A 288358-nucleotide genomic window follows, 5' to 3' on the forward strand; every position below is an offset into this window, starting at 1 on the left:
CCAGTGTTCGTAACCCTTACCAAACTGATGTCTTGAATTAAATATACCCTGTGATCCTCAGACATGCCAAATACATCCTTTAGTTAGGAAGGAGGGTTTCATGGTTCTGGACTCTTGAAACTGGGTTCTCTGGTTGATGGAGCCTTTATTAGTACTGATAGAACTAGACCCTCTGCTGGATAGTCTTTCCCTGCTTCTCCCAGCCTTGGTAAAACATGGTATGAGAATTTATTTTATATTAGTTTGGGCTTTATCTTATGCTGTAAATGCTATGAGAAATGCTATATAAACATTTATATGACATTAACATTAATAAACCTGTCCAAATTACAAGGCCATTAGCATTCTTTCCAGTCTCAGAAGTTGCAAAGTTTACTAATCTAGGTGAATTTCTAATAAAACAGACTTGTGTCTTTCTACTCTTAAATGGTATTAATAATTACCAGCATGACAGATTGTCAGTTGTATCCAACCTTTAAGGACATTGAGATCCAATGATATGCCTGTTATAATGGCTTTTTCTACTATCTCAGCAGTTTATCCTGACAAACCCTCAGAGTTTTTGCTAGACCTCTTTCTAGTTTCATCCTTGTTTAGAAAGAAATTGAACCACTTTGGGATCCACTTCTGGAGTTTCACAAACTCTTCCCGGTATGGTAGGTTTTGGGCATTCTGCCCTTAATTTATTTCTTGCCATTTTATTCAAAGGGAAACGTACCCTGTGCTGCAAGTATTTGACTATGTGTTCCGCCAATATAGGATGATGAAGATCATTCAAATCAAATAATGGTTTGAGGATCTACTAACATTTTAGAACATTTGTTTGAAACAGAAATAGTAGATGGCTTAGTTATAGGTCATGAGTAGGGCTGGTCAGAATCAGGGGCAAAATCCCAAATCAGTGTCCGAACTTATGAAAACCTCTTCCTTTGAACAGCCATCAGAAGGCATGGCTCTTGTGCGTTTCTTAAAAATGCGTCTGGGATAATCTTTAACTCATCAATTCAACTTCTGGAGGTTAAACTTTTTATATGTATAGACTTTCTCCAAGCCTTTTTACACATTACTTTGGCTGTATTAGAAGAATGTTCCTCTTCAGAAGCAAACATTTGAGACTGTAATTTAGTTTTACCAGATAAATTAGGAGTTCAAGCACCTTCCTTAGATACTTGGGCTTGAATAATAGCCTGAGATATGGACTTGGACAAAGTAGTTCACATAATCCATAGCTGAAATTACAGCCTGTTGTATGGATTTATTTAACGCTTAATCAAAATTTAATCAGATTTTGCAGTAAGTATCACTAGAAGTATCACTAGAAGATGAATGATCAACCTCTGTAGGTGTAGGTTTAACAGAGAAAGGGTAACCTGTGGGAGTATTACTACTCCATAGCATAGTGAATTTAAAATGAATTAATTTAAGATAAAAAAAATTGATGGGGGGGTTATACAAAGTAAAATTCTTAACAGGAAAGTAAATTAAAAAATGAAAAGTCAGTATTTTACATAATAAAATGACTGGACTGTACAAAAGAAAAGTCTAGAGAATGCCTCAGCCAGAAAGGCAGGAACGCACTAGAAAGGAAATTATTATGATTAGCTCCAAAAGGGGGCCTAATGATGAAAAGGATGGGGAAGGAGCGGTGTTTGACCTCTGCAACGAGTGGTCTAACTAGCTTGCAGCTCCAGGTTTTTCAAGAAGAACAAAGCAGTTTTTACAAATAAATCACCTGTTACCCGGACTGGGGGGGACCCCTGGTAGCCCTGAATCTCGCAGCTCTGCTAATCCCCAGACAGGCCATGGCCATTACCCTGGATAGAATCTTTCGGATCCCCAAACCTGCCAAGGCATCGGCGGAGGTCTCCAGAGACCTAATTATCACCTCCCAAAATGGGAGAGACAAAGCGGCAGTCCTCCAAGCCTTGAGGGACAACTCACCCTTTCAATTTGAGAATATGATGTTCTACGCTGATCTCTCAAGCAGCATGCTGGCCTGGTGAAGATCGATGAAACCACTCACCTCCCTGCTCTGACAGCATGGAATCCGCTACTGATGGCGCCTGTCTCGTACACTTCTGGTGCAGAAAGGGAACGACACACACATATCATACAAGACCTCCAGAGTTCAGCGGCCTACCCCCAGACTCGCTTATCCAGCTGGAGAATCACACGGCACCCCAAGCAGCCCATAATTGGGACCCAACAAGGAGCACCCAGCTTGTCCCGCGACAGGCAACACTGGACTCTTACGCTGCTGTTACCACCTGACTCAGAAATCACATAGCCCATAGGGCATTGTTTCAATAGTTTCCTAGTTTAATAGCTTACATTACCATACTTTGTTTTACCTGAAGATATTACACCTACGACTTATCGACCAGGCCCTCCTAGCTAACCAGGAGCTGATTTTTTGCTCTACTTACTGCCCTTCCCCCTAGCCCCCCGGGGGTTCCCTTTAAGGAAGACACAGGCCAACCGACTATCCCTCCCACACACATGGGGGCCACCCTCCAGTCACACTAGGAGAAAACTTAATGCCAGTGCTGCGGAGCTGCAATATTCACATCAATATCTCCGCTGGTAGACTTGTACAATATCCAAGAGAAGCGTAGCTCAGCAATCCTATCCAAATTCCCCAATAACCGGACGATATACAGCTTTGGGAGTCAACTGTTTTTTATTGAGCCACAGATGGCTTTTATACAATTCCCCATTCAAGGGGTTTCTTTAATTCCATTCCAGGGGTTTTCCCCTGGTGGACTTGGTGGGGAGAGGGAACAAAGACACATTTCCCCGACTCCTTTTCTGTACTTGGAAGATAATTGAGTAAGGATAATTCTTTAATTAGATTATCTCCCAAGTACAGACAATGAAGCAATATTTCAAACCATCATAACTCCTATAATATTAGTCAGAACTCCAGGAAAGTACTTCACCAAATAGCAGGGATCACCCACTCTGTTGAAATACCGCTCAGATCCGTTCGGTAGAATAGGAACGCAATTCAAGTGAAGTTTAGACCAGTCAACCACGAGGTGAAGTCCCAAAACAGTTCCATATGGTTGTATTCTTTGACTGGTCTTCTTTCAGGAGATTTTACCATTAAACTAACAAATGCAACTGTTAGTGTAATTAGTGGTCGGGTGCCTTGTGTTCATTTGTTTCATTCAGTCGAATGCCACTCTGTAAAGGTGAAGGGGAACGAACATATGAAAGGGTGGAAGTTCCGCTGTGTTCACGCCATCGAGTGTCCAATTATAGTTCCATGCGCTCAACGACCAAACACCGCTATATGTTCGTGAGCAAAGATGGCCGCCACCACTTGTTAGGTCATACGAACGACGGCCACCCATCCGACCATTTAGAATATTGCGGTTTCTTGGTGTGAATATAGTCAATTGGAGGCACACGACTTCCCTGGGTGGTCTCACGGTTCAGTGGTTGGTTTGACTGACTAACAATATGTCTTTATTCTGTTCGGGAACCCCAAATAGTCGAACCAACTCAGTCTTGCATGTAAATAAGTGGGTCGTTTTAACACAGCCGGGCATTATTTTATTTTATATTGTATTATCTTATTTTAGTACAATTTTATTTTGCCTTAATATACAGTTGTTCAAATAGGACTTGAGGCACCAATAGCACACCCACTAACTTAGCTATCTGTCTCTACCTCAGGTAACTCACATACTAGCTGAATGTCTAGACTGACCTACAACAGTACAAATTGATTACACTACAGTGCAATACTCTTGTCAGAATCATTAAACTTATCCAAAAAACAAAAATATTGTGCGGTTATCTCAAAGCCATACTATTGCCTTGACATGTTGATTTTCCTGTGCTTGACCATGCCGTCGTGGCAGTGCAAGCTCATTTGTTATACTATGCACACACACAAATACATATATATATGGGGGAATGATGGGGGAAGGATGGGGAATACATATTATGTTCTGAATAGTAAAACCTTATTCGGTTCTGAATTTTAAATGTTGCCGAATGAGGAAAGTCACACGTGTGATAACAAATACGACAAAGGTCTCCGCAATAATCATGCTAATCATGATAAATACAGAAATCATGCAGAAATGACAGAATAATAATGTAAAAGAGGAAAGGTAGGTAAACAAATATTATGATAGACAGGGAAAATACAATAAATGATAGAAATCAATGAAATAAGAATAAATTCAAATATATAAATTTTTCAATTTCTTTCCTAGATTTGCGTGTTGGGCAATCCTGATAATAAGTACTCCGCATCAAAACGCACATCATATTGCATTCTCAAACAAATTTAACCCCTTAAGGACACAGCTTCAGAAGCTTGTCTTTCACTTAATGACACAAGCATTTTTTGCATTGTTTGCTGTTTGCGTTCAACTGCAATTTGCATTTTACTAATTTATTGCACCGACGCATATTATATACAGTTTTTAAAGGACAGAAAGGGCTTTAATTTGATGTAACATATATTTACATAAATGCTTATTTATTATTAAAAAATACAGAAAAATGCAAAAAAAATGAAAAATCTTGATTTTTTTTACAGTTTTTGCAATAATAATGTGTGCACAATTAGTGCAGGTTAAGGAAAGTAATTAAAAATAAATTCATTTAGTTGTTCTGATTTACAGAATATATAATGTGTCTGGGATTTTAAGTTTTTTTGTGGTAGTTACAGGTCACAAAGCACAAGGAGTAAAATAAACTTTTAATGTGGAGCGATTTTAGAATTTGGTATGTTTGTCTTGTAAGCTTAATAGCCATAAAAGAAAACAAAATTGCCACACAAAAGTATATATTTATATAAAGTAGACACCACAGGCTATTTACCTAAGGTTGTTTTGACACTTTCTACGAAGCCATTTTACCGCCAACCTCTGCTAAATATTGGAGTAAAATTGTGTTTTTTGGGGGTTTTCGCACACAAACTTATAACAAAGAACTTCTCATGTGTATTTTGTAAAGTTGGTGTGTGCTATTCCTGTACAAAGTTTTATTATGTGTTCAGTTACTTCTGCTGAGTACAACGGTACCCCCATTGTATGTCTTTGGCACTATTTCGTGAAGCTACAGTGCCATATAGGAGACCTGTCCTTTTCAGTATTCACAGTAGAATTGGGGTATTATAACAGTTTGACTGTTCAAAAAAAAACCACAAAGGCCTACCATTTGTAAAAGTAGACACTCCAGGGTATCTCATAAGGTGCATATTGTGCCTTAACATGCCCCCATTTTTTTACCATTACATGCCAAAGCATGTGGTAAAAAATAATTTTGTGCATTTTTTACATACGGATTGCATTTTTGCTGGCCATTTTGTAGATTTCATATGTGCCACTAAGTTCAAACCCCCCAAATTATGCTCAGCTAAGTCTTCTGAGTAAAAGGACACCCCCATTGTATGTCTATGGCACTATTTCGTGAAGCTACAGTGCCATACAAGAGACCTGTCCTTTTCAGTATTCACAGTAGAATTTTGAGAGACGGATTTAATGAGCCTATGCTTCCATTTGGGGTATTATAACAGTTTGACTGTTCAAAAAAAACCCACAAAGGCCTACCATTTGTAAAAGTAGACACTCCAGGGTATATCATAAGGTGCATATTGTGCCTTAGCATGCCCCCATTTTTTTCACCAATATATGCCAAAGAATGTGGTAAAAAATAATTTGGGGCATTTTTTTACATACGGATTGCATTTTTGCTGGGCATTTTGTATATTTCATATGTGCCACTAAGTTCAAAACCTCCAAATTATGCTCAGCTAAGTCTTCTGAGTAAAAATACATCCCCGATGAATGTCTTTGGCACTATTTTGTGAAGCTACAGTGCCATATTGGAGACCAAGCCATATCAGTTTTTACAGAACTTTGAATTTTTTTACGCTGGGCCTATGTGCAATTTCCAAGCATCTTCGCAGGTTTTAAATTCAAACTACCCCACAAAGGCCTACCATTTCTTAAAGTAGACACCCTACTATTTCAAAAGGCATATTTTGAACCTTAGCGTGGGCTAATTTTTCCGCTAGCTTGTACCAGGTGTAGTGGTAATAAGCGTTTTTTCTGCCTTTTTGACTCACAAAGTGAGTTTGCACAGTATATTTTGCAAACCTTATGTGTGCTACGACTGTATAATACTTCATATGTTGCTCAGCTATGTCAGCTGAGTACAAAAATACCCCCGTATGTACCTTTGCCAGGTATATGTGGACATCAGAGGGGCACATTTGGGACATAGTCATTCCAGTTTTTTTCAAACTTTAAATTTTTACGCTGTGCCCATGTCCCATTTTAGAGTATTTTACCAGGCTATATAATCCAAATACCCCATGAAGCCATACCATTTCTTAAAGAAGACATCCCAGGGTATTTCAAAAGGCATATTTTGAACCTTAGTGTGGGATCATTTTTCCGCTAGCTTGTACCAGGTGTAGTGGTAATAAGCATTTTTTCTGCCTTTTTGACACACAAAGTGAGTTTGCACAGTATATTTTGCAAACCTTATGTGTACCACCACTCTATAATACTTTATATGTTGCTCAGCTATGTCGGCTGAGTACAAAAATACCAAAAATACACCCCCAGGTGTAGTGGTAATGAGCGTTATTAAATGTATTTTTTTACTTTTTAAAACATTTTTTACTTTTTAAAACTATTTTTTAAACTTTTGTTTTGCTTATTAATTTTTCTAAAGTTTCCTAAACTTTCGTAAAACTTTTTTTTACAGATTTAACATTTTTCTAAGCTTTTTCTTTTACCGTTAACCCCTAACTAGCAGTAAGCAGCACTAACAGTAAATTCCCCATTTTCCCATTACTCCCACCCACCCCAGCTAGCAAAATATTTAATTATACAATATTTAAATTAGTTAATTAAATAAATTTAACCCCTGAGGGTTAAAAAATAAATAAAAGTTAATCGTCAGGGGTTAAAAAAAATTAGATCACAGTATAATACTGTGATCTTTATTTTGATCACTGTAGGCAGTGATAGACTGGCAGGGAAGGGGTTAATTTTTATTTGGACTGGGTAAAGGGTTTATTTTTTGTAATTTTTTACTTAAACGTTATTAAAACTTTTTTTAACTTAATGTTTTAACTTTTTAAAGCTTATTTTAAAACTTTTTTTAACGTTAACCCCTAGTTAGCCTAACACTAAATCCCCCAATTCCCCACTAACTTCCACCCTCCCCAGCTAGCTAAATTTATCATTTTAAAATATTTAAATTAATTAATACAATAAATTTAACCCCTGAGGGTTAAAAAAAAAAGAATTAACCCTCAGGGGTTAAAAAAAAAATCAGATCATATTAAAATGTAATCCCTGCCAATTGATCACTGTAGTCAGTGATCAATTGGCAGGGAAGGGGTTAATTTTTATTAAAATGGGTTAAGGGGGGTGGGATTTTAATTTTTGAATTGTAATTTTTTTTTTTTTTTTACACGAGGGGGCAGGATCACTGAAGATCCGTCTCCCTGCACTTCACAGTGAACCCGGAAGTGCAGGGAGGTGGAGGTGAGTATACTGAGCACATGTGCCCGCTCTGACATGCTGTCAGAGCGGGCACATGTACTGGGGCAGCCGGATCCGGTGCTCCCGGTCTGCCTCTAATACAGAGGCATACCGGAGCACCATTAACCCCACGATTGCCGCAATTGCGGCGATCTGGGGTTAATTTTACCGCGTGACCGACGAGGTCCGTCACCCGTCGTTAAGGGTATTCCCTTGATGACGGACCTCGTCCGTCACCCGTCCTGAAGGGGTTAAAGACTGCTCTTTTAGCCCACTTTAATTAAGACAACATATTTTATTGACCTTCTACAAGAGTAAGAGTCATACGGGTCTCAAAATATTCTATATATCATAACATTTTGAGAATAGGATCCATTCATGTCTAAATAGAATGAGAAAGAAAAATGTGAGATATCAGAACTGTCAATGTCCAATTTGTTTTTAAATCTTGACCATGAACCGGAATATGGGAGATTAGTTCATGTCTTAAAGTAGCTGCAGCTTTGAAAATCAAATCATCCAACATTGTCATTAGCGTCAACATGTCATTAGAGCAATTAATAATATACTTTCTAGAGAAATTATCTTTAGAACCATTGTATGCCACACTACTTTCGGTGCATAGAATTATAAGTGCACATCTGTCAAGCTGCACTCTTAGCGCTTATGGTGTTGGGGTGCGAAGTAAGATATAACTTGAACTTTTAGCTCTATAGAGTTAAACCATCCAATGGATCACTTGAATGTCTGTTCTAGGAGTTCCAACTAGTTAAACACCAATGAGGAAAAAAAGAAATGGAAACAGGGTTTGTGGGTAGCAGTAACAAAGAGTAGCTGGCACAGAAAAGTTGAGCATAGAATAATTATAGTTGAGAATTTTGTGTTTTGTTTTTCTGAACAAAGAAAATCATGACAAGTGGCAGAATCCAAGACAAGGATGTGGAAATGCACGCAATCCCCTATAATATGTATCTGGGAGCAACCAGGCCAGTCCCAGTACCAGGAACCAAACACTTGATAAGGTAGAAATAGAAAACGGTCCAGGCACTCCAGGATACAAAATTTTACTGAACCCACTGCCACTCAGAACGTTTCAACCTACAGCTGGACAAAGACCGTGTAGGTCGAAACATTGTGAGTGGCAGTGGGTTTAATAAATTTGCCTTTTTGTATACTGGAGTGCCTGGACAATTTTCTATTTCTACCTTATCAAGTGGCAGAATCCAGACATTTGTGACAATGCAGATTTCATTTTCTGGATGCATTCAAGGCTATACGTGAAGGCATTCAAAATCATATCATCACACAAAAGACAAAGATATGTTCGAAGCCTTAATATCAATGTATTTCTACTTTTCTTCAGAATCTACCAAATATATAATGTATTAAAACGTCTGATCTGTATATGTTCAAGAGTAATTTACATCTCCTTGTATGAATAATACATTATGATTTCTCAATTTTTATCTTTCATATAATGTATATAAAAGGTTGCCTAACTCCAGTTGAATTGAATATCCCGTGAAGGTACGTTTTCTTAGAAAAAAAATCCACAACAGAATAAAACTTTATTTGCTAAAATATACTTTAATACCTGATTTTATTAACCAATTGCATAACAGATGACATTTGAACAACACATCTCGTGCAGAGGGAACTTGCTGGCATTTCGGATCTGGACTACCCATACGGGTGGGACCAGTCTGATATGCTTCAGAGATGTTCTCTCTGTAATGGCACAAGATGAGCTAAAACCAGCTTGAGATCTGAGCGGGGACCCACCGAAGGGCAGGCTATTTCAGCTGCTGCCTGTTCTCCGTACTCTCTTGCGCCCTGTTTTTTGTTCTCCACTTTAGAGTTTACATCTTATAGACTCTACTAATAAGATTATGTTTTGCATTATATTTTGAGTACGGCATTACATTTTTATTTTTAATGTATTTAGAAGGTTGCCTTGCTACAGTTGGATGAAATATCTAGTCAATGTACGTTTTCTAAGAAATAAAGCACAACAGATCAAAACTTTTTTTGCTAAAATATACTTTAATACCTGATTATATTAACCTATTGCATAACATATGACATTTTAACAACACATACGTTTACAAGCAAATGCTGGCATCATATTCATTCTTAGGACACTATTTTACATTCAGTTTGAGTAATAAACTAGCAGTTATTTTATTAAAACCTCTTTATGATGCATGACTGTGTTTTTCTCCAAGTAACAATATATAAAGGTAAACCTTATAAAGAGTGCAAGAAGGTTTGTCTCTTAAGGGGGCCTGGTATGGACATGCATGTAAAGTATTGTAAATGTAATCTATGCCATCCTGTAAGGTGTGTATTATTTTATATGTATCCCTCATTAAAATAGAAATATATCTGTCAGATGTCTTTTAGCTATCTCCTTAATAAATGCAAGCCTCCAGCGTGCAACATTTATCAATACATTTTCTCTGAGTTTCTGTGTAACTTTTTTGGAGACGACACTTAAATGTTGTTTATTCACTAATACAGAAAATATGGAGAATACGCATGGGGGTTGCACACTTTAGTGTAACATTTGTAATAAAAAATATATCCATTTTATGAATTCAGCAAATAATAAAAGAAGAAAATTGAGAAAACCTAGTTTGTCAAGTTATGGGGACTTAAAAATCATATTGCAAAATGTAGACAAGAATAGGCAATGAGTCACAAATTCTAAGCTTTTTTTTTTTTTTTTATCTTGCACATATTTGTGTAAAACGTGCTGTCTCTTGTTCCAAGCCATGCTAATGCACATTATTACTTCTTACTGAACAATTTGAAATAAGACAAAACTCTGAATTGTAACACATGTAATATGGATCTTTACAGTCAATAAAATGGAATATGTGCCGCACTAGCCGATCTCGCAGTATACTTAGAAAATGTTCTATTCGTAGATTTTAGTTTTTTATCTTCAGTAAATACAGAGAAATACCCACAATGTTGTACAATGCTGCAGCACTGTCTGTTTGCTAAGCTAGTAATTGTTAAGGTTATAAAAAAAAAAGTTCAGCTTGAAAAATTGTCGAGATGGAGGATTTTTCCAGTTTGCCTTTTATTTCACTTCCATGTGTAATTTCTTTGTTAATTCTTCGCTGTTCTAATTTTAGTAAATACACAAGTGGGTGATCACACATAGACCACGGGTGTAAACTGCCTAGAATTTGCAATTATATTTTCATTTACTACAGTTCGCTATTTCGTAAATAAATCTTATCTGTGAACATAAATGTTTCTTAAAAAATTAAAAATTTAATTGAAAGTAGCTCAATCACTTTTTGTGGTCATATTCTGCATAGACTCCCTAAGCAGACATCCCCACTTTATATGTGGCAGCCCAAGGGGTGAACCAAAAGATGCATATACGTACCTGAAATTCTCCTTCATCCGCACCTTCATCTTCTCTCATCAGCTTCTGGTGATTCATCCATCAGGAGCCGTGTCAAGGTCAAAGTTAATGGAAAACCAGTATGAGTGAGAAGAAGCTCGATACCCACATCTCTCACTAGCAACTGCTGTTGGAACTTACAGAAGTTGTACTAATTTTATCTTATGATATATTTTGATTGCTCTGAAATTTCAATGAAATTCCAATGCAATTAATATGAGTTTTTCATAAAGATTATATCTATATATAAAAAAAAAAATCTAAATTCATATTGTTGTAGTAGAGCTGCTTTAAGCTATACATTTGCTTGAGATTGCATTGGCAAATTGGATCGTTGGTGTTTTTCACTAAGAAAATAACGTGGTTATTTGACAACCAATGAAATCCCCAATTGAAGGGTATATCGGAGGAAATGTCTTGATTAGATAATCAATAGTAAACAAAGGAGGGATCTGCACTCTCATCATTTGGAGACTTTGCTGTACTGTACCTAGATCTGGGAAACCCCTATGTCATATAGTGAAGACAATGTAGTCCAGGCACCCCAGGTCTTTCTCAAACAGCAGTTTTATTGGAGAAACCCGGCAAACACAGCAACGTTTCGATCCACACTCGAATCTTTGTCAAGCTGACAAAGATCGAAGTCAGCTGAGTCAGCTTGACAAAGTTCCGAGTGTGGATCTAAACGTTGCTGTATGTGCCGTGTTTCTCCAATAAAACAGCAGTTTGAAAAAGACCCTGAGTGCCTGGACTACATTGTCTTCACTATAGATAATGAATAGTGCATAATGTTAATTTTATTAGCATTCCATATACATTTACGTGTAATGCTTCAATTGAAGATTTCATGCTCTTATTATATCCAACTTAGGTTCACGCCCATTATTTGGAGGGACTCTGATTAAGCAAGCTCGTTTACTCTCTTTCCTGAGTGATTTTTGTTTATTTGGAAATCAACTTGTAAATTTTAGAGCAAAAAAAAAAAAAAATACGCTCCAGCCCGGCTCTCAAGACACTGCAACTTGACAAATATTTAAAAAATCCCTTGGGTTTAAATGTTACTATACAAAGTAATGGTCCCATGATATTTATGTAGGCAGTATCCAACATATTGTTGCATTGTTCCAAACATGATCTGTGCTTTTGTTTGACACTATTGCCTCAATCTATTACTTTTGCATAAGCTGTTCAAATGATTTCACATTTCTGGAAACACTTTTAAAATGCTTTTGAAAAATAATTTCATATTCTAATACCTAGATATTCCTTTATGCTGTGATATATTTTTTTTAAATATGATATTATTATATTTTGATATTTAATTTTAACAGTTCACCCAAAAATATGAAATCATCTGAAAATCGTATAAATATTAAATCGGTGCCCGTGTATCTGGTTTTAAACATGAGATGGGATTCTTATTAAAATGACAGCAAATGAACCTGACAAACAAATTAAACCACAGTCACAAAATTACAGGATGACAAGATAAACATTTGAATTTTGCATTTAAGCCTTTACAGTCTTGCCACATTTGCATGTAGTATTTACTGAGATTCAGATGAAGCCAGTATTTAATGTTGCAGTAAATGGTGCACTGTGAGGTTTTGAATTTCACGGGCAAATATTTGAGTTGGAAAATCAAATCAAAGTATTTATCCAGCCCAACAACTACACTTTGCAGTTTAGATGGTAACACACCAAATGCCATTGTTTAGTAAATAACCACTTATCAATATTTTTATTTTCTGATCTAAATGCAGAAATGTGGCAAACTTTAATTACAAAGGTCCGTTTTGGGGACAGACACAAAAGAAACGTCATGATAATTCACTAAAGTGTGAATTGTCAAGACTTTAAACTTAATTCCACATTTTAGGACACAATAAGCTAAAATGAAGACATAGCTGACTTGGAGAATTATTTGCAATATTTTGCCTTACTACATTCGTAGTTTTTTAAAATGTTTCCCAAAAGCTTTAAACTCCCATCTGGATTTCAAATCATCACCTTTCTTTAAAAACAAGCCCTATATACAATATGTTACTTTTTTTGTATACTATTACTCCCAATTCCAAAGTTTCCTTCAAATACACTTTGTGCTCTTACATGAATCTATAGATGGTTCAACCAAAAGCTCTTTTTACAAATATGAAACTCTTTGGCACATTGACAAATAACAGTGCCCCCAAGTGGCAGAAAACAATAATGACTCAAGTTTCCTAGTCCCCAAATTTCATCTCTTCTTTACATCAAACTCTTTTGTAGATAGTTATTTATACATTACACACAGGGCTATTATACATTCTCAATCAAACAGCACTGTGTAGTACATTAATAAATTGTAGTGTGAAAGTTATTATAACAGTTGTATCAATATTTGCAATTATCCCATTTTTACATAGGTTATATGTTTTCAACGGATGCTGAATATATTTACAGGACAGGTTTGATGGTATACTATGTTCATTTATTTTTATACCAACACTGATGGTATACCAATGTTCATTTATGTTTTACTTAGAGTGACTTATCTAGTTTTGCCAAGGTAGGGAAGAGACAATAGTCTTCGGAATACACTGCAGTCTGCAATTTAGGTGTTGTTTATCCCACTCGTACATGAAGACACACCTTTTGAAATATGTTATATTCAAAATACGTTAAAATAACAGTTAAAACTACTAAGAATGGTTTAGTGTTTCTGTATGTATGCTTATATAGTGCAACACACAGACTTGTTGGGGTTGTATTTTACCTTTAAACTCATCATTTTTGGTGGTCTTCGAAACTGTGTCAGAATATATTATTTGGAAAAATTATTAGTGTTCTAATATAAAGAAAAAATAATTTTTTTTTAATATTAATTTTTTTCTAAACAATATGCTAAATATTTCAAGCTACACCAGTAAAATAATATTGATAAAATAATTTTTATTTTAGTGCATTGTGTAGAACTCATGATTGTCCAGTACTATCCCAGTGTATTTTTTTTTTTAATTCGGCACATAATAAATCTACAAGCAAATCGGTGATATAATATACGTATCAAAACAAATCAATTCAAAGAAACAGCATACTGTTAATGATAATGTTTCCTAGACTTTGGTGAATGTCATTTAATATATTGTGCTTTTTTTATATATCCTTTTAGTTTGCAGCACTGCATAAAAAGCACCTGAATCTGTTCAGGACAGAAAAGTCATAAAAATGCCTTGTCGCTACGCCAGTTTTGACATGTCGCAAGTCCTGAATGGGTTAAAAATCTAATTTAACCATTAATATTACCTCTAAGTAGATTTACAAAAAAATATAACGCACCTTCCAGTTATGCGGATTATTTCTTAAACATTTACATTTAATAATACAAGTGCTAAAGTATTTTTTTTTTTTTAAGTTTCTATAACTTATTTTGTAACATATGTTTTTCTCCAACGCATTGAGGCATCATTCATTCTACACCTATCCTCAGTAGAAACCAGTAAGATAAAGTGTTGGCTTGGGTTAATGCCTCAATAATCACACCTATCTCCATTAGACAAAACCATCTGGTGTTGCAATGGATTACATCATAACAAAACACTGTCGGGTCTGAGAATATGATACTATGATCTTACCCTTTGCTGCAAATGGCAGTGACTAAAAGCAAAAGAAAGATACTTTTTATATATATATATATATATATATTCTTTTTTTATTCTTTTGGTTTTCTATATTTTTGTTTACCTATTAATATCATTGTACAAGTAGTTTTAATTAGGATACTGTGAATAATGTTGACAAAGGGAAAACTATTACAGAGCACTATAGGTTTTAGCCCAACTGGTAAAGAACAGGAGTAATACTGTTTGTCTTAGAAGAGCTTGATACAGGAGTTTAGGGAATATATATTTTAAAATATAATTTTAAGATTTCATACTAGTACAAGGCTGCTGTTGGATTATTCTTTATGGAATCCATTGGAATGGATTTAAAAGTCAAAGGGATATTAAAGCATTATGGCAAATGTAATTAATCCATAGTTACCAGCATTACTGGGTAGACAAAGATTATATAAGGTATAGTAATGCAGAATATATAAAACCACATGTAATATTCCTTATGGATTGTCTAATAATATCAGCCCTCGAGTAGTTTGTTTAACTGCTTAAGCATGAAAATATGAGTGGACGTCAATGGAAAATAAAACTTAATTCTGTACAGTACCATTTAAAACCTTTTGCGCTGACAGGTCGGGCAGAATAGTAATTGTGCCACCATTTCCATTTACAATTTATTTAATTTTCCTATCAATATATGAAGCTTGTTATAAGAGTCTATGACACTGCTTTTTACATAAGCACGTCATGTAAAATTTAATTTTGTGATTTAGAACGATAAGTAATTCATGATCCATCTAATCCTCACCAACATAAAAAAAATGCATAGTGCGTACTAAATAAATGAAAGTAAAGCGTTCTATCAGTTACAAAGCTCAATATAGTTTGCCGGAAGCATTCCTGCTTTCCCAGTCCTTTGTACAGTCCCGTACATCCAACCTTCATCAATGGACTGCACATTGACTATATAATCGCCATCCCGGAATGATACTTCGTCTTCATCTTGTGCACTGTAATCGTACATAGCCCTGAATGTTTTCTGTGTGGGAGATAAACAAGATTACGAATTAGGAATGTGACCACCCAAGTGGCCAATTAAACACTTTTAATGCAATTAATGAAATGGGTACTTTATGACGATACACATTCCCAATAGAAAATGTCTAGCCATTGCATTTTCTAAAAATGATCGGATATTTTTCTAGTATTGTTTCATTTTGATGTCTGACACAAGATTATGCCTTTAGAACCCCTGTAATCCAGTTACATTTTGTGCACCGTGTTCTATCCACTTTAAATGAAAGATCGGCACCCTCATCTAAAATGGGTTAACCATGACATTAAAATATCCAGTGTGCGGGCTGAGGGCACTATTTGCTTCCTAAACCAATATTTAAAACACAGAAACAGCCTAGAGTGCACACCTAAATAAAACAATCATCCATACAGTTTGGAACTTTAAAGTTACTCCATCCAAAAAAACAGTATTTTTGACACCACCAGTAGAGACGGAGCAACACGTTAATATGAGCACAACACAAGCCACTGATAGCAAAACTCTCCTTCTACTTCCTTTACTACCCTCCGACCCCTCCCACCCCCTTTCTCCCTCACATACTGACCAACTCACTAGACTTTCGCGCAAGGAGTTCTTTGTTGGGACTAACCAATAGATAGTAGCCACTGGTGACTGGGAAAATGCCCCATCCACACAGTGGGAGAGACACATACCGACACCACGCAGACGAACATCCAAATGGTCACTAGGGTAACAACCTCACACAAACACTGTTATTGAAACGCTAACTGGTAACCAACTGGCATGCAGCTAACCCAATAACAAGGGAGACCTGCTTAAATGTTTAAGGAACCTGCGAGTTCCATGGTGTTACGCTTTATTGACACAGACCTGAGTGTTGTGCACTTTACCGTTCTATGTTATGCTTGACTCAAAAAAACAAAAAAAAGGATGATGGGAAAACCTCTCGTCGAAATAAACAGATATTAACAAAAAACAGCATTTTAAGAAAATCGTGGTTTTGGTTAGAGCAATCCTGGTCGCACCTCACTCAAAGTTTAAAAAAATAAAAATAAAAAAAGAACAGAACATAAAGCTAAAACATACCTTCATTCCAGTAGTAAGGCCAAATTCTTCCCTCAGGTTGATCCAACTCCACTGATGCCACTCCCACTAGCTGCCATGGAAGCATATGAGATGGAGGGATGGATCACTGAGGGATGGACCACTATTGCATGCCTGTCACCAGCATAGTGTGTGTGCTGTCAACGGATTCCCAGTAGGCACAGAATTGATATTAACCAGCCCAGAACTCTAGTACCAGGATTTCTAATGATGCTCCAATTATGCTTTGAGAGGTGGAGTTACACCTCCGGGAGAAAAGAGACTAAACTTTGTATGTGCAGTAGAGCTCCTAGTAGTACTCAAAGTGTGAGTGTGCTCTTCATATTAATTCCATTCAAAGTCATATTGTTAATTCATACTGCACTATTGTTTGTCCTTTTTGTTCTTTTTTAAGGATATATATATATACAAAGCACATTAATTGACTCATTCATGTACATGTATACTAAACTATCACATGCAAGGGTTTCCTTTATTTCTCCTAAATTTGGCACAGTATATCTGTCTTTTTTCTCTGGTCTATTGGTTTTACAAGGTTTGGGAATCCTTGTTAAATTTACTGCTACCTACACACATTTATTTATTTATTTATTTATTTATTAAAAATTCTTAAGAAACGCAGTCTTATTACCCATAGGGTCTCGATGCGCATACCAGCAATAAAACAGACAAAACAATATCCAGCAAACAACAGCATTATAATCACATGCATTTGAACCAGGTTAAAAGTTTCATGTCATCCCATACGCCTGAGCAAATAAAACTGTTTTTAAGCTCCGGCGAAACTTCAGTAGATCATTCTCAAGTCTTAATGTCAGAGGCAGGGAGTTCCAAAATTGCGCTCCCTGAACATCACTCGTTCTCCCTCCGCACTTTTTCTTTTTAAAATTTGGAATCTTCAATAAGGCTAAATCAGCCGATCTCAAGGATCGACTGGGAGTATAGCGTGTGAATTTATCCTTCAGATAGTCTGGTCCCATACCATGGACTGCCTTATATACCAAACAACCATTTTTAAACAGAACCCGTTCACGAACGGGCAACCAGTGCAAGGCTCTTAATGATGGAGTGATATGGTCATTGCGGGCCACACCCGTAAGTAGCCTTGCAGCTGCGTTCTGTATCAACTGTAGCTTGTGTATGATGTTCTGAGGCAGTCCAATGTACAGAGCATTGCAGTAGTCCAATCGGCTACTGATGATGGCGTTGACCACCGAGATTTGATCGGAGGGGGCAATGAATCTGAAAATAGACGTCAGAAGCTTCAGGTGGTAGTGGCAAGAGCTTACCACCTGATTAATCTGAGGCTTCAGTGTCAACCTGGAATCGAGAATATTACAAATTATAGTGAGTGTATGTGCAGCATTTCATAGAGAAACATTGCACGTACAGACTCCAAGCACCACGAACAGTTCATATCACTGAAGTGCTTGGAGAAATCCCAAGCTGGAGAATATATTGCAAAATGGCTTTAGTTCAAGTGCCTTTGTCTGGAGAGTTATCACAAAAGATATGCCAAAATTACACAGAGATGCTGGACAACAGCTTCACGTCTGTGAATGCGAGATGAAGAAGGCACCGAACATGTAAAGGTAAGTGTACACAGTCTCCAGTACAGTAAATACCAAAGCAGTGTATCAATCAAAAGTGTGTGTTTTATACTCCAACTGCTGGAGAACCTTTATTGAAATCAGAGGAAAAGTAAATGTAACAAGACTGTTGGCTAACAAAAATAAGAACTTTATGATATACCATTAAATGCTCATCATGCTAGACATAGTAGTGAGCTGTCCCAAACTGTGGAGTTTTTTCACTCAACAGGAGCAAAGTAAAAATGAATTGCAAGACATTGTATGACAATGAGCGAGTTGAAGAATGTTTACAAATCAGTGCATTTTGCCTTAATGTTGTCCTTTAGTTTTTAATTCAGCGTAGCTCAGTGTTTAGTGAATAACTATGTGTTGTAGCATGAAAATCCGATAATGATTTTGTATTCAGCGAACACTCTGACGAGACTTGATGGTCACTATAGATAGAGCATGCTGAGCGGCTAAGTGTGGTATAAGGAGTTTTACAATTGGAAAAGCAAAAATTGCTAAATTGTTCACTAAAGAAATAGACAAGAGGATAATAGACATTGTTGAGTATGTTTTAGACCAGCCTACATGTATTATATGCAATATGTTTTGTCTTTGTCAAGCTGCTATCCCATTTCATTTAAAATAATTAGAGCCAGTATCTTCCTTTTTGGATCTGAGAGGTCTTACTGACTCCCTAACAAAGCTTCACATAATGAAGATAGACGTCTCTATGAAGCAGAGATATTATCAGGCACATGCTGGCAACATCTGTTTTTCTTCTGTGAAATATCAAGATAAAAGCAAGTTTCCTGCATCATTTTATTATGTATGCTAACTTTTCATTTGAAATATAATGAAACTGTACCAATATTATTACTGTATTAAACGTTGGAATGTTGTGCAACCGAGCCCTAGCAGCCGGGCCATATGGTTATACAATTATTCAGGATAGCATTGTTAATATCCATACGTAATATACACATACAGGATTCTTCTTCAACATGTGAACTGCCAGTGATACAGAGGGAATTTCGAAATGTAGGCCAAAATAGCCAAATTAGAAAATGATCATCCTCTTTAGTTCAGCTATTTTGGCCTTAAATTTGAAATTTGCTGTGAATTCACTTTGACTATCCGACAATTTTCACTTTAGTGATTAACCCTGTATGTGATCAAGAGCAGAAATTATCAATATAAACACTAGATGGCAGTGTAATTTAAGGTTACTCTTTCACAATTGGTATGGTGACTCCTCAAATTCACACTTCAGGTAACGTTACCTATTCAATATTGCATGGTATGTTTTGGATGAGATATTTTTTTTGTCACCATTGTTAATATCTTGTAATTTGATTTGATGTTCTAGTGCTGAGAACATTAAAGTTCTAATCTTTTCCGACCCTCACTGCCAATAACGAAAATAAGAGAAGTCATATGATAAAGTATGTTCCTTCTCCAGGCAGTTTTAATGTTGAATCATTATCACATCTTCCAACCCAGATACAGAACTCTTATATTTTTGTAGATATATTGGATTTTTTTTTTTTTTTTTATCCATCTTCATATTTCAGATAAAACGAGACAAGCCAGCTTAATGGACCTTAATTACTAAACTGAATCCCAACAACTCAAACATGTTCCTTAATTGGCTAAATACTCATCAGAAATTATATTTTCATGGGAATACATGTCTGACTTAAGCGAATAAAGCCTTTGACCGTACATTGATCATATGTGTACTGACTTATAGAATGCTGTGGGAAGAGGCTTAATTAAGATACATGGGCTAAAAATAAATTGTCATTGGTAACATCTGAGCATTATGCAAGAACATGCCTCCTCTCTGCCCTCTGCCTCACCCACTATGCCACATCTCATCCTCTAGCGCGACTTCTGTTTGTACACATTTACTAAAACTGGAAGCATTTATGACATATTACTACTAGACACACTAAAAATAGTAAAAAAATATTTGCATTCAAATTATCATGTGGAAGTAGAAAATATAAAAACAGATTTACAGAACACACATTTAACCTGACTCCACTCTCCCAAATGAAGAACTGTACATTTTGAGATAATGGCATATTCTAAAAACTAACTCAACTTTATGAGTTATTTTTTTTTTTTAGAATCTTTAATTTCAAACATGCAAAATCTTACAGAATTTGAATATATTTTAAATTGGTATCATGTTATAGTTAAGTTGGCATAGGAAAGAACAGTGTGAGAGAAATATAGAACTCACTGTTATGAATATATGGGGAACGTAAGTGTAATCAACTACTTGATACATTATGCTTTTTTAATTATTTATTTGGCTTTGTATTAAAATCAGGTCTGTACTGGCAGAGCTTGGCATCCAATGCAAATTCAAAATGTCTCATGATTTCCTAACTGTGTGTGCATGCTGGTAAAGAAACATGGGAGGAAGATGAATGACACACAAGGTGCACCCTCAAATCTGTATGGCAACATGGCTGAATGTAGTGTTAATGTGTTTATATTTAACTCTGTGAACCTACACAAAATAAATGCTACAAAGAGTTAAACATGACAATTCCTCTTAACTTGCTTGAATTCATTTTATGATGCTCTTTAGCCTTGTCATCACATTTATTATCATAGATTACACTTACAGAACCAGAACCACTGAGGTGCTACTCAAGGGTAGATGGATCAGTTGACAAATAATTGGGGCCACTAACTATCCTTTCTACATGTAAATAGAGGAATCTGTAATAATATACATTTTTGAAGAGTGAAGAATGTTGCATGTATTGGTCAGTGGTTCGCGGTTATTTTGACATTCGTTACATGTCAACAAAGAAATTCCATAATGAGAAATATTAAGAACTAATGATTGTCAGATCAGTTCCTTTGTGCTTACCATACTCAGAGAATGTGACTGGGATTGTGCATGTGGGGACTGCATGGACCTCATAGAAGACATGCTGGTCTGGTGCATGTACCCATAGCTTTGCGGAGGTGACTGCTGGTATGCACCAGGTAACACTGGGGCTGCAGATAAAAATTCAAATTAAATTTATAGAGAGACGTATACAATTACAATTATTTACATAGCACCAACATATTCTGAAGCGTTGTAAATGTTGCAGCGTATAGACATAAGACTATTAAGATACATTGAAAACCAGATCCATCACTCTCAATTTATGTTTAGACGCTTTACGCACATTATGTTAAAGTCCATATTATTTTGAATGTCTCCAATTTATTATCATGCTGACTTTTATGTCCTTAGTGACGGATTTCATCGCATCATTCCCAGGCTGTATTTTAAAAGCAGTTAGCCTAATATGTGAACTGCTGTCTGCGTTTGTTTAAATGAGGGAAGGAAAAGACTAAATCATAATAAAATATATAATAAACCAGTGATATTCGTTATATTAGTGAATTTATAGTTCTCTCCTCAACTCCCCCTATTAGTGACTTTCTGCCATTACATATAGCCTTGTATCCCAGCCTACATGGCTGTAATCTTGTATAAACACAGGAGAAGTCTTAATATAGTGACAAACAGTTATTCACCTCTGAGGTTATATTTGCTCACTTATAGTTATATAGTTGCTCTAACTAAAATTTCAACTTCATTCACGAAAGGATATCTATAAATAGTAGAGATATGATACGAGTCCCCAAACATTAAACATTACTGATGGGGGAGATTAATAAGGCTGCACAATTGGGTAATTGTTAATCATGGGAGATTTTAATTATCCAGACAGTGATTGGGCAAAGGGACTTTGTACTAGTAGCACACTTAAGAGAAACAGGTTTCTGAACTTGATAACGATAATTTCATGTCTATGTTAACAAAGGTATCAACTGTAATAAATGCTTGTCTGGATCTTGTCATAACTAACATTGTTTTAAATATTTATATAAAACCATGAAAAAAGTGTAGTTTTAATATATATATTGGAAACAATGAAACTACACTTTTTTGTGGTTATTTGATTCATACCATCCTGGTATACATTACAACATCAAAATTAATAAATTCATACAATCCTGGTATGCATCATGATATCAAAACTTATTAAGCACTTTAAGACGAGTTGTTAGTGATTCAGAACTATTAAAAACTAAATTAGCATAAAGCAACACAAAAACAGTGTTTCAACCTAATAAAAGCAGGTCTGTTACTTATTTGTTTGAGTTTTTTTTCTTTTTGCATGGTTACAGTCATTTTAACTATAGATCTGTTTCTTTAGTAATGTGCTCCAATTTCAACTCAGTGCTGTGTGAACTTCCTGGTGGTGCTGTGTGAGCTCTTCCTGGTGGTAATATCAGTGTTAATTGGCTTCTCTTCTCGTGTAAACTGATTATGCTATAGACTGTGAATGGGAAGAAAGGCCACTAATGTAAAATAGTCTCTACCTGTCCTTAACAATAACAAGACATATTAGAAATAAAACAGTATAAAGACAAGAACTGCAATCATGTCCCATTATTGTTTTAATTTTTTATCATTAGTATAGTGTTAGTTCCTACACGATAAGTGTTACCAATAGAGATAGATAGAAAAGATAATAAAAATAGACAGATATTATATACAGGCTCAAAATGTCCACGTCATTGTCTAGTAAAAGTGCAGCCCTGGCAAGATGAAATTGGACCCTCTAGGCTTGCTATTGCAAGTAACTTTTAAATAAATATATATATATATATATATATATATATATATATATATATATATGAGTAATGCAAATATTTTGACCCTCGATTACCGATGCATTACATAGATAAAGAATTTACAAAATTAAGCAAAAACAAAAACAAATAAAATACCATTGAAAGTTCATAAGGCGTACTGACACTTGCACAAGAAATGTCCATAGAAGGCAGATGTCTCCTTCCCAAGTAGAACAATTAGTATAAGAAGCATATTATTCTAGTCTATGTGGTCTGCTCTTACCCCATAAACCTCTGTCCACTTATAACAGGAAACACCATTTCATATATGTATTGTGCTCATGGCTGGACTGGCCCACCGAGATACCAGGAAATTTCCCAGTGGGCCGTCGGCACCTGGGGCTGGGCAGACACCTGGGTCTGCTGGCGGTCGCTGGGGAAGGTCTGCTGGCGGCCGCTGGGGGAGGTCTTCTGGCGGCCGCTGGGGGAGCTGTGCTGTCTCTGCTCCCCAGCGTGCAGCTTAATGAGACCGGGGCCGGAATATGATGTCATATTCCGGCCCCAGTCTCATTCAGCAGCGTGCAAGGGCAGGAGAGCAGAGCCAGCGTAGCTTCCCCAGCGGCCGCCAGCAGACCTAACCCAGCGGCCGCCAGCAGACCTCCTCCAGCAGCCTCCAGCACAGACAGCCACTGCACGACCCCCTGGCAGGTAGGAGTTATGTGTGTCAGTGTGAGTTTGTCTGTCTGTTATGGTGTGTGTGTCTGTCTGTGTCATGGTGTGTCTGTCTGTCTGTCTGTGCCATGGTGTCTGTCTGTATGGTGTGTATATGTGCCTCTGTCTGTCATGGTGTGTGTGTGTCTGTCTGTGTCATGGTGTGTGTGTGTGTGTGTGTCTGTCTGTGTCATGGTGTGTGTGTGTCTGTCTGTGTCATGGTGTGTCTGTCTGTATGGTGTGTGTGTGTGTGTGTCTGTCTGTGTCATGGTGTGTCTGTCTGTATGGTGTGTGTATGTGTCTCTGTCTGTGTCATGGCGTGTGTGTGTCTGTATGGTGTGTGTGTGTCTGTCTGTGTCATGGTGTGTCTGTCTGTATGTTGTGTGTGTGTCTGTCTGTGTCATGGTGTGTCTGTCTGTATGGTGTGTGTGTCTGTCTGTGTCATGGTGTGACTGTATAGTGTGTGTGTGTCTGTCTGTGCCATGGTGTCTGTCTGTATTGTGTGTGTGTGTGTCTGTCTGTCTGTGTCATGGTGTGTCTGTCCGTCATGATGTGTGTGTCTGTGTCATGGGGTGTGTGTCTGTCTGTGTCATGGTGTGTGTGTCATGGTATATGTGTGTCTGTCTGTCTGTCATGGTGTCTGTCTGTATGGTGTGTGTGTGTCTGTCATGGGGTGTGTGTGTCTGTCTGTGTCATGGTATGTGTCTGTCTGTCTGTCTGTGTCATGGTGTGTGTGTGTCATGGTATACGTGCGTCTGTCTGTCTGTGTCATGGTGTCTGTCTGTATGGTGTGTGTGTCTGTCTGTCATGGTGTGTGTGTGTCTGTCATGGTGTGTGTGTCTGTCTGTCATGGTGTGTGTGTGTGTCTGTCTCATGGTGTGTGTGTGTGTGTCTGGCTGTCTGTGTCATGGTGTGTGCCTGTCTGTCTGTGTCATGGTGTGTGTCTGTCTGTCTGTGTCATGGTGTGTCTGTCCATCATGGTGTGTGTGTCTCTGTCATGGGGTGTGTCTGTCTGTGTCATGGTATGTGTGTGTGTCTGTCTGTCATGGTTTGTGTGTCTGTCTGTCATGGTGTGTGTGTGTGTCTGTCTCATGGGGTGTGTGTCTGTCTGTCTGTGTCATGGTGTGTGCCTGTCTGTCTGTGTCATGGTGTGTGTCTGTCTGTCTGTGTCATGGTGTGTCTGTCCATCATGGTGTGTGTGTCTGTCATGGGGTGTGTATCTGTCATGGTATATGTGTGTTTCTGTGTCTGTCATGGTGTATATGTGTGTTTAAAAATTGTGTTTTTGCTCACCTTTTTTTTCCCCACGCAGCATGCTGGTCTCCCCTCGACTGGCCCTGCCTCTATGGCTGAGATCATCAAGCTTGATGATCTCAGCCAATCCAATGATTTGCCATTGGATTGGCTGCAAAACGTTACACCAATCAGCATCTCCTCATAGAGATGCATTGAATCAATGTATCTCTATGGGGAACGTTCAGCACCTACAGAGTGTGGAGGCCCTGAATGTAGGTGCACTGACACAGGAAGCACCTCTAGTGACCATCTGAGTGACTGTCACTAGCGGTGTCACTTTGAAGCAATGTAAACACTGCCTTTTCTCTGAAAAGTCAGTGTTTACGTTGAAAAGCCTGTAGGGACATGCATATATATATTACTCAATCATCTGTCATGGCAAGACATTGCCTTACATATTACACGCGACAATATATGGCGCAGTGACTTATGGGGCTAGCATAAATTATTTTTCCAGGGCTGCTTTGTATCCCTAGTCCGGCCCTGATTGTGCTACCTATTTAATATTATTGTTGAATTAAGATTATTGTTTTCCTTTTCTGCCTCTACATCTGCACTGTCTTCATTAAAAAAAAAAAAAAATAGGATAGCCACAGGGGGCTTTTGTCATAGCAGGTCACATCCATTGTGGCCATCTGGTAGGAAGAGAATGCAATGTTCAGGTAAGTATTTTTTTCTAATCTATACAGATTTACAATGTGCAAAAGAAATATATTTATTTGTGAAGAGGATTTTATCATCCATATGTTTTCTGGATGAGACGCTTGCTTTAAAGTTCAAAGGTCATTTTCATTATGTGAATATTGAGCTTCGATATACTTGGATTTAAATGCAGCCCGGTGATTAATTAGCAAATACCCATCGCAATGGTTTGCAGGATATAATCACTTTTTTTTTTTTTTTTTTATGCAATTCAATGAATAAGGGTAAAATGTAAAAAGGGGAGGAAGGCAGTTTGGGATTATATCACCAACCTTAAAAACATTTTGCAAGTAGTATTTTGTTCTCATGCCTTATAATGTACACATCTGGAAATCATAGGTTATTATGTATATGCTAGTGACGCACTGCAAACCACACGTGTTATTAGTATTTAAGGCAGCCGTCCCCTCTGTTGCATTTTTGAATGATTATTTAGAGTTTATCCAAACTATTTTTGTTCACATTTGGGTTCAGTATCATGTTCGTTAAAAATCCAGTAAACATTTTGTTTTTAGACTTGCATTCTGTGATCAAAGGGCTTTTTTCAGCAAACAGTGAACCGGCGGTGAATTAAAAATCAAATTTCAAAATTCTCAAGATAGCCAAGCTGTGCATATATATAGTTGGAGAATTTGTTCCAAATTACCTGTTTTAACCTAAATTTTGCAATTTGGTTTTCAATTAATTAAACTCAACTCTTTAGTGAATAAGCATCAACGTCAAGATTAAAGCAGAATGCACCTGGACTGAGAATAAAGTAGCATGTAAATTTTAAGATAAATGTTTGTATTAAAGGAGCATTGCAAGAAACATAACCACTGCAGCACACTGTAATAGTTATGGTTTCTAGAGTGCCCTGGCACCCCCATAAATGTAAGTAGTCAAAACATTTGCTAACATCTTAACAACTTAGCTGTGGCCCACTGGGCACTGGTCAGCTACCCACTTAGATGTGAAAGCTCCTGCTAGGAGCTTCTCTCAGCTCTCCTGAACTAACCTAATGTGCAGGGCCAGCTCACTGGCTGTGAGCATCCGCTGATTGTTCTCAGCCAATCAGCTAACCCCTGCACAAACTGGCTTTGCTTCCGTCAGATAACTTCTGGCTCTAACGGAAAAGGTGATCATTGATTGCCTGGCAGATCCCAGGTGAGTTGTCAAACCATTAGCAAACAGTTTGAGTGCTTACATTGGGGGGCACTATGGGTCTCCTTGCACCATAACTACCACTGCTAATTGTAGTGATTATGGTGTTCCGAATTTTTCTTTAAATTGGCTGAGTCACTGGAACTTACCTTTCTCGTTTCCCCTTCTCTTCCATTCTCCAAATCTGTTCTTCTTTTGCAATCGTTCTCTAGCAAAATATATAGACAATTTAAGGACTACTTTGTCTTATGTATTTTTCCTCCAATTGACAAATTTTGACAAAGTGTGGACCTTAAGACAAAGCTCCACTAACTTTGTCAAGATTTGTCAAGTCCAATTTTCCTGCAATACTCACCTGGTGGACATTCATTCTCTGTCCTCTGTAATCCCATTTATCTCTCTTTCCATGAGCATCCGTGCATGCCCAGTACAATAGGGAGTGGGCATGTGTGAGATCAGAAATGAGGTGGCAATGAAGGGCAGGAGAAGTCTGTGAAAACCGTGATCTTTTCAGAGGTAAGAATGGGGCATCTGTGCCAAATTAAATATGCAGGGGGGAATAGGAAGAGTTTAGGCGGGGGGGGGGGGATAAAAAGTATAGTTGCCTATCATAGGGATGCTTTAAGCTCCTTCGAAGATGTCATGATACCTTTTTGAAGCAAGGTAGGATGTCCCAGTCGCCAATAGCACTTAGAGACACGTTTTTATACTGAATTTATAGATGGATAAAGCTGCACAAAGGGTAATTCGAAAAAAAAGGAATGTTCAGAGGGCACAGCTGCTTTAAAGATGGAAAATATTGCATTGTTACCTCCGTCCCCAGATGGCTTGCTGCCCTCACTGCAGTAAGACAAACTAGGGTTCATCTCTGACATTTCTGACCTGTCGTCAACCTGACCCACATGAGTAGCACCGGCCGAGTGGCAGTGATGCTTACTGTAATGACTTGCTTTCTCTGAAAGTGAATGCAGTTTGTTGTAATAGATTGCAGAAATAACATAGTAAATAAAGATAAAGTGAAGATTTAAAAAAAAAAAAAGGTGAAAAGGTGAAAGAACTAATTTTGGTAGCACTGAAACAAAATCCGAAGTTGAATATATATTTTTCCATTTCAATAAATAGGGGCCTTGATCCAAATGGATCATTTAAGTATTTTAGTACAGACAATGTACTTTCCTACAGTTTGGGAATTACATTAATATATGTTTAAACATATTTACTGTCCTTTAACTCCTTAAGGACACATGACATGTGTGACATGTCATGATTCCCTTTTAATCCAGAAGTTTGGTCCTTAAGGGGTTAAAGATTCAGGAAGGCTTTAAACTAAAAAACTTGTTTGACCAGCCTGAGTATCTCAATCATTAATACAATAATTAAGAAGTAATTTTAAAATGCTTATTGTTTATATTGTTGTTTTAGAATAAAATATTAATAACACTAGCATGGACATTAACCCCTTAAGGACACATGACGTGTGTGACACGTCATTATTCCATTTTATTCCAGAAGTTTGGTCCTTAAGGGGTTAAAGCCTGAAAGGGAAAATTCAATCTAAGACATTTTTTGTATCTCCCAATGATTTTCTTTTTTTCTTTATTTGCAACATCACATCTGCTAAGGAAGTTTGTCTTTAAAATGGAAACCTGCAGTTATGGCCAGTTAAAAAGTTAGTGATTTTGGAACGGACTGGAGGAAAACCTTAAGCACCAATACCAGTTAACATTCGTAGACTCCTAGACTGAATATTGTCTTCCAGAGGGTCAATATCAAAGATGGAACCTGGATCTGTGCGCCAAACTTTGAGGTCTTAAGTAGGAAAGGAAAAAGTAGATGAAGAATGAAAAGAGCAGAAAACAAGCCTTAACAGGAAGAACAAAAAACAGTCATCTAAACTTTATTGCAGAATTACAGAGTATACAAACCTGATTTTATCTTACAAACATTCTACAGTTCCTTATTAAAGGCACACTGTAACTAAAAAATACATTTATTTTTAACAAGCGTTTCTTTATCCTTTCTGAATACTGCTCCTCTACCCTTGTTCAAATTAAAAAGAATCCATTAAACGTACTGGTATTTCTGCACCTAGACAGTCTCATTGCTGCAACTGCTCCACCATCTGTGAGATCATCAGGATGATTTTGGTCAAGTCCAATGTTTCTGATGGAGAACCAATGAGGACTCTTGCTGTATGCTACATTTACAATAAACACCACACTCCACCATCTGTAAGTTCTTATTGAGAAGCATTGAAACGCACGCTTCTCTATATTAATAACATTTGGAGTCCTCATGTTGTACATAATTATGTCAAACATGTAGAGTTTTGATTTTCAGAGGTCTTGATGAGGAAGATTCGGACAAATGCTTAGAGGGTCAGCCTAAATTATATTTATGTATTATTATTATTTTCTGATTTTATTTCATATTTTCATAGGCCAGCAGAAACACGATTTCTAATATCTCTAGAAAAAAATGTACAATATACTATTGACAGTCAAATTAAATTGCCAAACAATTATCCCAAAATAAGGAAGTACTGCAGGAAGGATGACCACTATGGCTAGAAGCTAACCTCTATACATGTCAAACCCTATTTTATTTGTTTACTTTTTCTTCATGTCATCAGATACAGCAGTGTAGTGCATTAAATGGTTGTGAGTGTTCTTTTTATATATTTTTTTCTTTCCTTCATATTAATGCATTTTCTCTTTCTCGTTACTCCTTTCCACCCCAACATAACATGTGTACCTATTTATAGCAATATGTAGAGTAATTGCTTGTTTTCAAACTGGGAAAAGCTTTGTCGACCATCAAATCTTTTGAAAAATAGGTGATTAAAAGCCATCATCATTTGCACTGTACATGGGAAATTAATACATAGGCAGCCAAACACTCAGAAAATATACTTATATACTTAGAATGCCTGGATTAAGATACGTAAATGAATGCACAGGTCATCACTGCTTCTACACCTTTGTTGTTCAGCTGGAGTGAATGTAAGCACATGGGCCTTGATTAAATTATAGCAGATGGTCTTTATCAGGAGTTTATCAGTTTGCAATACACGATTTATCGGTTTGGATCAATTAAACAGATGCTGTTAATAATTATCCGTGTAGATTTGGAACCAACACATATACTTCACATTGAAAATATATTCTGAGGTTATTTAAATCCATTTACTGGGCTCAATAATTATGGCCAGTTATCAGCAGATAGAATAATATTGAAGTTATAAATGCACATTGTTACTTACTATGAGTATTCGTTACTGATAACTGCACAATTTTAACAGCTCACGGCTTTGGTGGAAACATTCGTCTCTCTATGACACATCTGTCGCATCACCAGTTATTTTGTCTCTATTGAACAAAAGAAGGCAAAGCAAACTCACCAACAACAATTCCAGGTCTCCGATCCATTTCCACCACATGGGGATGGACTCCTTTATAGGCAGCATCACTGATAATTTGTGAATTCTTCCGAACACGTTCGGTCACAGGATCATCTACGACTGGGGTAAAGCCCCTACCTTTCGTCTTCTCAAAATCTTCATGGTATTTGATCTGGTAAAAACCATGAAAGAAATATGGTGTTATACACATAGAGAAGTACATGGGAATGTTAATTAAATAAACAAGAAAACACACGGGGTGACTTGTGAAACATGCACATCACAGCATGCACCACACATACACACTGTGTCAGGTTCGGTTATTCATTAGAAATAAAAAGTCTCACAATCTCATTAGTAGAAATATTTTATTGGTGTTCCGGTAAAATCATCCTAGTCAACGTGTAAGTGCTTTTCTATTAGTTCTGGAGACAAAAAGCATTATATTTAAAGTGAGTGCCATAGACACTGGGATGTCAGTGAAGCATTACCAAGTGCACGGCCCATTAGAGGAAATTTTCCATGATCCTACCATTGATATGTTGTTTTGCGTTTCTTTGACATGCCTCAGTTCTGGCGTGTCTAAAATTACGCTACGTCTACCTTTCATTTGTTTCAAGTCGCTGCTGTATTTAACCTGCAATAAACCAGATATTTAGTCAGGAAGAGTTAATTAGCACAAAAATGACAAATAATCCGATCACGGAGGCACATTTACAAAACGCTGCAAATTGCTTCTAATTGCTTGTGATTGCTTCTAATTGCTCCTGGATCTCCTATAGTGAAAATGTAAATTGTGGAAAAGGGATATAGATATAAAGTATATAGATATAAAGGCGTCTCAAGTAGAAAGCACATTAGGGGGTGTTTACTGACCAGATGCAACTAAGAAATACAAAATAAATTGTAAAATGTGTGGAAAAAGTTCCAATAATGACAATTTTGACCAATTGTAGCGGATCAACAGACACCATCAGCACTGCAGACTTATCCCATCCCCCAAGCATGAGCCCAGGCTTCAAGAAAGGGTCAAGCAGGTCTGTTTAATGAGCACACAAAAGCAACAGCACTCATGCAGCAAAAAAACTCCTCCTCAGAGGAAAACAAAATGACAGTTAAAAACAGACAGTGTTTGAAAATATGACAGTTATTGGAAGTTGCAGAATTGTGCCAGTACCATTTAAAGGGCCAGAACAGTCTTTTAAAACACCAATAAGTCCAAATGGTATTTCTAACTGGCAAAATCTCCCAGTGACCATAGTCATATGGCAAGAGGCTGGTAATTAGTCCTCTCCAGGCACAAGTGGCGAAGGGCACTTCGTCACATTCTAATTTGCACATAAACTGTCAAAATAATAAATACACTGCTGTGAATATTGCCTTTACATTTCATAGCAATTGGAATTTTTTTTTAACCAATCATGGGCCTTAAAGGAACACTATAGGCACCCAGGCCACTTCATCTTATTGAAGTAGTCTGTGTGAAGTGCCCCATTCCCCTTAACCTTGCAATGTAATATATTGCAGTGTCAGAGAAACTGCAATGAATATATTGCAGTGTTAAGTCCACCTCTAGTGGCTGTCCTACTCCGTAACTGAAATGAATTATGTAAAACGACGTTGGACGTCCACACGCTTTGCAAATCTGCATTGTTTCAATGCTTTCCTATGGGGATACATTAATGTGCATGTGGCACTCGCTGAGTATGCACATTAAGGCTTCCCCACTGACATGAAGTCACGGGAGGCGACGACCTACCAGCTCCAAAGGATCCTCAGGTAACATATAAGTTTACAAAGGTTTTTTGTAACCCTTTATTCACTGGGGAGGGTGGGTGGACCCACAGAAATAGGGACTGGTACACTATAGCTATAGTGTTCCTTTAAAACAGCCATAGAGCTTCCTATGATAATTTCTAAGCCTGTTTAACAGTTTATCTTGTCAGTATTTTGTGTGCCTTCAGTATTATTATCAGTATTTTGTGTGCCTTCAGTATTTAGAATCACGAGGCACATCAACCAGCCCTTTCCCATTTCCCTTCCCGATAACAGCTACTCAGCTCTGTTGTTGTTATAATTGCTCACGGCATCACATGATTTCAGAAGCCATTTAAACGCCTTAAGGACACATGACATGTGTGACATGTCATGATTCCATTTTATTCCAGAAGATTGGTCCTTAAGGGGTTAAGGTTGGTTTATTCAATCATTTGCATCAACGGCTAATTATGTATCACATACATATTTACAGATAAAAATATGTAAAATTTGCTATTAATTAAAAAAAGAAAAAACTATAACACATTTTAGGCTATACAATGTTAAATCCCTCGAATGTAAAATTCTTACTATAACTGTTTAACAGCAATCTAAATATAAATAAATATTTTTTTAGTTACATTTGCTAGTACATATTACACATTGCAATATCTTATCACCATATACAAATTGACGGCTAAGTCTGGCTAAATCTGGTACTGCCAATCTTTGTTGGCTATTTTTCCTATATAGCTGGCTTAGTATCATGGGAAATGTGGGCCACAAGCTTCTTTAGTGCCAAGGTTAGCCAACAATGGTATACACTAAAAAGTGTATCTTACATGAGATAGTACAGTCCCCCCTTTATTAATGTAAAACTTACCGAACTAATGTTTTCTTGATTCCGTTTCACTCTCTCCATCTCCGGGGTAAGGCCAACATTGGTGACTTTCCCTAGTTTTTCTTTGTAATGGACCTAAAAACCAATGAATAATACACAGTATCAGACTTTTCAGACTTTAGTTCACAATAGAATTCTCCCAATCTGTATTCTGAAGCTGTGGAAGAAATGTTAGCAGAGAAGCATTTTTCATCATATATTAAAGCAAAAGTAATAGACTGTGTTGTTAAAACACGTGTACATCCTATATTACAAACTATATGCTATCACACAAATATGCATTCTTGCCGTGCTGAAGTGCTCCTGATTTTTCTTGACTCGTTCCATTTCTGGAGTGATGGTGACAGGGGTCGCTTTACAAAGGTGTTCCTTGTACTGGACCTGGTTTGCAGAATAATTGAAAATATGTAAGATTTTTATTATTTAGGATTCTACAAGTATTACTGCTGAAGCAGTTGACTGCGTATCGTGACGTTATAAGCAGAACAAGGTGTCTTACATTACTGATATTTTTTTGGTTTTCCTTTACTCTCTGTATCTCTGGCAGATCCGAAATGGCAGTAGCTGGCCCAATTTCATCTTTGTATTTCACCTATATAAAACAGACGCAGTATGATTACCTTCAGAAAACTGAACATAGCTTAATCATCTATGTAAAAATAATATGGAGCCATCTGCTATACAATTTAAAGATTTATATATATATATATATATATATATATATATATATATATATATATATAAAAATATACACAATAAAAACATATAGCGTAATTACTTGTACGAGATTGTCAAATTTTCAGTTTTGAATTTGAAATTAAAGCAAATGTTTGACTAATAAACAAAAAATACAATACATTTCCTGATAAGTTATCTTAAAGGAAAGAGTTTGCCAAATGCAAATTTTCTATTTCTCATATGGACTGGGCATTGCGCACAGTAGAACTGTGTTGAGTGAGTTCAGCAGTTTTAAGGTTTAAACTCTTAAGGTCCTATGAAGATCTATGCCATCAATCTAGTGTTTAAGGATCCTATACAAAAATGTAATGCACTACTCATTAAAGAAACACTATAGTGTTAGGAATACAAAACTGTATTCCTAACACTACAACACTTCTGCCTCCATGCCCACCCTTGGTCCAAGAAAGAGTTAAAACTCCATTTAATTTACTTATGTGCATGCATTGACTCACAGCTGTCCTTTGGGGGTTTTGAAGACGCTAGATGTCCTCATTTTCTTCTTAAAAACTGCTGTGTTTTTACATTGCTGGGTTAAGGGAACACAGCCACTGCACCCAGACAACTTCAATGAGACAAAGTGGTCGGAGTGCCTATAGTGTCCCTTTAAGTGAAATCATGGTTGTACAGAAATTTCAATATTAAATGAGCAGGGTAGTCTAAACTGCTGACATAAAATAATTCAGAGTTAAGATCATAAAGCTCGGGGGAAATGCCTTTGTTTCATAAGGGGTTTAGCCCCTTAAGGACACATGAACGACCAGTACTGGGTGTCCACGCTGCTAGACCCCTGGTATAAGCAGAAAGTGCCTGAAATGTTACGAATTACGGCAAGTCGGAAAGGATGCAGCAGTTCCAAAATCAATTAAAAAGTATGCTTTACACAGCGTATAGGGGGATATCACAGCACAACGGGAATCTAACAGGGGAAGAGGTGAAAGTAATCCTACTCCTCCCACGACCACGCCGGCAAGGACAGGACGCTTTACAGACGTGTTGTTGATGGAGGACATGCGGAGCTTTTTAAGTCCTACGCATCGCCACAGCCCTTCAGGGTCCACCCTCAGAAAACGACTCGACCGACAGGTAGCAGACTACCTCGCCTTAACTGCAGATATCGAAACTCTGAGGAGCGATGAACCCCTTGACTACTGGGTGTGCAGGCTTGACCTGTGGCCTGAGCTATCCCAATTTGCGATAGAACTTCTGGCCTGCCCCGCTTCAAGTGTCCTGTCAGAAAGGACCTTCAGTGCAGCAGGCGGTATTGTCACTAAGAAGAGAAGTCGCCTAGGTCAAAAAAGTCTAGATTACCTAACCTTTATTAAGATGAATGAGGGATGGATCCCGCAGGGACTGACAGTGGGCGGTACATTCGACTAAAAAAGGCTTGATGAGGGGGACTACTTAACACACCACTCCTATCTGGTGGCACATTAGATTGCACGCGCAGTGCCCCAAATTTGAAGTAGGAGGACCGACCAAGCATCTTTTTCCATCTCCCGCTTCCTAAAATCGATGCCTTATATACACGTCCCCTGATAGGGGACGTAACGGGGATTAAACTGATAGGAATAGTACTACTTAACACACCACTCCTATCTGGTGGCACATTACATTGCACGCGCAGTGCCCCAAATTTGAAGTAGGAGGACCGACCAAGCATCTTTTTCCATCTCCCGCTTCCTAAAATAGATGCCTTATATACACGTCCCCTGATAGGGGACGTAACAGGGATTAAACTGATAGGAATAGTACTACTTAACACACCACTCCTATCTGGTGGCACATTAGATTGCACGCGCAGTGCCCCAAATTTGAAGTAGGAGGACCGACCAAGCATCTTTTTCCATCTCCCGCTTCCTAAAATCGATGCCTTATATACACGTCCCCTGATAGGGGACCTAACAGGGATTAAACTGATAAGAATAGTACTACTTAACACACTACTCCTATCTGATGGCACATTAGATTGCACGCGCAGTGCCCCAAATTTGAAGTAGGAGGACCGACCAAGCATCTTTTTCCATCTCCCGCTTCCTAAAATCGATGCCTTATATACACGTCCCCTGATAGGGGACGTAACGGGGATTAAACTGATAGGAATAGTACTACTTAACACACCACTCCTATCTGGTGGCACATTACATTGCACGCGCAGTGCCCCAAATTTGAAGTAGGAGGACCGACCAAGCATCTTTTTCCATCTCCCGCTTCCTAAAATAGATGCCTTATATACACGTCCCCTGATAGGGGACGTAACAGGGATTAAACTGATAGGAATAGTACTACTTAACACACCACTCCTATCTGGTGGCACATTAGATTGCACGCGCAGTGCCCCAAATTTGAAGTAGGAGGACCGACTAAGTATCTTTTTCCATCTCCCGCTTCCTAAAATTGATGCCTTATATACACGTCCCCTGATAGGGGACGTAACAGGGATTAAACTGATAAGAATAGTACTACTTAACACACCACTCCTATCTGGTGGCACATTAGATTGCACGCGCAGTGCCCCAAATTTGAAGTAGGAGGACCGACCAAGCATCTTTTTCCATCTCCCGCTTCCTAAAATCGATGCCTTATATACACGTCCCCTGATAGGGGACCTAACAGGGATTAAACTGATTAGAATAGTACTACTTAACACACTACTCCTATCTGATGGCACATTAGATTGCACGCGCAGTGCCCCAAATTTGAAGTAGGAGGACCGACCAAGCATCTTTTTCCATCTCCCGCTTCCTAAAATAGATGCCTTATATACACATCCCCTGATAGGGGACATAGCAGGGATTAAACTGATAAGAATAGTACTACTTAACACACTACTCCTATCTGGTGGCACATTAGATTGCACGCGCAGTGCCCCAAATTTGAAGTAGGAGGACCGACCAAGCATCTTTTAACATCTCCCGCTTCCTGGGTGGAGGAAGAGAGACCTTTAATGACATCAGTGAGGACAAGGAACGGGACATGGCTAGTTTGGTATCCAACCTTGTGCAAATGGGGAGTTTGCGGTTGTGCAAATGGACTGTTTGCGGTTGTTTGCGGTGCATTAAACGGGGAGTTTGGTCTGTCACTGTGAAGCGAGCGTAACCCTTAAACTACCTGATCGATACAACATCATACCTGATGTTTTAAAACACGTTATTCCAAACAATTAAGGAATGTTAGGTGATTTATGCCCTTTATGGATTAATACCAGACTCTGCATCAACTATGTAATTTTCCATTGGAGTTTTGCCATGGATCCCCCTCCGGCATGCCACAGTCCAGGTGTAAGTCCCCTTGAAACAACTTTTCCATCACTATTGTGGCCAGAAAGAGTCCCTGTGGGTTTTAAAATTCGCCTGCCGGGGCGGGGCCTGGCCGCCGGCCGGATCAGACACGGTTTGTCTGAGCTCCGGCCTCTGAGCTGAAATACCGGAGCCAACTGCGGGCCACAAACCAGGAACCTACCTGAAACTGGGCTCACTGTGCCAATGAGACAGCCGTGACCCAGGGGATACCCAACAGGACCATCCACGGCGCCGAAGTAACCCGGCCGAGGCCTGAGGCCCACGAGCTTGAGCCGAGAGGGACGGCCGCTCTCCCGGTTCTCTGGCCGGCGGTCTGCCGCTCCCCCCCCCCTCTGGACCGGGGGGGTCATCCCGGTATCCATGGGCAGCAGCCACCGCAAACTGTACCGCCTTCACTCCGACCACACTGAACAACGTGGTCCGTACATGGACTCCCAAGATGGCCGACCACTATATCTCCTGCGCACGATATGCAGCGGCTCCCACATAAAAGCCCTGGCCCAAGAACAGCATAGCCTACTTTTACCCTCTAATGTCGCAGCTACGACATCTGCCTAGTGCTGGAGCTACATACCGGCCGCGGTGCACGTCTGAGGAGACGCGACTTGGGGATCGGATAGAGAGCTGGGAGGCGAGCCTCGAGAAGCCTGGGCCTACTGAACCCATCAGAGCAGTCGGCGACAAACGGGACTATCCATCTATGGGCATTGGCTGAGCGACATCCGAACCTTACCTGCTGCACTGCTGACCCCACGGAGCAAGAAGCACACTGTGCCCTCCATCCTGTCTACATGGTACATCAATCCGTTATTAATTCGACAGGACAGAGCTCTGTACTGATGTCCCTGCTGCTCCTGTTGCTGCCTTAATTCTTAGCTGGTTAAAGATTAGAGTTTGATATGCACCACTAATGTGTATAGATTACATATATATATCTATATGAGCATAGCCAATCTAGCACTGTAAAGCGACATTTATCCTACAACTGTTTCTAGCATGTTACTGCCAATGATACGCAACTACATTACTCTGATTTTTTTTTTTTTTTTTTTATTATAGCATGGTTATAGCATCGGTCTAACTTACTCATAATTACTTATATATGTCTAAAGCTAAGTGTTTACTAATTACTTATAACTACTTATAGATGTCTAAAGCTAAGTGTTTAAGTCTGTTTAAAAAAAAAAATTGTGCCTGTCATTCTAGTGCCCCGCATGTCAAGCGTGGGAAAAGACAGAGGATTGCTTTTGGGGCACCTCTCGCCACTCTGTATAATTTGCGTGCACAGCAAAAATAAAGAATTAAAAAAAAAAAAAAAAAAAAAAAAAAAATTCGCCTGCCCACTGAAGTCTATGGCGGTTCGCCCGTTTGCGAACATTTGCGGAAGTTCGCGTTCGCCATTCGCGAACCGAAAATTTTATGTTCGCGACATCACTAGTGTCATGTCATGATTCTCTTTTATTCCAGAAGTTTGGTCCTTAAGGGGTTTAAACTAAACTTCTCAAAACTTAACAGGCAATTGTGCTAAGCTGTTTTGCCTTACTGATTCCCATATCAATGAAAATATGTAAAACATTTCTTGAAAAAGGTAGCATTTCTTATTTTTAAGAAATGTCTGTTTCCACAGGTAAATAATGTGGAATGATGCCACCATTTGACAAGACTCACTGGACATGCAAGACTATTTTATTACACTGGAGTTTTAGGGACACAGTTTCTTGCAACTTGATTATCTTGGACACAGATAATAAGGAAAGAACACTGTATTTTATGAGACATTTATCGGCAGTAAGATAGGGCCATAGCTTACACTGTACGTTAGAGTTTGTGGGAGTATCGTTTTACATTGGATGGTTGAGCGTCTATTGGTAACTTGTTCAGGAAAATATCAGCCAGGATTAAAAGTCAAAGCCACTTAACCCTAGACAACATTCTATTTGCTGAATATATTGTTTGTAGGATATATAAGGAAAGTGTGCAAAAGATTTATGCATTTATCTCTGTGAACACTCTAGCTCGGCTTTCATGCATCTACTTAAAACTTGACCATGTTAAAAAAGCAGCTTTATGTTACAGGGATAAGCAAGGCTCCTAAGGTGTATTAAGCACCGGATAAAGCATTGTACAAAAAGATCATTCTGGTTCTTTGCATTATGCAAATATATTATTTTATTATTTCATAAATGAACAAAACAAAAACAGACAAAATAGCCCCTCCTTTTCTCATCTTCCACTTCAACAGGAAGAGGTAAAACGCTAACGTGTGAGATTACGTAAAAATTACCTCATATATGTGTAATATTCTGAAATTTATTTTTAAATGTGAAGCTCCGAAATGTAATGAATATTTATCTATCCTTATTTTTACAAAGTTCAATTTTAGTAGCCAATTAAGGAACATCTTTGCATATTATGAGCAAATGAAAGATGTTCATTCAGAAACAAGACAGATTACTTACTGTACTGATATTTTGCTGAGTGATCCTAACCCTTTCAGTCTCTGGTGTTTCCTTAACAGCTGTTCCAGCTCCCAAACCTTTTTTATATAATACCTACATGTAGAGAATGGATTGAAGGAAAATTTGATTAATAGACCTCTGCAACGTGAGAAAACATTAAAAGACAGCCTTCAATAGAACAGCACTGACATCCAGCTGATTCCAAACTGCAATTTTGATGAAGGTAAAGGAACACTATAGGGTCAGGAAAAAAAACATGTATTCCACCATCTAGCCTCCCTGGTCCCCCTAAATATATTGCTTCTATTTAAGTCTGCTGCTGCTGGCTCTGCCCCTGATCTGACTGACTTCATTAGAAGTGATCCAAGTGAGCCAATCACAAAGACAGTTTTTACTACAAAAAGCCTGAAGGGAATGATTATACTCACCAGAACAAATACAATGAGCTGTATTTGTTCTGGTTAATATAGTTTCTCTTTAAATTACTGTTTTGGGAACTTGGTATCACAAGAGATTTCGTTACAAAGGTCAGTAGATCTATATATTGCCCAATCCAGAAAAAGATCAAGCACAGCCATACAAGGGTTAAAAGAACAGTCTTGTATATTATTGAACAGCAATTCTACTCTAAGTGGACCTTTAAAAAAACACATATACATGATATGATATATATTGTGTATGTTATGTTTTACTACATTCAGCTATTGATGCAACTCCTGATATATATTTTAATATTATAACAAGTTGGGCACAATTAAAATGTTATGTGTTGTGATGATGTCCAATTATTGTCTTTTACTTAAAAATAATTCTAATGTTAATCTTATCTGTTTCAAATCAACATAACACAAATGAGATATAAAGCATTTGATTTATGGTCTATATGGAAAAGGAACTTAGCAAGGGTGAGGAAAATAGTCCAATATTGGGGATTTAAAAATGGAAAATTGAAAGAATGAGTAATGGAGTTAATCACTAAACCAGGAAAGTTGGAGAACTGGCAAAGGGAATTACATTTTTAGGTCGAAATGGCTCTACTTGGAAATTAGAGTTGAGGAAATGTTCCAATTCTTACAGTTTGACATAAATCTTTCAATTCTTTATGATTCCCAGTTTAGTTAATAACCTTGTAAGTGAAAGAATAAGAAGGTAAGAACAATGGAGGAGTCACAACAAAAAATGGAGAGGGAACACAGGGAATTGTGACAAATAAAGCAATAGTGAATGAAACCCAGAGAAATAACTGGTTTGATAGGTTCCTAAATCCAAGGAAGTATAACAAGAGTATTGTTGGTTTATTATATCCAGTGGAGGTCTTCCATGTCAATGTACATTAGTGATCACTGAGCATAAATAATGAGGTAGAGGCAATTTGGATACCTACAAAAAATTAATTAGTAGAGCAGTGCTGCTGCAACTGCACACTGAGCTCCAACAGTGTATAATAGACATAGATAGAAAAAAAATGGAGTCATGCGCAACCTGTATTGAAGTGCACACGCTGGTGCTACTACAATTTATTTGAAGCAATACTTTCTGTACATTGTCCTTCAAATAAAATGTGGTAGCACCAGCGTGTGTACTTCAATACAGGATGTGCATGACTCCATGTTTTCTATTTATGTCAATGTATATTAGCCCTCTGGGTCATTAAAGACATATTTATTAAGTTGGCCATTTGACCAGAGTTAAATATAGTTATACAGACTGTGTTGGAGATTGTTTTTTTTTTTTTACTTTATTCTCTATATGTTTTAGAATTGTTTGCCTTTTTCACCATGTGCCTATCCCCACCAAGCACTGTAATGCAGAAGTACTTCTTGACTAAGAGCATCCAACAGGCTCTCCAACAGTAGTGGTGGAGGAGAAGAGGCCTGTCCGGTGGACCCCAGGTATGAAGTTAAACCATTCTAAAACAGTTTGACTCCTCAAATTTCCTTCTAACCTGTAGTTGTTAGGGTGCTTGGAGTTTTGTGTACTGTCATTACATAAAAACAGAGAATATGAAAACTCTGAGAACAGACAAAAGCTTAGAGAGCTCAATAGATTGCACTTTGGTAAAGCCCCACTCAGGTCTCAAAATCGATTTTGCTCACTGGTGTCATTACAGAGTGAACCTATTCCACGGCATATCAAACTGATCCCACCTATAAGGGCAGTCCAAAAATGAAATGCAGGCAAGAAAGAATCCAATTCTACAATTATTTACAATTGTCTCAAATATACACCTATTCATAAGATAGTCATTGTCCCTTAATAAATCAATATGTTGGTCAGGCCCTCAGTTCCGCCAAACCAATAGAATTACAATATTAAATCACTTCTGACACAAGCTGGAGCACAGGCTTTATCAACCGGCCCCACCACAGAAGAGTGATGTCCCACTCCGAAGTCCTCCTCTATCCCACCATCCAGAAGCTCTGCCTTCGGCTGTTCAGCAGGCCCCAAGATGGCGGTGCAGTGCTTGTGCAGCAACACGGAGACAGGCTCGGTTCCAGTCCATGGCTGAAGCTGGAGATGACATCGAAAGGCCTTGGAGAATCCGGATCATGACACATACATGCAATACTCTGCCTGATGGGCTCGGAGGCTTACGGTGCCCCTCTCTGGGGAAGGACCGTGCTCAGCTCCTGGAAGGTATAGGATGACCAGGCCCATGGACTGGACGGTGCACAGAACACGGTCACCCACTCTCTCCATCTATACTTAGATAGCTCGAGATATTCTCTGTTCTTTTTTTAACTATTGTTTTGTTCCCCACCTCACACAGCTCCTTTCCTTTATCCTCTTATTGCTGAGGGAGCCTTCTGGGTTTATCATTCTAACATGCATATATTTGTTTTGTCTATGCATGCAGAACTAGTATGTATGTTATGCTCTTGCTTTACTCATGCATATCTAGCCTAGTTACTTTAACACAGCGAACACATTTATGCCATGCCTGTTTTTTCTGTTTGTTTTTATTTAAAAGGTGCTATTTTCTCTGCCATGACATAGATTGTTACTAAATTGCTTGCTTCTGCTGTTGTGGCATTGTGAGCCTGTATGTAATCTTACGCACAACAAAAATAAAGAATATTAAAAAAATAAAAAATAAAAATACAAAATATTTTTTTTTCTTAAAGGGACACTATAGTCACCTGAACAACTTAATGAGGTTGTTCAGGTGAGAACTATAGCTCCATGCAGCCTTTCTCATGTAAACACTGTATTTTCTGAGAAAATACAGTGTTTACATTAAAAGCTAGGAACACCTCCAGTTGCAGTCATTCAGAGTGAACCAAAGGGACTTTGGAGTTGAAGCAGGCATAATATGCCTCCATCCACTCAGATCTGCTGTGCACGAGCATCCTGTGATTCAGTATCTCCTCCCTCTGCATGCAGACACTGAACTTTCCTCATAGAGATTCATTGATTCAATTAATCTCTATGAGGAGATGCTGATTGGCCAGGGCTGTGTTTGAATCATGCTGGCTCTGCCCCTGATCTGCCTCTTTGTCAGTCTCAGCCAATCCTTCGGGGAAGCACAGTGACTGGATCAGGCTACCACATGTCAGCAGACTGCTTATTTTTCTGAGTCTAGCAGCATGCAGATTTACAGCTTCACGCTTGAATACAGTAAGATTTTTACTATATTTAGAGAAGCATGAAGGGGCCAGGGGGGCTAGATGGTGGTGTTAACACTATAGGGTCAGGAATACATGTTTGTGTTCCTGAACCTATAGTGATCCTTTAAGAAATTCCGTTAATTGTAACGTCACTGGCTTCTCAAATTCACGGCTGATTTCAAAAACCATGTGAAATTAAAAAGCCATGCATATAATGTGGGTAAATATCCTCATAGTTTTGAAATCTTAGTCTGTCACTTAAACACTTGAACCTAATAAATTTTTAAAGGAACATTTATACAGACAATTATCTTATTCTACAAACTCACAGAGCTTATGTTCTTTTGAGTATTTTTGACTCTCGCAATCTCTGGAGTGTCTGCTATTATGGAATAAGTGGAAAGCATTTTCCCAGCTTCATCTTTATATTTATTCTGGAGATAAAAAAAATTAAAAACAAACATTATGTAATATTGTCACTTAATTCTCTGATTAGAATCATATGCATGCATTGTTATTCTGACTGTAACAAATAACTGTCCATGCCCCCCATCTGACTGTAATAACTAAAGAATATATTATGTATCACCTCGCATCCGAATCTCAAATGACCTGCATTATATAAAAATCTATACTTGGTTTTAACTTCGGGCACTTAGAAATCCCTAATCCAGGCGTCCTCAAACTCCGGTCCTTCAGATGTTGTTAAACTACAACTCCCATGATTCTATGAATGAAATAGATAGGCTGAGAATCATGGGAGTTGTAGTTCAGCAACATCTGGAGGGCCGGAGTTTGGGGAAGCCTGCCTTAATCTATGCTGGGATAAATCCTAAAATTGTTATAGCTAGACAACTGACAGTAAGTTAAGTATAATAGACTGCTAATAGAAAAAACAGTAGAATATCTAAATTGATGTATATATGTTATGGGTTGCAATAGATAATGCAGGTTCTGGGTAAAACATAGTTTCTTATATTAACTCCTTGTTAACCACAATCATAGCCCCTTAAAAACCTGATCCTTAATTCCCTAGAACGGAATGTCCTATTTTCTATACGTCTGGCAATCATTCAGAAAGTGAAACATTCCTTTTTTTATATTAGGTCTCTAAAAGTTAGGTTGCTCTGATGAAATTATGTTTAGCATTGCTCCTTAAGGGGTTAAACTACAGAGAAACAGCAGGATGCTTATTGCCCCTTTACTCTGGGCTATACAAGGATTGAGTTTCTGGGTAAATATTAAGATGTATATTCACTACAGCAAAGAGCGGTTGTTCTTAACGAATGATGGTCTAGGTAGTCATAACAGCAAAATTAATTGACTTATTGTCAGATAGTATAGGGCAACCAAAGTCAAGTAAGATAAACATTCCATTTTGGTAATGTGTATACACAAACAAGGCTGTGATGACAGCATAGAGTAACAATTGGCCCCTAAGGGGATCACCCTGTTGCTTGCATTTCAGGATTAACCCTGGGAATGTATATGTTTTTGTCATAGGGCATGTTTGCGTGCACACAGTTGAAGTGGTTTCTTTTTCTTGGTACTAACCTGACTTGCAATTTCACAGGCTCTTTTGGCCCATTGTACCTCTGGAAGATCTGGTCCAACCTGCATTCCTTTCCCTTTTATTTCAGTCTCTAGATCTTTCTTATATTCCTTCTAAAATAAAAAAAATTAAAAAAACACATTTTAACATTTACATTTCATTTAAACAAAGATTTTCAAACAAATGTAAGTGTTATTTAGCTCAAGGTCTCGATTTAATATTTTTGATCACGATATCTTTTGAAATTATTTATCTACTGAAGTCACCTTTAAAGTCTATGGGAATGTTTGATGATAAGTAGTTTTAAAAGTTTTTATAACACATTGTGATTATTTGAAAAGCATATTCAAAATATCAATATGAGGAAGAAAGAAAGATACAATTATAAGGAGAGGAATGGATGAAAAGTCTGATGCTCAATAAAAAAAACATAAAAAAGCATACAAACATGGGAATTATTGAGTAGTGCGTACGGTGATTATGGTATCAAGGGGACAAAGAAAGAAGACAGAGTAAATATTATTGATATTATTATATACAATCCATCCATGTTACAGATATGCTTTGATAAATCTCCCTCACTGTCTGAAAAGCACTGGCTGAAATGTCCCTTAAAGTCCACTAGGTGTCACTGCAATGCAAGTATTTATAAATGTGAGGTTTAAAAGCTAATGTTTTATAGATATCGCATATAGATGTGTAAAGGTTTTCAGACTCTTTTATTTTCAGAACCGGGTCAGCTATTACTACTACAACTCACATAAGAATGTGCATTCCTGCAAGAAGAATGTAATTGTATACATTCCTTTCTAATACATTTCTTTAAAAAAAAAAGAACAGGAATGCTGTGTTTCTTATATAACAAGGTTTGAGTGTTGGCTACTTGTTCTAATAAATTTTCCATGTATCTCCTACTAGCCAAGACAAGGACTTCACACCTTTATATTAACTTAGTGCCTGCTTTTGCCTGCTGCTCTGTGATGTTATATAATAAACAGAACATGGTAGTGAATGTAAAGCTAACTGCAAGCAAAAACATTCTAGATGGGACTATAGCAGAGTTTGAGACTTTTCCAAATGTGTACTTCTTACCTAAATTTCACAAATGACATTGAAATTTAGTGTTTCACGAACAAGCCCCTCTGTCTACTGTCTCAGTGTTATTTATAATGGGGTTTAGTCAACAAACTCTAAATTGCAGCAAATTGAAATCTGAATGATAACGTTTAAGCATATTGTCAACTGTTGGAATTTCAAACATAGTCAAACTGAAAACAGCTACAGTTTTTCACTTCGTCAATTTTCGGCTTTGATCTGAAATCCGCCTTTAGTGGATATTTCTCTATATCTAAAATGGCCATGATTGCAGTAATTATATATGGTTCTGAAAGCATTTGTGAAATGTGTGTATTGTGCCATCACAGATTACCGCCAGGGTTTTTCTTTGATTTTCTATGATAACGGATTTCCAAATATTTACATTTTGAATAAATAAAATCTAGAAAAAGAAAAAAAACTAGAAATCCTAGAATTGAAAAATTCCTTTCCCAGAGTCTCATCCTTATGACTGTGGAATTGTATTAAATATTCCCTTTAAACATATTGACTTTTACCCAGGGATTCTAAACCCCAAAACAAAATGATTGACACTTACATTTCTCTGCTTTACATTATAATGCCAAGTTTTATGTAATGCCAAGTTAATTTAATGTTGGTTAGATTGGAAAATAAGTGCATAACATCCTGCAGCCTTCTCTAAATAAATAAGATACTTACGTACAAAAACATTGAATCCTGGTACCCACCTCACTCACTATCTCCGAGTTCCTTTTGATACGTTGTATCTCCGGGTCATCAGCACATGGATACATTCCTTTCCCCTTAATTTCTGTTTCCAGGTCTTTCCTGTATTCTTTCTGTTCAAAGGCAAAACCAAATAAACAAATACCGGTAAATGGTACAACACAATATATTGAAAGACAGGTAATAAGCAGTTTCATTAACTTATCTTTCAGAAATCAGAATATAATTAATAAATACATATCAGTTGTGGAATCGCTGGGTTTAAGCTACATGGCTAAGGATATAAAACCCCAGGAAAATGCAATCACAAATTGCCAGCTTGAACCGTACAATAAACCTACGGATATCTTTCTATTTTTATGGAGACTCTATTTCCAGCTAATCTTTAAAGGCAAACTCTTTAGCTACTATACGCTTTCATGTCAACCTGTAAAATGCAGTTCTCCATTGATTTAAAGAGGCACTCTTTTGCCTAAAGTGACCCCACCCCCATTTGCTGAATTGCATTGAAAACGGTGTTATGGGAAAAAGCGCTTTCTAAATGTCAGATTAAGTACTTGTAGTTGGACAGATTTCTAACACAACATCTTATATGATATACATCCTTAGGTGGGTCAGTTAATTGAACTTTATTGCCCACATTGATCAGTTGGTTAAATTAAGCCAAAATGTAACTAATAATATAAAGCATTGTAAACGTAGATACAATATATGATTCTTTATTCACATATACATACGGTAATAGTTCAGTCCATATAACCAACATCTAGATATGAGGAATAATATGTTCTGTATTTATTATCGTATTTATAGTGAATAACGAAACAAGATTTAGATCAAGTAGAGTTAAGGATTGCCCTTGGAGTGAATACATACTGGAATATAATTGATTACATTTTTACTCACCTGATGTTTGAATTGGTTGATATAAAGTGACATTGACTAGCCCAATAAAAACATATTAACTGTCAACATCTTCAATGACAATCTTGTTTACTAGATTCTATATGGTGTGTACATGTAAATAAACATACTAAATAAATATACATATACACTGATTAGCCACATGATTAAAACCATGGACAGGTGAAGTGAATAACATTCATTATATCGTTACAATGGCACCTGTCAATGGGTGGAATATATTAGGCAGTAAGTGAACAGTTGATTGTTGAATTTCACTTGTTGGAAGCAAGAAAAATGGGCGAGTGAAACGATCTGAGTGACTTTGACAAAGGCCAAATAGTGATGGCTGGACAACTGGGTCAGAGCATCTCCAGGACGTCAAGTCTTGTTGGGTATTCCCAGTATGCAGTAGTTAGTGCCTACCAAACGTGGTGCAAGGTACCAGCATCAGGGTCAGGGGTGCCCAAGACTCATTAATACACATGAGTTAAGGCTTACCCGCCTCTGGTTCAATCACACAAAAGAGTCACTGTAGCTTAGATTGCTGAAAAACATAATGCTAACCATGATGGAAAGGTGTCAGAACACACAGTGCATCACAGTTTTTCTGCATGTGGGGCTATGTAGCCGCAGGCCAGTCAGAGTGCCCATGATGATCCCTGTCCACCACCAAACGTGTCTTCAATAGGGATGTGAGCATCAAAACTGGACAATGGAGCAAAGGGAAGTTGCCTGGTCTGATAAATAATGTTTTATTTGAAATCAGGTGGATGGCCATGTGCGTCAGGCCTGGACTGGCCATCGGGCACACTGGACAAATGCCCAGTGGGCCGCGATGGCCATGGGCCGAGGCTTACAGTAGAGATCAAGCGATCTCCCCACTGGCCCCTTTAGGGCTGGTGCTGCCTGAGCAGGCCCTGTGGACATGGACTACACCTGTCAAGGGGTGTAGACCAGATACTTCTTCCACTGGACTAGCAGGGAAAATAATTCCTGCCAAGGATTAAGGTAAGGAAGAGGGATGGGGGAGTAAACTATGCTGGGTTTTTTAGTTTTTTTTAAATAATGAATTAGACATGTAAGTTGTTTTTTTGCTTCATGTCCCCGTCTCACCTAGCAGCCCCTGCCCCCAACACAGCAGACCCATGCCCCCATCTCACCCAGCAGCCCCATGCCCCCCTTCTCACACAGCAGCCCCATGCCCCCTCTCACCTAGCAGCCCTATACCCCCCTTCTCACCCAATGGCCCCATGCCCCCCTTCTTACACAGCAGCCCATGCCCCACTCTCGCCCAGCAGCCCCATGCTCCCCATCACACCCAGCAGCCCCTGACTCCCCATCTCACCCAGCATTCCCTGCCCCCCTCTCACCCTGCAGCCCCATGTCCCCTCTCATTCCCTGAAGCCCCAGTCTTCCCCTCTGACCCTTTAGGGCCCATGTGCTCCATCTCACACACTGCCCTTCTCACCCAGCAGCTCCCTGTCCCTTCTCTCACCAAGCAGCCCCTTATCCACTCTCATATCCTACATCCCGTCTCCCCCTCTCACCCAGAAGCCCCTGTCTCCCCCGCTCACCCAGCAGCCCCTGTCTCCCCCGCTCACCCAGCAGCCCCTGTCTTCCCCTCTTGCCCAGCAGTCCCATGCCCCCCTCTCACCCAGCAGCCCTATGTCACCTCTCATACCCTGCATTCGCTGTCTCACCCAGCAACCCTATCCCCCACCCATCAGCCCCCGACCCTCCACCCAGCAGCTCCTGTCCCCACCTCTCACCAGCAGCCCCCGACTCTCCACCCATCAGCTCCTGTCCCCACCTCTCACCCAGCAGCCCCCGACTCTCCACCCATCAGCTCCTGTCCCCACCTCTCACCCAGCAGCCCCTCTCACCCAGCACTTCCTGTCTCCCCCTCTCACCCAGCAGCCCCTCTCACCCAGCACTTCCTGTCTCCCCCTCTCACCCAGCAGCCCCTCTCACCCAGCACTTCCTGTCTCCCCCTCTCACCCATCAGTCCCATGTCCCCATCTCACCCAGTAGCCCCATGTCCCCATCACACCCAGCAGCCCCTGTCTCCCCCATCTCACCCTGCAGCCTCTGTCTCCCCATCTCACCCAGCAGCCCCTGCCCTCTCTCATCCGCAGCGCCATGTCCCCTCTCACACAGTTGCCCTTTCGCACCCTGCAGCCCCTTTCTCCCAAACACCCAGCAGCTCCATGTCTCCTCTCACACCCAGAAGCCTTATGACACCATCTCTCACCCTGCAGCCCCTGTCTCACACACATATCGCTTATCACCCCCACGCTACACGTGGACTGCCCTGAGGGGTATTACACAAATATGCCCACTTTCGAGAGGCATGAATGTCACTGGTGATGGCACAACATGTACCCTCTTGGGCCATGCTACTCCTAGGGTTGCTCTGTCTTTAAATGCCCAAACTACATTTTTGTCCCACTCCGGCCCTGGTGTGAATCTTTAAATAAAAAGGGGGACATCCTCTAAATGGAATAGTTGCCTATTGGTATGGGCAATAGTGCAAATAAATAAATGCTAGGGCAAAGGCTAATGTCCTAAAGGATAATCCCCAGTGAGCCTCGTCTGATAACATAGCCTAGTAGAGGAAAATGTTGTAACTCACTAATGTAGTGTGCTGTTAACACATATAAACAAGATACACAATATTGTAATGAAAAATGTAAATAAACAAATCCGGAGTTGGCTAAGGTGCCTGGTAGCATGCTGGATAAATTCAGAAAAGGGGGAAAGCCCTATAAAAAAAAAAAAAAAAAAAAAAAAAACTGTGTCAACTTGGATCATAGGATATCGCCGATGTGGGCGGACGTGCACGTGAGAACGTGAGCACGTCGGGAGGCGGGTCTAGGAGGAGCGTGTGAGAGGCGCCCGGCGGGAGATGAGGGAGAAGGCAGGGACCGCGGCTTGCAAGTGATTGCAAGTGATTGCGGCTCGATGGTGAAGACGGAGACGGAGCAGTAAGCGGCAGAGACGGAGTAAAGACGGAGCAGTGAGTGGAAAGTTCTCCATCGAAAAGGGAAGTGCTTAAAATTTGTGCTTAAAATATTTAAACCACGCTGGGGGATAAGACCTGATACAGTTGGAGGGGACGAAAAGACAAGGGGACAAAAATAGCTGCCTACAAATAGGAGCCTACAAATAGGAGGCCCAAGTCAAATAAGTGGAGTAAAGTTAAGGTCACATACAACCATAGTTGGAAGTTTTTTTTTACTTTTTTTAATATTTCTATTTTTTCTACCTATGTCGGTATTATAATTTACTCTACTTTTATTAAAGTTTACTTTTGGTAAAACATGGTAACAAGCAGGATATAGCAGGATATAGTAGCAACAAAACCTTGCAACAAAATCTTTGCATATAAAAATTGTACCTAAGGAAGTTTTTGCTGCTGCTGCTAAAAGTTAAAGCGGCTTGAAAGAGTCTTGAAAGAGGCTTGAAAGAGTCTGAGTGAACCTCCTCCCCCCAGACTCAGGAAAGAAATCCGACATGGCGTCTAAGAGACAAATAAAAAGCAAAGAAAAAAAAGATGACTCTCAGCCAACTAGGTTGTCAGGTTTCTTTTCCCCCAACAAAGAAAAACTGGGGCACAAAGAGAACGAAACGATATTCCATGATCAGAACACGCAAACAACAATTGTGCTCAATACAGATCATAAGAATTATGCGAATTACGTGTCTCAAGATTTCCTGGTGAACAAACTAGACGAGCAAATGGCACAGATTGCTAGCCAGATTGTTAACAGCTCAAATACAATTAAAATGGAGATGGAGAGAATTAATACCAAATTGAGCTCGGCATTAGAAAAAATTGATATAATGGAAGGCCAAATAAATAATATGCAACGGGAGAACACTCAAACGGAAGCTTTAATACAGCAAATGAACTTAAAGATTAGAGACCTTGAAGATCGGTCGAGGAGGTGCAATGTTCGTTTCAGAAACATATCTGAATCTATAACCCAAGACCAATTACAGGATTTTTTACTGTCTTTCTTTCAAGAAGCTGGCTTGCAGAAGGAGATACCTCAACCCATAATAGAACGAGCACATAGATTAAGAAAGCCTCATGAAGTTCCTGCTCATTATCCAAGAGATGTAATAGTTTGCTTCTCCTCCTATACACACAAACAACAATTGTTAAACCTGCTGAGGAATAAAGACAATTTATCGGAGAAATTTAAAGACATCACCACATTCCAAGATCTCTCAATGCAAACAAGAAAATGGAGAAGAACATTTTATCAAGCCTTAGACCCATTGAAGCAAAGAAACGTGAAATACAAATGGATACAATCATCCAAAATAATTGTGTGGTGGGAAGAAAAATGGAGACCATTCACTTCAGCCAAAGAACTAGAAGCATGGACAAAATCCTTAACTCTTTAATAACCTTAAGAGAGCTGGGAGAGATGAGAGATATGGGAGTAAAGAAGAAGGCGGTGGGTTTTTTTTTTTTTTTCTCTCTTCTATGAAATGGGTTAAGCATACTAATGTTAAACCCGGAGCTCATTGTTTTCTATGAGAAGGATGCGAAGGAACGAGAGAAAAGGGAAGTTCAAAGGAGGAGAGAAAACTTAAAGACTCTATTATGCAAGTAACACTCCACCCAAATTAGTCGGTAAAGAGGATTTATTCACTCGGAATATTGAGGAAAAGAAAGCTTTTCTATTCTAGAGAAGCAGAAGTATGGACTGACCTATTTACAAGCCTTAAAAGGGAAAGAGCACGGAAAACAACTAATGTGGTTTTTATTTTTTATTTTTTATTTTTTTTCCCCTTTTCTTCCGTCTGTAAGAAGAATATGGGTTAAGATATATCTATTTACGATGGAGTTAAGGGATATAAGTTGCTCATTTTGGGATAAAAATTGTTTTAGAAATGTATGGAATAAATCACTTACTATAGAAACATAGAGATATAGAAATAATTTACCACAATTATATTTGTAACTGAAAAGTGTATAGAGCACGTTATAACTGAAAGTTTCCATAATTATATGTCACTATTGAATTTGTTAAGGGTAACAAGAAAAATAAGCGTAAATTGAGGAATGACAACACGAGTGTTTTTTTTTTTTTTTTTTTTTTTTTTTTTTTTTTTCGTCTGTAAGAAGAATATGGGTTAAGATATATCTATTTATGATGGAGTTAAGGTATACAAGATGCCCATTTTTGGATAAAAATTGTTTTAGAAATATGGGGAATAAATCACTTACTATAGAAACATAGAGATAGAGAAACAATTTACTATAATTATATTTGTAACTTAAAAGTTTATAGAGCACGTTATGATTGAAAGTTTCTATAATTATATGTCACTATTGAATTTGTTAAGGGTAATAAGAAAAATAAGCTTAAATTGAGGAATGACAACACGAGTGTTTTTTTTTTTTTTTTTTTTTTTATTTTAGTTTGAGATATATTTACTATTGATCCAGTAAAGGATTTTAAGTTATGAGATGCCCGTTGTGGGGCTAAAATAGTTTTAGGAAAGTGTGGAACAATTACTTAGTATAGAAACATAGATAAAGGGGAGGGGAGAGAAATAATCTCTACAATTATATTAGTAATCTAAGAGTCTTATAGAGAACGTTATAACCAAAAGCTTGCACAAGCACACGGTACTACTGAATCGGTCAAGGGTAATTATGGAGAACAAGTTTAAAACGAGGAATGATAACACGAGTGCTTTTTTTTTTTTTTCTCTCTCCCTCTCCCTCTCCCTCCCCCAGTCGCCCCTCCTCGACTCTTACTTAGAGTTCCGCCTGATGCTTATATTAAGCATAAATCTCGGAGTAGGGATCTACTCACGAGACGGGGGCTATCCGCTAGAGACTAAGGTTAGTCCTAGGCGAGATAGGCAAAGATGTGGTACCAGAAAAGGTTCCCGATTAATGTATTGTTGTTTGTTATGAATATGTGTTATCTGAAGGGTCTTAAAGGCAAGAGGCTAGAAAATAGAGAGAGAGAAGGTAAATATGGTTAAGTTTTTGTCTATAAATGCTCAGGGCCTAAACACTATGCATAAAAGATCTATGATACGAAACCAAATGATAAAAGAAAAGATTGATATCTGCTTAGTCCAGGAGACACACTGGAGACAAAATGAGAAACCCACATGGGGAGGTAATACGTTTCCAATTATCCTACATGCATCTATGAAAGACAAAAAGAAAAGAGGTGTAGCAATGATAATATCGGACAGAGTTAAGTGGGAGAAACTCTATCAGGATTTAGACACGGAAGGCAGATTTATGATTTTGGTGGCGAAGATAAATGACGTGAAATTCACCATAGTTAATTTATATCTTCCGAATGTGGCTCCAGTTTCCCAATTAAAGAAAATATTAAACAAAGCGGATTTGGTTAAAACAGGGATATATATAGTGGCAGGCGACTTTAATTGCATACTGGATCCACAAAAAGATAAAAAACTGTCGAAAGGGAGCTCATTGAACAAAGCATTAATTAAAAACGCTAGTTCTTTGACCAACATTAAAAATAATTATGATTTATTTGACGTCTGGCGCCTCCAAAATCCGGATGTAAGAGATTATACTCATCTATCGAGAGTTTATTACACATACTCAAGAATTGACATGATTTGGGGAAATATGAATCTAGTAGACAACTTGACTAGGATAGATATTGTGGAAAACGTCTGGTCGGACCATAGTATGTATATATTTGAACTAAAAGACAATTTGACAGCTAGAAGTAATGCAACTTGGAAACTAAATAATTACTTGCTATATAATAAACATAGCAAGTCCAAGTTGGAGAATCTGATAAAATGCTTTTTTAAGGAGAATGACCCTTTGGATACCTCAAACCTTAACACCTGGTGCTGTTTTAAAGCAGTGGTAAGAGGCTATCTTATAAAGCTAAATCATGAAGCTAAAGGTAAAGAAAAAAGACTAGGAGACCTGTATATTGAACTCTATAAGCTTACAACTGATAATAAAAATGAGCCTACTATGGAGAGAGGTAGAAGAATAGCAGAAGTTCAAAAAAATATTTTACAATGTTTAAATATTAAGATAGCAAATAATATCAAGAAATTAAAACTCAGATTCTACTGTAGAGGGAATAAAACAGACAAGATGTTAACTAATAAGCTGAGGAAACAACAGGCTAAGGCGCGCATATCCAAGATTGTATATAACTCAAATACCTATATAAATCCAAAAGAGATTGGAGACTGTTTTAGAGATTACTACGGGTCTCTATACAATCTTCCCGTAGAAACCTCAGTAACAAAGATTAAAGAATACTTAACCAGTACAAAGCTAAAAAAAATAGACCAAATTCAGAAAGATAGTTTGAATAAAGTGATTACAGAGGACGAGGTGATTAGGGCTATATCCAAAACCCAGAAGTTAAAAACACCAGGCCCAGATGGTTTTTCTAATTTGTTTTTCCATACTTATAAATCTATTTTGAGTTCACATCTAGCACTAGCGTTTAATGACGCAGTGAAAATAGGTAGCTTCCCGGAAGAGATGACAAGAGCAAATATGCTTCCCATCCTGAAACAAGGAAAAGATCCAGCTGTAGTATCCAGCTACCGTCCCATCTCTCTAATCAATTCAGATGTAAAAATATTCTCATCCATTCTGGCAGACCGCCTTAAAAGTATTATTAAAACTCTTATCTATAATGACCAAATAGGTTTCATACCAGATAGATGGATGGGCTCCAATTCAAGAAGAATAATAAGCATTATAGACAACGCTAACAAGAAACATATTCCTCTTATGACCCTAGCAGTCGACGCAGAAAAAGCCTTCGATAGGCTAAACTGGAAGTTTTTAGAACTAACCCTAGAAGCCTATGGAATAGATGGCTGGATGATAAGAGGAATTATGGCCCTATATAAAAATCCTTCTACTAGAATAGTAGGCCCCAATGTATGTTCAGATTGGGTATCAGTAAATAATGGAGTCAGACAAGGGTGCCCGCTCTCACCTCTATTATATGTCCTCTCAATAGAACCCTTAGCGGAAAATATTAGAAACAATGTAGATATAAAGGGATACAAAATAGGAGAAAAAGAACTAAAAATTAGTCTTTATGCGGACGACATCCTTCTGACAATCACTGACCCAATTAGATCTCTGAAGCATTTGATGGAAGAAGTTAGACGGTATAGCCAACTAGCAAATTATAAACTTAACAATGAAAAAACAGTCGTGATGAGTATTGAATTGGATAAAAAGTTAAGAGAGGAAATTAGTAATCTCTATGCATTTACATGGGCACCTCAGAAGTTCGACTGCTTAGGAATAACCATTACGAAAAATATAGAGAGAATGATGGAAGAAAATTTTTTAAGTCTGTTAAAAAGTACAAACTTACTACTCAAAGATTGGAGAAATGCGCAGATTACCTGGTGGGGTCGTATTAATGTCATCAACTCCTATATTATCCCTAAGTGGAACTATTTATTTCAAATGATTCCACTCAGGGTTCCAGATAGTTGGTTGACATTATTACAGAATAATTTAGAGAACTTTATTAATAAAGGTAAGAAAAATAGAATAAACAGGAAAATCTTATCATTAAAAATCAAGGACGGTGGATTAAATTTTCCCAATATAAGAGTTATATACTGGGCAAACGTGATTACACATATGTACAGGTCCCAGACGGTGACGGCTAAGAAAGAAAGTTGGTTTTGTATGGAAATGGAAGATCTAGGTCTAAAAAGTTCAGAGGGCATATTATGGAATACAAAACCTTTAATGAAAATGGAGATAGATATTAAAAATAATATTATATGGGCTCAAATGGTGCCAGTCTGGGAGGAAATTAAAATGAAAATGTCTCTAAAACATGCGATTTTGGATACAGCAAACTTGAGAATAATAGAAGTTAATATGAGAGACATCTCTCTAGATAGCTGGCGAACCCAGGGAATATATAAAGTCTCGCAGATATTAGGTGCAGTTAACATATTGCCTTTTGATATTATTTTACAGAAATTCCATCTGTCCCAGCGAGAAGTATTTACGTACCTGAGACTTAAATATTTCCTGCAGAAACACCTTAGCAAAGAACTTGGAAAAGCGTCTATGATGATAAAAAATATTTTCTCAAACCAGACTGTACCAAAAGTCCTAGCTAAAGCAATAGAAGCTATAAGAAACATGAATGAAGTGGTTAGCTTCCCTCAGAAAACTAAATGGGAAAATGATCTGAAATGCCCTCTAGATCAGGATGAGTGGTGTAAAGCCATAAATATTACTCGCCGACAGGTCCAATGCTTAAATCTATTAGAATCTTACTATAAGGTCATTTATAGATGGTATCTAGTCCCTAGTAAGCTGTCCCAGATGTACCCAGGGGTATCCTCTAAATGTTGGAGATGCGATAAAGAAGTAGGCTCATTTACCCATATCTGGTGGAGTTGTTCAAAAATCCAGAGCTCTATAAAGAGAATGCTAAGATTCATAAAAGAGATAGCCGGAATAGAGTTAGAAATGAAACCTGAGATAGTCTTGCTACACATGCACTGGCCAAAGATGGTCTATAGTATCAGATGTTTTGTTATTCATTGCTTTATCGCATTCAAAATTGTCTTAGCACGGAATTGGAAATCAAACCAAACGATCAACTGGGATATGATTAAGGACCAAATCCGTCTTCAGACAATGATGGAGAGAGATTTGAGCATCCCATATTTGAATGCTCCCAAAAGAAGAGACCTATGGCAAAGGTGGTTTAACAAAATTGAAAATCGGCTATAAAGCATATTAGGACATACCTGAGCTCAGAAAGAATTAGAGCCATGAGTTAAGGATATATCTCCTCTCAATGCCTGACCCGGCAGATAACACTGTATTGTGTTTGTATTTTGTATTTTGTACTTTGTATTAAGTAAATGTGTTAAATGTGTTAATTATGTTAAAACAGTATTGGACTTATGTAGCCCTAGTGTTAAATGTATGTGTGTAAGAAATTAAATAAAAGAATTTATACTGTAAAAAAAAAAAAAAAAAAAAAAAAAACTGTGCCTTTGAGGGCACCCCTTGAGCAAAAGACTGAGCCCCTACACTTAGGTAGAAAGATACCACCCCCCTCGACGTTCCTAATACAATAGACGAAGTGAAGTTGAGTTTTCTAGCAAAATCTGCTACATAGGGTGATTGGATCCATTCAGATAAACACTCTGAAACCTAAGGTAGACTAAGACTATAGTCGAGGCTTAGTTGAAAGTATGACCATTCCTATTTGGCATAATGGAAATGTAGATCAACGCATACTGCTGATTTAGTGGCCGGGGTACTGACAGACGCTATTTAGAGACCTGGTTGACTAATGTATTTACATTACTATACCTGACACAGTAGGTACTAGCTATAACACAGTGTCTTGTAGGGAGTCCTACCGTTTCCGCTAGGCACTGTTTAGATGGTAATCCTCTCACTTCGGGTTCACTCTTGTCCAGTGTGGTCTCTCTTTGGTTTTATATTGTATATAGTGTGTTTTGTTTCTGGGTGATCGTTTTTCTATTTTTTCTATTAGTTTATCTTAGGTTAGCCCTTAATGGGCTCCCACTCATAAGGATACAATATATGATGTCCTAATTCTCCTGACACTTCAGTTTAGTATTTGTTATTATTTGTTATTATTAGTGAATTTATTCACTAGGGGATACCCCCAATTCAGGAGGTAAATTCACTTAAACCTGTATTCTATTATTTATTGCTGATCTGTGTATGTGACAAGTTATACAAGTGACAGCAACAGCTAGGCCAACAAAATGTCAGCAAGGGCTTTGAGGCATCCCTGCTTTCTTTTGGAGAGGACTTTATGGGAAAGGAATAAAAACATATAACGGTTGCATAATTGCAAAAGTTTATCAGTTCAGATTTGCTCATACTTCACCTCATGTTACATTTTATATTTACCTGGCTGAATATTTCAGAAGCTCTCTTAGCTCTCATCATATCAGGAATATCTGCACTTATCTCCATGCCTTTCCCTTTAATCTCATTCTCAAGGTCTTTCCGATATTCTTTCTAAAGAAGAAAACAAAATTATACAAGTTGTAGCAAATAATAAAAAATGTTCTGGGTATATTTTAAAGACAAAACATACCGTACCTCACTAAATATTTGAGAAGCGTTCTTCACACGTATTAGATCTGGAGTATCTTCTAAGACACTCAGTCCTTTTCCTTTGATCCATTCCTCAAAATCTTTCTTATATTCTTTCTGAAGATAAAATTAATTCTAAATATGTTACCTTCGATTAATGAATATCAAAAGTACTGGGATTATTTAGTACCCTTGTTAGACCAAGCAATCACTCACATTTGTAGCAGTCATGTAACAATACAACATAGGAAACCAGAGTAAAGATTCTATAACAAAATGGAATCTACTCATTTAGAGAAACACTCCAACCACCGTAACCACTACAGCATTACTAGTACACTGGCACCCCACCCCCAATGTAAGTAGTCAATCCATTTTAGAATGGTTTGACTTCTTACCTGGGGTCCACATGTGCTGCTCTCCACCTCCACTTCCACATTCAGAGAGCAGGAATCAATCTATCTGAGCTAAGACTGGCTGAGCAGGGCTTAGCTCATTGGTTCAGAACAATTAGCGATTCAGTTTAAACTGCCTGAAGAGTAGTGTATCAACTGAGATGTAAGACTTTTTTTCCATAGCGCATTCCAGTTTATTTTATTTTTATATTTGTTTTTACAAAAGTGGATTGCAAGGTAAAAGGAACACTCCATGCAGGACTCCACATTTCCTTTCACTACTAGCCACTGCAGTGGACATGTGGGTAGTGGGGAAGGGGAGGGACTTTAAATTGAGACACTTAATAGAAAATGTAGGTAGGCAGAGAGGGCTAGAAGGGTTTTAAAAAGGAAGGGAATGAAGGGACACATAGGCTTGTCCTTGCTGGTGCGTTCCCAGGTCTGCAAGCTTATTATGTCTGTCGAGAGTGTGCAGTGCGTGCTGAAAGCAGATGTGATTTTTGCACAGAACTAACATTAGGCACTCTACAACAGTATTCCAGGTTGACTATGTAACGTGGACTAGGGTGTAACTAGACCCAGGCACAAAATTACAGATATTGCATATATGTGAGGCATTCCAAGCAGTAATGCTGCTTATATAGATTGCTTGCACCATGACCACTTCAAAAACCTTTAACCATGGCAAGTGGCAAAGCCTCCAGGCTGGCAGTGGTGAGTAATTTCTAAGGCCTGTCATATTGTAACATATAATTATGACTTGAATTTTAAGCCCTGTCTACACATATCAAAACAATTCATGTGTCTTGCATACATTATGGAATAAAGAGTTCCCCTGTCCCTGTCTCCCTTCCCCCTAGTTACTTTTGACTGTAAGCCCACCCTCGCTCAAAATACATCACAAGCATTTTAGGTTAACAGAACTGCCGAGCACTCTTACTGAAAATAATACAATGACTAGAAATGGTGTACAAGCGATATTTAAGACAGATCAATTAACTGGGCCTCACAAACATACTAATACTAAGGGAATACCTCGTTAAGCAGATTAGTCGCATGCTTTGCATTGAGAAACATAGGTGTGAGATCTAAATCTCCTCCTGGTCTTCCTTTAATTCCTTCCTCAAAATCTTTTCGGTATGATTTCTGCATATGGAATGTTTAAAATAAAAAAAATAAAAAAGATTGGTTTAAAAAAAAATGTCAACAAGAAAACCAATTATATGTATCTTCAGGTGGAATTCTAAAATGAATCAGGTATATAAAAAGTTACACCAGCATTTAACATTATATCAGAAAACAATGATATGGATTCTCTATATTTAAGTGGATGCTTGGCACTCTGAAAGAGTATAAAATACTATAGCAGGGGTAGGCAACCTTTGGCACTATGGGTATTGTGGACTACATTTCCCATAATGCTACAGTCATAATGCTGGGAAATTTTGTCCACAACATGCTGGAGTTCCAAGGGTCGCCTAACTCTGCACCAGATAACTAGTGCAAGAAAAAACAGTGTCGTCACCTATAAAGTATTGTTTATTAATTTATTGTTATTGTTAATTATAGCGTCACTGTTAGAGAGGTAATCACAAAGTTAAAGGCAGGCATATAAAGTTGGACAAAAGCTACACATGAAGCTATAAGAATTGCTTTTAACACTAAACATGGTTCTGTTCCCCCCCCCAAAAAAAAAATTGGAGCACATAATAAAAATAAAATCTTTATGAAATGTTCATATAGATTGTGTTGGAATTTAATTTAAATTACAAAGCAGTCAGAGTATATCATAAAACAGATTAGGGGCTACTTTGTCTTATGGTGAATCTCTACCTTTACAAAACTTGACACAAGGCTGTGGGAATAAGGCGTCAATCACTCATAATTCTTTAATAAAAATGGAATTTACTAACCTCACTCTGCATCTTCTGAGCCTCCTTTGAAACTTGATAAGACGGAGTATCAACAAATTCAAGCAATGATTTCCCTTTAGATTGTTCATATTTCTCCTTATATTTAACCTGCAAACAATTCTCATTAGACATTCGAAGTGAAAGCACCACTCCACTTAAATATATGAAAGATAACGTGGTTTAAAATATTCATTTAGTCCGGGTCAATAGAATACTCTTTATTGTGATAACAGAAAATACCCCATGAGAGAAGGCTATCTGCGCTGGAAATCAAATGTGTGACATTTTTACCTTTAGCCAATAAAAAGATTTTTTTTCAGTTTTTCTTACAATTGAGACATAACCTTGTAAGAGTACAATATTATTAGCATAAATCAAATTATCCTGTCATCCAGTGTTGAAAGACACAGAGACAAGTGTTTAAGTCCTAATATAATGTAATGAATGCACAAACCAAACAGGATCTGCTGACAATTGCCACTTATGGCAAATGAGAGAGAAATGGATTGAGTCTGCGTGACTAGCATATCTCTTTTCTTCAGCATATAGTTCGTGCTCTACTATTGTTTGCGATGGATGATAATTCACAATACTTCAATATGGCCTAATATGTTCTGTTTACCTGACTCTGTAGAATTGCATTTTCTTTATGGTGGATCTGTTCAGCTGTATCCAAAGAAAAATGGCAGATCCCCTTATTTTCTTTGAATTCTTTCTTGTACGTATTCTAAAAGATACGAGAGTTGTATTTTTTATTCAGTTTACAAAAGTAAACATCTATCGGTAACAATTTACAGAAACAGAAAATGTTGGTGTGGACATCCAGAGCCAGTGGCTGATCGGGGGAGGTGGGGGGGGGGGGGGGGGGGAGAGGGTCACACGGGCTAATGTTCCCACCAAGAAGTCAGGGTCCTGTATGTCTGACTGTAAACAGGTGCTGAATGAATGGTTGTCTCACCAAATTAATTAGTCATATTGTATTTTTGTGAATATGATTAACTGACCGTGCGTGGTTGCCTATGTCTGTATGACGTTCTGTATGTGGGTATAGGTATTTGTTTTTGGGAACATGTATGAATCTGTGTTTAGATTTAGGTATTTGTCACGGACTGTCAAACCAGGGCTCACATGTGACTGACAGATTCTACCCCACAAATGCCACAGGTAGACAACCGTAAAAGTTCAGAAGGCAAATAATGATAGGCATACTAATATTTCTGCTTTTAATATGTGTAATATAAATATTCCTGAGACTTATATGCATCTGATTAATGAACGAATGACCAATAATGCAACTTAATAATGAAAAAAAATTAATAATGAAAAAAAATTAAATTGTCAAGAATTTTTCTAATATTTACCCCCTCACCCTAAGATTAACATGCTTACTCTAAGTGACCCTTCTATAAAGCAAAACTGGTCAGCTAATTCCAGAGTAACAGCAGCTGTCTGGGTCACACTGTGCTGGAATAGTCAAAATCAAAGAACAAGTTGATATATTGTATACCTAGGTTTTACGTTTGGGATACTAGTTTTGTTCTCTCATTGTGAAAGTAAATTGGACACAGATCTTTATGTTTCTGGATCAGAACAGCTGATGTCATATTCATTTTGTTTATGACCAGTCTTTAAGGAAATAAATTATGAAAGAGCAGGCCCTGAAAGATCTGGGTTTTTTTTTTTCTAAAAAGAACAAACACGTAGGAAGATGTGAATGCAGATAAATGTATTTCACGCACTCTAGGAAACATCACATCTAAGAAGGAAAATACATTTTCTGGTACATTACAATAATAAGAAAAAAAAGGTTCTGTTACTATCTTACAGTGTCTACTCTAAAGTAACCTAGGTGATAGTATTCGGTACTGGTGGGATTCCAAAGACAAACCAACCTGAGATTAAAAGGACATTCTGGGCACTATAACCATATCACCTCACTGAAGTGGTTATAGTGCCTGGAGTCCATAGACACCATCCCTCTTTTCAGTATTAAACAGTTTTAAATGGCTTACCAAGGAAAGCCTACAGTTCTCATTAGCCCAAGCAGCACAGAATAGCTGTGCTACCAGTGACTCTCACTTAACATTAATCCATTCAAAACCGGTTTAACATTAACGTAAAGGAATGGTATTGGTTGACTCCACCAGGCACAAGGTGGCTCCAATGCAATTAGGTGGTTATAGTGCCTAGTGTGTCTTATTAAGACCGTTCATGTTAGTGGGTTCTGGTTCTAACCCCCTCCTTCACTAATACACACTGTGATGGTAGTCACCATTGCTGGGACTATGTGAACTCTGCCTTTCTCTCTAGCAGATATTTTAATAACTGTTGGCCTCCATTGTCCCCAGAGTTGCTACACTTTGGGCTGGGATTATATGTGACTGGGTTTGCTGTTGGGAGATATGGAACTGTCTGTTTGTGTATGTTTGACACCACTTATGATTTACCGAATGTTAAAGTCACCCTGTGTCCATTATAGATGCAGGGTGTGTGTAATTGTTTATTGTTAAATGTTTTGTGTGCTCAGCATTCATGCTGATGCTTCCTACCAACTAGGAGGATTTGGTTGTGGAACCTGTGCAGTGCCATCTGTTGGTTGTGAATATATTGCAACAGTTATGTGCAGTGCCCAAACCCTGTAATTTGCATATTCATGTAGATTTGCATATTATGATTTCTGCAAGACAGATATTTTGTGCTAATTATTGTTTTCCCAATGCCCTTTATAGATATGTTATTAAGTTATTGTATGTTTTCTGATATGATTTGGTTACTTGCATTATATTGAGTTGTCACAGCAAGTTTTATGTTATGCGCCTATGTGTCTTTAGTTAAAAATAAAACTATGTATGTTCAGTGGCGTACGTACCGCGGTCGCAGGGGTCGCAGCTGCGACCGGGCCCGGCACTCCATGGGGCCCGGCCACCCTGCGGACCCCCGCGACCGGGTAGCAGCTGCCACGCTTTGCGGCCCCGGCCCGTGCGGCAAACCGCCGGGGCCGCATGTTAAGGGGTCCATCGGGTGGCCCATGCTGTCAGGGCCACCCGATGGACATGGATTGTAAGGGGGCCCGGTCGCGCTCTTAAAGCACCCAGCGCAGACCGGGCCCCCTTACAATCCATGTCCATCGGGTGGCCCTGACAGCATGGGCCACCCGATGGACCCCTTAACATGCGGCCCCGGCGGTTTGCCGCACGGGCCGGGGCCGCAAAGCGTGGCAGCTGCTACCCGGTCGCGGGGGTCCGCAGGGTGGCCGGGCCCCATGGCTGGGAGGAAGTGACCGCACGTCACTCCTCCCAGCATACTGAGAGCATACTGAGAGCCCGCGCGGGAGGAAACCGAAAGGAGGAGGGAGTCAGAGTCGGAACTGACTCCCATCAGGCTGAGCCACCACTGGACCCCAGGGAAAGTCACACATGGTAGGAAACATTTTGTGTATTTGTGTCTCTGTATGTCTTTGTGTGTGTGTGTGTGTGTCTGTGTCTCTGTATGTGTGTGTGTCTGTGTCTCTGTATGTGTGTATGTCTGCCTGTGTCTCTGTATGTGTGTATGTATGTGTGTGTCTCTGTATGTGTGTATGTGTCTGTCTCTGTATGTATGTGTGTCTGTCTCTGTGTGTGTGTATCCGTATGTATGTCTGTGTGTGTGTATCCATATGTATGTCTTTGTGTGTGTGTCTGTCTGTGTCTTTGTCTCTGTGTGTGTGTGTGTGTGTGTATCTGTACGTATGTCTGTGTATGTATGTTTGTGCCTCTGTGTGTGTGTATGATTGTGTGTCTGTGTCTCTGTATGTGTGTATGTGTGTGTCTGTCTCTGTATGTGTGTATCTGTATGTATGTCTGTGTCTCTGTATGTGTGTGTGTGTCTCTGTATGTGTCTGTGTGTGTCTCTGTATGTATGTGTCTGCGTGTGTGTCTCTGTATGTATGTGTCTGCATGTGTGTATGTATGTATGTGTCTGTCGGGGGTGTGTGTATGTGTTTGTGTCTGTATGTATGTGTCGGGGGGGGCACAGTCAGGGGGGAGTGGGTCAGGGTAGGGGGGGCCCACGGATCAGTTTCGCACCAGGGCCCCATGGAGTGTGTGTACGCCACTGTGTATGTTAGTTGCTTTTGGAACTCTATGTTCTGCTGGATTTGTTCAGGAATCCAGATAATAGAGTCTTCAGACCTGTTGGCTGGCTGATGGTCCCTGCAACTGAGGACAATTAAAAAAAAAAAAAGAAAAGAGCTAGGCCTGAGAACCACAAGTGCCTTTATAAAGGCAGGAGCTAGTCACAGAGCAGGCAGAGGTGAGGATACCTACCTGAAAGGAGACGTACAGAGGAATATGCAGAGGGGACGATACCTGCCTGGAAGGAGAAGTGCAGAGGAATAGGCAGAGGGGACGATACCTGCCTGGAAGGAGAGCTGCAGAGGAATAAGCAGAGGGGATGATACCTGCCTGGAAAGAGAGAGCTGCAGCCTGGTCAGGTGAAAGAGTTCTTGGGAGACCTCAGTAAAGCTTCAGTGACTGGGGCTGAAGCATTCCAGTGTCCATGAAACTGGCTAGGAGGCAGATTGGGCAGAGGTACTTGGTCTGAATATGGGAGCTCTGTCATACATACATTTAGCAGTATAATATTTTTTTTATAGCATTTAGAAAGAAGACCAATAGAGTCACTGCTGGGCTGTGAAGTCTGTTCCTTTAGGGATTTTTGATCAGAAAGTCCCTAAAATATTAGGCTACCTGCTATCTTTCCAACAAGTAGCTGGCTGTTTGAATATTCTTATCATAAAAACCTCCAGTGTGTAATATTTGTAATTGAGAATAAATCTGGAATATATGTATATTATATAGACAAACTATGCCTATTGTATGGATAGTAAAATGTTTATAGTTGTTTACAGTTGTTATTATGTTGCATAATTTCCAGCACAATGACTGACGATGTCTCAGTATAAACTTTGTAGCATGGCTTAGTTATTACAGCTTTGTGGCATGTCACAGTAAAAAATGATTTGTTACACGATGGTAGACTTCATGCACTTACATTGCTTTGCAACTTGCTGATTCTTAAGGCGTGCTCCAGGTACAGCGAGTTTGGCAGGTCTGAACTTGGATCATGTATATTTTGCAAGTCCTTCCTATATTCAACCTGTTTTTTAAAATATTCATAGTAATTACTGGAGATGTTTTAGCTGCATAGTGTTATTCCAATATACACACAATAGAAATGTGTCTTTCAACAAAATCTTATCATGGCGGAGATTATAAACAGCGCTGAGACTTAGGCTGCAACATTGCAGCAAATATGTACCAAAATGTTACTTCAATTAAGCAAAGTACAGGAAAATAAACAATGTTATATAAACAGGCCATTTGCTGTAATGTGAGAATCACAGTAGGAGACTGCACAGGTAGTGTTTTGTACGGCTGAGAGAAAAATTAGATTGCTGTTTTTGTAGAAGAAAAAAAAAACATTCCCACCTTTAACGTGAGAAAGCTTACCTCGTCACTAATGTTTTGTCTAAAGTGTCATGCAAAATAAACGTTCTCGCTCTGCACCACCAAGAATCAGTGGGACGGTGAAAGATCTTACATATCATAAACAATAATAAATGTCATATTCTGCACACCATAACAACATATGTTCTTTGAATAGAATATAGTGTAAAGAGGATCTCTCTGCGCATTCTCAATTTCTAACAATTGGTGAGATTTACAAAATGTTTCAATTTACTGCAGTCTAAATAAGATACAGAATGCACACTGTAACAGTCACGATTACCAATATAAATCTTTAATAAGTATACATATAACAATCAATACAAAAAGAAACAAAGTAACAGAATAAGGCAAACAGTAATCCAAAAGTAATTTACTGCAGCCCACCCCAACACTTAAATACATCTAAGAGGTAATCTATACTTAGCCAGGCCATACAAGTACTTGTACAGTATGTGCCTTGAAGGTGAGAGGGTACCATAAAATTCCCCAATTCCTTTGAGCTCTGAAGCAAACTAATGGAAGGTGGGTCATGCACTCAATTACTGTAAGCAAAATTCTCATTCATGTAAGTTTATAATAAATTTTACTCTTACGTGGTTAAGTGGTGCATTCAGCATAGAGGGATAGCATTTTTTAAAGATTTCAACCATATCTACCATATCTACATATATACCAGATTTATTTACTTATTTATCCATTCATATATTTATTGTCTTATATATTTATTTTTGCATTAATGCCAGCAGAGTCCTTAGTTTGACTTCTTGTGGCATGCTGTGATATTGCCAGCACTGCTATTAAGATACAGTTCAATCACAGCCAGATTTGCACAGTGTTTATCCTCTATAATCTTTCCAAACTAGTTGGGATCAATTGTAAAATAAAACCACAGGCAGATATCTAACCTGTGTAAAAACGTCTAGATCACAGACAGCTGTACATTCCCTTCTAGATATACAATATCAAATGGACACACCAATTTGTGAAGCTGTACTGAGAAAGGTGGTTGACCACAGGATTGCCAACGGTCTGGAAATCCTGCAGTGAAATAATAGAGTTGATATATTGTATACCTAGGTTTTACGTTTGAAAATAGAAAATAGAAAAGAATAGGATGGAACTGTATTTGATGTATTTCCCCAGGCAGAATAGAACTACAAGCCCTGTCTACTTACTATGTGTGAACAATGTACACACATACCTGTTTGATATAACACTGAAAGAAAAGAGCAGGGGTGCCCGAAAGGTTGCCCTGTTGTAGAACTACAACTCTCATGATGCTGTGCATGAGTTTGTATATCTTTAGAATGACAAAGCATCATGGAAGTTGTAGGTTTAAAACATCTGGGGTCTACCTTTTGGGGACCCCTGATATAGAGTAATCAGTCTAAAAATTATACTGATACATACATTACTTGCAAGAGCAGATGCGGCTTGAGCTTGCATGAATGAAGCACTATCGAGAGGGTTGTAGCGTGTCTGCCGATCCTTCATTTCCTTGTCAAATTGTTCTTTGTACTTCACCTGTGAAAAAATGATAATTTATGTATATATATATATATATATACATATATATAGGCAGAGTGCAAGATTTTTCAATTTTATTTCACATGTATATATATATATTTATACGCAGCACTTCAAATAATCTGCCAGTGACCCTCCTGAGATTAGGCTCTGGATCTGCCACTGCTTACAATGGGGGCTCTATATGGTGCATAGAGTGTTCCTTTAACATCTTATTCCATATAACCTGTACAGTCACATGTATATCAAAAGCAACACCAGAAATCCACTGTAATGCAAAACAATGCTATTGCTTATTTGATTTATGAAAACAGTAAAAGATTTATTTCATTTAAATGTACTTTTGTGACAAACTACAAAATGAATGCAAATGTCAGCTACTGTCAGTAACATTCCATTTTCACTTTTGCTATTTGTTTGCAGATCTTGCTGAACAATGTGGTGTAATCGACTGATACAGCACAAACAATGAGATGAACACATCACAGCAGAAGATGCTCAGTGATTGATCAGAGGAACTACTGCCCTTTGCAAACAAACAGACACGTGGAAGCATAAACAGCTGCGTCTGTAAAAATGGTTATTGGCAGGGTCTGCGAGTTCTTTGTCATTAAAAGTAGACAAAATAACTTGTTTAGTAAGTTTAGATTTATTTGTTTGTTTTTATTACTTGTTTCTGCATAAAGTATATTGTACCAGGTACGGTAGCAGGTTCTAAAACCAAGATGATCCTCATATAATACTAGATTTTATATAAAATATTCTCATTGTAAAACCATGGCCAAAAACATCTTTTGCAAAATCAGTGATCTAGTTAAAGGTTTATTTGTAAATGCACAGACATATTGGACCTTCTTTTCTCTCCTCTTTTCCCCCTTATATTCCCTAAATCATTATGTCTACCCTTGTGAGCTTAGGCAACCAAAAATTGTTTTACTTTTTCCATCAAACAATAATCATCATCCACATAAATGTTTATCGTGAACACTCAAGAATCCTAGTATAAAATAATATGTATATTTAGCATATTTCTAATGCAGTTTGTAAATTTTACATATTCTCTATGCAATAAACACAATAAACAGTCTTAAGTTACTTCGATGTCCAAATGAATCTAGATGTCGTCCTGCTGCAGATAAGAAATATGGTAATTTCTATATACCTTTTAACTGTTTTCACTTAAAATAAATAGTCTATGTATTAGGCTTCATCTGGATTGAATGCAAGGGTGTATACTTCCCTCATAAGTATCACTGTCTTTAAAACTAAGGCTTGTAATCTTTATGGTGCATTCAATGAGAGTTTATTTTTAGTTTATTATTATAACTAGTATTATTATTTATAAAGAGCCAACAAGTTCCGTAGCGCTGTACAATGGGTGGACTAACAGACACGTATTTGTAACCAGACAAGTTTGACACACAGAATCAGAGGGATTGGGGGCCGTGCTTAATGAGCTTACATGCCAGAGGGAGTGGGTTATAGTGACACGAAAGGTAAGGGTAGGGTAAAAAAAAGTACATTGCCAGTATAGTATTCATTGAGGGCTTAGTGTTTTGTTTTGATGACAGTTTCAGGAGAGGAATCAGGGTGCAGGGAGGGAAAGCTGTTCACAGTTGATATGCTTTCCTAAATCAATAAGGTTTCAAAGATTTTTTGAAGGAGCGGAGATTGGGTGAAAGTCTAATAGAGAGGGGAAGGGCATTCCATGGGAGCAGTGCAGCCCTAGAGAAGTCTTTAAGGTGAGCAGCAGAGGTAGGAGTACGAACAGAGGTTAGACATAACCAGCAGAGTGTAGGGGCCTAGACGGGACATATTTGTGTATTAGTGAGGATAAGTAGGTGGGAGCAGCATTGTGTAGAGATTTGTAAACAAGTTTCAGGATCTTAAATTGTGCCCTATATCTTACGGGAAGCCAGTGGGTGACTGACAAAGGGGGGAGATGTGGGAGGTGCGGGCAGACAAGAAGAAGAGCCTCGATGCCGCATTCATTATAGACTGATGATCAACAGTGTCAAAAGCAGCAGAAAGGTCAAGGAGAATTAGGATAGAGTAGTGGCCATGGGATTTAGCAGTGATAGGATCATTGTATACTTTGGTCACAGCTGTTTCATTGAGGAATAATCAAAGATTCAAAACTAAAGCTAAGTTAATTTAAAGGGGCAGTATAACTCTTGAATAATTAAGTGTGAATTTTTATGTGTAAACATAATTTAAAGAATTCTACTTTGATATGGCAAATTTTCATTCCTTGCAGATATAGAAAAAGATCTACATACAAAAAGGAAGGAATGGATATCACCCTTAAAGCACCGCAATGAATACTCTATCGCCCGGCAATAAGGCTCTGTAAATTAGTTTATTGAGGTCTTATTACCTGACTAGCAAGCTTTGAAACTTTCCTCGCGTGTTCAAAATCCGGTCGGCCTAAAACCATGTGTTCCTTGTTCATCTCACCTCTTTGTTTCCTATAATCAACCTGAAAAACCATCATATATTACTAGATACAAAAAAAAAAAAAAACACTTAAAATATCCAGGATCATAACTTAATATTGCTGCAACATATTTCTTAAAACTCTGAAAAGTATCTTCATAAAAATTAGAGATAGTTAGACAGATATATCCGTTTAGACAGATGGATATAAGATACCTGTCTAGACAGACAGATATATTCTGGTCCTTACTGATGGTGACAAGAGCATCGCTAACCAGGAAGCTGCAGACACTGGCAGCTCTGCAGTGACAATGATGACCTGGGGAACACTCGTGGTAGCATATCTTCTAACTGCTCATACAGTGAGTGTGAGACCGCTGTTTTCTACATAAAAAAAATCCACACTGCATAGAGATATGGCTTTTCAGCATCTTAGTAGATTGCAGACAGGAATGATGGCATGACCGAATTATTCTTGTATTGAAATGTAAAGTATAATAGAATATAATCCCTCTCTAAATTACACAAACTGAATAAAACACAGAAAATTGCCTAAAACTTCTATTATTCTTTTTATTTCCTATGGTGTTCTTTTTCTTTAAATTATATATTAAGGATTTAGTAAGTAACACCATAAATGTTGTTCAGTCCAGGCACTGATAGGCACACAATGCAGATAAGGAGAACAGAGACATAGTTTTGGTTTCTAATTTTCTATTAACTATTTCACTAGAAGAAAAAGGCAGCATTTATAACAACAATGGATGGGGAATCAAGATGAAAGCACCCAGTTCCAAGATATAGTTAGAGTGTTGATAGAGTCAACATTAAAAAAAAATTCAGACCTCACAAAAACACATTTACTAAACATAAGGGATAAGTAAACTTAATATTAAAGGGACACTATAGTCACCATAACAACTACAGCTTATTGAATTTGTTCTGGTGAATAGAATCATTACCTTCAGGCTTTTTGCTGTAAACACTGCTTGTTTCAGAGAAAATGCAGTGTTTACATTACAGCCTAGTGATAACTTCACTGGACACTCCTCAGATGGCTGCTAGAGATCGTTCCTGGGTCATGGCTGCCTAAAATGCATCCAAACATTCAGTGTCTCCTGCCTCTGCATGCAGACACTGAACTTTCCTCATAGAGATTCATTGATTCAATTCATCTCTATGAGGAGATGCTGATTGGCCAGGGCTGTGTTTGAATCATGCTGGCTCTGCCCCTGATCTGCCTCCTTGTCAGTCTCAACCAATCCTATGGGGAAGCATTGTGATTGGATCAGGCTAGCACTTCTGATGATGTCAGCAGACTGCTTGCTTTTCTGAAACAAACACCATGCAGGGTTACAGCTTCATGCTTGAATACAGTAAGATTTTGCTATATTTATGGAGGCATAATGGGTCCAGGGGGGCTAGATGGTGGTTTTACCACTATAGGGTCAGGAATACATGTTTGTGTTCCTGACCCTATAGTGATCCTTTAAAAATCCAGGGAAGTGGCAGTTCCGCTTTAAATTATATCAGATTTTTTATTAAAATTTTCTGTTGATTTTCCTTTTTGTTTGTGCACATACCCCTGGGATGAACATGGTTTCCAACTGCAATCAACCAGCACACACTCCCTGCCAACCTACATTGTTTTGTTCAACTGACTCTTACAACAATTAAATGATCAGCGATGCACCTAATCAGACCCCAAACAAAAAAAATCTCTAAATCTTACTGAACTCTTTTATATCATTAAACAGCTTTGGAGAGTGTAATGTTTAACAGTTGGTTGTTTTGCCTCAGAAATATCTGGATCCAACCCCTAATAAAGCAGACGTAGAATGTTTGAAAAGTTATAGTGTAAAATGATTACATTGCTTATGATCTTGGAATTCTCTGTTGCCTTTTGAATATCTGGTCTGTTCAACACATCTGTGTACTTGTGTGTGTTTGACAGGTCTTTTTTGTAGGATAACTGCAAAAAGAAAAAAAAAGTGTTATTGTATTCCAACGGAATTCCACAGAAGGATCGTGATGATAACTATCTATCAATAGACTGTGATCATGGTCTGTACTGGTTATTAGCATGCATCCTTTTTGAGTTTGTAGACTATTACACCCAACTGCTGAATATTTTTTTCCAGAGTTTCCCAAGCAAAACTTAATATTTACAAGTAAAAAAGTCAATGTGAGATCTTATTGTTTCTCCATTCCATCCGCGGGTGCCAATAGTATATTTAGCATAGTTCGATTATGTGTCTGGGAATTGTATAGTGTTTAATATTGCGAACACCTTTGTTCACAGATATAAATGGCCCAAGGGGACTAAAGAATACCATTCTAATTAACAATAACAATAAAAAAACAGGCAGGGTTATTCACTTAAGTTACAATTTATGGGAATTTAACGTGAATTCAAAGTGAATTTTAAATATAAATCCAAAATAGCCAAAGTGAAAACAGAAATGTCTATTTTTGACTAAATTTTTAAATTCACCTTGAATTCTCTTTGAATACCTGGCAATTCTAACTTTAGTGAATAACGTTTAGAGTATTTTACGAGCACCTGAAGAAAGTACTTGGGTTGGTTACATTATGTAAATATCATATAGACAGTTCAGTGAAGTCCTTTTTATGAGGACTAGTATGATATCACCAGCACTGAGCAGTGTGCATGAAGGTCACTGAGTGACTTTTGTGACTCTTTATCATCCAAATGTGTTATTGGTCACCATACTTATTCTAAGCCATAAGGTGGTCACACAGGGTTAAAAGATGCTACAATTATATATAGAGTGTGTATTATTACCTATAATGGATCAACATTGAATTAAAAGAGTTTGAGGGGGTAAAGAAAGATGTTCTACATATTTCTCTGTGTTGGCCCAATGGTATAGATAACCTATCCACCTTCCAAACCTACTGAAGCCTAGTAAGAATTCTAACTCGTGGGTTAAGCACATTGCTACAGTAACACCTCCACATATAAGTATCACCTGCTCTAAAGCTCATCATATGTGAAACACAATTAAATGTTTCGTACAGTTTAATGAAAATAATTCAACCCATAAAAAGCATATTGCACTAAGGCTATTGCGATATAGGAACACAAGAGGAGGAGATTATTGTAAGCAACTATCTGCAACTTGTCCTAGTAGACTGACACAAATATCACGCTAGGACAGGATGGACAGATAATCACAAAGTGACAGCAAGAAATCTTTGCAGACCTGTAATGGAAAATAATGAGTCACAGAGCGGCTCTAGAAAATCACTAATCGAGCCGTGATAAGGAAGTATGCCGAAAGAAGAAGCTTAAAATAAAAGAAATGGGACGGACTGAATAAAACAAAGGAAGTAGGAAGTATAAAACTACAGGAAAGGAAAAGCAATCACAATTAAAATGTTTACAAAGTGTGGCTTGCGATTCAAACAGTGGAATAAACTAGTACAGGGTGATTGAAATCAGGAACCATTCAAATACCTATAAGACACATAAAGATGCCTGATATTAATGCATTCATAATGATCATTTAGGTGAACGATAACATATGTGCCCCAAATGGTCTCTTACATAATGATAAGGATGATTAATATAACTTTACAAGAACACCCAAATGTTATTTTTTACATTAGAGCAATTGCCCCCCCCCTCCCCCTTTCTATGAAAAGATAAAAGTTTACATTTACTCTAGTTCTGAGACCTTTCCCACTTGCCAGTTTGATCCACCTAAAGTGAGACCATCAATGCTGACCATTTCTGTCAATTTAAATTCTCAAAGAGAAGCACTGGGGATCATGGTAGATGTGTAACAATTGTTGTGTTCCCCCAGTCTGATGCTTATCTATGACACGGATCACATTTTGCTTTGAAAGTAAGAGTGTTGGAAACCCTCCTAGCTGTCTGACAGTAGAGAGGTGCTACAAAGGCAATATAATAAAATATGCAAGCCGAAGTGCATCAGATGTTTGGAGTGTCCATCTAAAACATCTAACAGTTATTGGTGTGGTCCCAACACTTTACTCGCACTGTATTACTCAATGTATTATCAATGTATTGGCTCAATACATACATTACTCTGGTGCTTGTTGACCTCCTTGGCATGTTTAAGCTCTGGGGTTTCCAGCATCTGTGCATAGCTTGATTTTCCTTTTTCTGCATCATATTTTTGCCTGTATATGACCTAGGAATAAAACAGACATATTAGCTTTCTGAGCAAATCACCAAAAGCATTAATAACGCATCTTTTTTTCTATAAAACATTCCGTGGTCTGTACTATTTGTACTTGTAACTCTTACGAAGATTTAACATTGGAAAAAACAAGATTATTGTGGTCTTGTGTTCTTTTTTTTCTTTTTTTTGCATGTTATTTTTTGTTTCTTTTCTATTTCTTTATCTGGGGCAAACAACTCCCGTGATAATGAGTTACTTATCCCTATATTTAAACTGCAACTCCGTCCTATCCCCCAGTCAATCATTGTTGAAAGGTCTTTCCTTTGTATCTAGCAGTCAGAATAGAGAGAGGACACAGAGAAAAGGAGTAAGGAAACAATGTTTCTATTTATCCTCCTTTTTTGCAATGTATACCTTGGCCAAGCCTGGACTGAGTTGGATTTTATTATCAATTGATAAACGCATTACAATAAAAAGAAAGGTTTCAGGTGACTGTCAATGCTTTATACCTGTCAGGATCGGGACAGGGATCCAACACGCAGAGTACAAACAGTAGCCAGATACGTATACCGGACCTTAGAATGGCCGGACTAACGTAAGTAGTACAGTATAGAATGGTCAAAGACAAGCCGAGGTCGAGGGTAACAGAAGACAGGTAAGCGAGAGACAAGCCGAATCAAGGGTAACAGAGATAAGCAGAGTAAGGTAAACAAGCCGGGTCAAAACCAAAAGGGATAATAGAATACACAAGCACTGAGTGACTAGAACAAGCTAGAACCACGACAGGGCAATGAGCTAATGAAAGAAGCTCTGTTAAATACCCTGTTCAGAGCAGTAACCACGCCTCCAAGGCGTCCTGATTGGTCCTGCAGCCATTGACTGACAGGTTGTTCCGGGGGAGTGTCCTGATGACTACTTCCTGCCTAGATGCTGTAAAAGGCAGTCACTCCCTCGCGGCCGGCCTAGCATGACCGGATAGACCGCGGGGAAGGGAGCCATCAGACCGTCTGGATGGAGGAACAGCTAAGTCTCTACCTCTTTCGGAGGTAGAGACCACAGGTACCCTGACAGTACCCCCCCTCTCAGATACGCCCACCGGGCGGAATGAACCGGGACGAGATGGGAAGCGAGAGTGATACGCCCTGCGGAGACGGGGAGCATGAACATCCTCCTGAGGTACCCAACTCCTCTCCTCAGGACCATATCCCTTCCAATCAACCAGATATTGTACTCTCCCCCGGGAGATTCGAGAATCAATAATAGAGTTAACCTCATACTCCTCCTGACCCTCCACCTGAACGGGGCGAGGAGGGGCTATTGTGGAGGAAAATCTGTTACATATGAGTGGTTTCAGCAATGAAACGTGAAACGAGTTCGGGATGCGTAAGGTATTAGGAAGAGCTAAACGATACGCAACTGGATTGATACGGGTCAGCACCCTGTAGGGTCCAATATAACGAGGAGCGAACTTCATGGAGGGCACTTTTAAACGGATGTTCCTCGTGCTCAGCCATACCCTATCACCTGGAACAAAGACCGGAGCCGCCCTTCTACGTTTATCAGCGTGTTTCTTGACCAACATAGAGTTGTGCACAAGGATTTGTCGAGTTTGATCCCACAACTTCCTCAAATTGGCAACATGAACATCAACCGACGGCACCCCCTGGGAAGGGGAATCCGAAGGAAGAATAGACGGATGAAAACCATAATTCATGAAGAAGGGGCTTGAATGAGTAGAATCGCAAACGAGATTGTTGTGTGCAAACTCCGCCCAAGGAATCAAACCGACCCAATCATCCTGGTGTTCAGAAACAAAGCATCGTAAATATTGTTCAATTTTCTGGTTGGTACGTTCAGCAGCTCCGTTAGACTGAGGATGATAGGCAGAAGAAAAGTTTAATTTAATACCAAGTTGAGAGCAGAAGGACCTCCAAAAGCGGGAAACAAATTGGGAGCCTCTGTCCGATACAATTTGAGAGGGTATCCCATGTAGGCGAAAAATCTCCTTAGCGAATATCTCTGCCAATTCGGGAGAAGACGGGAGTTTAGGCAGGGGAATGAAGTGTGCCATCTTAGTAAACCTGTCAACCACGGTGAGGATAACAGTCTGTCTTTTAGAGATGGGTAGATCGACAATAAAGTCCATGGCCAAACAGGACCATGGTTTTTCTGGAACCTCCAAGGGTTGCAGGAATCCACATGGAAGCGTATGGGGTTGTTTGGTTTTAGTACAAACTTCACATGCAGCGATGAACTCCTCAATATCCCTCCGTAAAGCAGGCCACCAGAAGTCCTTAGAGATCAACGCGTAAGTTTTGCGAATACCAGGATGTCCCGCCATCTTGCTATTATGTAAACACTGTAAAAGTTCCAGTTGAAGAGCAGGAGGAACGAAATGACGGCCCGCAGGAGTCTGTTTAGGTGCTAGATGTTGCAACTTAATGATCTCGGCCAGTAATGGAGAATGAATCCTGAGATTCGTATTAGCAATGATATTGCATTTCGGAACTATAGAAGAAAGAACTGGTTCAGGTACAGTAGAAGGTTCATATTGGCGAGATAATGCATCGGCTTTAGAGTTTTTAGAACCAGGTCTGTAAGTCAGTACATAATTGAAGTGAGTCAGGAATAAGGACCAACGAGCTTGTCTAGAGGATAAGCGCTTAGCCTCCCCAATATAGGACAAGTTTTTGTGGTCCGTCAAAATCGTAATAGGGTGTAGGGTCCCCTCCAACAAATGTCTCCACTCCTTTAAGGCTTTAATGACTGCTAACAGTTCCCTTTCCCCGATGTCATATCTGCTCTCAGGCCCAGAAAATTTCTTAGAGAAGAAACCACAAGGGTGTAACGGTTTATCCACCCCTAACCTTTGAGACAGAACAGCCCCAACTGCTGTCTCAGAGGCATCGACCTCGAGCAAGAAAGGCAGAGTCGTATCAGGATGGACTAGAATGGGAGCCGAGGCAAAAAGTTCCTTGAGAGTCTTGAAAGCACCCAGAGCTTCCTTAGACCAGAACTTAGTATCAGCCCCTTGTTTGGTCATATTGGTAATAGGCGCAATGATAGAGGAGTATCCTTTAATGAAGCGCCTATAGTAGTTGGAAAAACCAATAAACCTTTGGATAGCCTTGAGTCCTTTGGGCAAGGGCCAGTCTAAAATAGATTGAAGTTTTACAGGATCCATTTTAAAACCCTCCCCAGAAATCACGTATCCAAGAAAGTCTACCTGAGACTGATCAAAACTGCACTTCTCCAATTTGCAATATAGACCATGTTGCAGCAGCTTGTGTAATACCTTTCTGACCTGTCTATGGTGAGTCTCAATCTCCTTAGAGTGTATTAGTATGTCGTCCAGGTAAACAATAACACAATCATGCTGAAACTCCCTAAGTACCTCATTAATCAAATCTTGAAATACTGCAGGAGCATTGCATAGTCCAAATGGCATAACAGTGTATTCGTAATGGCCATACCGGGTATTGAATGCCGTCATCCACTCGTGACCTTGCTGGATTCTCACCAAATTGTAAGCCCCTCTGAGATCTAACTTGGTGAAGATTTTGGAGCCCTTAAGACGATCAAATAACTCGGTAATCAGTGGGATAGGATAGGCATTTCTGACAGTTATTTTATTCAAGCCTCGGTAATCGATACAAGGTCTCAGCGTGCCATCCTTCTTCTTAATGAAAAAGAACCCAGCCCCGGCCGGAGAAGAAGACCTCCTGATGAATCCCTTTTCTAAATTCTCCCGAATATACTCCTCTAGAACCGAGTTTTCCTGAACAGACAAAGGATATACATGGCCCCTCGGAGGCATAGTGCCGGGTAGAAGCTTAATCTTACAGTCAAATGACCTGTGTGGAGGCAAAGAATCGGCATTCTTCTTGTCAAACACTGCCCTTAAGTCTAGGTAAAGGTCTGGTATTTGTCTTTCTGTGGACTGAGTAGGATTCTCCGGTATGTTAATATTAGCTAATGGAGAAACCTTGCACAAACACCGATCCTGGCAGCCCTGGCCCCACGAGAGTATCTCTCCTAACTCCCAATCGATAATAGGGTTATGTTTTTTCAACCATGGGTACCCCAGAACTATGGGAACGGAAGGAGACGAAATGAGCAGAAGAGATAAATTCTCCACGTGTAGGATACCCACATTTAAATTAATGGGTATGGTCTCACGAAAGATAACAGGGTCTAGTAGTGGTCTACCATCTATGGCCTCAACGGCCAAAGGTGTCTCCCTTAGCTGGGATGGGAAATTGTTCTTACTAGCAAAGGCTTGGTCGATAAAATTCTCAGCAGCACCGGAATCTATCAATGCCATAGCCCTTACTACTTCCTTCCCCCAAGTTAAGGAAACGGGTAGCAGAAGCCTGTGATCTTTATAATCAGGAGTAGAGGACAAAATAGAAACACCCAAGGCCTGTCCTCTAGAGAGACTTAGGTGCGAGCGTTTCCCGGGCGGTTAGAACAGTTCGAGAGTAAATGACCCTTGGCTCCACAATACATACACAAACCCTCTCTTCTCCTGTGCCGTCTTTCCTCCTCAGAGAGGCGGGTATACCCTATCTGCATAGGTTCAGTAAGCAAAGATATCGTGGAGTCAGGACTTGGAACAGCGGGAGCTAACCTAAAAGAAGGTCTCTGGTTCCTCTCTCGAGTGTTCTGTCTCTCTCTTAGACGTTCATCTATACGAGAGATGAACGAAATTAAATCCTCTAAATTCTCAGGGAGTTCTCTGGTAGCAACCTCATCAAGGATTACATCAGATAGGCCATTCAAAAATACATCCATATACGCCTGCTCATTCCACTTGATTTCTGCCGCCAGAGACCTGAACTCTAGTGCATAATCCACCAGTGTTTGGTTCTCCTGTCTCAGGCGCAACAGTAATCTGGCTGCATTAACCTTTCTACCTGGAGGGTCAAATGTTCTTCTAAAAGCAGCTACAAAGGCGTCATAGTTATAAACTAATGGATTATCGTTCTCCCATAGTGGGTTGGCCCATCTCAGAGCTTTCTCAATGAGTAGGGTGATAATAAATCCTACTTTTGCCCTATCTGTAGGATAAGAGCGAGGTTGCAATTCAAAGTGGATACTAATTTGGTTTAAAAAACCACGACACTTCTCAGGAGCCCCACCATAGCGTACTGGGGGGGTAATGTGAGAAGAAGCACCCACTGTGGCTACCTCTAGACCTGAACCGACAGGAGAAACAGGGGTATTACGTATCTCCTCTGGTGGGTTATTGGCACAAGCTAATAGAGCCTGTAGCGCAAGCGCCATCTGATCCATTCTGTGATCCATGGCTTCAAACCTAGGATCAGGAGCAGCCAGCTGACTGTTTGTACTTGCAGGATCCATTGGCCCTGTCGTAATGTCAGGATCGGGACAGGGATCCAACACGCAGAGTACAAACAGTAGCCAGATACGTATACCGGACCTTAGAATGGCCGGACTAACGTAAGTAGTACAGTATAGAATGGTCAAAGACAAGCCGAGGTCGAGGGTAACAGAAGACAGGTAAGCGAGAGACAAGCCGAATCAAGGGTAACAGAGATAAGCAGAGTAAGGTAAACAAGCCGGGTCAAAACCAAAAGGGATAATAGAATACACAAGCACTGAGTGACTAGAACAAGCTAGAACCACGACAGGGCAATGAGCTAATGAAAGAAGCTCTGTTAAATACCCTGTTCAGAGCAGTAACCACGCCTCCAAGGCGTCCTGATTGGTCCTGCAGCCATTGACTGACAGGTTGTTCCGGGGGAGTGTCCTGATGACTACTTCCTGCCTAGATGCTGTAAAAGGCAGTCACTCCCTCGCGGCCGGCCTAGCATGACCGGATAGACCGCGGGGAAGGGAGCCATCAGACCGTCTGGATGGAGGAACAGCTAAGTCTCTACCTCTTTCGGAGGTAGAGACCACAGGTACCCTGACAATACCACTATGTCATTTCCAGAGAACATTTAAGGTTGGGGAAACATCATACTTGTAAGTTATTTGGCACGGGAGATCTACACTTTAGCCCTGGCTGCTATAGAAGATATCACTTTTCAACCACATATATTGTGTATACCGGTATCATAGAGTACCATGTAAAGGTTTAATTAATGTGTGGTATATTCAGGGGGAAATTTATATTTTGGAGCCAAGAGAGGTATTTTGTTTTGTTTTTTGGTCAAAATTTAACAACACTATAGGTCAGGGGTTGGCGACACTCGGCTCTGCAGATGTTGTAGACCACATCTCCCAGGATGTGAGCATAACATCAAGGGAGATGTGGTCCACATCATGTGGAGTACTGAATGTTGTCTACCCCTGCTATAGCTTAAGGAAGGATCTCTCGCTCTCTTTCTTTTCAACAGCACCGAAAGGAATATGTGATGGTTTAAACTTGAAGTCTATTTTTTCACATAAAATATTATATGCTTTCCAATGCATTAGTGAACTTGAAGAATTCTCATAGGAGTTTTCCAGATAAAACACTTTTAACAAAAATAAATGACACATTACCTTTAAGCTTGTGAGAAAATACTCACTAAGTCATCATTTTACACAAAACAGTTGGTGATTTATATCTGTGATGTCCCTCAATTTGAAATGGTAATATAAAGGGAAGTAATGTAGCACACGTGTCTAATTGTATGCCAAGACATTATAAATACATGCCTTATTTATTACAGTGAAACTATGTTGTCCGCCAAAATTCTATCCCAGTTTTATTGCAACAATAAAAATAAATATATTTTAAAAAGAGCTTTTATCAGTCTAATTGTCTACGGATAGGTTTCCTTCAGCAGATGGCTCGTCCCATGAAATGTGACTGTCACATTTGTCTCCAACCTTGTAAATTAATGTAGCGTTTGGAAAAAAAAAATACCCTATAGCATCACTTTACAAGATACAGAAATGCAGAGCATCTGCTTAAATAGATTACAGCAAACTAAATTACCTTTCTTTCTGTTGCAGAGCATAGACAAGCTCTTTGTAAATCCAAATGAAACGGGTCTGATTTACAGTCAAGATGATTTCAAAAGCATAGAGATTTGGGCAGCACAGATTGTTAAATTTGACAGTGCCCCTTTTCATTTATCAGAGAAAAGTTGTGAGAAATGACTAGATCGTATAAAGAACTCCCTACATTGGGAAGTAGGTAATTGGGAGGGTGTGAGATTGACTGAGGAGGGGAGGTGCAAGCGACGCATATTGCATCACTACTGATGCAAGGAGGCACATTAGCTTGAAGCATAATCTTACTGAGTTTATATTCCGGCTTGCAAAACTATGCCTGACAATCTACACAGTGCTGTCGAAATTCTTTAGCCATGGATAAAACTGCCTGCAATTAACTTGCAAACCTGTCGGTGCATATTGTGATCCAGTTGGCTTTTTAGGAACCATTTAACTGTTTTTTCTTGCTGATAGGAACCAAGAAAGGATAGAGGTCCCAAAGTGGGACATAATCATGAAGTATTATTAGAAAGAATACATTAGGAAAATAAGTTTTTTTTTAATCAAAAATTGTTATTACTAGTAAATTTATAAATACATTTCCACATTAATATTGTGTTTCCAAATTACACCGAATTATTTCTTTATGGAGCTGTGGAATTATAGAAGAGCAAAGTAGAAAGATTGGCTTTTTAACATATGTGAACGATTGTTAATGGTATAAAAGCTATCCTTTACGTGTTGTCTTAGCAACATTAAAAAAATAATTTAAAATCCATCCTTATGGTGCTAAATAATATTTTACAGTCTTATAAATAAATTGGGAAAGTTCACAAGATGGTCCTATTGCTTACAGTTTTAAAAATAGCTTATTTTGAAATAAGATTATATTGAAGCTAACTATACATTAAGTACAGTTATATAAACCAAATGGTGAATTTAAAGATCAGGTTTCTCCTAAAGTTCTGAGTGTCCAGATAGCTCCTATATTCTGAAAGGTCATCTATCTCCCATAGTCCAAAAGGTCAGCTGTCTTCTACAGTCCAAAAGGTCAACTGTCTCTTACAGTCATAAAATTCAGGAAATGCTAATTGATATTCTGACATTAGCTACAATATATTGCCTGATTTCGCCATGCTAAATGAAAAGGCAATAGAATTTGTCATAATGCATATTTTGGGGAATGTTGAATCTCAAAGTTCATGCAAATATGTCAATCAAAATGGTTATAAACAAATCACAGTTTAATGTTTTAATTTACTGCACAATGTGCTATTCTTTAAGAGGAACATTGTATAATATGTTATGGCTCGATAACCCCGATTCACGGAGTCAGACTTAGTCCCAGATAGTTATAATTTATTTATGGCAATACAAAGCTAAAATGGACAAGAACAAATGGCATCAACATTCACAGCAAAACAACTACATTGTTTAGTGTGTTGCATTTAATCACTTCAAAACCTCACAGAGACGTACAAGTATCAATATTTGGGACAGGTGTATGCAACTTTTTTTTTACCTGTGTATTTAGACCATGTTTTACCTGGAAAAATACATTAACAATTCTCCAGATCACAAACTTATAAGGTCACCAAAATAACGTTAGCTTAATAAAGTTGTTTTGTGTATAGATCATGCACCCGCAATCTTACTGTGGTATTAATACATTAAATCCCTTTTGTTTTGGTTTACACAGCTCTAGCCCTACCCTCCCCTGGCTGTGAATCATATGGTCTGCATGAAAAAAGGGTTTCAAGTTCAATCACATGTTAACTTACTTTAGACATTGTTATCTCCTGCTTCGTAAATTGAACATTAATCACACAAATGAGGCTCCTGTAAGATCTGGCAATTCTAAATTAAACAGACTGTGCAATAAAGGAAATGTAAATTTTAGCTCTCATTTAACAGGAAGTATTTAGGAAAACTGTTGGCATTACATGCAAGGAGGTGTGACTAGGGCTGCATTCAAAAAGTGATTTAACTCCTAACGTGCATAGAATCATGCAGTGATACTGCAGCGTCTTCATCAATACACCAAAACTGATTCATTAAGCTAAAGATGTTTTGGTGATTAGAGTGTCCCTTTAATGGGGAACCATCAAGTCTGGAAATTACACCATTGAATAAAACATGGAAATACAGCTATACAGCATGCTAATCTTATTCTGTTAAATCTGTATTCAAATTTAACAAATTAAATCAAAATCAAGGCATCGCCAGGGCACATTGTTTAATTTCTCCTCTTCTCAGAATGCTTTCTCTCTGCTAACTGCTAGGTGCCTAGGACAGAACTTATAATACTGATTGACAGGGAGCTATGATGGTGGCACCCATTTGCAGGATAAAGATTTGTGGATTTCCTCAATTAATTGCTCCCAAACACCTATTTGCTAAATGTAAGATATATAAGTTACAGTTCTATTTAAAATTGATCTATGTATGAAGATGGAAAGACAGTTAGAGGCGTGAGTTTTTAATTTAACAGCTCTATTCTCTCACATCAAGTAAAAACAAATAGACCTAAAGTCTTTTACACAAATTGCACAAGCTGGTAGATGACCCCTTCGGCCATTCATTAGCTGAGACCGTCAGCTAATCACTCGAATCCTCCTCTGTGCATAGAAATATACACAAATATTGATACTAGCCAGCCCAGAACTGTTCCTAGCTGGTCAATGAGGCCTCAATTACGCAGCTGGAGGTGAAGATACACATTCAGTAGCTGGGGGGGGGGGGGGGGGGGGGGAGGGATAAGCTCGGTATGTGAAATGCTGCACATACAGACTCCAGGCACCATAACCTCTTGAAACCATTGAAGTTGTGATAATACTTGGAGTAACCCTTTAAATCTATGCATATATATTTTATACACACATATTTAAAAACAACACTGTCATCATCTATGTCTTTTTGATGATTATTTTAACTCCTAAGAAGTCATAACATAAGTCACTTAAATAATATAGATTAATATACACTGTAGCGGACCGTGGGTAACACGACTGGTTACCTCCGCTATGAATAAATGAACAGACCCATTTTCCCTCTGCTTGACTTTATACTTTCCCCATGCAAGAGGTGGAACACACATAATGACAATGTCCCCTCCCAGGGCCCTCCCCCTCCCAGGGGCCTGTGCATGTGAAATAAACTCTAGTCCCTTTGTCCTCAGTTCCCGCCACCCATCCTCAGAGCTTCTCACCTCCGGTGACCTTTATCCCATGAGCCTCTGTACCTGGGAGTCCCAGCGCGGGAAAGCTTCTTGCCTCTGTGACTTCCAGCTACAGAAAGCCCATCAATCCGCTATTGTCCCAAAGGAATGTTCCCACCAATCTCGGGGACCCCCACAACGGTGTCCAGTGTGAACCTGCTTCGTTTGTGGAGTCCCTGTGTGAAACCAGGCAAGGGAAGCGTCTCCTTTCGAGATACAAATGCTCCCCCTGATCGGCATTCGTCCATACGAACGGCGGCCACCCAGCCTTCATTAATTACTTCCCTTTCAGTTTCACACTTATGTTGCAAGTTGCCAATGTTCTATTTGATTGGTGCGGACATTCCAAGGGGCACTGGGGAGGTTCTCGTTCGGGAACCGAACGAAACGAGAAGCAATCCACGAATGGTCCCTCTGGGCGGTGTTCATCTAACGAACGGGCCGTCATCCAGGCTCGGCATGCGCCAAGGCAGTTTTCACACCTCATTAGCGAGGTGTGAATGTTCTAACTAAACATTCTAAATGGGAGCTTGGGGTGGTCCCCGTTCGCGAGATGAACAGAACCCGTCCGTAGGAACACTCCTGAATGTGGAGCAGGTAGCTTTACAAGTACAACAAATGAAACACAGGGTCAGGATAGGGAAAACACATGAAAGGGATGTCAGGACAGCACGCACATTACAGGGTAATCTGATCAGTGCACAGTTTAGCGGGGGTTTCACTACATACAGTTTGTGGATTTCATGTTATTACCTCGCTCTGAAGTTCAGCTACTTGTTTTGCAAATACAATATCAATCGTTGCTGGCATCCTCTTGTACAGAGAGTTTGGTAGTTTTTGCTTGCTGTCCTGTTTATATTTGGTCTAGAAAAAAGAAACACGTGACATATAGTATATATAAATCATTCATACAATATGTCATTAGATCATAACATGATGCAAGAAGCCTATGACTGATGATCCCACTGCTGGGCTACAGTCAGGCTTAAAATCCCCATAACTAGCTACTTTATTGCAATCTCTGCTGAATTTTTTCACTCACACCACATTTTGGATTTACGGACATATCTCTTTTGACATTGTTGATAGCGTGACAACGTTAGACCAAAATAGATTATATCCTTTATCTGTTACATATAATTATATATTGAAAACATTGTAACATCATTCATAATTTTTTATTTTATTTTTTTTGACAATCTTTATTTGTGTTTTAATTTTTCAGAAAAGAAGTAGTACAGAATAGAAAATAAGCAGTACAGCTGTTACATTTGTGTTATACATTAGGCCATTGTATATCGGAGATGTCACATTGCTTAGAGCAACTTGCATACGAGATATTTGGCACTAGACAACATGTTGGAAACCCCTGCACAGGCTACCACAACTGTGATGCTGCTAGGTTATACTGCAGATGAGTGGCCCTACCAGTGCTGGTTCAGAGTGGTGTAACCCACTAGTTGGGCCATCCAACACATAACACAGTGAATCATTCAGAATTTTATTTCTATAAACATGTGTCATCATTACTTATCATTTTTAAAAGTGTCCCAACCATTATTCGACCAGGGATGGAGAAAGAGCTAATTGACATTGCTCAGATTATTTACTGTCTGTAGTAGTGAGATTGAATGCTATACCAGTAATGGGATGTTACCGTACTTCAAATATGCTTTTTTCACATAAGAAATACAGTCTTAATATAGAACATTGCATGCTGTAATAGCAACCAGCGGATGTAAAAAAAAAAAAAAAAAAAGCTGTGGTCATTATTACTCATTGATTTTTTATAGGAAATTAAGTTTTGAACAGTGATTAAGCTTTAGTGCTTTAGTGGGATTTGCATTTTTAGAATCAGAAGTCACGTTTATTGATTTCAATGAATTGAACTCTAAAATAAATATCAGGAATAAAACAGTATTCTTTGTACAATTATGCAAAAATACAATTATGCATAGCTGGCTTAATCATAATAGGTTCTTAGGTGGCTGCCTAGGGCCAAGAGATTAGACAAAGGCCCAGACACCATAAAGGTACATAAGTCACACTTGGCACTATCTACCATCAGTTAGACTGAATGGGGGGCTCCAAACTGCTGACCAGCCAAGGGCCTGGAATTGTAATGTGTCTCTGCAATTATAGTGCAAAGTTCCAAAAGTGAAGCAATCTCCGTGAAATCTAATAAATTCTTCTCGAATCCTTTTTAGAAGTTTTCCACAGAACTTCACTTTATAAATAGCACATACTTAAGAGACGCCAAGCGTAAGAGACGTTGAAACTAGAGCTCCGTCAATCTATCCTGAAAATAATGGATATACTTTTATTTGAACGGTTGTTGAAAGATTTCTAAAGAACAACAGCTTGCACCAACTTGATCTACTTATTAAATAATCTGAAAGATAAAAAGATTGTTTCCTGGATGTTAAAAAATACGGAACATGAGTGGATGACACGATCAGCTGCAGGCAACTTATAAAACGTAACCTATACATTGTTCTGCTAGAATTGACTGCAACTTTATAGATTGAATGTTACACTTTGCTAAATTGTAGATATGTTTTTGTTGCTGTAAATTTAGGGCACACCCAAGCATTGGCATAATGCCAAGAGAACACCTCAATGGCAGTCATTGTGGAAGTATGTGAATGCATGCATACCAATTCAACCTATTATCTATAAATTTGTTAACAATTTGCAGCTTAAAATTGTATATGAAGTGGTATGTCCTACATATATACTAAGTAAAAAAAAGACTTTGAAGTCCCTTGATGCGTTGGTCCCAGTGGCAGAACCACCGCGGTTGCAGGGGTCACAGCTGCGACCAGGCGCGTCACTCCAGGAGGCCCGGCCCCCCTGCAGACACCTGCGACCAGGTGCCCGCCGTCATGTGTTGTAGGCCTCAGCCATGCCGTAGATTTGCCAGGAACGCTTGTTAAGGGGCCCATCGAGTGGTCCATGCTGTTAGGGCCATGAATATCCACGGGGCTCGGTCAATGCTGCGCTTCAACAGCGCGACCGTGCCCCCTGAGATGAAATCGGAGGCTGGAAGGAAGTGACTGCCCCTGTCACTTCCTCCCAGCAACCCCCGGGAGCCGCATGGGAGGAAGAGAGAAGGGAGTCAGAGTGGGAACTCTGACTCCCATCAGGCTGAGCCACCACTGGACCCCAGGGAAGTCACCCTCCTGCATCTAAAAGGTAGGAAACAGGAGGGTGACTTAAACATTTTGCATGTGTGTGTGTGTGTGTGTGTTAGTGTATGTGTGTCTGTATGCTTGTGTGTGTGTCTGTCTGTGTGTGTGTATGTGTGTCTGTATGTTTGTGTGTGTATGTATGTATGTATGTGTGTGTGTCTATATTTCTATGTGTGTGTATGTATGTGTGTGTGCTTGTATGTATGTATATATGTGTGTGTATGTATGGGTCTGTGTGTGTGTGTGTGTGTGTGTATATGTATGTCTGTATGTATGTGTGTTTGTATGTATGTCTGTATGAATGTATGTGTGTTTGTCTACATGTGTGTGTGTCACATGTGTCTATGTGTGTGTCTGCATGTGTGGGGGGGTGGGGACGTGTGGGGGGTGGGGACGTATGGGGTGGCAGGTAGATGTATGGGGGTGCATGGCAATTTTCACACCGGGGCCTTGTGGTTTCTAGTTACGCCTCTGGTTGGTCCAATTTTTTTATATTGCTGTATTCTGTTTGTGTAATTTTGCAGCTTGTGGCTGTTTATAGGGTTGTATTTGTGCGTATGTGGGCTGTGTTGTATTGTGTATGGGAATGAGCAGTTTATGGTAATGTGTGTGTTATGCATGTATGGGAGCAGTGTAATGGGAGGGCTTGAGTGATTACTTATCTGGTGGTGTGTGTATGTGTCTGGGGCTGCTTGTGGGGTTGTGTCTGTGTTTGCGTGTGCAGATGCTTCTTGTGCGGTTGTAGGTGCATGTCAAACACAAACTCCCAGACAAAGACAATCACAAAAATATCTGTTTGTCTGAGCTTCTGCAGGGTGTTGAAGTGATGAGAACATCAGTGTTATTTATTAAATCAGTAGCTGAGAGAATTGACAATAAAATAGTTACATTTAAGCAAAGATAGCTGAACATTTAGCTATTATATTGTTTAAACTAATTTCAGCACAGAAAACGTTGGTCTGCTATTATTTGCAAACCCTTTTTCAGTTCTCCACAACCCCAAATAATGTATAGAGGGCCTGTTTTTGAATCTATTGCTCATTTTGTTTCGCCAAACAAATGGCACAGACAAACCTAATGCTCATCTAGTCTGCACCAATAAAAGTTCAGCAATCACATATCATTATTTGAGACAAAAATACACTGAATGGGGAAATTGCTGTTGCCAAAAAGAACAGACAGTTGTTAAACATAAATCATAATTATGCTTTTTAATTTATAGCTCATGTGCAGCATAGCCGTGTGTGGGCTACATGCTACAAAGCAGTTTGAGAGCAGCTGACAAAGTATGTATGTCAGCAGCGTTTAATATGATACATTATGTCTAATCTTTGAAACACAGCTGGATCTACTTAGTCAGCCATACATCTGTATGTATACATCATTCACTGCAACAAGTATAATTAAAGCACAGATAACTCAAATAAGTTAAATGTTACAGGTCATTAAAGCTACCGGTGGAAAACAAAGGATATGGAAAAGGTGACAAATTCTGGAATAATTTAATCAGCATAATTTATACATATATGTATATATATATATATCCATTTGAATCCCAATAATCCCTTACAAAATATTAATCTAGTTCAGGAGATACAATCTAACAATTGCATAAATTACAGTCTCCCATCTGACATTTATTGTCATTTTAAAGGGCTGCAGATGAGCCGTTAGCAATGTCAATACAATCACATGCCAGTCTCAAATAAAAAAAAAAGGCCTTATACCAGGGGTAGGCAACCTTCTGTGGTTTGCATCTCCCATAATGCTCTTATTGACATGTTGCTGGCAAAGCATCATGGGAGTCCAGAACATCTGGAGTGCCAAAGGTTTCCTAGCCCTACCCAAACCATACATTAAACTCAGACGTTTTATTGATCACAACCTAGCAAAGAGGAGTTAGCAACACTTTAACCATTACAAAACCTAGTGATTTCAATACTTCAGATGACTTGTAGGTAATTTCATGACAAATAACTAACTACTACCACAATTATATTTCTAAATGAATAAACAAACACCTCACCTGACTTCATGATGTGTACCAGTAATGTTGTCTAATGTTAATGTTGTCCTTAATAATTGATTAAACTAATTAAAGGACAAATAAGCAGTATAACTAAAATATGAATAGCAATATTGAAATTTTATTAAATGCACACATGCCCACTACCTGAAATGTCTATTTAAAGGTATTTGATGCCCAAATTAAATATAATAGGTAAATGACACTTGCCACCTATTAGCAATATCAGTGCATTGAAACATTTTTTTTCAAGTGATAATCACTTTGACAACTGCCACCCAATACCAAATGAATGTTTTTTAAAAAAACGTTATCGATTAGTTACAAATGCTGTCTCCAGTGTCATAATTTATAAAAGTCTTAATTCTAGTCCACACATGTTTATCTACAGTATTTCAGTTACTGGTGAACTGTCATCAAGATCCACAAAGAGACCAGATTTCAGGATACCCTGGCTTCTGAACAGAGGAGATAATAAGCGGTGTGTCTTGATAAAGATATCCTCAATTCCTGATCTGCTGGTGGGGTATGATGACAAGTTTAAAGAGCCCTTCTCTATAACACTCATGTGGCTTGTGGCCAACACAAGAAGTGAAAGTGACGTCAATGAAATATAGAATAACAGTCAAGGACAAGGTAATGGAGGTAAGGCAGAACAAATGAATTTGTTATTTGATACATGAGCCTTAGCGAAGTGCATTTTACAATTTTGAAAAAAACTTTTTTAAAGGCTAAAAAAATCGGGGAGCAAACACGGACACCAAAAACTCAATAATCAAATGGTTATATATATGCTATAACTGCTTTTAGTAAGTGAAGCTCATAATCACAATAATATGTAACAGTCTTATCTTACCTCAGAAATGGAATCTGTCACAACTTTCAGTGGAACCAAGTCAGGAACAAACAAGCATTTCCCCTTCGTCTTTTTATACTGCTCTTTGTAGCTTATCTGTAACAAAAAATACATTTGTTTCTAAAAACAGCATTCCATGTATAAAAGGGTTACAAGAACTTTAAAAATATGTTATTGAATAATGGCACATGATAACGTAAGAAGGAGGGCAAGCTGAGCACTCTGGTCAATCTACAGGCTCAAACAGGTTACTCCACTAACAATTCACCTCCCTCTGATTCTTGGAAACCACCTAAAATTTGAGATACCATCACAAATCTAATGAGAGAGTCCAAGGTCAGGGCTGGCTGCCAGGATTCGCAACTACACATAAAGAGAAGATCAGAAACCATGGTGTAAGACAGGAAAATAGGAACAGAACAGGAAGCTCACAACACTAGATTAGAGAATATTGACAGAAGGGAACAAAGAATGATGGAAGGAAATTGGAACAAGATCAAAGTCAGAACAGGACCAAAAAATTGAGTAATGAATAATGATTCATATAAAAGTGTCAACATGTAAAATACATTGTTGTTGTTGTTTTTTTTTGCAAAATGAAGGTTATATTTCCAATACATTTACAAATAATAGATGGAAACGAATGTCAAGGTTCTTCAAAAGCATTCAAAGATAAGAACAGTTCTAGAAGCAGAATGAGAATTACACATATCTGGGTGCAGATTTATCATCAGATTTTGTGTAACGAAATCCCTGTTTTAACAGCCTCAGAGAAACAGCATTTCGTTTAATCATGCGTATGTATGACTATTTCGTGCAGTTTCAAAGAACCGAACAACTAACCGAACCACCCGACCTTCCACTGAGGTTGTGTGCCACTCATTTACCACCCAGACCTAGCGGTTAACCACAAGATAATTGATGAAAGGCATGGTGGTCCCCGTTCATTTGACGAACACGTGGCGGTTGCCATTTTAAAGTGGTCGAACGCTCATCGGTGGAAAGGCATCAATCCTCTGGAACTATTTTCGGACACTTATTCAGCCGCACACCGATGACACGTACCAAGCCCTCGTTCATACGGTTAATAACTCCCGAACACGTTAACCACTTTACCGTTCGGGACTTTCCTTTTATACAAGATAGACCGACCCCAGGTAGCTGCAATTATGGAACTCTTTTTGGATTCCATCTCCCGAACAACTGGTGAACTAAAACTTTACTCGACGATATTGAGAACTGTGTTCGTGGGATCTGAGCGCTATTCGCCTATATTATGCGCTCAGATCCAAGCTATCTGGGGGTATGTGGAACATGGAGAATACGTTCAGCTAAATATAAGTTATAGATTTTAATACAGTTTTGTTAAAATATAAAAAGGATATGTTTTTCTCTACCTGGAGATAATTAGGTTCTCTTCAACCACTTAAGTTAATTATCTCCAGGATAGAGAGGAGGGGTAAGTTAATTATCTCCAGGATAGAGAGGAGGGGTTACACTGTTACTGTGGGTGTGTTTAATAATTGTACTGTACACTGATTGGTTCTGTATATTTTGTCACAGTCTTCCACAAGGTCCCATGTGGGAGTTCCCTTGCTGGGAGACCATCATAAAGGGGCTGAGTTTGGCCATCAATAAACCAGATCGTTTTACCCCTTCATGAAGTCTCGACTCATGTTTGGGGGATTGGGAGCTGTAATCACTACTTTACTCTACTCAGCTTGGATTTAGGGAGACGCTACAAGGATCAGCGCTGCACGGATAGCAGGATCCTTTACCTTTTGTAACTAGATCCCTGAGTGTATTTAAAAACATAAAATATAATAAATCTAGTTTAAAAGACTATGAAATGCACTCAGACCACTTCATCTTAAAGTTGTGGTTATCTTATTAGAGTATATAACTGTTTGACAGTAAATATTTGCATTTCCTTTTTTTGGAGCACAATGTTACTACTTACTCTGTGCTTACATTTCAGCACCCTGAATGTTGAGTGTCAGTACTGCATGAGTGGATTTCTATATCTAATTTTATATTTTAGAGCCCATTCATCCATTCATTTAAAACTATTTACTAGACTAGTGGAATTCCGACTTCGGCACTCCAGATGTTTTGGTCTGCATCCCTTCCGGTGATTTGCGAGCAATGAGGCTGTAAGAGCATTATGGGAGATGTAGTCAACAACATCTGAAGTTCCAAAAGGTTGCCTAACCCTGTATTTGACTATCTTTCGCCTACTTCCTGTCTGTCTACCACATATATCTGGTATTTACAGGGTTGTAATGTCTGATATATAAATATACATTAACATAAATGCTAATTTTAGAAAATAGATTGAGGTTAATGACGTGTAAAATGATGGCCTGGATGGTCTCACTGCTCGGGACTGGGCAGAACTGAATGCTGTAAAAAAGTACTGAATATATATCAGGACTGAGTGAACTATCCTAAGATCTTTTTGGGTTTCATAACCCTTAAAAACTATGGAGCAGTACCTTGGTTGCAAGGGATAAATAGTTCAGATTGGTCATAAAATACCACTGTCCTCCATACTTATTAGTTACTCTGTTACCCGATGTTACAAATAATAATACCTCATAGTTTAACAGAGTTATTCATTAAAATCTAAATTGCCATGAATTAAAAATTCAAGTAAAACTAGCGAACTGGAAGAATAGCTGACTTGCAGAATTTTTTTTCCAGTTTGGCTACTTCACTCTTAAATTTAAAATTTAGTGTAAATTCACTATAAATTCCTGACAATTCCCACTTTAGAGAATAACCCCCATAGTGATCCCTTAGCAGATAAGACTAAAGTCTTGAAGTGATCCAGTTGCGGAGTGCCTTGTACACCTTAAAGTGAACTTGAAAACTAAGGGGTCATTGCATCCCATAGATTCAGTCAATGTAAAATCCACTAAACACATATATTTTTAATACTCTAAATAGGTTTCTATAAGTTGGAGCATTATTCTCTTTTTATCAGCAATGTCATCACAAAGCCAGTAAAGGAACTATTGGTTTATTTATAACTCTCAGCTGTAAAACTGTTAAAATTGATGCTTGTTTTAGCCACACATGTGAGAAGGTTGCAATTACGCACATAAAACTGGTGCCCGGAAGATGAAGTATTTTTGGATTTAAAAAAAGCCAATTACAAATAAGCCTGCCAACATTTTCATATTGAATAATGTTTTTTTTTCTTATTATGAGTAATAAAGAGGGGAAAAAAATACATATATATAATTCGTACATACATATAAAAAGATATAGGATGTATTTTAATAGAGTTTTTAAGAATTTAAATTAGAAATATGTTTAACTTTATATTGTCAGTCACATTTTCCTTTCCAGAAATTGTTGTTTTTATTTTTTATTTTTTTAAACAGTTTATATTTTTTCATCTAACCTAACTGATAATGTTTTTAGCTGTTCGTAGCATATCAGGATCTGAAAGTTTTCATTGTGTGGGTGGGCGGCCATCTTGGATTTGCATCACGATTTCCACGCCCCCAGGGACAGATATTTGAAAAAAGAAAAAAAAAAAGTGGCCAATCTGATTTGGTGAGTAGGGGTCCCAACTTTCCACGGTACAAGAAAAAGGAAACATATTAAAGCAGCTCTGTCTACCCCACCCCCTTAAAGTAAAAGAGTATTCCATAAAGATAATTTTTTTTTGGAATACGCACCTTGACTGTGTAGACATGTCACTGAAACTTCAGTCAAAAGATATCGTAAGGCAAAGTAAGGATTATTTTGCCTTGTGTATTTCTCTCTGCAAAACTTGACAAAAGTCAAAGCTACAGATACCAGGTTTTGTCAAATCCCCTAGATGTTTGTCATATTCTTTGTTTCTGTTGCAAGGCATCAATTTGGCTCTCCCCAAGTTAAAGGGGTAATCCAGATGTGGACCCCATGGTCACTGTACCTAGAGGGGCATCAGTTATAACTTGCCGGCATTTCAGTTCTGGACTGCCCTTACAGGTGGGATCAGTTTGATGTGCTTTGGAATAGGTTCTCTCTGTAATGGTAAGTGAGCAAAAACTATTTTGAGTCCTGAGCAGTCATTTACTGAAGGGTAAGCTACTGAGTTTCTTTAAGCTTTTGTTTGGTCCAAGAGTTCTAATACTCTTTGTATCTGTGAGGAAAAGGGCATTGTCTATAGAGGCTCCCACTCTCTCACGGGAGAGCTGTGACGTGGGCTCTTGGCAGATGAACTACCAGGCACTGAAAAGGCTTACATGGATGGACATGGTGGTGGCTTTGGGGGACAGCTTCAGGCAAGCAAAACTTAATTACAATGTCAGCATATTTTTTAGCAGAAGGTGACAGCTGCTTTAAATATAAATGGCAACGTTGGGGCTAAAATAGCTGGAAAATGGAAAGAGAAAAAATCAGCGCTAGATTGCCACACAAGAAAATAATAGTAAGGCTGCAATCCTTAAAGGGGAGTCCCCTATAATCCCCTAATGATAAGAAATGATGCAAAATAGAACAAAAAAAGGTTGCGCCTAAAATATACAGTAAAACATATAAGAGTGTATATAATAAATAATATAAAATAATACAATTTAATATAGAATATTAAATGAAATATAAATGGATAATTGGCAATAGTCCAGAGCACTTATCATAAGTCCATAATGGTAGATGCCGTGTATAAGAACAGGGATCCTGAGGCGTAAAATGGGGTGTGTCTTCACAAATGGGTACTTGCAATCCAGTGAGGTAATATGTGAAGAAAAAAAAAAAAAAAAAAAAAAAAAAAAAAAAAAAACAAGAGGAACTCCAATGGCACAGTATATAGATGAATAAAATGTTAAATAAAATAAAATAAAAGTAGTCTTACTCACACTTTTCAGAGCTAGAACCTAGCTCTGATATAACGCACGTGAAGTGGAATAATCCCCACTCAAGGATATGCGGCGTAATATTGATTGGCGAGTATCTGGCTCAGATTCAACGTCCAAGTTGGTATTATTCGACCCAGGGAGATAAAATAAAGTATATAGTGCTCTCTGTATAGTAATTAAAAGGTATAAAAAGAGAATAAATATACTACTCACAGTATTTAGAGCAGGCTTGTACTGCTCAATGTAGGCGCTTGGGTGGTATCATCCCCACCTAAGGATTCTTTAGGCTTCTCGTCAGGTAGATAGTATATGTATAGTCCAGGGAAAAAGAAATCAAAATGGCTATAAAATGTTTTATGCCAAAGTATTTTCTTTATTGTAAAATAATCAAATTAATATCTAAACGCGTTTCGCCGCAAGGGCTTCTTCAAGTAGATAATAGTAAAAGAGCCTACTAAATACTAAAATAGCTGACCTGAAAAATATCACCAACTCAGCTATAGGCATGGCTTCACTATTTTAGAGGCTGTTTAAGCACCATAACAACTTCATTGAAATGGTATAAGCTCGAAGTTGCCTCCAGCACCAATCTTCGCTCCCCCCAAGCTTCTGAAGTCAATCACAGTCACCGCCGGACAGGGGTGACTGTGATTGACTGAGAGAGGTCAGCTGATGCTCTCAGCCAATCATTTACTACACATTCACAAAACTGTCTTGGTTACGTATCTTTCCAAGCCTGTAGTGTGAATGGGGAGTCACTGATTGACTCATACATAATAAACTTATCAATATACCTTCCAAGTGTCCATATTTAGGAGGGACAGCCCCTATTTTGGGCCCAATTTCCTCTGTTCCTATTTTCTACAAGCTCCATATTGTTGGTGTGCCTGAGTGTATAACAGAGCTCCACAGCAATGAAACTCCTAGTAATGTGTCTTTAAACTACAATAAATGGATTTAGAAATCAACCTTTGCAAATAAGATACAATTTAGTGTCATACATTATTATTAGCAAGTTACCTAAGATTTCCCCTTACCCCATTCACATGCCTAAAATGAAGGTGTCCCTCTTAGCCATTTTAAATGTTTGGAGGTATGTATCTATAATGGGTATTACAGGGGCAGGATAAAATACAGGTTTTTCACAGCCCTGACTGGCTTGGCACAACAAAAAAAGACAAGATTTAATAGATACTTTTTGAGAGTATACCTTACTGCAGGGATAGGCAACCTTCGGCACTCCAGATGTTGTGGACTACATCCCCCCTAATGCTCTTACACCCATAATGCTGGCAAAGCATCATGGGAGGTGTAGTCCAAAACATCTGGAGTGCCGGAGGTTGCCTATGCCTGCGCTTACTGTAATACTAAAAGAGTCACAACAGCTGAAAAATGTTTTAAATATCTCCATTGACGTGAATTGGGAAATCACTAAATTCTGTATAGAATTAGGGTGCCAGGAGGAATATGTTGAGAAACACTGACATGAAGCGTACATATTAAATAGAATGCATTCTCTGCCTGAAATTGAGACTTCCCGGGATAGAGTTAAAATAAGGGGTGGGTTTGTTTCTCTGTATAATCCCGTAATCAAATTAAAGCTTTGACTGTTGCTATTGTGTGTACTGGAACAGGGTGATGCCCATGGAATTCCCTGCTTTCATTTGCAAACACTGCAAAGAACATTTTAAGTCATTAGCGTTTATTGGAAGATTCATCATACTCTCAACAGTAACAGCTTGTGAGCTTTTAATTCAATTCACCATTTTATAGCTGAGAATGAAGCTCTCTTTTGGGATTTGCTGTGTTATAGACACACTATGGGGGTCGGGAGAGGCACAAACTCAGAATTTAAAATAAAAGCGGAAGCCCTTAGTTTCTGACACTGGTCAATGCTTTATTCATGAAAATAACTGAGTCACAAGGGCTGATAAATAACATACAAAAACTGCATAAACAGATGACAAACAGCATAACAAAAATAAAAGGAGAAATTATTTTTTTTTCCCTTTGTTTTTATTTTGATATATTATGTATAATATTGTACATTTGATATATTGTACTGGCTATACATTTGTAACAGAGATCGTAAAACATTTATATTCAGACAGATAGAGAAACTTGGCTACACTGTTTGTTGTTTTGTTGAAATGAAGATTGAAGTATTGTGACACATTATGTCAGACTTTTTTTAAGTGTACACAATAGGTGTGAATCAAGGCGCTTAATAAGTCAATTGTAATAAATAAACAGCAGCTATAAGGCTCACTGGATACTACTTAAATACCACTAAATAAAAGATACAAATGTAATGTTTAGGTGATAAACCCCACCAAAAGACGTAAGAGTGAAGCACTGGTAAATCTTAATACACCGGGGAACCATGCTTATATGTAAAACAAACTAAGCAAAATAGATAGTAGTGCAGTATTGAATTGAAGGAATGTATATGTGAATATGTAAAACAATGATGGTGAGTAAAGGACACTGGCATTTCTAACAACCTTTTATGCTGATAAGCTCTAAACCAGGAGTGCCCAAAAGGTACATCACCAGATTGAAAACTACAGCTTCCATGATGCTTTGCCATTCTAAATACATGAAAAGCATCACGGGAGGTGTAGTTCTAACATTCGGTGATCTACATTTTGTGCACCCTTGCTAAACAATAGGACATCTACGGAGATTTGCAGCAACCCAACATTAAAGGCACAGAGGTGCTTTTGTTTAGAGTCTATCTCCATCAAAGGCTCCCTCATATGTGAGTGTTCATTACTCCCCATCATTGTTTTACGTATTCACATGTATATATTCCATTCCATATTGCACTATTATCTGTTTTGCTTTGTGTGCTTTACATATATGTATTCCACCCCGGCGTATTAAGAGTATTTTTTTTTTTTGTAAATCTGTTTATTGAGATGAAATAATCAACATAAGTGGCTCGCAGGCCAAGTAAAAACGTAATATTTCCAAAACAAGATAAAGCCAGCATAAAATATTCTAGTATCAGTACAGTCTGAGTAAAACAATTTTAGTACAGTTAAACATCACAAAGTCAGGTGAACAAAGTATTGACCTAGGTTGACAAATTCCGTGATTACTTCCCTTTATATGTGGAAGCAGAGAGCAGGAATCAGTATTAAGCGCCTTCATGTAGCATTTGTGTGTGTATAAGTATTTATTCACGGCCTGATATAATTCTGGCTAGACATGGATTACAGTTGGCGCTTGCATGTGGTGGACAGGGGATGGATATGTCACATAGGTAGTTATTGCCTTAGATATTCGAGGCTAGTTCGGGGCGTAATATAGTTTCAGGGTAGGGAGACCAGTAAGTCTCGAGTTTAGGGCTATGCGGGGTCAGGTCAGCCAAGGTCGGAAGATAGCGTATGGGCAATGACACCAGCAAATCTTCCACATATGTGGGGACGTTGGTGGTAGGGTCTAGATCACATCCGGGGAGAGCTATAATCGGTTCAGTGATGTTGAAGTACCTCCCGTTAGGTAAGGTATGTGGGAGACCTATCTTACAACACCTCCAGGACCCGGCACCCCCACCATAAGTAGCCAAATGCCCAGACTAAAGGTAGAAAACTAAGTCCTAATGCAAGTGCTGACCCCTCCCATGCGATACCCATCCAAGGCGGAGCCCAAAACATGCTTACCGATCACCTCTACCTCAACAGCGCTGAGTCACCAAATGGTTCTAAGGGCCTCTGATCACTCCTGTCACGGGCGGTGTTTTCAGTTGCGAGTGTGTGTGTAGGGTTTCTGTCAGTCCATATGTCAAAATGCTAGTGAGTTGAATCAGAGCGTATTCAGATTGTGGAATGTCCAGTACAGTAAGTGTCCCTGAAGGCGATGTCCACCCCCAGTGTCTGCCGTCCAATGACAAGTCCTAACTCGTAGGTTTCTAGTCAGTGGTTTCTATCCTGTCAGTTGTCACGGAGCTCCACCTATCTGCTTAAGTCCAGTCTGTCCAGTATCGATCCCAGACCCCTCGAGACCCTGCGATCAGAAGGAGGAGAGGAAAGGAAAGGGGATTAGGAGGAGGGCGGCATAGGTGCCTGCGCCGTGTGTCTCTGATTGCCTCCATCTTGTCGGTACTGAGCAATATAGTAAAACCAGGGCATCCACATGTCGGTGTGTCTGGTTCTTCGACCAGTGATGGTGGCGTGTGCCTCTTCCGCCCCCTGAATATCTTTGACCCGGTGAATCCATTCTTGTTTAGTTGGCACCGTATCTGTTTTCCAATGTGCTGGAATGTTGGCCTTAGCTGCGTTGAGCAAGTGCCGCAGTAATGACTTTTTATACACTGGTATGGGCTGTGTAGAGGCGTGTAGCAAGGCCAATTCCGCAGTCCAATTGGGTAAGTCCCTCAGGATGAGCGTCACCTCGGTCCTGATCATGATCCAATATGGGGTAATGAGTTTGCATTCCCACCAGATATGTAGTACCGTGCCGCGTTCTTCCTGGCATCTCCAGCACACTGGTGGGATTGATGGGAAGATTCGGTGAAGTAGTGCCGGTGTCCGGTACCACAGGGATATCAGCTTGTAATTCATTTCCTGGTAATAAGAGCTCATTGAGCTCTTATGTTGCCAAAGCAGCGCGGATTCCCATTGTTGGGTGGTAAGTTCCTTCCCCATTTGTCCTTCCCATTGCCGCTTAAACGCCAACGGTGCGGGGGTGCCTCCCACCAATAGGTTTTGATAGAGCATCGAGATTGCGTGGGCCAGATCTAGTCCTTGGTCACAGAGTCTTTCGAACCATGTGAGGTCCCTACGCAACCGTGCATTGTGTGGTATGGAGGCAATGAAGTGTTTCAGTTGCATGTAACGGAATTGGGAGAGAAGGGTCCAGGGCCTGTCTCCAAGCAGCGATGGGAGATCCCGAAGCTTCCCATCAGCGAGGATTGTATGTATGGGTATATATGCACGTTCACTCTCGATGGGCCATGCTCCCGCTGGGAGCCCACCTCCTACCTCTACATTGTGTGTGATCGGCAGCATTGGGCTAGGCGTTGGGGAGATGTGTTCTTGCTTCCTCAGTGTTCGCCAACCAATCAGGGTCTGAGAGACCAGTCCCTCAGTGCGAGTCGGAGTGATGCGTCTTCCGGGATTCCCCCATACCTGGGCCTCCAGCGATGAGCCTATGAGTCCCCTATCCAGGGTCACCCATTGTTTGGGTGCCGAGGTTACATGCCAGTCTAAAACACGTTGCATTACCGCGGCCTGATAATATTTTTTGAAATCAGGGAGCGCTAGACCGCCTTGTGTCCTAGGTCGGCACAGGATTTCATGCCTAAGTCGAGGGCGACCGCCTCGCCAGACATATTTAAGCACTCCCGATTTTAGGGCCGAGAAGAAAGACTCCGGAATGGCAACGGGCGTTGTTTGCAGGAGATAGAGGATCCTTGGTAGGACATTCATTTTAAGTACGGCAACTCTGCCGTGCCATGTAACATGTGGATAGGACCAGTGGGAGAGGTCCATCAGGACGTTCTTGAGGAGGGGTGTAAAGTTGCAGTCGTATATATCCTCCGGGTCCGTAGTCACCCAAACGCCTAGGTACTTCATTTTGTTGGAGCACCAGCGGAACGCGAATTGCGATTCCAGGGAGCGGGCCTCCTCTGTGGGGAGTGTGATGTTTAGTGCCTCACATTTAGGGATGTTGAGTTTAAATCCAGATAGTTGTCCGAATCTGTCAAGTTCTGTGAGGAGGCAAGGTAGTGTTGTTCGGGGGTTGCGGACAAAAAAGAGGAGGTCGTCGGCGTAAGCTGCCACCTTATGGTGCACTCCTTCCCACTCATAGCCCTTGATGTCTGGGCTTTGCCTGATAGCTTGTAAGAGGGGTTCCAGGTATAGTGCGAACAACAGTGGTGAGAGCGGGCATCCCTGCCTGGTTCCATTACGGATCGTGAAGTCTGTCGTCGTGGCCCCATTGATTCTCACAGTTGCTCGAGGGTCCATATATAGTGCAGATATCCAAGAGAGGAGCCTTTCACCGCATCCCTGCCATCTCAGCATCTCCATAAGGTATGACCAGTTGACCCGATCAAACGCCTTCTCCGCGTCCGTGGAGAGAAGCATCAATCGGGTCCCATGTCTCCTAGCATGATGCTGGATGGCGAATAATCTCATGGTGCTGTCTCTGGCTTCCCTACCCGGTATGAACCCTGTTTGGTCCTCGTGAATCAGCTCGGGTAGAAGGCATTTGAGACGGGTAGCCAGGACTTTTGTGAACAGTTTGGAATCCACATTAAGTAATGAGATCGGGCGGTAACTGCCGCAGTGTAACGGATCCTTCCCAGGTTTCAGGAGTACGGAGATGGTAGCAGCTACTGATTCCCTCCCCAGATGTCCCCCCTCTCCGACTGCGTTGAGGGCATCAGTGAGTCGAGGTAAAAGTATGTCGGAGAAACTTTTATAGTACCCCACAGAGAAGCCGTCTGGTCCTGGTGCCTTACCGGTCTTAGAGGATTTCAGGGCTGCAGCTATTTCTTCAATACCAATTGGAGCTTCCAGGAGTGCCGCAGAATCTTGCTCCAGTCTGTGAATGCCCATTTCAGATAGATATTCCTGAACCATCGAGCGGTGCCTCACAGTCTCAGCTTCCCCTTTAGGTGGATATAGATTATACAGTTTTTCATAAAACTGCCTGAATTCCTCCGCAATCTTCTCCGGGAAGGGAGATATCTCCCCGGAGGTCAAGCGGACTTGTCGAATTTGCCTATGGGGCATGGGGCCTTTTAACAGTCGTGCAAGGTACTTGCCACCTTTGTTGGCGTGGGCATAGTAGAAGCCCCTAGAGCGTTGTACAGACCTGAGGTGTCTCTTCAAGAGGAGGGCTTTAAGTTGTCTTCGATGTTCCATCAGTTCTCCATAGACCGCATTCAGTTGGGATCTCTTATGACTGCGCTCCAGCGCCGAGATGGTGCGATGTAGCTCAGTCAGCTCGGACATGAATGCCTTCCGTTTTTGCGAGGCGATGCGAATGAATGTCCCGCGGATCACGCTCTTGTGTGCTTCCCAGAGCGAGATCGGGGAGACATCCGTCGTGTCATTTTCCCTAAAGTACTGCTCTAGTGCCTGATGTAGTTGGTCCTTCGTGTCCATATCTAGTAGCAGGGCCTCATTGAGTCTCCAGGTCCATCCTGTTGGTTTGTAGAGTGGTGAGGCCAATTCCATGGTGACAGATCCATGGTCCGACCAGGTAGCAGGGGTGATGTCGGCTCCAAGTAGGCAAGATAGTCCCTCTTGAGTAAGGAAAAGATAATCAATGCGTGAATATCGGTTATGAAGCGCCGAGAAGTAGGTGTAATCCTTCACCGAGGGGTGTAATGTCCTCCAGCAGTCCACTAATCTGAGGGCCTCTAGTGATTGTCTAATGGACCTAATATGGCGCTGCGATATGCAGCTGTGACCCGTGGAAGAATCCAACGTCGGGTCCAGTGGGGCGTTAAAATCGCCTCCTACGATTAGGATTCCGTCGGAGAAGTCCTCTAATTGTTGGAGAGCGTTGCGGAGGAAAGGAGCTTGCCTCTTATTAGGTACATAAATGGAGGCTATGGTGTAGATTTTGTCCGCGATGACCCCTTTAAGGAAGAGGTACCTCCCCATTGAGTCCTGTACACGGTCGAGTTCTTCAAATCCCAGGTTGGTCGCCAGTAGAATGGCTACACCGGTCTTGTGCGATGCGGGATGATTGCAAAAGTAGTTGGTAGCATAGTGTCGGTTGCGTAATCTGGGTTGTGACCCTTCCTTAAAATGTGTTTCTTGTAACAGGGCGATTGACACCCGCTTTCGATGTAGTTCCCTCAATAGGTGCGTTCTGCGTTCGGGGATGTTAAGTCCCCTACAGTTCTGCGTGACAACCTTCAGGGGTGCTGTGCGGTAGGCCATAGTGCTCAGTATCGTCGGGAATGTGGGTTAGTGAAGAGCAACCAGTCCACACGCCCGGCAGTCTAATGCAGGAGGGGGGGGGGAGGAGGAAGAGGAAAGAAAAGAGGGAGAAAAAAGATAGGGGGGGGTGTGAGAGAACGGGTAGGGGAAAGAGAGGGGGTCAGAGATAGGTAAAGTGAGTGTAGGGGCAGGTTCGTCCAGGGGCCCGAGGTACAGGTTCAGGCGTCTGTAAGGGGATTAAAAGGAGGTAAGTATCCCTATTGTCGATACCCTCACAGAATTTGGGTTCTATCCCAAATCTATACCCCCCACCAAGGTGGAGGAGGGTGGTCTCGTGCAGCAGCCGACGTCAATGGGTCTTCACTCCGGTACCAGCCCAGGAGATTAAAGTACTCGTTGCGCGGCCGCACCACCTTTAGCACGAGTGTATATGTGTGGAAGCACGGTTCGGGCTCCGCTCAAAGGATCTCCCACGAGAAGATATTCAGCACTCGCCTCAACCCACCCCCCGTGTTGAGAGTTAGTGGGCAATGTAAATGGCCTTTTGGGCAGTAGCGATGAAGGAGCCCGCGGACAGTAATCGTTAAGTAGGTTAGGCAATAAATACAATTGTCCAGGCTAGTCAGTGAATTCCAAAGCTATCCCGTGTTCCCAGGTACAGCCCCAGCTCAGAGCACCTCCTTCTAGTCCTCCCACCTATCCCACTAGTCCGCCCCTTGCGGGTCGGCTAGTGATCATATTGTGGATTAATGAACATTTTACATATGGCAAATCCCCGGGTCATGAGGGGGAATGAGTCTATGGAGAGCAAAACCTAAAGATAAAAATAACCACGTGCATATGTAGTGATCCATGCAAAACACAATATAGCAAAACAAGATTAGCAAACCTTAAAACAGTGTTAACATCTTTAAGTACGTTCCCTCACCACGGTTCACCTCCCCCAGCTCGCCCCGCATCCGAGAGGGAGGGGGGGCAAGCGGGAGGGGGGGAATGCACACGCGTGAGGGGGGGCGCTCCCGGGTGGGGGTTAACAGGCGGGTACACCCCGAGATGAACAGATGGTTCTGATATCCCTGCAATCCCATGTGCGTGTCTGGGCGGGGGGCTTGGGAGGCCACCGCACACACCCGGAGAAGGGGCCGAGGGAGCGGGGGGGGGGCAGGGGGGAAAGGGAAGGAGGGGGTGGGAGAGAGAGGGTGAGAAGGGGGGGGGGGAGAGGGGGGGGGACAGAGAGGGGCGGGGGCGGGAGGGGGGGAGAAAGGAGCGGGGCAGGAGCCGCAAGCCGGTCCCCCACAAATTAGTTATGGGTGTGTAGGTCTCAGGAGCAGGGTACGAGTGCGGAGCAGGCCATCCATCTCGACACTTGTACGTACTAAACCCCGAGGTAATATGCAGTTAAGTACAACAACATGTGACCCTCTATGGAAAACGGCAAATAGTGCGGAGGCATGGAATACATCCTACAACCCCCGCCCCGCTCCCCCCCCCCCGAATCCACATCCATCCCATAGCTCAGGCAAGAACCAGTGGCCCACAAGTCCGTGTTGTTCACAGCGGAACCTCGGAGGGGACAGTCCGCATCACCCCCCCCCCCCAATCCCCCCACCCAAAGGTTCAACACGTGCGTATGCAGTTGGTGTCACAAATCATGGGACCAGGAATGCCATATTATAAGGCAATTAGTTACGGAAACACAGCAGTAGAGGGCCCAGTCCAGAGTCCACATGTCCCAATAACCCCCCTCCCAAGATGACAAGAAAAAGAGGGGGCCCCATAGTACCTCAAAGTCTGTCGTGTGAAACTTACACAGCCAGAGACAACCAGAGCGGAAACCGTCGTCGTCCAGCATCAGGGTTTTATCGCTTAGAGTAGAGGGTGTTGTATCATGGAAAGTTCAGGGGAGCGCGACTATTCCTCCGGGGACGTCGGGTCTCGGTGTCGTCCAGTCCGGGGGGCATAGGAGGCTCCAGCCGAACGTTGTCTGGGTTCTCTCTGTGGTCTCGGTGGCGGTCCCAGCGGGCCCAGAATCCAGTTGGTGACCGGCTGAGGCGGAAGGCCCAATTCTCCCAGAAAACGCGGGACTTCCTCAGGCCATCTCAGAGTAACCCACCGATTTTGGTGTTGTGCCATCAGGGCGAAGGGGAAGCCCCATTTGTAAGTCACATTGTGTTCCCGCAGTGTTGCTGTAATAGGTCGGAGTGCTCGCCTGGCCTCCAGGGTGATAGGAGACAGGTCGTTAAAAAGCGCAACTTGGGCCCCTCTGAAGGGCCAAAAAGCTCGTTCCCGGGCTTTCAGCATGATGGCGTTCTTCACCGGGAAAGAGCTCACACAGCAAATGAGGTCCCTCGGGCCGTCCTCTGCGTTCCTGGGGCGCAGTGCCCTATGTGCTCTTTCAAAGAGGATTGGTGGTGGTGGTGTAACCTGCATAATGGAGTGGAAGAGCTCTCTGAGAGTGTCCGCAGCCTCCTCTGTCCCATCGGCTTCTGGTACACCGCGTACGCGGATGTTACATCGCCTACCTCGGTTATCCCATCCTCGAGGTGGCGGCGCATAGATAGGATCATCTCGCCTTGCCTAGCGACCGCGGTGTCCGTGGATGCTATGCGGGTCGTCATAGTCACATCTGCTTCCTCCAGCGCGGCAATGCGGCCTGCATGCGTCGTGAGTTCGGCGCGGAGCCCAGCCACCTCCGTCCGCAAGGCATCCTGCAGGTTTGTGGCCACTGCTTGGAGGTCAGTTTTAGTGACCATAGCAGCTGTTAGATCCCGGAGGGAATTTTCAATCCTCTCCAGGGCAGCATGTGTTGGGCCTTGTGCTGGGGCCGACGCCATTTTGGGTGTTGCGGAGTCGCCGCTCGCCCCGGGCTGTGGCTGCAAGAAACTGTCCAGGGGGCCTTGCTGGGGGTTCCCTGGGGTCTGGGGATGCTCAGGGCGTTTAGTGCGCCCCATGAAAGCTGAGTTGCCGCTGTAAAACACTATATCGGGGGTTTAGGTGAGCGGAGCACTTCTCTCACGCGGCCATTTCAGACGGAGCCGAAACCACGCCCCGCGTATTAAGAGTATTAAGTATTGTTTGATTTACCAGTGCTTTATTCTCGTTTCTTGTTTTTTTAGTGAGGTTTATCACCTAAACATTAAGTTAGTTTTTGTTGCAGACTTTTTTTTTAAAAGTGTTAAGTGTTGTTGGTCCCAAGATCTTCAATACAAATTATTGAAAAATAAATATGATAAGATTGTTTTTAATATGCAAAAAGGTTCTAGCACATTTTTTAATTATATGAATCTTTAAATCAATAAAAGCTATAACATGGATGTAAATACTTCTGATATTTAGTATATACGGATGAACCTGGCTGGGTTTGAAATTTATAAATGCTTTACATTATTTGTGCATGAGAGAATGCCAAGGTTTCACCCCAGTTGTTTTTATAGAGGTCCTGTGGTTCTGATGGCATAGCACCCAGATTTCAAAACTACATTTCCACCTACAGAATGGCTGTGCATCATGGGAAATGTAGTCCACAAATATCCGTATTGTCAAGGTTAGACATATCATCATAGCCAGCACCTCTTGTAGTACAGACTTACAGGGTATTTAGTGAAGTGTGAATTGTTTGGAATTTAACGTTTTTTCCAACATAGTTTAAATGGAAAAATTAGCTATGCCTCCAGTTTTGCATCTCTGGCTTTAAATTTAAAATTAACTTTGAAATCACCTTGAATTCCTGACAATTCCCAAATTAATATACAGCCGGTTAGATTGAAGTACATAGAGTGTGCATGCATATAGTAAGATACAGTACGATATAAAAGATGCATTTAATAGAATTGAATTTACTTACATCACTTATCAATTCACTGCATTTCTTTGCAAACTCAAGTTTTCTGTCTTCCACAACGGGGTTTGGAAAAACCTGGAAACGAGAAAAATTGGAAATATTTTACAATAAAGAAAATAATACTGTTTTTATTCAGTAAACCAGTAACTGTGATGAATTAATAATAGAATTGCCAAGCCAGGTCGTTTCTCCAGTTCCGCTATATTGTCCCAAAGTTTCCATTTCAATTCTTCACAACTCTCAGTTTAGTGAATGAGCTCTGTGTTACGGCTGTATCAATCGCAATATTACCTTTTGTTCTTCATCACTGTCATCCGCAGCAGAGTCGATGATAATGGGGATTTTCATCCTGATTTAGTTAGAAAATATGAGTCAATGTAAGATACCAAACCAATTCCTCTGTATTGTACAAGGAGAAATCTAACAATGGCCTTAGAAATGACTGCTGTCTGTTGAGCTAAACTTAACCTTATCAATGGTTCATCCATATATGGTGCTGGTTTGTTCTTATCAGAGTAACTTTGTGATAATGAACAGGCGTTAGTGGCAGCCTGTACTCATTTTGTAAAGACAGAATATATATATATAGATGACCTATCGTAGCTGAACAGGATTCAACATTCAGAAGATCTACAGGCCACCTATTGTCACTTACTCATTAGAGGAAAATTAACACAAGTGAATATATATCCAGTTTGTTTGTATGTACAATGTGCACAGGACTATGTTATGTAGATTTTAAGCAGAAACTAAAATTACTGCAACCCGGGCTAGATTTACCCTCCTTGCTGCCCCAAGGCCTGTGGGTCGGAGCTGGGAAAGGGTATGTGTGTAAGTATGTGAAGGCTGCTTGAGGCGTTGTATGTTTGTAGGGATGCTGCTTGTGGGGTTATATGTCTGGGGGTGGGTGACTGCTTGTTGTGTTGTGCATTTGGGGCTCTAGTGGGAGAATAGGGGGGGTTTAGTGGTTACAGTGAGTTTATAGGGGATGTAGTGGGGAAATAGGGGCTTTAGTGGAAGGATAAGGGCTATAGTTGGATTAAGGATGCATCACTACATTCAAACAGGGCACTGAAGATTAAATATGGATGAAATTGGTTTATCTGGTATGGAAGGGAAACCTCTCCATTAGATATATAAGAAATAGAGGCCAGACCAAAGGTGCCCGGAGGACCTAGGTAAGTGGCAACTCCTGAGACCATAACCAGTAGAGTAGGCTGTAGTGGTTATGGTGTCTAGACCGACCCTTTAATCTTTAAGGTGAAATATAGTGCCCAAACTAGTAATGAAGGTAATAAAACGAAAACTTAGCTAACAAGGTAATTGAAACATTTAGGTAAAAATATCCAAACTTTGGTTTCTTGTTTTATTAACGCACTACATCTGAAAGAATCAATGATCTGAGAGTTGAATCACTTGGGCCAGTGAGCCAAAAGGGTCTTGGTACAGCCCATGTCAAGAGTACCTAAAGGTCAGAGGAGGTGATATCTGTCTGTCCAACAGCAGAGGGCAAGAATTTACCCTAAACAATCGTGGTGGTGGTGGTGGTCTCGGATTCTAGAGGAGAAGGGATGGACAATGTAGTAGGACAGATCTGGATATCTAGCTTAAGGCCATTAAATACTGTTTCTGTAGCCCTGTGCCTTTTTACTCTGCAATACCAAAAGGAATTGGTAGAGGCAACCCATCGCATCTCTGCCCCCTGTCTGGCTGCAGATAGTCCATCTGATGAGTGTAATGCACCCGGGTGCTGTTAATATTGCATTAAAAGTAATGTGGATACAGTAATTTATTCTATGCTTGTAAGTCAAATCTGATGTTTACAAGAATAATGGAATATCTGCTTAACCAACAGAAAGCAAAACAACATAGTGTATAACTGTGTGGATAAAGTGCCAAATAGTACAATCCCAAATGGTCACTCACAATTTCAGTGAAGGAAAAATGCCTTGTATGGAATTCCCCTCAAAGAGTTTAGTCTTCTAGAAAGGGTTTATTCTATTCTAGCATTACAGACAAGGCATTTTTCCTTTATTGAAATTTTGAGTGACCAATTGGGATTGTACTATTTGGCATTTTATCAATACAGTTATACACTATGTTGTTTTGATTTCTCTTTATTTAGCAGATATTCTCCTATTCTTGTATACATATATTATGGAAGACAAGAGGAAGTCTTCAGGGTACCTTTGAAACGTCTCCTGGTACGGGGAAGTCCCTTTTCTGTTCCTGTTTGATTTGCGCTGAATGCACTTTGGTTTGTGAACACACAATTTTTATTTGGCAATTGCACTTTCTGTATAAGTCAAATCTGATGAAAGGTCTGGGGAGTATTGTGAGTTTATCTGGCAGGTAGTCAAGGTAGCTGAGCAACATATCAATTTAAGATGGTACAAAGAATGTCAGGAATCTTTAATATGTGAAGATTATGACTAATTTAAGTTGTGCTTTGTTTTTTTGTATTTTAAATTGTTTTCTTTTTTTTTTTAATGAAGAAGAGAATGCTTTATGAGTACATTATAAACCCATGTACTAATGTTTGGCTTCCAGTTACTCCCCCATCACTTTTGTCTGTAAAAATACATCCCCTATAGTCTCTATAATTAAATACCTTCAAGGGTAAACTCCTTTTTTATAACTTAGCCATTATACATACATTTTCTGGGGAGGTCTGACATGCTGAGCTCTATCATGCTGTGCAGTTAATAATGATGATGTTTTCTGAGATATATGATGTTACGCCTTGCTACCCCAGGAGTGATCATCTGACACATCAACATATGGCATGCTCCACACAAGTAAGACATTACACACAATGATCTGTGAGTATTGTTCCCCCAAAAAAAACATTAATTTAAAATTGCTCCCAGGTCAAACGTTTTCAGCCCATGCACCCAGCCCCACTGATTTCGAATCTTCCCTGCAGATAATGCTGCAACAAATCATCCTAGTGCCAGTTGCCCATGTTTACTAAGCTAACTGTCTAGCAGAGGCAAGCAGTCACTTCATGGTGCCATGTGCAGCCATCTTCCTATGGTGCCAAGCACACTCATGCATGCGCTCGTTTTGTGTTTATAAAATGATGTGACTAACTAACTACATTGGTAACTGAATGAAAAAGTCTTCTGTCAGCTAGTACCATTAGAGTGATCACAATCTGAATTTCACAAACCAATTATCTACCAAAGTCAGAAAACATTACGATCATAAAAACTGGGCATAAGTCATGATTTCATTGTTACTCTCACCAAGTAGAGCTTGACTGAGTGATATCTTTGGGAAAGGTTATTGTGCAGACCAGACAAATTCCACAATTTCATGTTCCCACAATGCACACAGAACTTCCAGCTTAACATGCAAATGATCACAAATAGGCATCGTGTTTTAGACATCATACTGAATTTCGGGAGGTACCCTTAGCAATGGAGCACTGATTTAACCACACCAAAGCATGATACCAAAGGGTCCATGAGCACATTTCTGCAGACCTCTTAGCAATGTAGCACTAAACAGCAGTTTTTAAGTTGCAGAATTTAAAACGGATTGCAACTCAAATCAAGTCTCCGGTACAGACTGCAAAATAAACCTTTTTAAATGTATGGTTTCTTTTTTCTTAACGACACTGGTGTCAGCAAAACTGTCACATCGGCGCAGCAAAATGAATTAACATCTACACAAGTATGTGCTGTGATTTAGCATTCATGGGCATGTTAGTCCCTGTATGGAACAAACTCTCTCCCCTACACAGAGGTCCTGCTGGGTTTTTGATTACCTGCTGCGGCCTTAATCAGAATGAGTGTAGCCAATTTTGAGTGCAGAAACTCGAGGTCATTCCAAGTCAGCAGGTAACGGTGCAAAACAAGAGACAAACCTCAGCAGAGAGTTAGATGCCAAGAGTGAGATAATGCTGCAGACCGTAAAGTCAAATTATATGAATCAATAGATAACAAGCCTAAAAATATACAGCGCTGCTTCACAGCACAGAAATATTGATGTTAAAAATCATCTAGTCTGCCTATTCTGTATATAAAAAAATTTAAAAAAGCACAATATTCATCACTATTGACTTTATTTTCTGTTCATTACAGCCATGTGTCTATCCCAGTATTATTGAACTAAGTAACAGAGAAGGTTGAAAACAGACTTAAAGGAACACTCAAAGCGTCCAACCTTTAGTTACATTGTGTATGTTGTGTTTCAGTTGCTTAGATTCAGATTTCAGCTGTTGTAGTTCATTGCTTAGCTTTCTACTTTAATAAGATGGCAATTGAACTAAAACTCCCAGAAACCATTGCTGTTCCCTGGAATCACTGCTTATGGAATAGGTGCAGCAGTCGTGTAGATAATAGTAAAGTTAACAACATGATGGGCTCTGTCACCACATGGTGTGGCGAGCGTTCACTACAGAAGCTGCAAACATTAAAGAAGTAGCTTTTATTTTAATGTAATTAATTCACTGTTTTTACATCTATCTTTCATCATAAACTTAAATTATTATATCTATATTTTTTTGTTTAAGAAATGTTAATTCAATACTTAACGCCAGTACAACTAGCATCCATTATGCTGTATTTTTGGTGTTACAATAATGTAGAACACAGACCCCATTCCACTTTAAACAAATACCCCTGCTTAGTATAACTACCATATGTTGGTTGTACTTTCCATATCACGTTGTTACATTGGCTTCATTGCAAAGCAACTGAATTTTACGCAAGTGATGTTGGTCACTCCTTTCAAATATTCCTCAAGTATTTGCACTTCAGCTGCTGTAAATAGAGCAGGAGAACCTTCTGTAGAAAGGTTCTCCAGCTCTCACATGTTAAATTCTGGGAATACACTATAATCTGCCTGCATAGAACTCTATGCAAAGAACTCATTAACAGATAAAGGAAGGAAGCATTTTAGATTTAGATGTTTTATTTAAATCTATGCGTTACCTAAAAATTCTGCTAACACAATAAATCAATGACAATATCTGCTTTTTTTAGTCGAGTATAGTTGATGTACGCATAACAGGTATACTTTTCAAAAAGAATGGGTTTTCTCTAGTCTAGTGCGTTCAACATCCCCCACATCAGCTGCTGGTGACCTAAAAGAAATGGTATTGTGATTCATACCTATATGAAAATTACTGATAAGAATTTTTATATTATTATAATAACATAGCAATAAAAAGCAGCCAGCCACATTTTGAAAGGCCTTATATTCTGTTATCCCCACAAACTCTACTCAAAGGCTTTTCCATGGTTTCACAACCCTTCAAGTGCCTATGATTCAGTGTTATTGCCTTGAAAGTTGCCAACCATTTACATGTTTAATACATTTTTTTAGCGTATGTTATCTCTTGTGAATATTTGTCATTAATAAGTTAGTATTACATTAGTATATAATGTAACCATCATCTATACTATTTCTGTTTTGCAATAAATGTCTAACATTAACACTCAAATCATCTTTCTAGCTTGTGTGACTATGTGTCATGCCCAGCACTCTTCAGTGAACGACGTTACCCTGTCATACTTTGTTAAAACAATGGAGATATATATATGCATATCTCCACCCTGTCAGCCGTATCCCTTCGATGTTACAAGATATAAGTTTGAAAGACATTCCATTTTAATGATATGTTTTAACAAGCATTCTTTGCACCATATCCTCTGACACTTTAAGAAAGCCTGTTGTAGGTGAAACGCGTTAGTGTTTTAGAATTCCTTTATATTACACTTGGTTTTAGATTTTTTTTAATCTCCAAATAAAGTTAATTATTTTATACTACTTGGAGATTCCAGACCTATCTTTAAAGCTTTTTTATTCAGAGGACTCACACAGCGATATCTTTGGTGGGGATTATATCACCAAAGCCCATTGGGATTGAGCAATACCTTTATTTGCTCTCCGTTTGTGAGTATATCTTATTTTATTTTATCCCAATCAATACATACAGAGAGCACTATATTTTGTTTTTATTTCTTCTCCTGTATACTGAGGACATCCTACTGCCAGACTGCGGTACAACAACTAAGAGTACGGGGAACAACACCTGCTAACAAGCACAAGGACCCACCACCATATCCACAGATGGGGATTGTTCTGTCCATGTGCATAAATCTAGAGAACACAAGCTCCAGAAAATTGTAAGTCACAATTGATAACATACTACACTATATTATGTTCTCTGTGCTTATTTCACATATCACTTTGGATTTGAGAGCAAAACTACAGGCTTTGCCTCTCAGCACCTTTCTTTGCATATCAACCACACCACCAGAAAGAATAGACTCTGGTTAAGGGAGCCAAAGCTGCTACACATTCAAAGTCAAAGCCAAAAATTCCACTCCCTCACATATCCTCTGAATTGCCTACTTGACTGATTACTGAAAAAAAGGTTTTCAGAATGGAATGTGGTATTCTACGTGAAAACGAACACGTAATCCTTAAAGTGGCATTCATACACCTCATATTCTATTATAAATCCCTTGTCTACACCATGGGTGGAAGAAAGATTTATTTTACTGCAAGGGATTCAAATAGCTGGAGCAGCCTCCCAGTACAAGAAGCAAAAGCTTCTTTAGTTATTTATTAATGTATTTTTATTTACAGAATTTTAGGAAGTTTGCGATTTGCATACATCTAACCTAAAAAAATACAAAATAAATACAGACAAACATATCAGTCAAAAACATAATTTAAGGAAATAAGGACGTAATGGTTAAAACAAAATAATATGATAATAGACTAAATCATGACTCAAAGCTAGTGTTAAATAAATCACTAGCTAAACCAAAAAAATTCACTTTAAAGTCATAATATTGTGGAATAGGATAGATGGCCAATAAAAATAAAATAGAATAAAAGAGGTAGGTCTTTTTCTTTCAGTTTATTTAAAAGTAGATAAAACAATGGAGCAAAAGCAATTGAAAAGGCAGCAGGGTATACAATTTTAGTATCGGGTGAATTTGCGATAAGAGTCTTTCATTGAGAGTCTCTCTCTAGACTGCTGTGTTAAGTACTTGAGCTGCTAGCAGAACAGAGGTCACGTAATTTCTTCTCAGCCTATGTCCAAGCAGTCATACAAGGTCTTCTCGCTCAAAGAAATTGCATAGTTATCACCAAGAATTGCAGTATTTATTACAGAAATATTCACAATCTGCTTTTCACAGGTATATCACACTTTATCGAAGAACAAAATGTTGGCAAGAAAACAAAAATATCTAGTAATTTTATATAGGAAGATTATTAAACTATCAATCCTACCTGTTAGCTGAGACAATTTAAGACCATTTACGATATCTCTGAGAGCAGTGAAGAATGCGTTTTCTCCTAATGGCCCTCAACTCTCAAATCTCAAGTAAAAGAACTGAAATTTGAGCCTCAAACTAGATTATTTTGAAGCTAGTTTTCTAATTTAAAAAAATTATATATATATATATATATATATATACACATATATATATATATATATATATATATATATATATTGCTTACTAACAAATTATTAAGAATAACATTTAAAACATGGAAGACATTTCTAGACAATCTAGACAAAAAATTGTTGTTCCAAAATTATATACATTTACAGAATTATTTTTGTCATTTAAATAGGTTGATATTATTGTTTGTTCAATCTTAAGACATACAGGGAAATATATTAGAGAATATAAGAAAACATTATGTATCCTTTACCTTGCAATACTGCCAATTGGTTTAGAAGCATTATCTTTAAAATAGACTGGTGCACAGCGGGAAAAAATAAAAATCAGCCGTGCAAACGTAAACAAAAAAAAAACAAATTATATATACACATTTTGGGATGGTAGAATATCAGCCATATGGTGGTTTGGACTGGTGGTTTTTTCAATGAAAAAAGATTTGGGAAAATAATAAGATGAACCAAATGAGTGCAAAACTGGACCAATTAGACTATATATTATTTTATTTTATTTTTTATTTTTATTCAAAATTTGGTTCACATATCAAGTTAGAAAAAGTAATGAATAGTGGGGGAAAAGAATAGAATCAGTAAAAAAAAAAAAACAACAACTATATTTATACATCATTTAATTATAATATAAAAATATTTTTACCGTTCCTTTTTCCCCCACTCTATTTGTCACTTCTCATTTGATCTATATCCACTTTTAGTGGCTGCCCTTATCATCAATCATCTTTTTTTTTCCCATCAATCGTCACATTTGTTGGTGCGATTGGCAGAATTTTGAATTACGAATCAAAACATGCATGCCCATCCATTGCGTATTTTGTTTGGTTTGTGTTTTTGGTACATTTCTCCAATTCTCCAAATCTCCCTGCATCTCTCGGGCCTCACTTCAGACACCCAGATTTGACCAATACTGAATATCTACATTTTTTTATCTCCCTGTATCTTTCCGGTACTGACTGAAGCTTGGGTGATACTCCACCTCAATTTTTCTAACTGTGTTACCATATTATTATCATTTGTTACTATAGCATTGTTACCATTTATACCAGTAGCTTGCCACTGTAATTCTCTGTGCATTCAGTTTTGTATTGTTTATGTCACGGAATGTATTCCACCAATATTTCATGTACACACCGTTATTAATATTTTGGGTGAATTTGTTCAATGGTAAACAACAAATGTTTGCTCTACCCACCCCTCTCTCTCCATCCTTTGCCATTTCTCACTGTAAATACCTTCATATAACTTTGTCATCTCAACCCTGTTCCTCAGGCCTCCTATCTCACACCCAGATCCAAGCAATACTGATTCTTTAAATTTTTTTTCTACTTTGTTTACTTTTATAATTTTAATGAGTGCATTTCTTCCACTGCTATATTATTTTCACTTCTTCTCATAAGCCTGGATTTGCTGGTTTAAATAAGAGGGTTTTTTTTTTTTTTTAATTATTTAATTTTGTTGGAAACAAGCTGTTCAAGTGATTTATCCACAAAAATTCCCATATATTTTAACGGCGACTTCTGTAGGCAAATCATTTGAAAAGTTATTGTTTTTTTAACGGTATGGAATCATTTCTGATTCCGATTCAAACAAAAAAGAAAAAACAAGCCCATTGTCCTAATATAAATTCTGTGGGATTACAATTAAATTGACTTTCATGTTTACATTTTAGTATGTTATCCAGTCTATCAACTCATTTATATATTAACTGAGGACATGCTGTTTTAAGACTTTCGACTACGTGCAGGTACAAATCAATATTATTGTACTGTAGAGAGCGTGCTCAAAGCTATCGACTTATGTAAGGAATGTGAACTAATAAATTGGAATGTCACTCAAATGTGCTCTCTATTGAGTAAACATGGAAATGTGTAGTTTCTTGGAACCTTCTCAATAATATACTTGAATCACATTCATAAGATTACAAGGCGGCATGCAATTCAAGAGCTTTAATTTATTTCACTTTAAATCGTATTATCTCCCTATGAGATGCTTTTCTTTTTAATTATGCTGTAGACTGTAGCTGCCAAATAATATCTGATGCCTAAATGTAAATATATATGAGATTACTATGTACAAACACACGGTAGTATTTTAGTATACAACCTTCCGCTTAAAGAGAATTGACATGTTTGACATCAGGGCATTAGCCGTCACTTTAATTGACAATTGCTTGTTTTCCCTAATAGTTTGCATACATCGCCCTGTTATTTTTACTAACATTATGCTAATTCCCCACTTTTAACATGACTTGGTTTGAATTGCGTTAATTCGTGCTTGACAGGTGAGTTCACGTAGATTTAAATGACAAAACTATTCTGAAAACAAAAATTGTGCATAGAATGATGGGAATACGATAAGCTCAGAATGTCAGCTCGCGCTCTGTATTAACCACTTCACAAAGCAGATAGCATAGCACTTATCGAAATGTTTACTTGTGTGAATAAGCAATAAAATAAAATTGATGATTTCCTATAAGGGCAGTATGACAATTTAAAAAAAATAAAAAAAATCAAGATCATTGCTATTTCAAATGCACTGAAATAAAACATTGGAAATCACTTTGAACTTTTGTTTTTAGGAAATGCTGCATTTTATTTTCCTGTATATAATTTGTTTTTCATTCCAGTTCAGTCCCGATATAACCAGAGCACACAATGGAAGAGGTGCAGTGGAAGAGGAGACGCAGAAGCTTGCTTTCTGCATCTCCTCTTGTCTTTATGTTCTCTCTAAGACACAGGTGCAATGGACAGAGTTTGTAATAATGAGGGAACCGAGACTAAGGCACTAATTTCCAGGATCGAGATCAAAACAGTAGTGTAGGTTTTTACATTTAATGGAACACTTCAAGCAACATAACTACGACAACCACAGTAGTGGTTATGGTGTTAAAAGTGACTTGGCACCCTTCCACAGTAATTTGACCATCTGTTTTAGCATGGATTGACAATTTACCTTGGTCTCATGGGTACCCAAGCTGCATCTGTTTTTCTCCTGGCTGAAAAGTAGGATGTCTTGACTGAGCTAATCAGGTCAACAATAGGTCAAGGCTCATCCTACCCACGCTGAGGGAAGTCATCCCTCTTCCCAATCCCCTCCATAATATCTGTTAATTCCCCACCTTCCCTCTTACACTGCAGGACTAAGGGGGACAGGGACACTGCACCCAGACCACTTCAATGAGCTGAAGTGGTCTTGGGCCTATAGTGTCCCTTTAAATAAAAGGGTATTGGAGAACTTCTTAAAATTTATATATATATATAGTATTGTGTATTGATTGTATCAATCACTCAATTAAAGTTTGTATGTGGAGATGATTGTATGTTTTGTGATATGATATTTATAAGTATAGGAAAGATGAATGAGTATTATGGGAAAATAATTGCATCAAGTTATTCCAGAAACATCATTCAGTTTTATGACTACAGAACTCCAAGGTTGTAATAATGTCCTCAGCATTTGTATGTAGCTTGTACAATTTTTTTTTTTTTACAATATATACGTTTTTAATTACATTTTGTTTCACAATACCTGGAAAGTGGAAAGCCAGAAAGTGTTCCCTACCGTTCTAGCCTCCGTGGAATGTAACACTCAGCCACAATCATTTACTGCGCATTATGGAACGGAATTTCAAAATGAAACAACATGAGTCATGGGCTGGGATGCTTTTGGAAACCATTGTAACACGCCTAACATTAAAAAATAACCTATTGGTTGGTATTTAAAGTTTATTTTGATAAATGTTAACATGTTGTCAGTTTGATGATGTATATAAATATTTTCTAGCATATTTAAATAAGGTTTCAAACTTTTTAAAACCATAATAACCTATTCTTCCTGCCTAGATTATGGTGGGAAAACTTCACAAAATTTAAGGTGAATTCAGGTCAAAAAGCCGAACTGGAGAATTCTTTAAGATAGCTATCTTTCAATTTGGCTACTCTGGCCTTAAATTTGAAATCCACTTGGAATTAATTTAGAATCCTCACTTTACTATAAAACACTGTATGTCTTTCTAAGATATAAAACTAAAAAAAGCTGAGTATATTAAAAGTGTTTTTAAAAAAAAATAAACACAAATGATTTTGAACCAAATGTGTGTGTGCAATACGAGTTTAAGCTTAGACATCAGTATAAATGAACAGCAATATTACTATTCTGGAAAATGTAATTGTAAAAACCATTGCCCAAACTGTGAAAGCTATTTACGAAAAAAATCTGTAGGCCTAAGGCACTTTCCACCTAACATCGTCACTGGAAACAATCAGGTCTGTTTGCAATGTAATATGTGTGTATATTGATCCTTTTGTATTGATCTCTAATCCTTGTAGTTTTCAGGGTTACTAAGGGCCTGTGGCGTCTAGAAGACTGAAAGGTGCATAAGTGGAAGTTTTGTTTCAATCACTTTTAATTTGATGTTAATGCCAAAACCGTGTTAATTAAATGTCACTTGTGGCAATTATTTTGAAGTGCTGTGAATATTTGTTGAAGCAGAGCTGTCATTTTTCTTGTCCGTAATAAAATAGCTATGCAAATTCTAGGCTTGCTATTTTTTTTTTTTTCTAATATACCTCGTGGTCAAGTTATTCCTGTGTCAATGTGTCAACTCCTGCTGTTATCTACTTGCTAGCACTATTGTAATGTTAACCGGCACCTCCTCCTGCGGAACTTGATTGGTGTCGCAGGGCAACCAGCAGTCAAGCTACATACACTGAGCTAAAAGAAAAAGGAGGCATGCTTAAATTCACTGAAGAACGTAAAATTTTAGGCACAATAACCTAATTGGAAAAATAAATCGCTGTTCGTGATATTTCCAGCACAGATATTTTGAGAGAGAGAGGATTCGGAGAGATTGTGAATTATGCGCACAATACAGCTTTAGTGCAAATAACTAAATTAATCTAACAGGCTCTGCAGCGCACAGCTTTAGAAAAAAAAAGCTACAATTGGCAGTGATAATTCTACAACTATCACCGTGTTTCTACTTGTGAATTTATTTACCCACAGGCATCCTGGAATTTCTTCAAATAAATATGCATGTGCCTTACTTACTCGTTCTGTATTGATAAGCCCCAGGGAGAAGCTGTTCTTTAGATCAAACCTGGACTTACACCTGGAGACAGATCAATTAACAATGTCTCCAAGTCTAAACTTTAAGCATGTCAAAAAAGGTACCCAATGGAAAAAAATGTTCCAGAACTATAATAGCTTTTAGATGAGCTTTTGTTGTGATTTGCTGAATTACTTTATTATCAAACTCTAGAAAACTACATTTGTTGCTTATTCTGCCAAAATTCTATCCTGACACATCAAATAGTTGGTTCTCCACTTCCCATGGAAAATATTTTAATCACAGAGTATTCTAAGCTTTTCAAATGTAAAGGTTGCAACTCAGTGGTTTTTACTTTGTAAATTACACCATTGAATAAAATATTGAAAATCACCTATAACTTCTGCTGGCCTCTTTATTTGATGCAGAGACCCTCCGCTCCCCCGCTATGCTCTTGATACAGAGGTAGGTGTTACACTTACACTTCTGTAACACCAACCTCCGGTCCCCCATTCTCCTTCTGTGGTCTTCACCGATTTGCCCTGATTAGGAAGCCCCACAAGCAAGGCAGACCTCCTCCAGGACGCCGACATGCTGACTTCTTACCAGCATATCAGAGTTTGAACAAAGTGACATTGTAAGAAGTTACCATAGCAGCCATATTGCATGCACTGTGGTTGCTATAGGTGTAAAGCCTGTGGGAGGTCTTTTCTGCGCTCCCTGTCAATTGATTCTTCAGCATAGAGTCTTTGCCGAAGAACTGATTGACAGGTGGGAGAAAAAAAATATTTAAAATATTTTTAAATAGGTGTTTCTCCCGAGCTATCCATTTGTATATATTGCATGTATATCCATGTATCTGCATATCCATGTATATATTAAATGTTATGCTCATTTAAAAGCGCAAAATTAGTTTAGAGCATGACAGGTGACCTGTGAAGATTTAACGAGTAACATTAAAACCAGTTTCTGCCCAGGCACAGCCAAGGCACACAATGCAAATGAGAAGGAGAAAAGAAATATTGCTTCAGTTTCTTCTATTTCACTATTTTCAATAGCAGTAAATGGAAACATTTATAACAATGATTGAGAAGGAGGCAAAATGGAGAAGCCTAGTTCCAGGAAAGTTGTGTAGATATTTAAATTTTAAAGCATATTTGCTAACTATATGGGAAAAATAAACAGAATATTAAAGCTTAGGGGAAGTGACCATTCTCTTTTAAGCTTATTTAGCAGGTGCCCAATTCGTGCACATGGCAATAGAACTTTAAATTAGAGAATTAGCTTGAGGACCTATTCTTCAAGAGTAATATAATTTACATTAATGTAAATTTTGCACAGAGCCTTAATAAAAGAATGGTTATAGCATCATATAGGATGTGTAATGAATGTCAGTTAGAGTGAGGCTATTTAGTGGTTTGCTTCTAATATTTTTTAATTTTGTTAAAAACAATAAATTAGCAGACACCATATAACTAGCCTTTCCCCCTTTTCTCCCCATTCTGAAGCATTTCCTCTAACCTCACAAAAGCACAGCAGTAAATTGAATCATCGGATAGGCAATTCTATCCTAAGAGGCTGTAGGGGTTCTCTCATAGCTTGTTATAACAGGGAATAATTGGCGAGCTGCAGCCTTTTCCAGCTCTGCTATTTGGCATAAATTCTATTCCTTAATTGTGATGCTCACCACAGCCCAAATCTTATTCAATAAACTACTAATTTTTTTGGAATTAACCAGTATGCAATATGCAATTGCATGTTCAACTTCCAACAATTCTCAGTTTAACGGCTAACCTTACTACTTAGAATAAACCTCTCGGTGTTCCACTATTTGATTTCAAATTAACGCCATATTTTAATTTATTTATTTTCACTTCCAACGAATTAGTAGAAAAAAACCTTGACGGGCGCATTTATGACAATAATGATTGTATTGTTGCTAAATCTAACTTCCCGATTTTCATTTTCATGTGTCTTCTTCGGTGCAATAACAAGCTGCTTCGCAGGAACAAGACAAATGCAAATGCCAAGTGATACAATTGAAAGTTTTCGAGTTCACGGTTTGCCAGATTGAGAGAATAAGACACCGCATCTTAAAATTCAGCAGAGCTAAAGGGAGTGCATAAAGGGCACACTGAACACAACAGGGCTATTTAGATCATAAGAGTTTGTTTTCAACAGTAGCATTCCCCTGGAAACCATGTACTTATTTTCTCAAGTAGATCCCGTTTCCTTACCACATGAACCTCGCCAGGTGTCCCTTTTGAGAATGGTTATATCACAGGAGGGAGAGAACTATTCTTTCCTTTCAATTCCCTGCTTTGTTATTCTGTAGCTGCTTTTCTCAATGGTTTTGGAATGCTGAAAGAACCAGGTCTGGAAATAGAATTTTAGCCCCATGAACAACTAGTTCAGAATGGCAACAGGCTAAGGATGGATTTTTCATGTCTTTTGTAAATGTTTTGTATCTCTCACATCTCAAATAGATGACATATTGTTAGGTTGTTAGACCCTAATATATCCATTGTAAGTGTATTGGATGTAAAGCTTAGCTACCAAGCTATGTGTGCAGCTGCCTAAATATTTAGCTCAAAATGTATTTATTTATATTCAATAGCACTGAAATAAAATTGTCACCTGTGTTAATGTGTGTGGTTTCGTCGCTGTTTTTTTAAGTCCTTGCTATGCTTGGCTTTGGACCTCAGTGGTTGGCATAGGTCAAATCATTATACATTAATCACACAACCAAAACCGAACAAACTGCACGAACCCCACTCCAGTCACATTTACTAATGTCACATGGCTCCTACCACTTGTCTTCATAGTGTTCCTTAAATCATTATTGCAAAAACTTAGGGCAAACTATGACATTAAAGAAGTTGATTTAGACAAGACTTGTGCTTGATAACAGACTTCCTCTGATTTCTCCTACCCCCTAATGAGCAAAATACCAAAGTATTCCACTATTCTCGCTCGCGTTGAAAAAAAGTGAAATTCTTCTAATTGTCACCCCTAGAAAAGTTCATAATATATGTACTTGAACACTCTCCCTTTAAAATCTCGACCACACATACCATACTCGTACACCTAAAAAATTGGGGTCAATAGGTACACACAATTCTTTGTTCAATATTTTCCTCATTATTATTTCTTCTATTTTACTATCCTCAGTTTTACTATGCATACCTGTTGGATTACAGCTGATACTTTCTTTGTAAAATGTATAAAAGTGATAACATTTGACATATATACCTGTCCTTTTGCATAATTGAAATTGGTTTATTGACATAACATGTATGCTGTCCTTAAGCACAATAAAAATGATTGAAAATAATAATAATAATAAAATAAGTAGAGCAGCAAAGTTATATGACAGCAAAGTCATTAAATGCTTAAATGCTAAAAGGTAATGGGAAAAGGGATGAGGGTGAAAATGATGTCGGCAAAGCTGCTGAACTGCCTGATGGTACAGTATGGTTCTTACAGGAAATCCAGATCATTATCAGAAAATGTGAGACGAAAGCAAATTATAAAGTACTCTATGATGATAAAAACCCATCTAGCTTTACTTTCAGCACTTAATGTCAACAATAATATAACAATGTCCTCCATTTATTAATTTCGACGCCCTAGAGGCTAGAATAAGTTGTTTGATAGATCGGGAAGGCAAATATGCCTGTAGTTATCATCTACAATGGAGTTCCTGTACCACCACATTTTCATGGCTGACGGCCATATTTGCTATGTTGGCAGTTCCACAGTCCTGACGTAGAGTACTATTCCCACAATGATTCTGCCCAGCTAAGTCCTCTCACATTTTTACAACCCTGCAAACTAACTTAGTTTGAATTCTACATGTATATAATCTGCAGTAAATTGTACCCAGTCTATTCTCCCAGTTATTCAACATGGCTTCCAGTCTGCCTACTCATCAGAGACACAGCACTCCCCTCCATCCATAACTTTCTTATCAGAACACAGCATTGTATGTTGTCTTTCATCCTCGTTCCTAGTGTCAGACAAAGAATGTCTTACCTTGATATAACTGGTATGGCTCTCACATATTTTTGCACATACATGGGTCATCTTTTAAGCAATTCATCCACTTCAGACATTCCTCCTTCAGTTACTTTTCCAGCTCTCTTTTACCTCACCTGCCACATCTCTTCCTGCATCTCTCATGCAGCTTCCTAAATAGTTCCTGCCAGTATAACAGCTAAAACTCAAGAGCTCTTGTTCCACGTGTGTTCTCCATCACCTCCCCTTCACCCACTTACTATAATCTCTCCCTCCTACTTTCTCCCACAGCTCACAATCAAGGTGTCATCTTGGATTATTCTCTACTTCTATTTCCCCTGTTACCCGTCTGCCACGTTCACCGTATCAATTTCCAGAAAATCAACCTGGTTTCCAGTTTTTATGCTGCAAAACTCCTTCTTCGTTCCCTCATCTTTAACAAGCTTAACTATTGGAGTTCCATCCTGTTTCTACGACATCATTCCACATAAGTAACCCCAAACCTTGTCCACTCAAGTCCCAATGCTTCTTCAAAAAACCTCCACTAGTGTCCAGTATTCTAGCTGTGTCTTTTTAAACATCTTTTCCTCCTATAGATTGCTTACAATAACTCCACAGCCTTGCTGCTCCATATCTCCGCACTCACCACTTGGGTGACATAAAATAAAATAATACAAGGCTAATCATAATATTACGACACTTGTATAACTGTTTTACATATTTTTCGTTCCTATGTTTTAATTCCTAGATTCACAGATTTTGTGCATGAAATATCTGATTTAGATAAGTGACACGATGTTGCAAATAGTAGCTTCCTTATACTGTTGTCATTTATGCCAGCTGAATTTTTAAATTGTTCCTATCCTACCTCACCAAGAAATATGACAACCTGCCAAGTATGTTACTTATAGTTGACAATTCCCTTTCTGTGCAACAACTACTTTCATTGCATTATCCGTGTTTGTAAACTTATGTTGAAATTGAATACAATTCCAAAAAAGTCACACACAATAAAAATAGCTGTACAAATATATTAGCACAGACAACTTGGCAGCTAATTACTGATAAAACATAATATTCTATAAATTTACATGCAAGCTGCTTTTGGCTTAATAAAACATGTCTCATTCTCGCTAATGAATGTTGAGTTTAATTCAGGATTTTTCTAAAGATAGTGACAATTGCATTAAAGACAGGAGGCGAGTATTATACTTTTACTTTATTCACTAGTCCCACAGCAGCAAAGTAAATTCAACCGAACTTGACAAAAAAAGTTTTAAAATTTGTGGAAAAATGTGTGGTTCAAATTGTGTGATTCTGCTTATTCGGTATTTGTTTATACTTTCACACGAAACTGTTTTAAATGAATTCTTTAATGTTCATTAAAAATTGTGTTAAATACTGACAGGAGAGACATACAAGAAGATTCGTAAATGGTTAAAACCGACACAGGGAATGGAATGCTGACAAGCCTTAGAGAGATAAGAGAGAAAAGTGACAGACAGGGGCCTAAAAAAATAAAGCATAATAATATAATACATTTTGAGAAATGAAAACATTTTGTTCTAATTTCTCTAAATTGATTTAACTAAGGGTTAACCCCTTGTTGCCCATCCTACGGATAAAAAAGCTCTCCCCTATGTTGTTGTTCATAATGATATAATAGGAATAATAAGCACTGCACGGGTTTCCTCATGGGCTGGTGACCTACAATATCAGCGTTCTCCGGGCTTGGACTGGCACACTGGGATATTTCACTGGTGAACACTGATGAACCTGATAGTAAAGAATTAAATTGAAAGCGTTACTCCAAGGACCATGACCACTTTGGTGACATGAAGTGGTCATGGGACTTGGAATCTGTACGTGTGGTGTTTTCTTATGAAACGCTGCCCCTACAGACATTTAGCCCTCTGCTGCCAGAAGTCTAACTCAAACTCCAGCAGCGACATTAAACCGTCATTGGCCAGCCCATAACATTCTGTGCATATTGGGAGTCTGTAGTCAGTACACATAGCATACTGGTGACATACAACCACTGGCGGCTCACCTCCTTCCCCTCTGTGATACCCAAATCCTCCCCTCAGCCCGTCCTCCCTGAAATTCCTACCTCTCCCACGAGTAGGAGTGACCACAACGGAACAAAATAGGGCTGTCAGGAGAACTTGACCTCGTTGCAGGAGTACAGGTAAGTTTTTGATTTACTCTTTTTTTTTTTTACTTTTCAGTTGAGTGGGTTGAACAGTAAGGGGGTATTTTATTAAAACATCATTTTTTTGGTTGGTGTAACCGTTTAATGATATTTGTCTTGCATGATGACAACGATAGGTTACTCTATCTTACTTTAACCTACGTTTATCTACTAGTTATGAATCCAATATTTCAAATAAAAATCGTCAATTGACCATATCACCGGCTCATAAGCAAGAACTGGGCCTGTGAGGCGAGGGAGGGGAGGAAATGGGAGGGGGGAGTGGATGGGAGGGGGGGGGGGGGGGCTTTAATTAATAAAAACAAATATCAATGTTGAAAATGGAATCTCTAGTTCCTATTTTCTTTGTGAAAACCAATAAGAAAAAATATGATTTACAAGAAAATGGTAGTGTTATGGCCCATATAAACATTTTTAAAATTACACAATTATTACATGTACTTCATGCATATGAAAATACATCATTCTTTTCTAATCCACAGTCTTATCTTACACATTGCATTTTGTCCAATACCAGTGTCACACAATTACATCACATCACAAATTGTTAAGAAACAAACCATTTTAAAGAAAATAGTTAAAAAAAGACCATATTAAAAATAGTAAATAAAATAGTGAGAAAAAAAAAGACCATTAAAAAAAATAGTAAGCCATATAAAGAATGTTGGTAGCATAATTTGAAAAGGAGAATAAACTAAATAGTATAATTCTCCAATAGTTATATAAACAATAGTAACAATCCTCGATTGTGGCATACTGTGTAACAGTGTACAAAGGTAAATATTTTGGATGTCAATTATGTTGCCAGGATGAATGACACAGTTTCCATAAGGTTAGGACTAAATAAATCAATCTGTTAGCCCAGCTGACACAAGGAAAATAAAAACGGAGTCTCAGGGACAATATGTTACACAGAATATAAGTAAGATTGTCAAGCCTCGAAATCTAGTCTCTGCACATTTTCCATTCTAGTGGTGCTCAGACGGTTATTGTTGGGAATTATCACATTTCTTGTTATCACTTTGCTTCCAGTACTTTGTACAGTGCATCATTGTACAGTGCACTCATACTCATTAGTATGGCTCATATTACAGCTGCAGATATCTGTGAACTGCATTTCCCATAAAGCTCAGCAAATTCTTAAAGAACCTCGAGCACCATAACAACTACAGCGCACTATAGGGCAACGCTTACACTCTCAGATAGTAAGTCAGGGCTAACAGACTTTCCTGCTAGAAATTTCCTGCTAGAAATTTCTGGCTCTGCAGAATTAGTAGTGGAGAAGGGAGCAGTGCCTGCCAGACACCAGGTAACAAGGTCAAATCACTCTAAAATTGTTTAACTACTTACAGTGAGGGCCCCAGAGCACTCCTGGCTACTGCTATAGTGGTTATGGTGCCTGGAATGTTCATTTAAGGTAGTTTTAGCAAAAATGTTTTCCCAAAACAGCAGTGACAAAGTTTGCCATTTCTAGCCCAAAGTGTGAGAGCTGAAGTTGCTTTAATACCCTGTATTATTTATAAACAGACATGTAAATGTTCCACTCATCAATAATAAACAGATCCTTTAGGAATCAATATACAAGAGTTTATTGAAATCATCTGAAAAGCGTTATAATAGTAAAGTAATCGCCAGTGGATCCTGCACCACAAATTGCTCTAGTATTATCTGAATAAACATGAAGTGCAAAGTGTACTATAAACAGTAAAAGTATGATGAAAGAAGTCTAAATAATGTCATGATTCCTATAATGCAGCTTTCCTAGATATGTTATTTCTTATGCTTCACACTATACAGTATCTGCTAGAAAAGTACAATGGGTGCTTAGGGATGAATTATTTTATCGATGTTAGATGTCAGATGTTAGATTACCGCAACAGTTTATACCAAATAGAAAGCATACACCAAATGCAAAACTAACTATTCTGGAGCGTTGGTTTCAAATTAGCACAGATCAGTAACCGAGAAATACATTTTATAGACAGATAAATAGAGAGATAGATGGAGTAAAAGAAAATACCTATAACATCAATATTAACAACAGAAATTAAACTTACACCGGGGCACCTCTCGTACCATTTGATGCATCTCTGGCATACCCATACAACAAACTGAGTGATATTAATCTAATGAAAAATCTCTGAAGATCTATTTATCAGTTCCTGACTTCACATCCTGATTTGGTAGCTAAAATTGAAGACTTGGCTACATCCAAACCTCATTTTAACAAGATAAACTCTCCAAAAAAATATCCAACCAAATTGAAGCACTGTCACCAAGTTGATTTAACCCCTTAAGGACACATGACATGTGTGACATGTCATGATTCCCTTTTATTCCAGAAGTTTGGTCCTTAAGGGGTTAAGTGAATTCAAAAGTGCTTCTGCTCGTTATCACAATTCTATATTTAATGAATAGAGTTTGGAATATCAATGGTAACAAACATTGCACTTGGTAAAAATATACAAGCTAGTGAAATTAGTAGTGAATTAATTTGTCATTGTAGAGTACATGGCTTTTAAAAAAATCCATAAAAAGAAAGTGTGACAATCTGAACCTTGAGATTGGGCATAACCCATGATACACAGTTCAGCAGACCAAAGAGAAGCAGGTTGAAGAAAACTCTAAATAATGCTCATATAAAATAGGAATCAGACATTTACAGAAATACTCTAATGCAGGAGTGACTAAAAAGTAGATCCCCAGATATTTTAAAACTAAAGCTTCCATGATGCTTTGTCATTCTAAATGCATGCAAAGTATCATGGGAGATGTAGTTCTAAAACATCTGGGGATCTACCTTTTGAGCACCCCTGCTCTAATAAATAGCTTAAATATTTCGAGATTCCCGCATGACGCTGAATTACAACAGTTGGGTAAAAGCTGGTTTGTATACAATTTCTTTTGTAAGACAAACAAAGACACAATCAAAATCTGTGATTAATTTGAGATCTGTCTCATTCCAGTAATTGAAAGCCTCTCAAGACCCATATGGAACATTACAAAATGCTGTTACAAATGTAAGAACTATAACCTTTTCACAAAGACAAATTGTTCCAACTAATTCTTATATTATGTAATTCCTCAATGCCTATGGGAAATATAACAGCAAATGATAAATGAGTGTCTGAACAAGAATCAACTTCATGTCTCCAATTAAGGTCTCAATTTAATTGTTTTGGATGGATTTTCAAATTGTTTAATAAATGTTTAAAAGTTAATCCAAAAAATATGATATAATTTGAAATGCTTATCCAAAATGTATTAAATAAGGGCCTCAGTGCTTAGCACATTAACGATATGAATGTATATAAGACAAAAAACAGACAGGGTGACAACCCAAAAACTGATGAAGGCTTAGAGGAAAGACACACATCCATATCTATCAATATCAAAAGGTGAGCCAGAGGTTATCACATACTGAATCATAGCTCTGGGAAACAATATATGAATATTCATGTAAATGTTACCAGGCTCCACTATGGGTAACGTTTCATAATTTTGATCATTTGTAATTCTGTCAGCATTCATGAAACTGCAGTAAGTGTTATAAGTGAGAGTGTATGGGTTGAAAGCTCAAGAGGCCAACTTGTCCAGGGCATGGAAAGAATTCTGACGCACAAGAAAATATAAGGGCTAAAATGAAGTAATTGGTCATCAAAAAAAACAAAAAAACACATTTATAGAACGTGTTCAAGCAGTGTTTGGGATGTTTTATTTAACATGAACTGATGTTTTAGTTTCCCTTGTGTCCAGGTTTCTCGTGCATTGTAAGTTTCAGTCTTGACAGTGATAGACATGGTAAAGCACTAGTAGGAGATTGACTAACACTTCATGCATTATGGATCTGTATTACATCATAAATTAATATACAATTAAACATATACTGAAGCTTAAAGTGACACTCCACTACCCAATTACAAAAAAAATAAAAAATAAAATCAATGTTTAGTAGATATACCCAAATGAAAACGTCCATGCGTTTAATTATGCATTTTTTTTCCATTTGGGGTTATATCTAAGAACAGCTTGCAAAAGCTGAAGATATCTTGTCGGCAGCCTTTGCAGGACCTCCCCTTCTAATCCCGCCCAGACTTTCTCTGGCTGTCCAATCACAGCCTTACCAATGCAGCTCAATGAGAAGGCTTTGCAAGGAAGGTTCTCTGGTCAATTGCTGCCTCTTGAGTTTAGCTGCACTGAGCTAACCAAACCAGGAAGTAACAGGACTTGACAGCCAGGAGGTGTAACCAGTTAAATTAATAAAAGTGACAATTTCTATTGAAATTTGCACTTTTTGTAAAATTAAAAAGAGGGCATACTTTTAACACATAAAGCACTTCGTCTAACTAAAAGTGGTGAAGAATCCAGAACACCAAAAGTCTTCTAGATAACATGTGTAAACATTTTATATTGTTTATAATTGTAATTGTGCTTTGGTCTGTTCATTAACCAGGGCTGAGAGCATGCAAATAGATATAATACAACAGACGTATAGTCCTTAAAGACACAATGCTGCAGTGCTTTTTATGTTTTGTCATTTCATGTTTGAGCCAATGTTACTGATCAATTCCATACATTAAAACATGCTATAAGTTGTTTTGTATGGCAAGTATATAAAGTTGTAAAAACGTGTTCTTGGGATATATTATAAAAGGTAATAAAAAACAAGATATGCAAATACACACATAAACACTATGGGCTGAGGCAAAATATAACTGAGGAATGACTAGGAGTTTTCCCATTGACATCTGCTGATATGTTGTGGTTCAATTGCCAGAGATATAGGGAGGGGTTTACAAAGGCACCAGACAAGAGATCTGCAGTTTTTGCAAGCTGTTTTTAGATATAACCCCAATTTAAAAAATGCATAATTAAATGCATGCAAGTTTTCATTTGTGGTAAATCTACTAAACAGTGATTTGTATTTATTTTGTATTTGGGCAGTGGAGTGTCTATTTAAGCTGAAAAGACGCATGAATTTATGTATATGTTCTGCGTTACAAAATAATTCACAAATAGGCTATCGCATGTAACCTTTAAAAAAAAACAAAAAAAACATACAAGCATAATATTGATTAACAAACACTTTACGAATAAAAATTAAAATACCGGGGGCGTGGCTAACCGCCGAGCAAGATGGACGCTTGAATCTCTGCTCCGGCACGAGGGCTCCACTAAATCGCGATAATCATTGAGCTGAAACCTATATTTTGAAGAAAAACCTGATGGCCTCATCTAAAGCGAGGAAAGCTGCACTCAAAGCAGAAAAATTAAACTTTTTCGGCCACAAAACCTCCTATACAGCAGAGAGCATGCGGACGGCGGAACACGAGGGCGCGGAGGAGGCTACTCCCAGCCCGGCGCCGACAGGGCCGGAGACCACCAAGCCTATGGACTATCTAACCCAAAGCAAGTTCGAGCAAGCAATGGAAGCGATGGCAACGAGACTGATCTCCACATGGCAAGCAACGGCGGACCAGATAAAGAGGGAGGTGAGGGACCTCACGACCAGAACCTCAGCAGTTGAAACAAAATGTCAGGAGCTAGCCTCCACACAATCCGCAACATCGCAGCACCTACAGGCGCTAAGCTGCAAAGTGGAAGCCATAGAAATGCGCATGGCGGACCACGAAGATAGGGCTCGAAGAAACAACCTACGACTCCGAGGGGTACCCGAATCAGTCCTCCCAGACGACTTGCAAGCACATGCACGAGGCCTCATGAAGGCCTATGCCCCGGACATACCTGCGGACATGCTCCTGATAGACAGGATCCACAGGGTGGCGAAGCCTAAAAACCTACCTGACTCAATCCCACGCGACGTCCTCCTAAGAGCTCACTATTACCACATCAAGGAACTGGTCCTTCGCTCATACCGTAGTAGGGATGCCCCGCACGAGGACTTCCCATCGGTGCGCCTCATGGCGGACATTTCATCAGCTACTCTACGCCGGAGAAAGGACTACACCCAGATTACCACTACACTCCGTAACAAAGGCATACGTTACAGGTGGGGCTTTCCCACGAAGCTGATTCTATCGAGGCAAGGGAAAACGCTTGTCATAACATCCCCAGAGGAAGGTCAGCAACTCCTGGACAAGTGGGGCCTACCAGGGGAGCCCCCTGAAGAGGATCCTCCAACCGACCGCAGATCATACCGACCAACGAGCATGAACTGACTTAACTCCCTAGGAGCGCTAATGGCGCTTACCGCAAGTATCATTGACTAACCACATATGTTCCTTTGCAAATAGGTTGCTATTTAACTGTATATGCATACTGTCTATATGCCACATATATTGCATGTTCTCCTTATCAATGTATAATTACCGCCTCCCTAGCGCCCCTGCGTACATCTGCAACCCATCAGATTCTCCTACGTTGGGAATAATGCCGCAGGGGGGCCAGCCACACAACATACCTGCGATAAACTGTACTGTCAACCCTAGCATACTCCGCAGACCCGAGGTAATAATAATGCAAAATACCATTATACGTAGGATAGTGGAGGCATGTAACAAGAGTAAAGCCAGGCCTGAAATCAGGGACAGACATGTATCGGCTATCTGTTTACTGTGCAACACACCCTATCAGTACTAAGGCACCCGGCTTATTAATAATGTTAGCAAGAGTCAGGGGCTCAGCAACAGATCCCATGCGGGATATACCCAGGTACTGCTCACTCTACCCCACGGATAGGCACAACTCTATCCCCAGGTACAATGCTAAACCCCTGAGCTAGGGAAGACCAAAACCCCTTAAGACCTCTGCACCCTAAGATGACAGGGGACGCCCGCAGGTCAGCAGACTTTTACTATGATTGAGGAAGCTAGGTACAACTAATACATCAAAAGGAATGGGACATGCAACAATCAATTAACCTATAAAGTTGAAAGTCATAATGTCGATTACTTGCCTCTTCGCAAAGTTATTTACTGTTATAAGCTAATATTGTTATGTTACATTATCAGGTTACTTTACCTTTTCGTTATTTCACCACTTTTTACATATGGTTTCAGCTCTGCATCAAAACACAACTTGGAGCCCGATGGCCACGTATTTGGAAGCTCTAGCTCCACAACCCCACGGCGTGACTAGCGTGCCAGACCATACGGTCTCAGTACATAGTACCAAGGTTACTACAACTCCCCAACCCGCCCACACCACTACCTATACCCCCTCACCACCACAGTCACCTGAAGGAGCCAGTCAACATCACTGAACACACAGACAAATCACTTACACGCCACAACAGTACCATCGAACATGATCATTTACTCACATAACACCAAAGGCCTTAACACGCCACATAAACGGCGTATGCTACTTGAAGATATAAAGAGAATCAAAGCAGATGTGGTTTGCGTCCAAGAAACGCACTTCGTAACAAACAGGGTCCCTAACTTCGCCCGCAGAGAATACCCTACACAATACCATGCAACTCATACCTCTAAATCCAGAGGGGTCTCTATACTGTTCCACAACTCTCTAACTGTAGAAACTCTACGAATCAAAAAGGACACTCAAGGAAGATACCTTATCTTACACTGTAGAATCAATAACCACCCATACGTCCTAGCATGTTTATATAGCCCCAATGACCACCAACGCAACTTTCTTCACAAGGTCCTCAATAAACTACCAAACGACACAAACGACCCCAAAATCCTATGTGGGGACTACAACCATACGATGGATACCCGCTTAGACTCGACAACCCCAAGCACCTCGGACAAACACCTTAAATCAGGCCCGAACAATAGGGCATTTGCAAAACTCATCCACGAAAACAGTCTGTACGACGTCTGGAGAACGAAACACCCCTCAGACAGAAATTACACATTCTTCTCACAAGTGCACAAGACGTACTCAAGAATAGATCATATACTAACCTCTGGCAACATGCTTCCCCGTATAGAAGATTGTTCTATAGGTAACATAGTGTGGTCCGATCATGCACCACTGACAATGACACTAAACACCAATTTCCTACACCGGGGTAAACCACCATGGCGCCTCAACGAATCCCTTCTCCTTGACAAAGACTTCACGGCATCAATGGCGTCGGAATTGGAAAACTTCTTCGAGACCAATGACAATTTGGAGGCCTCAATATTCTCAATCTGGCAGGCCCACAAATCGGTCATAAGGGGCCACCTCATTAGTCGAGCATCATACCTAAAACGTAAACGTGAAAAGGAACACTTGGAACTCTTAAGAAAACTGAGAGACACTACTTCTGCACACATGCTGAACCCTACGGAGGCTCAAGCAAAAGACATAGCAGACATTACCAATCAAATTAACACATTGACATTCCAAAAAACGTCACACACCCTAGCAAAACTGAAAATGAGAACGTACACCCAAGGCAACAGAGCAGGAAAGCTTTTAGCCAACCTACTTAAGAAACAACAGACTAATTCTAAAATACCACATCTAATCACAGCTGCAGGTGACAAAATACATAACCCACAAGACATTAACGACTGTATGGCAGATTACTACCACTCCCTTTACAACCTCAAACTAGACCCCAACCTACACCAACCGACTCCTAAGGAAATAGATGACTTTCTCAAAACGGTAGAACTCCCGACACTCTCCACCACCCAAAGGGATGACTTACAACACCAGATCACTATACAAGAAATCACAGACACTATCGCCTCACTCCCACCAGGGAAATCCCCGGGCCCAGATGGAATGACCAATGTTTACTACAAAACATTCGCACCAATCTTAGCACCCTACCTGCAAAAGGTATACCACCACGCCATACAAATAGGACAACTACCACAAGAGATGCTGATGGCCCACGTCGCCACCCTTCCCAAACCAGGGAAACCCCCGAACAGAAGCCAAAACCTACGCCCTATTTCCCTACTAAACACAGACATTAAAATCATAGCAAAAATCTTCTCCAACAGGCTAGCACGAATTATACCCTCCCTAATTCAGGAGGACCAGGTGGGGTTTGTCGGGGGCAGACAGGGAACAGACGGCACTAGGAAAACCCTAGATTTACTCTATGCGATACAAGAAAGCAAGAACCCCAGTGTCCTATTGTCCCTAGATGCCGAGAAAGCCTTTGATAGACTCCATTGGCCCTTCCTGAAAGCGGTACTTCAAAAATTCGAATTCCCACCACAGTTCCTATCCACCATTCAAGCACTATACTCTACACCAACGGCTAAGGTGGTCAATGGTGGCTTTGCCTCAAAACCGTTCACTATCTCCAACGGCTCTAGACAGGGTTGCCCACTCTCCCCACTACTGTACATATTGGCACTTGAACCCCTTACACAACTAATAAGAAACAACCCGAATATACATGGGATAAAATCCAAAGGTCAAGAATACAAATTGTCACTCTTTGCGGATGATATCCTGCTCACGCTGGAGCAGCCGCATATATCTTTACCCAATTTTCACGACATCTTATCCCGCTTCAGTGCATGCTCATACTACAAGCTAAATGTCACCAAGACCCTAGCTCTAGGCATTCATATCCCAAAACAAGCCCTGACGGCTCTCCAAGAGAACTTTAAATACGATTGGAGACATGACCATATTAAATTCCTTGGAATCTACTTTACCCCATCAACCAACAAACTATTCAAAGCGAACTATACAAAACTACACAAAGAAATTAAAGCCCTGCTACACAGTTGGAAGGGGAAATACGTATCATGGACCGGCAGGATAGCCTCGGTAAAAATGGTGATCATGCCAAAAATACAATACTTATTCCGCTCACTTCCACTCAAGCTCACCAAAGCCTACTTGACGGACCTGCAACGTAGTATAAACAGGTTCATATGGGACTACAAGAAGCCAAGAGTGGCTAAGACCACGTTGTACAAGCCCCATGATCAGGGAGGAATGGGGCTACCGGACATAGTGAAATACTACAGAGCAGCCAACATAACTCCAATCATTGCAGCATCACATCGACAAAACCCTTTGACTTGGGAAGACCTGGAGAAACACCATGCCAAGGGGATCTCCCTCCCAGCGTTAGCATGGACACCGAACAGCCACAGACCCAAACCATCAGAACTGTTACCTACCACCACACTAACTCTCTCAATGTGGGATGACTACCGCCGAACACAAGGAATAACAATACCCTTTTCATCAGCAACCCCGATTGAAACAATACGCCAACTTATTCCGGACTTTAACCACAAACTCTGGCAGAGACATGGCGTACACACACTATCACAAATACTACAAGGAAACCACCTCAAACCCTTCTCGGTTCTATGTGATGAATACAAGCTCACCAACACAGCAACCTTCTCCTATATCCAACTGCAATCATGGATTAATCTCAACAGACCACAACAGACTACAACCACACCGGACCCACAGTGGGCTAAATTAATACAAATATGCACCAAAGCTAAACCGGCAACGAAACTCATCTCGCAGATCTATGCCTCCGCAAACTCCGAAACTATGACAACAACGACCTCCTTCCAGAGGGCATGGGAAAAGGACATTGGCCAAAAACTCACACAAGATCAATGGCGAACTATATTTCAAGCCAATAAAAAACTTACCCTCTGCACAACACACATAGAACTCTCACGCAAAATACTATATAGATGGTACCTAGTCCCAACAACACTCAAACACAGCTACCCGAAAGCAACAGATGCATGCTGGCGATGTCAAAAAGACCGAGGTACCTTACTGCACATATGGTGGCAATGCCCGTCACTGTTACAATACTGGACACAAGTCATAGAATTGATATTGAGCTGCACCAGACTACGTATCTCCCCCACACCAGAAACACTCCTGCTATTACTACTACCTCCAACACAGCATATACACACTAAATATCTATTATACCACATCTGTATAGCGGCCCTTGCCACCATTAGCAAAAACTGGAAACAACCTAAAGCCCCAACGATCACTCAATGCATCACAGCTATAGAAACATCCAAGAAGTATGAAATGATGGCACGGAAATCCAGCAGGACGTATCCCTACTGGATTGAAGCATGGAATCTTTGGGACCGAAACAAGCCACCGAAACCACACTGAAACGCTGATAACGAACCCTCCGCAAAATAATAAGCCCCCGCGAATGGAGGCAACCTAGAAACGCACATGCTGGCTCACATACACACACATACACACACACACACACACCACACACATGCACCGCATATACTTAGCACCTACACTGAGACCGTACACGATGATGACACAACAAATTCTGCATTCACACAACCACCGACCCCACACGCTTCACACACCCACCCCCCTCATAACCCGACCCTATGAACCCCAATATGTCCACCACCAACAATGAGGACTGCCCTACACCCATTATCCACAATAACCCGACCCACAAAAGAAGTCACAACACACAGAAGCACAAGACGGTTTACTTTAAAATGGTATACACCTGGGCAGGAACTCCTCTCAATGGGAAATGTTGAATATGGATATGGGCATAATCCCCTTGTCTCCCTCTTGCCTTCTGTACCCTCCTACCCATAAGCATGATATTATTGACGTACTGTGCATGAATATAAGTTAAACCCCTCCCTTCTTGCCTTCTGTATCCCTTACCCTTGACTACATAATAAAAATAAAAATTGTCAAATTCAAAAAAAAAAATTAAAATACCAAATACCACTTACCTTTCTTTAATGTTAATATTTGAAGTAACCCCATGCAAAATCTAAAATGTTAAACAAAAAATATCATTGGAAAAATAAGCAATAGTATATGCATTATTAGATCTTGAACATTTCATGTGATCATTTTAATTTAGAAATTTATTCATTTATTATTAAAGTAATATTGCCACATCAGATGATTTTTTTTCTTAAAAAGAAAACAAAAAACAAGAAATACTGAAACCATGCTAAAAGCTGCCAAACATCAGACCTGACACACTTGCTACAAATTAAGGTTTAATTAACGCTCAGAAGAAGCAAAACTACTTTTATTTTCTTATATGTAGCTGTACTTATTCTTCTAGATTTAAACTTCTAGATATAACTTTAAACTAATCATCTGAATTTTCAGTTATAAATTAAATATCACAGGCCTTAATGAATTCTAAAATAAATGAGCTAGGAAGGGTACATACCTGTTTTTAATTTTCGTGACAAACATTTGTCATTTTGAAATTCATTTTCCATTGACAGAATTCACCAGCTTGTCTGCAGTTTTCTTGCATCCAGGACCTGGAGATAGTCTTCATTTCCAAGACTCCACTGGCCTCCAAGTATTTTACACATAGAGCCATACCATCTTACCATTTGGCTCCCTTTTAATGGAAAGCAGTATCTCTCCTTCAATATGAAGGGCCTACTGCCATCGTTTTGATGTTTTTTGTTTGTAACCACATGAGAACATATTTTAATATTTAGATCACCTAGAACAGTGAGTTTATTGTCTTGCCTCCCTTAAGATGCCCATCTAGAGGTGAAAAGAAATATGAAAAAAAAAGGGTTCTATGATGCAGTAGGTATGAGAAAAAATGCAATATGTCAATAAACAATCATTCATTTATTTGGGCAACCATATAAGTTAAAAAATGGTTACAGCGACATAAGCATTAACATTCTTTATATAGAGCTATTTTGCTATCATAATAATCACATAATATTTACCTTAGTTGGTGAACAGTTTTCATCTCGTCCAATGCCAGACTCTTCCTGTCTTTGTTTTAACAATTTCCTTCAACACTGCCCATAAATATCAGGTTGCAACATAACAGTTACATTAAAATACTTTTAAAGGGGATATTACGGTTAGAAAAGAAAAACACATCAGAGAAGTCAAAGGTGCCCACACACAGATTAAAAAAAAATCGAATTTTAGCAAAATGGAGATTATAAACACTGTGTTATTAAAACTTGCACATGAAATAATCGTAGTAGTTAAAGGAAAGACCTCCAAATAAATGAATATATGTTATGCTTTTTGACTTTTCTATTTTACTAACTCTCAATGGCTAGTTCAGAGTTTGTATCATGCACACGAGTCAATAAAGAATCAACAAATGTGATGATCACAGGCAGGGCTGCCATCAGACATTTTGGGGCCCCTGACACAGCTCAAGGTCTGGGCCCCCCGGTGCCAGCACCTAAGTCCGTCCAAAGTGCTGCCCCTCCACGGAGTTCACCCACAGGAATGCAGTGTCTGTACTGATTCTGGTGTGTGTATAGTGGATGTAGAATGTGTGTAGTGGATGCAGAGTTCGTGTGTAAAGTGGATGCAGTGTGTGTTTAACGGATGCAGTGTGTATAGTGGGTGCAGATTGTACATTTGTGTAATGTATGAGGTGTATATTAGATGCAGAGTGTGTGTTTGTGTAGTGGATGTAGTGTTTGTGTGTATTAAATGCAATGTGTATTGTGAATGCAGAGTGTGTGTTTGTGTAGTGGATGTAGTGTTTGTGTAGTGAATGCAGAGTGTGTGTAGTGGATGTAGTGTTTAGTGAATACAGTGTGTGGATGTAGTGTGTGTATAGTGAATGCAGAGTGTGTCTTTGTGTAGTTGATGTAGTGTGTGTATAGTGACTGCATAGTGTGTGTTTGTGTAAGTATTTAATGTGTGTATAGTGACTGCAGACTGTGTGTTTGTGTAGTGGATGTAGTGTGTGTAGTGACTGCAAAGTGTGTGTGTGTTTGTGTAGGTACTGCAGAATATGTGTTTGTGTTAGGAATTCGTGTGTGTAGTGACTGCAGAGTGTGTGTTTGTGTAAGGATGTAGTGTGTATAGTGACTGCAGAGAGTGTGCGTGTATGTTTGTGTAGTGACTCCAGAGTGTGTGTGTTTGTGTAATGATGTAGTGTGTGTAAATTTTAATGAAAAGTGTGTGTATATGTTAGTGTATAGTTTGTATAAATGTTAGTGTACAGTGTGTGTATATGTTAGTGCATAGTGTGTGTAAATGTTAGTGTATAGTGTGTGTAAATGTTAGTGTATCATTTGTATATGTTAGTGTATAGTTTGTGTGTATATATTAGTGCATAGTGTGTGTATATGTTAGTGCATAGTGTGTGTATATGTTAGTGCATAGTGTGTGTATATGTTAGTGCATAGTGTGTGTAAATGTTAGTGTATCGTTTGTATATGTTAGTGTATAGTTTGTGTAAATGTTAGTGAAAAGTGTGTGTAAAGGTCAGTGTATAGTGTGTGTAAATGTTAGTGTGTAGTGTGTATATTTTAGTCTATAGTGTGAGTAAATGTTCGTGCATAGTGTGTGTAAATGTTAGTGTATAGTGTGTATATGTTAGTGTATATATTGTGTAAACGTTAGTGAATAGTGTGTGTAAATGTTAGTGTATAGTGTGTGTAAATGTTAGTGTATAGTGTGTGTAAATGTTAGCGTATAGTGTGTGTATGGGGCTGCAAAATGTAGGGGGAAAAGCCTACAGTATTTTGTTTTCCTTCCATTAATTGTATTGTTTTATTCCCCCCTCCCTGCATCTCACCTGTGGCCATGGAGGGGGGAGATCACATTGACTGGAGGTCCTGAGGAATGGTGCAGCCCCCCGCTACCTGTTTTCTGCAGGGGGCCCAGCACACTTTAAATATACTGCCCAGATGCTCTGTCGAAGTCTCGTGAGTCATGCGGAGCGCTGCCATGGTAACCTGTGGCAACGCTCTGACGATCGCGTCGCTCGTGAGACTTCGACAGAGCAGAGCATCTGGGCAGTATATTTAAAGTGTGCTGGGCCCCCTGCCGAAAACAGGTAGCGGAGGGGCCGCAGTGCACACATATATAGCATTAATCGCTATATATGTGTGTTCATAGCTAATGTGGGGCCCGGGACGTCCTGAGCAGTCCAGGCCCCCCAGGACCACCGGCCCATGACATCCGTTATGGTTGTCATGCCTTGATGGCGGCCCTGATCACAGGTTTATTCACTATAGATGGAATTGCAGGGAATTTCAAATGAATTTAAAGTTTATTTCAAATTTAAGGTCAAAATAGCAGAACCGAAAATGTTTTTCCCAGTTAGCTACGCTTTCAGTTTGTCTACTTGGGCCTTCAATTTGAAATTCACTTTGAATTCACTGAAATGTTAACTTTCGAATAACCCTGATTTTACACAGCCGTCTTCTTTTTTCATCAATATGCACTATTACAGAGTTAGGTCTTGATTCAGAGGACACTGAGATTACGAGCCAGGAGGGAATTTTTCTACTGGTACAAAAAAAAAAGCAATATTTAGCTGATATCATTGAAATTGGATCTTTTAATAGCCGAACATTCCAGGACATTCAGTGGTAACAAGTTTAAAATACCTATAAACATTTCTATTAGAAGCAAATATTTTCAATCCTTAGGATTTAATTTCAGAAAACCTATACCATAAAAGCATACGAGACAAAATGATTGGTGAAGACTGCAAAAAATGATTTCCTAACTGTTACTAGTATAGAGTAACGGCATTTTTCCTTATAAATCAACCTGTGTAAAGAACCTACAGATCACCAACAGCAGAAATAAATAACTGAGTACTGCAATATAAATATGTAAATATAAAAAACAAGATGTTTTACTGAAAATATGTACATTTACAAGTTTGTTAAATTACACATAAAACTACTTAGAAGTGCCAATACCTAGTTACAAGAAAAACTTGCATGTTTTTGTTCCAAGACAAATTCCTACATCTGTACCCAAATCCCAAATTCCACCTGACACACGTTTTCACTGCTTCAAGTAAGATGGATTTAAAAATCGCTGAGAAATTCCAATTTAATTAACATGAAGAACAGCGCTGTGAACCTGACACACACGCATACACACTCACACCATCTTATTCCCAATCATCAACGAAAATCTTTAGAAACCACCATGGCTGTTGCATATCGTTGATGGCGATGGTATAATAACATACATTACTGATTTGTTCTTGTGTCTTTTTCAGTCTTTGTAGCTCGGGGGTGTCTGTGACAATACAGAATCCTCTTCCTTTGCTATCTTCAAAATCCTTTTTGTATTTCACCTGCAAAACATACAAACATACTTGTTTTACATTTGTGAAACCTACATCAAGGAGAATTCTTGTATTTGTTTAAATTATCATAACTGGATAGCATCATTATTAATAATGTATCTTACTCCCCAAGCATAACTGTATTATACCAAATCCATCTGTCCCTCGGTTCTATCCTAATGTGTCTCTTTTCTAGGAGTCACATATTGTTGGTGTGTCTGGGTGTATAACAGAGCTCCACAGCAATAAAACTCACAGGGATGTATTTTTAAAGGGATAGTAGAGTCCCTAGATTAATCAAGTAGTTTTGGTGTATGGATCATGCCCCTGCAGTCTCAATTCTCTGCCATTTATGAGTTTAAGTGTTACTCCAAGCACCATGACCACTTCATTGATTTCAAGCGGTATGAGTTTGTATGTGCAGTGTTTCAGCTTGAGTGTCACACTTGTGTGCTGGGTGCTAGTTGCACCCCCAGCACACATTGCAATGGCAGCCCAGAACTCTGCTGTAAATTCTGTGCATATTTTACGTCTGTTGTCAGCACGCACTGCAAGCTGACAAGAGACATAGAGATCTTCCTCTGTCACCCTCCCTCCCTGTGGGCGCTCCCTAATGCCTCCCTCCTTTGCACATTTGTTAATTTAGAACAAAAACCTCCCTCCTCTTCCCCTCTACCTCCCTCTGGGCCAGCAATAGGTCCTATTAAAAGGCTTCTCTATAAGAATCCGGTGACTGGACAGAGCATAACCTCTATGACGTCAGAGGGAGCGCAGAAGATCAGCGATAATTCCAGATGAGTAAAAACTTTTATTTTTACAGGTTTACTCAAAACATAAGAGGGGCCTTCTTCATAATTCCCAATATGGCATATTAGCTAGGAAAGGTCCTCCTCCTCCAAAGGGTTCAGGTCATCATTTAAATCACTTTGTTTATGTAGCCCTAGACACACATACATCCAAATTGCTTCATTAAGCTAAAGCTGGTTTGGTGACTGTAATGTCCCTTTAAACTACAATAAATATGTTTAGAAATAAGAATTTAACTTTATTATATATATTGTAGTTTCATAAATATTTATTAATAAGTCCCCTAAAAATTCTCAGAACTCATACCCCCACTCACACCCCTAAAATGAACATGTCCCTCTTTGTCCATTTGAAATGTTGGGAGATATATTATGCCAGTAAGTCAATATAAGGTAACATTGTATAGCGCTACAGAATCTGATGGCGCTATATAAGTTATACAATAATAATAACAATTCCTGATAAATTAAAGGCAGTTTTGGTTTTATTCTCTGATACCCTAAGATGGATGGTCTATAGATTTCTCCCGTCACACAAATGATGAAAAGAACACGTGAAAAGTCATCTATTAGGAAAGGGGATTTCAACACATGTACCCATAGTGTAAATTGACCATAATTTACAGCAGTAAAAACTGGCATTACAATAATTAGCACTAAAAGCTTGATTGCATTCAAGTGAGATCATGCATGAATATTCTAGGTATTGAGCATGCAGATTGCAAATTAGATTGTATAATTAAGACTTGACAAACTTCCTGCATAACTAAGTGTAAACAAGTAGATCCCTTAATTACACATTAACTGTTTAAATTGAAAATATAAACTTCCAAAAGGTGAATCGTTTACGGAGCTTAGTAGACAAATTAACTGCGTCAAGTTGAACAGAAACAAGGAAATCCAGAAGGAGTCAAGGACGTTATTTGCTAATGCATGAGATAAAATACCATTCATTTATAGGTGATCATGGACCTTGTATATTAGTGGATGCCTTTTGTTATGGCTTGCCATGCATAAAGTTTGACTTTGTATACAGTGTCAGTAAACTGTCACTATGCAGCCTAGCCAGCAGATGCATGAATGTTAATTCTAACAACTAAATTTGGTGGATGTCAGAATGTGGATTCCTGTACAGTCCTTGATTATGGAGATGTGGTTACCCTGCTTGGGTTTCCTACAATACAAGAAAAAGCGAGAATGGCTGGTGTAAAAAATACCAGAAACTCATTTTTGAAAATGGAAGTTAATGTCAGAAGATCTCCAAATGTATCTAATCACATATTCAGATTCCGTTTTAATAAAATGAGTACCCTGTACCAGGGGAAGGCAACGTTTGGCACTCCCGATGTTGTGGACTACATCCCCATAATGCTCTTACAGACATAATGCTGACAAAGCATCAAGGGAGATGTAGTCCCCAACATCTGGAGTGCACTATACTGTCAGGGTACCTGAGGTCTCTACCTCCGAGAGAGGTAGAGACTTAGTCGTTCATCCATCCGGACGGCCTGATTTCCCTCCTTCTCGCGGTCCATCTGGTCATGCAAAGCCGGCCGCGAGGGAGTGACTCCCTTTTATAGCATGACGTCCGGAAGTCGACGTCAGGACGTCAACCCGGAACGACCTGTCACTCAATTGGTTCAGGACCAATCAGGACTCGTCGGAGGTGTGTCTACTTATCTGAACAGGGCATTTAACAGTGCTTCTTTCATTAGCTCATTGCCCTGTCGTGGTTCTAGCTTGTTCTAGTCACTCAGTGCTCGTGTTTTCTAGTTATCCCTTTTGGTTTTGACCCGGCTTGTTTGCTCTTCTCTGCTTATCTCTGTTACCCTTGATTCGGCTTGTCTACCGCTTACCTGTCTTCTGTTACCCTCGACCTCGGCTTGTCTTTGACCATTCTCTACTGTACTACTTACGTTAGTCCGGCCATTCTAAGGTCCGGTATACGTATCTGGCTACTGTTTGTACTCTGCGTGTTGGATCCCTGTCCCGATCCTGACATTACGACAGGGCCAATGGATCCTGCAAGTACAAACAGTCAGCTTGGTTCTCCTGATCCTAGGTTTGAAGCCATGGATCACAGAATGGATCAGATGGCGCTAGCGCTACAGGCGTTATTATCTCGTGCCAATAATCCACCAGAGGAGTTACGTACTACTCCTATCTCTCCTGTAGGTTCAGGCCTAGAGGTAGCCACTGTAGGTGCTTCTTCTCGCATTACCCCACCAGTACGTTATGGTGGTGCTCCTGAGAAGTGTCGTGGGTTTTTAAACCAAATTAGTATCCACTTTGAATTGCAACCTCGCTCCTATCCTACGGATAGGGCAAAGGTGGGATTTATTATCACCTTACTCATTGAGAAGGCTCTGAGATGGGCCAATCCACTATGGGAGAACGATAACCCGTTAGTATATAACTATAACGCATTTGTAGCTGCTTTTAGAAGAACTTTTGACCCTCCAGGTAGAAAGGTTAATGCAGCCAGATTACTGTTACGCCTGAGACAGGAGAACCAAACACTTGTGCATTATGCACTAGAGTTCAGGTCTCTGGCGTCAGAGGTCAAGTGGAATGAGCAGGCGTATATGGACGTATTTTTGAATGGGCTATCAGATGTAATCCTTGACGAGGTTGCTACTAGAGAACTTCCTGAGAATTTAGAGGATTTAATTTCGTTTATTTCTCGTATAGATGAACGTTTAAGAGAGAGACAGAATACTCGAGAGAGGAACCGGAGACCTTCCTTCAGGTTAGCTCCCGCATTTCTAAGTCCTGACTCCACGGTCTCATTGCTCCCTGAACCTATGCAGATAGGCTATACCCACCTCTCTGAGGAGGAGAGACAGTACAGGAGAAGGGAGGGGTTATGTATGTACTGTGGAGCCAGAGGTCATTTACTCTCGAACTGTCCTAACCGCCCGGGAAACGCTCGCACCTAAGTTTCTCTAGAGGACAGGCCTTGGGTGTTTCTATTTTGTCCTCTACTTCTAATTATAAAGATCACAGGCTTCTGCTACCAGTTTCCTTAACCTGGGAGAAGGAAGTAGTAAAGGCTATGGCCTTGATAGATTCCGGAGCTGCTGAGAATTTTATCGACCAAGCCTTTGCCACTAGACACAATATCCCATCCCAGTTAAGGGAGACACCCTTGGCCGTTGAGGCCATAGATGGTAGACCATTACTGGACCCCGTTATCTTTCGTGAGACCATACCCATTAACTTAAATGTTGGTATCCTACACGTGGAGAATTTATCTCTTATGCTCATTTCGTCCCCTTCTGTTCCCATAGTTCTGGGGTATCCATGGTTGAAGAGACATAACCCTATTATCGATTGGGAGTTAGGGGAGATACTCTCGTGGGGTCAGAGCTGCCAGGAGAGGTGTTTACGCAAGGTTTCTCCATTGGCTAATATTAATACACCCGGTAGTTCTACTCAGTCCACAGAGAAACAGATACCGTCCCTGTACCAAGACTTAAAGGCAGTATTCGACAAGAAGAATGCCGATTCATTACCTCCACACAGGTCATTTGATTGTAAAATTAAGCTTCTACCTGGTACTATGCCCCCGAGGGGTAATGTATATCCTTTATCTGTTCAGGAGAACTCTGTTCTAGAGGAATATATTCGTGAGAATTTAGAGAAAGGATTCATTAGGAGGTCTTCTTCTCCTGCCGGGGCTGGGTTTTTTTTCGTTAAAAAGAAGGATGGCACGCTGAGGCCTTGTATTGATTACCGAGGTTTGAATAAAATAACTATCAGAAATGCCTATCCTATCCCATTGATTACCGAGTTGTTTGATCGTCTTAAGGGCTCCAAAATCTTCACCAAATTAGATCTCAGAGGGGCATATAATTTGGTGAGAATCCAGCATGGACACGAGTGGATGACGGTGTTCAATACTCGGTATGGCCATTATGAATACACAGTTATGCCATTTGGACTTTGCAATGCTCCTGCAGTATTTCAGGATTTGATTAATGAGGTACTTAGGGAGTTTCAACATGATTGTGTTATTGTCTACCTGGACGACATACTGATACACTCTAGGGAGATTGAGACTCACCATAGACAAGTCAGAAAGGTACTACACAAACTTCTGCAACATGGTATATACTGTAAATTGGAGAAATGCAGCTTTGACCAGTCGCAGATAGACTTTCTTGGTTACGTGATTTCTGAGGAAGGCTTTAAAATGGACCCTGACAAACTCCAATCTATTTTAGATTGGCCGTTGCCTAAAGGACTCAAGGCTATTCAGAGGTTTATTGTTTTTTCCAACTATTATAGGCGCTTCATTAAGGGATACTCTTCTATCATCTCGCCTATTACCAATATGACCAAACAAGGGGCTGATACTAAGACTTGGTCTACTGAGGCTCTTGTTGCTTTCAAGACTCTCAAAGAACTTTTTGCTTCTGCTCCCATTCTAGTCCACCCTGATACGACTCTGCCGTTCTTACTCGAGGTCGATGCCTCTGAGATGGGAGTTGGTGCTGTTTTGTCTCAAAGGTTAGGGGTGGACAAACCGTTACACCCTTGTGGTTTCTTCTCTAAGAAATTATCTGGGCCTGAAAGCAGATATGACATCGGCGATAGGGAACTGTTAGCGGTCATTAAGGCTTTAACCCCTTAAGGACACATGACATGTATGACATGTCATGATTCCCTTTTATTCCAGAAGTTTGGTCCTTAAGGGGTTAAAGGAGTGGAGACATTTACTAGAAGGGACATTACACCCTGTTACTATTTTAACGGATCATAAGAACTTGTCTTATATTGGGGAGGCTAAGCGCCTGTCCGCCAGGCAAGCTCGTTGGTCCATGTTCCTCACTCACTTTAATTATGTACTTACTTATAGACCTGGTTCTAAGAACTCTAAAGCCGATGCTTTGTCTCGTCAATATGAACCGTTCACTATAACTGAGCCAGTCCTTTCCTCGATAGTTCCTAAGGGTAACATCATCGCTAACACGAATCTCAGGATTCACTCTCCGTTGCTTACTGAGATCATGAAATTACAGCATCTTGCGCCCAAACAGACTCCTGGGGATCGACACTTCGTTCCCGCCACTCTCCAACTAGAAGTGTTACGCTGTTTCCATAACAGCAAGGTGGTTGGGCATCCTGGCATTCGCAAGACGTATGCTTTGATCTCTAAAGATTTCTGATGGCCTGATTTACGTAAAGATATTAAAGAATTCATCGGGGCGTGTGAAGTTTGTACCAAGAATAAGCAACCTCATTCACTTCCATGCGGATTTCTGCACCCTTTAGAGGTTCCTGAAAAGCCATGGTCCTGTTTGGCTATGGACTTCATTGTTGATTTACCTATCTCTAAAAAGCAGACTGTTATCCTCACTGTGGTGGACAGATTTACTAAGATGGCTCACTTCATTCCCTTACCTAAACTCCCATCTTCGCCCGAATTAGCAGAGATATTCGCTAGGGAGATCTTCCGTTTACATGGGATACCTTCCCAAATTGTATCTGACAGAGGTTCCCAATTTGTTTCCCGTTTTTGGAAATCCTTCTGCTCTCAACTAGGCATCAAATTGAATTTTTCTTCTGCCTACCATCCTCAGTCCAATGGAGCTGCTGAACGCACCAACCAAAAGGTTGAACAATATCTACGTTGTTTCGTTTCTGAACACCAGGACGATTGGGTCGGTTTGATTCCTTGGGCGGAGTTTGCACACAACAACCTCGTTTGTGATTCTACGCATTCTAGCCCCTTCTTCATGAATTATGGCTTTCATCCTTCCATTCTTCCTTCGGAGTCTTCTTCCCAAGGGGTACCGTCGGTTGATGTCCATGTTGCCAATTTAAGGAAGTTGTGGGACCAGACTCGACAAATTCTTCTGCACAATTCTATGCTGGTGAAAAAACACGCTGACAAACGTAGAAGGGCAGCACCGGTGTTTGTTCCAGGCGATAGAGTATGGTTAAGTACTAGAAACATTCGGTTAAAAGTGCCTTCCATGAAGTTCGCTCCTCGGTATATTGGACCTTACAGGGTGGCTCAAATTAACCCAGTTGCGTATCGTCTAGCTTTGCCTACTACCTTACGCATTCCTAACTCGTTCCATGTTTCGTTGCTGAAACCACTAGTTTGTAACAGATTCTCCTCCACGATCGCCCCTCCTCGCTCTGTTCAGGTGGAGGGTCAGGAGGAGTATGAGGTCAATTCCATCGTCGATTCTCGAATCTCCCGGGGGAGAGTACAATATCTGGTCGATTGGAAAGGATATGGTCCTGAGGAGAGAAGTTGGGTACCTCAGGAGGATGTTCATGCTCCTCGTCTCCGCAGGGCATTTCACTCTCGCTTCCCTTCTCGTCCTGGTTCCTTCCGCCCGGTGGGCGTATCTGAGAGGGGGGGTACTGTCAGGGTACCTGAGGTCTCTACCTCCGAGAGAGGTAGAGACTTAGTCGTTCATCCATCCGGACGGCCTGATTTCCCTCCTTCTCGCGGTTCATCCGGTCATGCAAAGCCGGCCGCGAGGGAGTGACTCCCTTTTATAGCATGACGTCCGGAAGTCGACGTCAGGACGTCAACCCGGAACGACCTGTCACTCAATTGGTTCAGGACCAATCAGGACTCGTCGGAGGTGTGTCTACTTATCTGAACAGGGCATTTAACAGTGCTTCTTTCATTAGCTCATTGCCCTGTCGTGGTTCTAGCTTGTTCTAGTCACTCAGTGCTCGTGTTTTCTAGTTATCCCTTTTGGTTTTGACCCGGCTTGTTTGCTCTTCTCTGCTTATCTCTGTTACCCTTGATTCGGCTTGTCTACCGCTTACCTGTCTTCTGTTACCCTCGACCTCGGCTTGTCTTTGACCATTCTCTACTGTACTACTTACGTTAGTCCGGCCATTCTAAGGTCCGGTATACGTATCTGGCTACTGTTTGTACTCTGCGTGTTGGATCCCTGTCCCGATCCTGACATATACATTCTAGTGATTGAGTGAATTATATCACCTTTTGCACTTTCTACCCACACAAAAAATAGACAGGGACTTGACATTTGAACACATTTTCTAGAAACTGTTATTTGTGTTAATATCAGTCCAATTTATACTAAAATGTTCTACAGAGATAGCATTGGTCAAATGGATAGCTGTATAGCTTACATATCATCCAAAAAATGTCCACAGCTTGTTAAAGAATAAACATCATCTTTGTTTATTAACATGAAAAATAAACCTTTACATTTAAAGGCACCAGAACAACTACAGGTTAATGTAGTTGTTCTAGTGAGTATAATAGCTCCCTTCAGTCATTTTCATGTAAAAAACATTGTTTACATTGCCTCTAGGGACTCCTCCCAGTGGCCACTCCTTAGATGGCCACTGGAGGTGCTTCCTGGCTCAGGGCTGCACAGTAAGCAGCACTGCCATTCAGCATCCCCATGCATCTCTATGAGGATGTGCTGATTGGCCCAAACTGTGTTTGGCCCCGCCCCCTTGACGATTTTAGCCAATCCAATGCTTTCACCATGCGAAAGCATTGGATTGGCAAAAAAATCAGCAATTTTGAAGATGTCAACAAAGGGGAGGGGCCAGCGCCGGCAGACCTGTGGAGAGCTGAAAATAAGGTGAGTTATAATAAGGTGAGTTTTAGCCCATTCTGAGGGGACTAAGGGGGGCTTAGCCCCCACCTAAATGATGGGTTTTCACCGTAGGGTCAGGAATACATGTTTGTGTTCCTGACCCTATAGTGATCCTTTAATATGGCCGATGTGCGTTTTACAGTCATGTATACTTAAATAAATACCTCTTTTCAGTGTATCTCCTGGCTTACCCATGCTTTGTGAAATGGCCATTTCTTCCCACAGGAAAGCACTGAAAGGCGTGTGTAAATGTGCAGCAAAAATGCCAGTCAAATAAATTCTATGACAGACATTTGATCTATAACTGAGTCACTACAGGAGTATCGCTTGACATTCTTGCCAACAGCAATAATTTATACTGCAGGGTTAAAAAGATTGAGATGAGATTCAGTGATCCGGGTGCCTGTACAGCCCATTTAAGCAAACCACATCCCTTCACTACAGTTTGCATTTTCTTGGACCAACTCAAAGCGGGCACTCGTGGATTAAGTAGCGATCGACGGTTGCTTACAAAATATCCTGCCTGTGTTAGTGAGAAGAAATTGAACGCACCGGTTTGAAATTTACTCTGCCTTTTGGACCTTCAGCTCAAAATGCGACAGTTAATCATATCAACACTTGTGGTTATCTGAGGACAGGAGCATTGGCACTGGAATTTTTCATGATGATTTACAAGAGAGTTGACATCTGCTCCTTATGCTTAATTTTATATTGTTTCCTTGTGCCTTCAAAGTATCAGCCAAGATAGATGAGGCACAATCTGTCTTAAATAATATATTTCTTTGAATTGGAGAATACATCCTATTGGAGACTTATTGGAAAGAATTACAGAATCTCTGGGGGGCTTTATTTTAGAGACGAGTGCCATCTAGGTATCTTCACTGCACATGACTACAGCAAAGATACGTTAACTAGACACATACATCCACATTCCCAGGAAAATGTATCATGCATAATATATAGTCATCAAGCACCCTGCATTCATGCATATAGTGCAGATTTTACTGGTGACTGATTCGATTAGTGCATCTTATTTTTCTCCCACTATCTAGATAGCATATTCAGATCTTTCTACCAAGCTAAACATGTAATATTTCATCAAATTTGCTGAATATAACTGATAGAAAAAGAAAACAAAACTATGGCAATCATTTGAGTTTATTCACAAGTAATTACTTAGTAAGGTATCAGAACCTTAGATGTCTAAATTTGCTCATTAGGCCTTCATCGTAGTGTAGTGGTGACAGTTCTAGACCTTGAATGAACACCCAGCAAACCTGAGAAAGTCAGGAGGAAGGCGGTAGAAGAATCGGACAACTTTGGGTTAAGACTTTGGAAAATGGTTTAACCCCTGTAGGTTATAAAGTTCCCCGACACCTGTGCCCCCACAACAACATTGTTGCACTAAAGTTGTTACGAGCATTAGAGTGTTCCTTTAACCCCTTAAGGACCAAACTTATGGAATAAAAGGGAATCATGACATGTCACACATGGCATGTGTCCTTAAGGGGTTAAAGGATAACACTTGGTTGAAAACTAAGCACTTTTTAAAAAAATGTTTTACTTGTATGAGGAAAAAGCATCTGATGGTGTTTCAATATTATTCATGGCAGCTTTAGCTAACCCCGTCACCAAACAATGTAGATCTTTTGTAAGGTGTGTCAGTCATGGGATATTGTTGTAATTCTGTAACTGTATTTTAAGTATCACGTACTAGTTATAGTTATAAATGCACTGCTTTAGTAGTGTTTCATAAAGTTCAATATACAAAAATATATTGTCACAGTATTTTTGTTTGGGAACGGTGAAACTAACAACTATTCGTCAATTTCACTGTAATTTTGGCAAATGCACTTCATCTTAAATTAAATAACCTACATTTCACGTAATGCTGCATATATAATTTTCCTATTAAATACATATATGTATAGTTTGTTTGCTCAAGCGGAACATTGTATCTAAAATATAATTTTAAGCTTAAAAAATATTTATTGCTACAAGCATATTTTATAATTTTGTGAGGTATGGATTCTGTGTCTACAGAGGGTTTTGGAATTATGATGTAAGCTCATAGACAGAGAACCATCATGACTACAAGATAAATGATACCTCTAATTCAGAGCCACCAACAGCACCATCAGAGGGTGCAGCCAGCACTCCACCAAGCATTTGGGCTCGTATTGGGCCCTGTTTGCCTATGGAATCCAATTGGGGGCAATAGCTATCTCATCCAAACTCCAAATGGACCATATTGGAAAATCTGAAGGGCCAAGTCACTTAGCACACAGTACTGTATGCCTTATTCCACCGTTTCAATAACATACCCGTGCGGTAGTGCCAGAAGTATGAGATATAAGACCAGTATCTCCTAGAGTATGACGGAAGGCACACAGGAGTGATGATATCAGCCTGCAGCCCTAGAATATCCTAAGCCCTACTTGACTCCAGGACTACACTCCAATGAAAAATGGCTCACCAAGAGGAGAGCATCAAAAAGCAAAAATATCTGTAAAAGTGTTTCCCTGCAAAATGTATTGCACATAATGTCATTCATTGAATGGGAATGGTCAGCTGTTGCTCTAAGTTAATAAATGGCGAAAGTTGCAAAGCCGGAACAGTGTCACCAACCAAGCAGGGAGCCTTAAAGTTGGTCGGGGACCCAGGTAGGGGGACAAACCATTGCTAAATGGTTTGCCACATAACTGGGAAGACAGGCCAGGACACCACTCAAATCAGCAGGTTGTAGGGGTTATGATATTTGCAGTAACCCTTTAACCACATGTACTGATACGTCACGTGAAACCACAGGCAGATAGTAGTGAAATAATTAAAATAAAAGTTAACATTTGTAAGCAGGAGGCTGATCGCAGTATGGACCCTAACCAAAATGAGTCTTTCAGCCTATCCAAGTCCTGTTTTCATTTATTTCTATGCCTGATTGCTCAGCTGGTCAGATCAGCATGGCCTGGTGTAATGAATATTTGGCAATAACCATTTCTCGAATCCCGCTGCATGAGCTAAAAGACTGAATGATCTTTAGGTAGAGATTTCTGGTTTATACATATTTGAAAAAAGCTGAACTTAACCCCTTCAGTACTTAGGGACAGGGAAAGACCATTGATGACCGTAACAGAGTTAATGCAGCAGGCAAGTGCAGACAAATATCTACAATGCCAACATATTACAAAATGTTTTGCAGCCTCTATATAACAGTAAAAAAGCAAGAAGGTAACTTTAAAACAATGTAAAAATACAGAAAATTATAGTCTTCCCAAAGAGCTTACAATCTAATCCTTACATGCCATGTTTAACAATCAGATTCGTTTTCAAAGAGAAGGAAAATTTGATGAGTAGTTTATAAAAATTGTAAGCAATCACGTACTAGGCAGGCACATCAAAATGTGATTCTCTGTGTGTATTTAGACAACAGGAGGACTGGAGAGGTTGGTGTAACCTCCAGCAATGTCATTTAAATGGTACATTAAAATAAATTGCTCTGCGTAATTACTGCCGGCCCAAATAAAGGGTCCCTTTAAAAAAAAAAAAAAAAGGAATGATATGTTGGAGGCTGAATTATTATCCTTTGGATTGTGCTGTCATGGATATAAAAAAAGAATCATAGCAGGAGGTAAAATGCATTTTGGGATAAATTGTCCTTTGGTGAAGATCACTTCAAAGGACGGAGAGAAATGTGTGTATGCACGCTGAATTTATAATATCCTTAAATACATAGTCTTAGAGTGAAGAACAACATTGGCAAGGATACAACTACTGCAAAGGTCAGGCTAAGGTTCGCTTTCTTCTAAAGGTCAACCACTGGCACAGTAGCAGACAAAAGAAAAAAGGCTGGTGATGATACAATGACACATTCAATCCATCATCAGGTTGCCTTCTATTGCTCAAGCATACTTAAGCTGACAGTTGTACATTTTGTTACATTATTTCAATGTAATAGAGCTCTTGGCTTTTTATTTCCATAAAGAACTGCAAATGATTGATGTGGGCCTTTGTATGGCAAGAATATGCATCGCAACTGTCCCATATGCAGCCGGACAGATCCGATTCCAGACTCAGCTCAGCAAGGCCATTTTTGACATTTTCAACAATGCAATAGTGTGGTATTTATCTTTATTTCTGTGCACATGAGTGCAGGGCCGAACTGGCCCACCGGGATACCGGGAAATTTCCCGGTGGCCGTCGGCACCTGGGGCCGGGCAGACACCTGGGTCTGCTGGCGGCCGCTGGGGGAGGTCTGCTGGCGGCCGCTGGGGGAGGTCTGCTGGCGGCCGCTGGGGGAGCTGCGCTGGCTCTGCTCTCCTGCCCCAGCGTGAAGCTGAATGAGACCGGGGCCGGAATATGACGTCAGCAGACCTCTCCCAGCGGCCGCCAGCAGACCTCCCCCAGCGCCCGCCAGCAGACCTCTCCCAGCGGCCGCCAGCACCCCCTGGCAGGTAGGAGTAATGTGGGTCATATTGTGGGTCTGTATGGTGTGTGTGTCTGTCTGTGTCATGGTGTGTGTGTGTCTGTCTGTGTCATGGTGTGTATCTGTATGGTGTGTGTCTGTCTGTCTGTGTCATGGTGTGTGTGTCTGTCTGTGTTATGGTGTCTGTCTGTATGGTGTGTGTGTGTGTGTGTGTCTATCTGTGTCATGGTGTGTCTGTCCGTCATGGTGTGTGTGTCTGTGTCATGGGGTGTGTGTCTGTCTGTGTCATGGTGTGTGTGTCATGGTATATGTGTGTGTGTCTGTCTGTGTTATGGTGTCTGTCTGTATGGTGTGTGTGTGTGTGTGTGTGTGTCTGTCTATCTGTGTCATGGTGTGTCTGTCCGTCATGGTGTGTGTGTCTGTGTCATGGGGTGTGTGTCTGTCTGTGTCATGGTGTGTGTGTCATGGTATATGTGTGTGTGTCTGTCTGTGTCATGGTGTGTGTGTGGGTCTGTCTGCGTCATGGTCTGTCTGTGTCATGGTCTGTCATGGTGTGTGTCTGTCATGGGGTGTGTATCTGTCATGGTATATATGTGTTTCTGTGTCTGTCATGGTGTATATGTGTGTTTAAAACTAGTGTTTTTGCTCACCTTTTTTTTCCCGACGCAGCGAGCTGGTCTCCCCTCAACTGGCCCTGCCTCTATGGCTGAAATCATCAAGCTTGATGATCTCAGCCAATCCAATGCTTTGCCATTGGATTGGCTGCAAAACGTTACACCAATCAGCCTCTCCTCATTGAGATGCATTGAATCAATGTATCTCTATGGGGAACGTTCAGTACCTACAGAGTGTGGAAGCCCTGAATGTAGGTGCACTGACACAGGAAGCACCTCTAGTGACCGTCTGAGTGACTGTCATTAGCGGTGTCACTTTGAAGCAATGTAAACACTGCCTTTTGTCTGAAAAATCAGTGTTTACATTGAAAAGCCTGTAGGGAGATGCATATATATATTACTCAATCATCTGTCATGGCAAGACATAGTCTTACATGTTACACGCGACAATATATGGCGCAGTGACTTATGGGGCTGGCATAAATTTTTTATCCAGGGCTGCTTTGTATCCCCAATCCGGCCCTGCATGAGTGTCCCTGATTGGCTGGTAGGTAGAGTTCATTACACATGAATGTCCCTGATTGGCAGGTGGGTAGAGTGCATTGAATATGAGTGGTCCTGATTGGCTTGTGGGTAGCGTGCATTGCACATGAGCGACCCTGATTACAAGCTGGGTAGAGTGCGTTCCACATGAGCATCCCTGATTGGCTGGTTGGTAGAGTGCCTTCTCTCTCCAGTATGTTTGTAAGTACTATTTATCCACCCCCTTTTTGGAGTGTGCTCTGTCCTATACTTATCCTTACTAATACACAAATATGTCCCATGTAGGCCCCTGCCCTCTGTTTGTACTCCCACCTCTGATGCTCGCCTTAAAGACTTTTCTAGGGCTGCACCGTTCCTGTGGAACGCTCTTCTCCTCCCAGTAGACTTTCACCCAATCTCCACTCCTTCAAAAATCTTTGAAAACTTACTTCTTTAGGAAAACATATCAATTAAACTGTGAACAGCTTTACCTCCCCACACCCTGATTCCGCTCCTGCAACTGTCATCAAAGAAAAACCCTCAATGAACACCATCCTAGCAACCTACTTTTCTACCCTGCCCTTACCTTTTGTGTCACGATACCCTGCTCCCTCTAGCATGTAAGCTCATAGAGCAGGCCCCTCAATTCCTCTGTTCCTGTGCGTCCAACTCGTCTGGTTACAAATACGTGTCTGTTAGTCCACCCATTGTACAGCGCTACTGTTGGCGCTTTTTAAATAATAATAATAATAATAATACCCTATCCCTCCTTTCCTGGATTCACATGCCTCAATGTTGGGAGGTGCACAATTAGTCTTCTTTTTTCCCAACTTTGCTGGATGTATTTCATCACTCTCATGCTGTTTCTCTACTCTTAATGGACATAACTCTCTAATTCAGTCACCTGTACCTCATCGGTGAGCTACAAGGTATTAAAGCCCCACTAAGGGAAACATTTTTGTAATGTATACAAAGTCCATGAGATTCTGGGGACCATTAATAATAATGAGGGGGAGGGGGTGGAATTTAGTAACAAGTAAATGTTTATAAACACAAAAATTCAAGACATTGCATTTGGCTTATATGCTTTTAATTTTAGAAGATTTTCCAGCAGATTTATAAAATTCCAGTAAAAAGAACAATAAACTACAATATTCATCACAACCAAGAATTTGTTTTCATCTTAGTCTTTAATTGTGTTGTTAACTTCTGAATGTACCAACAGACACAAAAAGATTATTGATCAATTTTAAAGGGTCACTCTATACACCATAACAACTACAGTCCACTGCAGTGGTTATGTTGCCAGCATGCCTCTATCACACAAACGGTTTAACGCAAACTAGCACTACCGACTCCTTGCTGTCCATATTGCTAAAGTTGAAAATTCACTTCCACTTTGGCAATATCAATGTTGTCCATGTTGGAATTCACTGGCTGAGCATATCCATTTTGTTGACCATGGAATCAACCGGTTGCTGCTAATGTTAGAAGCAGATATTTTCAAAATGATCAATGTATCGATAAAAGTAACCAATATCTATGGAAATAAGTCAAAACAGTGGATAAGGAGACAAACAGCTTAATGTGTTTCAGAAACATGGTGCTTACACGTGGTGTCATCATACACCTAAAACCTAGACTGCTTCTAAACTGCAGACCAGCTTTTAGAACTGACCTTTCACAAATAACGGCCTCTGCAAGAATTCTTAGGTGACGTCATTATTGTTATTTATTGTCACCAATTTGGCAATAATAGAATAAAATTAATATATGTAAAATTATGTTCCATATCCTGATCATTCCCATCTGACCAGAAAATAAGAGGACTCACTATGTACTATACAGTTTTATTGGGATCTATAATAAACATTTCTTGAACATTTCTTCACATTGAGTTCCATATACATAATAATCAATATTAAATTGTTCTACGGAAGGCATTCTGTTATGTCTCTTTGTGTCTTTTCAGACAGAATGTTCTGCAGACAGAACTAAAGTCTGCCAATATTTCAATACGAATCTGATGCATCTTTTTATAATTCATTAAAAAAAGTGTCTAAACGTGATATTTACATACAATTACAATATGCTATCTGGGACAGGAATATGCTATTATAGGTAGAATTTCTCAGTAATACTGTTAACTTTCTTCTAATGCAGGGGAGACAGGGATATGCAAAATATGGTAAAGTTATGATGCATGTAGTAGAATATCCCATGCAATCTACAGTGTAATATGTTACATGGCTGCATACGCTGACAGATGGGCTTAAAATTGAAGCACAGTTTTTAATTCCTGAAGATCTGCAATGTTTTGCTGACCTGCTGTTATAATCCCATGGATGGCTATATTTACATTGTCATACAAAGGGATGGGAGGGGTATCCTGTGCTATTTCTGATGTCCAAGGGTGGATAAAGGTTTGTAAATGTGCATTGGTTATCACTTCACAATCAGAATTCCAAGGACAATTGTCAAAACAGATTAACCATTTGAGTGCTAAGGGTTTTCAAGCAATGAGCTGTCAAGCCTCTGTCCCTCAGAATAAAATGTATCTAGTACATAAAATAAAATATATCTAGCAGGCAAAATAAAATGTGTCTAGCTGTGCAAATCTGGGACAAAGTGCTTCATGTGGATCAACCTACGGGAACATTCAAGTGGATTCCAGGGTAATTTAGAACTCCAGGCTCCAGAACAGCTCTTTATAAACAATACACAGTGTATAAATTCATCTCCAAACTATCTATTTCACAAATGCCAAAAAAAAAGCTGAATCAAATTTCTGTAATTTGTGATCGTCTGATGTACACGTTTATATCTCCTGTATAATGCTTTAGCATACTTGATGGCAGCTACCATCATTCCCAGACTGCTATTCCAGCCCTCAGAAAGTACAACACAGTGCAGACCAAGGGAGACTGATATCCCATTCTCTCCAAAAGTCCTAAATATGTCAAGACAGTCCCTATTCTTGGACCCCTTAAAGTGCTGCACAAAAAATGTGTTTTGATTAGCCTGAAGCAATGCTCAGAACTCCAGGGCACTTCTACCTTAGGTAGCTGCCATAGTGGGCAGCCTCCGAACATAGCATGCATACCAGCCAAGATGATATGCCACCCTTTGGTTGTGAGCGTTATTCATGTGTAATATTAGCCCTGTCGGCTGCCCTTCATCTCAGCAGTAAATTGCCAAGGATGGCAAATACTGTGCCAGCCCATACTTCTCATTTTGCCCTGTTTTTTTTCTTTATCTCCTTTAAATATCATCGTTACTGACTGTTATAAGCCAAACACTTTAATAGCTTCATAGCAGAATATATTAAAGTGCAACATTAACCACAGTTAAGTAGGCCGGAGAGTGAAATGTAAGCGGAAAGTCACTTATCCGATCTGCATTTCAACAAACATGTGGCTAGCGGGAGAGTTTGGGATCATATCTGCTCTTAGCAAGTTGAATATCAGTTACATAGATTACAATAGGGTCATTATCCCCTTTTACCAGCAATTCACACTCATTATATATGTATATCTCAGAAAACACTTAGAGGTACAAAACAAAGACACACTCTTCACAGGCAAAGCAAAGGAAGACATTCATTCACTAGTTCTGTTTGCATTCAAATTACCTGACTTTGTAATTCACTTTGCTGTTTCAGCCGAAGGTTTTCAGGAGTATCCGTCACTGTGGTGAACGACTGTTTTGGGTAATGTCTGGAAAAAGAAAATATGCAAACACGTGAACATCTTCAAACGATGGCTCACAAAATACAGCGTTATCATGGTTAGATATATTTTAACGACGTATGATCTTGGGAAGAAACCTGATGAACAAAGGTATTGTAGGCACCTCTGACATGCAAATTGTGATAAACATTATGCTCAATGTCAGGACGGTTGGTAAACTGGTGCACGAATATTATACTTCCGTTTTCCATATTAATAATTCATATCTGTAGTTGGTGTCTAGTTGCAGAACAGGATCAAAGTTCTCAGCACCCCAGATAACCCCTACTTGCACTTCACTCTCCATGTAGGTATGCTGATGTAGTCATATATCATATGAAGTATGATGTCAGAGTATATCCTCACTTTAACAAGCATGAAATGAAAAGAACAGTAAAAGTCTTACTTACCACTAGAACACTAGGAAAATAGGTTTGAAATATATAACAATAAAAACATAAAATATAGCAAACTATATGTTGTGTTTTCTTTTCATTAGTCAAGCCAAGTCATGTTTTTTTTTTTCTGATTGGTTTAACAACACATAGTACAAGCCAAACAGATAGGACATTTATATGTTTACAGGGCTAGTTACTAAAGTGAGAATTTAAAGTGAATTTCAAACTTAAAGGAACACTATAGGGTCAGGAATACAAATGTGTGTTCCTGACCCTATAGTGTTAAAAACACATGTAGGGTCCCTGGCCTCTCCGTTGCCCACCTTAAATAGGTAAAACGCTCACCTTTTTTCCAGTGCTACGTGGGTCCGCCAGTGCTGGTTCAGCGGCCGATCCGCCTCCTTTGCTGACATTATTAAAATTGATGATATCAGCCAATCACAATGCAATCCAATTGAAAAGAATTGGATTGGTTGAGATCATCAATTCTGATGATCTCAGCCAAGGAGGCGGGGCTATAGTCTGGTGACTATAGTGTCCCTTTAAAACCAGTAGCCGACATAAGGGTTAGAGAATTTTTCCAGTTTGGCTGTTTTGACCTTAAATTTGAAATTCACTTTAAATTCACCTTAAATTCTCACTTTAGTGTATAGTCCCGGCAAATTTACTTAGAAATATAAATGCATTTCCTGTACTGTGTTACCCAGGGCCGTCTATAACGCGGGGCAAATGGTACAGCTGCCTCGGGCCCAGTTACTCCTGGGGGGGCCCAAAACAGCTGCCCTGCTGGTCCGCCGCCTGCATTAAATAAAAAAATATATATTTCCCTAATGGGCCCGCGGTGCCCACACTAAGGGCCAACCGGTGAGCATGTTTCAGCAGGGGCCCTGTCAGGCGCTGTGGTCCTTTAACAGTGAGACCGGGCCAAATGAGATCCATACCCCAACTCACAACTACCCCAGCCAGCACACTGGACCCCAGGGAAGGTAGCCTCTTGCAAAGGTAGGAAACTGAAGAGTGTCTTTAAAAGTGTAACGTTTGCGTGTTTGTGTGTGTCAGTATGCCTGTGTGTGGCAGTATATCTGTCTGTGTATGCCAGTATGTTTGTCTATGTGTGTGCCAGTATGTCTGTCTGTGTGTGTGTCAGTCTGTCTGTATGTGTGTGTGCCAGTATGTCTGTCTGTGTGTCAGTATGTATGCATGTCTGTGTGTGTGTGTCAGTATGTCTGTGTGTGTCAGTATGTCTGTCTGTGTGTGTGTGTGTGTGTCAGTATGTATGTCTGTCTGTGTGTCAGTTTGTATGTTCACGTGTCAGTATGTATGTCTCTGTGTGTCTCAGTATATCTGTAACAGCGTGTCAGTATGCCAGTATGTCAGTGTGTGTGTGTCAGTGTGTGTATCTGTATGTTGTCAGTATGTGTTTATCTGTGTTTGTGTGTCAGTGTGTATACCTGTGTTCATATCTGTGTGTCAGTGTGTATACCTGTGTGTCAGTGTGCCAGTATGTCTGTGTCTTTATCAGCATGTCTGTCACAGTGTGTCTGTGTGTGCCAGTATACCTGTTTGTGTGTGTGTCAGTATATGTGTGTGTGTGTGTCAGTGTGTGTATATGTATGTTGTCAGTATGTGTGTATGCCAGTGTGTATACCTGTGTATGTATCTGTGTGTCAGTGTGTATATCTGTGTATCTGTATGTAGTCAATGTGTGTATCTGCATGTGTGTCAGTGTGTGTCTGTATATCTGCATTTGTCAGGTTATGTATCTGTGTGTCTGTATGTTGTCATTGTGTGTATATATGTATCTGTATCCTGTCAGTGCGCGTGTCTGTATGTTGTCATTGTGTGTATCTGTGTTGCCAGTGTTTCTGCATGTGTATCAGTGTGTTCATCTGTGTGTCTGCATGTGTGCCAGGTTGTGTGCCTGCATGTGTGTGTTTCAGTGTGAGTATATGTGTCTGTATAGCTGCATCTGTATTATTGTGTATATCTTTTTATCTGCAAATGTTTCAGTGTGTGTGTGTGTATCTGTGTGTATGTCTATCACAGTGTGTGTGTGTGTCACTGCATGTGTATTTGTGCATACATTTAAGAATTCAAACGCCAACACTACACACAAATACACACCTGCATTCAAACTTCAACACTACATACAAACAGACCTCTTTGTTAAACACCAAAATTATATATAAACATACCAATGCATTCAAAAAACAACATTACACATAAATGCATGCTTGCATTCAAATGCCATCTCCACATACAAACACACCCCTACATTCACAGAAACATACTTCATACAAAAACATGCTTACATTCAAACACACAAACACTGCTCAGTGCTAAATACAACCCTGCATGCATGGGCAAATGATAGAGTCCCAGCTGTCAAAGCATTGTTGGAGTTGCACGACAGATGGGGATCTACCTTTTGCCCCCTCCCCCCCCAGCCCAAAATAATTCATGCACCAGAGGCCTCACTATATTACATCCGCCTCTGCTTTGGGTTGGGGGGCTTGATTGCATGCCAGGCGTGGGGGGCTGGGACGACGGCGTCCACGGGGCCCAAGCACATGTTTGCCCAGGGTCCAATCAATATTAAAGATGGCCCTGGTGTTACCTAGTTACTTTGTGCAGGACAATCTGCAAAGATGGCTAAGCACACACTTTCCAACATGAGATGCCTTTAATGTTAATTACAGTATAAGCAGGATGGCTAACACCTATTTCCAGCAGCAATCTAGGTGGAGGCAGGTGTGATCTACTGGTAATTATAGCTTTTAATGTATACATTTGCTAACATTCTTTTACCAGCATGATGCAAACATTAGTTGAAGAACTAGAACTATATTTCTTGTTACATAAGATCTAAAATTAGTTTGTACCAGTGATTCTATGGCATTTACTGATTTATTTACAGTCAGTTAATGACAATCTTTCACAGTCAGTTGATGAATGTCTTTTTTTCAAACTTATACTTCTCAACATTGGGAGATATGCATCCGGTATATTGGTGGGGCTGCTTGTAAGTCAATCAATACCAGGTTGCTTGTTAATTGTGCTGCCAGTTCCACTCAGGGCAGCACATGTGCAGAGTGTGGGTAAATCTTTCTACCCATGCACAACTCCCAGCATTTCAAACGGACAAAGAGGGACTCTTTAATTTCAGGGTGTTATTGGGGGTTTGACCAGAGGTGGGGCTAATCGGAGGAATTATTGGTGACCTACTAATAACAGTTTATGCAACTAAAATATAATTTAGAACAAAAGCAATGTCTCTTTACACAGACTGATTTCTAAACAGGAAAAGAAAGATGGATATTTGGGATGGAAAAGAGGAAGGAGGGATTTGGGCCTAAATTAGACAGCAGAACACAAGTGAGAAAACCCAGGACAGTGGAACATGACTACATTCTGGTCAAAACAGGGGAGGTAAGGAAATTGGCTTATTTTTTTAATCTAAATTTGTTAACAATATTGCCAGCTCTACACAACTCAATATTTATTGAAAATCCCTTTGGAATCCGAACATAGAGAAATAAAAGTTATATTTATGTACTACTGCAGATATACAGGGAGTGCAGAATTATTAGGCAAGTTGTATTTTTGAGGATTAATTTTATTATTGAACAACAACCATGTTCTCAATGAACCCAAAAAACTCATTAATATCAAAGCTGAATATTTTTGGAAGTAGTTTTTAGTTTGTTTTTAGTTTTAGCTATTTTAGGGGGATATCTGTGTGTGCAGGTGACTATTACTGTGCATAATTATTAGGCAACTTAACAAAAAACAAATATATACCCATTTCAATTATTTATTTTTACCAGTGAAACCAATATAACATCTCAAAATTCACAAATATACATTTCTGACATTCAAAAACAAAACAAAAACAAATCAGTGACCAATATAGCCACCTTTCGTTGCAAGGACACTCAAAAGCCTGCCATCCATGGATTCTGTCAGTGTTTTGATCTGTTCACCATCAACATTGCGTGCAGAAGCAACCACAGCCTCCCAGACACTGTTCAGAGAGGTGTACTGTTTTCCCTCCTTGTAAATCTCACATTTGATGATGGACCACAGGTTCTCAATGGGGTTCAGATCAGGTGAACAAGGAGGCCATGTCATTAGATTTTCTTCTTTTATACCCTTTCTTGCCAGCCACGCTGTGGAGTACTTGGACGCGTGTGATGGAGCATTGTCCTGCATGAAAATCATGTTTTTCTTGAAGGATGCAGACTTCTTCCTGTACCACTGCTTGAAGAAGGTGTCTTCCAGAAACTGGCAGTAGGACTGGGAGTTGAGCTTGACTCCATCCTCAACCCGAAAAGGCCCCACAAGCTCATCTTTGATGATACCACAACAAACCAGTACTCCACCTCCACCTTGCTGGCGTCTGAGTCGGACTGGAGCTCTCTGCCCTTTACCAATCCAGCCAGGGGCCCATCCATCTGGCCCATCAAGACTCACTCTCATTTCATCAGTCCATAAAACCTTAGAAAAATCAGTCTTGAGATATTTCTTGGCCCAGTCTTGACGTTTCAGCTTGTGTGTCTTGTTCAGTGGTGGTCGTCTTTCAGCCTTTCTTACCTTGGCCATGTCTCTAAGTATTGCACACCTTGTGCTTTTGGGCACTCCAGTGATGTTGCAGCTCTGAAATATGGCCAAACTGGTGGCAAGTGGCATCTTGGCAGCTGCACGCTTGACTTTTCTCAGTTCATGGGCAGTTATTTTGCGCCTTGGTTTTTCCACACGCTTCTTGCGACCCTGTTGACTATTTTGAATGAAACGCTTGATTGTTCGATGATCACGCTTCAGAAGCTTTGCAATTTTAAGAGTGCTGCATCCCTCTGCAAGATATCTCACTATTTTTGACTTTTCTGAGCCTGTCAAGTCCTTCGTTTGACCCATTTTGCCAAAGGAAAGGAAGTTGCCTAATAATTATGCACACCTGATACAGGGTGTTGATGTCATTAGACCACACCCCTTCTCATTACAGAGATGCACATCACCTAATATGCTTAATTGGTAGTAGGCTTTCGAGCCTATACAGCTTGGAGTAAGACAACATGCATAAAGAGGATGATGTGGTCAAAATACTCATTTGCCTAATAATTCTGCACTCCCTGTAGGCCTCAGCGTAATGATTTTCAATTAGCTTTTCAAATGATATAATGTTTTTAGAGAAACTTTTAAAATGATTTCATATTTTGAAAATTATTCTAATATTTAAATTTTTTCTTAAAATATATATAAGGAAAAAATATATATTTTATACGCCCTCCTGGGTGGTATATATTTATTTTGTATATTCCTCATTCTCAGTACCTCTCCCAGAGGCCTGGGAATCTGAGGGTTCTGCACAGTTTCTTAGCTGTTCCTAGAACTGCACTCTTCTGGAAAGAGATCTCAGATGTCCCACCTGGAATCTGTAAAAGCCGCTGGCCCAACCTGGGATTTACAGCCCTGGGTGCTCCTATCACAACTGGGACTACAACTGCCTTCACTCTCCACATCCTTTCTATCTCTTCTTTTAGTTCTTGGTATTTATCCATCTTCTCATGCATCTCCTTCCTGATGTTAATGTCACTGGGAATTGCCACATCCACCACAACTGCAGTCTTCTGTTCCTTGCCTACCACCATGATGTCAGGTTGGTTGGCCAGTACTTTCTTGCATGTATGGATCTTGAAGTCCCACAGGATCTTAGCCCTGTCATTCTCAACTACCCTCTATGGTATCTCCCATCTGGACTTAGGCAGGTCCAGACCATATTCTGTGCAGATGTGTCAGTACACAATCCCAGCAACATGGTTGTGCTAGGCAGATAAGTTATATACAGTGAGGAAAAAAAGAGTTTGATCCTCTGCTGATCTTAAACATTTGTTCACTGACAAATAAATAATCAGTCTATAATTTTATTGGTAGGTGTATTTTAATAGTGAGAGACAGAATAATAAAAAAAAATCCCGAGAAAGGCATGGCAAAAAAGTTATAAATTGATTTGCACGTCAATGAGTGAAATAAGTATTTGATCCCCTATCAATCAGCAAGATTTCTGGCTCCCAGGTGTCTTTTATACAGGTAACAAGCTGAGATTAGGAGCACTCTTTTAAAGGGAGTGCTCGAATCTCAGCTCGTTACCTGTATAAATTACACCTGTCCACAGAAGCAATCAATCAATCAATCAGATTCCAAACACCAAAGAGGCCAAAGAGCTGCCCAAGGATGTCAGGGACAAGATTGTAGACCTACACAAGGCAATAATGGACTACAAGACCATCGCCAAGCAGCTTGGTGAGAGGGTGACAACAGTTGCTGCGATTATTCGCAGATTTAAGAAACACAAAATAACTGTCAGTCTCCGTCGGTCTGGTGCTCCATGCAAGATCTCACCTTGGGGAGATTTAGTGATCATGAGAACGGTGAGGAATCAGCCCAGAACTACACGGGAGGATCTTGTTAATGATCTCAAGGCAGCTGGGACCATAGTCACCAAGAAAACAATTGGTAACACACTACGCCGTGAAGGACTGAAATCCTGCAGCGCCCGCAAGGTCCCCCTGCTCAAGAAAGCACATGTACAGGCCCGTCTGAAGTTTGCCAATGAACATCTGAATGATTCAGAGGAAAACTGGCTGAAAGTGTTGTGGTCAGATGAGACCAAATTCAAGCTCTTTGGCATCAACTCAACTCGTTGTGTTTGGAAGAGAAGGAATGCTGCCTGTGACCCCATGAACACCATCCCCAACGTCAAACATGGAGGTAGAAACAATTTGCTTTGGGGGTTTTTTTCTGCTGAGGGGACAGAACAACTGCACTGCATCAAAGGGACGATGGACAGGGCCATGTACCGTCAAATCTTGGGTAAGAACCTCCTTCCCTCAGCCAGGGCATTGAAAATGATAATGACCCAAAACACACAGCCAAGGCAACAAAGGAATGGCTCAAGAAGCACATCAAGGTCCTGGAGTGGCCTAGCCAGTCTCCAGACCTTAATCCTTCAGAAAATCTGTGGAGGAAGCTGAAGGTTCGAGTTGCCAAGCATCAGCCTCGAAACCTTAATGACTTGGAGAGGATCTGCAAAGAGGAGTGGGACAAAATCCTTCCTGAGATGTGTGCAAACCTGGTGACCAACTACAAGAAACATCTGAACTCTGTGATTGCCAACAAGGGTTTTGCCACCAAGTACTAAGTCGAAGGGGTCAAATACTTAATTTACTCATTTTTCTAGTTTTCTTTTTTTGTTATTCTGTCTCTCACTGTTAAAATACACAAACCATTAGAATTATAGACTGATCATTTCTTTGTCAGTGGGCAAACGTTCAAAATCAGCAGGGGATCAAATAGTTTTTTCCCTCACTGTATATTTATTTATCCAAAAATAGGAAATCGTTTGAAAAGCTATTTAAAATATCAAATGTAGGTCATAGTTTTGTTTTGTTTTTTCATTTGTTTTTTTTTTCTTATATTATCCAAATTACTAGATGCATCATTTAAAAAAAACAAAAAAGAAAAACACATTTTATCTTGTGATTCTCAAATTGTCCTAAACGAGAATCAAGTTCAATAGCGAACATGCAGTAAGTAGTGCAGCTGGTTGGATATTCCAAAGGGAATAGATAAAATGACTGGCGATTTAGTTAGAACTAGGACAATGGTCAAACGCGTGGAAATTGCAGATTAATCCCAACAATAAAATGCAACACTACCGTAGGATCCAAACACAGAATGTGATATCGATGGTGCTGTTACTATAAAAAAGATCTGGGAAAAGCAGGTGAAAGGTTTATAATTTAACATGAGAAATGCTATAAGTAACTCAAACTGGCAGAAGGGGAAACCAGAAGAATTGTGAGCACTAGAACAGAAGATATCAACTGGACATTTCCTGTGCAGGAAAAAAGAACATGTATCAAAGTAGGATCAACAGTTTCTTACCAATCATTACTAAACAATTGTCCCTTCTCCCATAAACCGATTACCTGGCATTACTTAGATTCTTTTCAGTGGTTACCCACTCTGATCGGGAGTGGTCAGCTGACCATTCTATGCCAATCAAAGGCGCCCCTGCCCAATTCTGCCCAAGCCTTTTATTATCTGAGATTTCACCTAGCTGAAGGATAAGGGGGCAGAGGAATCAGTGCTGGAAAGTGAGCCAGTGTCAGGGACCTCCTGCCACCACAGCATTTTTGTTAAGTTGTTATGGTGCCCAAACTGGTTCTTTAACTCCTAAAAGGGAAGCACCACACACAGACGAATGCGAATGTGGCACTGAATTTAGTTGCTTCCTTCGTCACTTTTAGTGGTAATTATTGCCACGCCCTTGTTTGTAATTAAAAACAGCAAAGCATAAATTGACAATGGTTTACTTTCAAATAAAATAAATAAATAAAACCGTATGCATTTCCGGATATGCTTCCCAGTGGCTACGAGTACTGCCAAAAATATATGGCAACAGAAGGATTTGTTTGTGTATTTCTTTCTTGTGTCTTATGACATGATTACAAACACAGGGCACAGATGGTCACATATAATAATGTGATGAAAACCGACAACACAACCTGCTTTGCAAGTGGAGTCTTTAATAAGAAGCAGAGCTGCAAATAATAGCTACAACACAGAAACAACGGATAATATATTAACCCTGCAAACAGATTAAACCTACACACCAGTTTCATTCTACTTGTGAAAATGTAATTCACATAGAAACATTGTTTGTTTAAAGGGTTAATCCATGTAGCAAAACCACTTAACCTCTCTGAAGTGGAAATGGTTCAAGGAACCTGACCATTCTGTCTTAGATTTTTAGATAATGAACTTTGATTCTGAGCTTTTAGCCCCACCCTGCAGCTGTCAATCAGAAAGCTGAACAGTTTGTATCCCTGGTTAGGTAGATCAGTTTTGTCCAATTGTGTATGCATGGTGGATTGGGCTCGGAGGAGACAGACGCAAGACAGGGACCACACATACTCAACTCATAGTCTACAAAATCAGCATACATTGTTATTATAGTTATATTTATTATAAGTGCTTAGCGTAACCTTTTAAATTGCAAAATATCCATTTAAGAAACACTATAGTGTACGGAATAAAACAACTATCCTCGATATACTGTTGGACTACATGTTTAGGTACCCGCAACCTATCAGAATGGTGTAAACAATGATCTTAGTTAATCCAATGCTTTACTATGGAAAAACATTGGGAGGCTATGGCGCATGCCCTGCAAAACGCTGGACCAATGCATCTCTATGGGGAGCATTCAGCATTTCCATGCAGAGCGTAGAAATACTGAACATAGATGCAGTACTGACCCAGGAAGCACATCTAGTGGCAGCCTAAGTGACTGCCACTAGCGGTGTTACTAGGCAGCAATATAAATACTTCCGTTTCTTTGAAAAGGCAGTGTTTACATTGCTGAGCCTACAGAGACAGGCTATAGACAGAACCACTACATTAAGCTGTGGCGGAAAATAGGGTGGATTTAAAGGGGCACTCTAAGCCCCATAATCACTGCAGCTTGTTGTAGTGTAAATAGTGCAAGGAGTATTCAGGTAGTGTCTCCCATGCTTAGTGTCAAACCATTTGCAAGCAGTAAAAGAGTCTAAAATCTGGCCACTCTGCTGTGATTAGACTAATGCAGAAATCAACAACCCCATAAATCCATCCAACTATGGTCAGCAATTATGAGCTGAGAGGGCATTAGCTAAGCAAGAGGTGAAAGGTCTGGCTTTCAACACAAGGAAAGCCCTGGATTTTGTCCAAACACTCAAAAAACAGTTTGACTCTAACTTGGGAGGCAACACTAAAAGACTCTTTGCAACATAACATTACAATGAGCTGTGATGATTATGCTGCACAGAGTGCCACTTTAAGACTGTTTGGGCATTGACAGAATCCTTGTTTGCCCCACGAAGAAGTAACCATTGATACATTTATTTCAGACATACAGTTCATGCAATTTCAGTGAGCTTGGCTCCTTTCTCCCCTGCTCTGTTAATTTGCCAGCAATTTTTACAGTGAAATGCTTCTACTGTTAGAAAAAGGAAGTACATTGTCAAACCTCTGAGTTCTGGAATATCAGACTTCCTGACAAACCAGCAGAGATTTGGAATAGACGTGTTTACAAATAATTGCTATTTTTTTTTTTTTTTATCAGTCCAAATCCTTATTTGTTTAGTGTAAGTATTTAAATGTTTCCTATAATGTGAATAGGATAATAACAAATATACTGTAATAATAAAAGAAATATCAAGTTACAGTAGTTAACAGGGATACATTGTGATTTAAATAGGTTTCCAGTTTGGCTTGGGGTATTGATATTATTATCACACACTACTTGTAGTTGGGGTACTAACCACTAACACACTAGTATAAAAAAAACACAGCAAGGAGAAAAAAAGATTACATCTATGAGACGTACAGTGCATTCAGAAAGTATCCAGACCCCTCCATTTTTCACATGTTTTGAGAGGATCTGCAGAGATACAAAAGTAGAAACTAGCCGAATCCAAGAGTGCAAAGCTTGTCGAATCATATTGAGAAAGATTTGAGGCTGTAATTGATGCCAAAGGTACTTTAAAGATGTACTGCATTTAGGGGCTGAATATTTGTCAATGTGATATTGATTTTTATTCTGGTTAAGATATTTGCAATTGTGTCAGAAATCAATTTTTTTCTGTTTTTTTTTTTGCTTTGGTTTTTTTTTTTTTCACTATGGGATATTTTCGTGAAATTGCTTAAGGCTTCAACATGAAAAAAATGTGAAAACAATGAAGGTGAATGAATATTTCCTGAATGGTATTCGCATTTTTGTGGAATGTGGCCTTAAGATTTTTTTTTGTTGCTGTTGTTTACTTTTTTGAAGCATATGCATCTGGCTCAAACGGTTTGTTTATATGATATCTGCAGACTCACTTTTTTTACTTTACTTAATGCACACGTGGTGTACATCCTCAATACTATAGGTTTGCTTATGCGTTTATTGAGATGGCCATGCTGTGAGTACGTTCCTTCATTGAACACTGCAGCACTGGGGAGATGAGGTTACAAACATGTTTCTATGGAGGTTATATGTGGTTTATATGATTCTTTGTTGTTTTAAAGGAACACTATAGCATTAGGAAAAAATAGTAATATCCCTATAGTGTCCCAGTTACTAGTTAGAAATAGCCCCCACCCCATTAGCCATAAAAAATGTTTTACTTTCTCCAGCACTGTTCACCTCTCTGTGCCATGCGACACCACGGAGGAGGCGTACCTTCAATCCAATGCTTCTCATAGAGGAGCCTTTGGGACCTAATGCTCTTGTGCGCATTCAAACTTCCCCATAGAATAAAACATTGAGTCAATGCTTTTCTATGGGACCTTTCACATCACCTGAATCTGTGCTATGTTTCTAAAAACCTGTAATGTTTTACAATGCAGGGTTAAAAGAACAGGGACACATCACATTGAGATGAAGTGGTCTGGGTAACTGTAGTGTGTTCCTTTAACCCCTTAAGGACCAAACTTCTGGAATAAAAGGGAATCATGACATGTCACACATGTCATGTGTCCTTAAGGGGTTAATGAAGTTTTGAATTGTCAAGAAAGACAACAATCAATTATATCATCATCAAATAACATGGACCTTATCTCCTTTACCTGGTAAAATTATTTAATGGGATATAAGAAGATCAAAATAGATAACATGACTAATTTATAAATGCTTGTTTTGAGACACATGTTATTAATGCTCTTAAAATAGTTAGGACAACTGAATATTTTAGCACTTGTTCTCAAACTGTCAAATATATCGCAATGCTTTGTATTGAAATCTTACATGCAACAATCACCCAAATTATAAAAAAAAAAGAAAAAAGCAATTTAAAATCCAAGAGACGTGAATAAATACTGGATATGTAGGAAGTAAAAATAAACTACAAGACTGGATTAGGATGCACAGATGTGCAGTTTAGAACAGACTTAGATAGGAAATAATTTTTTTTCCCTTCAAATTTAGGACTCAGTCTTCTTAGTATAATTCCTCTCCACATTTACAAATATTTAAGACTCCAAAAATATATAGTATTCTGACGGCAGTACAAACTGCTTAGGTAAGACTCACTAACATACTTTCCATGGCATTCAAACTAGCTACATTTAATTATAATTACCCTTTTATTGTACTATTATTTATTCTGTTTACAATAATATAATTTTAGTTTTGTACTTGTACTATACTTATGGGCCAAAGTATGACACAATCAGGATTATTAATGACACTCTGAAGTGCCTCCAAAATTTCAATATTCTGTAGAAATCCCCAAATTTGGCAAGAAATTGCAATTCAGATATTTACTAAAGTTAATTCAGAAGCTGAGCACGCTGTGAAGACTGGCTGCAGAGTTGTCCTGAGTCTGCCCCGACTCTGATAACAGAGATAAAATAGGGTACCAGGGTCCAGACAAAAGGCAGCTTCCAAAAGTTTGAGGACAAGACAATCACTTAGAATGGGGGAAGAGCTATGACATCATCATAACAGAGAGATGCCGCCCTAGAAGAGGGAAAAGAAGATGAAGTTAGGAGAAGAGGGCAATTGCACCTCACCAACTGGCCGTTGAAAAAAATTACGCTTTTGAATGGATTTGAGGCTACAAAGGACAAGAGAAGTAGAATGCATAGGAGCTTGTAGGAATATTAGAAATATTTACGATTTAGTTTCCTCTATAGTGAAAAAAGAAAAAGAAATAGAGGGACAAGTTAAAACACAAAACATTTTAATCCAGTGCATTTGGATTCTGTAAAGAAGTCACGGGCAAACTTGAAATTTGTAATATTATATTTACTTATCCCCTACATTTAACAGATATTGGTTTAAGGACTGATTTAAAAAAAATAAACAAACAAACAAATCGACACTGCTGTATTTAAGTGTTTCCAAAATACTAAGCACCTCCACCTTGGCTCTCTATCAATTCTTGTTATAAACTCTGTCACCGCCAATAAGTATTGAGAAAGTACAGAAATCAGAATATTTTCGTTTATCCCATCCAGTGCAATGCGTGCCTTAGCTGTGCCAGGATTGAACTGGACTGTACTGTACTATGCATTTCTACATTTTTAGTATGTATGTGAAAGAGAAATGAGTGACAATTTTTTTATTTTTTATTTTATCAAGATACAGGCTTGTTTCCATATATTATTTCATGATGTAATTTCCATAGAAGTGCTGGTTCCCCTTGAACATTATAGAAAAAGCGCCTATTGATGGAAGCAAGCACACACATTAGGTTTTGTAATTAATTATAAACTTCCTATAAACATCACTGTGAGCACAAACAAAACCAAACCGGAATATCCACCTGCATGCACACGCTGTGCACATTAGTATATAAACCCACATAATTTGTTTATACAGTTAGGAATAATCTTACATTCATTATCGATCCTTACAGTTTTCTATAGAATGCTTAGTTTATCATTATTAGACTTCATGTCCAACAATATGCTCTTAACCTGGGTACATAATGCAGATTTATTATTAAAATCATTTACGAGGAATAAACCAAATAATGCATCCACCCTTCGCTATAATAATAAAAAGAAATGATTTGTAAGTTCCCGTTTTCTGCACTGTTAGTTCGAGTTCCCACTCTCTTTTCACACCTCCACACGTGGGTCATTCGTACATAGGATACCATGGTAACCAGGGTAGTAGTGAATAGAATTCTGTTGTAAAGAATGTGAGATAAGATGTTACAGAGCAAAGATACTCAGTATCAAACACTGGCAGGTGTACAAAGATCAGAATTATAGTGATATACAGACAGTCCATCTTCTATTTTAATTAAAGGGACACTATAGTCACCTTAACAACTTCAGCTTAATGAGATTGTTCAGGTAAGAAAAATAGCTCCCTGCAGCCTTTCTCAGGTAAACACTGTATTTTCTGAGAAAATATAGTGTTTACCTTGGAAGCTAGAAACACCTCCAGTGGCAGTCACTCAGATGGCCACCAGAGGGACTTCCGAGTTCAGGGCTGCCTAATTCGCATTCATCACGTTTGATGTCTTTAAGCTTTGGTGAATACATCATACGTGATATCAGGAAACAGGAGGCACTGTGAACGTGCCCCCTGTGTCCTGTAGTTATTATTATTATTATCGTCATTTATATAGCACCAACAGATTCCGTAGCGCTTTACAATATTATGAGAGGGAGCCTGTCAGCAATCAGAGCCGACAGTGTGGGGAGATATAGCGAAACCAGATGGCTATGATGCTTCTCTAAGACAAGCGTCTGATTGAGCCCTGCTACGTCATCATTGACTCGAAAATATTTTGTATTAAAGGGGAAGTTAATATAAAAGCAAGAAAGAAGGCTAGGGAACCTTTCTTTCTTGCTTTTATATGTTGACTTTAGTGCTCCTTTAAACTGTCCTACATGGACATACATTTTAATGGAACTCGCCACACACCTAAAGTGTGCTGAGATGTTTTAAGGGTTAACCAAGTACAAATTTCCAGAGAAATAAAGTCTTTGGGTTGCACCCTTATAGCTGTCAATCAGAGGGCGCTGTTTGGCAATTGCCGTGCAGCCTACGCTGAGATGCCTTCTATTAACTGAGAGATCCTCAGTACTGATGATCCCCTAGTGCAGGGATAGGCAACCTTCAACACCCCAGATGTTGTGGACTACATCTCCCTTAATGCTTTGCCAGCATTGTGGCCGTAAGAGAATTATGGGAGATGTAGTCCAAAACATCTGGAGTGCCGAAGGTTGCCTAACTCTGCCCTAATGGTAAAGCGTGGCTGAAGTAACATAGAGCTCACTCGGGCATGTATAGGTCTGACATTTGTGCACAACTAGAACTTACATGTGCATAAATGCTGGAATGGCATAGGGCTGGGCTGGTTGCATCTAAATATTGGTGCCTAGGTGTATTACTATAACAAGAGGACACAAAGGACTGGATGGGGGACAAAGAGCCACAGAGAACTTTGCACAGAGATATTGAGGACTTTTTAGACAAATTTAGCCAAATTAGCAAGATTATAAATATTGCTATGAGTCATAGAAGTATTCAACAATTTTGCTTACATTTTGCAATCTGATGCCAATCCACTGCAATTCACTATTTTCTGATTAGGTCTTAAAATATTTTTGTCAGTTTGCATTGTATTAAAGGAACACTATAACGTTTGTCCATTCCTAACACTATTGTGTCCCAGTCTCCCATTGGCTGAGCAAAGATTTAAAAAGCCCTTTTTACTAACTTTATTTAATGGCTAGGTATCCTCCTCCGGTGACATCGTGGCGATAGTAGGGCTTAATGCACATGCCACTAGAGGTAGCATGGTCACAATGTCAATAAATGGTTAAACGAACAAAGGGACTGCACCCAGACCATGCCAATGAGATGAAGTGGTCTGGGTGCCTATAGTGTCCTTTTAAAGTTTCAGCTTGAATGTCATACAATGTCCTACTACAGCAAGAAATGGCTGAGATTTCTCTGCAAATCTTTTTCTCCTGTGACTATTTTTGACCAGAAAAGAAAAAAAAAATGCTTGGTTATTTATACATTCTTTAATACTTAACACTTGAAAAAAGTGACTTGATCGTTATTAATGTATTGAAATCTTTCCAAACTATCATTCTCATAAGCCACTCCTTAAACTCTGACAGCCAGTCAGATTACATACTAACAAAGGAACCCTTGTTACAGACGCATAGAGATACACAAAATGTGTGTCACTCCCAAAGAGATCTGTCAACACGGCCTCAAAGTAGGTCATTAAAAAAAGCATGAAGACATAGTAACAGTCCTGAGTAGACTCTGTCTTCACTGTGAACCTGTTGGTAGAAGGTTATATATAACAGCATATAATAGGACTACTTTAGGAGTAGCAAGATGGCAGAAGGAAGAACTGATGGGGAAAAGCAGTGTTTTAGTCTATAGGCTTTATTCATTGTACCTGTGATTAAACACAATTAGCAATGCTAGAACTGGAATTGTTACTGAGCTGGATCATTTAGCAAATATGTATCGTTTAGTTATATGGACATTATAGGCACTCAGACCACTTCAGCTCATTGAAGTGGTCTGGGTACAGTGACCCTGTCTCCTTAACCTTGCAAGGGTTCTGAGAAATTGCAATAATTGCAGTTGCAGGTTTAAGACTGCCTCTAGTGGCTGTCAATCAGACAGCGACTATAGGCATTTTCTGGTGGTTAGGAGACATTGGTCACCTAACTGAAGCAGGACTTGATCACGCTCTGCATGAGGACATTCAGCGTCAGTCGAATCCCCATAGGAAAGCATTGCAGCAATTCTTTCTATGTGGAGTGTCTAATGCATTTGTGGCACTCGCCGAGCATGTGCATTAGTGCCCCCCCACCATTTAGTGACATTGGAGTGAGCAGAGCACCAAACCTCACGCTGTAATCGGCAAGGGAGCTATAGTGCTAGGAACACAACTTTGTATTCCTATCACTATAGTTTCCCTTTAAGAAAGGCAGTTGCCTTGTAACTGCTCAACAACTGCCAGGTTAGTGAATACATCCTTCTAATATCTAATATTTGGAAGTTGGATGAGATGTTCGACAGTTACAAGTAAAGTGAATAGAAGAAGATATAACCACGGACTATGAGGCTCTATGTGATTGTAACAAGCTAGTTCATAAAATCCCTAATGTGACATAGAATCTCTTACTTAGTAATAAAACGGCTTTATACAGCTTCTGATGTCATTGATTCTTAAACAGTAATTACGTTTTATTTCTCGTTGACCTTCACAATCTGGCTACTGCTTCGGCACGCTGGGTTCTGATCTTTAGCAAGCAAATAAGTGATTTCGCTACATGAGCTACAAACAAAAATTCTATTCAGGCATTAAGTGTACTTCTTCCATTGAAAAACGTGAGGCCATTGATTCATGAATCCAGTCAGCTCCTTGTTTATTTTCTATTGTTGTCAGTCAGGATTGCTGGAAACAAAGATTTCCTAACATCCAGTGTTACAGTGAGCAAGTGCTCTTCAGATAAATGTAAGGAGGTCCCTGAAAACCCTTACATGTTACATGATGTTCTCAGCATTCAACCATAATCATAATTTAAGGAAGAAAATAGATGTTATGTAAAATTATGTTTTGGAGTTGCTTAGGCTTTGGCCAACAGAGAATCCTCCATCTTTTGTCGTATCACTTGAAATGGTTTAATAAAATTGGTAGAGTCCTTGTACCATAACCACTGTAGGAGTTACAGTGCTTAAAGGGACACTATCGGCACCCAGACTAATTCAGCTCATTGATAGAGGCCACTAGAGGCACTTCCTGCTTGATAGGCAATTTTGTTTGTCGTCTAACGGATGCTGGAGGCTCTGCATGAGGACATCCAGCAACAGTAAAATCCCCATTGCAGCCATGCTATCCTTTGGGGAGGGCCCCTTGCATGCATGGCACTTGCTACACATGTGCATTAGTCCCCCGACATCGGTGCTGGAATCAGGTAAGTACAGTAAGGGTTGTGGGGGGGGGGGTGGAGAGAGCAAAGAGCACTAGAATATTAGGAATACAACTTTGTATTCCTAGCACTATAGTGTCCCTTTAAATCTTCCCTCTAATGTGGCACAATGTGCACTATACTATATTATACTTTATATTACAGGGTTTTGTCAGTACTTTTCAAAGAACAGAATTTATGTATCTAATATGTATGTAGGTTGTCTTTATATGGTTCCCTTATACACATCCTTTTTTTAATCCCAATTATTTTCTATTTTATTATTTGAACAATGCTTAAGAGAATGACAGGTTGACAGAGACTTTTTTTAACAATACATCACTTGAAACCCCGAAGCTACAGTGCACCAAACTGAACCTGCAGTAATTCCAATCTCAGAATTAGGCTCAGGCGTGTCTTCATTAATTCCCACACCAAAGAAAAACTCATTACAACCAAGCCCATTTAGAATAACAACCCCTTGGTTAGTCATAAACTGGAAACAGGGATTTTATTGTCTGACAGTTTTGATTCACTGGGTCCATTGCCCAATCGTGGTGTGTGAACGTAGCAATATGCATGTTAATAGTTACAGTTTCCAGTACAGAAAATATTAAGCTTTCCTTTTAAAATTGCCGCTACGGCCACATTCTCCCCGACAGCTGTAAACAGGAACTGTCACTTCTCTGGAATCTACAATGCTGAATAAAATGTTTTCTCAAGTTATGTTTTTTGTTTGTTTGTTTTTTAAATGTATATTAAAGCTTTTGAATAATTACACCTGTCATTGTTCCAGTGTCATAGAAAGCCTGCGCTTATGCTGTAAAAATAGTTCCACTGTCTGTGCTGGGATATTCTGAGAAGTCAGCCTGCAAGCCACGATAGGAAATAGCACAGACCTTTAAACTGATTTCTGAGCGTAACACGTTTCAGTACCTCTTTATGCAGCTTTATTAAATCATTATAACAGAGTCAATTTCCATATTTTATGTTTATCTTTGACAGATCACAAACATACAATATTGAAGGGTCTCTGTGAACCTTTTTATTAAGAGAATACACAGCACCCCACCACCATTTTCAATGTAGGTGAGTTCTACAGCAATTAATAAAACAAATAATACAAAGTTTCCACTAATGCCTTTCTAAATATAAGTACTCTCATTTACTCATTCATTTTTCTCCAACCTTTAAATCCACAGTTTTGGGGCTTTATCAATCAGTGAGGTCACGATTTTCTGATATGGACTGGAATAATTTTTTAGATAAGTGCACAGTCCTTTTTCCAATTAAGCATTGAGTATATTATGTGCATGAACCACCCTTGGGATTGTACGCCTCAAATTTCTGTACCTGGGAGAAGGATTCCTCTGTTTTCTGACCTTGAATCCAACACTTTAAAGTCAGACTTTTCCTCCATTTAGAAATTGTTACCTGCTTCAACATACCGAGAAATGCACTTAAAAAAATTATCAACAGACTGACAATACAGTTTAAAAATTATATCTTCATCCACCTGCTTGAAATGTGCGCAGGTCTTTTGTTCTATGGACACTTTCATGGGTTTTGGAGGGCTATTCAAATATATGCTACCCACTCTCTGTACATTTCCTTTTCTATATCTCCAGAATTGGCAATACCGGGAATTATGCCCACTTTGCAATCTCATAACTCTAAATTAAAGGGACACTATAGTCAACAGAACAACTACAGCTTAATTTAGTTGTTCTGGTGAGTTTAGTCTTTCCCTGAAAGCTTCTTTCAGTAAACCTGTTTTTTCAGAGAAAATGCAATATTTACATTACAGCCTAGGGAAACCTCCACTGGCCATTCCTCAGATGGCTGCTAGAGGTGTTTCCTGGGGCAGTGCTACACAGTTTGCAGCACTGACATTCAGTGTGTGTCCCCTATGCATGTAGACTCTAAGCTTTCCTCCTAAATATGCATTAATTCAATGCATCTCTTAGAGGAGATGCTAATTGGCCAGGGTGGCATTTGGCTCTGCCCTCAGCCCACCTCCTTGGCCGAGATCATCAGATTTGACAATCTCAGCCAATCCAATGATTTCCAACGGGGAAGCATTGGATTAGCTGAGATCATCATTTCTGATGATGTCAGCCTAGGAGGCAGATCCGAGGCAGAGCCAGCACCAGCAGACTAGAATAAAGGTAATATTTTACTATATTTAGGGGGCAATAGAGGGCAGAGGGGCTAGAAAGTGTTTTAACACAATAAGGTCAGGAATCCATGTTTGTGTTCCTGACCGTATAGTGTTTCTTTAATGGCAGCATGAGCCACGAAATCTACTCTATAAAACTGGATTCAATCAAACCCCCATTACCATGTCTTCTTTCATTCCAAACTAGATTTTGACTTTCATATAGATTGCTTGGTAACCTGTATGGAAAAAAATAAACAAACCAAACACTTTTTTTTTTTTCAAACCTGGCAAGCTTACATGAATTTTATCATTACACCCATTAGACAAAAGCTTCAAAGTGCTATTTGCAATGATTCTTTGCTGAATAAACCTGCTATTGTCCTGTAATGTTTGTCTGCGGGTACAGGAACCATCAATAATAATAAATTATTTTCTCAGCTCCTCATTTTGGATATCAGGTCTACCACCACTAGGTAACCGGGTACTATTAGGCATCATATTTTGAGGCTATAGGCTTTTATTTCTTTGGGGGGTTATTACTTTTTTACTTTTCTATGCTTGTATACAAAACGTAACTCTGTTGTCTTATACAAGGTTTAATGCTTTTTGGTCCAATGTATTTTAGCGATGGCAAACATATGCGATGTTCGGTCCGCCCCCTATTCGTCATCATTGAGTAAACTTTGACCCTGTACCTCACAGTCAGCAGACACATTCCAGCCAATCAGCAGCAGACCCTCCCTGCCAGACCCTCCCACCTCCTGGACAGCATCCATTTTAGATTAATTCGGAATCTGCATTCTTTTTTTTCATGGCTAGTTGCACTGAGGGTATGAGTATATAGCAGTACATTGTTGTGAAAGATGGCTGTCATGTTTAGGGTGTAGCTTGCGCGTGATCAACTGTGTATTTATATCAGCAGCTCCACCACTAGTTATAAATCAAGTGTGAGTCGCCCCATGAGATGAGACTAGTGAATAACATAATACATGAACGGTTAAGGTAAAGGCATGTAAGGAACTACGACAAAAAACTCTTTAGGAGGTGAAATAATGACATGTTTAAACGCCTGCTACTTTACGATTAGTTAATGTGCAGAGAGCAGTTCATGTGATCAAAGGCATGGTGTGGAGGATCAGCTATAGTGGGACATGCTTGGCAGGCTGCTGTTTACTGCTTGTGCTCATCTGATCCTTCTGGGCGCCAGGTGCAGACCCTGGGAGTCCCTGATACCTGGAACAACAAAGGCAAGTCTCTGGCTGAGTGCCGGGTTCGCGGCTTGAGGTGGTGGAAGCTTGTTTTGTCGGGTGGTCGGATCTGTCCCGGTGGTGCTTCACGTCCGGTGCGGGATTGTGGTGGCTTAAGGTGGAGGCGAGTGCTTGACGTGGGGCAGGCTCTGCATTTCTGTTTGTGCCTCCGGTCCCGTCTTCAACGCCTTTTGCGTTGGTGGATTTTAACTGCTTCGCTACTGGACTGCTTCGCTTAGCTGTGGTGGAGCTTGTTGGGGCTGTGGTGGAGCTTGTTGGGGCTTCCTGCTTGTTATTTGCTTCCAAAATTGATTAAAGAGTCTGTCCAGCTTAGACTCAATATCCTGCCATGCTTTGCTGGTACCAGGAGGACACGCGGCTGCCGCCATATTGGGAGAGCTGCAGATGAGTATGTCAGCCTGGGCAGCTGTGCTCTGTGTGTCCATTAGCTCCAGACAGCCTCTCAGGGGTGGACCGGGATAACCCCCACCGGTCCGAGGGGGGGGTAACGGAGCTCCTGCCGGGAAGGAGCTGCTCCTGGTCATCCCAGGATCGGGAGATCGGCCGCCTCTCCTGCCCGGTGAGCACCAGGCCACACTTGCCACGCAGAGGTAAGTAAGACTCTGTCGAGTTGCTGACCGCTATTAAGCATGTTGGGTCGGTCAGGTAGGAACAACATTGCTGGGTCATCCCCTTCTGGGGTGAAATTCGCTTGTTGATAGCTGCTTAAAGTGAGATATTGAGGGAGCTCACACGAAGTGCGTCTTTCCTCCATGACAGCTAGGCCCCGTCCCCCGGAAGCTGCATTCTTAGTGAGAGGAGGGACAGTGTAGCTGCTGCTGATTTAATAGGGAAATCAATAGCTAGGCTAGTGTATTCAGTGTCCACTACAGACCTGAAGGACTCATCTGATCTCTGCTGTAAGGACAGAACCCCCAAAAAGCCCTTTTTAGGGCTAGAACATCAGTCTGCTTTTTTTTTTCTGTGTAATCTAATTGCAGTTGCCTGCCTGCCAGCGTGTGTGTCAGGCTCACAGCGTATACTGTGCCCACTTGCCCAGTGCCACCACTCATATCTGGTGTCACAATAGCTTGCATTTAACAAAAAAAAGAACTTTTTTGACTGTAATATAATAGCAGTCAGTTTCCTTCACACGTGTGCGTTTCAGGGCCTGCCAGGGCACAGTGTCACACCAGTGCAACTCATATCTGGTGTAACAGTAGTGTACATTTAAAAAAAAAAATACAGGGGGCTTGTTGTCACCTTTCGGGGACCCTTGGTGTTGTACGTGGCTGGGTGGAGGAAGAGACCTTCAATGGCATCAGTGAGGACAAGGAAGGGGACATGGCTAGCTTGGTATCCAACCTTGTGCAAATGGGGAGTTTGCGGTTGTGCAAATGGACTGTTTGCGGTTGTTTGCGGTGCGTTAAACGGGGAGTTTGGTCTGTCACTGTGAAGCGGGCGTAACCCTTACACTACCTGATCGATACAACATCATACCTGATGTTTTAAAGCACGTTATTCCAAACAATTTAGGAATGTTAGGTGATTTATGCCCTTTATGGATAAAACCAGACTCTGCATCAACTATGTAATTTTCCATGGGAGTTTTGCCATGGATCCCCCTCCGGCATGCCACAGTCCAGGTGTTAGTCCCCTTGAAACAACGTTTCCATCACTATTGTGGCCAGAAAGAGTCCCTGTGGCTTTTAAAATTCGCCTGCCTATTGAAGTCTATGGCGTTTCGCCCGGGGCGCCCGTTCGCGAACATTTGCGGAAGTTCGCGTTCGCCGTTCGCGAACGGAAAATTTTATGTTCGCGACATCACTATTCATAACAACTAGTGTTTCAATATGATCTTCCTCTCTTTTTATGCATGTGTTATTGCATCCTTGTACTGATATTTCATGCCCGACCTCAGTTTGTCAATTATCAACAATGAAAAAAAACTTGATACTAAATATTTTACTCCAAAAAACAAATAGGTGCAATTATGTCCTCCTAGAATAATGACATAAAAAGAGGAATTTTATTTAAAGTGCAGATAAGGGCTTTAATTGGGGACAGAGAGACCCAAGACTGATTATGAAACGCAGACCTGGAGTAATTCTCCTACTTTAAGCAGTATGTTCTGTGTTAATCCTTGGTAAAAATAATGGCTCTGAAATAGAATCTTAGCAAGTAGAATACAATGTGTTTCAAATTTTACTTTTGGATCAATGCAAAACCATGGTCCCAAGTCCTCCTTCGTTATCTCAAATAGTTTCCAGAGATTATCAAAAATATATGGGTTCCTGTATAAGTTCAATTAATGGGTTCAAACAATATTTAAGCAAATTGCTATGCGGAAAAAAATAAAATTGGCAGATCAGCATACAATTTACTGAATAAAATATTCACATGTCACAAATTGTGAAAGACACAATACACTGGCAGGAGTTCTTAAATGATCAGACATGACAGTCACCGTCAGAAAGCTCATTAATACTGTTAACATAAAGCACTGTTCAGACAGTTCTTTTCAATGTTACAATAGACTATGCGGAATAAAAAAAGCACAGCTAATGAAATGCTGTCTATGTGGAATGATTCGCTTACACCTCTAACAATATAAAACCAGCAGACCATCCTAGATGGCATTATTGAAAACCAAAAGTACCATCCAGAAAGTAGAACAGCTTTCTAGATTCTCACTAATAGTGACACATATTTTTATAATCAGTTGAAGGGTTTTCCTGGGTAAACTGGGTGGTAGCTGCACTGGGGCTTAGACCTGGGAAAACCTCACAGCCTATGTATATAAATGAACAAATTACATTTCAGTCCTATTCTATGTTGTCACAATAATCTGGTCCTTGAGTGGGGGGCGGAGCCGAGCAGCCGAGCTAGACGGACGCACATCGTGTGGGCTCTGCAATAAACAGGGTATTAACCAGAGATAAACTCACCAAGGTGACCCGAAAACGGTGGCAGAGACCCTCACACTCACTATGGGTCGAAAGAGTGGAAAGCTCAGGCCGGAAAAACCCAAGATCAGCATGAACATCGCAGATCTTTTGAGGCAAGCGCATGGTGCGACTGGGCCTAAAATGGCCGCCGACTATGATGACTTCTCAGACACCTCAGGAGACTCACTCCTAGACGGGAGAACACCCCTCTCGCAGCCTCCGCAGCATACTCCGGCGGTACCTCGTGGTGCTGACACCCAGCCGGTGACCACGGCCACCTTAAAAGACCTTCTGGCGGGCCTCCAGAAAACGATTCAGGCTGATGTTGCCGCACTGCGCTCCGACCTCGCGGGCCTTGTAGGCCGCATTGAGTCTGTTGAAACAGCAAACAAGCAGCAACTCACACAGCTTGGCGCATTGGAAGAAGAAGTAAGAAGTCTTAAAAGACAACAACTATCTTTTGAACAGCGCTTTGCCCTCCTGGAAGACGCGCGGCGCCGCAACAATATCAAGGTACGGGGAGTGCCTGACAGCCTAGCAGAGGCAGAACTCCCACACATGATACGGAGACTGCTCTGCGCTATCCTGACCCCCAAACAAGCCAAGGCCATTCAAGTAGAGGGAACCTTTCGTATACCGAAGCCCCGGAGGGCACCAGAATCAGCCTCAGGCGACGTAGTGCTAAGACTTGCCTGCAACAGAGACAAGGCGACAATAATGGCGGCATTGAAAGAGAGGTCGCCATACCATTTTGAAAATATGGTGTTGACTTTTTACAACGACCTCTCCAGAGAAACTCTTAAATGGAGAAGCTCCCTGCAACCTTTCACGTCAGCTCTCCGAACCGGGGGTATCCCCTATCGATGGCGCTCACCTTGGAAACTACTGGTCACACAGGACAATTTTCCTCATGAGGTGCGAGATCTGGAGGAGGCGACCGCACTGCTGGTAACCCCTGGCCTCCCGCCGGACGCTTTGGCCAAGTCTGACACACGAAACACACTGCAACCGCCGCATGCATGGGACATGGCAAGGATTACCACATTTGTCCCGGCTGCCAGACGTGCCACAGCCGCAACCTGAGCGAACACTCCAACTGTGATAAATTGTTTTGTTTTATTAGTTAGCACCCGTTTGAGCTTCCGACTTAGTTACTACCTGCCAATACCTTCCACCCACCGACAAGGGTCAGTATGGCCCTTAGAGCAAGCTCGCTTTCCCCCCCCCCCCCGCCTCTGTACCCTTAGTGGACCCCTCTTTCAATTAAATTGAACACAGGGGCGTAAAAACAAACCAAACCCAGTATACTACCAGGGCGACAACAACACGCCACCGCCGCCTTAAGCGACCTTAACACCCACACATGATAGTTTGTTTGGCATACCTGCCGTTACGCACTCTGTCCGAACATAGCAGGACCCAAGAGAGCGATTATACCTCTAATGCTATTTTGAAACTAACACTACTTCGGTAGCAGTCAAAATTACGCAGACATTCCTGCCTAGGGTGCTCTCGCTTTATTTGGACTGGAAAACAGTCTTTACACTGAGCTAATAGTAATCTGCAAAAGCCCTCCACTTAGTCACACACTTTTAAAATCACAAAGCAATTGATCATTCACATAATTACCTCTAGTCTAAATGCTGCATAGATCTGCGTTATACTTGTTGGTATCTTGAACGTGGTATAGGGTTACCTCCTTTGAAAAATCTACAGGGCATTCTACGCCCTTGAGGCATCTAAGCCATCCTATTAGTTAATGTCCCACCCAAGACCCTAACACCACCAGCACTGCTATAGGCGGTTTTACCTCAATTCTGACTGAATGATCTGTTGAGCATTTTTTTTTTTAATTTTTCTTTCTTTATTTCTAAATTTTTATTTTTAATTTTGTATTAGACGTATATATACTAGCTCAGAAATGTACCTAGCCCTTTTAAAATTGTTACACTCATGTTATTCTTCAATTGTGCTCTTGACACGTGCACAACCTACTCCTGTTTACAGCCTGTTTTTACAATTCTAAATGCAGTTTCAATGTTGTACCACTTTTACATGTATAAAAAACTGTGCCAGCTAATCATTTACCCCGCATGTTACGCGTGGAAAACGCCTGAGGAATGCTTCTGGGGCACCTCAGACCTGCCTGTTATCATTTACGTGCACATCAAAAATAAAGAATAAAAAAAAAATAATAATAATAATCTGGTCCTTAATCATCTCTGACCTGAGGTCATTCACAGAGGGAGTCATTCCTTTATGGAATATGATCCTTAAAGAGCACATCATTGTAACAGCGTAGGCTGGTCCTTAAGGATATAAAGACTACACTGAAGTAAGATGCCCAATTAATTTATTGACATAATAGCTCTCTAAAGCTGCTGACAGTAAATAAATAGGGCAACCCTTGGTATTGTAGTGCTGTTATAGGCATTATTACATAGATACCTATGGCACTTTGAGGCCACAAGATGACACATAGCATGAAATGTATTTAAATGTGCTAACAAAATGCAAAAAAAAATAAGTTAAAAACTGCTGGTACTTTTTTTTTGTGATTAGCCACAAATAGTTTTAATCAAATAAAATTGCAAGTAAACTTAATGAGACACTATAAGAACCTAGACCACTTTATCTCACTTTATCTGCCATGTCCCTCTTGTTTAACTCTGCAATATAAAACACTACATCTAGTGCAGGGCCAGCGCTTCCTATAGGCCAACTAGGCAGCTTTATTGCTTTGCACTCTGCTCATTTGGCTGCCCCATTGGAGAAGTTCTAGAAATCATGCCGCCGGCCATGTTACCGGCTGCTAGGGAGCACTTACATGTCTGCTGAGTAGGGCCCGGTGTAACACTGGTCTGGCGGCAGCCACTTCAGCCAGCTCAGCCAGGCCCCCCAGAAGCACTTCCAGTGCCATAACAGCAGGAGGGCGCTTCAATTTCTCACTCCTGCCCCTTGCCCTGTACGTGGGGACAAGTGTGCAGGAGCATAGCAGGGCTGAGACGGAATGAAGGTAAGCGGGTCAATGGGACATCACAATGTGTGTTTGTGAAGAATTTGTGTTTGTGCATGTCAATCTGTATGGGTCAGTGTGTGTCTGTATGGGTCAGTGTTTGTCTGAATGGGTCAGCGTTTGTCTGAATGGGTCAGCGTTTGTCTGTATGGGTCAGTGTCTGTCTGTATGGGTCAGTGTCTGTCTGTATGTGTGTGTGTGTCTGTATGGGTCAGTGTGTGCGCGCATCAGTCTGCATTAATCAGAGTGTGTGTGTCAATATGCATTCGTCAGTGTGTGTGTGTCAGTCTGCATGGGTCAGTTTGTGCATCAGTCTGCATGGGAGAGTGTGGGTCAATCTCCATGGATCAGTGTATATGCGTCAGTCTGCGTGTGTCAATTATGTGTGTGTCAGTCTGCATGGCTCAGTGAGTGTGTGTCAGTCTGCTTGGGTCAGTGTATGTCAATCTGCATGAGTGGGTGGAGCAAATGGGGCGGCAAATGTTTTTTTTGGCTAGGGGTGCAAAAATTCTTGCACCGGCGCTGATCTAGTGGACGCAGAAGTAGTCGAGTGAAACACGGCTATTTCATTCAAAGAGTGTCATAGAGAGCATCTGATTGGCACAGCATGGCGTTTTTCCACGCATGTGCACTAGCTCTCAATGTTCTCCTGTGGGAAAGAATTGTATATGCTGAGATTATCGATCTTGATGATCTCATCCAAGGAGCCATGCCAGCTATCGAAGAGAGCAGAGAAAAGGTAAATTAACTCTACCATTTTAATTTTTAACCTTTGCCAAGGCGTGGAGGCGGTCACCTAGAAAGCAACTAGGACACTATAGCATTTGGAATACACATTTGTATTCCTAAGTTGGTGTTCCTTCAACTATAATTACTAGAGAAACTGCACATAGACATTTTATCATTGCATATCAAACATTTTAGTGCCGCAGAATCAGGCAGCAGGGAGATACAGGGAGAATTATTTTTGTGAAGCGGATGATTACCTAAAATATAAGGGAGAGGCAGCACACGTAGGTGTTTATTCAATCACTTGGTACCTGCAAAGAACTGAACACTTGGACTCATCATTAGAAAACAGTCTGCGCAGTCACACTCAGAATGTGATAATGGCATGGATACCATAATTCTGAAACAGTTATCGTACAAATTGGTTTCCTGAGAATGTAAATAGTATTTCAAGTGTACTGATATAGTAGCATAGTAATTTAGGTTGAAAGAGAGCCAAGCCAATAAAAAGCAACCTATTTATGCATCACCACTCTACAAAAAGACAAACTATAATTATAATTTATTTTCAGCTATGACCCAGGAAAAACAAATCTTTGGATTTGTCTTTGGACTCCATGATGGTATGTAGAATGCTCCCTGAGCCAAATTAAGTCTCTGTAAATATTAAAGCTCATAAAAAAATCTCAGTAATATCTTTCTGTGCTTGGAAGGAGTTTTGGGCAAAAAGGCAAGTAGAAAGGGTTGACATCAGCAAGACAGGTAAATGTGTGATAGAAGGAAACATCATGTTTAGGAAACAGGTCTTCGGCTTACATCTAACAATGGACCAGGTCCTCACTGGTCTTCAATATGCTATGATCTATGACTTGAGAGTATTCCAGCACAACCCAGCACATATAATGGGCTGCACTTTATCAGTTTGTAAATAGCTCTTTTTCTCTAATGGTATTAGTGTGATAATTACCACCATGTTTAAAGTAACACTATGGTGCCCTCTGCCCCCACCCCCCCCCTCCCTCCCTGTGGTGCAGAGTGGGTTAAAAACCAATGTCAGACAGCCACTAGAAGAGGAGTTAACCCATAAAGGTATTTAATGCAGTTTATTAAAACCTGAGGCGATGCTGCAGCCTTTAAATTGACACGTTTTACTACCACCTCATATTTTATATTTATTTATTTATCTGTGCTATACTCTTCTTTTTTACTTTTTCTAATTTTTTTTTTTAGCACCTCGTTATCTAGTTACAGCAGTTAGGAAGGGGATTAGGATTTTTTAAAGGGTGACCTCGAAGGTCCGATAGCTCATTTGACTTTAGTTACTACAGGAGTGCCCATGTAGGCATTTATGGGGATATTATGTCCTATCTACCCAACTGTTACTATCCTGTCACTGTATTTAACCTTCGTTACATGTCACTGCAAAACTATGATACTCACCTCACATGCTTGATAGACATTTGCGCTACACAGTATCTGATTAAGAAATTTATTTATTTTACATTGCACTTGCACGTAGTCCATGACACCCATTTTTTGGGGGGAGGGGGAGTTTGTTCATTTTGTTTTTTTATTTCAATTAAATGTGAGTCAAACATGCAGATTAATGAATATTGCAATATACATAATTAAAGTGATGTGCTATCACAATAAACATTCTTGTGACTCCTACACCACCGAATCTATTGTCTTTTTTTATTTTTTATTTATTACAGAAATTACTAAATGCAATTATGCAAGCCAAAATCAATTCAAACAAGTGACTCATTTCTCTAAAGCCTTTCTAGCACAATACCACTGGATACAATACAAACTGAATCGGGATGTGACCTATATGAGTCAACCCAACTTCCAGCAAGTCTCTACCAGTGCAGATTATTCCTAGTGCACATAATGTCACATAGTCAAAAGCTCCCGGAGACAGTGCTGCTTTAAGTGATTATATAAAAATACAGTAAAACAACGTATACAAAAACAATACATTAAAAACGGAAAGAAATACTAAAATATGTTCACATTTGAAGTTCCACAATGTGCTGTGTATTTGAGAAGTCACTTAGCCAATCATGATGATTACGATGCTCATGATGCAGTTTATTCCACATTCAGTGTTTCTCCTTTTAAGTGCATACGTTTACTTAGAGTTTACGAGTGGATTTTTAATGTATCACAACTCACTGTTAAGAAAACAGACCCCTATGTTGTTACATTTGAGTTGAGCAGTGAGCTGTTTGTGACAAACTATAATCATCGTTATGCGCCACAGACATGCTCTCACTTCTGTAGAAATGCCAGGTTTGGTGTGAAATTTAACAGGATGTCTTTCTTGCAAACCTTTTTACTTTTGGCATCTGACTGGGTGTCAAGGCCACATAGTATGAGAAATTAATTTTAAAATAAATGCATTATTTCTTCACTTGAATTCATGCCCTCTCTTGTGTGGGCAACTCCCTATTTGTGCAACTCGCAAAGTCTAGTGTGCAGCAAAGTATGACGACGAGCAGTCAGGTTTGTTTTAGAGAGATTGTTTCCTGAAAAAAATAAGCTTGCCTTAACAACATTCTGCAGGATGACATTTAACACCAACTGAAAACCTGCAACTAAGCATAATCTTGAATGAAATAGTTTAATATCATGAGGGTCATAAATGGTTTCCTTTTGAATGCTAAGATATTTTTCAATTGAGAAAGCCCAGGAGGTCAGGCCTCTTATGATTGTTATATTACAGGCACTCCTAACTTACCGCCTGGGTTCCGTTCTTACGACTCGGTCGTAAAACAAATTGGTAGGTAAGTGAGGATGTGCTACGAATCATGCACACCAGTGCAGGTCAATGTTCGGGAAAATTTCCCCGAACATAGACAAGCACAGCAGAGCAGGGAATCCCTCAAATCCATGTTCAGGGAACATTCCCCGAACATAAACCAGATCTCTAACATGGTGAATACCTTGAATCCCCATGCTACAGAGCTGGTCATAAATGTGATCCATCTTAAAACAGGTAGGTCATTAAGTGAGGATCACCTGAATATATTACTTTACATGGAATTACACAGGGAGTGAGGGAAGAAGGAAGATAAGGTAAGAAAATTCAGCTTTTTATGAACTCGAAACCTGAATGAGATCATAGATCATGCAAAGTTATTTGTTGTCATAAATGTGATGTCATAAATGCATGCAAATAGCTGTTGTGTGGTTAAAACTTACTGTCATACTGTGTTTTGGGAAGACAATAAATAGAAATGGCAGTTAAAGATTACCATACCTCTCGACTTCCAAAGCTATGAAAGGAAGGTGGGAGGAGTACCATTTTTCATAAAATGGTACCAAAATAAAAAAAAATATTCTCATCTAGTAATGTGCACCTGCTTAAATATTGTTCCATTGACATGTTTTCTTTTTTCTTTTTTTTTTCTTTTTTTTGCAAAACTGCTGTGTAGCCAGTGGGACATAACAGAATAAACATATTTAAAGGGACACTATAGGCACCTCATTGAAGTGGTCTGGGTGCGCTGTCCCAGTCCCTTTAACCCTGCAATTGTAATTATTGCAGTTATTGAGAAACTGCAATAATAACCTGGCAGGGTTAAATCGACCTCTTGTGGCTGTCTACTGGTCGCCTAACTGACGCTGGGCATCCTCACGCTATGCATGAGGACCTCCAGCATCAGCTAAAGCCCCACAGGAAAGCATTGATTCAATGCTTTCCTATGGGGTTGTCCTATTGTGATCACGGCGCTCCCAGCAAATGCGCATTAGGACCCCAATGTCGGCTGATGTCGGGGAGGAGCTAAGGAAGAGTCTGACTCAGGGCCAAGAGACATCGGAGCTTGATTCAGGTAAGTGACAAAAGGGTTTTTAACCCTTCCTGCACTGATGGGGGGAGGAGGGGCAGGGGGAACTATAGGCTAGGAATACAATTTTGTATTCGTAGCCTAAAGTTTCCCTTTAAAGCTGTTATACTTGTTATACTAGCTCTAGAAATCTGGTAGCTAGACACCATGGAGCAATTTTACGTAATAACTACATAAAAAAAAAGGCCTGATTTTATTTTCTCCAAGTAAAAATTAAATTAATTACTTGCTTTATTTCTCTGACTAGGAATTCAGAAGGCTTTTCAAATTAGCAATAAAATTGCGTATCCTTTCTATACATGAGTTATATTTTTTACATTTTATAACTATACATACAATATGACCAATGAGGGCATTGATTTTCTTTATTTTAGTGCCGACAGAAAGATGTCATGTGTTCTAGAATTCTTTAGCTCACAATACATATTAACCAGCACCAGATTTCTACTTCAGTTCCCTGAAGGCACAAGCAAACCCCTTAATAGCTGTCAGAAACAGAGTGAACTAATGGTTAACCGGACCTCCTACCTCATTTAGAACCCTTTAAAAATGGCGCCATACTGACTACTCACTTTGTCTTATTCTGAATTAAGCCCTGTTATTAACCTGAAATTCCTGTTTTTTCTCGCCACCACAGGATAATTTTAACAGCAACTGCACGCATATAATTAACTTACTACGCCACTGAGAAATGATAATATATTTACAGTCGTCAGTCTGACTGACCCTTTAGACTTTTATTTGTTTCTGGGGTTTTGTTATTTCTGTATCTCTAAAGGTTATTAATAAAGCTGTGATGCTGAAAATAACACAACAGATTGTAAAATGAATTGGCAACACATTTCCAGTGTGTGATTGTAGCATTTAACAGAATAAATAAAACAATTGTAACTCACTAGTCATTAGTAAAGGGAACGTTTCTCATAAATGTTGCTTGAACGTCATTTTTTTTGTAATAAATGTTTTCTAGCTAAATGAATGACAAACGCTTTTCCTAGGTTCTCTTGGGAAAAAAAGCCAAGCTCTCTGTAGACCTGTCTATGGAGTGATTACATTGTATTATATTTATTTGCTGTAAAAGAATTTAAGAGTTTTGTAAAATGTACACATTAACATGAACTCACAAATTCAGCAAACCCAATACAGAATGTGTTAGTTACTAAGCAACAGTTACCTAGAGCACAACAATTAACATACCAATTTTGTTTATCCTAAAAATATACATTTTCATATGCAATCTAGGGCCGGATTTACTTCTCTGCTCCCTCAAGACCAGTTTCCTCAATGTGACCCAGGCCAGCATATATGTGAAGCTTGGTGTATTTAAATCAATGGATGAATGTGACTAATTTGGGGTATGTGATTGGATGCATGAATGCAAGTAAATATAAAATTGTAAAGCACTGCGGAATAAGTTGTCACTATATAAATACAAATAATAATAATTTGAAGTATGACTGTATGGTAGTTATGACTAGGTGGCAATAAGTGCAAGGTGGTTGGGGGTAGGTGACGTTATGTGCCCAAGTGTGTGAATGTGTCAGGGTCAGTGGGTATGAATGGGAGGTGAGATGGGACTACCTGGCTGGTGTATAGGAAATTTGATCGGTTCAGAGTATACTTGGGTGGTTGGGTGTCTGAATGGCAATGTGTATGTAGGAGCATATTTGTTTTAGTGAGTGCATTCGAATGATGGGTGTATCTATGAGGGGTGCTAGTGTGTGAATTTAGTGCTGTTTTCATAGAGTGCCAGTGTGTGCATGCAGGATCATATTTGCGTGAAGTATTAGTGGGAATATGTGGGTGTTTAGTGTGTATATGTGGGTGTGTTTGTTTACTGTGTTTCCAATTTTCATCTGCCACTCTTTTTTCTTTATCTCCCTCTCCTTTCCCTCTTTCCCCTCTTATGCTCCTCCCCCAAACCCTCTTCTTCTCCCATTGTTCCCCTCTTCCCGTTCTCCATTCCCTCACTTGTTCATCTCTTCTTCTTCCCTCACTTGTTCTCATCTTCTTTTACCTTATTCCTCACTTGTTCCCCTCTTCTTGTCCCCCTTGCCACACTTCCCCCTCTTCTTTCCACATTCCCTCATTTGTACCCCTCTTCTTTATTCCCAGCCCTCACTTTTACCCTTCTTCTTTGTTCCCACCGCTCACTCGATCCGATCTTCTTTATTACCACTCTCACTTGTACCCCTCTTCACTTTCCCTTCAATTACCTGTTCTGCTCTTCTGTCTCCATGCCTCACAAAATTGTTCTCATATTTTTCCCCACATCAGCCACTTACTCCCCTTTGCTGACATGTACTCTTGTGTGCTCTCTCTCACTCGCTCACTTGTTCTCCCGTAATAGGCAAAATATGAGAGGTTACTCGAACAGTGCCGAGTATCTCAGGCACAGTGTGATGAGGGAAACCAGTCTCTAACTGGTTAATAAATGAGAAAATAAAATGTGGCTACATTCACAAGCTGTAATGGTTCTGTTTCTTGAACTTCCCCTTTAAAATGAAGAAAGAAAAAGAAAAAGGATTGCTGATTCATTTAAATCAAATATATCCTGACTAAAAATGATAGATCACATGGAAAATATACACAAACATCATTCGACTCGTCACACGAAGGACTAATTTTGTATATTTTAAATGATGCTAATCTCTTATTATCCTGCTGTATTTTGTAACTGATAGTCCACAATGCCTTATTAGTTTAGATTTCTGATCAAATTATCAGCACATCAGATTACCGTAGGTACTATTTTTAAAGTGCTGGGTATATACTATCAGTGTATGCCTTTGTTTAAAGGACAACTGTTATTCCTCTGAAAATTACACCATTGAATATATGTGAGCATTTTTCACGTGATGCTCTGTTTCTCTGTTTGTTTCTATAACAAATTAGCAAATGATATCCCAATCCAGTTCAGTCTAGTCACAGCCAGGGCATACAATGCAAATGAGGAGGAGAAGTAGAAACATTGTTTCATTGATCCTTCTCTCGGTATGCTTTCTCTAAGCTGACAGTCTGGAGCAATGGACCCAGCTTAAAACAATGATTGAAAGGCAGCCAAGATGGAGGCACCCAGTTTCCAAATAGAGAGCTCTGGTTTTTATACTAATTTTAGTTTTCACACCTCACAAATACAAATTGTCAAATATAGTGGATATGTAAACTTATTAATCATAGGTGTGCACAGAATATAGCATTAGGGTGTGCACCCAGAGACATTTACCATACAAATTTAATTTAAAAATCACTATGGAACAATCTACTAGTGGCCTTTTCCTTGGGCACCAAGCGCCCTTCCCACTCTTCCTAACTCCCCCTCTCCCTACGACCCATCAGAACTACAACCTTGATCACACGACCTTCTGCTACTGTATTTTCTTCTTTTCTTACTTTCTCTCTATTCTTTACTTCTTATAGAAGCTATACTTTGGGACTAGGTACAATATCTGTAACCCCCCAGTGGCAACTCCAGAAAAAAAAAACGTGCCATTGAGAACTATATCCATACAGACATGCCACGAGTGTTATGTATGTCACTAAGTCCATATTTCACGTCTCTGTTCCATATCGAACGTTACGAAATTCATAAAAACATGACACTTCTGGAAATCCATTAATAAGATAGACATAAACATGCAACATAGCACGTTATCAACTTTTACTATAATGTAGAACCATCATAGTACCGCATAATAGTTGTTGTTTCTGATGCATAATAATGATGTATTACCATTGCAATATGATTGGTGTGCTGCAAAAATAAAGAATAAAAAAAAAATCACTATAGTGGTGACATACAGAGACAGCCATTAAACTGACCCAATCTCATTCAAAACTGCACACAGAGACCTAAACAGGGGACAAAAAGGACAATTTGGCACTGCACTGCAGCAGGGTGTGCCTGAGCAAATCTGGCACAACCCTTGCTCACGCCTGTTATAATATTAAGAATCCTGAGTACTGACAGTTCCCCTTTACAATGCAAAAAAAAAGAGAGAGAGAAATTGTGAGTTACCGTTTAAGGTTACACATTTGTTTTATGTTCAGATGCATTAGAAGAGTTAATGAAACTTTAACTACAACAAATACATTTATTGAAAGGACCATATTGCAATGAATATTAATATAATTTTAGCAAGCTATTCGAGGCCAAGTACATTTCATTTACAACAGTAGACTGTTGAGTCCGCTATAAAACAAAACCAAAAATATTTTCACACATGATTGATTCAACTAGAATCCTATTTATATTAAAGGGAAACTATAGTGCCATGAAAACAAAGTTGTCACTTACCTGATTCCAGCGCCGATGTCATTCAGCACTGGTTCAGACTCCGGCTCTGCTCCTCCCACGCCGACGTCAGCCAGTAGGGGAGATCTAATGCGCATGCACGGCAATGGCCACACTCGCATTAGGCATTTCCCTATAGGAAAGCATTGTATAATGCTTTCCTATGGGGTTTTGGGTGACGCTGGATGTCCTTATTCATAGTGTGAGTACATCCAGCGTCACTTAGGCAACCAAAAGTCACCTAACAACCCGGGAGTCCCGCTAGAGGTGGAGGTAACCCCAGCAGGTAATTATTGCAGTTTAATAATTGTAATGCAGGAATTAAACAGCAATCAAACAGAAGATACGCTTACAAACCAAGATAAATGAGGAAAGTGGTGGCTTACCTATTGTAGACGGCGCTTTTAAATGAGTGGAATGACAAATTCAGATACAACGTGTCCATGTAGGTAGTTACTGAACTGGCAATTTGTGTGCATACTTATGACCTGATAAGTAAACCAAAAACACCCACAAACAACTTATAACTAATTGAATGGGTTGCATGCCTTAACTATACTCTCCTCAAGGTAATGCATCTACTAAAGAAACATTGAAAACAGAATAACCAGCACAGCAAGTAGCAGTGTTTATGTTGGTTGTGCCTCTTTAAGATGAAATGTGTGTGAAGTCTGTTATTAACCATACCTTTTATCTTCTCATGCATAAAAGCCACAAGCCACAGTGTCTACACCACAGCGGTCACAAAAACTCATATCAAATGTCTCGGAAAGTGACAAACAAACCTGTTTGTGAATGTTGATATTTATAATGTTTAGGGCTGCGTTCTGTGTTTAAACCCATGAATGAAATGTATGCAATAGAATTTGGTCACACTCCCATTCACACACAGAGGTCTAGCCACTAAGCCCAAATCAGCATATTCCTAGATGTGTTTAAGCGTTATCAGGTTCATCAATGTTGAACCTCTCAATCTGTCAGGAGAACCCTCCAGCACTATATGGACTTTCACACCCCCTTACCTAACTTCTCATTTGAAGAGCATGGAGAATTTGAGCAAGAAATAATCCAATTTCTGGAAATGAGTAATGAGATAGTCAAGTACCAAGTTTATTCAAATCCTGGATGTCAATAACACGATATGCTAGTTCTAGCATTAGTAGGATATGGTGTTATTAAAAGGGTAGCATTTCAACATTTGACAATTTCATACTATGCAGATTTGTTTCAGACTTCAAATTGTGTACAAATGGCACACACTTTTAATGTGTTGCTTTAAGTGCTATGGTCCCTTCTTGGTGCGTCTTTCGATCTGCGTCCTTCCCACTTTTATAGACTAGTACAAAATCGGACTGTGTGAATCCTTAACTCCACTTTAGAAGCAACTTTATAAATGGGCAGCAACTAAGGCCCTCTTTTCAAGTTTCAACTAACAGTGGATGCTGGTGAGGTTTACATATAGCAGGGCACTGCCCTTACTTGTTGGGCACTTAATGCCATAAGATTCAAGACTGGCATTTCCAGTCATCAATAAAGGAGAGAATCATACCAATCATACAGGCAAGTCCACTGAGGGTGGATCATGCAGGAAGCACTGTTTCAGCACAGGGTCCTACTCTCCTTAGCGTAGCGCAAGTGCATGTAACGATGTGCTCACTTGTACTACACTATTTGGGGACAGTTCTTTTTTTATTGCCTTGTGTGAGTGCCTGTGACAGTTGTCTGCCATTGTGTCTGAATGTAAGTTTGAGTGTCAGCAAAACACAAATAGTGTGTGGCATTCCAGGGAACTGTGGGGAGGAACCAGAGCGCTGCCTGGTACATTGTGGTAGAGGACCTCAACCTCTAAATAGTAGTGTCAAATAGAGAATATATGGATACAAACCATGGATTCTCTAGTTGTAAGCTCGAGTGTGTCTGTGAGTATGTGAAAGAGATGTAGTAAGTGTGTCTAAGTGTTTCTCCAAATGCGTGCATGTACACCCACTTGTCATTATATTATCTTTTAATATTCAGGGAATTTCACAATCTTTTCTTTCCATTTATTTAAAAATAATTTAGGACATAACCAGTCACATTCCTTAATACTCTTAGACATTCTCAAAATATGTGGTTCTGTTACAGTAAATTTACAAAATTATGTATGTGTATATATATATATATATATATATATATATATATATATATATATATATATTTCTACCTGCTAACATTAAATTATCACAATCATTAATGACAGGTGGGTAAGCACAAATTAGTGTCACTTCTCAGTTTCTCACAAGGTGCTTGAAGTTGGGAAATTTCGTACATATGATAAGCAGTCACCACTTCTGCATTCTTTTATTACATTTGTGAAATTAACGAGAAGCTAGCAAAATTCTCTTATACTGTTGTGGAATCAAAACACCCACTATCCTTGAGACTGTGTTAGCTACAGTTCGACATCTATTGGAATACTAGCTGCCGGCCATTGTTGCATTATAGTTAAGATGAATCTCCCCCACCCTTAAAAAGCGGAAATATATATCTCAACCGCAATAACAATGGCATCAGATTTCTTTGTTTGTATTAACCTCGTAAGTGTTGACAAGGCTAAGTCACTGCCGTATCTCTCATGAGTGAAGAAGATTTCATCAGATAAAAATAGATCCACAATAATGCTCTCAGTTCGCATACAATAGTAAGCGTTTGTCCAAGTGCTCAAAATGCACCAGGAGACATAATCTGTAGTTAGACCATCAAATGAATGCTTTAAATATCCCCAAGCTCATAATTAGCTACAGTTTAGGACATTTTCTTCTGTGGAGTTGCGTCTTTTTTCCATTTTCACGAAGATTAGCAAGGATTAGACCATTTCTAGCATATCAAGGTAAGCAAGTAATTTCTTAATTACATAAAATTGTCTCAAATGGGAACGTATTCATAGAAGAAATGGAATAAGAAGAATCATTTTAGGTAGGTGTGCTACCAGGGATTCCTTTGTCTACTACTGTAATGACAAATAGAAGGGTTTTCTTTCTGCAATACACCCACATATGCATTTAATTTAGTTTTTATTTTCTGTGCTGGAGAGGGAGGCGAAATGTGCTTTGATAATTGAAGTTATCTCAGCATATTATGTGACTATGGAAGTTTGCAGTGACATATAAAGGATTAGTAAGCAATTAGCATTCATCAAACACACCCAATGTCCAAATATTTAAACATCTTGGTATAAAAAAGTTGAGTAACATCATGTCACATTGGCTGAAGGCATTTCTGTCAACGCATGGCCGTCAGGTTCATAACTGACGATCCACAGTCCATAACGGTGCCAAAACCATGGGCATAGATTATTTAGTAAAGATTATGAAAGTATATCATAGATTATGAAATAAATCTTTCTTTAAATAACAATACAAGGCATTTCATTTATATCAGCTGGTTAGTACATTGGTAGCCAAGTTTTGAATCCTGGTTCGACCATGTTGGTGTCTTGTCCTTTACCTCTAAATATCCTCTTTCTATAATGGTAAAGCGTTCATGCTGTATGAATAGTAACAATCATAGTTTTAAATAGCAGGATAAATTGCAATAACTTATCCATTTAAGTATTACTTTGCATGTCACTTAATTCAGCATCACTACATGTCAGAAAAAGTTTCACAGTAGTTAAGTGACTCTTAGTTCTGCAAAATCGCATGTTCAGCAATAAATGTGGTGTGGCAGTATAATTTTACTAAATGGGAGCTATTTACTGAATCCCTGTTTAATAGGGACTCTGTCACCCAAACAAATGATGTGATGACAAGGTCAGCTTTCGGATATGCATAAAGGTTTAACCTATTTGTTTTCTCAGTTAAATTGTCAGCTGTACAGATTAAAACAGTAACTGAAAGAGGATGCCTGGTCCCTGACTTTGGATCCAGACCTGAATATTCTACTGCATACGACCCTTCTCCATGTAACCAGGGTCCTCCTAATGTGACGTATTGCTTTTTCAAACACTAGACAAGAATGAGTGCAGGGACAAGGCAATACTGGTCTATTGAACAACTCACAGTATATTTATACAGAAAAATATGTTATATAAAGGTGTTACAATCATGTAAAACACTGTCAGTACTTGGTGGGAGACTGCAGTGACACAGCAGGAAGCAATCAGAGAGTTGAGCACATACCTACCCCTTGTGCCAGTATGTTTGGGCTAATCTGAGCAAGTGGTTAAGGAAGAAGGGAGCAAGTCCTGTCAATAAATACAAAAGGCCCTTTAAAACATATTGCGCACCATCATAATGCCAAATATTATTGTCCAAGTCTTTGACCAGCCAGGTTCACTCTACAAGATACAGATGTATTCTGCAATGCTGGACAGAAAATTCTTACACAAAATAAGGTCAAACTGTGAAGGATGATTGAGTGCTGAAATGTAATAGATGTAAATGTAAGAAGCCAGTATTTAACAAAGTGGGAGAGATTGTGTTATCACAAGTATTCCTACCATATACTCATATTACAGGGAAGTTGGCAAAATCATTGCATTGACAATATTTACCATAAAAAAAATTTAAAAGAAAAAAAAATAATTAAAATCCCAACAACTTGAATATTAAAGAATTCCCCATTCACACAAATTTGATTTTAGTAGGGTGCGTGACTTATTTATACCTGTTCAGTGAAATACACCTATTTTGACAATTCGTCATACCACTTGTTCTCTATTCACATGTCTACCACACCTTCTATTTAATATCCGTTGTACTCACGCATTACAGTAAGGCTTCTTGTCATATCCCTTGTAGTTGTTCATGTTCAAAGTCATTTTGCAAACGTCGCAGTGGAAGCATCCTTTATGCCAGTACTGAAGAAAAACAAACACATGATTGTATACCAATTAACTGCCATAGAAACACGCACAGCATTTAGTTATTACAGTGATATGGATCATGTATAATGTTCTTTAACTGCCACAAGTGTTGTTTTTGGTGAACAGAGAGCTTCACAAAGGTGAAAAAAACAACAAAATTGTTCAACAGAATGTAAGCCATGAGATGCGGACTCGAGAAGAACAGGTGATATAAAGCTATGTTCTCAGAAAACTCACACATTACCCTCTCAGTAATTCATACCTTGTGAGCTAAGTGAGCTCAGAAATTATTATCAGGCTGGAAGTGGTACGGTGGACCTATGAGCTGTGAGTAATTTGCCACCCTGGTCAGCCACTTGTGATTGAAGGAACAGAACAGTGATTGCCACTTGCACTTCAGTTGTTTAACATCCAAAACCAAACATAGATTTTGAAATATGCCTGGACTAGAAGCTGTAGTCCACAAGCATGACACCACCAGCCTGGCCAAAATAAGTGAAACACTCCTAGACAACACTCGAGTAGTGATGTGGTGAGCAACGGCCACAAAAGACCAACCAGTATATAGGTTTATTCAATGTTACAAGAACACTATAATGTCATTAATACAAACATTTATTCCTGATGCTACAGTCCTGAAGTGGTTATTTAAGCATGCAGCTCCCCTCCGATCTCAGTAAAAAGGTGATTTTACTAATCTTTTTTCCCACGCCATGCTGCGCCAATCAGCATCTCTATGAGAAAAGCTCAGCATCTCAATGCAGAGCCTGGAGACGCTGAGAGGCTGGGCTACACACTGTACAGCACTGACCCAAGAAGTACTGTTTGAGTGACTGCCAATGGAGATGTTACTAGTCTGTAATGTAAAAACTGCCTTTTCTCTGAAAAGGCAGTGTTTACAGTGCTCAGCCACCTTGGACATGTTGTAGACACCAGAACCACTACATTAAGCTGTAGTTGTTTTGGTGACTATAGTGTCTCTTTAAGTAGCCAGATTGTGCAGACTCATGCCAATAAAATAGGGACAGGAGGGAAATACCCAAGATACACTAGGCACACAGGGGAAGACCTGAGATACACTAGGGATGTCTAGAATACACTGTGAATAAGAGAGAGAGACATAAGGATGGCCCATCAGGGCTTAGGGGTTAGTGAGAGACATGTAGTTATGACTGAAAGACATGGGGGGTGGCCCCTTAGCCGGATTGCTAAAGCAATCCGAGAGGATAGTCTGGGGACATACAGGGTGCCTGAAAAACAAATGGGTGGATCAGAGATGTGTAGGTATTGGCAAATAATTTTTCAAACACCAACATAATAAAGTATGAGAAGATTAGAAGGTGATCGTTCAACAAATCAAACAAATTATCATCAGTGAATGGTTTGTTCCCAGACTGTGGGAATACACAGAAAGCGGTAAAATAGTATCCATATTTACGGATACTCACTATTGCACTGAATAGATTAAATTTATGGGTGCATCGTATGAAGACGTTAATGTCATGATCCGTAGGTTCTGTTGCCATGACAGATTTCACAGATTACCTGTTGTAATGCAAGATATATGGCAATGACAGCTGTGACAGTGAGACTAAAGACTAAAAAAAAGTTATTGTTTTTTTTTTTACAGTTATAGTCAAGATATAAAGTGCAAATCTATGGTCCCAGGATAGTTATTAGAGTATTGTAGATACACCCTATTTTAAATTGGCCTATATATAATGGTGATAGCTAATATTGGTACCCCGGTTGATTCTAAACAACCTTAGGCCATGCTGTGTGTCATGGGAAACATAGTTGAGAAGCACACTGAATGCTAAATTTAACTAACACAGTCCTAGTAGAATATTGTTCATTTAATGTCATCAGTATGGTTATGATGCTTGTATATGTATTTGGGAGTTGTGGGGGCTCATTTTCATGCCTGATCTAGGGCAGTTGAAACCCTCAGACCGCCTTTTCCACCCATCTGTGCAAATATTTGGTGGGAACCTATTGCTAATGTCCCGAGGCAATAGAGATCAGCAAATTACCTATTATTATTATAGTCTTAGATCAGGGGTATGTAACCTCAGCCGTCCAGCTGACATAATTTTAAAAAAGAGAATTATGGGAGTTGCAGTCCAGCACAGGTTGAATTGCTGAAGTTGGATACCCTTGGTCTACATTAATGTTGGTTTCTGGTTTGTCCATACTTTGAACAAATAGATTAATTTATAATTTACACAAAGGACACTGACTGTGACTGCGTTCAACAGAATGATCTGAAATGTTCCACAACCTGTGATGCTCAGGGGCTAGTGAGAGCCCACTGCAGACGCTGAATATTCTTTATATTTAGAGCAGATGTGATGGTTAAAAAATATCATGGTTCCACACGCCCTTTACCTGTTGCACATAACTAGAGACATACCTGACCCGTTCCACGTTTGTAATTTCCAATGCTGTTGCTGTTGGTTTATGTTTTTATTCTCTCTTTTCTTTCACCATACATTGTTGTGTGTTTTATCTTGTTTGTTTTTTTTGGCTCCGTAAGCCAAATAATGATAATATGTATTAAGCCACTGTCACCCCCCCCCCCCCCCCATTACACCCAGAGTGCGTAACACAGCTTGAAACATACCGCACACTACCTACCGCACTCTCCGCTAGCAACTTAGTCAACCACACCCAGCTGCGACACACACACCTACTTGAGCTCATCTAACTAAGGTCCCACGCTCAACACACTCACATTTTGAGGTGCCTTAATCCCTACTACAAGACGTACCCCGACACTAAGCACGCAGGCACTTAATGCTAAACAACGCCTTTAATACACTTTACTTAAAAAAAAAAAGAGGCCGACAATCTTCGGAGATGATGTATAGTGAACTGTGATACCCCATCCTGTATGACTTTTTATTGTCTCCCTTTTCTATTCTGTACCCGTAAATGTTATGCCTCAATAAAAGAAAGATTGACAAAAAAAAAAAAATATATCATGGTTCCAAATACCAGGGTTCCAAATAAATAACTTAATTTATCATTTTAAATATAATTATTAATTGCTCTTTTTATTATGCAATTATATGCATTATATATGTAATGAATGAAAAAAAAAAAAGTACTTGAACCCCGGCCTGACGTATCCATTTAAATGGATTCTGTGAAAGAGTTATGACAGATATGTTCTAAAACAGAACGGGTTTACTTATTAAAAGATAGTGTGCAAATCAAGAGAAATAGCTATCTTGAAACTGCTAGGACATGTGACACGTGCCATATGACATGAAAAAGTGGGGAGATAATTTCTGCATTGTTTGTTTAAGCTCTTTAGTGCCCTTATTCTGTTCATAATAAAGTTGTTGGTTTTTTCTTGTTTTTTTTTTTTCCCAGTGGAAATATCTTCTCTTTCAAAAACTTCTTCAAGAAGTTGACGAGTGCCTGAAAAGCGAATAACTTTAAACTAAAATTAAAAAGCAGCCATATGTAGTTCAGGGGTCAAATACCTACTAAGGACGACATTCCAGGAATACTTTCATAGTATACAAAGTATATGTGCAATGTACCATTATGCCATGACCATGTGTACAGTGCATACCTGGCATGTTTGTACAACTCAGATGTGGGAGCTGTGTATGTTTAATGCAATGATAGTTGTGTATTTGAAACTCTTTGAGGTATGTTTTTAGTATTTTTTTTTTGTAATTTATACGGTATATGATACTTTTAAGGCAGGGTTTTTTTTGTTTTGTTTTTTGCATTACTCCGCAGTCGCAGTTCCGGCTGGTGGGGATTTCTGGTGCAGAAATATTAAACGTCACGGGACTCACAAAACTTTTCCAATAATTCCATCATGAGTGTTCTCTGTATCTTTCCTGTCAAAGCTTTATTCTCTCTTCCTTTTTTATCCTTTAACTGCAACTGCTCTCCCGTGAAGGCTTTCAATGGGAGAGCAGTTGCTCACCTTTTCTCGTCTGTTCCTTTTAATGCCATAGAACACTGTCTCAATCATTCCCCTTTTATTTTGTCTACCTTCAATCTTGGATCCCCTGTCTTCTCTCTTCTCAGCCTGTTTCATGCTCTCTATCTCTCTTGTTCTAGTTGTTCTCATCTCCCGCCTCCCAGTTTATTGCCCCTCTTCCAGATTATTCTCTCATGCCCTCCTGAATTAGCGCTGCATCCATTCCTCATCAAACATTGCATACTTCAGTTTTCAGCATTTCTACTCCTTCTCTCTAGAACCTTTTAATCTTTTCACCCATCATGTGCCCTTTTAGTCTATCACCAGCTCTCTGCCTCATCAGTTTTGTAGCCAGTTCTCTGCCCTTCAAACATCCATAGTTATTAACTGAAGTATTAATTCTTAGGAAGCAAATTACACTTTTTAGGCCACAATAAATGAACTGGAAAAATGTCCAATTCACAAATGTTTTCAGTTCAGCTGTTGGGCCTGAAATTTGTAATTCACTTGCATTTCACTCTAAATTCCTAATAATTCCCCCTTTAGTGAATAACCTTGGTAGTGTGAGTAAGCTATAGTATAAGTAGCGTGGGGTATAGAGATCTGTGAGATCGGTCTTGTAGGAGACAGTAACCTCTCGATTGGCATTATATTTTTAGCACTGAAAGTTACAAAGATTGTGGTCATGTGCGTAACACTAAATTCACCCAGACCACTTCACATGAAATGGTCTGGGTGCAATTACCCCATCATTTTAACTCTGAAATGCAAAACATTGGAGTTTAAAAACAAAACGCAATGTTTACATTGCAGGGTTAAACACATCTCTAATGGCTATCATCCAAGCAGCCACTACAAGAGTTTCTGCTACATTGACCAAGTAAAAGTTGTCACGTGATGCAGAAGTTTAATGTTTTCCCATAAGAATCATTTGATGCGCATGCAGCACTTGCTGCGCACGCACATCAGGCCCTCATGCTCTATGGGGAGCATTGGATTGGACCAGCGACGAGAAAGTAATGCCAACGTGAGACGGAGTGAGGTGAGCAACGCCAAGAGAGCTTTGGTGCTGGAAAAAAATGAGTAAAAATCCTTTTTATAAAAGAAACCTGTAAAAAACCTGTCCCTCTTACTAGGGACAGGGGCTCTATGGCGTTAGGAATACAGGTTTGTATTCCTAACGCTGTAGTGGTATTTTAAATTTGTTTTAGGGATGAGGATAAAATAAATAAATAAGAAAGGAGTGATACAGTAGGGAACCAAAATGTATGACAGTGCAATTTTAACCATATTTAGTCAGTAGTACAAATGTAGTTTTTATCTGTTCTCCAGAGATATCTACTTAAAACATCTGAAGAGCTCTGAAACATGACTGCTTGGCAGCAAAGGATCTTATGATCATTTTTGGAATGTTGCAAGTATGGGCTGATACAAGTTGACAGATTCTGTCTTGGAGGGGTTTTGCTAATTCATATAGCTTGCAGCGTAGCGAATGGCCCAGATGATCTCTTTTTCATGTATTAATACGTTCACTTTGTCTACTACTACTGAAATGATTATCCTAAACTACAATGAGCCACTATCACCTTCATTACAATGGAAACCACCTGAATTCCACTGTTCATTACTCCACCACCACATTCTATTGGTAATTACTCCACCACCTCTTAAAATTTGCACTGCTTTTCCGAACATGACATTTTTTTTTTAAAATTCCCTTTGAATCTTAATTTATTGCTGGTGCAATGTCTTCAAATTCCAATGCAGCGGGAGTCTTCCTTTTCCTAGCAAGTACTCATACTCCTCTTACTGACAGTTTAATACAAAACGTGAGTATTAGTGGTACAGAATGCTGCCAATGAGCTAATTAAAACTGGGGATCTCTAAAAAAAATTACATGGCAATTAGGCATAGATGTACAGTACAATACGTGTATGCATTTATTGTTGCCTATTTTTGAAATTATCCAAAATTTTAATTATTGTCCTACTCTTCAATATTTATTTAATTCATTACAGCAGCTTTCCGTTCATCCCTAAACTTCAAACGGTTAGAGGAAATCCCCAGACAGAGTATTTCAAGGTCATGCTGGCTATGTTAATGAATGCTCAATTTGTTCTTGGTAATTAAATTACATAGAGTCTTAACTTATAACTCTGGTACTATTTATGCTGACAAAAAGATGCACTTAAAGGGAATTTCCTACTTACTGTACAACCCGAAGTGCAAGTCAACACAAATGACCTGTGTGGGGCTTTTGACGTGAACTATTGACATGTACACTACTGCGTGCATTATAAGCACGCACGCTATACCAAAAATCAATAAAAAATAGATCTCAGTTTTTCTAATAGCAATGGTAATGTAGAAATCAGTCCAGCAGTAGAAATAAACTGACAACCACTAGAATAGACTCCAGTGGCCATACATAGTTCTGCACTCTAATGGATGTACACACTAATGTTAGGAAAATAATTTTCTATGACATGTGTTGTCTTCACAGTGCTAGCCCATGTTGACTCTATTATTTCCCATACTGCACACCACTGGCTAGTAGTAATCTCTGAACAGTGTGTCCCACTTAATTCCACAGGTGTGTTTTGCTTCTGTAATTACCCAATTATCACAATGTGAAATTTGAGTAAAATCTTTTTTGAGGCATTCTAAAGTGAGATCCATCCCATAGGTCAAGCTATTGTTATTTAATCTTTGGTGAATGTCTCTTACATTTGGATATCTAACTCTAGCCATAATTCTAGCCCAAACCTTAATCTTGCAAATCATACAACATAAACAATACATAATACTTCTATCTATATAAAATGAAATAATAATTTGTTCAATCAACATTTAGTCCATGAGCTACATTTTCATACCAGTTTCCTGATGAAAGTCCTTTGCCATTTCTGTTCCGTCATGCTCTGTGCTGCCACTAGACCACCTTACCCACATTACAGAAGAAATGTTTCTTGAAGAGATTATTTTATCTGGAATATGTCTGCACAGACACTGTGAATGTGCATTTTGCTGTTATATTTTGGTATAAGCAATGGGGAATTAGTACTACATGACTTTACATTTGTAATTTGAAATTGTGCTGATTTTTATCTTGTTTGTTTTCTGGGGGGGGTTGGAATTGTGCTGTCCACGCATTTCCCTTGCTTAGATGCACTTACAATATTTTCATACTTTTGCTTAATTTTAATGACTAAAAATCAATTGTACGGGTCATTTCTTCATTAAGAGCCAAGTATAAGCCCAGGATATATTGTCAATAAAAGTCAAATCAAGTGGAATTAAACAGAGGTCAAATCAGTAGAGTTGTGAATAGATCAGCAAATAATAAATTAGACAAGTGCGACAGCATGGTCCAATATAGTCCAAAGGTTCTTCAAAAGCACTACAGTTTTCTTACGTTTTATGGAAACATAACAGAGTGAGTTGTGGATAATTAAAAAGAAAATGCAAAACTGTCTAATAAAATTTGTCAAGACATTTAAGCTATTCAGACGTGTCAAAAATGTATGTTCAGTAACCAGTGGTGTAATTTGGTTTCGTGCTGCCCTAAGCATGACTAAACACTTCTCTCTGTAGGGATACTTGACAGTGTTACTTACACTGGTGTATTATGCCCAAGGCAAACTAGGCATTTGCCTTGGGTGGCACTAACCAGGGGGCGGCAAAAAATGCCGCCCCAAACGCCCACTCGAGCATCCCTGGCATTCCCTCTGTCCCTGGGGTCCAGTGGGGCTGCTGGGAGGCATGCGGCTGTGTTCAAATCAGAGGCTGCGAGGGAGCTCTGATCTACCTGCTCTGCTCCCTCGCGCACCGTTTGCTGATGCCGCGGGAGCTGCAATATGACGTGATTCCGGCTCCCAGCATCAGTAGACAGCCTGCGAGGGAGCAGGGAAATCACAGTTCCCTCGCCGCCTCTGATTCGAACAGTGTGTGTGTCTGTTAATGAGTCAGTGTGTGTCAGTGAATGTGTGTGTGTCAAATCAGTGAGTTTGTGTCTGTCAGTCTGTATCTGCCAGTGTGTGCCAGTCAGTGAATGTGTGTGTGTCAAATCAGTGAGTCTGTGTCTGTAAGTGACATCTGTGTGTTTGTAATTGAGTGTGTGTATGAGTGTCTGTCAGTGAATGTGTGTGTGTCTGTCAGAGTATGTGCTTAAAGGGACACTATAGGCACCTAGGCCACTTCAACTCATTGAAGTGGTCTGGGTTCAGTATCCCAGTCCCCTTAACTCCTTCTTCCCCAATTGTGTATCTCTGAGTACTGTGTTTCTGTGGTGGGGCTTAGAGACCCAGAAGTTCCCCGTCAGGCTGGCACAAAGAGGCCGGAATTGTCAGCTTGTTGCCCATTGAACCATGGAGGGAGAGGGAATATATACCACTCACCCAGGACCCCCTCAAGTTGCCCCAATGTCAGGTGAATGGAAGACATGGATCACTAATTTTTTTTTTTTTTTTTTAAAGGTTAAATGTAGCTGCCAGTGTCCGCAGGAGATTGGTGGCCATTGCTCTGCTCCATTCAGTTGGGGAAACACATAGAAACTCAGCATTATTCAGGTGAGTTCCACAACACTTTCACCAAGCCAACCAAGCAGTATCCCCACTGGAACAGAAGTAGGAAATGCATATAAACAGCCATGAGGTCTGGATTGAGAAGCACCCTTATAGTGCTCGAGACATATACCTAGTCTGGCCCAGCTCATTGTTAACAATCATATTACTAAGCATTATTCACCTCTACGGTGTTGAGGGCATTAGCTGAAAACCCAATGATTATAAGTAAGCTTTGAACTATAATTGCTTACGTACATCCTTAAGAGAGAAATTTTCTCTGATGTGACAGCAGACTGCTGATGGTTATAATTTGATATCAGTGGGGAGAACATGACAGCACGGTTATTATTCATTAGTTTTCATAGCTAGAAGTTTGAGATTGTGTTTTTCATTTTTTTTTCTCTTTTATTTTTTTGAGTGGGGGGAAGGTCCATAAGCATGTGTACAGAACTACTGAATAATAAAAGGTCACTTTAAGTTACAGTCTTTTGTTCTTTTGCTTTATTTATAACTTGAGCGTTTTGTTTTACAGACTCCTGTTATTGTTACATTTTGTAGCGTTCCTGTTTCTGAGTCAGAGATGCAAATCGGTCTATACTGTATAAGCGCACTGCTGAAATTAAAGCGTGAAATGATCAAAAGGGAAAAAAAATAAATATTGATTCGGTTTTTAACACTTCGAGGTTATTCACTAAGAGATTTGTTCAGTAGATACCAAACTGCAGTCAACTGCAAAAAGAACAGTAAAATGCAGGTATCAATAGCTGATCTGAAAAGAAAGTCTCCAACACAGTCACAGCATGGCTATATTAGCCAGAATTGTACAACTTGGTTATCAATTCACTAAAATGTGATGTTTTTCACACAACTTGTATTTTGGTCTTAATTTTTATAACTACTTGTCAACTTAAAGCGGGACTGTCACGGTCTGGGGACTTAGCATAATTTGCAAAGACCCCAACGGTGACATTGCTGCTAGTGGTCCGGTGGCAGGTTGGGTGGGGCTGGTCCTCTTCTGTTCCTAGCTCTTCAGCCCCAAAAACTGACATCACTGCTGTATTCGCACATGTGACGGCTAATATCTCTGCAGCTGTCCCCGGTGACGGCTGGGAGATTGACACTTCTAGACAGTGTCTAGAAGTGTAGGAAATACAGGGACAAAGAAGTCCCTACTTTGTCTCAGTATATTATTTGACTGGTTTGTAATTTCTGTAAAATCCCAACGCAGTAAGTGTGACAAACCACCCTGTCCCAGGATTATTAAAGCTCTTTTCCCCATTCTTCTATTTGTTCTGTCCACCGTGTTCGTCTAAAATGTTATTCTTATTTTGTTCAAATACCAAACAAACCCACGAACTACCAGACCACCCGTATGCTGCGTGTGCTGCTCGTTCTAAGCGGTCGGCTGGGTGGTCGCCGTTCGTATGTACAAACACGTGGTGGCGGCTGCCTTGAGCTGTGAACACAGGTGTTTAGTCGTCGAGTGCAGGGAATTAAAATCTGAACACTCGCCCCCGGAACACCGATGAACTTCAATCTCCGCCTGCATTCGGCTATATTCATACGAAAGGAACACTGTTCAGTGGGAGCTTACTCCTGAACGAGGGACACTTAACCAGTATATGGGCTAATATCTATGTTCGGTATTTTGTGTAATTTTGTACCCCCGAAAGAGACCGACCGCCCATCCCAATTCCATGGAAAAATTCTGGGCAGGTGCCTCGTGTGCAGTCGGTCAGGATTTCATCCCGGTGGCGTTTTGGCTGCATTCGTAGGAAATGAGCAATTTTTGGATATGTCGGGTGCTCAGATCCAGGCTATCCGAGGATATAGGGACTTGAGGGAGTACCTGATTGTATTGTGTGTATTTTGGGGTGTAAAAATTGTACATGTTCTGTACCTGAGAGATAATTTAAGTTAGATGTTTGTTTTCAAACAGTTCTCTCTCAGGTACAGAGAAAACCATGGGGGGGGTTTACCCTGTAATGTTGCGTTGGAAACCCCTTGCAGGAGTTGCTGCATAAAAGGCTGTGTGTGGCCTCCAATAAACCAGTTCACCCCTAGCATTCAGTCTGCAGGTATAGCAGGTATAGGGGAAAGCTATACCTGCTATACCTGCTTTGGATTATCACTATTGGGAAAGTCTGCTTGGGATTATTACAGAATAACTCACTACTAGGGGGAACAGAATATCTCTGGTGGCGAAACCCGTGTTCCTACCCGGTTGGCCACCACAATCAGTATGAGTATTTCATAAAGATTCTATCTTTATAAATAACTCATTTTGTATGGGGGGTGACTAACTAAAAAATACATTTTTGGACAGAGAAAAGGACAAAGCCAGGCAATGAAGATGCCAATGTCACTTAAATGGTTAAAAACAAGTTTCAAGGTCTTCTTTCAGAATGTTCCAAAGAAGGATGTCTACATTAAAGCTGCAGTGGTCAGTGCTTATTCCGTCAATCCGAATGCATTTGCTGAGTAAACAGAACTGTGGCAGCACCTAGATTTCCTGCGGCTTTGAAAGCTGCATCTCAGTAGGTCATGAGTTCCTAATACGGCAAAGTCTTGAGTTATTTAATGGTACTGCCAGCAAATCATTCAGTCAGCCACCTCCCCTCGTCATCATTAATAATAACGAGGATTCCTATTTGAAGGATGCAAGTCTATCTGGGTTATTCATTAACACGTGGAATGTCAGGAATTGAATGCGAATTTCGAATTGTTAGGCCAAAACAGCAAAACTGAAAACTTAGCGGACTTAAAGAATATTTTGGTCTAAAATGTTAAATTCACTATAGGGTTAACTCAATAAACATCAAATTGTGTTGAACTGAAAACAGAATGTCAAAATGTAGACAAAATAACAAACAGGTTTATTTACCAAAGTGTGAGGTGCCAGGTATTCAAAGTGAAAACATTGATTTCAAATTGTAGGCCATAAATTTCCAGACTAGAATAAATCTTTCATTTGGACTATTTTGGACCAGAAATGTGATATTCACTTTTAGAGTTATACAATAAAGTAAGAATTGTCAGGATTTCAAAGTGAATTTCAAATTTAAGACCAAAATAACTCAAATCAAATAATTGTGCAAGCTATGTTTTCAGATCATCTATTGTCATTTGCTAAGAATTTTTCCAAATCCGCCTTTTTTGCCTAAACTTTGGTTATTAATTCACTACAGTCTGATGTTTAGTTAAAACTCCTGTAGATTCACAAACTTTAGTGAACAGCCCAGACTATGCTCACATCACTCTACAATGACAGAGTACCAGTCAAAACTCAATACACACAATACACAAATGACTAACTAATCATAGTTGCAAAGGAAGCAACAATTCTTCAACTAGGAAGATCAAACCTCTCTCCACTCTGCAGGAGTCGAACCCATCATTATTTTAACACCCTCTACAGCCAAAGATCTGAAGATTAGAAGAGTGATCTTGACAGATGACATTGCTGAACACCAGTCACTTAACTGACAGCAAGCAGGAAAAGACAGTGGCTGTCGTTCCAGCTGTGATGGACCGCAATTCCCATCAATCTTAGCCATCACCCTGTTAAGCCAACCGCTGACTTTCAGTTTGTAATAGTTGCATACATTTGGCTGCTTGATTTGTACACATATCACATTTCCTCGCTCTCAGTAATGTGATAAAAGCTTAGGATTTGACACAGTCAAACCTGACACGGTAAAAGAGATTAGCAGGCATTTGCAGTGACAGCAACCACAATGTGACATTAGGTAGAATTCTAGCTCCAATTGGAAATAATCAGTGAACACCCAACGTTCCATTTTGACAGCGATATTCCAGTTTAGCAAAGCACCCCACAGATGAGTTTACAAACATAATTTGTGCTCCCTTCTGACATCTTGATGGGATGACTAATTAAAAGCATTCCGATGATAGTCACTCCTTAAACCCTTTAGGTATTTGCAGCGTTGGCTTCATACACCTGTTTAACCCTTTCATCGCACACTGTACTTAATTCTGCTCACCAAACAGACATTTAATCCAGCAGATCTCTATTTAATATACCAAATAGACATTCGTTGCAACATTCGCATATTTTTTTATCTACCTTGCAAACACAGACACACAAAAAATAATAATACAACAACTTGGTGGCTGTCCCTTTAAAACAGATCCCCCTTACTTCCAAATGTCTTAAACTGTTACAAACTGTATTCTGCTCTCTGATCTATTGAATCTATGTTGCAAGAAAAACTAACATTTTACCTTATCCAGGCAGTTGACTTTTTCAGTGGGATACACGACTCTCCCACAACGCGCACAGTGTGGGTTCATTTTCCTCCAATCCTTAGAAAAAATTAAAATGTATACCAATAAAAATGAATAATAAAAATGAAATAAAACTGAAGCAGAGTTGAGTTTGCACAGTGTGGGGATGGGGAATGTAAAGGGACAAGGAGCTGTCAGTGGAGAAGCAGTGGGTGTGATATCAGCTGGAGAGTGAATACATCACACTGCAGTCCCAAGGCAGATGTGTGCTTGTGTATGAGAGCAGCTAAGCTCCCCCTAGCTTGCCCTGCCTTTTCCATTCTTTTTTTTTTTTTTTTTTATGCTTTATTGACATTTAACAAATCAAACAGTAAAACATTGTAAAGAGAAAACTAGACACATGGGTGTTCAAAAGCAGGATGTTACATTAGGCAGAAATAAAAAAAGATAATTGGATGGAAAAAAAATAATTTAAAAGCAGACTTGATTGTTCAGTGAATAGATCAGATGTTCTTTCGTACAATTAAAATCAGGAGGATTATATTTTTTTTTCCACAGAGATGAGTGTTTATAAGCAGGTGTTATGGGTATGTGGAACAGAGACCCTAATGTTATTATCTAGAATTATCTATAGTTATATTGAAAGCAATTATCTGAGCATAGCTGTGTCTGCCTACTTTTTTTTTTTTTTTTTTTTTAGGAAAGTCTATCCAGAAAGTGTGGGGAAAAAACAGAATTATGGATGTATTGTACCCCATTTCATAATGCCTGGCGACCTCTATTAATCACAATATGTTTTCTCTACTGTAATTTAATCTGTGAAAAGCAAAGTACACCTGTTGGAGTTATATTAAAAGCTACATTAGGCCGTTAATGTGATTCAATGGAGGGTGACGTATCAAAGTGTTCTTTTCTAAAAAGTGGGGGGTAAATTAAAAGGTCGGTGAGTCACTAATGGTTCAACAGGTTTACATGTTGCTGCACCTTCAGTATTTTAGACCACTTTTTAGAACAGAAGTCTTCGATAAATACCGCTTTGTGCTAATTACTTGACCCACCATTGTGATATGTGAAAAGCGCTAAACTGGCTGTCGCTGGAATCCAGACGCACCCTTCATCTTTCCAGCTTTTCCAGAGCATTTCTGGGAAGTTCCCACCCTACCCTACCTGAGCAGAATGCTCTTCCAAGCTGTTCCCTCCTTCTATAACCCTCGATCCAATACCAGCACTTTATTTAGTCTACCTGAATAGAAAAAAAAAGCTGCTCGATCCTCATCCTACCGCAATTATGGAACGACCTCTGGCACTTTTTCAAATCTTCCCCCAACCTAAAATCCTTTAAGAGATACTTATATACATATCTCGAAACAGAATGCACCTGTTATGGTTGATTATATATTTCTTACCTATTCTATGTTAAATTTTGTATACATGTTGTGTATTAATATGTTTTTTTGTATTTTATTGTACCCTATTGTAATGATGCAATGTTTTGTGGACCCGGGACAAAGTTGAAAACAAGAGAAATCTCAATGTATGCTTCCTGGTAAAATATTTTATAAATTAATAAATTATAAATATCTCCAATTTTCCTTTATCATTTGTCTTATATATATTTTATATATTGTTTTATATATTTTTTATATATAGTTATATTTTATTTTTTATGTTTGTTTCCATCTCTCAATTTTTTTCCCCATCTTTTTTTCCATCTCTCACTAGGGGAGGACTTAACCCTACAAGGTAATTATTGCAGTTTATAAAAAAAACTGCAATAATTACACTTGCAGGGTTAAGGGTAGTGGGAGTTGGCACCCAGACAACTCCAATGGGCAGAAGTGGTCTGGGTGCCTACAGTATCCTTTTAAACACACCGTACTGAAGATCCTACAGCACTGTAGAAGGCGGAAGTTGAAATGCGTTTGCTGTGTATATTCACTGATTTTAGGATTGGACGTGTGAGGACCATTGTTGCAGTGATATTTTCTGTATATAAATATATATACACTGCTTTACTTCTTTGGACTCCAGTCCTTTATTCCCCTTTTTAATTGTTTTCAATAAATTGTTACTTTTATCTACTGATCCGGTACTCCTGTCTTGGCACTACATCGCTGAGCCTGTATAGGCACCCACACGCTGATTATACAGAGCCTGGCACGACTCTTGCTTTGTGAGTTTTATTTCTCTCATCATGCTTTATTTATATCTGGCTGTATACGGAAAGCACTATGTTTTTATTATTTTTATCTTACAGATATCACAGATATACTGAGCCGGTGCTGTTGCCAAATATATTTAAGTATACCTTGTGTGTACACTTTGGGTGTATATATTTTTTTTTCTGTATATATCTCCAATTGTCCAATTCTCCTCTTTCCTGTATACTTTCTCCATGCTGACTGACACGTGTAAATATCAGAGTTTATAACAATGACGGACAGCAGCTAGGATGGAGGTGGCTGGAGGTGTGAATTTTTACATTTCATTTTATTTTTCACACCTCACAAATATATATTTGTTAAATATGGGGAATAAAACATAATATTAAAACCCATAGCAGCGACAGTTCACCTTTCCCTGTTTCTCCTTTACGGCTACTCAAGTAACAAACTGTTTGCAGACAGACTGCCTTTACTTCAGTCTGTCTCTTTCACCTCAAATATCTTCTCAGTTTGTCTTTTTTCCACATGTATCTCGCCCTTCCTCCCTCTTTTTCATAATCATCTCCCTAATCTAATTATAAGAGCTTCCCAGTCTGTTTTTGTTTCTCTAGGTCTTTTTTAAGCATCCTCAATCTGTTTTACACATAAGTATGTTCTCAGTCTCTCATTACTCTACTTCTCCCTCAGGTCTGTCTTTTATTTACCCTAGCCCTCCCCACACTTCGACTCCACCCAAGAGTCTTAGTTCTCACACAGTGTTTTACTGAAGTGAAAATTCAAAGTGAATTCAAGGTGAATTTCAAATGTAAGGCCAGAGTAAGTTAACTTAAACACAGCTGACTTAGAGAACATTTCCACTTAAGCTATTTTGACCATGAATTTGAAATTCCAAAATGGAATGGAAACATTCTCTAAGGCTGCTTTAAGTTTGGATACTTTAAGTTTGGCTACTCTGGTCTTAAAGTTGAAATTCACTTAGAATTTTCACTTTAGTAAATAAGCCTGTTCGTGAATAACTCTGCTTGCTGGTATTAGCAGAAAGAAAAACAGACAGGCAGATATTTGGTGGTTTGTTCATTTTCCAATTTACTGAGTTGAGAATTAACTTGAGCATCTTGCCCCAAAATTGCATATGTAGAGAATTCTCCACTTGAGCTGAGTTGGTGACTTTTCTAACTCTGTCATTTGTTGCCTAATTTTGAAAGTTATCATTAAACGTAACACATTATTTAATGAATAGAAAGGAAAATTAAAAATCAGAGCTGACTAACAACTGTCCAAAAAAAAAAACAACCTGTATTGATCTGAAACTGAAAGAACGAGTGATAGGAAAGGCCGAGTGAAACGTACAGGAGAGACTTCATAAAAACCATGGTATAGAGTGAAGAAACATAATGGGACAAGACAAAGGAACAATATCAATGAAAAGGACGAGATAAATTCAGGGCCGTCTTTAACGCAGGGCAAAAGGGGCAGTTGCCCCGGGCCCACTTGCTCCTGGGGGGGCCCAAGGCAGCTGCCTCTTGAGCCCCGCTGGCCACAACAATTTGTTAAATAAATAGATAATAGATATATTCTGCTATTATCTATTTATTTTGGCATGCCCCAGCGATCCTCATCCATCCAATCCTTCACTATGCGAGCAGCATCGCCGCATAGTCCAGGACTGACTTGCTCCTCCTCCCTACCTCCATGGCTCTGCGCCTGCAGTGTACTGCGCACGCGCATCACGTGATGTCACGGCAACGCTAGGGTGAGCCCGGGGACACAGGCAGCGCAATGGCCGTCATCAGTCTCCTGACTCTCCCCCCAGAACAAACAGCAAAGCGGCACCTGAATCCTGAGCCTGCTGGTCTTCCAAAATGTAAGTATTTAATTAATAAGGAATAAGGGGAGCTATTACTTGTTTAAAAGGGGGTGGAGGGTTGGAGAAGGGGACAGGGAGGGAAGTAATCTGCAAAATAAAACATTATTTGTGTCATAAGCTGTGCTAAAAATCAGGCTAGGAATGTGCTTAGTTTTTTCTTTTTTTGTGTAGAATAATGATACAGCATTTTATTTCATACTTTTGTGCTTTTTTTTTTTTTCATTAAGCACCATCATTTTAAGGATTTTCTTCCAAGTGACATTTGTATTTTTTACGTAAGAAGTGAGCCATGTAGATTTATAAATACTGATCCCTGCTAATAAATTCTACTGTTTACTTTATCTACACAGGAATATTCAAGGGACACTATTGTCACCAGAACCACTACAGCGTAACATAGTAGTTCTGGTGTCTATAGCTTGTCTCTGCAGCAGGGCCGGACTGGCCCACCGGGATACCGGGAAATTTCCCGGTGGGCCGTCGGCACCTGGGGCCGGGGTGACCTGCGGCCGCAGGGAGAACTTGAAAGGCGGCCGCAGGGGAAGCTTTTCATGAGGCCGGGAGCAGGCTCTTCTGGGGGAGCAGGCTGTTCTGTCTCTGCTCCCCCTCCCTCGCGTGCTAGAAAGAGACTGGGGCCGGAATATGACGTCATATCCCGGCTCCGGTCTCATTAAGCTGCGCGCGAGGGAGGGGGAGCAGAGACAGAACAGCCTGCTCCCCCAGAAGAGCCTGCTCCCGGCCTCATGAAAAGCTTCCCCTGCGGCCGCCTTTCAAGTTCTCCCTGCGGCCGCCAGCACAGCAGTCTGCCCACTCACAGGTACCAAAAAGTGTGTGTGTGTGTGTGTGTGTTTGTGTCTGTCTGTCTGTCATGCTGTGTGTGTGTATCTGTGTCATGCTGTGTGTGTCTGTCTGTCATGCTGTGTGTCTGTCTGTGTCATGCTGTGTGTCTGTCTGTGTCATGCTGTGTGTGTGTCTGTCTGTGTCATGCTGTGTGTGTATGTGTCTGTTTCATGCAGTGTGTGTGTGTGTGTGTGTGTCTGTCATGCTGTGTGTGTGTGTCTGTCTGTGTCATGCTGTGTGTGTGTCTGTCTGTGTCATGCTGTGTGTGTCTGTTTGTGTCATGCATCTGTGTCATGGTGTGTGTATGTGTGTCTGTCTGTGTCATGCTGTGTGTGTGTCTGTGTCATGCGGTGTGTGTGTGTGTCTGTCTGTCTGTGTCGTGCTGTGTGTGTGTGTCTGTGTCATGCTGTGTGTGTCTGTTTGTGTCATGCTGTGTGTCTGTGTCGTGTGTGTCTGTGTCACGGTGTGTGTGTGTTTGTCATGGTGTGTGTGTGTGTGTGTCTGTGTCATGCGGTGTGTGTGTGTCTCTGTTATGCTGTGTGTCTATCTGTGTCATGCTGTGTGTGTGTCTGTCTGTGTTACACTGTGTGTCTGTCTGTGTCATGGTGTGTGTGTGTGTGTGTGTGTCAGTCGTGGTGTGTGTGTGTGTGTGTGTGTCAGTCGTGGTGTCTGTGTGTGTTTTTAAAAATAGTGTTTTACTCACCTTTTTTTTTTTCCCAACGCCGTGCTGGTCTCTGTCTCTATGACTGAGATCATCAAGCTTGATGATCTCAGCCAATCCACACTGACACAGGAAGCGCCTCCAGTGACCGTCTGAGTGTCTGTCACTAGAGGTGTCACTAGGAAGCAATGTAAACACTGCCTTTTCTCTGCAAAGTCAGTGTTTACATTCAAAAGCCTGCAGGGACAGGCTATAGACACCAGAACCACTACATTAAGCTGTGTCTGTGTGCACCTGCTAGTGAGCTTGCTTGCTTGCATGTGTATGTGTGTGTGTGTGTGTGCCTGCTAGTGAGTGAGCTTGTGTTTTTATGTCAATGAGCTTATGCATATTAGTGAAATTGTTTGTCTATGAGGCTGTGTATCAATGAGCTTGTGTGTGTCAGTGAGATTGTCTGTGTCTGCATGTGAGTATGCTTACTGTATAATTAAATGTTTTACTCTGAAAGGACCAATATATTATATTAGAAAAAGCAATATATATATATATATATATATATATATATATATATATATATATTACTCTATTATCTGGGGTGGCAAAACATATCCTTACATATTACATGCGACAATATATGGCGCAATGACTTATGGGGCTGGCATAGATTTTTTTTTTCCAGGGCTGCTTTGTATCCCCAGTCCGGCCCTGCTCTGCAGGCTTTTTAACATAAACACACAGAGAAGACGCAGTGGTTACATTACTGCATAGGATTACCTCTAGAGGCCACTCATCAGATGGCCACTAGAGGTGCTTCCTAGTCCAGTGTTACACAATGTGCAACACTGGCATTCACGTTTAACACTCCTCATAGAAATGCATTGATTCAATGCATTTCTATGAGGAGATGCTGATTAATGTGGCAAAGAGATGTACTTACAACCTGCACATTCCTGTGCATTGTATTGATAAGGTGATCTGTAATACACTCACAAACTGCACGTTGTGAACCAGTTCTTTATGTTTACATTAAAGTTTATTGGTCTACAAGGTGTGTGGTTTTTTTTTTGTGTGTGGCTGTTGGGGTGAAGAGCGTGATTGCATGCTAGGGAGTGAGAGGGGGCGGGATCCAGGGGGTCCAAGTAAATTCTTGCCCATGGTCCAATCAGTATTAAAGACGGCCCTGGATAAATTGATAGTGGGAAAAGCCGATTATTGTGAGGGAGGGAAAGATGAGTCTGTGAGAGGCTAATGGAGATAGGAAAATAAATGGAAACAGAAGACAAAGTGAGTGGAAAAGGAGAGAGACTATAAACTAGGAACATAAAATGGAGAACAGAGCTAAAAAAAAAATAGACTAGAAAGAAAGAATGAAGAAATAAACAACACTGTTGAGAGACAGTACAAATGAATGACTTACAATGCACTCACAAGGCAAAGGCAAAAGAGATCCTTACTTAGGACAGTTAAAGGGACACTATAATCACCAAAACAACTTTAGCTTAAATTAGTGGTTTTGGTGTGTATACCATGCCCCTGCAGTTTCACTGCTTAATTCTCTGACATTTAGGAGTTTAGTTCCTTTAATTATGCAACCCTAACCCAAGCCACACCTCCCTGCAAATAACCTACACAGCCTCACTAAACATTTCCTGTAATGAGAGTTCTAATGTGTAAAATTCCTTTATTGCACATTCTGTTTAATTTAGAATGTCTTATCTACTGCTCTTTTATTATCCTGCTAGAGCATGCAAGAGACTCCTGTGTGTGATTAAAGTTCAATTAACACAGCAGGAGATAAAAACATCTAAGGTAAAAACATGATACAACAAATACAGGGTGTGCTAAGTAGGACAATAAGAGATAATAAACAAAAATCAGCAATAATATAAAGAGTCTCTTAAAGTACAGCGAAGACCTGAAGTGTATATTCTTTTGTAGTACTGGATCTTTAAAATGATAACAAAAATCAGCCAGGATAAAACAGCAACAAATAAAAGTAAGTGTGCAAAATACTTTTATTGGATTCTTATAAAAACACAATGCGTGTTTGTGACTAAGTGGCTACTAAAAAAGACTAGACATACCCTACTTGCAATACCTTGGGTTGTCTACTTTTGCAAATGGTATGCCATCATGGAGGTAATTCTCATTCCTGGGCTACCACACGGTCTCAAAGGTAACATTACTAATCTGGCAAATTTCAATGTGAAAAAACAGAAAAATGGAATGTGCTATATTTTTTGCGGGTGCACTTAATATGAAAGAGGTGAATTACGGTTTAACAGACATATAGCGCAAACTCCAGTTTTTGTTTACATTTTGTTTTGATCAGAACGAGTACTATTGACTCCGTCCTGAAGGGGTTAAACTCCAAGCACCAGTCCTGATAAATCAACCAACTGGCCTCCAGTGAAAAGACTTGAATCAGAGGAAATGGTCAGTAATAGACAAATGCATTCATTAAATATGGTTTTCTGATAGGCTTGTGCCAGTATGGAATTGGTTTCCTGTAAACATACTTTTAAAAAACAATATAAACCTTCTGTGTTAACATTTTTTTAAGTGATTTAGAAGGTTCTCCGTTCCTGATGAAATATTGTAAAAACTTTGTAACACACCATTTTTTACACCATTGATTAAACCTTTTTTTATTATGAAAGATGCATTTAAAAAATAGGATTAACAAGCAGTTGAAAGCTCAAATCAGTGCCCGCACTATTTTGCTATTGGTATTTTATAAATTGAATATTTTTTCAGCTGGGTTATGCACAGCTCAACTGCAAAGGTAATGTCAAGAGGCTCACAATAAAAAAATTAACAGAAAGCAGTGCCTACTTGTTATTTGTAACAAATAACAAATCACTTTTGTTTCATTTTTTCAGTTTCATAAAAGACTATCAATATATTAATAGGTAATGTCAACAACATGTTTGAGATTTTTTTCCACCACCTGTTCATACCTGTATCCACACCCTTAAATCTAAATGGAAACCTGGAATGTTTCTGGACAATTAGTTCCCAATTATACATGCTAAAGAATATTCAATTTTGGGGTTAGCCTTTCAATCCTTGTCTAGAAATGGTCCATCTTCACATGTCACAACATAAATGGTGTATAAGATGTAAATAGCTTTATTGCTGAAACAAAACAAAACTATTTTAGAGAAACTGCAATATTTACATTGCAGTGTTAAGATTGCCTCTAGTAGCTATCTCCCAGATAGCCACTTGAAGCATTTCCTGCAGTTTAAACTCTGTGAAATGACTCTGTACCTCCTTACGCTGTGCATGAGAATGTCCTGCACCTTGCAAATCTATAGGAAAGCATTGATTCAATGGTTTCCTAAGGGGAAGGCCTAATGCATTAGGTTCCCCACTCATGCTGACATTTTAGGAGGCAGATATGGACCCAGCACTGAGGAACATTGGCTCTGGAATAAAGTAAGTATATAAGGATTTTACCCCTTTCATTGTGGCAGACGGACTGCAGGGGCAGAGGGATACTGTAGTGATAGGAGCACAGCTTTGAATTTGTAACAATAAAGTGTTCCTTTAATATCTTGCCCTTCAGTGAGTCAACGCTCAAGTCGCAAACTAATTTTTGCTCATAATTTCCATAACAGAGAGTTTTGGCCTGTCTCGTAGCATACTGATCCCACCCATATGGACAACCTACATCAGAAATTCTGTCAAACACTCTCAGCATAATATACAATGCAAATGCGAATTAAAAGAAAGCAGTGCCTATTTGTTATTTGTAAACACATTTGTTTCATGTTTTCAGTATTCTTTGGGCCTTGTCAGTGAGGTATAGTTGATAGCCCTCTAGACATATTTTACTAACTCATTCACATTCAATACTGAAGACAAATGAACATTCAAACATGGAAAGAATCATTTAAAACAGCTATGTGCAAATTAGAGTTTTTTTAACAAGTCAGAAAATGACTTCCTTTTTTTAATAAGAGAGTCATTGTACTTATGCCTATTAATCTAATGATCTTGAAGGATACCTGCTTTGTAAAAAAAATATATATATTGATGTATTTAAACCCTTGCACATGGGTTGGATCCCTAACAGAAAAAGTTAAGAACTGCCATGCTATTAATTCTTACTCTGCCAAAGCCATTTCGCCAAAATAACATTGTGTGTATCTTTTTCATTTAGATTATGCTGCATCATTATCAGATTATCTGATCTAAATAAATATTAAACAGCAATAAAATCTATATGTAAATATCAGTCTTCGTTCTACATTACACCACTTTATTCATTAGCTTTGTAGTGCACAATGTAGCTGTATTTTCTTTAATGATGTCATTGTTTAGCCATCTTAAGGTAAAAGGTTTTTTTTAAGCTTAATATTCATTTACTCTCTTCAGCAGCCAAAATTTTTATTTTTGTTTAATAATTTAGGACGGGATGCTTATTGCAATGTTTATCTCCGTGAATAAATCCATGAATAAATCATGAATATTGTGATATAAATGATGTGCAGAACAATTCATATACATCTGAAGATAAATAAGTAATAATGGATAGTTTTATCAGATACTAAGAGGTAGAAAGTTACTATGAATCACTGAAAGTGACCTTAAAGGGACACTCCGGGCACCAATACTACTTTAATGCATTTGATAGGTTTTGGTCTCATTATAATGCTGTATTTTATTGCATGTTCAAATCTTTTTAGTTTTTCTGTATAAAATAAATAAATATTTTGCTCCATAAGCCTGCCTCTTTAGCCACACCCCCCACTCCAGAAATAGACTTCCTTTTCAAAGGTATGTACACAGCCAGGCCCGGACTGGCTATCGTGCAAACCGGGCAAATGCCGGTGGGCCGCGATGGCCATGGGCCGAAGCCGGCAGGAAAGATCAAGAGATCTCCCCTGCCGGCCCATGCGCAGCAGCACCGGCCCCAAGATGGAGTTCTATCCCGTCATGGGCCGGAGGGGAGATCGGGAAGTGAGCCGGTCTCCCTCCGCGCACGGGGAGCAGCTTCCTTTCTTTTCTTCTCGCGAGCTCCGAGATTATCAGAGCGAGAGGGAGAGAGACCTTGTCTGTACCCTGCAGGGTACAGACTGAATTACCTGCCGCTGGACCACCAGGGATGTGTGTGTGGCGTGCCCCCCCCTCACTGGACCACCAGGTATGTGAATGCTTCCTCCCCCCCTGCAAAGTTAAAAGGGGGAATAAATGTTTTTTTGGTTTTGTTTTTTTCCCTACTTTTTAATAATAATAATTTAAGGCCATATACACACACAAACACATTACACACATACAAACACACTACACACACTGCACCCCTGCACTAACACTCACTGCACCACTAAAACACACACATTCTGCTCCCCTGCACTAACACACAAACACACACTGCACTAACACTCACTGCACCACTAACACACACACATTCTGCTCCCCTGCACTAACACACAAACACACACTGCACTAACACTCACTGCACCACTAACACACACACATTCTGCTCCCCTGCACTAACACACAAACACACACTGCACTAACACTCACTGCACCACTAACACACACACATTCTGCTCCCCTGCACTAACACACAAACACACACTGCACTAACACTCACTGCACCACTAACACACACACATTCTGCTCCCCTGCACTAACACACAAACACACACTGCACTAACACTCACTGCACCACTAACACACACACATTCTGCTCCCCTGTACTAACACACAAACACACACTGCACTAACACTCACTGCACCACTAACACACACACATTCTGCTCCCCTGCACTAACACACAAACACACACTGCACTAACACTCACTGCACCACTAACACACACACATTCTGCTCCCTTGCACTAACACACAAACACACACTGCACTAACACTCACCGCACCACTAACAAACACACATTCTGCTCCCCTGCACTAACACACAAACACACACTGCACTAACACTCACTGAACCACTAACACACACACATTCTGCTCCCCTGCACTAACACACAAACACACACTGCACTAACACTCACTGAACCACTAACACACACACATTCTGCTCCCCTGCACTAACACACAGACATTCTGCTCCCCTGCACTAACACACAAACACACACTGCACCACTAACACACACACATTCTGCTCCCCTGCACTAACACACACTGCACTAACACACACTGCCATAATACACAAACACACACTGCACTAATACACACTGCAGTAACACACAAACACACACTGCACTAACACGCACTGCACTAACACGCACTGCACTAACACACTGCAGTAACACACAAACACACACTGCACTAACACACACTGCAGTAACACACAAACACACACTGCAGTAACACACAAACACACACTGTACTAACACACACGGCACTAACACACAAACATACTGCTCCCCTGCACTAACACACACTGCACTAACACACAAACACACACTGCACTAACACACAAACACACACTGCACTAACACACAAACATACTGCTCCCCTGCACTAACACACTACACACACAGCACCCCCTGCACTAACACACAAACACACTACACCCCCTGCACGAACACACAAACACACTGCATACACTCTATACCCCTACATACACACTACAGCCCCTGCATTAACACACAATACACACTCTATACCCGTATATCCACACTGCACCTCCTGCACTTACACACAAACACACTACACACACTCTATACCCCTTATATACACACTATTCCCCTGACACTCACATACACACACTAAACACACTCTATACCCCATAAACCTAAACTACACTCCCTGCACTCTCATACGTTATACCCCTATAAACACACACATTTCACACCCTGCATGCACCCACACTAATTTATATCCCCTATAAATACATATTCTGCACCCCTTGTACACACTACACCACCTATGCATACATTATCCCCCCTATACACATGTGCTCTACAGTTCCTACCTGCATACACACACTAGAGCCCCTAGATACACTCACAAACACACAGTACAGCTCCTTACATGCACACACTACACAGGCCCTATATAAATACACACACAAACACACATACTTTACAACACAGAGACACACACACTACAGCCCCTAGCCACATGCAGTACGCCACAAACAGACCTCTTCACACACACAATGAAGATCCCCACACATGCACAACACTCTTTAACAGTCCGGTTCCTGTTTTGATCTCTGGTGTCCCACTATTGAGGACACCAGAGACAAATCGCCAGCAAACGCAGCACAAACTCAACCCCCCTTCACCCCCAAAAAATAAATCATGGCATTTATTTTAGCCAGGAGCACTGGATGCTCTGGAGGAGCGTCACATTAACATACTCATTTGGTGGGGGGGAAGGGGGTGTGCGTGTCAATGGTGGTGACATGACATGTCCCCTTTCTGGACCCGCCCCTAATAGTGGGCTGCTCTGCCCTTAATTGCCCGGGCTGAATTTTTGTCCCAGTCCGGCCCTGTACACAGCTCAGACACTAACAGCACTGAATGATCTGAACAACAAAACAACCTGCATTAGAAGGAGAGGACACCCAGAGAGATGCATAGTAAGGATATCACTACTTGTTTTCAGTTTCTCTCACTGTCTGCATCCAGGGTGTGAATTAATCAGTGCTGTTGGGGCTGAGTCTTTGAAATACATTTAATAAGGAAATACTTTTCTGGCATAAGGGGACGTGGCTAAAAAGGCAGGATAATGTGACAGCAATAATGTCAACTGTCAAAAGTAAAGACAATTAAGTCAATAGGGCCTGATGGAATACACCCAAATATATTAAAAGACCTTAGTGGTATACTAGCAAAACAATTAATAGATTTATTTAACCAATCTTTGTTAACAGGAGTAGTCCCAGAAGATTGGAAGTTAGTGAATGGTATGCCCATTCACAAGAAAGGTAGTAGGGAGGAGTCGGGCAACTATAGGCCAGTAAGCCTTACTTCAGTAGTGGGGAAAATAATGGAAACCATGTTAAAGGATAGGATACAACATGGGTTTACTTCAGGGAGATCATGCCAAACTAATCGTATTGATTTTTTTGACTGGGTAGCTAAAATAATAGATCAGGGGGTTGCAGTAGACATTGCTTACCTAGAATTTAGTTAGGCTTTTGACACTGTTGCACATAGAAGGCTTATCAATAAACTGCACTCTTTAAGTTTGGATTCCAATATTGTTGAATGGGTAAGGCAGTGGCTGAGTGACAGGCAACAGAGGGTTGTAGTCAATGGAGTATATTCCAAGCATGGTCTTGTCACCAGTGGAGTACCTCAGGGATCTGTACTTGGACCCATTCTCTTTAATATTTGTATTAGTGATATTGCAGAAGGTCTTGATGGTAAGGTATGTCTTTTTGCTGATGATACTAAGATATGTAACAGGGCTGATGTTCCAGGTGGGATAAGCCAAATGGCAAATGATTTAGGTAAACTAGAAAAATTGTTAGAGTTGTGGCAGCTGACATTTAATGTGGATAAGTGCAAGATAATGCATCTTGGACGTAAAAATTATAGAAACATTTAAATACATAAAGGGAAGCAACACAGTAAAGGAGGAGACTATATTTAAAAGAAGAAAAACTACCACAACGAGGGGACATAGTCTTAACTTAGAGGGACAAAGGTTTAAAAATAATTCCAGGTAGTATTACTTTACTGAGAGGGTAGTGGATGCATGGAATAGCCTTCCAGCTGAAGTGGTAGAGGTTAACACAGTAAAGGAGTTTAAGCATGCGTGGGATAGGCATAAGGCTATACTAGCTATAAGATAAGGCCAGGGACTAATGAAAGTATTTAGAAAATTGGGCAGACTTAATGGGCCAAACGGTTCTTATCTGCCGTCAAATTCTATGGTTCTATGTTTCTATTCTGCAAAACATTTATTTTGTGCAAAACCTATAAAGATTTTAGAATGCAAAAAATTAATATGCACAGCATATTAATTACCGTATATACTCGAGTATAAGCCGAGTTTTTCAGCACATTTTTTGTGCTGAAAAACCCCAACTCGGCTTATACTCGAGTCAATTTTCTGTATATTGGAAATTGCATTGCCATAATACAGACAGGGGCTGTGGAGGCTGTCAGAGTGTTTACTTACCTCTCCTGCAGCTCCTGTCAGCTTCCTCCTCCTCCGCGCCGTCCGTTCAGCACCTCGGTCAGCTCCCACTGTAAGTCTCGCGAGAGCCGCGGCTCTCGCGAGACTTACAGTGTGAGCTGATAGAGGAGCTGAAAGGACCGGCTCAGAGGAGGAGAGAGCTGACAGGAGCTGCAGGAGAGGTAAGTAAACTCTCTGACAGCCCCCTCCTCCCCCCCACTGAACTACCAATGCCACTGGATCACCAGGGAAGGAGCCCCCTCCCTGCTATGTATAAAGCAGGGAGGGGGGACGAAAAAAAATAAAATAATAAATATTACAAATAAAATAATAAAAAATAAATATTAAAATAATAAAAAAAATAATTAAATAAAATAAAATAATACAAATTAATCATAAAAAAAAATTAAAATAATAAAAAAATAAAAAAAATTGCCCACTCCCCACCAAGGCTCTGCAACACACACACACACACACACACACACTGCATTCATACACACACTGCACACATACTCATACACACACACACACTGCACACACACACACACACACTGCACACATACACACACTGCACTCATACATACACACACACACACACACACACTGCATTCATACACACACTGCACTCATACACACACTGCACTCATACACACACTCTGCACTCATACACACACGCTGCACTCATACACACACGCTGCACTCGTACACACACGCTGCACTCATACACACACGCTGCATTCATACACACACGCTGCACTCATACACACACGCTGCACTCATACACACACTCTGCACTCATACACACACGCTGCACTCATACACACACGCTGCACTCATACACACATGCTGCATTCATACACACACGCTGCATTCATACACACTCTGCATTCATACACACGCTGCACTCATACACACACGCTGCACTCATACACACACACTGCATTCATACACACACGCTGCATTCATACACACACGCTGCACTCATACACACGCTGCACTCATACACACACGCTGCATTCATACACACACGCTGCATTCATACATACTCTGCATTCATACACAAGCTGCACTCATACACACACGCTGCACTCATACACACACACTGCATTTATACACACACGCTGCATTCATACACACACGCTGCACTCATACACACACTGCACTCATACACACACTCTGCACTCATACACACACGCTGCACTCGTACACACACGCTGCACTCATACACACACGCTGCATTCATACACACACGCTGCATTCATACACACACGCTGCATTCATACACACTCTGCACTCATACACACACGCTGCACTCATACACACATGCTGCATTCATACACACACTGTAAATAAATATTCAATTAATATAATTTTTTTAGGCTGCTGCATTTCCCACCTAGTCTTATACTCGAGTCAATAAGTTTTCCCAGTTTTTGGGGGTAAAATTAGGGGCCTCGGCTTATATTCGGGTCGACTTATACTCGAGTATATACGGTAGGCCAAAATCCATCAAATGGATTAAAATTGTATTGGCTTGGAGTGTCCCTCTAGAAAGACATTCAAGCAGATTCACATTTCTCTTGAAGTTTACAATTATAATTGTAAATAAATTATTTCCTAGTTGAGATCTTTTAAATTGAGTGATACGGTAAAAGTGGGTACACTTCCAGCCTTTCAAAAAATTGTGTTGTATGCAAAATATATGTATGTCCTATAGCAAAAACGCTACCTTGATCATACTTGACAGATACTTCCCTGAACACAAGGCAGGTAAAAAACACTTGTTGAAAAGGAATAGGGATTGCTAGATATTCAAATGAATTTTCTATATAAAAAAACAAAACAAAAAAAAACAATAGCCTAATATCTAAAAGTTTAATCAGTAACACAGAGGTGGTATAAGCCACAAACATGTGTGTTTTGGGGGATGAGGCTGTACTTGGGTTTCTAGCCAAAATAGGATCAATAACACTTTCTTTATTATGTCCACATTGCACAATACTACTTTGTTAACTTGTTATTGTGTTCTACTTGCAAAATCCATTTCACTGTAAAGTGATCCATTAAGATACTAACTTTCTGGGAGCCTGACCAGCGAGCGGGCAAGACGTGTGTTGCAGGAGCTCCTGCCACACGGGTGCTGATAATGCCTACCTTCCGAGCTACAGGGCTCAAATCCTCATACCATGGTGCCCACGATGCAGAGGAGACCTGCCGGAGCACATCGACACCAAACCCGACGCCCGGGTTGATCGAACACCGCAACGGCAGAATGAGGCCTAAGTCGAGAGAGGGCGAGGAAAGACGCACGCTTTCCCGCCAAAGGCAAACAGCCGCAAGCGAGTATTCTATCCTTCCCCCCCCCCACGGACCGGTGGGGGAGATCCCGGTCCCCGCCGGACGGGTGCCCCACACTCTGCACCAAACGAGCATGCCTCCAACTCCTCCAAGCAAGATGGGAGTTGGGGCGCCCAAGATGGCGGACACAAGCGCAACCAACAAGAGAGACAAGCAACAGCTCGCCGGACTAGGCAACGGCGCACAGGCAAGAGACTCTATCAGTGTAATCTTTGACTGTTTCTGGGCCAAGCTACAGGCACACATGCAGTCAGCAGGACCAAACAACGCGGAATTCACGGAACACACAGCTCGAGGGGTGGGGAGGCCTGGGAACCCTCCGCGGGGCGCCATGGAGCACCAAGCGACAAATCCCCTTAACGGGGGCCCTCTCGTGCGGGGAACAATAGGGGAAACGCCCCACAGGTGCCAACCACACTGGCGGAATGGGACTAGAGGTAACCAACTGAAAACGGCGAACCATACCCACTGCAATATCCCGACAGGAAAGACCCATGACCACTACAGAACCCTGGCTCGTGGCACAAGAGCACCAGCTCCCGTACAGCGCCGGGGCAGAAGGGCACAAACGACGGAAGACAGATCCAAACACCCCTCTGGAGGATTAAACTTGGGCCCGCTATGGAGACTTCAGGGCCGAAACGCACAGACTACATTACCCAGTGGTAAACAGACACCAAAAGCAGGCGAGAGTATCCGACAACCAGCAGGGCCACAAGACCACCGCCAGATACACCCAGCGGCACCCAAGACCTTCACGGCCATGTCTGACGGTCACCCCAGACGCGCAACAAAAACGCCCGGACAGGGCATCGGCTGACCCATGCAACCAGAGACTCACAATGACTTTCAGGCTGTTCCAAGCTGAGACACTGGCGAACAGTGCCAAGTTGTCCCGAGCAAGGTAACAGTGCCTCATCTCACCCAGGACTAGCAGCTACGCAAATGCATAGCCGTCCCCAGTTAATTTTGAGCCAGTCTAATTTGCTTGACACAGAACGAAATTTTGCAGAATTCAAGTTTATTTTGCCCACCACATAGAAAAGCATGTTTAGCTATATAGCCCAGCAAATAACGTTTTTCGTTTTTCATTTACTCTTTACACCATGCTATATATTATGTTTATGCATGCTATATACATCACTAATTATAAGTTAATGGCTTGTTATCTATCGAAAGTATGTGCAACTTCTAAGCTTGATAAACCTAGCGATTGTATTAAACCAAAAAAGATAAATTGTGCGATTATGCATGCCACAGTCAAACTCTAATATATGCTGTTATATGTTGATACACACTGTTGTGGCGTTTGAAGTAACTCTGTACCCACCCGCACTACAAAAATAAAGAATTAAAAAAAAAAAGATACTAACTTTCTATTAACTTATAGCACTTTAAAACAGTTTTAACAATAGTTTGGAGCCAGGGCCAGATTTCCAGAAGCCAGATTAGGCAGCTGCATACAGGATCCTGTCTTTTACAAATATGCATTTTTTTATTTCTCCAAGATATTTTGAAATACCTTTTTCCATGTGTGACATAGTAAATATATTTTTTTATTAGCAGAGGGTCTCATAGATGTACATCATTACTCCTTTGTACTTCCTTTTAATCATTAAGTGAGTGACAGTCAGTTGTTTGAGAGGTAGGTCGGAGTTTATGAGTATTTTGTACCTCAGGATGCCTGAGATAAAACTCCATCCCTAGTATAAAATCATATTTGTGTCCATGAGATTATAGGTAAGTCTGAAACCTATCTCTATGCTAGAAAGTGCCATAATGTTTCAGTGGAATATAAATGGACACTAAAGCACCATAACAGCTTATTGCAGTTGTTATGGTGTAAGGAGTGTTTGGGCGCAGTCCATCTGTTTTTTGTCAAGCCATTGAAATTATACCCAAAGACTAAACTCTATGCTGTGACTGAGATGCTGAGAAAAAATATCTCCACATTTTCCATAGAAAACTCATCCACATTTTGGACACCAAAAATAGGCTTCTAGCTCTGAGCTAAAATAACATCAGCATTTAGAGCCGCTCCATGTCTCCCCTTTCCACTCCAGCCTCTCCATGTGTTCCTTTCCTCCCCCACCTTCTCCATGTGTCTTCCTGCCTTCCCTCCCCTCCATGTGTCTCCTCCCTGAAGTTATACTGGTTGCAGTGGTCAACAAGGCAGCTGGGCCCCCTAGAGTGATGGGTCCGGTTGCAGCTGCGACCTCTGCAGTCCCTGCGACCACTATGGGTACACCACTGCACAGAGTATAACTTCAGCAAATAAACGTGTCACAGGTCTTTAAATGTGGCCGGGCTTCACGTAGGACAGAGTGACAGAATAGTTAAGACAAGCCAGAATCAAGGAACACGAGAAATCTCATAAATGGTTAAACAAAGCAAGGTCAAGGATACAGAATAGTCATATGGAGAGCTGGGTCAAAAACAAAGAGAATCAAAACAATATAAGTGCGCTATCGGGTCAAAGAGAAACTACAACAGAAAAATGTTCTGTTGGAAAATATCATATTTATAGGCTGGGGGCCTTATTGCGGTTACCACCCAATGCCAAATGGCCACTGGGGTTGGAGTCTGGTGATCCCTAGTTACTAGGGATTTCTGTAGATCTTCATTCATTTGTGGATTATTGCTTTTAACAGTGGAACAATCATAAGTCTCTCTGTCAATATGGCGATCTTTTTTTCCAAAGGAACATGGGCAAAGGGATTGATACAGTAAGCACAACAAACAGCAACTAGCGGAACTAGAAAAACGAAAGAAAGCCGCAGAATTGCCTCAATGAACAGTCAACAGATGGAGGGAGATACCGAGATAACATCCCTTCACAATGATGAGACTGAGTGAGTTAAAGGACTGCCAGCGGAATACCAATCTATTACAATTTAAGAAGTTGAATTCAGTTGTCAACTACAGAAGATGGTGAGCATTGTATGATGATGGACATAACGTTTGGACAGAGTGTAGATGTTGCAACATCAATTATTATGTAATGGGTGCTTGTGGCAGATTCCAAACATAGGTGGAGCTGTTACAAGTTTCTTCCGGTAAATAAAATGTTCAGTTTTCCTCTGTGATTAATAACTAAATCTCTGGTACTAACCTTCACTATATTAGAGATTGCAGTGCTTTTTGTTACTGTGATGTAATCCATATTTTTCACTTTACCCAGTAAAGTTCAATCCACTGCCTCCATCTGAATCCATCAAAAACAACTAACACATTAGAAATCTGATTTGGCGTTCTCAGCATTAAGACCAACTTTTATGGCAACACATTATTTAGTTAATATAGCAAATATAGAGTTACATGGATGATCTATTTAATAACGCATTAAACAAATCTTACAAAAACCTCCAGTTTTTATTATCACAATCCTATTTTAGTATAAATCTTGTTAAGAATGAAAAAGTCAGTTAGTTTTTAAGTTAAATCGTGTGCCTGTGCAAAGTTATACACCATTTTATTTCTGTTGGGTAATTATTGATTTTAAGATTATGTTAGCCTTGCCTGTCCAGATAAATTAGAACATTGCATTCTACATTTCACACAAATCATCTGCTCTAAAACATAATGAAACTTGTTTCCACAGATGGACTGTCGGTGGGGCCTAGCAAGGAGGCATGTATTAGTCTAATACTGTCCTTACCTTTTGTGTCACTTTACCCCACTCCCTCTAGCATGTAAGATCATTGAGCAGGGCCATCAACCCCTCTGTTCCTGTGTGTCCAACTTGTCTGGTTACAGCTACATGTTTGTTCATCCACCCACTGTAAAGTGCTGCGGAATTTGTTTGCGCTAAATAAATAATAACATAATAATAATAATAGGCAAAAAGTAAATGTTTTCTTAGAGGAACAAACCTGTATTCCTAACGCTATAGGTTTCCCTTGTTTAAGATTCAGGCTTCCCTCTAAATATTCACTGGAATAAAGGACATTACCTTCATTTCTAGCTCCCTGATTGACTTCCTGTAACCAAACGATCCACCTCCTATGACATCGCACTGACGCTTCGAAATGTCTAATATAGAGGAAAACTGGGTGTCGAAAAGAGAATGTGCACCAGCACTGCTCTCGACCAATAAAATGGAGGTTAGCTATGAACATGGAGTTTGACTTGGTTCTCACAGACCTTGAGCTGTGGCCAGAGAGGTGATATCTTACCTCACCTTCAACATCTGCCAGACAGTCACCAGTCACAGAGGAGACGCTGAACGCTACAGCTCATGAGACCCGTATCTTGATCTTGGAAAAAAAGCTGCAGGCAATGCAACATTTATAGGCTCAAAACCTATTGCAGCCATGGAAGACAGAAGGCACTGTCTTCCACTGTCGGCCATGGAAGACAGAAGGCACTGGAAAAACTTCAAAATAGTGACCTGACAGACAATATAGAGGCTGCAGAGCTTCCTCATCTATTCCGCAGGTTACTTACCAACCTCTTCTCTGCTAAACAAGCTAAAGCATTGCAACGAGACGCTTGGTACCGGATCCCTAAACAAGCTACTGGCGACCCCGGGATAGCAGGAACATAATTATTCATTTTCAGCAGAGCAAAGACCAGCTTGCTTTCATAGTGGCAGTCACCATTCCACTTCGAGGAGTACTGCCTGACTTTCTTTCCTGATGTGTCTCAGGCTACCATCTTTCACCAAGGTACTGGCAGTTCACAAGATGCCTTACAGATGGGGCACAGGATGCCTGTTGACCAAGGACTTTGGTACTTAACAAGTCTACGGTACCACAGAGGTGGCAGCCACATTGCAATTGCTTAGGCTATCCGCAAACACCACCATGCTTTAACAGCCTTGAGAGGGTTTGCCTATTTGTGCGAAGGAATCCCTGATCTGCCTTGATAACCTAAATATTTTGTATGCTGCCCTATTGTGTATTGTTTTGTTTATTATTTCATTTATGTTTCTGATTAGAATATTCTTGCTTTTTCATACTTTTAACACATAACCTGTGAAGTGTTCACAGTCATATGCTCACATTTGCGTGAGTTAAATCTCTGGTGTTTCATCTCCTCTATAACCTCCTTCTACTACCTAGTCACTCACTGATTTGCTCCGTTAACTATATACTGTAGCCTTTACAGCCTACATGAAGGTCATTAACCTTTGCTTACTGTTTTTTTAGGAATCTTACGCTCCTAGCCCCTATATACTGTATAAATGAGTGTGGCACACTGCACACTACGTGAGGGCATGATGCACATTTTTTTATATTTTATTTTGAAAGAAATGCAATCCATTTGCTCAAATTACATTATCGCTTGCCTGCAATATCTGCTTATGCTTGTTAGACAATTTCTTAATATCAATGTATTGTACACACTTTATACTTATTGAGAATAAAGAAAGATTGACAAAAAAAACACTAGAATTAATCTTGTGTTTTATGGGCAAAGTCCCTACTACTAAGTTTTTCTTTATTTTTAAAAAATAAGTATTTAGGCTACAGCCCTTCAAACGTGAAAAATCGATTACATAAACTGTATATTGATATGTTGACGTATATGTTACGGTACTCAGAGTGAATCTGCCATAATTGGTAAATGAGTGAATCCTTTTAGGAATATAATCTTAGTTTTATTTACAGTGTAATTTTATTTACTAAAGGGAAAATTCAGAGTGAATTCCAAGAGAATTTTAAATTTAGCACCAGCGTAACTGAAAACATTGCTCACTAGAATTTTTCCAATTTGGGTATCTTGATCATAAATTTGAAATTCTCTTTCACCTTGAATTCTTACTTTGGTGAATAACCCTGTTAGTTCCTTATTTTATTATGACAACTTATTTATAGAGTGCTGGCATTGTGTGCAGTCCCCTGCCCATTTCTGCTGGTCATCTTGATGTAGCAAAGAAGAGATTTTCATGTGTAGATTAACTATATAATAACATACAAGAAGGTTTTGCAGATGCCAGTTCAGCCTTTAGCTTTTTCATTTTTAATTTTGTATTTGAATTTCCTGATCTTTTAAAGGTAAGGGTTTTTTTCAGATTGTTGTGGTGTTTTTTTTTTTTTTGCTTTTCTCTGGAGACTTTTTCATTTCAAAATTGTTAAGTAAGACTTTGACTGTTCAGATTAGGTTACCTCTACAATGTCTACATAGTTAATATTTTCTGAATGATCACACTGAATGATTAACCGTGTATTGCTGTAAAACCATGGATATTTGACTTGTCAGATCTAGTTGTAAAACACATTAATTAATATATTTATACTCGATCAGTGCACGATATGAATACGTTTTAAAAATCTAATCCAACACATTTTTTTTTGTTTTTGTTTTTTACAATGTAAGCACAATCTTACCTCTAGGTTTGACCGAGAACTTCAAAAATGAAATGTCTCTCTTTAGATAATGTTTAACTTATTAGTTTGTTTTAGCAGGGCTGCTGCAAGGTTAAATATGAAAGAAAGTGGGAATTTGCTGTCCGAAAAAAAGAAGACCTGCGTCACAGATTACAAATGTAAAGCTTTATAGAAAAGTATAACACTTCCAAGGAAAAAGCAGAACATTTGCTATTCCATGCATTACGCTAAATAGCTAAGAGCCAGTCAAGTCATTGAAAGATTGAGGAGAAAGACTGACCTTGGTAATAAAATGCTAGTGACAAATATTTGAATAGAATGCAGCAAAAACTATTAAGAGAACTAGATTCTGAAGGTTAGCTAAATATGATAATATAATGCAATATCTCTTTTTTCTTTCTTTCTTTAAAAATATGATATGCGTTTCAATAACACTCACAATTTTCAGTTTAGAAACATTGAATATCTTAAAACATTCCTTTCACAATCGTAAATAATAGTTTGATATAGTCCTCTCTCCGGCCAGATAAACAAGACTTGGTGGGCTGTCTGAATGATATTCTAAGGGGGCTACACTATGGAAGTGTAATATATTGTTAAGGAACCCCTAGCAATAAATATTGCTCATTTGCCGTACAGTTCAAAGATTTACAGCACACAATTTCTTGCTACAATCTATGGAAACATTTCATGGAAAAATGTTAATAGGCTGGGTGGAATAGGTGCTTTATTAGTATTGTAGATTTTTTTCTTTTAAGTTTAGCTGCCAATACAGTAAATTTACAATTTTAAAAAGTTATATTTCATTTTTTTTAAATTAAGCATTCGTGAGCCAAGCACTTTTGGCAAGCTATATCTATATGCATGATTCCCAGACTTGCTAGAATTGAGAATAAAATCAAATCACAGTTCCACAATAACTGACATTGAGATATTTGATACATATGTAAAGGCACATATGTAATGGTACTTAAAGGGTCAGACCAGGCAACTGCATACTAAAATGTTAAATATTTTATGCGCACACTAATGTCTAGAGTGTTTTTTTCGTGTGCGATGCCACAGGAGCTACAATCCCATTCATGAAAAATTATTTAGCCACTTCCTGTTTTTTGTGAATGAGTTAACATCATCTACAGAGGCCTTGCACTTTAATTGTTGTGCACGATAGTAACTATCTATTGTGGGCCTCCACAGTCTAGTCCATAGATCCAGACGTTGGCTCTCTAAAACTTATGAACTATATATTTATTTATTTCGGGGGATATATTACAGATACCTTGTCAAGATTGGTTGCTCTATTCTCTGTCAAATATGTATGTCTATATTGGATTGCTCAAAAAAAGGTAGTGATCTAAACCCCAAGGACAGGATAGTTCCACAGCACCCTTCAACAGCAAAGATTTCCACATAGACCCAAAATATAAAACCATCAATGGACCACTAATTTTACCCAGGATACTTCATCTCAATGAAGTGTCCTGGTTGCAGTGGGCCTGTCATTTTAACCCTGCAATTATAAAACATTGCCATTTTTATGTAGAAATTGCAATGATACACCTCTACAGTAGTTCCCATTTCCAGAACCAAGTCAATCGCAGACTTGCTGATAGCAACATTTGATTGGATGAGAGCGACATTTGGCCCAGCATGCCTAATTTCCAGTCCATTGCTTCTCTATCAGAAGCAATAAATTGGGGTAGATCATAGACGATCTCAGCAAGCACAATTGCATCTTCAAAGGAGGAGAGGGTGGCTGCATATCAATATTTTTTAAAATAAAAATACAAATACAAAATTGAAATATTTTTAATAATATTACATTTTTATATGAACCTTAGGGATGAAGTGGTCAAGGTGACTTTAGTGGTCCTTTAACTGGTACTTTTTGTAGTTGTTGCATTTAAATCATTGAACAGCTTTATTTTAGTTGTTTTTTTCCATCAATGACATAAAGAAAGGCTCCACATATTAGTCATATTATTCATAATATTGTATCAAATAAATATACACATACAGGTACTCAGGAGCACATATAAATATGTTAAATAGTTCCTTCACTACATTTTTTTATTTTACATTTTTTTTTTTCTCTAAATTTGAGGGTACATCAGACAGTAGACGGATTAGAGAGGAGTTAGAATGCTTTTGCGTTGTATCTGTTGAACTCTTTGTAAAGGTTGCAAACTATAGGGTAATTTTATAGATCAGTGGCACCATCTGCTGGATGCTATCTTAAACTGTAGGTATTTTCATTCAAAGGACTGAAACTTCTGATTTCATTTTTGCTTCATGCATACATTGTTTTATTTTGTAATCACAATTTTGTATTGAGAAAAGATTTCATGTTTCCAATAAATATAACAAACAAAATAAAATGATCCTTTGTACAAAAAAAAAATATATGAAACATAACAATTATGAGGAGAAAGGGTTCACTGTAAGAATCAAATGGTTCATCGCTATATTTTTACTTTTTTATTATTATTATTTATTATTTTTTTGCCATTCTTTTTACCTTAATCTGCCAAAGCAGCTTGTCACGTAAAATGTCTGCCACCGAGCGAGGTGTACACTGCACCTCTAGGCATTTCTCTTTTGGTATTTAGTCTAGAACTCCTAATATTTACTTAAGGACAAGTATTATCTCCTTAGATGCTAATTTTTCTTTCCATCCCTCTTATCTTGTCTTTTAGTGGCAGAACATACTATTTTTGAAGGGTCTGTTTAAGACACAATTTATATACATCTTAATATGGTACATTTATAAATACTATTTTTCAGATAATTGTACCTAAATTTTTCAAGCAGATTAAATTACGTGACCATGAATACATCTGTAAATAGGAATGCAAGTTAGAAGCAAGTTTTTCCTCCGTGAACATTATTTTAAATACTATTTTAAATCCGTGAGCTCTGGATCCCCAGTATTGAAAAAACAGGATATTTAAACTCTGCAAGAAGATAGATTCTAGTCGGTCCAGCTCATTCAAAGAGATTGGAAGCTAAGAGCTTGCTAGTAATAAAGCACTTACCAAGAAAACTATACTTTCAAAAAGCTCCACCATAGAAGTATAATTTAGTTAGTGTTTGCAGGTCTTGTTTGTCTATGACTGTGCAAAAGAACATTCACTTGTTAGAGTGAATCAATGAGATTATGGAATCTTGTCTGAGATGAAGCTCATGAGAATGGAACATGCTTGGCATCCTGTATAGAGAAAGAGATTTATAATGAATATAAGGAGCAAGGGGTCAGGTGCCTTCCAGGCAAAATGACCAAGAATAATTATATACAAGATTAAGGTTTCTTCAGCCCCCCTGGGGCTATTTGTGTTCTAGTAAATGCAAACCTACCACGAACTAGAATAAGTTACCACATCTCTTCTTCTGCAGGGGATCCACTAAATGGGGCTCATGTGTGAAAGGAGTCTTTGTGGGCCTTGTGTGTAGCATAATCTTTGTTCATTTAAGATTAAATTAAGAGCAGAATCCAGTTACCCTTCTATTTCAGGCTAAATATGCAACATTGCTAAGGTAAACTCATAGATCACCCAGCTGCTAAACAATTATAGGTAGAATGCTGAGAAATATATTTAGATTGCTTTTAAATCTTGTCAATACAAGATTCTTTATCTGTTGGGTGTAAGGTTACTCACTAATTCTGGTTTGTCCACATTGGTTTGGCCATGAGCCCAGGAGACTTGGTCAATTTGTGGCGCAACCATGTTAAACCAGCAACCTAACTCCAATTTCGACACAGTTGCACCAATCCAGCAACTTGAATTCGGCCATAATCACAGTGGTTGAGATGCAGAGTCGTTTTTACAAAGTTGTAGTTTGCCTCCTACTAACCTTTAATGATTCAAGCCATGACCCTCACGCCTGTTTATAACCTTATTGTTGTTGGCATCTTCACTGACAAAATGCTCATGCATCAATGATGCTAAATTGACACAAGGGTCTGGGACTATATAACTTACTTGATCTACAGTCCACAACCGGGCTTGGATTGAATCAGTCCTAGTTAACTTGTGTATCAGACTTGTCTACATTCCTGAGTTATGATAGTCCTGATTTTCTGTGTACCAGACCTGGCTTGTATCTGATGTTGAGTCTGTTGTTATTCTAGTTATCTAGCACTCTGATTTGGAGAATTAGCTCCTCTTGCCTATAGTTCAGATTAGAGCGCACATTTCCTATTTCTTTGCTAAGCAAAAAGTGCAGCAACTCTAAGGTCCGGTAACAAGCCTTTTATATTGCCTTTTATATTGCCTTTTATATTGCCTTTTTGTAGGGATTGACCTATATCTCGCTGAGGGTCTTTTAAGAATTATTTTTGTAGCAGGTCAGGGAAACAATCTTATTGCACCACACAGTCAACGATTTTATCCTCAGAAGCTATATCCGAGAAGCATTGAGTTTTGAACACAATGTGAATACATCTTTATCTTGGTGGAAATTCTTTCAAATTGGTGTAAACTGAAATATATTATAAAGGAGAAGATAAGTATAAGCATAATACTCGCCTCCTTGTCTTTAATAAAATAATGAGTTTCCATTTTTATTTTTATTATATAAATATAAATATATGATGTATGGAGAATGTTTTATCACAGGGCTAGGACATGAACTGTCTCATTGCTATATGTGTTATAACGTCTTGCACTGCAAAACTTGAATAATATAAATTACACATTTTAGGAATTTTTGAGTTTTTAACTACTCCACTATGTTCCAACTCCAGTTTATATGGAACACAAATGTCTCGAACATTCTTCTCTTACACTTTACTATACAATAACTGTAAAACACTGTTGTAAAAAAGCTGTTAGGACACTATAAATAAATGGTTATCATAGTAATTAAATGCAATGCTCATTATCTTATGCTATGTAAATAATTATTTCAGTTAACAGTCTCACACAAATCATTAATTATGTGAAACCCTATATAGCGCTCCATGACGGGTTTTTGTTAATTAACTTGAAAATGTTTTATTAGAACAATATAACTGAGTGAATCAGAGTTTGTTTTCAACCTGTTAAAAGATTTTAAGCAAAAATGTCACTAAATGTGGGCTCAGCAAAGGCACAAACTTTTAAGTATTGGGTAAACTGCAGAACTCGTATTTTTATTGAATGCAGGAAACAAAAGAAAGAAATCAATGGGGCTTCATTAATTTGAAATTAGAGTTTGTTTATTATTCTCAAGACACCAACTTTACTGGGTCATTAGACTTCTCCTTTTCAAAGAGTCTTGCAAATGGCATGTAAGCACTAAAAATAATCCAGTTTAAAAAAGCACATAAACATTCCAATAAAAAAAAAAACGACAGTATTCTTAATTACAAGGTGTAAGAGTAAAAGAAAATTTTAGTCATTTAAAATCTTAGATTTTTTGTTAGTTGTATTTTAATTGAAATACTTTGATTACTGTTAATTAAAATGGTTATCATTTGCATGTATATTAAATACTGTATCTGCATATCAGTGTGAATTTGTTTTTTAGGAAAGACACAATAAAATTGAAGAAACAGATGATGGACTTCAGCATAGTTCCTAAGCAAAATACATTTAAAAAAAAGTGTTAAATAAGTGGAGTAGTTTTAAAGGAACACTACATCTCAATGAAGTGGTCTGAATGCCATGTCCTTTCTCACCTCCTGTTGTTTAAAACATTGACATTATTCAGAAATGGCACTGTGTGTTTTTGCAGCCACTAGATGTGCTTCCATTAAATTGCAGAGTAAAACTCTGCTGTTTCAATCAGATGATCCCAGAGAATGTGCATTAAACATTGATGATCTCAGTCAAAGAGGTCACAGAGAAGACTAGTACTGCGAGGGCTGAAAGGTAAGTAAATCACCTTTTTTCTACTCCAGATGTACTGGCTAGGTTACCTAAACAGTGACTAGGGCACTATAGCGTTACGGATACAGATTTGTATTCTGTTTTTTTTAAAAAATGTTTTCACATAATGTCCATTTACCCCCACGTCACCCCAGCCCAGCAGCTAACAAAAAGGGTAAAAAAAACATGAAATACTTACCTTATTGCAGTGTCAAGGTACCTTGGCACTGGCTCCATCTCTGCCTACTCCAACGTCATTGCGAAGGAGGACTTAATGTGCATGACCTGTGAGCACCACGCACGCATTAGGCCTTCCCCATATGAAAGCATTTAAGGGACACTATAGTCACCAGAGCAACTACAGCTTATTGAATTTGTTCTGGTGAGTAGAATCATTACCTTCAGGCTTTTTGCTGTAAACACTGTCTTTTCTGAGAAAATGCAGTGTTTACATTACAGCCTAGTGATAACGTCACTGGCCACTCCTCGGATGGCTGTTAGAGATCCTTCCTGGGTCATGGCTGCTTAAAATGCATCCAAACATTCAGTGTCTCCTCCCTCTGCATGCAGACACTGAACTTTCCTCATAGAGATTCATTGATTAAATTCCTCTCTATGAGGAGATGCTGATTGGCCAGGGCTGTGTTTGAATCATGCTGGCTCTGCCCCTGATCTGCCTCTTTGTCAGTCTCAGCCAATCCTATGGGGAAACACTGTGATTGGATCAGGCTACCATTTCTAATGATGTCAGCAGACTGCTTGTTTTTTGTTTTTGTTTTTTTGCAAACAGCATGCAGAGTTACAGCTTCTGGTTTGAATACAGTAAGATTTTGCTATATTTATGGAGGCATGAGGGGCCCAGGGGGACTAGATGGTGGTTTTAACACTATAGGGTCAGGAATACATGTTTGTGTTCCTGACCCTATAGTGATCCTTTAAGTCAAACTCTGTGAAACCGCAGGAAGCACAGTCTCAAACCTGCAATGAAAACATTGCAGTTTCTTTAAAACTTCAATGTTTTCAACTGCAGGGTTAAGGGGACAGGGACAGTGCATGCAGACAACCTCACTGAGATGAAGTGGTCAGGGTGCCTATAGTGTCCATTTAACTTTCCATCCAACAGTAAATCAAGGAACCACATGCCTCCCCAGTAATGTGGAAAACATTCAAGCAAGATGGTCTCCATTTTATACCCCCAAAAAAGATAAGATACCCACTGCGAAAACCAAAAAAAAAAGTGTCTATGTCAACATCTTTGTGGGCATTTTCTTCCTTTGATCCCCTTGGCATAGACTGTGTCTAGATTGTTTAGATACATTTGTGGTGGCACTAACATGGAGTTGCCATTTGCCATTCTCCCCACTAGTCCCTACTCCTCTTTCACATCTCAAGAAAATGCTTGGATTTTAACATTACCAGAAATATATAGTGGAAGAATTTGCATTTCCTCACCTGGTTAATTAATTGAATAAATAATTTTAAACATGAAGCTAGATTACAGAATTTGATTATTAAGTAGAAAATGCCATCCTGTCATGTTCAACGTCTCAGTAGCTGATACTTTACAGTAAAAACAGCATCTTTTTACATAGGGAAACCTTCAAACAGTAATTGAGCCAAAAATGGGAAATGTCTATTGTTTCCCAAACATCTTTTTGTTGTAAAGTAGCATATTAGCAAAAAGAACGAACAACATATTATAAAGCTTAAAAGCTGTGGTACTTTAAAACTCTCACTAATATCCCTTATAAGTGGACTTGCATGTACGGATGCCTTTTAAAGTATTAATTGGCCTCTCTGCCCTACAGAAAACATTCACAATAAAATGTGATACATTCTTCAGATTCTCCCATCATTAAATCAGGAGGGGAGAACACAACTTCTCAAATACCTCTCATAGAAGTGATAAAATAAATAAAAACAAGCTGGGAATTCTACAATATATTTCATCTTAATACATGTAATCAGACTCGTTTTCCAAGCAAATGGTCCTACCAATGCAAAGGGTCATAATAAATGAGCAAGGGCTCCCTAAAAATAAATAGTTTGCAACCAAAGGCACAGTGCCAGGGGGGTACAAGCAGTACTGAAGTAAGTGGCCAAATGAAGGGACCTGCATTGATATTTTTAGCACTGGGTACTCTGGCTGGGAAAATCTATGCTCCAACCAGACCACATTGACGATGAAGCTCCAACTGGGTGGTCCCTTTACCTTAATCCACCGAAAGCTCATCCCATAAACATTTGTGGCAGTGCTGGGGGATGTGATGTACTATCACTTCTACCCAACGTCAAATGGGATTAAAGAGCAACTTTGAACTTGCTCCAGCCCTACTCATAGTGTTTACACATGCATACATGTTGTTGGAAGGGAAAGAGGTTAATATAAGCCAAGCTTTTGAAAATGTATAAGCGTAAACTATACTATACATCATATTCTGACCACATATATTTTATTAATAAAACTATAGGACACCATATGAATCTCATATTCACCTAAGCAATGTCATTCCAGTGATGTTACTTTTATAACCTCATGGTTGCCCTGTACCTAGATTTATTTAGTGGGGGATTGTTAAAATGACTGAATTATATTTCATATTTAAAAAACAACGTGTTTTAGTAATGGCCTTGTTGCAGCTTTGTGCCTGTGCTCAAAACATTCTTAGAATGTAAGGGTTACTGGCACTGGAAATTACATCAAACAATAAAACATAAAGAAATTACTTAGACATTCTCTCTGTCAATCATTAATTTATTGAGGTGTTGTGGATGGTGAGCAAGGTGAACCTTTGCCTGAGCTCCCAGTACAGAGGAGTAGCAATACGCCAGTGTAGCACCTGGATCCGACTCACTGACAATCATGATGAGCTAAATTTGGATATGCATCAACAAAATAACTCACATACAACATTGAACGCTGAACAGAATGCTTCTTTCCAGCCCTACAGGGAATCCTCTGCTTGCTGGGGTGACGGAGTCAGAGAGGTGGCTATGTTACCTCTGATGCATGTAGCCATATTGCCATAGCAAAGGGATGCATGATGAGTGGGTAAGCTTAGGAGCAAGCTGCTTCGATGAGGACTGAGATAACCCCCACTGGTCCAAAGGGGAGGAAAACAGCGGCACAGTCAGATAATCACCAGAGCACAGGCAACCCTAGAGCAAGAGATTGACTGCTTCTCCTGACTGCAGTGCACAAGGCCTCACAGCCCAATGGCCCGAGCTCAGATGGTGATTGAGCAAAGTCACACCAATAGAGTTCAGCAGGGTCTGAATGCTGTGTGGCTGCTGCCAAAACTTGTAGGATTATGAAAATAATAATAACAAAGTATTTAACCAGGAATTCTAGTTTTCAAGTACATCCAGGTGTTGTTACTATTACCCAATTTAATGGTACTTATTTTATCTACCTCAGAAGGATGAAGGGCAATCCTGCTGGGATTTGAACCTGTGATATAAGGGTTGAGCAGATTCTGCTAAGAAGATGTATTAGCCCACTGAGCGATTTCAAATAAGGCAATTATCCATCAAAAGCTTGTTATTAGTGAAGAGCTTCTGTCAAACACATTCAGCCACCTTGACAGTCAGGCTCCGCCACTATAACATGTGTTAACAAGGCACAGACAAGGCACACATTGCAAAGAAGGAGGACACTGTTTAACATTGTGTTATATCTCCTCTTCTCTTTATGCATTATCTACACCAGTGGTTCCCAATTAATTTCTCCCATGGAACCCTGTGATGTAGTGTATCAACACCGTGGAATCTCCTCCGTAAAAAAAAAAAAATGTGCGCTGTTGCATAAACCTTTTTTTGTATGTGCTGGTGTGTGTCTGTGTGTCAAGGTGTGTGTATCTGTCTTTGTATGTGCCAGTGTATGTATCTGTGTTGTGTGTCTGTGTGTCAATGGGTATCTGTGTGTGTGTGTATGTGTGTATGTATCTGACACACAGATACACACACCTTGACACACAGTGTGTATATGTGTGTGTATGCATCTGTGTGTCAAAGTGTGTGTATCTGTGTGTCAAAGTGTGTGTATCTGTGTTTGTATGTGCCGGTGTGTGTCTGTGTATCAAGGTGTGTGTATCTGTGTTTGTATGTGCCAGTGTGTGTATCTGTGTTTGAGTGTGTATTAATCTGACACACAGGTACACACACTGGCACATAGTGGCACACAGATGCACACACCTTGACACACAGGTACACACACGTTGACACACAGTGTGTATCTGTGTGTGTGTGTATCTGGCACATAGTGGCACACAGATACACACACTGGCACACACACACACTGACACACAGATACTCACACTCAGATACACACAGATACACGCACACAGGCACACAGATACACTGAAAGATACACACACAGGCACATACACACACTGCTACATACACACACACTGGCACTTACACACACACCTATACACACACACACTGAAAGATACACACGGTGACACTCAGATACACACACTGGCGCATACACTCAGATGCACAGTGACACATACACACAGATACACAATGGTACATACACACACTTAGATACACACAGTGACACAAACACTGACACACAGATACAAACACTCAGATACACACACTCAGATACACACAGTGACACATTAATACACACACTCAAATACACATGGTGACACATACACACAGTGACACAAAGATTTCACACAGATATATACGCACACACACACACACTGTCAAATACACACATGCCATTTTTTATATTTGATGTCACCCTCCTGTTAGCATACCTGTTGTGTGCAGGACGGTGACTTGCTGGCTGAGGCTGGTGTGTGTGGGGGGAGCTGCTAACTGCCGGATGCTGCCTCTCTCCCTCCAGCGTGGCATTTTCTATTTGAAGCTGGGAAGAAATGACTGTCTGTCCGTCACTTCCTCCCAGCATCCCATACTACGGGGACCCTTAGGCCAAACCCGATGGGCAGATCACCGCGGAACCCTAATTTTGTAATATCTTGGTGGAAACCCAGTAGCAGGATGAAGATGTGTGGATTTCTTTAAATCATTTTATTTTTATACCTCAAAAGTATATATATATATGTGATAGGGGTAAGTATTAAAAATTCTGGGAATTTATTATTCCTGTATAGAGAATGTAGTAAAACAGATATTGTATGTACATTTTATGACCGTATTGCAGATATTTGTTTCAGCATATTATACAATAAGACTTCTGTCATTTAGAATATTCTCAAGATATTTTCTAATATATTGTAAAGCTAAGGCTTTTCCTATATACGGATAAAAGACATACAAGGCTCTAATCTGCACTAAGGGAGAACACCAGAGGTGGTTTCTTCAAACATAAATATGTAGAAAAAGATACATGACAGCTCCTTTCTTGATATCTTAACAGAGTCAAACTAACACGTGTTTAAAAGAGATGGGTTTCCGCTACAGGAATATTCCTGTAAGACAAAGGCAGTTTCACAAGATAGATGAATAATAGTACCTTTAAAAAAAAAACTGCAAAGAAAAAAAGACAGATCAAACTGTTCAGCTTCCTTATATGTGGGATTCAGCCTTTTCTTATTTAAACTCAAATGGAACCATAACATCTTTTACAACATCCAGATCAGCGAGTGTCTTCTGAAACCGGCTTATGATGAGAACAAAATTTCCATTCAAATGGAAGAGAAAAAGGTATGAGTGAATACGGAGCTGCGTTTTCTGTGCTCTGTTAAACAGAATAAGAATGTGTCAAAAAATCACTAGCTTCAAAACTGACCATATTATTACCACTGTCACATTAGACCTTCATGATCACAAGATTTACTTAGAGAAAAAAAATGATAGTGATATGGAAAAGCATAAGGGTTTTACTATTCATGATTTTCTATAATTTGTAAAGTTAGCATCTATACATTGAATTGAAAACAAATTAAACAGGGCTTATCACTTGTGGGTTTTTTTTTTTTTTTTTTAAGTTTCTGCAAAAACTATTAAAGGGGAGCTGTCACTTCTATGGAATTTATACCATTGAATGAACATTGAAAATTTCCTATAAATTATTACCACTTGTGTTAACCATTTTCCCATGAGTTTAATGATTTCAGATTGCTCTCAGTGTCGATCTAATGCCCATTGTAACACTGTGATCAGATCCCGTGTCAATAAAGACTAAGCCAAAATCCCTACTTCATGATCTCAGACGAGGAGGTTGGGCAGTGAGACCAGCACACCACAGAATAAAAGGTAATTAAATCTTACCTTTTTAACCGTCACTAAAGGGCGGACACCTAAATAGGTAGAATAATACTATAGTTTGAATTCCTCACAATTTAGAGTTCTTTGAACAATTTAGAAACTAACATCATCATCCTGTTTAGACAAAGCAAATTCAGGGCAAACATTGCAAACACTGTCTGCCAGGTGCAGAGAACTGTACTTTGACCAATGATTTACAGGAACTAACATGGAGGTGCTCAGTTGCAGGATAAAGAAGTGAAGATTGTCATGCCCAGTGCAACTAGCCAAGTCTAAATGTTACCAAAGCACATGTTCTCCTCCATTAGAACCTCTGGGAATGGACAGGACAGAAACATGCACAGCCAGCTTGCCACCAAGTGATCTGCACAACTTCTGATATTATTCAGTTAGATAGGTGATAGAATTTGCAAGATGACATGCATGGCTCCTGTGGACTCCAATTATAGTCCTAGTGTCAGACATATCATGCCAGACACACAATTTTCCCTACACTACCTCTATTCTGATGACATTGCACCACCGGCAGTGGGAGGGTTCATGACACACTTATCAGGTATAAATTTTCACTTCCATTATTGAAAACGTTGAGCTCTGGTTGTAAGTATTGCTACAGGCAATTTCCCTAGTTTATGCAATTTTTACTTTAAATTTATGTCAGTGCAAATTCTCACTCCGTTATTGCGTTTGCATATTTACAGTAAGACAGGCCTGCAGAATTGAGGGTCATACAATTTAAGGTAGTGTTATATGAATTTGTGGTGATGGATGAGAAATTACTTCAAGTTTGCTCCATCACGTACAGTTTTTTCACAACTGACTGACGTTTTTATGTTTTATTACGAGAATGAATGAAATGAGTTGTGTGTACCTAGCACATGAAGCCTATTTTGCTGCTAGTAAATGTTTTCTCAGTTTAATCTGGAGCCTAGAACTTCAGAAAATCTCGCACTAAATCATTTAGTTCCCATTGTGTGAACAACTGGGGGTTTTGACTTCCTAAATCACATTGAGATTTTTCATCATCAGCATCTGAACTTGTATGACTAGGCAAATCTTTCAATGTTTCTGGTGGCAGCCGTGAGGAACAGGTGAGGAACAGGTTATATAGCTGACAGCGTTCTTATTTTTCTAGTTTTAGCCTTTAGCATCACAGTAGCAAAATGGCAGTCATCACAGTCATTTTTTTGGCACCCTCCATATCATTAGCAAATTTGGTTTTTGTTTGCCTTTCTACCACTTCCTTAGATCCTCTATGCAAATAAAACCAACATTGGGGGAAGCCCATGGTTTACCCTAATATTCTTGTTTCACTCTAAAGGAGGCTTGGTGCATAATTCTAATAAAAGGTGTTACGTTGATGTTTTTTGATCGCCAATACCCCACAAATATAGCAAAAGTTACCTGGACTGCTGACACATCCACTACTAGCCATGTTTCAGAACTGACTACAGTAGGCAGAAAACAACAAGAGTCTCACCTTTCAGAATCCTAAAAAGAGAAAGGAAGGGGAGATTGTCTTCAAATAGACATTCAAAATATTCTACGTTTCTGATATAAAGAACCAGAATTGTTCAAAATAACAAAACATTGAAATTGTGCAAACACTGTGGACAGCAGAAAAACCAGTACTTGGTAACAAAACATTAAAATTGTAAAAAAAAACAAAAAAAAACATCCTGTGGGTGATATGACATTAGTATTCTGATTTTTGAATTCACCAGCCGAAAATATATTAAAAACAGCTAGCAGTTTGCAAGACGTGTTTTCATTACAGACCTGTGTAATAAATAATGGTTAACGTAAAGATGGACCACATTTTGTGTAGGGCAGAGAAGACAATTAAGACAATTAAGACATTCTTACATGCAATTCCACCTTATAAATTGAGGTTTTGAGGTACCATAGATTCATAATCAATATAATCTGTTGTTCAGTTTTCATGCGAATATGCTACTTTCGCAAAAAGATGTTTGGCCAACAATAAAACTACTAATAGAAAAATCTCAGGCAATAAATCTGCCTGCATACAATTCGCAGTGAGTGCCTGAGATTTTTCTATTTGTATATATTCTTTGGGGTTTTCTTTGCTGACCCATCCTCAGTAGCACCCTGGGCTGAATTGATGTGGCTGAGTGCGACCCTACCCCTTTTTCTCTATAACAATAAAACTACTGTCAGACAGTTGCCATTGATGGTCCAATTACTTCTTGAAAGATTCCCCACATAACTACAGGTATGTTGTTTTGGCTGTAAAGTATCAACTAATTATACATTTGTCATGGTAGGATGGCATTTATACTTTTTATCAGTATGCGTACTTATTCCTAGCACAATAGTGTTGGACTACCTATTCAGGTGTGCAGGCCTTCCTTAGTGGGGAGTTAAAAGGTATGTTTTATTTACCATTTTGGCAACGCCGCACTGGTCTTGCTGCAGCTGGCCTTGCCTCCATGCAGGGGTCAAGTCCTGGGGAATAAAGTGTGGGAACTCACTCGAGTTCCACCCTCACCCCACCACCAGAAAAAAAAAAACTTGCATGCATATATAAACACATACACACACTCACAGACTCACAGACACACACGCAGACTCACACACAGACTCACAGACACACACATACACACACACAAACATACATACATACACTCAGACACACACACACACACACACTCCCAGACACATACACTCACAGACACACACACTCCCAGACACATACACTCACAGACACACACACACTCCCAGACACATGCACACACACACTCCCAGACACACACACTCCCAGACACACACACATACACTCACAGACACATACACACACACATACACTCAAAGACACACACACTCCCAGACACATACACACTCACACACACACATACACACACACTCACACACACTCACAGACACACACACACACAGACACTCACAGACACACACATCCACTCACAGACACACACACATACACTCCCAGACACACACGCACTCCCAGACACATACACACACACACTCCCAGACACACACACACATCCACTCACAGACACACACACATACACACACTCACAGACACCTACACACACACACTCACAGACACCTACACACACACTCACAGACATACACACATACACTCACAGACACACACATACACATACACAGACACACACAGACACATACACACACAAACACACATACACTCCCAAACACACACACACTCACAGACACCTACACACACACTCACAGACATACACACATACACTCACAGACATACACACATACACACAGACACACTCCCAGACACATACACACACTCACAGACACACACACATACACTTACAGACTCACACACAGACACACAAAAATTATTTGTATATATTTTTTTTAATTTAAAAATGTCCACCCAGCCTCCCTACCTGGAGAGCTGGCGTGGACCTGTCCCTGGGGTCCAGTGGGGCTTCAGTGCAGCCGGCTCTTGTCTCGTTGTCAGCCGCGGTGAGGGAGCTCCCTCTCACCGCGCGGGCTCTCTGCTCCCTCTCACCGCGCGGGCTGTCTGCTGATGCCGGGAGCCGGAAATGATGTCATATTCCGGCTCCCAGCATCAGCAAACGGCGCGGCGAGAGGGAGCAGAGAGGACACAGCTCCCTCGCCGCGGCTGACAGCGAGACAAGAGCCGGCCGGGGGGGATCCTTCAGGTGGCCACCTCTTGGGCCCCCCATGACAGGGGGAACACGGGGACATTTGGGGGCGGCATTTTTTGCCGCCCCTGAGTGCCTGCAGGACCATAAACGGGAACGGCGTTCCTGCACTAAAAAAAGTGCAGGACTCGAGCCCTGCCTCCATGGCTGAGATCATAGAAACTTAGAAACATAGAATGTGGCGGCAGATAAGAACCATTCGGCCGATCTAGTCTGCCCAATTTTCTACTTTCATTAGTCCCTGACCTTATCTTAAGTCTAGGATAGCCTTATGCCTATCCCACACATGCTTAAACTCCTTCACTGTGTTAACCTCTGCCACTTCAGCTGGAAGGCTATTCCATGTAATACTTTCTGATATTATTTTTAAACCTTTGCCCCTCTAAGTTAAGAATATGTCCTCTTGTAGTTTTTCTTCTTTTAAATATAGTCTCCTCTTTTAATGCGTTGATTCCCTGTTGATTTCAGCAATCTTGATCATCTCAGACAATCTAATGCTTTCCCATAGGAAAGCAATGGGAGGCTATTGCGCATGCATTCAAAAACTACAGGCTGTGGATCAATGCATCTCTATGGGTAGTGTTCAGTATCTATGGTGAACGCAGAGCCACTGAACGCAAGTGCTGCACACAGTGCAGCACTGAACTAGAAAGCACCCCTAGTGGCCATCTGAGTGACTGCCACTAGAGGTGTTACTAAGTAGCAATATAAACACTACATTTTCTCTGAAGACTGTTAAGACTGCAAGAACCTGCTATAGACACCAGAACCACTACATTCAATTGCAGTGGTTCTGGTGACTATAGCGCCCCTTTAGCAAACATGTGTTAATAAGATCTGAAAAGTAAAATCCTACACAGTTGTATTTACCGCTCTCCTGTAAATCATTGTTATAAGCTCCACCCTTTTCTATCACTAAACATAGAATGTGAAGGAAGAGAAATAGATACAATGTTTATGTTTCTCTTTCTCCACTGCAGCATGTGCACTGGCTGTCCCAAGCCTGAACTGGAATTTGATGTCAATTACTAAATCTTTAATGTATATTTAAATGAAAACAACCACATGGGGAATAAAAGGTTCATATATATCATGGGTGATTTTCAATGCTTTTATTAACAGTTATTTTCCAGAAAGGTGATGATTCCATTTTAAATTATTTATATGATAGTATGGCTAGTATGTGGTTTTCATAAGTTGACTACTCAACACTTTCCCAGTTTCCTTGTTATCCTTCATTGGCTACTTGCAGCCATATCAGAACTATGGTGGCCACAATCAGGGCTGAATTTATACGTCAGATGCCTATAAGGATATTCTAAGACGCCACCGTCTTTGGACTAAGGAAAAGGTTTGTTTAGATTCTGGGAGGTTGTTAAATTAAGGGTTAGGAAAAAAGGATTGTTTAAGGCACGGGTATGTGGAGTTTGAGGAGTAATTCGCAAAATACACACTGTTTGATGATTGATAGTAGAAGTGCAGGAGCTGTTATACAGTATGCTTCACTCAGAGATTCCCCTGTGCCTGCCAGGCATTTCTTGTGTTAGAGGTTAAAATTAGGCAAATGGGAAATGATCCCTTCCACTTCCCGTCCAGCCTCACGCACAGATACTGGATGAGCTCAGACTGAGTTAGCACTGACTTTTACACCCTCTAGAACAGTACCTGCAGCTCTGCAATCAAGCACAGAAGGCAGACTGGACTACGGAGGACACTAGCCAATCCTCCTGGTAGTTATCTCCATCCATCAGTCCACCTACAACCAAAAAGGCACATTATAAGTATTGTAAATTGGCGCCCTCTACAGGACATGTGTCTGTAGGCAGATGCCTATCCTGCCAAATGGGAAATCTGACCCTGGTCACAATTAAAATATTATATGCTTTCCTTACTATATCGAGTATTGGACCTTTTTTTTTACTTATAAAAAAATTTATTTTTGAAAAGAGAAGTAAAAATAGTAACTAGAAATGACATATACTAACATTCCATTCATATCTTGATCCATAGGGAATGAAAAGTCCTCATCCAATACCAGGTTGAGAGCTGTCTGACGATTTTAGCTGTTCAATGTGACTCAATCTAGCAGCTTGAAATCAGTTTCTGTTCTCTATTTTCACTTACAACCAGCTTCATGAAACCTCACTGCCAAAATGAGTTAAAATAAACAGCCACTGGCAAAAGACTTAATACAGTCAATGTAACTTGGGGAGTTGGAGAGAATTCTGACATAAACCTTGTCAGCCATAATTTAACAGTTTAAATTCCACATTTATCAGCCACCTCATAGAGAGAAATGTGTTCACCAGCCTGGTTTGGCATATTTGTAGTAATATTTTATTTTGCTTACAAAATAAAAAGTGGATGGGGAAGCTTTGCACATCAGAACTTCTCCTTCTTCCCCATGTCTTCAATACCAACACATAGTCATCTGATTCTGACATATACAGGATTGCACTATGTATGTATCATAATCTTTCATTACATCAGTATGATGTCAATTCAATATTTATTTATTTACACTTTACACTTGCAAATATAAGTGTACCTCTTGTTGCTGGGTTAGATGAACACTGACAAAATAAATTTTTAAAATAAAGATAGTCTGTGTGGGTAGTCCAGTGATCACCATGGTAATGGTATAAATATACACTTTCAGAGAGTTCTGAGTCCCGGATCTTAATAAAAGACAGCTAAACTATAGACATAGATACCTTTAAGAACTGTCTGTTTGTATCTAGTGATGTTGCGAACATAACATTTTCGGTTCGCGAACGGCGAACGCGAACTTCCGCAAACGTTCGCAAACCGGCGAACCGGGCGAACAGCCATAGACTTCAATGGGCAGGCGAAGTTTAAAACCCACAGAGACTCTTTCTGGCCACAATAGTGATGGAAAAGTTGTTTCAAGGGGACTAACACCTGGACTGTGGCATGCCGGAGGGGGGATCCATGGCAAAACTCCCATGGAAAATTACACAGTTGATGCAGAGTCGGGTTTTAATCTATAAGGACATAAATGTCCTAACATTCCTAAATCACAATGGATATGGATTGACACCTGACATACAGGGAGTGCAGAATTATTAGGCAAGTTGTATTTTTGAGGATTAATTTTATTATTGAACAACAACCATGTTCTCAATGAACCCAAAAAACTCATTAATATCAAAGCTGAATATTTTTGGAAGTAGTTTTTAGTTTTAGCTATTTTAGGGGGATATCTGTGTGTGCAGGTGACTATTACTGTGCATAATTATTAGGCAACTTAACAAAAAACAAATATATACCCATTTCAATTATTTATTTTTACCAGTGAAACCAATATAACATCTGAACATTCACAAATATACATTTCTGACATTCAAAAACAAAACAAAAACAAATCAGTGACCAATATAGCCACCTTTCTTTGCAAGGACACTCAAAAGCCTGCCATCCATGGATTATGTCAGTGTTTTGATCTGTTCACCATCAACATTGCGTGCAGAAGCAACCACAGCCTCCCAGACACTGTTCAGAGAGGTGTACTGTTTTCCCTCCTTGTAAATCTCACATTTGATGATGGACCACAGGTTCTCAATGGGGTTCAGATCAGGTGAACAAGGAGGCCATGTCATTAGATTTTCTTCTTTTATACCCTTTCTTGCCAGCCACGCTGTGGAGTACTTGGACGCGTGTGATGGAGCATTGTCCTGCATGAAAATCATGTTTTTCTTGAAGGATGCAGACTTCTTCCTGTACCACTGCTTGAAGAAGGTGTCTTCCAGAAACTGGCAGTAGGACTGGGAGTTGAGCTTGACTCCATCCTCAACCCGAAAAGGCCCCACAAGCTCATCTTTGATAATACCAGTCCAAACCAGTACTCCACCTCCACCTTGCTGGCGTCTGAGTCGGACTCGAGCTCTCTGCCCTTTACCAATCCAGCCACGGGCCCATCCATCTGGCCCATCAAGACTCACTCTCATTTAATCAGTCCATAAAACCTTAGAAAAATCAGTCTTGAGATATTTCTTGGCCCAGTCTTGACGTTTCAGCTTGTGTGTCTTGTTCAGTGGTGGTCGTCTTTCAGCCTTTCTTACCTTGGCCATGTGTCTGAAATATGGCCAGACTGGTGGCAAGTGGCATCTTGGCAGCTGCACGCTTGACTTTTCTCAGTTCATGGGCAGTTATTTTGCGCCTTGGTTTTTCCACACGCTTCTTGCGACCCTGTTGACTATTTTGAATGAAACGCTTGATTGTTCGATGATCACGCTTCAGAAGCTTTGCAATTTTAAGAGTGCTGCATCCCTCTGCAAGATATCTCACTATTTTTGACTTTTCTGAGCCTGTCAAGTCCTTCTTTTGACCCATTTTGCCAAAGGAAAGGAAGTTGCCTAATAATTATGCACACCTGATATAGGGTGTTGATGTCATTAGACCACACCCCTTCTCATTACAGAGATGCACATCACCTAATATGCTTAATTGGTAGTAGGCTTTCAAGCCTGTACAGCTTGGAGTAAGACAACATGCATAAAGAGGATGATGTGGTCAAAATACTCATTTGCCTAATAATTCTGCACTCCCTGTATGACATATTGACACCTTGACATATGGATTGACACCTGTCCTCAGAGACCCTGATACACACTGACACAGAGCAGAATAGGGACTGTTCCCCCTACATAGGGTCACTTGGCAGATATGGATTGACACCTGTCCTCAGAAACCCTGATACACACTGACACAGAGCAGAATAGGGACTGTTCCCCCTACATAGGGTCACTTGGCAGATATGGATTGACACCTGTCCTCAGAAACCCTGATACACACTGACACAGAGCAGAATAGGGACTGTTCCCCCTACATAGGGTCACTTGGCAGATATAGATTGACACCTGTCCTCAGGGACCCTGATACACACTGACACCGAGCAGAATAGGGACTGTTCCCCCTACATAGGGTCACTTGGCAGATATGGATTGACACCTGTCCTCAGAGACCCTGATACACACTGACACAGAGCAGAATAGGGACTGTTCCACCTACATAGGGTCACTTGGCAGATATTGTTTGACACCTGTCCTCAGGGACCCTAATACACACTGACACAGAGCAGAATAGGGACTGTTCCCCCTACATAGGGTCACTTGGCAGATATGGATTGACACCTGTCCTCAGGGACCCTGATACACACTGACACAGAGCAGAATAGGGACTGTTCCCCCTACATAGGGTCACTTGGCAGATATGGATTGACACCTATCCTAAGGATCCCTGATACACACTGACACAGAGCAGAATAGGGACTGTTCCCCTTACATAGGGTCACTTGGCAGATATGGATTGACACCTGTCCTCAGGGACCCTGATATACACTGACACAGAGCATAATAGGGACTGTTCCCCCTTCATAGGGTCACTTGGCAGATATGGATTGACACCTGTCCTCAGGGACCCTGATATACACTGACACAGAGCAGAATAGGGACTGTTCCCCCTACATAGGGTCACTTGGCAGATATGGATTGACACCTGTCCTCAGGTACTCTGATACACACTGACACAGAGCAGAATAGGGACTGTTCCCCCTACATAGGGTCACTTGGCAGATATGGATTGACACCTGTCCTCAGGGACCCTGATACACACTAACACAGAGCAGAATAGGGACTGTTCCCCCTACATAGGGTCACTTGGCAGATATGGATTGACACCTGTCCTCAGGGACCCTGATACACACTGACACAGAGCAGAATATGGACTGTTCCTCCTACATAGGGTCACTTGGCAGATATGGATTGACACCTGTCCTCAGAGACCCTGATACACACTGACACAGAGCAGAATAGGGACTGTTCCACCTACATAGGGTCACTTGGCAGATATTGTTTGACACCTGTCCTCAGGGACCCTAATACACACTGACACAGAGCAGAATAGGGACTGTTCCCCCTACATATGGTCACTTGGCAGATATGGATTGACACCTGTCCTCAGGGACCCTGATACACACTGACACAGAGCAGAATAGGGACTGTTCCCCCTACATAGGGTCACTTGGCAGATATGGATTGACACCTATCCTAAGGATCCCTGATACACACTGACACAGAGCAGAATAGGGACTGTTCCCCTTACATAGGGTCACTTGGCAGATATGGATTGACACCTGTCCTCAGGGACCCTGATATACACTGACACAGAGCAGAATAGGGAATGTTCCCCCTACATAGGGTCACTTGGCAGATATGGATTGACACCTGTCCTCAGGGACCCTGATATACACTGACACAGAGCAGAATAGGGACTGTTCCCCCTACATAGGGTCACTTGGCAGATATGGATTGACACCTGTCCTCAGGGACTCTGATACACACTGACACAGAGCAGAATAGGGACTGTTCCCCCTACATAGGGTCACTTGGCAGATATGGATTGACACCTGTCCTCAGGGACCCTGATACACACTAACACAGAGCAGAATAGGGACTGTTCCCCCTACATAGGGTCACTTGGCAGATATGGATTGACACCTGTCCTCAGGGACCCTGATACACACTGACACAGAGCAGAATAGGGACTGTTCCCCCTACATAGGGTCACTTGGCAGATATGGATTGACACCTATCCTAAGGATCCCTGATACACACTGACACAGAGCAGAATAGGGACTGTTCCCCTTACATAGGGTCACTTGGCAGATATGGATTGACACCTGTCCTCAGGGACCCTGATATACACTGACACAGAGCAGAATAGGGAATGTTCCCCCTACATAGGGTCACTTGGCAGATATGGATTGACACCTGTCCTCAGGGACCCTGATATACACTGACACAGAGCAGAATAGGGACTGTTCCCCCTACATAGGGTCACTTGGCAGATATGGATTGACACCTGTCCTCAGGGACTCTGATACACACTGACACAGAGCAGAATAGGGACTGTTCCCCCTACATAGGGTCACTTGGCAGATATGGATTGACACCTGTCCTCAGGGACCCTGATACACACTAACACAGAGCAGAATAGGGACTGTTCCCCCTACATAGGGTCACTTGGCAGATATGGATTGACACCTGTCCTCAGGGACCCTGATACACACTGACACAGAGCAGAATATGGACTGTTCCTCCTACATAGGGTCACTTGGCAGATATGGATTGACACCTGTCCTCAGGGACCCTGATCCACACTGACACAGAGCAGAATATGGACTGTTCCCCCTACATAGGGTCACTTGGCAGATATGGATTGACACCTATCCTAAGGATCCCTGATACACACTGACACAGAGCAGAATAGGGACTGTTCCCCCTACATAGGGTCACTTGGCAGATATGGATTGACACCTGTCCTCAGAGACCCTGATACACGCTGACACAGAGCAGAATAGGGACTGTTCCCCCTACATAGGGTCACTTGGCAGATATGGATTGGCACCTGTCCTCAGAGACCCTGATACACACCGACACAGAGCAGAATAGGGACTGTTCCTCCTACATAGGGTCACTTGGCAGATATGGATTGACACCTGTCCTCAGGGACTCTGATACACACTGACACAGAGCAGAATAGGGACTGTTCCTCCTACATAGGGTCACTTGGCAGATATGGATTGACACCTGTCCTCAGGGACTCTGATACACACTGACACAGAGCAGAATAGGGACTGTTCCCCCTACATAGGGTCACTTAGCAGATATTGATTGACACCTATCCTAAGGATCCCTGATACACACTGACACAGAGCAGAATAGGGACTGTTCCCCCTACATAGAGTCACTTGGCAGATATGGATTGACACCTGTCCTCAGGGACCCTGATACACACTGACACAGAGCAGAATAGGGACTGTTCCTCCTACATAGGGTCACGTGGCAGATATGGATTGACACCTGTCCTCAGGGACCCTGATACACACTGACACAGAGCAGAATATGGACTGTTCCTCCTACATAGGATCACTTGGCAGATATGGATTGACACCTGTCCTCAAGGACCCTGATACACACTGACACAGAGCAGAATAGGGACTGTTCCCCCTACATAGGGTCACTTGGCAGATATGGATTGACACCTGTCCTCAGGGACCCTGATACACACTGACATAGAGCAGAATAGGGACTGTTCCCCCTACATAGGGTCACTTGGCAGATATGGATTGACACCTATCCTAAGGATCCCTGATACACACTGACACAGAGCAGAATAGGGACTGTTCCCCCTACATAGGGTCACTTGGCAGATATGGATTGACACCTGTCCTCAGAGACCCTGATACACGCTGACACAGAGCAGAATAGGGACTGTTCCCCCTACATAGGGTCACTTGGCAGATATGGATTGGCACCTGTCCTCACGGACCCTGATACACACTGACACAGAGCAGAATAGGGACTGTTCCCCCTACATAGGGTCACTTAGCAGATATTGATTGACACCTATCCTAAAGATCCGTGATACACACTGACACAGAGCAGAATAGGGACTGTTCCCCCTACATAGGGTCACTTGGCAGATATGGATTGACACCTGTCCTCAGGGACCCTGATACACACTGACACAGAGCAGAATATGGACTGTTCCTCCTACATAGGATCACTTGGCAGATATGGATTGACACCTGTCCTCAAGGACCCTGATACACACTGACACAGAGCAGAATAGGGACTGTTCCTCCTACATAGGGTCACGTGGCAGATATGGATTGACACCTGTCCTCAGGGACCCTGATACACACTGACACAGAGCAGAATATGGACTGTTCCTCCTACATAGGATCACTTGGCAGATATGGATTGACACCTGTCCTCAAGGACCCTGATACACACTGACACAGAGCAGAATAGGGACTGTTCCCCCTACATAGGGTCACTTGGCAGATATGGATTGACACCTGTCCTCAGGGACCCTGATACACACTGACATAGAGCAGAATAGGGACTGTTCCCCCTACATAGGGTCACTTGGCAGATATGGATTGACACCTATCCTAAGGATCCCTGATACACACTGACACAGAGCAGAATAGGGACTGTTCCCCCTACATAGGGTCACTTGGTAGATATGGATTGACACCTGTCCTCAGGGACCCTGATACACACTGACATAGAGCAGAATAGGGACTGGATTGACACCTGTCCTCAGGGACCCTGATACACACTGACACAGAGCAGAATAGGGACTGTTCCTCCTACATAGGGTCACTTGGCAGATATGGATTGACACCTGTCCTCAGGGACCCTGATACACGCTGACACAGAGCAGAATAGGGACTGTTCCCCCTACATAGGGTCACTTGGCAGATATGGATTGGCACCTGTCCTCGGAGACCCTGATACACACTGACACAGAGCAGAATAGGGACTGTTCCTCCTACATAGGGTCACTTGGCAGATATGGATTGACACCTGTCCTCAGGGACTCTGATACACACTGACACAGAGCAGAATAGGGACTGTTCCCCCTACATAGGGTCACTTAGCAGATATTGATTGACACCTATCCTAAGGATCCCTGATACACACTGACACAGAGCAGAATAGGGACTGTTCCCCCTACATAGGGTCACTTGGCAGATATGGATTGACACCTGTCCTCAGGGACCCTGATACACACTGACACAGAGCAGAATAGGGACTGTTCCTCCTACATAGGGTCATGTGGCAGATATGGATTGACACCTGTCCTCAGGGACCCTGATACACACTGACACAGAGCAGAATATGGACTGTTCCTCCTACATAGGATCACTTGGCAGATATGGATTGACACCTGTCCTCAAGGACCCTGATACACACTGACACAGAGCAGAATAGGGACTGTTCCCCCTACATAGGGTCACTTGGCAGATATGGATTGACACCTGTCCTCAGGGACCCTGATACACACTGACATAGAGCAGAATAGGGACTGTTCCCCCTACATAGGGTCACTTGGCAGATATGGATTGACACCTGTCCTCAGGGACCCTGATACACACTGACATAGAGCAGAATAGGGACTGTTCCTCCTACATAGGGTCACTTGGCAGATATGGATTGACACCTGTCCTCAGGGACCCTGATACACACTGACACAGAGCAGAATAGGGACTGTTCCTCCTACATAGGGTCACTTGGCAGATATGGATTGACACCTGTCCTCAGGGACCCTGATACACACTGACACAGAGCAGAATAGGGACTGTTCCCCCTACATAGGGTCACTTGGCAGATATGGATTGACACCTGTCCTCAGAGACCCTGATACACGCTGACACAGAGCAGAATAGGGACTGTTCCCCCTACATAGGGTCACTTGGCAGATATGGATTGGCACCTGTCCTCAGAGACCCTGATACACACCGACACAGAGCAGAATAGGGACTGTTCCTCCTACATAGGGTCACTTGGCAGATATGGATTGACACCTGTCCTCAGGGACTCTGATACACACTGACACAGAGCAGAATAGGGACTGTTCCCCCTACATAGGGTCACTTAGCAGATATTGATTGACACCTATCCTAAGGATCCCTGATACACACTGACACAGAGCAGAATAGGGACTGTTCCCCCTACATAGGGTCACTTGGCAGATATGGATTGACACCTGTCCTCAGGGACCCTGATACACACTGACACAGAGCAGAATAGGGACTGTTCCTCCTACATAGGGTCACCATTTTTAGCCCAAGGCAGCTCATCTCATCAGGCCTTTTTTAGTTGAATGTATCGCCCACTGTCAGTCCCTTTGGGATCCATCCCTCATTCATATTAATAAAGGTGAGGTAATCTAGACTTTTTTGACCTAGGCGACTTCTATTCTCAGTGACAATACCTCCTGCTGCACTGAAGGTCCTTTCTGACAGGACACTTGAAGCGGGGCAGGCCAGAAGTTATATCGCAAATTGGGATAGCTCAGGCCACAGGTCAAGCCTGCACACCCAGTAGTCAAGGGGTTCATCGCTCCTCAGAGTGTCGATATCTGCAGTTAAGGCGAGGTAGTCTGCTTCCTGTCAGTCGAGTCGTTCTCTGAGGGTGGATCTCGAAGGGCTGTGGCGATGCGTAGGACTTAAAAAGCTCTGCATGTCCTCCATCAACAACACGTCTTTAAAGCGTCCTGTCCTTGCCGGCGTGGTCGTGGGAGGAGGAGGATTACTTTCACCTCTTCCCCTGTTAGATTCCCGTTGTGCTGTGACATCACCCTTATACGCTGTGTAAAGCATACTTTTTAATTTATTTTGCAAATGCTGCATCCTTTCCGACTTGTTGTAATTTGGTAACATTTCAGCCACTTTCTTCTTATACTGGGGGTCTAGTAGCGTGGACACCCAGTACAGGTCGTTCTCATTCAGCCTTTTTATACGAGGGTCCCTCAACAGGCACGACAGCATGAAAGACCCCATTTGCACAAGGTTGGATGCCGAGCTACTCATTTCCCGTTCCTCCTCCTCAGTGATCTCAATGAAGGTATGTTCTTCCCCCCAGCCACGTACAACACCACGGGTACCAGATAGGTGACAACGAGGACCCTGGGATGCCTGTTGTGGTTGGTCTTCCTCCTCCTCCTCAAAGCCACATTCCTCCTCTGACTCCTCTTCCTCACAATCCTCTTCCAGCGTTGCCGCAGGTCCAGCAAGCGATGCTGATAAGGCTGTTTCTGGTGGTGATGGTGACCACAACTCTTCCTCTTCCTCTTCACGCTCATCTACGGCCTGATCCAGCACTCTTCGCAAGGCATGCTCCAGGAAGAAAACAAATGGTATGATGTCGCTGATGGTGCCTTCGGTGCAACTGACTAGGTTTGTCACCTCCTCAAAAGGACGCATGAGCCTACAGGCATTGCGCATGAGCATCCAGTAATGTGGCAAAAAAATTCCCAGCTCCCCAGAGGCTGTCCTAGCACCCCGGTCATACAAATATTCATTAACGGCTTTTTCTTGTTGGAGCAGGCTTTCGAACATTAGGAGTGTTGAATTCCAACGTGTCGGGCTGTCGCAAATCAAGCGCCTCACTGGCATGTTGTATCGCCGCTGGATATCTGCAAAGTGCACCATGGCCGTGTAGGAACACCTAAAATGGCCACACACCTTCCTGGCCTGCTTCAGGACATCCTGTAAGCCTGTGTACTTATGCACAAAGCGTTGTACGATCAGATTACACACATGTGCCATGCACGGCACATGTATCAACTTGCCCAACTTCAATGCCGCCAACAAATTTGTTCCGTTGTCACAAACCACTTTGCCTATATCCAGTTGCTGCAGAGTCAGACACTTTTCCACCTGTGTGTTCAGGGTGGACAGGAATGCTTGTCCGGTGTGACTCTCTGCTTTCAAGCAAGTCAAACCCAAGACGGCGTGACACTGCCGTATCCGGGATGTGGAATAGTACCTGGGGAGCTGGGGGGGTGCCGTTGATGTGGAGCAGGACGCAGCAGCAGAAGAGGACTCAGCCGAGGAGGTTATGGAAGAGGATGGAGTAGGAGGAGTAGAGGAGGTGGCAGCAGGCCTGCCTGCAAGTCGTGGCGGTGTCACCAACTCCTCTGCAGAGCCACGCATTCCAGGCTTGGCAGCCATCAGCAGGTTTACCCAATGCGCAGTGTAGGTGATATACCTGCCCTGACCATGCTTTGCAGACCAGTTATCAGTGGTCAGATGGACCCTTGCCCCAACACTGTGTGCCAGACATGCCATTAATTCCTTTTGCACAATCGAGTACAGGTTGGGGATTGCCTTTTGTGAAAATAAATTTTGTCCAGGTATCTTCCACTGCGGTGTCCCAATAGCCACAAATTTTTTGAACGCCTCAGACTCCACCAGCTTGTATGGTAAAAGCTGGCGGGCTAATAGTTCAGACAAGCTAGCTGTCAGACGCTGGGCAAGGGGGTGACTTTCTGACATTGGCTTCTTATGCTCAAACATGTCCTTGACAGACACCTGACTGTAGGCAGATGAGCGGGAACTGCTCAAGGCGAGAGACAGAGTGGCGGATGGTTGAGAGGGGGCAAGGAGGACAGCAGTGGTTGACATGGCTGAAGATGCTGGACCAGGAGGAGGATGGCGGCTTTGAGTTTTTGTGCTGCTTGTACTCATGTGTTGATCCCATAGGTGTTTGTGATGTGCGATCATGTGCCTTCGCAAAGCAGTTGTACCTAGGTGGGTGCTGCACTTCCCACGACTCAGTTTCTTTTGGCACAGGTTGCAAATGGCATCGCTGTTGTCAGAGGCAGACACACCAAAAAAATGCCACTTTGCTGAGCTCTGACGGCATTCTGGTGGTGGACACAGCATGCATTGATTGGCGTGCTGTCGGGCTGACCCCAGGTGCCGATGCATGCTGTCTGACTGTGCCACCAGCTCCTTGCGACGACCTCCCCCTGCTTCCAACTCGTCTCCTCCTCCTCTCTGTCTCCCCATCTGAACTTTCGGCCTGTTCTTCTTCTTGCCGAGTGGGCACCCACGTGACATCCATGGACGCATCGTCATCATCAACCGCTTCACTTGTATCTGACAACTCAGCAAAGGAAGCAGCAGCGGGTACAACATCATCATCATCACACTGTCCGTCCATGTGTGTAATGCTGCCTGACTGAAACTGACTGTTATCTACATCCTCTGGCAATAATGGTTGCGCATCACTCATTTCTTCAAACGGATGTGTAAATAACTCCTCTGACAGATAAAGTGAAGCGGCTGTGGTGCTAGTGTTGGTAGTGGCGGCAGGTGGGTGAGTGGTATCTTGAGAGGTGCCTGAAGCTAAGCTGGAGGAGGATGGTGCGTCAAGGTTCCGAGCGGAAGCTGTAGAAGATTGGGTGTCTTGTGTTAGCCAGTCAACTATGTCCTCAGAACTTTTCAAGTTCAGGGTATGTAGCCTCTGAAAATTGGGCATTATTCTAGGGCAGGGGTAGGCAACCTTTTAGCAGCACTGTGCCGATATAGGATTGTGATGTCCCGTAGCGTGCCGGTCCTATTTTTTTTTTTAAATGTATGCTGCCGTATCCTGCTTGTGTTATTTTTACTGTAATTGCTTTGTATCGTTGTATTTGTGCATATATGCAGGGCCGTCTTTAATATTGACTGGACCCTGTCCCCCCTCCCCAGGCGTGCAATCACGTCCTCCACCTCAACGCAGTGGCGGACCTAAAGTAGAGAGGTGCAAGAATTTTTTTGGGCCTCCCTGTTGCACAAGTGATTAAAAGGTAGATCCTCATCTGTCGTGCAACTCCAGTAATGCATTGACAGCTGGGGTTCTACCATTTACCCATGTTTCCAGAACTTAGCACTAAGCGTTTTTTGTGTGTTCGAATGTAAACAGGTTTTTGTATGGAATATGTTTGTATGTGGTGTTGGCGTGACTGCAAGCATGTATTTGTGTAGTGTTGTTTTTTTAATTCAGGGGTGTATTTACATATAATTTTGGTGTGTAACACAGACATGTGTTTCTACATAGTGTTGAAATTTGAATGTAGGGGTGTATTTGTGTGTAGTGTTAGTGTGTGAATGCTGAGATGTATGCACATATACACGCACACAGAGATATATACACACTGAAACACACACACAGACATACTAACACACACACACACACACAGATATACTGACACACAGATATACTGACACACAAACATACTGACACACAAACATACTGACACACAGATATACTGACACACACACAGACAGACATACTAACACAGACATGCTGACACACACACTGACATACTGACACACACAGACATACTAACACACACACTGACAGACATACTGACACAGACATATACACACACACAGATATACTGACACACACAAAAATTACACTTTTAGACCCACCCTCCAGTTTCCTACCTTTCCTGCTGGTGGCTAAAGGTGTTGGGAGTTGGGGTCTGGCTCTCTCGGCCAGCCCCCCTCCACTCTGCCTACTCTTCTTTCCCGCGTGCTCCTCTCTTTGTGGGAGGAAGTGATGCACGGCCGTCACTTCCTCCCAGCCTGTTGCCAAAAAGCAAGGGGCCTGCTCGCGCTGTTAAAGCGCCTCAGTGCGCCACCGGGACCCTGCTGACAGAAACCCACCGGGTGGCCCTTTGTGCACGGGCCACCCGGTGGGCCTCCTTAGTGTGCGGATTACCGGCCGGGGGTTAGAAATAGTTGAGGCCAGCAGGGCTCACGGTGCAGCTGCCCAGTTTGCCCCACGTTAAAGACGGCCCTGCGTATATTAGCTATTATATTGTATATGTTCATGAGTAGTTTATGGTATTGTGTATGATACATATGAATGTGAGTTGTGTATGGGGGCTGCTTGTGGAATTGTGTGAATGGATATGTCATATTGTGTGTGTGGGGGCTGTTTGAGGTATTGCATGTGAGAGACTGCATGTGGGGTTGTGTGCATGTATGTGGATTGTTAGTGGTGTTGCGTTTGTGCAGATTATGTGTATGTTTGTGTGTGAGCTGTCCGTACTATTTGTATGAGGGATTACACAGGAATGCAAGATTCTGCATTCCTGTGTATATCTAGCAGTGTGGGTGGCTTCCCTGGGTTCCAGTGGGGACCAGACCGGCCAGGTACATGTCAAGGACAGGAGCTGCAACAGCAACTGCGAGCTGCTCTACTACAGTGTGGATTCCTATTCACAAGTGCTGTGAGGAAGTGATCTGAGATCACTTCCTCCACGTGCTGCAATGCATAAATTGAGAATTGTCCTTCACCACCTTTTCGGATTAGCAGATATCTGAAGTTTTACTGGGACTCCTGATAGGCCAGAGCCTATTTGTCTCTAGCAGCCTTGAGTGCCGTGCAAAGACACCTCGAGTGCCGTGCATGGCACTAGTGCCGTAGGTTGCCTACCTCTGTTCTAGGGCAAGGGAATCATAGCACCACGACCACGACGGCCCCTGTGGGGTGGCCTGCCTCTGCCTGTCATTTTTTTTTTTGGATTAGAGGTACTATACGTGCAAGCTACTGTGAGACCAGATATGAGTGGCAATGTGCACTGGCAGAGGTTGGCAGAGTACAGGCTGTAGGCCTGACACACCCGCTTGAAGACAACTAACTGCTATTCAATCTATAACAGTGAAAAAAGTTTTTTGGTTTTAAATGCACGCTAATGTGACACCAGATATGAGTGGCAATGTGCACTTGCAGAGGTTGGCAGAGTACACGCTGTAGGCCTGACACACCCGCTTGAAGACAAGTAACTGCTATTCAATCTATAACAGTGAAAAACGTTTTTTGGTTTTAAATGCATGCTATTGTGACACCAGATATGAGTGACAATGTGCACTTGCAGAGGTTGGCAGAGTACACGCTGTAGGCCTGACACACCCCCTTGAAGACAACTAACTGCTATTCAATCTCTAACAGTGAAAAAAGTTTTTGGGTTTTAAATGCACGCTATTGTGACACCAGATCTTACTGGCAATGTGCACTTGCAGAGGTTGGCAGAGTACACGCTGTAGGCCTGACACACCCGCTTGAAGACAACTAACTGCTATTGAATCTATAACAGTGGAAAAAGTTTTTTGTTTTTTTTTTGCACACTATTGTGACACCAGATATGAGTGGCAATGTGCACTTGCAGAGGTTGGCAGAGTACACGCTGTAGGCCTGACACACCCACTTGAAGACAACTAACTGCCTTTCAATCTATAACAGTGAAAAAAATTTTTTGGTTTTTAAATGCAATCTATTGCGACACCAGATAAGAGTGGCAATGTGCACTGCGGGGGTTGGCAGAGTACACGCTGTAGGCCTGACACACCCGCTTGAAGACAAGTAACTGCTATTCAATCTATAACAGTGAAAAAAGTTTTTTGGTTTTAAATGCACGCTATTGTGACACCAGATATGAGTGGCAAATGGCAATGTGCACTGGCAGAGGTTGGCAGAGTACACACTGTTGGCCTGACACACAGACGCTTGCAGACAACTAACTGCTATTCAATCTATTACAGTGAAAAAAAGTTTTGGGTTTTTAAATGCACGCTATTGTGCCACCAGATATGAGTGACACTGTGCACTGGCAGAGTACACGCTGTTGGCCTGACACACAGACGCTTGCAGACAACTAACTGCTATTCAATCTATAACAGTGAAAAAAAAATTGTTTTCAAATGCACGCTATTGTGACACCAGATATGAGTGGCACTGTGCACTGGCAGAGGTTGGCAGAGTACAGGCTGTAGGCCTGACACACAGACGCTTGCAGACAACTAACTGCTATTCAATCTATTACAGTGAAAAAACATTTTTTGTTTTTAAATGCAAGCTATTGTGACACCAGATATGAGTGGTGGCACTGGGCAAGTGGGCACAGTATCCACTGTGAGCCTGACACAGAAGCTGGCAGGCAGGCAGGCAACTGCAATTAGATTACACAAAAAAAGCAGACTGATGTTCTAGCCCTAAAAAGGGGCTTTTTGGGGTGCTGTCCTTACAGCAGAGATCAGATGAGTCCTTCAGGACTGTAGTGGACACTGAATACACTAGCCTAGCTATACATTTCCCTATCAAATGAGCAGCAGCTACACTTTCCCTCTTCTATCTAAGAATGCAAATTCAGAATGAATCTAAAATGGATGCTGTACAGGAGGTGGGAGGGTCTGGAAGGGAGGGTCTGCTGCTGATTGGCTGGAATGTGTCTGCTGACTGTGAGGCACAGGGTCAAAGTTTAGTCAATGATGACGAATAGGGGGCAGATCGAACCGCGCATGTGTTCGCCCGCCGTGGCGAACGCGAACACGCTATGTTCGCCGGGAACTATTTGCCAGCAAACAGTTCGGTACATCACTATTTGTATCCCTGGTGAGAGGGAGGTGGTGATGTGAGAGGGAGGGGAGTGATGGTGAGAGGAAGGTGGCTGATATTAAGAGGGAGTGATGTGAGAAGCAGGGGGTGATGGTGAGAGGGAGGGGGAGTGATATTAAGAGGTGGGTGATGGTGAGAGGGAGGGGGGATGATGGGGAGAGGGGGTAGGGTACTAAATACCTTTATTCCCTGGTGGTCCAGTGGGCTCCCTGGTGGTCCAGTGTGGGCTGCCTGGTGGTCCGGTGGCCATTACAACCCGCGGCAATGCTCTGATTGGCCAGTTCTCGGTGAGACATATGGTCTGCAGCTCTGCTCACTGCAGAGCTGCAGATCGGTGTCTCTGATGGCTGGCTGGACAGACAGGAGGTGTCTCGCACCCTGCGGTATACTGGGCAAGCCGCCGGGCCCCCACCGACCCGAGAGGGCCCATAGCCAGGGAGCAGGGCCGTCTCTCCGTGTGCAGGCAAGGGAGATCAAAAGAAAGATGGCCCTGGTTTATACTCACATTAAAATAGATTCATACACATAAACAACATACACACACATACCTAGTTTGATACGTGCTAATCAAAAACTACATACAAATTCAGAACTGTTTTCACATTCCTGCATTGCACAAAAATATGTTTCTCGCATTCACATACATTTTCATTACACTCAGTTACATCATTGGATTCAAACATATATACAGCTCACCACATGGTACATAACCAAAGAAATGCACATTGTCAAAAGAAAGTTTAATCTAGTACCTAATATTGTCCCACTAGCAGAGTAAGCAGAGGACCTAATATTGCCTGGGTCCAGCTATGAGTCTATCCACAGAGATTCAAGTTAGCAACTGACTATAAGGAAATTTATGGGTTAACCTTGCTTTTTTTTTGTATTTAGGTTTTAATTAAGGTTCCTTCATATGTGTGAAGAACATCTACTATTTTTAATATGTTTATTATCAATATTATCATATAAGCATGTTATTTAGAGAACACATTCTTCACGCTTTACAATGAATGTAAAAGCAAATGAGAGAAATTGTAAATTAAAAAAGAACTCAGGCGAACCAAAGAAAATTATATGAAAGATCATGCTGGAGCAAGCTTAAAATGTGGAGTAATTAATCCTTCATGCTAATTAATGATGTTATATAAAGTTTAATTAAAATCTCCTATTCTTTTTACAGCATTGTAGTTCATACATTTCTTTTTCATTGTACGACTTCATTATTTTGGTTTATCATTAGTAATCAGTTGCTACTACACCAACTTCTAATGCACAAGGAACAAAGAAAAACAGGGAGCCTTGATTATTGTATTTCTAAAATGATTTCCATCTTCTTTGCAGAAAATAAAAAATGTGTGCGGCAACTGCATTCCTTGCTGACATTGTGTAAATTAAAAATAAAACATAAGGGGCACCAACAAAAAAATATATAGATACACAATTAAATGTAACATAGAAATTAAAACTACATGGCGTCACGTGATTATTACTAATATGGTAAGCGGGAAAAATAGGGGCACAATAAGTCAAAAAGACAGGCAAATTCACTGCTGATAAAACTGTATAACCAGCATAAAACTTGCAGCGCATCTAAAATGGAATATCCCAAATGCAAGTCCCAAGGGGTCATCATTCCAAAATCCTATTGAAAGCGGTACTACTGCGTTGGCACCTAATGTCAAATTCCACTCACATCCTGTGCCATTCTGCTGGTAATCAGTAAAAAAAAAAAAAAAAAAAAAAAAGGGCCACTGAGGTGCTCAATGAATCCTCCTTGAAAATATGGATAATTCCCACTCTAATGCGGATAGACCATCAGCAATAATCCACAATGTAATAAGTGCCTGGAGTGTCCCACTTCTGCAATAAATCCCAAGAGTCATGTCAACAATTCAGAATGGGACATAACCACAGCAATCTACGTGTTTTGTCAAGATGTAACAATACGTTATTGCTTAGGAGGGCAAAGAGGGCATGGGGGGACAGAGGCTACTAGTCCTTTCTCTCTACCCTTTGTCCTACTCTCTCCCCCTTCCTGCACTCTATCATCTCCCATGAGATATCTTGGCTCTTACCCTTACAAGGGCGATGGGTAGACCTGTGGTGTGATTAACAAGACATACAACGAAAGCCACTAATGGCTTGGTCTGTTTTGTCACATTCTGCTTGTTGCAGCCACAACTGAAAGGGGTTTTCCTTTCAATCCATCCCTAGATGCTTGGACTTTTCCCAACTTGTAATTCTTCCTCGACAGTATATATGAATGGGTGACTATGTGAATTTGACCTACCAGTAAGACACAATTATTGTTACATTCAGGTGTTCTTGTTAGTCTGTCTTGTTCCTTAAATATTGTTATATTGAATTGCCACCACTATGTGTATTTTCTCATGCTGACTTACGAAAAAAAAAAGAATGTCTTAAAAAAAGAAGAAGGTAATGTTAGAACCCCGAGTAAGTAATTAAAGAAGAGGAACAAAGCTTCCATTGGAGTGTAAAGTATGTAAAAAAAAAAAAAACATTCTGTTAGAAGTTTTTTTTTTCTCTCACCACTTCCGGCCCACCCAGGTTCCCCGTAAATATATAGCATGCTCCTCCAGCTGTTTGAGATTCTCACTTTAATTACCTCTTCATTCCCTTTACATTTTACCAATAGCTGCTTCGCTCTGTAACCTCTTTTAGCCATCACCTCCAAATTTCCCCTGCTACCTATTGTCTCAAATTCCCACTGTATCCTTTAGATTGTAAGCTCATGGTCTATCTAGCTAAGCACTTTGTATAAAAGAGCTTCAATGGCTAGTTAGCTTACGGGCAGGGCTCTTTCTACCTCTTGTATTTGTCTGTGCATATTGTACGTTCTCCACTAATTGTACAGCGCTGCAGAATCTGTTGGCGCTTTATAAATACCAGTAATAAATAAATAAATACAAAGAAGTGGGTTCTGTAGACACTGCCGCCCACCCAAAAAAAAATGTGCCTGGGCCTGAAGACCCACCCAGTTACACCACTGGTCATTGTACAGCTGACTGTAACAGTCTGCAATCTTATGGATACTAGACCTATCCCCAAGATGGTGATAAACAACTTGGTACAATATCACTGGAACACGGGGCTTAAACGCTCTGTCTCGCAAGGAAAAAGGGAACTATATCTCACTAATATCACAGGAGCACATGAGTTCAATACCAACTACCTCTGTTATAGATAAACAGAAACTGTGAAAATAGAAACAAAACAAAAAAATAAAGTGCACTGTATCTTTAAGACAAACTATTATTATATACATCAGTTATAGCAGCAACCATATGAAAGTGTATATGTTCTAATGTGCTACAAACAAAAGTGCATTAGATAAAGTGACATATACGCAAACATCTATTAAAGTGCAATATCTCCAATTCAAATGCATTATGTGGAACATTACAAAATACAACAAAATAATAAAGTGCTACCAATATTGTGCAAATATACAGTGCAGACTTTTACTTACATATATATCTTTCTCATATATATTAGATAGGTAGATATACTTGCAGGCAATTTCGTACAGCATATAACATGCAAGAAAAAAAAATAGGGCAATACTGATGATAATAAATAATAGTGTAAAAATAGGAATATTATTATTCACAATATTATTAGGAACACTATTATAAGTGTAGAGCAGTTCAAGTCTGATCTCACTGTAAATACAGTAAAATCAGAAATAAATTGGTGAGAGCACACCAAAAAACATGCATATTACCACTCATGTATATATACAGGGAGTGCAGAATTATTAGGCAAATGAGTATTTTGACCACATCATCCTCTTTATGCATGTTGTCTTACTCCAAGCTGTATAGGCTCGAAAGCCTACTACCAATTAAGCATATTAGGTGATGTGCATCTCTGTAATGAGAAGGGGTGTGGTCTAATGACATCAACACCCTATATCAGGTGTGCATAATTATTAGGCAACTTCCTTTCCTTTGGCAAAATGGGTCAAAAGAAGGACTTGACAGGCTCAGAAAAGTCAAAAATAGTGAGATGTCTTGCAGAGGGATGCAGCACTCTTAAAATTGCAAAGCTTCTGAAGCGTGATCATCGAACAATCAAGCGTTTCATTCAAAATGGTCAACAGGGTCGCAAGAAGCGTGTGGAGAAACCAAGGTGCAAAATAACTGCCCATGAACTGAGAAAAGTCAAGCGTGCAGCTGCCAAGATGCCACTTGCCACCAGTTTGGCCATATTTCAGAGCTGCAACATCACTGGAGTGCCCAAAAGCACAAGGTGTGCAATACTCAGAGACATGGCCAAGGTAAGAAAGGCTGAAAGACGACCACCACTGAACAAGACACACAAGCTGAAACGTCAAGATTGGGCCAAAAAATATCTCAAGACTGATTTTTCTAAGGTTTTATGGACTGATGAAATGAGAGTGAGTCTTGATGGGCCAGATGGATGGGCCCGTGGCTGGATTGTTAAAGGGCAGAGAGCTCCAGTCCGACTCCGACGCCAGCAAGGTGGAGGTGGAGTACTGGTTTGGGCTGGTATCATCAAAGATGAGCTTGTGGGGCCTTTTCGGGTTGAGGATGGAGTCAAGCTCAACTCCCAGTCCTACTGCCAGTTTCTGGAAGACACCTTCTTCAAGCAGTGGTACAGGAAGAAGTCTGCATCCTTCAAGAAAAACATGATTTTCATGCAGGACAATGCTCCATCACACGCGTCCAAGTACTCCACAGCGTGGCTGGCAAGAAAGGGTATAAAAGAAGAAAATCGAATGACATGGCCTCCTTGTTCACCTGATCTGAACCCCATTGAGAACCTGTGGTCCATCATCAAATGTGAGATTTACAAGGAGGGAAAACAGTACACCTCTCTGAACAGTGTCTGGGAGGCTGTGGTTGCTGCTGCACGCAATGTTGATGGTGAACAGATCAAAACACTGACAGAATCCATGGATGGCAGGCTTTTGAGTGTCACTGATTTGTTCTGTTATGTTTTTGAATGTCAGAAATGTATATTTGTGAATGTTGAGATGTTATATTGGTTTCACTGGTAAAAATAAATAATTGAAATGGGTATATATTTGTTTTTTGTTAAGTTGCCTAATAATTATGCACAGTAATAGTCACCTGCACGCACAGATATCCCCCTAAAATAGCTATAACTAAAAACAAACTAAAAACTACTTCCAAAAATATTCAGCTTTGATATTAATGAGATTTTTGGGTTCATTGAGAACATGGTTGTTGTTCAATAATAAAATTAATCCTCAAAAATACAACTTGCCTAATAATTCTGCACTCCCTGTAGAGAAATCCTGCAGGTAAAACAAAACAGGAAAACAAACATATGTGAAACCTTAAATGGAATTAGTCTCACTTACATGGTGCTGAGCCACTTAACAGAAGCTGGCTCAGACTAAGGGTATTTGGATAAATGTAAATGGTCTCAAGATGCCAGACTGTCGTTTTCATGTTGTGCTTATGGTATTTTCACAGATACTCCAGGATGCAGGATATCAGGAGAAAATTTATTTATTGAACAAAATAATGTGCAAAGACAGCTTTAAAACCAAGTAAACCAAATAAACCACTACAAACATAAACAAGTACTTGACGCGTTTCGGCGTTAACCTTTTACAAAAGTACGTTCTACATTGTATGCCCAGGACTTTAAAGAAGCCGGTATTTGCGCCCTTTTTTTTCCAACGGTAAACACCACCCACTTCTGTTTTCGGCGCCAGGACTGCATCCTTCGTCCTGGCATCCTTTCCTTCCGATTTCCACTTTCGTCATTGATGACTTCATGATTCTATCTTTCGTATTTGCGTCATGACGTAAAACGGGCGGAATAAAGTCACGTGATAACTATTGCCGATTTGCTCTTACTTAATATGAGGGTTATTCTCTATGAATTGGCAAGTTTAAACATTTTAACCAAAATCGGCAAAATATTATCAAATCAAAAATAGACATACATAAATACATTACTTCCTGATCTTAAAAAAAATAAATATATTAATTAATCTATTAAGTATCAATATGTGATTAAACATCTAAAGAGGATAAAGCGAGAGAACTAATAAGAGACAGGGGAAAAGTGGGGAAAAGGAAACATGTATTAGAAATATCAATATATTACAAATGTTCTTTACAATATATATAATATAATAAATAGGAATAAGAAGCCTTTGTGGTATGAGGGTGTCCATATTAAATATCCATTTCATCTCTGTTTTACTGAGGAGACTACTTTTGTCTCCCCCCTCCAATGCACACTTATTCTTTCTATTCCTAAAAATTCCAATCCACCTGGATCTCCATTGTGGAATTCCATAAAGTGCTTAGAGACACTGTGATTAATACATTTACAGCTAATATTATAAATATGTTCCCTAATACGAGTTTTTAAAGTGTGTGATGTTTTCCCTATATACTGAAAGCCGCAAGGGCATATCAGCATATAGAGTGCTAATGAAGGATTTAATATCGTATTGTTTTTTAGTTACATGTGAGGTAAATTTTTGAGATTTTTGGATTTACCTTGTCTTAGTTTACATACTCTACAATCTCTACAATAGTAAAAGCCTTTTTATAGAAACATAGAATGTGACGGCAGATAAGAACCATTCGGCCCATCTAGTCTGCCCAGTTTTCTAAATACTTTCATTAGTCCCTGGCATTATCTTATAGCTAGGACAGCCTTATGCCTATCCCACGCATGCTTAAACTCCTTTACTGTGTTAACCTCGATCACTTCAGCTGGAAGGCTATTCCATGCATCCACTACCCTCTCAGTAAAGTAATACTTCCTGATATTATTTTTAAACCTTTGCCCCTCTAATTTAAGACTATGTCCTCTTGTTTTGGTAGTTTTTCTTCTTTTAAATATAGTCTCCTCCTTTACTGTGTTGATACCCTTTATGTATTTAAATGTTTCTATCATATCCCCCCTGTCTCGTCTTTCCTCCAAGCTATACATGTTAAGATCCTTTAACCTTTCCTGGTAAGATTTATCCTGTTCTTGTAAAAAAAAAATGATTCCCATTTCCTTTATCTTCTTTATCTAAAAAACTCTTTGTTAAAATCTGTTTAAAATTCCTCGCTCCCTTAAAGGACCACTATAGTGCCAGGAAAACATACTAGTTTTCCTGGCACTATAGTGCCCTGAAGGTGCCCCCACCCTCAGGGTCCCACTCCCGCCGGGCTCTGGGGAGAGTAAAGGGTTAAATCTTACCTTTATTCCAGCGTCGGGCGGGGAGCTCTCCTCCTCCTCTCCGCCTCCGATCCTCCCTTTCGGCTGAATGTGCAGACGCGGCAAGAGCTGCGCGCGCATTCAGCCAGTCTCATAGGAAAGCATTTACAATGCTTTCCTATGGACGCTTGCGTGCTCTCACTGTGATTTTCACAGTGAGAATCACGCAAGCGCCTCTAGCGGCTGTCAGTGAGACAGCCACTAGAGGATTTGGAGGCTGGATTAACCCTATCATAAACATAGCAGTTTCTCTGAAACTGCTATGTTTATAAAAAAAAGGGTTAATCCTAGAGGGACCTGGCACCCAGACCACCTCATTAAGCTGAAGTGGTCTGGGTGCCTAGAGTGGTCCTTTAAATATAAATCTGGGTTTGTCCTCTATAAAATTAAATCATTTGTCATCTGTCCTAAGGATGTGCCAAGGTAAATCTGATTCTTATATAAGATTTTCAATCGTATATTGAACAAAATTTACCTTTGTTAAAATTTTCTGAGTTTCATAATAGATAGTTTAAATATTTTTCTGTTTTTCAAAGCCTTCTTTTTAACGTTTTTTGTAATCTATGTTTACAATTTCATTTGTCGCTTTATTATTAAAACAATCATTTGAAGTATACATGTCAAATTTTACTTTGATCATCATTTTTAAGCAGCATGGCAATATCTTACTGTGCATGTACCTTTAAAACTCTTTTTTTAAATTATTGTTTTTTTACATGTTACAAAAAGCTTTATAAGGGTTAATTGCATGATTTTGCTATTACATGATGAAAAGTCATGATTTTATTAAAGACACGGAGGCGAGTATTGCATAACCCTTTCTTTACTGTCCACCAATAGCAGCAAAGAATACAAACATAATGAAAAAATGAAGAACATACATTAGCATAGGCCCCTCCCCGCTCAGGTCCCGGTATATTAGGCAGCACTTCCCTTCCATATCCCTCTTTCTGAAGATGCGACCTTGTAACAATGTCCGAACAAGAACAAGAACAGAGTCTTTAATAAAATCATGACTTTTCGTCATGTAATAGCAAAATCATGCAATTTTATAACAAGACACGGAGGCTCATATTGCAAGTTTAAAGCTGATTAACTACTGCCGTAAAAGTATGGGGGGCCGGGCGAAAGTAAAATTCATGGAAAGTAGATTCCCTAGACCAGTCGGCTGTCCTCATAATATCTTCCAGACGAGCCTCTGCCGTCATCATCGAGGATGCTGAGGCCCCCCGGACCGAATGGGCGCCGAAGATAGTGGTATCGATGCCCGCCTGATCCAATAACCATCGCACCCAGCGTGACAAGGTGGTGCTAGAGACCGGTCGGAAGGGTGGTCGAAAGGACAGGAACAGCTGTGGGGAGACATGTGAACGATGAAGTTTGGTGCGATCTTCGTATTCGCGAAGGCAAGCCACGGGACATAATGCTGGAGAGGCAGGAAAAGCTGGATAGGACACCGACTTGATAGAGGTTTTTGTCCGGCGACTGATGTTGAATGTGACCCCATCCGGGGTGTATGACTTGGCATCGAAGTCCAGGGCTCTAACGTCCGAGACCCTCTTGCAAGATACGAGGCAGAGCAGGCAAACCAATTTGGCAGAAAGTTGCTTCAGGGAGAGCGCTGAGTTAGCGGGCCACGACGAGATAAAGGATAGTACAACGGACACATCCCATGTCGTGGAGTAGCGAGGCCTGGGTGGTCGGGAGAATCGCTAGCCCCTGAGGAGCCGGCACACTAAGTGATGTTGACCCGCTGGGCATCCATCAAAACCTTGATGAATTGCAGAGATGGCTGACCTGTAAAGGTTGATAGTCCTGTAAGCCTTCCCCGCCTCGAAGAGGGACGTCAAAAATTGCAGGACCATGGTTACAGGGGCCGAAACGGGATCCGCGTCCCTAGCCATGCACCAGCTAGTCCAAGCTCGCCAAGCTGACCCATAAGCTCGTCTAGTTCCTGGGGCCCATGCCTCCGGCGACTGATGTTGAACGTGACCCCATCCGGGGTGCATGACTTGGCATCGAAGTCCAGGGCTCTAACGTCCGAGACCCTCTTGCAAGATACGAGGCAGAGCAGGCAAACCAATTTGGCAGAAAGTTGCTTCAGGGAGAGCGCTGAGTTAGCGGGCCACGACGAGATAAAGGATAGTACAATGGACACATCCCATGTCGTGGAGTAGCGAGGCCTGGGTGGTCGGGAGAATCGCTAGCCCCTGAGGAGCCGGCACACTAAGTGATGTTGACCCGCTGGGCATCCATCAAAACCTTGCTGAATTGCAGAGATGGCTGACCTGTAAAGGTTGATAGTCCTGTAAGCCTTCCCCGCCTCGAAGAGGGACGTCAAAAATTGCAGGACCATGGTTACAGGGGCCGAAACGGGATCCGCGTCCCTAGCCATGCACCAGCTAGTCCAAGCTCGCCAAGCTGACCCATAAGCTCATCTAGTTCCTGGGGCCCATGCCTCCGCCAACAGGCGTCTAGTCGTGTCCGAAACTCCTTGGATTTCCCAGGGTCCCCGGAGATCCGCCATGCCAGAAGTGGGAGGGAGCCGTCCAATCAGAGCGGGTGACACCGTCCCATCGGGTCTAGCAGTAGATTGTGGTGTGACGGTAGTAGCTGTGGGTAGTCCATCATCATCTCGAGAATTTGGGGGAACCAAGACTGGGTTTCCCAGAATGGGGTCACCATGACTAATTCTGCCCGGTGTCTGCAGGTCTGGAGTAGGGAGCGTGGAATCATGGAAAACGGTGGAAAGGCATATAGGAGGTCCCCGCTCCAGTCTTGCAGGAAGGCGTCTACTGCCTCCGCCATCGGGTCTGGTCTCCAGCTGAAGAATCGAGATAGCTGGGTGTTGAGTCGGGAAGCGAAGAGGTCTATGGAAAATGGACCCCAGAGAGACGATAAACTGGAGAACGCCTTCGTGTCCAACTTCCAGTTGCTGGAGTCTGAAAGATAATGTGACCCCCAGTCCGCCTGGACGTTGTGGAGACCAGGTAGATACTCCGCTTGGACCATCAGGTTCCGTTCCAGGCAGAATTCCCAAAAGTCCTTCGCCAGGGCGGCCAGCACTGCTGACTGTGTACCCCCCAGATGGTTGACATATCTCACCGCTGAGACGTTGTCCATGCGCAGACAGATGCAAGTTAGGGCTCTGTCCCTCGCGAAGCTGCGGATGGCAAAGGAGCCTGCCAGAAGTTCCAGTGCGGACAGACGGCTCCTGGATCTGCCGGCCCTGGTAGAGACCCGTCCCTGGAAAACTCATAGAGGATTGAGCCTTATCCAGGGCAGTAAATGCCCCAACAAATCGACCCAGGTCCTTTATAAAGGAATCGCCGAAGAGGAGGCCTTGGGCATCCCTACCAGCTTCTGTTAGGGCGAGGTTAGCCAATTTGGGCTCTATCTTAAATAAGATAGCCTTACGTCTCTCAATTGATAATGAGGTGTTAACATTCCCTGCAATACAGATTGCTCTCTGGACCCAGCCACGGAGGTCTTCAAGGTCAACCATGCGGGTTTCCGCTCTGGCGTCTTCCGCCAAATCAAATAGATTAGCCAATGGGCCAAATATGTCCAGGTGCTTATCCTGGCAGGATTTTAAGGCGGATTCGAGCCCCTTACGGGGATTCCAGCCTAGCTTGGTAAGGAATTGGGTCATCTTGGGGTCTACCTCGGGAGTGTCGCAAACTTTGTTAGGCACAACAGGCCTTGGACACTCTGCCCTCAATTTGTTGCGTGCCGCTTTGCTAAGTGGGTGACGCACCCACTTCTCCAAATATGTGGCAACGTGGTCAGCCGGGAGCCACTCTGCTGATCTCGGATGGTGTAAATCATCCGGGTCGAAGAGTGGAACGCCCGACGGATCCACAAGGGCGGACTCCGCAGCCGCGGAGTGCCTAGTCCCTGGTTCGCCTCTGGACGTCTCTGCCTGGGCAGAGGGAAGGAGGTCAAAACCTGTATTAGCGGCATCCGCTTCAGAGTCGCTGTCAGACTCGATCCTAGCCTCCTCACTTGACCCGATTTCAGAGTCGGAGTTGCTCTCTACCTGTACTCTGGCACATTTCCATAGCCGCGCCCGTTCTGCCTGGCGCGGAAAGGCTCTCTTGCGTGGTTGTGACACGCTTTCAGGGGCGACCGAAGGTACGCCAGTCATGGTGTTTCTGGAGGCAGAGGGACATCTAGATTTGTGGGTAGCTTTCCTGGGTAAATCTCCCGGTGGGTCCACAGGAGGACGCGACTGAGGCGTCGTGGAGCCCGAGTAGCGCTCGTCCAAAGGACGTGGCTGGAGGGCCTGGGAAATGGTGTGGGAGAGAGTAGAGGACATGGACCCCATGGCTGCCATAATGGCGTCTGTCACTGAGCGCTGAAGCGCTAAGAACTGAGTCCCAACTGAGTGGGTAGTTCTGTCGGAGCGAGCAGGTGAATTACCTGAGGTGACAGGGGCTTCTCCCCTGCTGAGTGGGGCATCAGACTCCCCAGAGGGAGGTGAACCAGAATTTAGTCTGGGTTTAGGCATTTTAGATAGAGTGAGAATAGTTAGGGAATCAATACTAAATCTCAGGAAAAACTGACAAGGAACAGATTTGGGTTAGTCACCCAAAGTACTAACAAGCAAAGAAAAAACGATCTCACCAGGGCCCAGACCAGTGCACACTCTGACAGGGAATAGGGAAGAAGACAGGAAGTTTAGAAAATGGCCGCCGAGAATCTCGCGAGATTCGCGGCCAAAAATGAAGTAAGGTGAATAAAGAGAAACAACCGAACGTTCGGTTTAAAAGAGGTGAATTAGATGAATACAAGGTGAGTATAGGACAAAATACGAAACTGACGAACGGGCCGTTCGCAAGAAACAGGCGAACGCGGCAAACAGCCGAATGGCCCTAACTGCCGAACGGAGAGCGGCTAGTGTGCATTATGAAAGACAGCTTGAGAAAAAACGTGCGCAAAATGGCCCGATGCGGGAAAAACAATGAAGAAAGTAAAACGGAGAATAAGAGAAAAATAAAGGGGGTCTGGACCCTGGGCACAATAGCAACTACCAAGTATGCAGAGAGGAAAAACAATTAAAGCAAGAAGCAATAAGGTAAATCAGGATAGAATAATGTAAATATAATATTAATAAAATACTAATAAAATACTAATAAAATTAATAACAATAATAAGAATATAGTAACAATAGCTAAAGGTTATATAGAGTAAACAAATAATAATACTGAGAATAAATTTAAAACGGTATTGAAAGAAAAATTATAAGGGCAAAGTGACATGTACTTATCTTTGATCGGAGCAGCAAAGAAAGAGGGATATGGAAGGGAAGTGCTGCCTAATATACCGGGACCTGAGCGGGGAGGGGCCTATGTTAATGTATGTTCTTCATTTTTTCATTATGTTTGTATTCTTTGCTGCTATTGGTGGACAGTAAAGAAAGGGTTATGCAATATGAGCCTCCGTGTCTTGTTATAAAATCAAAGTTGTCATCGGTAAGTACTATTCATTCTTTTCTATTCATTGAATATCGACTGGACACAGGGCAACATGTCAATAAAAATTAATTTTGAATCTATTTAACCCCTTCAGGACCGCTGACGGTTCAGGACCGTCAGCGGTAAAACGTGCGTTTGGACCGCTGACGGTCCTGAACCGTCATAACGGTCTGGGGCTACTTACCTGATCGCCGTCGGTCCCACGGCGGCGATCAGTGCTCCACCCGGTCCAGGGGGACTGCCTGTCTGCCCGGGCAGTCCCCCCTCGGCAGATCAGGACCCCACGGCCATGTGATCACTCGATCACATGACCGCAATAGGGGTCTTTGTATCTGCCTGCAGGGGGACTGTCTGTGCTGACAGGCAGTCTCCCTGCAAGTAAAAAATCCAAAAAATAAAGTTAAAAAAAAACCAGTGTAAAATCAGTGTAAAAATAAATAAATAATATGTGTATATATATATGATATATATACATGTATTATATCTATATATAATATATGTATATGTATCATATATATATATAATGTCATATTAAGTGTATTTTTATATTTATATATACGTATATTAATATAAAAATACACTTATATTTAAATTACACACGAATATATACAATATATATATAATTGCTATATATATGGTATATATATATTATTATAAAATACAAATAATATGTTAATAAAAATAAATAACAAAAAATAAAAATAATTTTTAATAATTATAAAAAAATATTTATATATGCAATTTTATTCTAACAGTATTTTGATATATATATATATATATATTTATATCAAAATATACTTAGAATGTAATGATATATATATCTATGTATAAATAAATAAATAAAAACAATACGAAATATACATATGTCCATATACATAATTACATAAATAATTTCATAAATATACACGTAGACGTCAAATATATAAATATGTATATATATTAAAATTCTACATGTGTATTTATGTAATATTTTTACCTAATTAAGTAATTTTAATGATTGCAATTTGAGGGACCTGCCTGCCAACCCAGGCCGAAAGTCCAGATAATTTAATTTGCTAGCACTGTGTTTAACCCTGTAACTTTCTATGACACCCTAAAACCTGTACATGGGGGTACTGTTTTACTCGGGAGACTTCGCTGAACACAAATTTTAGTGTTTCAAAACAGTAAAACATATCACAGCGATGATATTGTCAGTGAAAGTGAATTTTTTTGCATTTTTCACACACAAACAGCACTTTCACTGAGGATATTATTGCTGTGATACATTTTACTGTTCTGATACACTAATATTTGTGTTCAGCGAAGTCTCCTGAGTATAACAGTACCCCACATGTAGAGGTTTTATAGTGTTTGTGAAAGTTACAGGGTCAAATATAAGGCTTGATTTTACTTTTTTTTTTTATTGAAATTTGTCGGATTGGTTAGGTTGCCTTTGAGAGCGTATGGTAGCCAAGGAATGAGAATTAGCCCCATGATGGCATACCATTTGCAAAAGAAGACAACCCAAGGTATTGCAAATGGGGTATGTTCAGCCTTTTTTAGTAGCCACTTAGTCACAAACACCGGCCAAAGTTAGCGTTTCTTGCATTTTTAACACACAAACAAATATAAATGCTAACTTTGGCCAGTGTTTGTGACTAAGTGGCTACTAAAAAAAACTGGACATACCCAATTTTGAATACCCTGGGTTGTCTACTTTAAAAAAAATATGTACATGTTAGGTGTGTTTCGGGGATTTATGACAGATAACGGTGTTACAAGGTCACTATTGATACATTTAAAATATATATATATTGAAACAGCAATTTCCTACTTGTATTTATAGGCCTATAACTTGCAAAAAAAAGCAATAAAGCATGTAAACACTGGGTGTTTTTAAACTCGGGACAAAATTTTGAATCTATTTAGCTGTTTTTTTCATTAGCTTTTGTAGATAAGTAAAAGATTTTTCAAGTAAAAGTCCAAAAACATGTTTTTTTTTTTAATTTTTCACCATATTTTATTATTTTTTTAAAATACAATATTGGACATAATACAAATAATGGTATGTAAAGAAAGCCCCTTTTGTCCTGAAAAAAACAATATATAACTTGTATGGGTACCGTAAATGAGAGAGCGGAAAATTACAGCTAAACACAAACACCACAAAAGTGTTAAAACTGCTCTGGTCCTTAACGTACAAACATCGCAAAAACAGGCCGGTCCTGAAGGGGTTAAGGGTTCCCTCGAAGACCCTTTTAAAGTTAAAGAGAAAGTTGTAAGAGTCACATACATAATCATATCCTTAGCTTGATCTATATTATTAGGTCAAACTTTTCAAGAAAGAGTAACAAATAAATCTAATTCTTACATAAGATTTTCAATTTTACATTTAGCATTGGAAGATTCGGAAGTTTGAAAATAGATAGTTTAAATATTTTAATTCTGTATTGCAAAGCATTCTTTTTTAATTTTCTTGTAATCTATGTTTTCTTTTTATTTGTCCCTATTATTAAAACAATAATTTTAACTATGCATGTCAAATTTTTATTTTATCATCATGTTTAAGCAGCATGGCAATATCTAACTTTGTATGTACCTCTAAAACTCTTGAAATTATTCTTTTTTGCATGTTACAAAAAGCATGAAAAGGGTTAGACAATATTGGTAGCAGTAAGCGCTTTTTGTTCTTTTCTAATGATTGAAAATTGAAGGAGTCATATACATAAACATGCACTTAAATTAAACAAGGTTGTAATGCCAAACTTCTTAAAAAAAAAGAGTAACAGGTAAATCTGATTCTTATATAAGATTTTTAATCATTTATTGAACAAAATTTACCTTTGTAAAAATCTTAAAGTTTCATAATACATAGTCTAAATATTTTTCTGTTTTTCAAAGCCTTCTTTTTAACGTTTGTTGTAATCTATGTTTGCAATCTCATTTGTCGCTTTATTATTAAAACAATCATTTGAAGTATACATGTCAAATTTTACTTTGATCATAATTTTTAAGCAGCATGGCAATATTTTACTGTGTATGTACCTTTAAAACTCTTGAAATTATTGTTTTTTTACATGTTACAAAAAGCTTTAAAATGGTTAGTCAAAGCTGTCAGCGGTAAGTGCTTTTCGTTCTTTTCTATTCATCGAATATCGACTGGACACAGACCTACCTATCAACAAGAGCTAATTTTGGATCTATTTAACCCCTTAAGGACCGGCCTGTTTTTGCGATGTTTGTACGTTAAGGACCAGAGCAGTTTTAACACTTTTGTGGTGTTTGTGTTTAGCTGTAATTTTCCGCTCTCTCATTTACGGTTCCCATACAAGTTATATATTGTTTTTTTCAAGACAAGAAGGGCTTTCTTTACATACCATTATTTGTATTATGTCATATATTGTATTTTAAAAAAATAATAAAATATGGTGAAAATTTTTACAAAAAAAACATGTTTTTGGACTTTTACTTGAAAAATCTTTTACTTATCGACAAAAGCTAATGAAAAAAACTGCTAAATAGATTCAAAATTGTGTCCCGAGTTTAAAAACACCCAGTGTTTACATGCTTTATTGATTTTTTTTTGCAAGTTATAGGCCTATAAATACAAGTAGGAAATTGCTGTTTCAATATATATATATTTGAAATGTATCAATAGTGACATTGTAACACCGTTATCTGTCATAAATCCCCGAAACAAACCTAACATGTACATATTTTTTTAAAGTAGACAACCCAGGGTATTCAACATTGGGTATGTCCAGTTTTTTTTAGTAGCCACCTAGTCACAAACACTGTCCAAAGATAGCATTTATATTTGTTTGTGTGTTAAAAATGCAAAAAACGCTAACTTTGGCCGGTGTTTGTGACTAAGTGGCTACTAAAAAAGGCTGAACATACCCCATTTGCAATACCTTGGGTTGTCTTCTTTTGCAAATGGTATGCCAACATGGGGCTAATTCTCATTCCTTGGCTACCATACGCTCTCAAAGGCAACCTAACCAATCCGACAAATTTCAATAAAAAAAAAGTAAAATCAAGCCTTATATTTGACCCTGTAACTTTCACAAACACTATAAAACCTCTACATGTGGGGTACTGTTATACTCATGAGACTTCGCTGAACACAAATATTAGTGTATCAGAACAGTAAAATGTATCACAGCAATAATATCCTCAGTGAAAGTGCTGTTTGTGTATGAAAAATGCAAAAAACTTCATTTTCACTGACAATATCATCGCTGTGATATGTTTTACTGCTTTGAAACACTAATATTTGTGTTCAGCGAAGTCTCCCGAGTAAAACAGTACCCCCATGTACAGGTTTTAGGCTGTCATAGAAAGTTACAGGGTTAAACACAGTGCTAGCAAATTAAATTATCTGGACTTTTGGCCTGGGTTGGCAGGCAGGACCCTCAAATTGCAATCATTAAAATTAATTCATTGGGTAAAAATATTACATAAATACGCACGTAGAATTTTAATATATATACATATTTATATATTTGACGTCTACGTGTATATTTATGAAATTATTTATGTTATTATGTATATGGACATATGTATATTTCGTATTATTTTTATTTATTTATTTATACATAGATATATATATCATTACATTCTAAGTGTATTTTGATATAAATATATATATATATCAATATCAAAATACTGTTAGAATAAAATTGCATATATATATATAATTTTTTTTAATTATTAAAAATTATTTTTAGTTTTTGTTATTTATTTGTATTAACATATTATTTGTATTTTATAATAATATATATATACCATATATATAGTAATTATATATATTGTATATATTCGTGTGTAATTTAAATATAAGTGTATTTTTATATTAATATACGTATATATAAATATAAAAATACACTTAGTATGACATTATATATGATACATATACATATATTATATATAGATATAATACATGTATATATATCATATATATATATATATATACATATTATTATTTTTTTACACTGATTGCTTTATTTTTTTAACTTTATTTTTTTATTTTCCACTTGCAGGGAGACTGCCTGTCAGCACAGACAGTCCCCCTGCAGGCAGACACATGGACACCTATTGCGGTCATGTGATCGAGTGATCACATGGCCGCAGGGTCCTGATCTGCTGAGGGGGGACTGCCCGGGCAGACAGGCAGTCCCCCTGGACCGGGAGGAGCTGATCGCCGCCGTGGGACCGACGGCGATCAGGTAAGTAGCCCCAAACCGTTATGACGGTTCAGGACCGTCAGCGGTCCAAACGCACGTTTTACCGCTGACGGTCCTGAACCGTCAGCGGTCCTGAAGGGGTTAAGGGTTCCCTCAAAGTCCCTTTTAAAGTTAAAGAGAAAATTGTAAGAGTCACATACATAAACATATCCTTAACTTCAAGAAAAAAGTGGGGAGTAGGTTAGCGCTAATAATATACAAAGTAGGCAACAACCTTACAGGGGGTCACCCTCTAACCCTCTGAGTTAAGGATGTACAGGTAAAAGG

At 40.1% G+C, this 288358-nt stretch overlaps 1 protein-coding gene across 4 annotated transcripts; it reads right to left on the reverse strand.

Annotated features, from left to right (window-relative positions):
* Nucleotides 1-12910: 12910 nt before the first annotated feature.
* On the reverse strand, nucleotides 12911-213513 carry NEBL (nebulette). 4 transcript variants are annotated; one of them, XM_063452524.1, is made up of 28 exons: nucleotides 137493-137511; nucleotides 107395-107452; nucleotides 107107-107178; nucleotides 90503-90598; nucleotides 85183-85293; nucleotides 74160-74270; nucleotides 71960-72061; nucleotides 70031-70132; nucleotides 67537-67650; nucleotides 65669-65773; nucleotides 61260-61364; nucleotides 60638-60745; nucleotides 59760-59870; nucleotides 58336-58446; nucleotides 58141-58251; nucleotides 46298-46408; nucleotides 44495-44605; nucleotides 43270-43374; nucleotides 39333-39425; nucleotides 33333-33425; nucleotides 33122-33214; nucleotides 32816-32908; nucleotides 30707-30811; nucleotides 30175-30346; nucleotides 28491-28583; nucleotides 27586-27729; nucleotides 21154-21284; nucleotides 12911-15579 (listed from the first exon to the last, which is right to left on the reverse strand). In XM_063452524.1, the coding sequence occupies exons 2-28, from the start codon at nucleotides 107449-107451 to the stop codon at nucleotides 15403-15405; spliced, it is 2937 nt and encodes a 978-aa protein (XP_063308594.1). In that variant the 5' UTR covers nucleotide 107452; nucleotides 137493-137511; the 3' UTR covers nucleotides 12911-15402. The 4 variants fall into 4 exon arrangements, with proteins under 4 accessions (XP_063308594.1, XP_063308595.1, XP_063308596.1 ...); XM_063452525.1 differs by lacking the exons at nucleotides 27586-27729; nucleotides 28491-28583; nucleotides 137493-137511 and having other exon boundaries at nucleotides 107395-107513; XM_063452526.1 differs by lacking the exons at nucleotides 30707-30811; nucleotides 32816-32908; nucleotides 33122-33214; ... (18 more) ...; nucleotides 107395-107452; nucleotides 137493-137511 and adding exons at nucleotides 141719-141826; nucleotides 159421-159505; nucleotides 200400-200494; nucleotides 213257-213513.
* Between the last annotated feature and the right edge of the window lie 74845 nt (nucleotides 213514-288358).

Source organism: Pelobates fuscus, chromosome 4, assembly GCF_036172605.1.
Source record: "Pelobates fuscus isolate aPelFus1 chromosome 4, aPelFus1.pri, whole genome shotgun sequence".
NCBI lineage: Eukaryota > Metazoa > Chordata > Amphibia > Anura > Pelobatidae > Pelobates > Pelobates fuscus.

Excerpts from the sequence above, each read along its gene's own strand:
- NEBL (XM_063452524.1), bottom strand. The coding sequence starts at position 107,451 with ATGAAAATCCCCATTATCATCGACTCTGCTGCGGATGACAGTGATGAA. Across the intron at positions 32,909-33,121 it reads ATCAGGAGCACTTCAGCACG|GTCCATTACAAAGAAAAACT; the intron begins GCAAGAATGCAT and ends ATTGGTTTTTAG. Across the intron at positions 21,285-27,585 it reads CAAGCCATCTGGGGACGGAG|CCCCAGTGTTACCTGGTGCA; the intron begins GTAACAATGCAA and ends TTTTATCTGCAG.